Source organism: Nelumbo lutea, chromosome 1 (assembly GCF_056320005.1).
Source record: "Nelumbo lutea isolate HS-2025 chromosome 1, American lotus-T2T, whole genome shotgun sequence".
NCBI lineage: Eukaryota > Viridiplantae > Streptophyta > Magnoliopsida > Proteales > Nelumbonaceae > Nelumbo > Nelumbo lutea.
Window position 1 is genome coordinate 10621962 of NC_142684.1, and position 216306 is coordinate 10838267.

The 216306-nt window shown below is 38.2% G+C and overlaps 5 protein-coding genes, 1 long non-coding RNA gene, 5 other non-coding genes and 1 pseudogene across 20 annotated transcripts; 5 read left to right on the forward strand and 7 right to left on the reverse strand.

Moving 5' to 3' along the window:
* Positions 1 to 23301: 23301 nt before the first annotated feature.
* Positions 23302 to 85009, forward strand: LOC148873489 (beta-hexosaminidase 3-like). Of its 2 annotated transcripts, none has more exons than XM_088976925.1 (15): positions 23302 to 23941; positions 24510 to 24838; positions 25303 to 25377; positions 47304 to 47339; positions 47432 to 47543; positions 48280 to 48350; positions 53792 to 53922; positions 54015 to 54080; positions 59912 to 60012; positions 60092 to 60151; positions 61787 to 61820; positions 75019 to 75117; positions 75218 to 75277; positions 82111 to 82361; positions 84499 to 85009. In XM_088976925.1, exons 2-15 carry the CDS (start codon positions 24521 to 24523, stop codon positions 84663 to 84665), a joined length of 1581 nt encoding a protein of 526 aa, XP_088833051.1. In that variant the 5' UTR covers positions 23302 to 23941; positions 24510 to 24520; the 3' UTR covers positions 84666 to 85009. The 2 variants fall into 2 exon arrangements, with proteins under 2 accessions (XP_088833051.1, XP_088833059.1); XM_088976933.1 differs by having other exon boundaries at positions 23654 to 23941; positions 24495 to 24838.
* Positions 85010 to 89735: 4726 nt separating this feature from the next.
* Positions 89736 to 96034, forward strand: LOC148873490 (uncharacterized; annotated as a pseudogene).
* Positions 96035 to 97476: 1442 nt separating this feature from the next.
* On the reverse strand, positions 97477 to 101360 carry ATSPO22 (Tetratricopeptide repeat (TPR)-like superfamily protein). Its single transcript, XM_088942336.1, has 5 exons — positions 99936 to 101360; positions 99627 to 99816; positions 99503 to 99535; positions 98761 to 99381; positions 97477 to 98594 (listed from the first exon to the last, which is right to left on the reverse strand). Exons 1-5 carry the CDS (start codon positions 101249 to 101251, stop codon positions 97926 to 97928), a joined length of 2829 nt encoding a protein of 942 aa, XP_088798462.1. The 5' UTR covers positions 101252 to 101360; the 3' UTR covers positions 97477 to 97925.
* Positions 101361 to 107222: 5862 nt separating this feature from the next.
* Positions 107223 to 163823, forward strand: HOL3 (S-adenosyl-L-methionine-dependent methyltransferases superfamily protein). Of its 9 annotated transcripts, none has more exons than XM_088961974.1 (9): positions 107223 to 107482; positions 109143 to 109452; positions 118050 to 118180; positions 134621 to 134707; positions 148939 to 149039; positions 149128 to 149227; positions 149497 to 149543; positions 149683 to 149761; positions 163491 to 163823. In XM_088961974.1, exons 2-9 carry the CDS (start codon positions 109236 to 109238, stop codon positions 163542 to 163544), a joined length of 816 nt encoding a protein of 271 aa, XP_088818100.1. In that variant the 5' UTR covers positions 107223 to 107482; positions 109143 to 109235; the 3' UTR covers positions 163545 to 163823. The 9 variants fall into 9 exon arrangements, with proteins under 9 accessions (XP_088818100.1, XP_088818103.1, XP_088818105.1 ...); XM_088961976.1 differs by having other exon boundaries at positions 107283 to 107488; XM_088961973.1 differs by having other exon boundaries at positions 107283 to 107482; positions 148984 to 149039.
* Positions 163824 to 168058: 4235 nt separating this feature from the next.
* On the reverse strand, positions 168059 to 172852 carry LOC148873493 (endoglucanase 12-like). The gene is made up of 6 exons (XM_088981777.1): positions 172560 to 172852; positions 171886 to 172377; positions 170742 to 171049; positions 169678 to 170275; positions 169269 to 169441; positions 168059 to 168824 (listed from the first exon to the last, which is right to left on the reverse strand). Exons 2-6 carry the CDS (start codon positions 172250 to 172252, stop codon positions 168423 to 168425), a joined length of 1848 nt encoding a protein of 615 aa, XP_088837903.1. The 5' UTR covers positions 172253 to 172377; positions 172560 to 172852; the 3' UTR covers positions 168059 to 168422.
* Positions 172853 to 180126: 7274 nt separating this feature from the next.
* On the reverse strand, positions 180127 to 192456 carry OEP37 (chloroplast outer envelope protein 37). The gene is made up of 6 exons (XM_088963844.1): positions 192066 to 192456; positions 184825 to 184914; positions 184408 to 184578; positions 183659 to 183753; positions 181523 to 181646; positions 180127 to 180499 (listed from the first exon to the last, which is right to left on the reverse strand). Exons 1-6 carry the CDS (start codon positions 192420 to 192422, stop codon positions 180368 to 180370), a joined length of 969 nt encoding a protein of 322 aa, XP_088819970.1. The 5' UTR covers positions 192423 to 192456; the 3' UTR covers positions 180127 to 180367.
* A 3383-nt stretch (positions 192457 to 195839) lies between these two features.
* On the reverse strand, positions 195840 to 195913 carry TRNAI-AAU (transfer RNA isoleucine (anticodon AAU)). The gene has a single exon. It is a non-coding gene; the product is annotated as a tRNA-Ile (tRNA).
* Positions 195914 to 196026: 113 nt separating this feature from the next.
* Positions 196027 to 196100, reverse strand: TRNAI-AAU (transfer RNA isoleucine (anticodon AAU)). Its single transcript has one exon. It is a non-coding gene; the product is annotated as a tRNA-Ile (tRNA).
* Positions 196101 to 196213: 113 nt separating this feature from the next.
* TRNAI-AAU (transfer RNA isoleucine (anticodon AAU)) lies at positions 196214 to 196287 on the reverse strand. Its single transcript has one exon. It is a non-coding gene; the product is annotated as a tRNA-Ile (tRNA).
* A 113-nt stretch (positions 196288 to 196400) lies between these two features.
* TRNAI-AAU (transfer RNA isoleucine (anticodon AAU)) lies at positions 196401 to 196474 on the reverse strand. Its single transcript has one exon. It is a non-coding gene; the product is annotated as a tRNA-Ile (tRNA).
* A 1961-nt stretch (positions 196475 to 198435) lies between these two features.
* Positions 198436 to 199857, forward strand: LOC148873499 (uncharacterized). The gene is made up of 2 exons (XR_016098486.1): positions 198436 to 198752; positions 199513 to 199857. It is a non-coding gene; the product is annotated as an uncharacterized LOC148873499 (long non-coding RNA).
* A 1516-nt stretch (positions 199858 to 201373) lies between these two features.
* TRNAL-UAG (transfer RNA leucine (anticodon UAG)) lies at positions 201374 to 201453 on the forward strand. Its single transcript has one exon. It is a non-coding gene; the product is annotated as a tRNA-Leu (tRNA).
* Positions 201454 to 216306: the final 14853 nt, after the last annotated feature.

The following is a 216306-nucleotide window of genomic DNA, read 5'->3' on the forward strand; positions in this document are numbered from 1 at the left end:
TTCGGGTCGCAAGGGTTCTTCCAGGGACGCTCCAACCTGAAGTGATCTAGCGGGGTCTTCTGCCGAGACAGGGATGGGAATAGTTTCCTCTATTAGCACAACTCACTCCTCGTTCTGCTCCATTGGACGCTCCAGTTCGAGGTTGCCGGTTACCTTGGCCTTTCCCTTAAGGGCGGCAACGTAGCACTTATGGGACTCGAGATGGTCGCCCCGCACTACCCCAAGGTTGAAGTCCGTTGGGAACTTCATGGCCAAATAGTAAGTGGATACCACAGCTTTTAAAGTGTGGGTGATCGGCCGACCTACTATGGCATTGTAGGGGGAGGGGGTCGCGACCACCAAGAAATCGTGACTGAGTCTTACCGTGCTAGGCCACGTGCCGACTTCCACAGGTACTATGACCTTTCCTAGGGGTTTGACCTCTTCTCCGCTGAAGCCGACCAGCGGGGTGTTCGTGGGCTTCAAGTCACTCTCTCGGAATTGGATCTTGTCGAAGGCTGCCTTAAAAATGATGTATGCCGAACTGCCGGAGTCAATGAGTACCTGCCGAACTTCGAAGTCGTTGATCTTCATCTTTATGACAAGTGCGTCGTCGTGGGGGTAGTGGACCCCGTGCGCATCATCTTCGGTGAAAAATATGGGCTCTTCCGTCCTAGGCCGCTTTAGAGGATTTTGTTTTTCTCTGGCGGCTTCTCGGGTTGATGCCCGGGCTGCTGTCGAGGTGCAACCTGATATGATTGATCCTCCAACGATCATGTGGATTGTTCCCCAAATTGGTCTTTCCTCCAGGGGCTGCATCTGCGGTTCTGCTGGCCGGTTGCTGGACTCGGGAGCGTCTCTATTGTGCTCTCCCTGCCGACCTGTCTTATTATTATTATTATTATTATTATTATTATTATTATTATTATTATTATTATTATTATTATTATTATTATTATTATTATACTATTATGTTGTTGTTGTTGTTGTTGTTGTACAAAGTTTCGTAGGTACTCGCGATGGATAAGTTCCTCTATCTCGTCGCGGAGATTATTATAATGCTCGGTGCTATGACCATGGTCCCTATGGAAGCTACAATACAAGTTTTTATTCCTCTCATTTGGGTTTCCCTTCAAACGAGGTGGCCACTTCACATACGGGGCGTCTTTGATCATCATTAAGATCTTGGCCTGCTTCGTGTTTAAGGGTGTGTAGTCCGCCCGACCTGCTAAGGGAGCTTGGAACGGCTAGCTTGGCTTCGACCCCCGAGCTAGGTCTCTCTTTCTCCTGTCATCTGAGTTGGAGGGCTTGCCTTCCCTCTTCCTTTTTTCAATCCCGCCTTCAGTCCTTTGGTTGATCTCCTCCTATGTTCTTATGAATTTGTCCGCAAGCTTAAGGAATTCAGTTACGGCCGCGGGCTAGTTGACTACCATGTGCCACCTGAACTCCTTGTGTGTCACACCCCTCTTGGATGCCGCGAGTTGTACCGTGGGGTCTAGGCACGGTATTTGCAAGCACGCGTCATTGAACCGTTTGATATAGCTCCGGATGGACTCTCCTTCCCTCTAGACTATTCTGAGGAGGCTTTCCTCGGTTCGGGGGGCACCGCTGCTAGTAACGAAGTGCGCGGTGAAGACTTGTATGAATTGGGTCTAGCTTCTTATTGACCCGGGACCATGTTCCTATACCATGTGCGGGCCACTCCCTTGAAAGTGGTAGTGAAGGACACACACATGTAGGACTTGCTAGCCCTGCCAGGTGCATTTGGGACTGGAAAGCATCAACGTGGTCACTGGGGTCAAAGGACCCATCATATTTGTCTAGGGGAGGGAGTTTGAAATCTTTGGGGATGGGAACCGCAAGGAGTTCTGATGACAGGGGGAAGGAACCGAAAGAATAGGGGCAACTTTTACCTCATCCGAGCTCGTTTCTCCTTTACCTCCCAGCTCGGGCAGGATGTGGGTGGTAGCTCGGCGACTTTGCCGGCATCTTCGCTGCTACTTAGAAGTTGCCTTGGTGTTGCCGAGCTCGATCGGCCCAGACTGTTGGTAGTCTGCGGCCAGGACGCCAAATTGGTTCTTTGCGAGCGGGAGCTCGAACTTAGAGTGTCGAGGTGCTGAAGAGGGACAGTGGCCGGTTCGGTGAAGGTTGTCTCGATAGGGAGGGGAAGGGGAACATTCACAAGTGCCACCATGCTTGGTGCATTGAGGCTAGGGATTCCGTACGTCGAGAGGGAGACGGTGAACTATCTGATTGGCGGGCTGAGGGTGTTCCCCTACAGCATTCAAGTTGGCATTGTGCCTATTGCTACTGGAGGAAGCCATGGAAGCTAAGGTTTCTTTTAGAGAGAGAGTTAAAGGTTAGGGAAGGCTTTTTGAAGTAGTTTCCCACAAATGGCGCCAAATGATGATGCGCAATCCGGTCGGTCCTAGCTGCCAGTTACCTTGCCTCTAACGAAGTTGGAGGTGCCTAAAACAAGGAAGAAAATGGAGACTTCCGGGGAGGAACCCAGTTGGAACACTCCGAAGCTCAAGTCAGTGCTCTAGAGAAGGCAAGGGGAAATGAGAGACTTAAGACCGGAAAGCACAAGAATCACATACCTCCTTCTTTGGGAGATGGGAGCCTTTTATAATCACCCTGTACACTCACTCCCATACCTCTGCCAGATCGGGCATCATCACCTCTGCCAAATCAGGTGTCATCATTTCTATCGGATGCCAGTTCGGGTGTCATAACCGCCATTGTCCTTGTCAAGGCCGTCTCTGCTATGTCTGAGGTGGTGGTGGCAGGTGGCCGTTGGGGGGTGGTTGTCATGTGTCAGACCTCTAATCAGTCAGGCGCGCCGCCTCCGTGTATGGGCTTCCTGGGCGTTAGGTATGGTTGTTCAGCCAGGCGACTTGGAGCCGAAGTGGTGTGCGAGGTGAAGTCTTGAGTTCAGATAGAAGTGTGGCCCAAACTGCCCTAGGGTGGGTCAGCTCGGGTTTTTGCCCTTTGCACTCCTTGTAAGGCTCAAGACCTCCAAGGGAGAGCTCGGGTTCTTCCTTGGGGAGCTCGGGTCGCTGATTCCTTTCTTGGGGGAGCTCGGGACTCCCTTTTTCGGAGCTTGGGTTGTGGGCCCACTGTCATGTTGAGCTGACGCTTCTGCTAGGTCACTCTTGATTGCTTCCACGTGTCACACGAGGGATAGGGCCAAATCTTCCTCTATCAATCTTCAAAGAGAAAATGATTAAATCATACAGGAGATCTCTCAATCTTAAAGTTTTTAAGCTCCCCAGTGCTAATGGCATCCGTGTAAACATTCTAGAAAGTAATTCAAGATAAATAATAAATAAATATGGTGGCAATGAGTAGCCTTGTCCAAGGTGAAGGCTCTACTAGGAACCCATTAATTAGGATCCTCATGTAGATTGAAACCAGACAAGCCTGAACAAGGGAGCAAAATTTATCTTAAAACCCTAGGAGTTCATACTATGAAGAAGAAAGGCCATTCAACACAATCAGAAGCTTTAGACGGGTCAATCTGTAAGTAAAAGAAGACCATACCTGTGGAATACGAGAGTGGATTAGCTGGAGACAACATAATACACACCGGACTGAGTTACCTATCATGAATAAACACGCCAGCGCTTATTGTGGGTCCATCTGTACTAAAAACTGTCATCTTCAACCGTGATAGGTGATTCAGCCCTGTGTATACAATTTTGTCTCCAGTTCATCCGGACTGGAATTTGGTCTAAATTTTGCAAGTAATATTTGATAAGCCAATTGGCCGAAAGTCACCAGGTACTTGCATCTTATCCTTCTTTGAGATGAAAACAATAAGAGTATCATTAATTGAAGAAATATGAGTAGGATCCATGAACAAGTTGTGAACGAACCGATAATCTTTTCAAGCATTAGTGGAGGGAGCTAGAGTACGAGCGACCGACCTTGGTCAGAGGTTTGCCGTAATCCAAATCATCACCTACATTCCAGCCATTTTGGTAAAACAAAGCATGCAATCCGTCTGGCCCAAGTGCCTTTAGTGGATCCATACTGAAGAGTAGTATGTTTTTTATTTCATTGACTTCAGGGAATGCACATATAAGTCTATTTTCAGCATTAGTAATTCATAATGTCAACAACTGCTCACTCATAGAGGTGTGAGATAGAATATGACCTTCAATTACCTTGGGGTCTTGTGTTCAGTTGCCATGTCGATCTGCAAGCTAGTGGATACCTTTTTCTCTTCGACAATTGGTGGTGTCAATGTGAAAGAAGCATGTATTTCTGTCACCGTGTTCTAACCAATCACACTTTTAGTGTTGCTTCCAAAATAGAGTTCCTTTGTCATACCATCTCTTCAATTCAAACTTCAAAGAGCTTTCCTTGGCTATTGAAAATTAAATGCCGTCATATCCTCACACTGGATTTCTGCATGTCACCGCTTTCAAGTTTCAACTCTTTGATTTTGATGGAGAATTGGAGTTGAGAATGGTAGCATTTTCAAAGAAAGAATTCTCTTGTGCAGCCCAGTTGCCATGTCGGGAGGTGCTTTACCATTGCCTTGGGGAACCAACTAAACGAGGTGGGATCTGTTCCTCACACATGGCGCCTCACAATGATCTTACAGGCATATCTCACAATGTATTAGCAACATCTCCCGTAAATAATAATACATAAATACGGGAACCGAAGATGTTCTCAATGCACAGTGGAATGTGCCTGTGAGGTAGGTGTGAGGCACTATGTGTGAGGAGCAGATCTGGTCTCCCAACTAAACTAAGCTGGATATGTTGAACAAATAATCGGTCTAGCTATTGCCGAATCAGTAAATGCGCAAATCTCCTATTAGTCCATGTGTAAGCTGGTCCATCAAGCCGAAACCCACAACTTCAGAAAGAGTTGAGCTCTTTGATGGGGTCCCTGCAGGGAATTCATCCCCGTCAGGATCGGGGATGGAAGACATATTTTATCCACCAAGATTAGTTCAATCGAATCTACTCTAATCATTAGTCTCTAAGATTAGTCCAATCGAGATCCATCATGTTAAGCTCATGTGTTATGCATCTCAAGCAAATAAAAACCCTAAGAGGGAGGTGTCAATTTTTGTGGTTCTTTTGAATTGTATGTTACAATAAATTACATACTAATTAGAGAAAAAAAATGATTATAGAAACATTGGACATAAAATGGAAATCTATTATAGAATTTATGATTTTAAATGCAATTAAAAGCAAAAATGTTTTCCTAAGTGGTATTTCAAGCATCTATAGAACCAAGTGAGTAAAAATTGCATTCTTAAAGGAATGTTTGTCCTTTTTCTTTTTATTTTTTATGGGTGAAGAAAGATTACTATAAACAAAAGAAAGTAAAAAGAAATATATTGATATAATCGAGAATGGTGCAATACTATTGATTTTTCAAGGGGTTGATGGCTTATTGGTTGTTTGATAACAATTGAAGATGTTGAACTGAAAAGCTTATAGTTTTGTCTTTTAGTGAATAAGATTTATTTAAGGATGTTGTGGGGTCTTTAATGGCCAAAACTGAAGTTTGGCATATCAGTATATTTTAAAATTTTTATTATTTAATTATTTTAATAGCTAAAGACAAAGTAATAATTCTTTCAGTTCAGCAACTTGAGTTGTTATCAAATAGCCCCTAGTTTTGATGTCATTAATTTATTAATACATCTATAGTATCAATTGAGTATATATCACTCTACATCAATGAACCTATCTCATATTAACTTCACAATTCCCATATTAAGGCATATATTTAATACATTGATAGCTCTTCTACTAATTCTCTAACAATGTATACCACCAATAACTATCTACATGAATGAGCCTATATATCATGTATTCTCTTACTCTTGTATTTAATCACCTATTAACAAATCAACTCCCATTTTAATGAATTAGCTCTCTAATTACTCTTTTGTTTTGCTCTATTATAATTGATGATGTGCATTTCGGAAGCTCCCGGCTGGTAGGTGATTCGGATGTTTGGCTAAATAATTCCTATCTGGAATGTGGCTTGGATGCCTAGCTGAAAGGTTCCTACCTAGAAGGTGGTCTGGACACCTAGCTGAATGGTGATGAGCTGGAGAGGTGGCTCTGATGCAACCTACAAGGAAACAGTGTCCGAGTGCCCAGTTGCTTTATCTGAGGTGGGCACTCCGATCCTTAAGCTAGCGAATCAGAGATTTTAAGATAGCTAAATGTGAGAGAGCTGGAGAGCTGTGAGAACTAAATTGTGCATCTCCCTAGGTCTCAGGGGTTGATGCCCTTATATAGTTGGACTACCATGGATCTCACGAAACGCTCCCAGAATCCCCGCCCCATGATATTGGGGGTTCTGCTTTGAAAGGAGGATCACGTGCCAACTAATAAGGCTTGTCATTTCCCTCCAATTCGGGCGGGGTGAGGATAAGGCCTACTGTTACGCGTCGTGATCCTGAAAGGTTCAGAGACAACTGACAAGCTTCTAAAGAGGTAGGTCGCCAGGTCGGCGACAGAAGTAGGTCTCTAAGTAGGCGGGAAAGGTAGGTCGACAAGTCGGCAGCAAAAGTAGGTCGGTGGTAGAGGCAGGTCGCCAAGTCGGCAACAAAAGTAGGTCGCCAAGTCGGCAACAGAGGCAGGTCACCAAGTCAGCGGCAGAGGTAGGTCACCAGCTGGAACCCCATTTTGGCTAAGGCAAGTTGTCGCCTAGGTGATGTTGGGATGTAGTCAAGCTGTTCTGATATTCCATGTGTCATGATGTCAATGGAGAGCCAAATCTGCCCTTCATCAATAGTCATCAATTTATCGCCTATAAGGGCACCTAGTCTACATGATGTTTTCTTAGGGTTGACTTAAAATGATGCAAGGAAGCATATGGCAATTTTAAATGATGATAATGATAATAAAAGTAATATGTGTCCAAATTTTGCTTAATATAATAAATATATAATTTAAATATGTGTCCAAAATTTTCTATAATTTTTATTATTTTTATATATTTTTTGTAATAATTTCTATTTAAAAATACATTATTTAACTATGAAATTAAGGCTGACCCATTCAACTTGAATGGTTAAATTCCTAACTAGCCATCTAGATTGAAGAATAATTTTGCTCTTGGGTTAATTTAAAAAAAAACATGGGTTAAGTTTATATGGTTAAAATGTATTAACTATAGATTTAATTAGTAGAATTTATTGGAGAGGAAAAATAACTTAAATATAGGATTTAATGTGATAAAATGAGAGTTAATACCTTAAATCATAGACCTAATGAAATGAAATTGAATGAGGTGAAAAGTAATAGTTCAAATTACATTTTCTAACCACACAATTTGAAATGAGCCAAATTCAAAGATAGGAGTATTTTAGTTAAAAAAAATATGTTGTACAAGCTCATCATATCATAGTATAGATAGGTATAGATTTTTTTTTCTCTCCATGGGGCTACCCAACGGGTGGGGGGTAGCCCATCCCCCAAACTCATAACCCCTGCATCAAGCTGGATTTGATCCAAAAATCTCTGTTAAGACCAATTGGAGAACTTACCAACAAACCAAATATAAATATAGATTAAGGTTTGTTTATATTTATATTATATGATACACTACACCCTATCACCTGTTCATCTATATATGTGCACTTAAAAAACTTTTATCTTGTTCAAGGTTTTATCAAGTTGAAAGTGTAGAATTGTGATTGCTTAACAATTGAGGGCTTTTAGGGAATTGAAGTGGAGAGAAACCAAAGAAGGCAAGGTCCAAGAATTTGTATTCCCCCCTTCTCCTCCTCCTCCTCTCTCTACTTGACATTCTTTAGATGATCTCATTAGATAGGAACATGCAACTCTACTTGTCTATTCAATCTTTTCTATCATTCTCTACAAATACGAACTGGGACTCTAGCCCTTTCATCTCTCTTTCTACCCCTTATATATTAATTTTATAATATTTTCTCTATTTTGCAACAATTACATTGTTACTATTTTTCCTTTTGTAGGTAATTGGTCCTAGAGTTCAATGACTAGAGAAGACTAATTACCAAAAAAAGGCCTAGAGAAGACTTGCTAAGAAATTCATCATTAGGTAAACTTATCCTCTTAAAGTGCATATCTTCTACCTATTTTTGATATTTTAGACTAAGAAGTTTGATATAGTTTGCCTTGACATAAAATTTATAGTTGGCCATTGTTGAAAATCATAATCATCAGCATCATCATCATTGTTGTTGTTGTTGTTGTTGCTATTTGTAATTTTTATGCTTTTATTTTTATTTTTTTTATTTGGATAATAAATAGGAGTGCAAATGGATCAGATCAAGACCCAATCCAATCCAAAGCATTATCCTATTTTGCCAAATTCTAATGTCCCATTTTGGATTTTTGGATCGGATTCAGATTACCCCTTATCTAATCCGAAAGGATCTAATTCCAATAATATATATATATATGTTATTTATATTGCATTTTTGTAAATCCTTTATATTATTTATTTTTTAATAAAAAACATGTATATATATGATGAAAATAGTTGTATTTTTGTTTTTCTTTATTAAAACTATTATATTTTTTTCTTTTAATAATTTAATAATTTTTAAAATTAAATTGGATCTAATCAAACTTAGATATCTAACATCCTTATTGGATTTGAATTCAAACCAATATTTGTAAGATCCAATTAGGTCGAATCTATAATTTATCGGATCAGATTTAAACATACCTTGATTCAAATCCAGTCCAATCCATTTGCATCCCTATAAATAACCTAGAAATTTTGATATTTTTTTGTTAAAATCCCTTGCCAAGGCAATGCCTAGTCACAAACCACTCCTCTATTGCCAAGTAGCACCTTTTGTGCCTTTACAAGTATGTTGCTTGTTAATGCTTTCAATCTTGTATTTAATAAATTAACTTTCTTCTTTTAACTCTTTTATTTCCATATTTGATGCATGCATTAACTCTGTCCTATTAGTTCTTTAAGTCCTATATTTAGTGGTAATAGTTTAACTCTCTTATTACAAAAATTAGGGAATTATATATATCTAAAACCTCAAAATGACCTCTTCCTTTTCCTTGGTTCAATAGTTATAACTAAGGAGAGACTAAGGAAGATGCTGCCTATAGAACTAGAGCATGATGTACATAATGGCAAGAGTGCATCTAGAGTCTTTGTGATAGACAAATATCACTTTTCTAAAAAGAAAATTCTATACAAGAAACGTTAGGTTAGCTATATTTTATGGAGGAAGAGTGTTGGGTAGTTAATAAACAACATGTCAAAAAAATAAAGAGTCTAACAAAAAATGTCAATGCTTAGATGATGAGTGGTAAAACTAGAAATGAGAGAATTAAAATTGAATTCATGTGAAGAAACCTAGGAGTATCTTTAATAGGTGACAAAATGTGAGAAAATAGATTGGGATGATTTTAGAGGGTGTTTGATTCCGTTTACGTTTATTTAATAAACATCTATTGATGGTGCCACATAGGTGCCACTTCAGCATTTTCTCTCTCTTGCTCTTTTGCATGCATCAGAAATGAAAAAATTCCACTTTGGTTTTTGTGCATGCCAACCGTTTGTGGAAGTTATTTTTTAAAGCTTGCACAAACAACTAGGCATTTTTCACTGTTACGCTTATGTGGAGCCTGATGGTGCCTAGTGGTGCCTAGTTGTCATAAACGGTTGTAAATATTGCATTTCTCAGTTTTACCAACAAATAAAGTACAAACGTTTATTCATTAAACATAAACGGAACCAAATACATACTTAGTCATGTGCATAGAAGATCATCTATAATACTACACTTAATTCTTAGGAAGTTTGATCTATTACAAGTTGAAGGGTTAGAAGAAATAGGGTGAAAGTAATAAGAAATGATTTAAGTGAACATTAATATATATATATATATATATATATATATATATATATATACACTAGTAATTAAGCACATGTGTTGCATGAATGAATTTTTTTTCATATTAATTACTTGAATTTTAGATATATCATAGTTAGGATAGGAATTGAAAATTAATAAAAGTAACAATATGGTTAAAAATAAACTTAAATACTTGTACTATATGTGCACCTTCGAAAATTTTAAATTACAATAACAATTATTATTACTACTACTACTACTACTACTAAATTTTGTATTCCAATTCTATCTTAAATAAAAACAATTTTTATTTAAAAATAATTTTATTTAATATGATGATTATATAAAATTAGAAATGTTCCAAAATGTGTTTGACAAACTCTATACTTTTTTATCTTCTGTTTCCGAACTTTTTTTTCTAAATATTTAATATTCAATTATGACATCATGAGTTTCTTTAAAAAGTTGGACCATTGACCCACCATTTAAATAAGAAAATAACTTTGCTTTTGAATCAATTTTAAATTATATATTTCATCTACATTATATACAGAATTTTTACTAATCACACTTAATTTTTGTTTGACATAATTAATATATAATTTTTTATATATTCTTTTGATTACTTGTACTTTTTTATTATTTTTTAAATATTTATTATTTAACTATTATATCATCGATTGATCAATTTGACCAAACAACTAACCCAAGACCCAAAAAGAAAAATAGTTTGATTTCTAGGTTGACATTAAATTTTGTATTATGTTTCCATTATTGATAAAATTATATCATATGTATAATATTTATTTTTGTTTAATATAATGAATGTATAATACTGTATATGTATCCAATATTTTATTTTTTTATAGATATATAACATTATATCTTATGTATAATATGTATTTTTTGTGATTCTTTGTGTTTTCTATTTTTAAAAAATTTATTATTTGATTACGATATAATTTCATTTTAGGTTGATTTTAATTTTGGTATTCCATTTTTATTTTACAAAAATAATTCTTACATTTCATACTTATTTTTGTTCAATATAATGAATATACAATATTAATGACATGCTCAGTTCTTTTTATTTTTTTTTGTATTATATATTTTATTTATTTTAATTTTTTACTATTTATTAAAAGATTTGACCCCAAATGGTTGATTGCTTACCCACCAGCAAGAGAGAAGAAAATGGTTTCGTTTTTAAATTACTTTTCAAAATACTTATTTTTATATTATTAAAACTAATGTTGTAGATTTAATTAGTACAATTTAATGATGAGAAAAATATATCTTAAATATAAGATTTAATAATAGAATATACCTTAGATATGAGATTTAATGAGAGATTATAGGAAAATAATTTTACTTTCAATTGGTTTTAAATTTTATATTTCATTTCAATCGTTAATAAAAACATTTCTTATTTATCATCAATGTTTTCAACTTGTTGTTGACCTAGTCGATTGAATCGTTCGGACTGTCACTCAGCCGTGATTCTAGGTTTGGCTTTGTTGAAACTCTCCTTTTTTGTTAAAAACCATCTAACTTGGGTGGTTAAGCCATTGACCTTTTCAACCTAGTAACAAAATCGCAGGTTGTGCACTTAATTATGTGCAAACTTTTGGAAGCCATAACTTTTCACTTCAATGTCCGATTGGGGTTATCATTTTTTTTCTATTTTTAGTAAATTTTCAAGATCTATACATGCCAAGGGAATTATGTGCCTTGTCTTGCTATTTTCATGAAAAAAGGCCCTAAATTGTAATTTTTAATATTTTTATAAATAAAAAATTAAAAATAGAACTAAAAAACATAAATAAATGTAACATAATATGTATATTATATGTAATATATGTAAAAGCAGGTCAGCCTTGACGGTCGAATTGGTGACTTGTAACCCAAAGGCAAAAGCAGGTCAGCCTTCGGGTCAATTTTTAAAACATTGTTTATCATACTTATTATGGTTTAATATGTCAAATATATGATGTTAAAAATGTTTCCATTTTTCTTAATTTTTATATTTTTTGCATTTTATATATTTTTTTATTTTATTATTTAATTGTGGCAATATGCATTGACCCCTTTAACCCAAATGGTTAAATTTCTTACCACCACCTAGATGAAAACACAATTTTTTCAGGTATATTTTAAAAGTATAAGTTTTTTTGTTATTGAAATTATTAATTTATTATGTATGTATTTGATTATAGAAATTAATGATGAATAGAAACAAATAAGCCTTAAATATATGATTCTATGAAGGTGAATGCAAATTAATACCTTAAATGTTGGATTTAATGAGAGATAATTGAATGCATTGAATATCTTAAAATTAACTATTTTTAATTCATTAAATATTAATAACTAATTACCTTATTTGCCCTTATTTTTTATCAATAAATTTAAATATATAGGGGTAAATTTTATCTTCACAAAATTCCAAAAATATTCTTAGGTTATTTGTACTTTTTAAAGTAGTATAGATTTATTATTCAATTATGACATCATGGGTTTCTTAGAAAAATTGGATCATTAATTTAAATATAAGATTCATTGAACATGAATGCAAGTTAATAAATTAAATATTGGGTTTATTGGGAGGGAATTGAATGCATTGAATATCAGAAAATTACTTCTTTTCAACCCATTTAATATCAATAACCGATTACCTTATTTGCCCTCACTTTTTATCAATAAATTTAAATCTAGAAGGGTAAATTTAGTCCTCAAAAAAATCCAAAAATATTCTTGTATCCATTTGTGCTTTTTAAAATAGTATAAATTTATTTATAACATTATGGAATCCATTTGACCCAAATGATTGAACTACTTATCCACCACCTAGATGAAAAACATGATTTCATTTCTACGCTTATTTTAAAAATATAAAATTCTATTATATTAATAATTATTGTGTATGGATTTATTAGTGGAATTTAATGATGATAAACAAAAGTATACATGTTGGATTCAATGATAGAGAATGTGGTTTATTTAATGACTTAAATGTGAGACTTAATGAGAGGTAATTGAATGTATTTAATGGTAGTCTTTTAATTACATTTTCTACCCTTGCAATGGAGATGAACTAAATTCAAGAGAAGGGTATTTCAGTAAAGAAAATTTTCAGAAGCCAATACCTCCTCATTCACACTTTTATAAATAATATATATATATACATATACACACACACACTAGTAATTAAGTACGTGCATTTGCATGTGGAAATTTTAAATTGCAAAAGCAATTATTATTATTATTATTATTATTATTATTGTTGTTGTTGTTGTTGTTGTTGTTGTTGTTAAACTTTGTATTCCATTTTTGGAATAAATAAAAATAATTTTTATTTTAATAATTATTTTTATTTAATATGATGAACATACAATATTAGAAACGTTCCCAAATGTTATCGATAAAATTTTGTACTTTTTCATTTTTTGTGTTCTATCTCTTTTTAACATATTTATTATTCAATTATGAAAAAATGAGTTTCTTTAAAAAGTTGGATAATTGACCCACTTTCTAAATAATAAAATAGCTTTGCTTTCTAATCAACTTTAAATTATATATTTCATCTATATTGTATAAAATAATTACTTACCACACTTGGTTTTTGATGTTGCGCAATCCGGGCACTCCTAGTTGGCAATCGACTGGCGACGGATGGTACTTGAGAAGAAGACGGTGAAGAATTCCCGGGGGATTTGTCCAGTGAGAATACTCCGATTCTTAAGTTAGAACGCTGGAAAAAGCAGTAAAGAGTGCAAAGAAGATTAAGAGTGCAGGTCGCGCTAGATCACTGAGTACTCGAGATTAGCTCGAGATAAAGTTCAGATATGTTCAAGATGCTCAAGAGATACCTTTTCCCCTTTGACCATGGGGCTCTTAAATGTGAGCGTTCTTGTCAAATCGGGCGTAATCGCCACTAGACCTCTGTCGTAGCCGTTATCTGCCAGGGCTGCGCAGGTAACCGTTGCAAAGTACTACCCAATCGGATGAGTGACACGTCCCGGAAGGGCAGACATGCCACCATCTGCCGAGAGACGTGGGTGCAGTCTTGTCGGGCTGGCAAGGACGGCACCATCGATCAGGAGACATAGTGCAATCTGACGGGTAAGGTCTTGTCAAATAGGAGCTTCCTAAAAATGCTGCATCGCTTAGTAGCAAGTTGCCTTGCAGCGAGCTATCTCGTAGCGAGCTAACTTGTAGCGAGCTACCCTATTGCGAGCTCCGAGGGGGTACTTCGAGATTATTCCTCTTGAGGTTGCCTTTGGGGCAGTTTTTCTGCCTAAGTATTGGAGCGAGCTGGTTATCCTAGCTCACAAGCTGGGGTAAGCTTGTCTTGGAGTATTCCCTTTCAGTACATCGGGGGTTCTTGAGCTCGCGTTGTAGCGAGCTCACCCTACGGTGAGCTGTGATGTAGTGAGCTGTCCCGCGGGCTCGTTACTTAGTCGTATTGAGACTACTGTGTTGAGCCATTACTTGTGCTGAGTCATGTCCACATGTCACCATCTCAAGGGGTCGGGTCAAATCACCCTCCATCAATTACCCCCCACTCCTCGGGCTAAGGGTGCTACCTTAGCATGAGGAGTTCATGAAGTGTGACAAGTGGATTTGACCCGAAGTTCAAACTTGATTGACTGATCGCATTAAATGTGCATGCAGAAGTCAGGGTGTCTCTGGACTTTTCGAATGCCGAAAAGCGTGCCAAAGCGGCTCTTAACTCCGAAAGTCGTGTATCCGTCATTACCTCAATCATGGAAGACATGCAGCCAATCGCATTTCGGTTTCAGAAGACGTGTGGTCAGCTTGACTACGAACCACCAGATCTATCTTAATCTGAGCCGTCGATTCGAGGGCATAGTGGCTATAAATAGGAGGGCCCCAGGCCTCACTTCTTTTACGCTAACTTGCATTACTTTCGGATTCTGAGGTCGCGTCTTCATCTAGCTGCCCGAGCTCTTCTTTTATTCACACCGTCTTTTCGGTTCATCTCTTTCCTAGTGAGTCTTAATAAACCGATCCGTGAGCTTGAGGAACTCGATCATGGTCTTAGGCTAGTTGACAACCACGTGTCACTTGAATTCTTTATGATTAATACCTCACTTGGCTGCGGTGAGGCAAATTGTGGGGTCCAAATCAGGTATCTATAGACAAGCGTCATTAAACCACTTGATGTAACTCCGAATGGACTCCCCTTCCTTTTGAACTATGCCAATGAGGCTTTCTTGAGTTCTTGGGCACCTCTTGCTGGTGACAAAATGGGAGATGAAAACTTGCACAAACTACGCCCAACTTCTTATCGAACTGGGCACAAAGTTTCGGTACCATGTGCAGGCTACCCCTTTGAAGGTGGTGGAGAAAGCCACACACATACAGGATTCACTGGCTCTTGCCAAGTGCATCTGGGACTGAAAAGCATCCACATTATCATTCGGATTGAAGGATCCATCATACTTATCCAGGGGAGGGAGCTTGAAGTCCCTTGGCATGGGGACAACAAGAAGTTTTAGCGACAGCGGGGAAGGAACTGAAAGGAGAGGAGTAACTTTTACTTCGTCTGAGCCTACCTCTTCCTTACCTTTGAGCTCGGGAAAAATGCGAATGGCAGTTCGGCGAGCTCGTTGGTGCCTCCACTACTGCTTGGTCGGCTTAGCATTGGTGCTGCTTGCTTCGGTATTACCCAGTTTGATGGGCTCGGACTCATGGTGGTAGCTCTGAACCAAGGGGCCCTGCCTGTAGTCTACGACTAGGACCTCAAACGGGTTTTCTACGAGCGGGAGCTCAAACTAAGAGTGCTGAGGTGATGTAGGCCTGACCGGATGGGAGGCCCTCGACCTACCCGCAGGCTGCGAGGCGGGGGTGGCTGGCCTCTCCTTTCTGCCATGGGATGATGCCTGGCTTCTAGAAGGATTCTGGGCATGAGAGACTTCTCCCCGGCGAGGTCGTTCACTCCGACAGGAGGGATTGACTTGCTTCGAGGTTGGATGCCGAGGGGGAAATGACTATTGGGCCTGAGGCAAGGAAGGGAACTGCTGCTGGTACTAAGAGACCTGATGCAACACTTGTTGCTGTTAGAGTTGGAACTGCTGCATTTGAGCTTGAATGCACTGCACTAGGTCTTCCAACTAATTCTGGTTGGACACTAGGGGCACAACCAAAGGTTCAACAAAGGTCACTCCAACCGTGGAAGGGAATGGAGTGTTCACGGGTGCCACTATGAAAGGCACATTCAGGCTGGGGATCCTGTCCACAGAGAGGAGAATGGTGAATTGTCCGATATGGACAGTGGGAAGCTGGGGTTGCTCCCTAGAAGCGTTCTGGTCGGCACCGCGTCTGGCATTACTTGAAGAAGCCATGAATGCTAGGTTCTCAGAGAGAGAGTTGCAGAGATTAGAGGAAGGCTTTTTTGAAGCGTTTCCCATAGACGATGCCAAATGATGCTGCACAATCCGGGCACTCCTAGCTAGCAGTCGACTGGCTCCTGACTAGCGACAGACGGTACCTGAGAAGAAGATGATGAAGAATTCCCAGGGGATTTGCCTGGTGAGAATACTCCGATGCTTAAGTTAGAACGTTGGAGAAAGCAGTAAAGAGTGCAAAGAAGGTAAGAGTGCAAGTCACACTAGATCATTGAGTTTCGAGATTAGCTCGAGATAAAGTTCATATATGTTCAAGATGTTCAAGAGATACCTTTTCCCCTTTGACCATGGGGCTCTTAAATATGAGCATTCTTGTCAAATCGGGCATAACCACCACTGGACCTCTGTCACAACCGTTATTTTCCAGGGCTGCGCAGGTAACTGTTGCAGAGTACTACCCAATCGGATGAGTGACACGTCCTGGAAGGGCAGACACGCCACCATCTGTCGAGAGACGTGGGTGCAATCTTGTCGAGCTGGCAGGGACTGCACCGTCGATCAGGAGACGTAGTGCAATTTGACGGGTAAGGTCTTGTCAGATAGGAGCTTCCTGAAAACACCGCATCACTTAGTAGCGAGTTGCCTTATAGCGAGCTAACTTGTAGCGAGCTACCTTGTTGCGAGCTCCGGGGGGGGGGGGGGTACTTCGAGGTGATTCCTCTTGAGGTTGCCTTTGGGGTAGTTTACCTAAGTTTTGGAGCGAGCTGGTCATCCTAGCTTGTGAGCTGGGTAGACTTGTCTTGGAGTATTCCCTTTCAGTACATCGGGGGTCCTTGAGCTCGCGCTATAGCGAGTTGTAACATAGCGAGCTGTCTTGTGGGCTCATTACTTAGTCACGGTGAGACTGCTGTGCTGAGCTATTACTTTTGCTGAGTCATGTCCACATGTCACCGTCTCAAGGGGTCGGGTCAAATCACCCTCCATCAGTTTTTATTTGACATAATTAATATATATTTTTTATATATTATTTTGATTATTTATATTTTTTTATTTCTTCTAGATTTATTATTTCACTATCATATTATCGATTAATCTATTTGACTCAAACCACTAACCCACCACCCAAAAAGAAAAAATAGTTTGATTTCTAGGTTGACATTATTTTTTGTATTACATCTTCATCATTAATAAAATTATTTCCTATGTATAATGCTTATTTTAGTTCAATATAATGATTGCATAATATTAGAGATGTATCCAATATTTTATTTTTCATAAATATATAACATTAAATATTTGCCCAAAATTTTCTCTATCTTTTATTTTAGTAATTCTTTGTATTTTTTGCTTTTAAAAATTTTATTATTTGTTTATGACATCATTTTATTTCTATGTTGATTTTAAATTTGGCATTCCATTTTCATCATTAATAAAAATACTTCTTACATTTCATACTTATTTGTTTAGTATAATGAATATACAATATTAGATATATGCCCAATTCTTTTTTTTTGTATTATATATTTATATATTTTATTATTTAATTATGATATTATTTATTAACCCATTTGACCCCAAATGACTGAATACTTGAATTTCTTACCCACCACTAGAAGGGAAGAAAATGGTTTTGTTTTTAAGTTACCTTTCAAAATATTTATTTTTATACTATTAAAATTAATATTGTAGATTTGATTTGTTTAATTTAATGATAAGAAAAATATATCTTAAATATATGATTTAATAAGAGAATATACCTTAGATATGAGATTTAATGAGGGAGAATAGGAAAATAGTTTTATTTCTTATTGGCTTTAAATTTTACATTCCATTTCCATCATTAATAAAAACATTTATTATATATCATACTTATTATTGTTTAATATGTTGAATATACGATGTTAAAAATGTTTCCAATTTTTTTTAATTTCAATATTTTTTTGTATTTTATATATTATTAATTTTTATTATTTAATTGTGACAACATGGATTGGCCCATTTGACCCAAAGTAGTTTAATTTCTTACCACCACTTAGATGAAAATACTATTTTTTTGAGGTAGATTTTAAAAGTATAAGTTTTTATATTATTGGAATTATTAGTTTATTATGTATTACTTTAATTAATAGAATTTAATGATGAGAAGAAACAAAAATGCTTTAAATATATGATTAAATGAAGGTGAATGCAAGTTAATACTTTAAATGTTGGATTTAATGAGAGGGGATTGAATGCACTAAATATCTTAAAATTACATCTTTTCAACTCATTAATATCAATTACAAATTACCCTATTTGCCCTTATTTTTTATCAGTAAATTTAAATATAGAGGGGTAAATATTGTTGATGGAGGGAGATTTGGCCTGACCCCTTGGCCACGCGACACGTGGAAGCAACCGAGAGTGACTTGGCAGAAGCACCAACTCGGCAAGGCAGCAGGCCCACAACCCGAGCTCCAAGCTAAGGAGTCCCAAGCTCCCCCAAAGAAGGAACCTACGACCCGAGCTCCCCAAGGAAGAACCCAGCTCTCCCTTGGAGGTTCTGAGCCTTAAAAGGAGTGCAAAGGGCAAAAACCCGAGCTGACCCACCCCAAGGCAGTTCGGGCCACACTTCTATCCGAACTCAAGACCATCTCGCACACCACTTTGGCTCCAAATTGCCTGACTGAACAACCATACCTGATGCCCAGGAAACCAGTACACGGAGGCTGTGCACCTAACTGATTAGGGGTCTGACACATGACAGTCGTCCTCCAATGGCCACCTGCCACCGCCATCTCAGACGTGGCAGAGATGGCCCTGGCAATGACAGTGACGATTATGACACCCGAACTGGCAACTGGCAGAGGCTATGACACCCAAACTGGCAACTGGCATAGGACATGACACCCGAACTGGCAACTGACAGGTTATGACACCCGAACTGGCGTCTGGCAAAAATGATGACACCCGATCTGGCGGAGGTGATGATGCCCAATCTGGTAGAGGTATGGGAGTGAGTGTACAGGGTGATTATAGAAGACCCCCATCTCCCAAGGAAGGAGGTATGTGATTTTCTGTGCTTTCTGGTCTTAAAATTCCTCATTTCCCTTGCCTTCTCAAGAGCACTAACTTGAGCTTCGAAGTGTTCCAACCGGGTTCCTCCTTGGAAATCTCCAACTTTTTCCTTGTTTCAGGCATCTTCGGCTCTGTCAAAGGCAAGGTGACCGGCAGCTAGGACCGACTGGAATGCGCACTATCAATTGTCCTTAGAAAATTTCAAAAATATTATTGAGGCTATTCGAGCTTTTTAAAGTAGGGTATGTGTATATATATATATATATTATCTTCATTTAAGGTTTTATTACAACTAGTATAATATTAACCATATGGTATTTAGATTTAACTTTTATTACTGTATAGAACCCACCACAAGTATCCACTTTGTCTTCCCTTTTCAAGCAATTTTCCTTGCATAAATAGACACTCCTAATCTCTTTAAAATGTTATTCTTACCATTTTTTATGTTAGGTGATAGTGCTAAATCTCGATCTTCTTTATTTTAAATAATAAAAAAGCTTTTATTCCTACGTGCCCTTATCTTCTCTTTCTCAAATTTGCACTATATTGGACGGTTAAATGGGAATAAATACCAAAACAGTTTTTAGGTTGCCCAATTATTTTTAGAAATGTTGACGTAGTCAACTTAAATAAAATACAAGTATAGATAATTCATATCATGTATGTGTTTGATATTTATTGTTTCAAGTTTATTTCGATATAAAATAGCTTTAAACGATGAGCTAAATTTGTTGTTTTTAATTTTTCTTTTCATCTATTTTTTTGAAGTCAAATGGTTAAACCAAAGGATCAAACTATTTGACATGTGACATAGTGACCAGAACAGTTTTGTATTTTGATCCCAGTTTAACAATATTTTTTTTTTTTTGTTGTTAAATTACAAGAAAACCTTTTTGTTTTGAAAATAAGAATATTTATAACCTCCATTTTCTCATTATTGCCAATGTCTATACCTTTCCTAGCCATTTAGATACTTCCAGCTCCAAGGAGAGCCTAGATATCTTGCAAGCAAAAACTCTAAGAGCACATTCAAGCGCATATTAGGAACATATCCTATACATCTGCATGGGGAGATATTTCCAATGTAAGGCTAGATGGCAATGTTCTCAAAATGTTCATATATATATATATATATATATATATAAAGTTAATGCTTAAATATGAGACTTAAAAATGAAATGCACTAAAAAGTAATATCCAAATTATAATTTATACCCTCACAATAGAGAGTGACCAAATTCAAAAATATGGATATTTTATTAAAAACCATAAACCATATGAAACTATTCACACTTTTTATAGTTGTAAGATTGGAAAAGTTTTTAGATAATTGGGAAAATTATAGTTAGAGTTGGCTATACATTTAAATTTATGCTATAGGTTGGTTCAAAAACCAATAAAACTCTGACATCTGGTTGTATATTTCAAATTATAAAAACCCCCGCCATGTCATCCGAGGCTTATGTGGTTGCTGCCAACATGGGACTCTTAATCCATGTTGGACACAACATGGATTATTTGAAAAAAAAAAGACTTTCCACTTTCTCTATCATTCCCTTTGTCTCCCCCACTCCCTCTGCCTCTCGATCTCCCTCTTACTCTCTCACTCCCACAATCATCCCTCAATCTCTCACTCTCTCAGCTTTGGTCTACAGCCAAATCAAACTCTCTCTCTCTCTCTCTCTCTCTCTCTCTCTCTTTCTTGGTTGTTCTCTCATTTTCCATCAATCTCTTATACCGTTCTCCCTTAGTCTTTCTCTTGCTTCCTCCCTCTTTTTTTTTTTCTTAGAAACTTATATGGTATTAATTGGACCATATGCATTATAGGTTAGTCAAGGGACCAACAACTTGTACGACCAAGTTATAAGTTTCTATCAAGTTGGTATAGATTTCATAGCCAAGAGTTCCTTGTGAATTTTTATCAAAATTGGAATTAGAGAGTTGGAACCATACCAAGTTGGTCTTATATTCTTTATTATGGTCTGGTTAATAGAGTATAAGTGTGTAAGAAAAATTAAAAAAAAAAAAGAATGAGAGAGGGAGTGGGAAAGAAACTGAAAGAAAATGATAGAGATTGAGTGAGAAGGAGAGATCAAGAGAGAGAGAGAGAGAGAGAATGAAGGAGAAGGGAAGAATGAGAGATCAACCAAGAGAAAATGAGGGAAGAGAGATTAAATGAGAGAGATTGAGGGAAAATGTTAGATTGATACAAAGGGAGAGAATGAGAGAGCTAAGAAAATGTAAAACCTTTTCTCAAATCACACAGTAATTAAGCAGAGAGAGATGACTATGAGAGTGAGATAGTGGGAGAGACATGGAAAGATAGAGGGAGTGAGAGGCAAAGTGAAAACACTTTTTTTTTTTCAAATAATCCATGTTGTGCCCAACTAGGGGTGCTCACGATTTAGTTAACATAACTGTGGGGCATTTTTTTGAACCGAACCGGTACCGGTTTTTGGGAAACCAGTAATCGGAACTGAATTGAAGCCAATCAGTTAACCGGTTGACCAGTTCGGTTAACCATCGGTTTGGTTTGTCAGTTTTTCAGTTTTTACAATATATATATATTATAAATATATATAAATATATATATATATATAAATATATAATAACAAATATAAATATATATAAAATATTATATTTTAAATAATAAATAATAAATAATATATTATATATAAATATATAATATAGAAATATATGTATATCGATCGGTTTTGTTAACCGTCGGTTTTCTATATTGGTTAACTGAAACCGAACCGATACTTTTGGTTTTTTAAAAACATCGAACTGAAACCCAACCGATTGGTTTGGTTAATTGATTTTTTGGTTAGGTTTAGGCCAATTTTTTTAGTTGATTCAGTTTTTCAGTTTTTTTTTCTCACCTTTATACCCAACATCTATTAAAAATCCCATATTGGCAACAACCACATAAGCCTCCGATAATATAATAGAGGCTTATGTAATTTGAAATCTATAACCAGCTCTTAGAATTTTGTAGATTTCTGAACCAACCTGTAGAGTCATTTAAATGTTAAACCGGCTAAGAATATAACTTTTTTTCTAAATAATTTAATTTTTTCAGTTTTAAAATTTTCATTTTTAAAACTGATAGGCTTTTATTCGTTGGAAGGCCATAAGGATTCTTTATTTCTTTATAACCCAATGACCATGATAGGCTAACGGGTGAGATCTCCACCTAAACTTTCGCTTTTAGAGCTTTCCCACTATCGCTTTTAGAGCTTTCCGTTGTTGTAGCAATGATAATGATCTTAGTGCAATATGAGATCGGCTTCAGTCACTGCAAGGCCTTTTCAGCCTCGTTCGAACGGCCTTTTCAGCTTTGCATCGGGAACATCACTGTATTTTTATGTTTTATTTTATAGGTAGATATTTTAAATGCAAAGCTATAATGATTGATCGATTGCAGTGACTGAATCCCATCACGTGCAATATTACCTCACTTTATTTGTTTGGATGTCCAATTCGTTTAGTGATTGGATGTCTGTATATGCTTTTCACGTGGATCTCACTCTCAAACCTTCTCCAATTAGACTAAACAGAGATTCTTTATTTCTTCATTACCCAACGACCATGATAGGTTAATGGGAGTTCCACCGACGAGTTCAGATCTGCGCCCTACAACTACAAACTACAAGGGACGCCTCACAGCATATCTCGACTGTGTATTGAGAATATCATGATATTATTTTTTTCGATATATTATGGGAGATATTCTCAATACATGGCGGAGATGTGCTGTGAAGCGCAGATGCGATCTTTCCACCGATACTTTCGCTTTCTTGTTATTGCAATGATGTGGATTAATCCACATCAGAATTAGGGATTTTTTTTCGAATGTATTTTCGCCTAAGTTCTAACTTCCCTAGAAATACCATCTCCGTAAATTTAGCATCTTTTCCTTTGATACTCACCTAAATTGTACGACAAAGTTATGAATTCTAAGGTGGACAGATCCGTAAAAATCCCTTATATCCATTTCGTTCACTGATTGGATGTCTACGCTTTTCACGTGGATTTCACTCTCAAACCTTCTCCAAGTAGGCCAAACATTATGGACACGCAGCTCAAAGACTTCACAACCATGAAAAAAATGGATCTTCATCGTATACTGTCGGTCCCCTATCAAACAAATTCCAAATATATGGTTTTACAATAGTTCAATGGTGGAAATCGTTGTATTGGATCATTTGTCACTGTGTCTTGCTTTAATGGGACGTGAAAATGGTGGGAGAAGCAAGCTCGTCACGGGAGAGTGAAGAGAGAGACACAGAGACAGAGAGTGGCAGAGAAGAGACAAACATAAGAATCGCACCTTCATGCACAACTACCAGCCATAAAAGAAAATAAAATGGAAACCTGCCGCAGGGAGAATCACTACTTTCGGAGCTACAGCATAACTGTTGCTTCATTTTATTCTCCGATTCTAAATCTGTCCCCTTTGGGAAATGACTTAAAATCCCACTTCACCACTGAATCCACCAGATTCCAAAACCTACCCCGCTGCAGAAACCCTAGAATTGGAGGGTTTATTTTCTTTTTCCTCTTATACTCATTACATTTCTTTTCTCTTTTCTCCAGTGATTTGTTTTGAGAATCTGTCTCACTTCACAGAAGTTTCAATTTTATGAACACAGTTACAAGCTTTGTGAGGGTGAGTTCCTTTGCAATATTTCTGAACTGGATCTGTTTTGAGCTTATTTGATTATCAAAGATTTTCCAAGTACCACATTGCATCATTATCATCATCTAGGCCTTGTCCCATCTATATGGGGTCGGCTGCATGAATCCTGCACCGCCATTCCTTTCTGTTCAGCGCCATATTTCACGTCCACCCAAGTCCCTTTTGGTCTGCCCCTAGCTCTTATAGTCACTTCAACTTGTAGCAGATCACTTCTACCAAACTATCTCACTCTACTTTCTCTGTCATCTTAACCACATTGCATATGGAATTTAATATCCTAGGCTGTTCAGTGTTGAGTTTCAGAAGCATGAGCAAAATTCTTTGGATAATCAATTTCTTCCTTTTTCAAGCATTTTTTTACATGATTCATCTTCCATCATGACTTGAGTAAAATGCAATTTGTTTGAGTTCTCATATTTTTAGAGGATTCATTCTCTCCCTTGAATTACTGAATGTAATTTGTTTGACTTCCAGCATTTGAGAACTTTTTCTAACATACTAGCATTGCCTTTATTTATTCTAGTCTTTTGTTTGGCAGAGATTTTGTAAATGGGGATGAAGGCTACATTATTTGGTATAGGTTTCTTATTGGTATGCCTCGCCTCAGCTGCTGCTGGTGATGTGAGGTTAAACCTATGGCCAATGCCGAAATCAGTTAGCCATGGGATTCAGACTCTTCGCCTGAGTAATGATTTTGTACTTAGAACAGAAGGAAGCAAGTATGCTGATGCTTCTGGCATTCTGAAAGAGGGATTCTCAAGATTACTTGATATTGAAGTTGGTCATGCTATTGAGAATTCAACCAATTTGAACCATTTGCCACTGCTCAAGGGATTGCATGTGGTTATTTCTTCTCCTAGTGATGAGGTATCAATAGTCAAATTGGATTCTATGTAATGGTTTAAATGAATTCTATTCAAGGATTTTGAGTTTCCTGGGCCATTTATTTGTTTCTTTGGGTAATGTAGAAGAGCTAAAGATAATTCCACTTTTCTACAACAAAGGAAGAAAAATGTAATCATATTTGATCATATTCAGAGTGTTGAATATGAATATGGTCATAAAAATTTGGCAAGTTAATACTGCTTATATTGTAAGAAATGAAAGGTCTATTTATTTATATAGAACTAGTAATTTTTTTTTTCAATTGATCCATCAGAAAAAGTTTTTTTAATTGAAATAGTCTTAATCTTGATAATTGGAAGAGGGGGAAAACAATTGTAAAGAAAAAAAGAAAGAATGGCGGCACAAACACATAGAGGAATCCATTTATTGCTAAGCTTTCTTCATCTTGATTTTGTATTGAATGATTTTTGCTCTTTTTGGTGCAGTTACAATATGGTGTTGATGAGTCCTACAAATTATCTGTTCCCACAAATGGAAATCCAATTTATGCACATCTCGAGGTGCCTATAAAATTAATATTTTATACCTTTTAGTTGCAATTCAAGGTATCACTGAGGTGATCACTTTACCGTTTATGATCATGCAGTTAAGTTTCATACTACTGATCTTGGCTACCATCGCTATTATCTCATGTTTTACATGTCTTGTTTGGTGTTAGAAATCATATAAAGAAATGGAATGGATACTTCTTTTCTTTCTTTCTTTTACAAGATGTTGCATTGATGAAAAAGACATATTTTCACATAAGAGGATGTACATCGATAGGGGTACCTAGTGCATGAGGCTCCTGCCAATGCGGGTTCTGGGGAGGGATACATGTACGCAGCCTTACCCCTGCACATAGAGTGGATGTACATCGATGTTAATATTAAATAGATGTGATGTTGTTGTTCTACAAAAATCCTTTCCACCAGCAATATAATTCTTCATTGATCCATCTAATCTGATCTGGTATGTAGGGACAAGATTTCTATGACCTGATTGAGATAATGATCAAGTCTCTCTATAGTCCATGGCCAATTTTTAAACTCCATGTAAGAGCTTTTGCCAAAGATCCTCAAATAGCAAGAAGGTGGATGGCTTGCATCTCTCAGACAATTCTTATTAGTGTTAATCTTCTAAAATGTATACATGAAAGAGAAAAAAAGGAGAAAATGTAATTTTTGGAGTTAGAAAAGTTGAGTGGGTGGCTGCTCCTCTTTCTTATTTATATAAGGGCAGCCATAAACAACATTTCCCCTCTAGTCGGATCATAAATATCAATCATTCTTAACTTGCTACAAGCTCAATATCCTTTTGTGAGAACATCAACCAATAGATTTGAGGAAGTAATATAAGGAGTACATATGTCACCCATCTCTAGCTTCTCCCTGATGAAGTTCTTGTCCACCTCAATATGTATTATTCTATCATGTAGAACTGGATTATGAGCAATATTAATGGTCGCTTTGTTATCATAGTATAGAAACATAGGGCTAGTTATAGGAAGGCCTAACTCAAGAAGCATGTTTTCAACCCATAACATGTTAGTAACCCAGTGTGTTATAACATGATATTCAGCTTTAGCACTAGACTGAGCCATCATTGCGTGTTTCTTACTTCTCCATGTTACCAAATTACCTCCCACAAACATACAATATCCAGAGGTTGACCTCTATCATCTACAGAACCAGCATAGTCTGCATTTCTATAGGCTTTAACCTTCAGGTTCCCAGTGTTAGCAAGCAAAATGCCTCTTCTAGGGTGCTTCTTTAGGTAGCATCCCTTTTTTGCATCTGAAACAATAGATGCTTTAGGTGCATGCATATGCTGACTACATATACCAATGACATATGTAATATCTAGTCAGGTCATAGACAGGTACAATAACTGTCCAACAAGTCTCTGGAACTTCTGATATCAGCAAAAATATTCCCCACACAATGTCCTAGCCTATGATTAGGCTCAATGGGAGTGTCAGCTGGTCTGCATCAAAGCTTATCTGCGTCCTACAAGAGATCTAAGATGTATTTCTTTTGGTAAATGAGGATGCCCTTTTTGACTTGGCTACCTCAATCCTTATAAAATACGTAAGAGGACCTTGATCCTTCTCCTTAAACTGAGAAGTGTAGAGATATTGGGCCATGGGCTTTAGTCTTGTTTCTTTTATTTGCTTTCCTATTAGTTATTCTTCTGTTAGTGGTTTATGAGCCTGTTATTATTTTTCTTTATGTTATTGAGTCAACAGTTGCCCTATTAAGGGTGTCTCTGTAATTGTTCATTTAATTGAGATTAGATCTAATAAAACTAAGTTAAGGGACTGGAGAGAGGACGATCAACTCCGACACCCTCTTCTTCCATCTTCTTCTCTCCACAGTTTTGAATCCCTATTTCCCTTCTTCCAATCTCTTTTTCTTATTCACACGCACTTTTGTTGTTGAGTGGAATCTTCTACTAGAAGCAAGGAACTCCTTAAACCTCTATATCTCCATCTCTCAATCACTTGTAATGAGTAGAAGTTCAGGACTGTTATCAGTCTTGAACCCTAATGGATTTCAGGATCGAAGATAAGAAGAAAGGTAAGAGGAAAGAAGAGGAAGAGGGAGGAGAAGCCGTAGAACACAAGGGTTAAAAGGAGGAGCAGAAGCTTAATGTTCTACCGCCGCCACTTTAATTAATATTTATAGGTTATGCTCATTACATGGAAAGGACAGATCTGCCCTTAGTCTTTACATAACAAATAGAGCAAAAAATAAGACTGAAATAAATAACAACTGAAACAACTAAATGACCAATAGCTAACCCTAGGCATACTAGAACATCTTCTACCCTATGAACATAGTGGGACCATAGCTATGGGACCCACATCAGTGTTCTCTACACTCCCCCTCAAGCTGGGAATAAATGTTTATCATTCCCAACTTGGATAGATCTACCTCTAGCTTCTTCCGTGGTACAGCTTTGGTGAGGATATCTGCCAGCTGCATATTGGAGGTGATGTATGGGAGACACACTTCTTGTAATGAGACCCTCTCTCGTACAAAGTGTCGATCAACTTCAATATGTTTAGTCTTGTCATGCTGCACTGGGTTGTGTGCTATATTAATAGCCGCTTGATTATCACAATATAACATCAGGGGCTTCTCATACTCAATACCCAACTCCTCAAGTAGTGATCTCAGCCATTCCATTAGCCATTGACCTGTACTCAGCTTTAGCACTGGATCGGGAGACAACACTCTGTTTCTTACTCCTCCAAGAAACCAGGTTACCTCCCACAAGAGCACAATATCCAGAGGTAGACCTTCTGTATCAACACTCCCAGCCCAATCAGCATCCGTATAGACTTCCACCTTCATGTGATCATTGTTCTTGAACAGTATACCTCTACCCGGGCATCTCTTCAAGTATGCTAGTATTCTTTCTGCTACTAGAAGGTGCGTGGTTCTAGGAGAATGCATGTACTGATTGACAACACTAATGACATAACTGATATCTGGCCGGGTGAGGCATAGATATAGGAGCTTTCCCACTAACCGCTGGAACATAACTTTGTCTTCAAGCAGCTCCCCACTCTCTGCACTAATCCCGTGGTTCTGTTCAATGGGTCTATCTGCAGGTTTGGCACCCAGCTTTCCAGTTTCAACCAAGAGATCTAAAACGTATTTCCTCTGAGAGACAAAGATCCCCTGTTTAGATCTAGCAACCTCAATACCCAAAAAATACCATAGTGTACCCAGATCTTTCACCTCAAACTCTTGATGAAGGAGCTGTTTGAGGGACTCAATCTCATGGTTGTCATTTCCTGTCACCACAATATCATCAACATATACTGCAAGTAGTGTCAGTGACGACTCCACCCTCTTGATGAACAGTGTATGATCTGACTGGGCCTGTACATAACCGAACTTCCCAAGGGCTAGTTTGAATCTGTCGAACCAAGCTCTAGGTGATTGCTTCAAACCATACGATGCCTTATTGAGCTGGCAGACCTTCTTACCTGCCTCTGTATCATAGAATCCAGGAGGCAACTGCATGTAAACCTCTTCCTGCAAGTCCTCATTTAGGAAGGCATTCTTAACATCCATTTGGTACAAAGGCCAAGTGTAGCTTGCTGCAAGAGATAATAGAACCCGAATGGTGGTCATCTTGGCTACCGGGGCAAATGTCTCCAAGTAATTTATACCATAAGTCTGAGTAAACCCTTTTGCAACTAGCTGAGCTTTGTGCCTCTCAATGGAACCATCCGCGTTGTGCTTCACAGTAAATACCCACCTGCATCCAACTGGTTTCTTTCCTTTGGACAAGTCAACTAGCTCCCAGGTATTATTTTTCAACAGGGCATCCATTTCAACTTGCATTGCACCTCTCCAATCCGGGACTGATAGGGCTTCTTGCACTGTTCTCGGAATAGGGACATTAGCAACGGAGGTGAGATAGGACCTGTAGAAGGGAGATAGGCGATCATAGGACAAGAACTAGGAGATGCAGTGGGCTGTAGATGTGGTGCAATGCCGTTTTCCTTTACGGAGGGCAATGGGAAGGTCAAGGTCATCTACAGAGGGTGAGGTAGCAACAATGGAAGGAGTCTCTATGGGCCCTAGGACTGTAACATCTGGACTTGGAGCCGTAGAAGAGGTTGGAGCTGGCCGGGACTGCTGATGACCAGGATCAACCTGCCTGCATTGCCTATGATAGACTCTCAACTCCCGATCCCTCTGACCACCCTCGCTACTGCAGCCCTCATCACCAACTGGAATAGGTAAGGGAACAGCCCCAAAAGTATTAACCCTGCCCTCACTGCACTCCCCCAGAAGAAAAGGACCCAAATCTCCATGCTCACTAATCTCCCCCTGAGGAGAGACCCGAGAATAGTAGGGTGTCTCCTCAAAGAAAGTGACATCCATGGATACAAACTTCTTCTCTGAGACAGGATCATAACAACAATAACCCTTTTGAGTTTGTGCATAACCAAGAAAGATGCATTTGGAGGCCTTGGGTTCAAACTTGGAAAGAACCTGGGAAGGAATCCAATTAATAAGATATACCGCCATAAGGATAGCATCACCCCAGAAGCAAATAGAGACATTGGAGGTAAACATAATACTTCTAGCCACCTCCAAGATGTGCTTATTCTTCCTCTCTGCAACCCCATTCTGCTGAGGTGTATGAGGGCAAGTGCTCTGGTGGATAACCCCATGATTAAGGAGGTACGATGCCAATGGCTTAGCAAAGTATTCCTTTGCATTATCAGATCTAAGCACTTTGATCTTGGCATCAAACTGGGTTAGGATCATTTGGTGGAAGTTTTGGGTTAGGGCAGGCACCTCATCTCGTGATCGCATAAGATAAACCCAAGAAAACCGAGTGTGGTCATCAACAAATAACAAAAAATACCTGTACCCACCCATAGAAGGAATGTGATATGGCCCCCAAACACTAGTATGCACAATATCAAAAGAACTAGTACTCCTTTTATTACTCAATGAATAAGAGTTTCTACAATGTTTAGCAAACTCACAACTTTCACACTTCAACTGAGATGACTCAATGGACTCAAATAAAGTAGGAAACAAACTCTTCAAGGACCGAAAAGATAAATGACCCAATCAGTTATGCCAAAGCGTAACCGGACTCACAACCTGAGAAACAAGTAACTTCTTATCCACCGATTCTTCCTGACGAGAACTCTCCCTGAGCAGATAGATCCCATTCGTCTCACGGCCAGTCCCAATCACCTTCTTCGTCTCCAGGTCCTGAAAAACACATCGGTCAGGAAAGAAAGTTACTGAGCAGTTCAAATGTTTGGTAATGCTACTAATGGAAAGGAGGTTAGTATCCAGTTTAGGAACATGCAAGACAGAGGACAAGGATATAGTATCCAACAGTTTGATGTCACCCTTGCTAGAAATAGGGACAAGAGAGCCATCAACTATAGATACTTTTTCCCTACCAGAAGATAAGTAATAAATAGTAAACAAAGAGGGCAAGCTAGTCATATGGTCGGATGCACCTGAATCTATTACCCAACAAGGTTCAGTAGTACTTGGAGCGGAGGCATGGTAGGCTGAGGCTCGAGTACCTGAGTGTGCAAAGGCCGATGTGGCCGGGGCTAACGATGACCGCGGTAACTGAGCTGAACTTCCAACTTCCTTCTCCAATTGTATTAGAGCAGCCCGAACTGCAGCTAAGGTCTCTAATGTTGTGCCTCTTGTGCCAGATGAGGATGTTGAGTCAGTAGTCATAGCCACATGAGCGTTGCCCTTTTTATTTCTCAACTTTGCCGGGGACCAAATGTGGATGCAGCTTCCAACATGTTTCTTTTGTGTGTTTAGGTTTCTTGCAATGCTCACACACCACATCCCTTTTATCTTCCTTCTTTCTGTCCCTCTTTGAATCACCCTCTGTTTTGGGTTTGACAGCTACCAAGGCAGGTGTAAACGGCTAAGGTTGCATCATGACTTTCCGCCTGGTCTCTTCGCTGTCCATTAAGGAGTATGCCTGAGAGAGGGTCACACTATCTCTGGTCAAAATCTGCTGCCTCACAATATCATATTCTGAATTCAGTCTTGCCAGGAACTCAAACACTCTGTTTGTTTCGATGTGCTTTCTATGTGTCTGAGCATCTTTGGGACTCTCCCACTCAAGAGTCTCTAAGTGATCAATCTCATGCCATGGGGACTTCAAGGTAGAGAAGTAGACCGACACCGGTTTCTCTCATTGTTTAAGGGAATTCACCTCACATTTCAACTCATATGCTCTGACAACATTAAGGGGTTGGGAGTAAGTCTCTTTCATCACATTCCATATCTCCTTGGCTGTCTTTGCCCATAAGTAATTTCGGCTGATATGGGGCTGCATAGAATTACAAAGCCATGTCATAACCAAGTAGTTTTCTTGGACCCACTTGGTATACATAGGGTATCCCTTGGAAGGTTCTGCCACATCTCCCAAGAGATACCCTACTTTGCCCCTTCCCCCAATAGCCATCATGGCTGATTGGGCCCATTCCAAATAGTTTGATCCATCAAACTTTACGGTTGTAATCTGAAAACCTGTCTCAGAACCACCACCATAACTGTTGTTCCCAAAACTGCCTTCTACCTGATTCTTAAACTCCATTTCGGTCAAGAACCAGAAGTCTCAAAATTAGGGTTACTACAGTAAAAAACCAGCACTAGGACTACCAACCAGAATCACAAAATCAATATAGAGCCAATCTGTACTCACAGTAGATGTGCATGAAACATGTATAAAACTGATCTGAAATCAACAACCACACACAACAGCAACAGTCCGAACTGTTTTCACTCCTTTAAAAGTGTTCGAAATCCCAAAAGAAAACTGAAAAAATAGTTTGAAGAACAACCTGATATGTTGAAGCCAATTTGAGGTTTTAATAAGTCCTAAAAGCCGTACATTCCAGACAGTACCGTACGGATAAGGTTTGTATTAGGGTTAATATGAAACCCTAAAACTGATCAATCTGATATGCTGAAACCCTAAAATTGAACTATTAGGGTTTGCCGCAGGGATAAGATCAAAAGGTTCAGTCCAATACTAGGGTTTGTCGCAGGGATAAGACAAAACCCTAGAGTGGTTCGGCCACCCTTGCTGGATAGGTCCAACCTATCTTCTCTGATGTTACTTCTCTCAGAAAATAAAAGACTTACAATAGGATGCAGTTCGCTGCCTACCAAGGTTACCCGAACCCTAGCCTTCTCTGATTCTTCCTGATCACCAACTCGCTGCAACTGTGGCACTTCTTCAAACAGCTGCTAATCCTCTGGAGATCTCCAAGAACCAGTCAACGAACTCTGCTTTCTCAGCTTCCAGCCTTAAATGGTTCTCATGTGGTCGGCTGGACTAGACTCACATGAGAAACCCTAGCTCTGATACCAAGTAGAAGTTCAGGACTGTTATCAGTCTTGAATCCTAATGGATTTCTGGATCGAAGATAAGAAGAAAGGTAAGAGGAAAGAAGAGGAAGAGGGAGGAGAAGCAGTAGAACATAAGGGTTGAAAGGAGGAGCAGAAGCTTAGTGTTCTGCCGCCGCCACTTTAATTAATATTTATAGGTTATGCTCATTACATGGAAAGGACAGATCTGCCCTTAGTCTTTACATAACAAATAGAGCAAAAAATAAGACCGAAATAAATAGCAACTGAAACAACTAAATGACCAATAGCTAACCCTAGGCAGACTAGAACATCTTCTACCCTACGAACATAGTGGGACCGTAGCTGTGGGGCCCACATCAGTGTTCTCTACATAATGACAACAATATTCACATAAGCAATATGGACAACAAGTTTCTTCTCCTCCCTCTTCATAAACATGGTATGGTTTGACTAGCACTACTTAAACCCCACTTATTGAGTGACTTTGTTAAATTGGTCAAGCTAAGCCCATGGTGACTGCCTCAGCCCATACAATGATTTCTTGAGGTAAATTATCAAAAAATGATTTCTTTTGGTAAATTATGAAAAAATGATTTCTTGAGGTAACTAACCTTCCCTTCACTATCTTTTGCATGCAATCTTGGAGGCCATATCATATACACTTATTCCAAATCTCCATTGAAGAAAGCATTCTACAAATCAAGTTGATGCAAATGCCATTCCAAATTAGTTGCCAAAGACAATAAGATCCATATGGAGTTCATTTTGCAACCAGGGCAAAGGTCTTTATGTAATCTACACTATACATCTACATGAAGCTTTTTGCTACAGGTCTTACCTTGTATCTGTCAATGATGCGTCAATTCTGTGCTTTATAGAAAAGACCCACTTATATCCAACATGTTCTTTACCTTTAGGAAGATCAACTAGTTCCCATGTGTTATTCTTATGTAGGGCATTGATCTCTTCTAGCATAGTTTTTGTCCATTTAGGAGATCCCATGGCTTATGCAAGGGATTTAGGAATAGGAACACTAGACACTTAAAAAATGAAGGCACAATATGAGGGAGACAAAATCAAGAGAAGTGTAATGAGCAATAATGTGCATAGTGGTGCATGATTTGACACCCTTATGGTGGGCAATAGGAATATCATGGTCATCAATAACAGGAGGTGAAGGTAAAGAAACAATACCTAGTTGAGAAGAAGGTAAACTAGGTTGTGGATTTGTCTCTTGAGAGTTCGATAATGCTGATTGTATAGTGCTTGTTTCTCTACATATTGAGATGAATGCTAGACCTGCTGGCAATAATGGGAGCTATAGAAGACTCGAAGAGGAGAGAAAACTTGTTACTGTTGAGGATGAGTAGAACTAGACTGAGTAGTAGTGGACACAAGAATTTGAATGTGTCTTTCATCACCACATGCCACCCCCTTAGGAGAGGTAGAGAAGTATGATTGGGACACAAAGGTGGCATCTAGTAAGGCATAAGACTTAGATGACATAGGACCATAAAACACTTATATCCAAAGGCATAAAGAGGGAAAGAAAAGAGAGGGGACTAGGGATAGAGGAGTTGATAGGGTCCTTGTACTAGAGAATTCTACTAGGCATACAATTGATTAATTATGCTGCTAAAAGGATTGCATAACCCCACAAATTCTTGGCATGTGCATCTACAAGAGTAAACCTTGGGTTACTTCCATCAAGTGCTTGCTCTTTTTCTTTGCTATGCCATTTTATTAAGGTGTCCCAAGGAAAGAGATATGATGTAACACTGCATTAGTGGTAAAAAAATCTAGTTAAATCCATGGGAAAATATGTTTTGCATTGTCTAACTGGAAGATTTGAATATCTATATGAAATTGTGTATACACCATATAAAAGTCTTTTACAACTTGTTTGGAATCAATGATCTAAAATTCATTAGGGACACTAGTAGTATGGAAAGCACTAGTCTGGTTGAGGGACCACTAGGGTTGACTTTTAAGTGACGAACAGCCCTACCAAACTGCTCTAACTGGTTATGGATGGAACTGAGAAAATTATCTTGAGGTATGGAACTCTGAGTGGGCATAGTGGGAGTCCTCGGGAGTTGCTCATCATGAAATAGTGTAGTGGTTGCCACATTAGTTGAACTAGTCTTCTTCCCTAGCCTCTTTTACAGTTTCTTGGGTTTTCTCACCAAATCCTAGTAATTCTCCTTAGTGTGTCTCTATTTCCCATAGTGAGTGCACCACAACTTATCCTTGTCATCCTCTTCTATCCTCTTAAGCTGTCCTTTCTTCATAACCCCCTTTGCTGCCAGTGCTGTGGAGTACCCCTTAGAAAGATTCATAGTTTTTCTTCTTGCTCTCCTTTGACTAGACAAGAGCATATACTTCTTGTAAACTAGGTAGGTGATGCAGCACTTGTGAAGAAGAAGAAAACAAAGAAGAGGAAGTAGAGAAGACAAGTGGAAGAAGTGTTGATACATTTCAAATTCCCAACATAACATACAATCCTAACATAATGTTAGATTTATAACAAACCAAAAAAACTGAAAATTATAATCAAGCCCTTATTAAATATGAATTATGAAAATAACAAATAACCCCCTACTAAAAAGAAATTTTACAAATGAACCCAAACCCTACATTAATCAAAATAAACCCTACATTAATGTCGTTTGCACCTAAGGTAAGTGTGAAACAGGCACGATGCATTAGTCTCAATGTGGACTCCATCAATTCTCCCTAGCGGAAGAGAACTCTCCTCAGGAAAGGTAATGGAATGATACATCTTCAGCATATGTGGATCTAGGTGTCAATTACTCTTCTAAAATTCAAGAAGCATCAATGTTGGGACAAACTTCACATTTTACAAGGGAGCGTTGATCTGATCGACATCTTGGAGAATATGTTTGATCTGATCGGCATGTGAAGATTGAACTCGAGGCAAAACTGGTACTAGTACTGAAGGTAAAGTAGTTTTGGTTGTGGGCACACTTGTAGGCAGATTAGGAGGCTCAAAGGTTCCTCAATAAGGAAACAAATCCTCCAGATTGAAAGTTGAACTAACTCCCATGTCCATAGTTAAGTCAAGTTCATATGCATTGGGTCCTACCCTTTGGGTGATGTGAAATGGGCCATTGGCTCGGGCATATAACTTTTTGGAGGAGTTCTTTGGGTAATGCTCAAGACGCGCACGAACCATGACATAATCTCTTTCATTGAATTTTTGATTTCTACAATGTGCATTTATAGCAAGACTATAGTTATCATTACTTAAGCAATTTTTTGTCTTATACTGGCATGCAAATCACAGATATGTTGGGCAAAAGAATCAGCAGAAGTAGAAGTACAAACATCAAGAGGTAAGGGAACAAGGCAATAGGTGTATGAGGAATAAAGCCATAGACAATGTCAAAAGGTGTTGGGGATACCTTCTTTTTGGATCTATCGTTCTTAGATGGTTTAGTAGGCTTCACAAAGATAAGTTTCCTATAGTGCTTGATGATGTATGTATTTGGTTGTCTGTAGTGGTAACATTCATATCATATAACCAGGGATGTCCCAATAAGACATGGGTGACATCCATTGGAAGAAGATTGCACCAAATCTTTTTCGAATAATAACCAATCTGGATGGGAACTAAACACCTACTATGGGTAGAGAAGTCTTATCTGCCCAAGCTACTTTATATGGTTGTGGGTGTGGTTCAGATTTGAGTTTCATTCTTGTTATGGTAGATTTGGACACCACAGTCATGGAACTGCCTCTATTAATGACAACTTTGCATACAATATCTCCACATTTAAAATATACTTGGAAAATGCTAGTGTGCCTCCAGTCATCTATATCAATGAGAGAATAAGAGTGGACTGAATGCACCTCATAACATTAAGGTGGTGGTCATCAACAGAACCTTGGTCATCTTCAAATTCAGACTCAGAAAGTTCCTCTAAAGACTCAAAATTTGATTGACATCTTCACCCTCAAAAGACTCTTCTACATCTATGCCTATGGTTACAGTTCAATTTGGGCAACAAGATACAACATGTCCTTTACCATGACAACTAAAACACTGAATGCCAGACCCGTTCTGTCGTAAATTAGAAATAATGTTAGTTTTGGTTCTTGGAATAGGATTGGTCCTTTGAAAAGACACTGACTTGGACAAAGATTTGGGTGCTTGGGTCTCTCCTTGAGAAGACATATGCCTAAAGGTAGAAAACCTTTGGAACTTTTCAAACTCTAGGGCCTTATGGTAAGCCTCTTCTATGGTGACAAGCGAATGTAGATTTAGTTCCCTTTTCAGTTCAGTTCAAGTCTTAATCCATTAATGTATTTAGTGAAAGTCATTCATTGTTCTTCCCTTTTATCATATTTCATAGACAAGTCCTCAAAGCGATTGAATTAATTAGTTTTAGTTATACTTAATGACCCTTGTTTCAAGTTCACCCATTGTAGAGAGAGAGAGAGAGGTGCAAAGAAGAAGAAAGAGAGGAAGAGAAAACAATGCTTTGATGCCATGATAAAGCTTTGGTTTCAATTGGTTCAGTCCTAGGGTAAAAGAGAAAAGGAAAAAGGAGAAAGAAGAAGAAGAAAGAGATGAAGGGAAGAAGGAAATAGAAAGAAATGGCTAGGGAGAATTCTGTATCTTCTCCTAACTGACCACCTCTTATTTATATGCTTATAGTCAGCTGCAGAAACTAGGGTTTCAAGAGAGAGAAAGAAAGAAGAGAAGAGAAGAAGAGGAAGAAGGAGAGGAAGAAGAGAGTGATGTGTCAAGAGGTGTGTGTTGTTCACTGTTCACACCCTCAAAAGTTTACTTCATAATTTGAAAAATAATAATTACAAGAAGGCCCCTATTTGGGAGCCCAAATACTGAGAGAATATAATAAAGGAGAAAAAGACCAAAAAACCCCTATCTTACCATTCTCAACACTCCCCCTCAAGCTGAGCATATATGTCAATCATGCCCAATTTGGCAAGGTTCTTAGCAAACTTTGGATGGTGAACACCTTTAGTGAGGCAATCAACTAGTTGGTCTTCTGACCTTACAAAAGGAAGGCAAATCTCTCCGCTAGCAATTCTTTCTCTAATAAAGTGTCTATCCACCTCAATATGCTTTATACGATCATGTTGGATAGGATTATGAGCAATATTTTGGCTGCTTGATTGTCACAATATAGTTTCATTGGAACATCTGCTTGCATGCGCATCTTAGTCAATAAGGTCTTCAACCAGAGTAGTTCAGACACTCCATGAGCCATTGCCTTGTGCGCTACTTCAGCACTAGAGCAAGCAACCACAGATTGCTTCTTAATTCTCCAAGAAATCACATTTCCTCCAACTTAGGCACAATAACCAGATGTAGATATTCTATCATCGATGGACCCTGCCCATTCAGCATCTGTGTAAGCTTCAATCTTTAGATGGTTGTGGTTGGAATATAACATCCCTTTTCCGGGACATCCTTTTAGGTAGGCAAAAATTCTGTTAATTGCCTGCATATGAGATGTCTTGAGTTCATGCATATATTGGCTAACCACTCCAACAACATAGGAAATGTTAGGTCTAGTCAAACAAAGATATAGAAGGCGTCCCGCCAATCTCTGATATACCCCTCTGTTTGGAAGAACTTCTCCTTCAGTAGAGTTTAACTTGTGGTTGGGATCAATTGGAGTTTTTATAGGCTTACACCCTAATTTCCCAACCTCATGAAGCAAATCAAGTACATACTTCCTTTGTGACAAAAAAATCCCCTTTTTGGATCTTGCAACTTTAATGCCAAGAAAGTATCGGAGATCATCAAGATTCTTAATTTCAAATTCAGAACGAATGACTTTAATGAGAGATTCCTGTGATATCTAGGGGTGTCCATGAAAAACCGAAAAATTGAACCAAACCGAGAAAATCGGACTGGAAAATGCGGTTAACCAAACTGATTGGTTCGGTTTTGGTTTGGTATTTTTGAAAAACTGAAGGGCCGGTTCGGTTTTCAGTTAACCTACAAAAAAATCGGCGATTAATTGAGCCGACTGATATATATATATATATATTTATATGTATATTTATAAATATTTTTAATATATGTCACACATTTTCTATAAACATATATTCATTATATATATAAATATATACATATATTATATATTTTTATAATATTTATAATATATTATATATCATTTATTATTTATAGTATAATATTATACATATATTTATATAATATATATTATAAATATAAAAAACCAAAAAACCGAAGAAGCAAATTGGTCAAAAATCAAAACCGGTGGACCGTTTAACCGGTGGTACCGGGTCGGTTTACAAAAACTGCCCATGGTTCGATTAACCGAACAATGGACACCCCTAGTGATCTCATCACCTGTCATAACAATGTCATCAACATATACTATCAACATTATTATTTTACCATCAACTCTTCTAGTTCTAATAAATAAGGTGTGATCAACCTGGGATTGAGAAAAACCAATCTTTAAGATGGCATTCCTGAACCTGTCAAACCATGCTCTTGGGGATTGTTTTAGCCCATACAAAACTTCTTCAAGCGGCACACTTTTCTGTCACTATTAGAAAAACTTACCCTAGGTGGCAAGTCCATATACCCAAACATCAGTATGGGTCAAGTGGAAAGCAACATTACTTCTTTTACTACTTGCTAAATATGTGTTTCTAGATTCTTTGGATAAATGACAAACTTTACATTCAAAATTTAATTTGGACATAGAAGCAAACAAGTTTGGAAACAAAAACTTGACAGAATTGATAGACATATGACCAAGGCAATAATGCCATAATTTCAAAACACTCATTTTCTCATTGGAACAAGACTTAGTCTGGCTCGACAATCCATGTTTTGAGGGTCCATCCAGGAGATAGATTCCATCCACTTCATGCTCACTTTCAATTGTCTTCCTCGTGCTCAGGTCCTAAAAAACACAATGGGTTGGAAAAAAAAGTCACCAAGCAATTATGGGATTTTGTTGGAGAACTAATAGGCAATATATATATATATATATATATATATATATATATATATATATATATATATATATTTATATTGTATATTATTTTTGTAGCTGTGGCAGATTAGAGCATAATCAAGAGAAAGGTTATTAGTGATTCTGACTTCACCCTGACCTGAGATTGGGGTCTGAGATCCATCAGTAACAGTAATCTTGCCCTTCCTTGGGGTTAACTTATATGAGGTAAAATGTGAAGGCATACCAGTCATATGAGCACTGGCCCCATAGTCTACAATCCATGGGTTAAAGGAGGTGGAACAAGCAAGTTCAGCCTGTCTTGGCATATGAACTAGATAGGTTACTAAGTCCAGAACCAAATGAGGAGGATGTACCACTCTTCTTTAGCTGCAATAATATATTTCCTAAGTTTGTCCATCACATCAGAGGAGTCAAGCACATCTGAGGACTGAGTATCATTACCAATTGTAGCCAAGTGAGCATTGCCCTTCTTCCCGGTTTTGTACTTCTCCGGTTTTAGATGAGGATTGAGCTTCAAACACCTTTCTTTAGTGTGTCTTGACTTCTTGCAGTACTCACAGAGGATTGCACCATGGCAGTTCTTCGGCTTTCTTCTCCTTGTACAAGAGATTAAGTAGTAGCAAGAGAGACAACACCTACACTAAGAATGTGTTGTCTGGTGAAATCAAACTCTGGCTTTAAGCCAACCAAAAAACCAAAGACTCTATTCACATCTATGTACATCCGACATTGCTCACCATCTTCATGGTCTTTCCAAACTAGAGCTTTCAAGTTTCCTTTTCTTCCTAGATAGACTGCAAAGAAGAGAAATACATAGCAACAGATCTCTCCCCCTAACGCACTTCCCTCCAAAGCTGATACACTCTAGTAGTATTGTTAATTTGGGAATAAGTAGCAATTACCCTATCCTAGATATCCTTGGCAGATGGAAGGAACATGTAATTTCGGGCAATATGAGGTTGCATTGAGCAAATCAGCCATGACATAACGAGGGAGTTGTCCTGTTCCCACCTTGCAAATTTTGGGTCTTGATAAAACTCAGATTAGATGTTCGTATATGTTCAAATCAGAAGAAAGAGAAGGAAAAGAGAGAGAGAGAGAGAAGGAGAAGAAGAAAGAGAAGAAAAAGGAGAAAAGGTCACAACCGAACTAGAGAGAAAAATCAAATCCCTCTAGTCGGCCCTTCTTTTATTTATACTCTTCTAAGATATACAAGGATTACCATTGTGCCCTCACTTAAGTGAGAGCCACATCAGCTGAGCAGTGCATATATAACTAAACATAAAAGGACTGTACTACCCTTGTATAGCTGACTCTAACAAGTCTTTAGGACTCAGCTTCACTTCCTTTCCTGTGATGAATCCCAGTTTACCTCTCCCAGTAATGGTAAGTTTATTAAACTGAGACCACTCTAAAAAATTAGTTCCATCTAGTTCAACAGTAATTATCATACCATTGGAAATATCTGTAGTTCTCGGGAGCACGCCGGGAACCATCTGAAAATCCTTAGATGATTCCATATTCTAACAAGACACCTTTTCACCAACCAAAAAGGACCCTCAACACTTTAATCGAGGTTCCAGACCAAAAAAACTAGGTTACCACACGGTTAAGAACCAAAGTAAGACCCAAAAACTAGGTTGGCAGCAAAATAGAGGGAGAAAAAAATCTCTCAAAAATCACACAGTGCTCAGAAAATTATGGGACCACTTCCCGTCAATCCAAAATTGAAAAACGACTTGAATGGTCTAGGTTTTACAACAGAAAAAATCAATAAACATGCTATACATGGCTTGACATCAGATCTGGGATTTCTGCGATTTTTTCCTTGAAAAATCCACCAAAAATTATAGAAGCTTCAGATAATGACAAGAGTCATACCAAAATTTTTCTAAAATCAGGGCGAATCAAATTGTGCTGGTTTCATAGACTTCTGCTGACACTTGTACGGACTGCTGATGCCATTCGACGGTGGTCTGACGTCAGCAGTTTGCCTCTAGGTAGGAGATTAGCAGAGAACCAACTCCCAAAAGCTTCTACCCGCTCTATACCAAGTTGCAGAAACTTGGGTTTCAAGAGAGAAAGAACGAAGAGAAGAGAAGAGAAGAGAAGAAGAGGAAAAAGGAGAGGAAGAAGAGTGTAATGTGTCGAGAGGTGTGTGTCGTTCATTGTTCACACCCTCAAAAGTTTACTTTATAATTTGAAAAATAATAATTACAAGAAGGCCTCTATTTGGGAGCCCAAATATTGAGAGAATATAAGAAAGGAGAAAAAGACCAAAAACACCCGTCTAACCATTCTCAACATAGTCAAAGTACAAAGACACTTATGCCCCTAATTAAGTATGGGACATTATTTAAGTTAGACAAATTGGAACACTCTAATAAAACCAAATGTAAAGACTAAACTATCCCTAACAGACGACTCTAACAATGTCAAACATCTTTGCTAGACTAAAAGGGAGTCTCTATTTGGGCTTGGACTGCATAAGAAGGTGATGAAATCCAGGAAAGTTTATGAGAAGTAGAAACACCTTGTTTTGGTCCTTTCTCTTCTGTTGCTGAATTAGCAGGTCTTGTTGGGGTTGTTATTGTTTTCTTTTTATCTAAATCTGTTTGGTTGGCTTTGTCTGTTTGGTTTTTTCTTTGGTTGGAGAGTTTGGTTGCTGGTGTTTTTCTCTTGTATGTTTGGTTGTTGGATTGGGAGTTTGATGGGGTTTGGGGTTTTTTATTTTCTTTCTCTCGGGTGATTTCTGGTTACCTTACTTGTAATTCTTTTTCTTTTAACAAATTTTATCTTATTACCAAAAGAAAAAAAAACTCTTTGCCCACTCTATATGATTTAGACTATCTAGAGGGGTAATGGATACAGGAACACCATATTATCACCTTGGTTACTGCCATTAAATGTCTTTCTGGTAACAGTAGAAGCAGTAGATTCTTCACTTGCCATGTTTAAGAGTAAAAAACTGAACAATATTAATCACCAAGACAGGCTAACAGCACACAACACACCAGTAAACCACCACTCAAGCAAACAACCACCTCCCAAGTTCCCAACAGACTTGTACTGTTAACAGAAAGTAAACAACTCACAAACCAACACTACTAAGTCCAAAAATGGAAAGTTATAGACCAGTTAAACCCTTCTCCCTCACGAACTTTGATCAGACACTTTGCTTCCTATACCAACAACATTATACTTCTCTAGTACAAGGGACAAACACACCTGTACTGCAACAGGAGAGCAAAACCACACCTGCTACAAGTCTTATAACCACTGCTGATCAGCTTAGAAGAACATAGGTTGTACAGATCTGTACACATAGATCCAATAGAAACAATCTACTCAAGTGGGAAAAGTCACATCCAATAAGCTTTATGTCTCACAGGGTTACAACTTGGGTTGGCTCCAGTAGCATTTTGCACTGCTTTGGGCCTGTGCCCATTGAAATTTTGACAAAAAGCCCAATCTAAGCTCACCCAAGTTACATCCCTAAGGTCTCATCTGGATACCCACAACCTATAGATCTCCAACAGAGTGCACATCACATGTAAAGCAAGAGCAGTGGCAAAACTTTCTGAAAAAGGACTTGTTCATATCGTCCAACCATAATTAGAAAGGTGAGTAAGTGAAACATAATTAGAAATAGGATGAAGGGTGCAGGTGCATTTACCTTTCCGCAAAGCAATGGGAAGGTCAAGCTCGGATGCTGAGTGCGGGTCTGGTGCTGGATCCGTCGACGGAGATGTAGCCGGAGGAGTAGTAGCTGGTACGCGTGGGCGATGTCTATACACATGACGGATAGGTGGGCGTTCAACAGGTGGTGGCACCGGAGGCAAGGGTTTGGTCACGACTGGAGCCAAGGGAAGAGGGTCAACAACGAGAAGTGGAAGAGGAGGAGGTGATGAGGAGGAAGAAGCATCATCGGACCCCAAAAAGAACGAAGTAGACTCAAAGAAGGTGACATCAGCACACACAAAGGATCGTCGAGAACTAGGATGGTAACACCGATACCCTTTCTGGGTCCGAGAATAGCCAAGGAAGATGCACTTAAGAGAATGGGCATCGAACTTGTCATTCCCGGGACCCAGATTATGGACGAAACAAACACACCCAAATACCCTCGGCGTAAGAGGAAACGGAGACAAAGCTGGAAACAAGACTTGAAACGGAGAATGACCATCAAGGATGAACGTGGGCATTCGATTAATCAGAAAGCACGAGGTAAGCACTCCAAAAGGGTTTGGGAACATGCATGTGATGCATGAGGGATCTTGCTATTTCCAGGAGATGGCGATTCTTTCTCTCAGCCACCCCGTTTTGTTGTGGGGTGTAGGTACATGAGGTCTGATGTATAATGCCGTGTTGGTCCAGGTATTCCTGAAATGATGAGGATAAATATTCGCGGCCATTATCAGAACGAAAAACTTTGATGTGGGTACCAAATTGGTTATGAATCTTAGCATAAAATTTCTGAAAAATGGTAAACAATTCACTTCTTTCTTTCATTAGATAGAGCCACACCATCCTTGAAAAATCATCTACAAAAATGACAAAATATTTGTATCTATTATATGGCATCACTTTATAAGGACCCCAAACATCTGAATGAATCAAAGAAAAAAGGCTCGACACACGGTTATCAACCCTAGAACTAAAGGGAACACGATGATGTTTCCCAAACTGACATGACTCACAATCCAAAACAGAAAGCTGACTCGAGGACGAAACCAAAGACTTCAAGATTTTTAGCGACGGATGACCAAATCGGCAGTGCTACTAGAGAGGAGAAAGAGATGACTGGAGAGCTGTTGAAGTTCTACCACCACCACCGTCAAGATAATACAGTCCACCAGCTTCATGCCCTCCACCAATCTTCATCCCCGTCTTGAGATCCTGAAAAAAACACATAGAAGTATAAAAGGTAATGGAGCAGTTAAGTGATTTGGTCAGCTTACTGATAGACATAAGATTAAAAGGCAATTTAGGGACATACAAAACTGAGGAGAGGGATACAGGATCTAGGTCAACATTACCAACACCACAGATTGAGGATGTGGAATCATTAGCAAGGGTGACAAATTGTGATGTTGAGCAATGGGATAAGGATGAAAACACACCTGGAGTTCCAGTCATGTGATCAGAGGCTCCAAAGTCAATGATCTAGGGATTGGGTGTGGATGCCAGACAAACCATACCTGAGTGAGCAAAAGTCGTCGTGTTCTGTTGTGATTGGATAAACCTCTCATATTCATCACAGGGAACACTCACCATCTCCTTCACGGGATATCTGTGGGTGTAGGAGGTATCTGATCAGATGAATGATTCTCTTGTCTAAAGCTGGAGCTTGAGTCACTGGTCGCGGCATGATTGGCCCAGGTTGAGGGTGGACCATGTAGATCATAACAATAGTTAATGGTATGTCCATCCATACCACAATGAATGCACTTCCTCGGGCCTGAGCCACGTCCTCTACCACGGGCTCCCCTTGAATCTCTGCCCCCAGTACGACCACCACCATGATTATAAGTAGGCCCACCATTACCACTTCGGCCATACAAAGAACCACTGCCACCACCACGGCCAGACTGAGCTCCCCTAGCTCCACCTCGAGTACCACTGCCTCTCGATACAGCAAAGGCAAATCTATCTGAGATATTAGAGTTCTCAGTAGATCCAATAGAAATCCTCCGGAGTCGAGCAAATACCTCTTCCAAGAAGGGAAGAGCTGATTCTCCTAATATCTGAGCCCATACTAGTTCATATTCAGACTTCAGTCCCACAAAAAATCTAGTCACATCAAGCTGTTCTCTTTGTTGCTGCTGAATCTTGACATCAGAGGTGAGAGGGTGATAGACATTCAACTCATTATGTATGTTTCTCATGTTGTCATAGTACTCCTCGAGACTTTGATTGCCCTGTTGCAGGTTAAAGTACTCTTGATACAGCTGATACACTCTAGTTGTATGGTCCTGACCTGAATACGATTTCTTCGTATGGTCCCACACATCTTTGGCAGTGCCAAGAAACATGAAGTTTACACTAATCCTGGGTTCCATACTATTCCACAACCATGTGATGATCTGAGCATCCTCTTGCTCTCAGTCTTCATACTCGTGAGAGTCAGTGGAGGGTTTCTCCTCTCTTATGTGTTTTACCTTCTTCTTTGCCTTCAGAAAGACTTCGACGGATTTATCCCAAGGCACATAATTCTCTCCATTTAGTTTAATGGAGGTCATCTGAACATTCAGGTAGTCTGTAGGCACCATCACACTAGGTTTACAATCATTGTTATCTCCCATTATGTTATCACTGATTTTGCACACTTGCTGAATTCTATTACCTCTGAATTCTACACACTGCACACAACTAGATCACACCTGTCACACTGGTTTCAGCACTTGTTGTTGCTGAAAAGTGTGTTCATTACACCACAAACCCTACTCCTACGACTACCTGAAATCTCACCACTATATGATTATAACTCTTCCTTCGAAATATCTAAAACCCTAGCATATGGTCTGAAACACACTTCCTATTTGATCCATAACGGATATCATGCACTGGGATCTCTTACCTTATAACTGAAGTAACAACCACACAAGCAGGAAATTAGTCCACACACGACAGCCACTGCACCACACAGATGGACCCTCTATTCTTCATCGATTAGGGGGAGGGCGATCTTAGAAACCACAGCAACCGACCACACACGACCTGACTAGAGGCATAGAAACCTCCAAGGGAAGAGGGCGATCACTCCTTTTCAGCCCTTTCCCTTATCTCCAGTCTAATGCAGAAAAAAAAAAAGGAGAAACCCTAGATAGGTTGCGCAGAGAATAGAAATCTAGGCAGATTCAATCAGCTATGATACCATGTTATGATTTGGCCTGCCTTAGAATTCTATTTGTCTGAGATCGGTTAGATAGAAAGGTGGAAGAAAGAGAGAAAGAGAGAAGGGTAAATTCTGGTTCGAATTGGAAGTGTCAACATAACATTCTCCCAGTTGGCCAGACAAAACTTATATTATTAAAACTGATTGAAAAGATATATGTGCCCTTATTTAAGTTAGGAGCACTGGTTCCAACACAACATTACAGATCAGCAACATTAATCTAGGTAAAAAGACAGAAATACCCCTACACTAACAGTAAGCTTTATGAATTGAGTGCTAAGAATGGTTAACGAAAAATCTGTGAACTGGATCACTTGGGTATGATCCATATGACTTATTGGGACATATTGGAAGCGTTAATAGGCAAGAGTGCTGATCCTTTTTTTTTCTTTTTTGAAATGGTGAAGTATTGTATTAATATAAACTATCAGCATATACATCCACTGGTGTACATTGAAATGCTGTATATAGGGTATACAAAAACTAAGAAAAGTGGAATCCAATGTCAAAAAAATGCTGCCATTGGATGCCCTGAAATTCCTTCCGCATACTGAGCCTTGAGTAAAATAGACCTTTGATGGTTTGCAACATTTTCCCCTATTCTCTAAACAATTCATCCTGTTTTGAATCAATTGCAGGCACAGACAGTTTATGGCGCTTTGCATGGATTGCAGGTTACTTCCTCCTCCTCTCTTGTGCCTATCACTCATTTAAAATTTAGCAATTTTTATCTTACTTTATTTTCCTTTTGGATGAAAATTTTCAGACATTTAGCCAATTGTGCCATTTCAACTTCAAAAGCATGGTAATTGAAGTCTTTCCAGCCCCATGTACCATTGATGATCAGCCAAGGTTCTCTTATCGAGGGCTTCTAATTGGTGAGATGCTCTATGCATGCATGTTGAATTGGTATTTTAGTTGATTCCTTGTGTTTTCTCCCTGTGAATCCCAATACTGCTTCTATGCCTGAGTTCCTTTCTGATATATGTGCATAGCAAAGCCCAGAAGCTTAAGTGACCAGATTATTTATTGTAGGTTGGTTTAGTTGCAAAAGCAGATAACATCATATTAACAGTTTCTTTTTGCTGTTTCATTAATATTATAAATCACAAAATTAATTCTCATGTAGCTCTGAATTCTTCCCAGTGTACGACTCTTAGTTAATGATGGAAGGTTTGACATTATGATTGAGTTTCCACTAGCATTATATGCTTGAGTTTAGCATTTCTTAATTTAACATTGACTGGGAAAATAATCCATGGAGAAATTATTATCGGTAAATGAATTTTGAGTATATTGGATCTTCATGCCTTGTCACTTCTTTTTTTCCAAGAAAACTTCCTTTGACACTGAATATCAGCCAGCCATGAGGCTATAAGTTCAAGCATGAGCCTATAGCTTAATTGGTTGACTTTGCATGCACAAACAGACAACCATGAGGTAAGAGTCCAATTGCATTCATCTTAGGATGCAAATTAAAAGACATTAATTTGAGAGAGATGCCATATTTGATATCGAATTGGAACATTTTATAGCAGTTAGATTCACTGAAAATCATTTTTATGATGTCATTTGCCATTTCCTTTTCTTTTTCTATTACTTGGTGAGATGCAGATACCTCTCGACATTATCAGCCTCTGCCAATGATAAAGAAGGTTATTGATGCTATGGCCTACACAAAGTTGGTATGTAATGCAAAATTTGAAAGAATGGTTTTTTGGGTTCATAGCTATGACTAATTATGTTTACATATTTGGTATATTATATGTTAGAATACTACTTATTACATCCATTTTTTCTGTTGTTAATTAGTCAATGGCATAGTCCACTTTGTGGTGTTGAATAAATTCTGTTACATGAACAGAAAATCTGAGATGGTGCAGTTATGGAGTTCAGAATTGACTTATTTTCAAAAAACAATTTTAACATGTATTTATCAGTTTTTTCAATCTTTCTTTAATCTACAACAAGGAGAAAAGACATTAGAAGGTGTTTACCTGACTCCAACAAGCTAGATTGTTGGAGGCATATACTACACCCTTGATGGATGGATCAGCCCTTGCAGTTTCACGTGGTACAGGTCATGTGAACTTGGAGTCTTCACTTTTCAGATGTGGATGTGATATAGGAGGAAATGTGGATACCATGGGATTTGGTGGTCGTGAGTAGAGCACAAACACTAGATTTTGCACTCATTATGACCCAGGGGATCATGCAATTAGATATTCTAGATGTCTACATGGATTCAGGATTTGATCACATTGTGGTCATGAAAAAGGCACGGTTGATTATTTTAGGCTTCTTAAAAAGCTGGATAGTTATGCCAATTACGCTTCACATCATGACGACTAATCATTTTCTGCTTAGTCATTTACAACATCTGTACAGTTAAAAGAGTGAGACTGTTGCCATTTCTAAGGAAGAATATTTAGGCTTATATTTGCTTCATAGGCATCTATTTCTGCTACTATTCTAGAACAGTCTTCAGGTACTGGCTCCACTTGTCTAATGATTTATGATAAGACAAACCAATGGCTGCATCCAGATTTGTAAGCTGATAGCAGTTTCTGAATTTGTAGTTTATATTTTTTTGTTGAGGTTTTAGTAGCTTTTATTTTATTTTTAAACTAGTGTTATTGGGCCCAAGGCCCAACAGTTTTATGTTATTGACACCAGCTGCCCTATAAGGGCATATTAGTCATTGTACTTGTTTTTATTTAATGAGTATATAAGCTATTGATGGGGTGGCTAGATTGATTATTGGCTTCTCCCATCTCTTCTTCTCATTCTTCTCTTCTCTTCTCTCCAAGAAGCCTTTCTCTCTCTTCTCTTTTATTTCAGTTATAAATCAGATTAATTTTTCTGAGTTTTCTACTTGGTATCAGAGCACTTTCTAAGGATTCTTGGGTTTCTACCATGCAGCCCTAGATCAGCCAACTGTATGATGAGTTAGAGAGCTGATCGAAGACTTCAAAAGGGCCCAGTTCTTGGATTTTTTGGTGGATCTAGAACCCTTTAGTGTCTAATCTTGGATTGATCATCGAAATCAGAGGAAGAACCGGAGAAGAAGGATGAATCTTGATTGTGTAGACTCTTTATTTTTGACCTAGGAAGAGGCACTCAGGCTTTTTTTGCTTTCCTTGATGTTTTTTGAAGGGGTGGTTCAATTTCTGTTGATTTTTTAGGTCTCTAGAGGGAGAGACAGCCTCTTCTCTTGGTTCTACCTGCTCCCAGGAAGATATGAATCTCTTTGGGTGAAGGTTTTTTGTTGTCGGAAGTTTTGTTGAGGTTTCCAAAGGGGATCAATCTGTTTCTATAGCTACTTTCTTGTTTACAGTCGAAGTTTCAAGTGTTATTCTGGGAATTATGGAGGGGAGTAGAGTAGAACACATATATACTAGTGACGGGATTAGGTGAAGGAATGCTAGTTATCCCTTTGGGGCAAGTACTATCACTACAGTTAAGTTGGATGGTACGAATTATTTGGAGTGGTCACAATCAACCAAGATAGCAGTTGGTGCTTATGGAAAATTGGGGTATGTAATTGGTGAAGAAAAGAAACTTGAAACCAACTCTTCCTGATGGATGTAGAAGAACTACATGGTGATGATCGTGCTTTGTGATTCTATATTATAAGCAAGAATTTTCTATGGGCTAACACAACTAAGGAAATTTGGGATGGAATTGTAGAGACCTACTCACAGAGTGAAAATGTTGCTAGGGCTTACTAGTTGAGAAATCATGTGATTGGCACAAGGTAGGGAGAGACCTGTTGCAGTCTACTTTTCAGCTCTTAAAACCTTGTGCAGGAGATCGACCATTTAGAGACTGTGGTTTGGGAGAGTACTAAGGATGCTGCTACTTACCAGAAGCTAATAGAAAAGAATAGGGTGTTTGGTTTTCTAATAGGATTTAATCCTGAATACGGCATTTCAAGTAGGACTTGTGGGGGTCTTCAGATGCATTCCCCTAAAGTACCACACTTGGAAGTTGCAGAAAGTGTCCTCAAGTATTTGATAAAGTTTTTAGGGGATGGTTTGTTGTTTAGAAAGCATTATCACCTAAAGTGGAAGATTATATAGATGCAGAGTGGGCAAGTGCTGTGGATGATAGAAAATCTACCAGTGGGTATTGCACCTTTATAGATGGAAACCTAGTGACTTGGAGGAGCAAGAAGCAAAGTGTAGTTGCAAGGTCAAGTTCTGAAGTAGCTATGGCACATGGGGTTGCAGAAGTCCTTTGGATTAAGAACTATTAGGGGAGCTGGGGTTTGATGTTGACAGCTTAATATCTCTTTACTATGAGCCTGTGACAACAAGGCAACTATAAACATTACATCAAATCCTGTACTCCATGATAGGAAAAAACATATAGAGGTGGACAAGCATTTTATAAGGGAAAAGCTTGAGAAGGGTGAGGTGTGCAATCTATGTCAATTCAAAGGCAGATGTGCTTACTAAGGGGCTTTCATGTCTATGGCATAATGAGCTATGTGACAAGTTGGGCATGATTGATATATATGGCCCAACTTGAGGGGGAGTTTCGTTAGTACATTATTTTCTGTTTTTTATTATTAGGTAGTGCCGCAGGGGTGTTCTTGTATTTTCTTCTCTTTATTGTTATGTTGTCAGATAACTGTATAAGATTGGGGCGCTGCCAGCCCAAATTTTTTTGCTCTCCAAACATTCTCCTCTTTTTTTCCCTCTCTCTCTCTCTCTCTCTCTCTCCTCTCTTTCATCTCTCATTCTTTTCAGGTTCTAAGTGAAAACAGTTCAGAACAATACTCAATATTCTTGTCTCCCTGTTGTATACCAAGGAACTTCTGAAACACCTTATATATTACCTGACCCCGAATACATCTTCTTCAGATGACCTGATGATCCTAAACTTTCTCCATGGTGTCAAGGAGGATAAGACTACTACTTATTTTGGGTACCATATTATTCCATTACCAAGTTCTGTTCTGTGCATCTTCTTGTATTCACTCTGAATAGTTGGATGTATCAGATTTAGGTATGTCTTCAATCAAATACCTGGATTTTTCCTTTTGCCATTGCGCAAACAGTACCCGGTAGCAGATTTGATCAAAGGAAAGAGAAAAGTGTGCACAGTTGAAGGAGAAAGAAGAAAGCCTGACTGCCAATTAGGTCAAAAGGATTATCCCCAGGTCAGCAGTAGGTGTTTTATATTAAATCAAGCCAATTACAATAATAACCCTAATTAATGAAAATACATAGAATGACTAAACTATCCTTGTGTTAACTTATAACAATAAAGACATATATATAGAGATTGCAGCTTCTATTACCACGACAAGACCCCCCTTTCAGTTAGTGTTATGAATCTTCATTCTTCTTCATATAAAAGATCTTTATTAAAAAAAATGAGAGAGAAAGATAAGGTCCTTCTTCCTCTTCTTCCTCCTCATTCCCCTCCTCTTAAGGAGGCTTACGCCTCCAAGTAGTGGGATGCCTCGTGTCACACCTCCACATTTTAAAACATTGCCATTATCATATGTCACCATCTGACTAGCATACCTAGCAGTCCTCTTATTCAACAATTTGCACATCTCTACAATATGCCCCTTACGCCTACAATGAGAATAGAAACAAACTCCATACAAATCACAGAAATATCCAATGGTATGTCCCTCTAGTCCACAATCTGGACAAAATTTACCGGTCGTGATTCTACCATGACCACGACCACTGTCATTTCCACATGAGTAATAATCAAGAGTAGGAGAAAAGAAGAGAGAGAAGACCAAAAGAGGGGGATCAGCACTCTGATACCATGTAAAAACAGTACTGGTAGCAGATTTGATCAAAGGAAAGCAAAAAGATAAGGAAAAAAGAGTGTGCAGTCCAAGGAGAAAGAAGAAAATACATATTAAATCAAGCCAGGTCAGAAGTAGGTATTTTATATTAAACCAAGCCAATTACAATAATAATCCTGATTAATTAAAATACATAGAGTGGCTAAACTACCCTTATTTTAAGTTATAATAATAAAAACACTAATACTCGTGTTTAAGCAATCAAATACACTTAAACACTCAAAGACAATCTATGTTCTGGGCTCATTTGTAAGTAGTGGGTTTTTTTCTTTTGGGTTTCTTTTTCTGCCCACAACTTCTTGTTGTATATGGTTTTTGAATCTAATCAATAAATAAATTGTGTTGCTGATAAAAAAACACTTAAACACTCAAACGCTTGGCATAAAAAATACTTAAACTGACTTTTCTCATTGGGCATAGTTTCCTCAATTCTTCTTAACGGATGCCATCTGAACAGGGAAGAAATTTGATGATAGTGTAATAGATGATACCTTGATATCCATCCTAAAACACCCATGTTACAAACCAATTTCACAAACAATTAATGCAGACAGCAGTGCAATATCTGGACAGTCACAAACGGTATATCTGAAGAATATAAGTTCTATCTCACTCATTGTGTAGGGAGGGAGGGAGGGAGGGAGGGAGATCAACCTTTCTCTGATATCATGTGTTGAGATAATCTGACCTGAAAACAGAAGTAAAAAGTAAGAGAATGAAGAAAAAAACAATTTATAAAGAGAAGAGGGAAATTCTAAGAAAGAAGAAAGGGGGGATTGTGTGAGAGCAGAAAAAAATGTCTCCCCAGTGCGTCTTACTACTTATATATTGAGAAGTTTACTTAAGTACATGAACTACACTAAGAAGTGAAAGACTCCCTTATTTAGTAAAAACTTTATTAGAAAACTGAACTGTCTTCTAGTAGTTATCTAAAACATACTTTATCACCCATTCTTGGGTTACATGAACTGTAGTAATGGATTAAGTGTATTGTTAGACACACTTAGGATTCTGATACTCCTCTAATTCTTAAGGGACACTTATGCTTCTGCATATTGCAGATTCAGAACCTTAGTTATTCTTTTAGGTTGTTAGAGTTGTTCCATTTTTCCTTTACCTATGGATTATCGGACTATTTTTGCAGTCGATTGGATTTATTCTTGTACTGATTGCATGCTATCATTATTGTTCACATAGACTTATTTCTAGAGAAATGCTGAACTGGTTTTACCTTCAGAGAATATTTTGGTACATTGAACTACCTTTGCCTTTTGATTTGTTTTTATACAGAATGTACTACATTGGCATATTGTAGATTCACAATCTTTCCCCTTGGAAATTCCATCATATCCAAAATTGTGGAATGGTGCATATTCTACTTCTGAGCGATACACTATGGATGATGCAGCTGAAATTGTACGGTGAGGGTCTGCCTTCTTGTATATATTGTTTGGCACCTTGTAGTGTTCCTTATTCATATTCCCTTCTGATATCTTGATCACTAGTTCTGCAGTTATGCTCAAAGAAGAGGAGTCAATGTTTTGGCTGAAATTGATGTACCAGGGCATGCTCTCTCATGGTAGTTCTAATCTTAGCTTTTTTTTTATTTTAAATTATGAATGGTCATTTAACACATATATTTGATATTATATTTTCTGTCCATTTTAAATTATGGATGTTGGTTTCAAGTTTACCACATGTATCTTTATTTTTTTTCAGAAGGTAAAAGAAAGGGATGTTCTACTTATCATATAATCCCAGAAGTGTTGTAGGATGGTCAATGTAGAACTAATATAGATTTTGAGTTCTAGTTACCAGTTTATTATTAACAAAGTAAATGAAGGAAAATGGGAAAAATACATGGAAGTGTAAAAAAGAAACAAAATTTTTATAAGGTTGTTTTGATACTGATATGGTTTTGGATACTTGTAGTTTTTATGTAAATTGTATACCAGAGCCTTTGTCCAGCTATGTCCTTGCTATATCGAATGTTTTAAAATGCGGAGGCGTGACGTGAGGTGTTCCACTACCTAGAGGTGTAAGCCTCCCGAACACAAGAAGGTGTAAGCCTCCTTAAGAGGAGGGGGGATGAGGAGGAAGAAGAAAATTCTCAAATTTGTTTATTTTTAAGAAAAGTCTTTTATAATAAGAAAAATGAAGATGCATAACATGAAAGAATGATAGGATCCATCTAATGGACGCCAAGAAGGGTGCGGAATGGGTGGGCGAATTTCAAAAAAAAAAATTCTTACCTTCTTCCAACTGGGAATCAAATTCCCTAAATTTAGAATACATTATTCAAGGATCCTACTTGAACCATAAACAAACCAGATCTGAACCAAAAGGAAACAGGAAGGATTATACCTGATCCGAAGAAACAATATCTCCCAAAGTTGGTGTTCACGCCCAAAGAAGAAACCAAGATCCGCTCCTGCTAAAGATGACACAGCTGTGGATGGAACGGAACCAGCAGGGTGCGTCCTACACACTGGATTCTTCGCAAGAATCCTTTGGAAACCTTGAACACCGAATCCTTTAGTCTTTCTTGCAAGACTGTTGTTAAGAACTGATTTCTTGACTTCCTGTTGCTGTAAAGATCCAATCTTCCAACAGGGAATGACGGCGGCTGGAGGAGGAGAAGTCCAGGGACGAAGAGGGCAAAACTGTCTCTTCTCTCTGGAGTCTGTGAGAGATCTAATCTCAATTCGCAGGATGTGTTCCTTGCTTACTCAAACCCCTTAGTTCGAAATCTGATATTTCTGCTAGGGTTTTCTCCTCTTTCTTCTTGATTAAGAAACCTCCCAATATTTTGGGAGTTATCCCAATCCAAATCAGTATTTGGATAGGGGTTAATCTTAATCCTATCTGCAGATTAAGTTAGTTAACTCCTGATCTTATCAGGAGGTTACCAGATTCAAATCTAATTTGAATTTGATCTCTTAGAGTGGATAAGGTTAAAGACCCAATCCTTTTACTAACATTAATCTCAGATTCGCCCCATGAACAGGTGATCATATCAGCCCAGTTCGAAATGGGCTTTTGGCCCATTAAGTGTTCAGTGTTTAACCAGTTTCCAATCTGCTGCCCAGATGGGCTTCTTTGTATGGCGTGGGACCCAAGCATTGATCTACACATCAGCCATATGGGTTCGGCCCAGCCTTTATTACAAGGCCCATCCGAATTCACTGAAAGACTCAGTGACCCCCTTAAGCCCATCACATGGACCCTATGGGCCCAACACTTACATTAAGTGGTCCCTGGGCCAAGCCATCTTATAAAAACCCAGGGACTGTGGGCAGGTGCAAGATTAGCCCATCAAGTATTATCCTAAATGGTCTTACACTTAACCTCTCAGCCCTTAATGATCAAGCACTGCCCGACAAGAGAAGACATCTCCCTCGGCTGCAAGGAACAGTGCCGCACTCTCCACTCACATGGATCCCGGGAATTAAAACCTTTTGCAAATCTTTTGAAACCGTACATATACATATATATATATATATATATATATATATATTTAATTTTGCAAAACAAAATTCCAACAATTGAAATCAACTGCCGGCAGTTTGGTTTCCATTAGAGAGAGTGCATTCCCAATCATTACCATTGTCCTACAAAGGGGCTGATCCAGTCACTATGACCACTCACTCAGATGAATTCTCAGACTGCCCCAACATGTCCAGGTTTTGACCCCCACTAAGGATCTCACTGATTGACACATCAAAGACAGTTCGATCCGACACCTAGTGATGTGTCATAATCGAGTCTAGGGGTCAGGTGTAACTTTCTAGTTTTGCCCATCTGTCTCCAAGGTCTAGGGTAATACTAGAAATCTGGTCCGATTCAAGGGTTCAAGCAATCTCATACTGCATGTGCCTTGGGTCTTACCCTGATGGCCAAAACAAGCCATCCCAACACTTGGTGGCACATCAGTATCAGCCTTGGCAGGATAAATCTCCCCAGACTTATCCAATGGCTGTGAACATTTAAAACTAACACAAGTTTCTATAAGTGTCCAGTTTTAGGATCTTACACAGAATTATACCAAACAACATGAATCAAACATGCACTTTAATTTATTTCCACTAAATAACAAAAGTACATCAAATCCGATTGAAGCTAAGGGCATACAAGACTGTCTAACATAACACTAGTTAAAAATAAATAAAAATCTTTATTTTTAATATAAAATCTTTTATATTAAGAAAAATCCCACTTTCTTTCTTCTTATCTTCCCTTCCCTTTCCTCTTCTTTTTTTCCTTCTCTTTCTTTTTCTTACCTTTCCCTTTCTTTTCCTTTCCTTTTTTTTTTCTTTTTTCATTATTTTTTCTTTTTTTATCCTGTCCTTTTACATGAGGTGTGCATGAAGCGCATGCACACCTCATGGAAAAAGCATATGAGGTGTACACCTCTTGCACCTTAGGCATACGCCTCACAGGTGTCAGCGCCTCTGGCATACACCTCAAGGCGTTTTGGGGGCATGTCGCCTAGAGGCATGCCTCCAAGCATACACCTCCCACACCTTTTAAAATACTGACTATATTTGGTGGGTAGCAGATAAGATTTGCTTGTGCCGTTGTTGTTGGTTTATTCTCTATTTTTTGGATCAATGAATGAAGCAAGAAATTTTATTTTTTATGTAGCCTGCAAAAGGTAATTTTAAAAGTTTTAGAGGTCTTAGGCAAGAAGATCCCATTTCCCCCCTCCTATTCCTCATTTTTATGGAAAGGCTGAGTAAGATGATTGATAGAGCTGTGGAAGGTGGCTGCCTAGAAGGATTTCAAATAGCTAACAATGGGGTAGAAATTCCCCTTCTTCAATTTGCGAATGATACACTATTTTTCTGCAGTGCTAAAGCAGAACAAGTAATCTTTTTGAGGTACATTCTATTCTGGTTCGAAGTGGTATCAGGGCTAAAGATCAATTTGGCGAAGAGTGAGATGATGGCTGTTGGCGGTGGTTTCAAACTTGCAATCCTTGGCAGACTTGTTGGGTGTAAGGTAGGTGCTCTTTCTTGTTCCTATTTGGGGCTGCCTTTGGGGGCTAACTGCACTTCTAAAAGTATCTGCTCTTCGGTGGTGAGATAATGACTTGTAAGGCAAGGTACTTGTCTAAAGGGGGTAAGCTAACTCTTCTAAGGAGTGTGTTGGCCAGTTTCCCTGTTTATTATATGTCTTTGTTTCCAATTCCCTTTGAGATAGCTTTGGAGTTGGAGAGAATTATGAGAGACTTCATTTGGGTGGGTTGGAAAGACTCTAAGGCCTTGTTTATTTGTAACAGTGCAGCTTACCTGGGTAAGTACAATTACCTAGGTAAATGTTTCCTGGGTAACATTTACCTGTGTAAGTTACTTACCCATGTTCTTTTGATTTTCTGGATTCCCAGGTAAATAATAAAATGACATTTCTACCCACAAAAGTAAGCATTAAAATGGGCAAAATGGTCCCATCATGTTTTGTAAAAGTTTCTCCCAGGTGGGAAAGTTACTTACCCACCTGGGAGATGGGTAAGTTTTACCTAGGAAAGTAGGAGTAACTTTACTGTGGGGCCCATTGCTTAATGGGTAAAAGAACATGGGAAAGTTAGTTAATGGGAAAAAGTTACCCATTGACCAACTTTCCCATGCATATTTACCTGCAAACGAACGGGGCCTAAAAAGATCCACTTGGCCAATTGGGACCAGATTTGCAAGCCCTTCAAAGATGGTGGTCTGGGAATCAGAAAATTGAAACACTTCAATCTAGCTCTTCTTGGTAAATGATTCTGGAGGTTCCTAAAAGAGCCCAATGAGCTTTGGAGGCAAGTTATAGCGCAGAAGTATGGTATTCACGCTAATGGATGGGATGCAGCTGAGTCTACCCTCTCTTACGGTTGTGGGGTGTGGAAGGGGATCTATAAGGCCTATCCTCATTTTATGAAAGGAATTAAGTGTAAGGTTGGGAATGGTGCAAGGCCAAATTTTTGGCATGACAGCTGGTGCTCAGGTTGCCCTTTGAAAGATTTGTTTCCAGAATTATTTCTCTTAGCTGCTGATAAGGATGTCAAGGTAGCTGAGTGCTGTAGTGCTTCAGGTGATTCTCTTGTTTAGACTCCCTCTTTCTGGAGAGACTTTAATGATTGGGAGGTTCCTCAGGTGGCAGAGATGTTTGCAAAGCTGCAAGACATAAGGTTAAACCCCCATGCCCCAGATCAGCGCTGTTGGCGTTGGTCCAAATCTGAATTGTTCTCAGTGAAGTCCTTTTTCTCTAGCATAGAGCCTACCAATCCAGACGCTTTTCCTAGTTATCTAGTTTGGGGTGGTCTGGTCCCCTCTAAAGTGAAGTTTTTTACATGGATAGTGGTTGGAGATAAGTGCTTGACAAAGACTCTGCTGATTCAAAAAGGGATGGTGCTTCCAGATGCCTCTTGTGTCTTGTGTGGTGAGAGAGAAGAGACTTCCAGTCACCTGTTTCTCCAATGTGAATTCTCTTCAAGAATCTGGAGTCACTTTGTTAAGGCCATTCACTATTCTTTTTGCATGCCTAACTCTATCAAGTCTCTTCTTGAGAGCTGGAAAAATGAAGGTTTGAGCAAAAAGGGTAGGATCTTGTGGAACACAATTTCTTTGTCACTCCTGTTGTCCATTTGGAGGGAGAGATTCTTTTTCTGGTAATGTAACCAGCAACCATTCTTCTCTAGGAATCCATTGAACCACCTTTAAATTTATGAAAATGTTAACTTCTTGTTCCTTATTCTTAAAGATTCTAGCATTTCTCACTCCATACGCTCCATATGGTTGCTGCTCTCATACACCAGGACATGATTTGTCATATTTTTTATTGTAGGGGGATCGTATTAGATCTAAAAATTCTCATTCTTTAAGCATAGAATGCACATAAGCAAGGTTTCAGCTGACATGAGAGCAGAATTCAGTAGAATTGTGGGTTCTGTTGTCATTATGGACAATAATTTAAAGCAAAACCAAATTGTGGATTCAGAGCTGTGAGTCGAGATTCTAGTGAGAGTACCATTATTTATACAACTTTTTTTTAGTTTGATTGGGTGATTATGTGATCACATGCTACAGTCAATTGGCTTCTTAGAACCTGATGCTTTAACGTTTGCAAATTTTTTATGGTTCTTTACCTCAATATACCTGAAGGCGCTCTTTTAATTGCATTTGGATATTTACCATGATATATTTGTCTTGGTTTGTACCATATAATCTGCTTGGATTGCACATGCCATAACATCACAAAATGTTTAGGTGACCCCTTCATCTTCAGAATCCATACATGCAAAGCACACTAGGGTGTTTGGAAACTTCTTATTCATGTTATTGGGTCTTCAACTATTTTAGAATACAAGAAATTCCCTTTGATACCTCTGTACTAAAACATCCTCAGAAGCTAACAATTTTCATTTTACAGGGGAAAAGGCTACCCTTCTCTGTGGCCATCACCTGATTGTCAGGAGCCTCTTGATGTCAGTAATGAGTTCACTTTCAGAGTTATAGATGGGATTCTTTCAGGTGATATTGCAATTCTTTTGTGGGAGTCTGTTCCATAAGACTTTGCAGCAAAATAATCAATGTACATTCTGTGTTTCAGATTTCAAAAAAACTTTCAACTTTAGATTTGTTCACTTGGGAGGTGATGAAGTCGACACAGGCAAGTTTGTCATTTTATTTATATATGTTATAGTTTAAGCTCACAGTTGTTATTGCCATTATTGTTATACTATTAATTATCCATGAAAATGCTTCTCATTTCCTTGCATCTTGTGCAAACAAGAAGCACTTTGTGCATGTTATCCCATTTAAGAATATCTAGGAATCAATGGTTCCTTTTAATCTTCAATGAACTTGTGGTGTTTTTATTGTTCTCTTCAATCAATATACCTTGTCAAGGACAAAATATCTTAATAATAATTATCAAAAAAAGAAAGGGTAAAAGACTTAAACATACCTTGAGTTTTTAAAATGGACTTAAAACATACCTTGTGTTAGTTAGATTTGAGGGAATCAATTGAAATACTCTTTTACCCTTCATTATCCTTCAAATTTTCAAAAAGAACCATAGAGAAAAATACTTGGACGGTTTGGGCTCTCATGTTAGTTGATTGTGAGAGCCTATGATTCTTTCTTGCAATGCCAAGCACCAGAGAGAAATTACTCGGAGAGAGAACGTCATTTTGATTCTACTCAGACAATGTTAGTTTGAGCCTTTAACCATTTAATGTCTTATTGGGAGTTTGGCTGTAACTCCTAATGTCTTTCTGGAAATGGCTGACTCCTCAGACTCCTCACCCTTTGTTATTCTGGCTCTTATTCTAATCTGACTCCTCAGACTAACATCTCTTTCTTCCTTGCTTGTGTAGTTGGATTTGGTAATCCCATTTTGCATTTGTTATTCTATTGGCGAAAAGAAATTAAAATGTGAAAAAAAACAGATCCTTTTCTAAAAAAGATAGCAGCTTGAATTGTTTATTTTCTTCTAAGTTTTCAATAGTTATATTAGGTTTAATGTTTGAATTGTGGGATACACCATTTGATTTGGTAGTGACATACTAAGGCAAGTACAACGACCCACACCCTTTTTAAGCTGAGACATCACTCAGGTCAAAGACACAGGTTGCAGAAAACAGAGCAAAATGTGGGAGCACTATATCACTTTGAAGTATTTCAAAGGGAAAAATATGGCTTTTAAAAATTTAAATTGGTCACATGAGGTCACATGTTAACAGTTTTTAACATTTTACCAATGGAGGGTATGCTTCAAGTCCAGTGGGGTCATCCCACAGTGTATATTTAAGTCCATTTGAAGAACTGAGGGTATGTTTAAGTCAATTTTTGAAACTTCAGGGTATCTTTAAGTCTTTTGCCCAAAATATAAAGGAAAACTTGGAACCATGGATTTTACTTGTGTTATGTCATTATGTTGAAATATCATGCTAAACATGTAGAAACCATATTTCGGAACTTGGATCTTAGGTAGCCTGCTTGGTGAATGGTCCAGTTTAATCCTCCCAAATCGACAAGATGACCTTTGTTATCTCAATGGCATCACACAAATTCAAGAAATTTCACACTTAACTGTATCACATTTTAAACTCCACCTTCCATCTTTTTTATTTGAGCTCCAGGTTAAAATGGAAGGGGTGATCCATGAGCAAAATCTGGTCTGCCCATTCCTTAGAATGATTGTTGGTTAAAAAGTTTATTAATTTTCTTTGGTCTTTCTTTATTCATTAGTTATAAGGTTATGAGGATTCACCAATAAATCATATTGTTTTATTGATTTCAGGCTGCTGGGTGATAACTCCTCATGTAAAGAAATGGTAACAATCTTGAAACCCTCTCTTCCCTTTTGCATTTTTATAGTTGCACAGATAGAATTCAAGCTTTCAAATGCTGGTTCAGTGTGTATCCTGCTTCACAGGGAAACAGTAATATGCTATAGAAGCTAAAGAGAATAATATCTCTTTTCGAGAATAGTGAGAAATAAGAGAAGATAGAAGAGAAAAGAATAGGGACAAACCAAGAGAACCCTTTAAATAGCAAACTATCTTGATCATAGCCTCCCAATATAGATCTTAGTGCCTTAGTAGAAAAGAAAACAATAATCTGATTTGATAACAGTGAGAAAGAAGAGAGAGAGAGAGTTCTTAGTGAGAAGAGAAGAGAGAGAAGAGATGGAAGAAGCCAATAATGATCTAGCTGCCCCAATGATTATCTTATATACTCATAAAAAAGATTGATTACAAAGACTAATACACCCTTAATAGGACGGCTACTGTTCATAACATAAAAACAGCTCAAAAAAAAAAAAAAACAACATAATCTAATGGGCCTTGGGCCCAATAACACTAACTAATGACCCAATAACATTAACTAATGATTATAAACAAGAAAATCACAAGAAACTGTTGAATCTAACTCCCTCTTGAATTGGGAGTAGATGTCACACATTTCCAACTTGCATAGATCATATTCAAGTTTATTTCTTGTAACTCCTTTTGTGAGAACATTAGCTAGTTGTAAATTAGATGCAACATATGGTAGGCACACTTCTCCAGATGTCACCCTTCCTCTTATGAAATGTCTGTCCACCTCTATATGTTTTGTTCTATCCTGCTGAACTAGATCATAAGCAATGTAAGTTGCTACTTGATTATCACTCTACAACATCTTAGGTTCTTTTGCATCAATTCCAATCTCTCCTAATAAGGACCAAACCTAGAAAAGCTTTGAAACACCATGTACCATGGCTCTATATTCAGCTTCTACACTTGACCTGGCTACAAATGGTTGCTTCTTACTCTTCCACGAAATCATATTACCTCCAACAAAAGTGCACACTCCTGATGTAGATTTCCAGTCGTCTAAGCACCCTACCCAATTAGCATTTGTGTAAGCTTCTAGCTTCAAATGTCCATGGTCAGCAAACAATATCCCTCTGCTTGGATGTCCCTTTCAGATAGGCAAGAATCCTGTCAATGGCTTCGTAGTGTTGAACTCGCGGGGCATGCGTGTACTGGTCCACCACACTAACTGCATATGAGATATCTAGTCTTGTCATGCACAAGTATAACAACTGGCCCACTAATCTCTAATACCTCCCAACATCCTTTACTAGCTCACCGTCTATAGCATTAATTTTGTGATTTTGTTCAATGGGTGTATCAATTGGTTTAACCCCAAGTTTTCATGTCCCCTATAGTAGGTCCAACACATACTTCCTCTAGGAAATGAAGCTCCCATGTTTAGACCTTGCCATCTTGATGCCTAGAAAATAATTCAGCTCCTCGAGATCCTTAATCTCAAACTCTCAATGTAAGTTTTTCTTCAATGCATCAATCTCACTTAGGTCATTTCTTGTGACTACAATGTCGTCCACATATACTATCAACATTGACACCAATGATCCCCTTCTCTTCACAAACAAAATATGATTTAATTGGGTTTGAGTATAACCAAACATAATTAGTGCACTCACCAAGATCTGGTGACTACTTCAAACCATATAATGACTTCTTCAATCTGCATACCTTTCCTTTGAATATATCACTATAAAAAGCAGTCAAAAAGTCCATGCACACCTCCTCCTCCTACAAATCTCCATTAAAAAAGAGCATTCTTCACATCAAATTGGAAGAGGGGCCAAGAGTAGGCAACTGCTGCCTGCTAGAGATAAGAGGATCTGAATTGAACTCATCTTGGCTACCGGTGCAAAAGTCTCCAAGTACTCTACCCCATAAGTTTGAGCGTACTCTTATGCAACCAGCCTTATCTTGTACCTTTCTATTACCTTTCTATGCTTCTATGAGTCCTGTACTTTACAATAAACCCATCTGCAACCGTCTCCTTCTCATCAAGTAGATTTACAATTTCCCATGTACGATTTTTAATCAAGGCCGTTAATCAAGAAGACCGCTATGAGAACTGCATCACCCCAAAACCAAACTGGAACTGTGGATCTCACCATCATACTTCTTGTCAATTCCACAATGTTTGTTATTCCTTTTTTGCTACACCATACTGTTGTGGAGTATATGTATAGTTGCTCTGATGAACTACTCCATGCTCTAATAAATATGATGCCAAGTTTTTCCCAAAGTGTTCTCTAGCATTATTTGATTTGAACACCTTCACTCGTACTCCAAACTGTATCAACACCATTCGACGGAACTATTGTACCAAAGATGATACTTCATCACGAGATCTCATCAAGTATACCCAAGAATAGAATAATTGTAGCCACCCATAGAAGGAACATGATAAGATCCCCAAACATCAGTATGAATAATGTCAAAAAACCAAAGAACATCGTACTCCAATGAATATCTACAACCTTCAAACTCCAAACTAGACAACTTAGTAGACTCAAACAGTTTTGGAAACAAAATAATGCAAAGACCCAAAAGACAAATGCCCTTATCGATTATGCCAAAGCATAATCTAACCCACCAACTCTAACTCATTACTCATGCTGTTGACATAATGGCTCTGATGGCTGGGAAGAACATCGAGAAGGTATACTCCATTCACCTCACGACCACTCCCAATCATAATTTTTGACTTCAGATCCTGCAAAACACAATGACCAGGAGAAAAAATTACTGAACAATTCAAAATTTGTGTCAAACTGCTCACAGACAAAAAGGTTAGTACTCTAATCTAGGATTGTGGAGTACAAAAGGCAGGGTAATGGTATCAGTTATTTTAGCAAGCACCTAATTCTTCAACTGCTAGGCTCTAGCAATATTCTCAATCTATGAGTAAGTCTTTGCAATTCCATCCCAGATCTTCTTAGTTGTGTTAGCCCATAAAAAATTTTTGCTTATATGGGGTAACATAGAATTGCACAGCCAAGTCATTACCATGTAATTCTCTTGTACACATCGAGAAGAGTTAGTCTTAGGTTTTTTCTCATCACCGATTAAAGGGATAGGATATCCATCACATGGATGCCCAAAGATTGTGGAATAAGGAGGCGAATTTCAAAAATCTCTCTCCCTTCAACTGGGAATTGTATTCCCTATTTAGAAAATCATATTTTCAAGGATCATTCTTGAACCATAAACTGAACCAGATCTGAACCAAAAGAGTAGGGAGGGATTATACCTGATACGGAGAAACAGTATCTCCCAATGGAGGTGTTCACGCCCAAGGAAGGATCCAAAATTTGCTCCCACTGAAGATGGCGCAGTGCAGGATGGAGCAGAATCAACAATGTTCTTCCAAAAGAACTTGACCCTTCGCAAGAATCAACAGGATGGCTTGTGAATACAGCTCCACTCAATCTTTTCTCCAAAAGATTGGTATCAAGATTGAATCTTGATTACTTCTGTAGAGAGGAGGAGATCGAACTGCTGGAGGCGGCGGCTGCAGGAAGGAGGCGGCAGGAGAGTATTCGCAGGGTGCAGAATTCTCTCTTCTTGTGATCTCAGCTCTGAAGACAAGAGTGTGTGTTGGTTGCATGTCTAAAGGTTGTCACCTCCTCCTCATTTTATAATCTCATAGGGATCAGCTCTTAATCCCATTAGGAGTTGGAGATCCAAATCATATTTGGATTAGAAGTCCCTTTAAGTGATAAGGGATAACCCTTATCTTATCTGCAGATCAGATCAACCATCTCCTAATCTAATTAGGAGGCTTCCAGATCTAAATCTTATCTAGATCTTGGACTCTCTAAGTGGTTAGGGTCTGGCCCAATCCTATCAGTTGATCCATCTCAGAATTCGCCCCTTTAAGTGACTAATCAAATCAGCCCAGTTCGAAATGGGCTTAAGGCCCATTTAAGTTTATGTATTCACTTAGCCTTCCAAACTGCTGCCCAGTTGGGCTTCCTTGTATGGCGTGGGACCCAAACATTGATCTACACATCAGCCACATGGGTTCAGCCCAGCCTTTGTTACAAGGCCTGGCCGAATACACTGTTATGGACAGTGCACCCCCTGAAAACCCATCTCATGGGCTCTTTGGGCCCAACACTTACCCTAAGTGGTCCCTGGGCTAAGCCACCTTGTAACACCCAGGGACTGTGGGCAAATGCAAGATTAGCCCATCAGGTATTATCCTCAATGGTCTTACACTTAACCTCTCAGCCCATAATGATCATACATTGCCCGACAAGAGAGGACCTCTCCCTCGGCTGCAAGGAACAGTGTTGCACTCTCTGCTTATATGGATCTCGGGAATTAAAACATTTTGCAAACCTTTTAGAAACCATTAAATATATACTTTTATATCTCATATAAAATATATTTTGCAAAACAAATCTCAACGATTGAAATCGGTTGCCGGCAATCTTGGTTTCCATTAGTGAGAGTGCATCCCCGATCATTACCTCTGTCCCAACATACCCAGGTTTTGACCCCCACTAAGGATTTCACTGATTGGTATATCAAAGACAACCCAATCCAACACCTAGTGCAGTATCATAATCGAGTCTAGGGGTCGGGTGTAACTTTCTAGTTTTGCCCATCAATCTCCAAAGTCCAGGGCAATACTAGAAATCTGGTCCAGTTCAAAGATTCAATTAATCCTACACTGCATGTGCCTAGGGTCTCACCCTGGTAGCTGAGACAGGCCACCCCAACCGACTTGGTGACACCACAGTGTTAGCCTTGTCAGGATAGGTCTCCCCAGACCGAATCACTGGCTGTGAACATTCTAAACTAACACGAGTCTCATTAAGTGCCCGGTTTAAGGGTATTACACAGAAACATACCAAGGGAACATGAATCAAATGTGCACTTTTATTCATTTACAATAAACTCATAAAGTACATCATCTTAATTAAAGCTAAGGGCATACAAAACTGTCTAACACCGGCAACATACCTTGATTTTCAAAGAGCACCAATAGCCATTTTTGCTGTTTGGGACCACTCCAAGTAGCATGTACCATCCAACTTAATTGTAGTTATGGTTCCTACCCCAAAAGGTTCACTAGCACCTACTCCACCTAGCCCCATTTGACCTGTGAACTTGCATTCAACTCCACTACCCTCCATAATTCCCAAAATAGCTGCCTAGAGAATCAATTGTAGATGAAGAAAAATAAATTTACCCCCTTTAGAGGCCTCAACCCCCTTTCCTTTTCTCCAAGGGAGTAGAATCAAGAGAAAAGGCTGCCTCTCTCTCCAGATACCTAAAAAAACTAAGAATTTGAACTGCCCTCTTCAGAAATTGCCAAGAAATCCAAAAAATGCAGAGTGCCCCTTCCTAGGTCAAAATTGAAGAGTCCTACTGCAATCAAGACTCTTCCTCCAATTCTTCCTGGTTTTGTTGATCAGCCCAAGATCTGACACAAAGGTTCTATATCCACCAAAAGATCCAAGAATTGGGCACTTTTTAAGTCTTCAATCAGCTCTCTAACTCACCATGTAGTTGGCTGATCTAGGGCTGCATTATGGAAGACTCAAAAAATCCCAAAAAACTGCTCTGATACGAAGTAGAAAAGAAAAAACAATAATCTGATTTGATAACAGAGAGAAAGAAGAGAGAAGAGAGAATTCTTAGTGAGATGAAAAGAGAGAGAAGAAGAGATTGGGAGAAGCCAATAATGATGTGGCTACCCCATTCATTATCTTATATGCTAATAGAAAAGATTGATCACAAAGACTAATATGCCCTTAACAGGGCGGCTACTGTTCATAACATAAAAACAGCTCAAAAAAAAAACAAAACAACATAAATGAATGGGCCCTAGATCATAATACCATGGATATTATGCTCTCGACTTATCTTCTTCCTTGTGTTTACGTCATGGAAAACATAATACCAAGGGAAGAATGTTAAAAAAAAAAAACAATTGAGAGGCTTACTTAATTTGCTTATAGACATTAAATGGAAAGGAAACTTAGGGACATATATCACTGAGGATAGGGACAATGAAGGTTGAAGAGAAACATAACCTAAACCACAAACTAAAGTTTTAGTACCTTCAACTACTGTAACTAACTATGAGGAAGAGGACTGTGACAGGGAAGTAGGCACACCTAGTAACCCTCTCATATGATCAAAAGCTCTAGAATGTAAGTCAAGGAATGGGACAACTAGGATTAAAATGTCAATGTCGGTGGAAATATTGGTCATCCAAATACAGGAAGCATGCTGGAATGTTGGAAACATTGTATGGATTGTAAGAATTGCAGACATGGTAGAAATGCTGTGAAAAATGCAAAATTATATATTTATTTTTATATAATGAAATGATAAAAAGATGCATACCTTTAAAATTATAGTGTTCCAAATCATCATAACCACATGATAGAGTGAGTGCAAGAAAAATTTAAACTCATAGAAAGTGCAAATAATTCTAACAGGGCAAATTTAAATTCAGTAGTCTTCTATGCTCTTACCACCCTGCTGAAGATGAAAGTACTCCTGCATCTGATAAACTGTTCTCCTTGCTTGAATACAGCCTTTGAGCATGTTCCTAGGTTTCTTTGAGCATTTTGTTACATTCACTCATCATACCCTATGCTGCCAGTTAATGGTTTCTCATCCTTCAAGGACTTAAGCTTCTCTTTATCCATAAAGAAGACTTCCACAGACTTGACCCAATGTATGTAATTCTCCCCATTTAATTTTATGGAAGTTAGTTGCAGAAACTAGGGTTTCAAGTGAGAGAAAGAAAGAAGGGAAGAAAAGAAGAACAAGAGGAAGAAGAAAGGAAAATGTCGAGGGGTGTGAAATTCATTGTTCGCACCCTCAAAAGTTCACTTTATAGTTGAAAATTAATAATTACAAGAAAGCCCCTATATGGGTGCCCAAATACAAAGAGAGTATAAGAAAGGAGAAAATGACCAAAAACACCCCTATCTAACCATTCTCAACACTCCCCCTCAAGTTGAGCATATATGTCAATCATGCCCATCTTGGTAAGGTTCTTAGCAAACTTTGGATGGTGAGCACCTTTAGTAAGGCAATCAGCTAGTTGGTCTTCTGACCTTACAAAAGGAAGGCAAATCTCTCTGCTAGCAATTCTTTCTCTAATAAATGTCTATTCACCTCAATATGCTATGTACGATCATGTTGGACAAGATTGTGAGCAATATTTATGGCTGCTTGATTGTCACAATATAGTCTCATTGGAACATCTGCTTGGATGCCCATCTTAGTCAATAAGGTCTTCAACCATAGTAGTTCAGATACTCCATGAGCCATTGCCCTGTACTTTGCCTCAACACTAGACCGAGCAACCACAGATTGTTTCTTACTTCTCCAGGAAACCACATTGCCTCCAACTAAGGCACAATAACCGGATGTAGATCTTCTATCATCGGTGGACCCTGCCCAATTAGCATCCATGTAAGCTTCAATCTTTAGATGGTCGTGGTTGGAATATAACATCCCTTTGCCATGCCATCCTTTCAGGTAGGCTAAAATTATGTTAGTTGCCTGCATATGTGATGTCTTGGGTTCATGCATATATTGGCTAACCACTCCAAAAGCATAGGAAATGCCAGGGCTAGTCAAACAAAGATACAGAAGGCGTCCTACCAATCTCTGATATACCCCCTATCTGGAAGAACTCCTCCTTCAGTAGAGTTCAAATAGTGGTTGGGATCAATTAGAGTTTCTATAGGCTTACACCCTAATTCTCCAACCTCATGAAGCAAATCAAGTACATATTTCCTTTGTGACAGAAAAATCCCCTTCTTGGGTCTTGCAACTTCAATGCCAAGAAAGTATCGAAGATCACCAAGGTCCTTAATCTCAAATTTAGAAGCAATGAATGACTTTAACTGAGAGATACATGTGATATCATCACTTGTCGCAACAATGTCATCAACATATACTATCAACATTGTTACTCTACCATCAACTCTTCTAATAGATAAGGTGTGGTCAGCCTGAGATTAAGAAAAACCAATCTTTAAGATGGCATTCCTTAACCTGTCAAACCATGCTCTTGGAGATTGTTTTAGCCCATATGAAGACTTCTTCAAACGGCACACTTTTCCATCACTGTTAGGGAAACTTACCCCGGTGGTAAGTTCATATACAGTTCCTCTTGTAAGTCCCCATTAAGGGAAGTGGTCTTTACATCCATTTGATATAAAAGCCATGAGTAATGGGCGGCAAGAGACATAATCATACGAATGGAGTTCATTATAGCAAATGGAGCAAAGGTTTCTAGATGATCACTGCCATAAGTCTGAGTGTATCCTTTGGCTACAAGTTGAGCTTTGTATCTTTTAATTGAGCCATCTGCCTTGTGCTTAACAGTATAAACCCATTTACACCCAACAGGAATCTTATCCTTAGGGCAAGGAACAACCTCCCAAGTTTGGTTCTTTATTAGGGCCTCCATTCCTTGGTTCATAGCTCCCTTACAATTGGGGCATTGCATTGCCTTTGTAACACTATGAGGGATGGAAATAGAAGAGATAGCAAAACTATAGGCACAATAGGAAGGGGAAAGAGCACCATAAGACACATAGTGATAGGATACTTACTACATGTCTTCTTCCCTTTTCGAATGGCAATAGGAAGATTAAGGTCAGAATTAATAATAGGATTGTCGGAGGTTCAAGATTACTTGAGTTTGGGGAATTGGATTGTGATGGGAATTCTGCTTCAGGAGCCACCCTCTTACTTTGCCTGATGAAAAACTGCTGCTAGGACCGAGGTCGATACATAGGAGGAGGAGGAGAAGGAATAGAGGTAGGAAGAAAGGGAGGAACAAGAAGGTAGAAGGGAGTCTAATCTTCACTTGCATTCCCCCCTTGAAGAGAATGATGGGATGATTGGAAAAAGGAAGAGGATTCCAAAAAGGTAACATCCTTAGAGACATATCTCTTTCTAGAGAGAGCATCAAAGCATCTATAGTCTTTCTGGAAAGGAGAGTAACCAATGAATTTATGATCAAACTTGTGCCAGGAAGGACTCATATCATGAACAAAACAAACACAACCAAAGACCTTAAGGGTTAGATTAAAAGGAAGTTCATCAGGGAAGAGTAGTTGATGAGAAGAATGAAGGTTAAGGACCCTTGATGGGAGTTTGTTAATGAGATATACAGTTGTCTCAATAGCATCACCCTAGAAACGAGTTGGAACATGAGCTTGGAACAATAAGCCTCGAACAACTTCAACCACATGCCTGTTTTTTTCTTTCAGCCACCCCATTTTGTTGTGGAGTATGACTACATGAACTTTGGTGAATAATGCCTCTGTTTTTTTCTCAAGTTGTGTTTCGACCATATTCATGAAGTTTTGAACAATCATAGGAACTTCATCTCTACTTTTATCAAGTAAAGTCATGTATACCGACTGTAATCATCAACAAAGAGAATGAAATATCTATACCCCCCCCCCCCATACAGGGGACAACATATGGGCCCCAAATATCAGTATGGATCAAATGGAAAGCAACATTACTTCTTTTATTGTTTGCAAAACATGTGTTTCCACATTGTTTGGATAAATGACAAATTTCACATTCAAAATTCGATTTTGACACAAAATCAGACAAGTTTGGAAACAAAAACTTGACAGAATTGATAGACATATGACCAAGGTGACAATGCCATAATTTCAAAAGGTTCATTTTCTCATTGGAACAAGATTCAATCTGGCTTGACAATCCATGCTCTAAAGGTCCATTCAGAAGATAGACTCCATCCACTTCATGCCCACTTCCAATTGTCTTTCCCATGCTCCGGTTCTGAAAAACACAACCGGTGGGAAAAAAGGTCACTGAGCAATTGTGGGATTTTGTTAGAGAACTAGAATTGACAGACATATGACCAAGGCGACAATGCCATAATTTCAAAAGGCTCATTTTCTCATTGGAACAAGATTCAATCTGGCTTGACAATCCATGTTCTAAAGGTCCATCCAGGAGATAGACTCCATCCACTTCATGCCCACTTCCAATTGTCTTTCCCGTGCTCCGGTTTTGAAAAACACAACCGGTGGGAAAAAAGGTCACTAAGCAATTGTGGGATTTTGTTAGAGAACTAGCAGACAATAATTTTTTTTTTGTAGCTGGGGCACATGTAGAACAGAGTCAATAGAAAGGTTATTAGTGATTCTGACTTCACCCTGACCCGAGATTGGAGTCTGTGATCCATCTGCAACAGTAATCTTCTTGCCCTTCTCCGGGGTTAACTTATATGAGGTAAAATGTGAAGGCATACTAGTCATATGGGCACTGACCCCAGAGCCATACAATCCATGGGCTAAGGAGGTGGAACAAGCAAGTGCAGTACCTGTCTTGGCAATATGAACTAGATAAATTACTAAGTCGAGAACCAGTGATGAGGATGTATCACCCTTCTCTAGCTGCAACAATATATTCCTGAGTTTGTCCATCATATCAGCGGAGTCGAGCACATCTGAGGGCTGAGCATCATTACCAACTATGGCCAAGTGAGCATTGCCCTTCTTCCCGGTTTTGTACTTTCTGGTTTTAGATGAGGATTGAGCTTCCAACACCTTTCTTTAGTGTGTCTTGTCTTCTTGTAGTACTCACAAATAACACCCTTGACTTTCTCTTCAATGGGATGTTTGCTAGTATTTTGCTACAAGGCAGAATGATCACTTACAAAGGATTGTGTCATGGCATTTCTTCAGCTTTTTTCCCCTTGTACAAGAGAGTAAGCAGTAGCAAGAGAAACAACGCTTGCACTAAGAATGTGTTGTCTAGTGAAATCAAACTCTGGGTTCAAGCCAACCAAAAAATCAAAGATTCTATTTTCCTATATGTACTTCCGATACTACTTACCATCTTTAGGGTCCTTGCAAACTAGAGCTTTCAAGTGATCTATTTCTTCCTAGATAGACTGTAGAAAAGAGAAATACATAGCAACAAATAAATCTCTCCCCTTGACGCATACTGCAAGCTTCCCTCCGAAGCTGATAAGTTCTATCAGTATTGTTAACTTGGGAATAAGTAGCAACTACCCTATCCCAGATATCCTTGGCAGATGGAAGAAACATGTAATTTCGGGCAATATGAAGTTGCATTGAGCAAAACAGCCATGACATAACAAGGGAGTTGTCTTGTTCCCACCTTGCAAATTTCAGGTCTTCAAGACTCGGCTTCACTTCCCTTTCTGTGATGAATCCCAATTTACCCCTCCCAGTAATGGCAAGTTTATTAAATTGAGATCACTCTAAAAAATTAGTTCCATCCAGTTTAACAGTAGTTATCATACTATTGGAAATATTTGCAATTCCTAGGAACACGTCGGGAACCATCTGAAAATCCTTAGATGATTTCATATTCTAACAAGACACCTTTTCTCCAACCAAAAAGGACCCTCAACACTTTAACCGAGATTCCAGACCAAAAAAACTAGGTTACCACACGGTTAAGAACCAAAGCAAGACCCAAAAACTAGGTTTGCGGCAAAATAGAGGGAGAAAAAAATCTCCCAAATTGAAAAATGACTTGAATGGTCTAGGTTTTATAACAGAAAAAATCATTAAACATGCTATACATGGATCGACATTAGATCTGGGATTTCTGCGATTTTTTCCTTGAAAAATCCACCAAAAATCATAGAAGCTACAGATAATGACAAGAGTCATACCAAAATCTTTCTAAAATCAAGGCGTATCGAACTGTGTTGGTTTCATAGACCGCCGCCGACACCTGTACAGACTGCTGGCATCATCTGGCAGCAATCTGACATCAGCAGTTTGCCTTTAGGTTGGAGATCAGCAGAAAGCTAACTCCCAGATGCTTCTACCCGCTCTGATACCAAGTTGCAGAAACTAGGGTTTCAAGAGAGAAAGAAAGAAGAGAAGAAAGGAAAGTGTCGAGAGGTGTGTGAAGTTCACTGTTCACACCCTCAAAAGTTCACTTTGTAATTGAAAATTAATAATTACAAGAAGGCCCCTATCTGGGTGCCCAAATACAAAGAGAGTATAAGAAAGGAGAAAATGACCAAAAACACCCCTGTCTAACCATTCTCAACATTGTTTACACTGCAAAGAACTCAGATGGAACCAAAACACTAGATTTCACCACTTCTGGATGCTGTCATGGCTTCTTTTAATCACCCAAAATGTAAAGAACACCTAGCAAATTTCCAGCCACAAAAATGAGAATACCGACTTCATAGCACTAACAAACCAATTCCAGCACCTTACCATTCACCACTGCATGCTAGCAGCTACTTACATAAGTCACCAAAACTGATTACCACTATGCCCTCTTTAGTAAAATCAATTGAAGAGTCTAAACAACCACATGCATCATTCCACAGTCACACATGGTGACTGTAACTGAGTAGAAAATAGAAAATAGATTTGACCCACTCAAGGATGGCATTGAGTGGAGACACTGATCTCCAGAAAGAAACTCAAATAGAATAGGTTCTGCACTCTTAATGCCACTTCTAGTATGGATCACAGACCTTAAACCCTACCTAAAAGTGATTGCAGGTCACACTGAACACCCAGAAGAGATCATGGGTTGCTGTGATAGTCCACAAAACCTTCTAGCATCAACTGCAGGTCACTAGTGAATTTCTAAGAGTGGCCAGAGGTCACTTGCATGCTTCTATAAGAGATGAACGTGGCTCTGGTACCATGTAAATTCTGTATATAAAAGAAAGGAGAAGAGAGAGAAATATAGAGAGAACAAGTGGGAGAAAATAAAATAATCTCCCACCAGTTGACAGCTTCCTCGTTTATATGTTTTATAGTACATATAAAAGGTCTATTCTGCCCTTAATGAAGTGGGGCAGAGCTTAAACTGTTCTCATATCACAATGATAAGTAAAGACACCAAACTACCCCTGGTCTCACACCTCTTAACAGAGCTCAACTCAACTCAGACAAACTATTGACTAACTCAGCCTTAACCCCAACTCGGGAAGTTGATCTAAGTTGGTACAGTAGTGATACACTATTTAAACAGTTGTGTATATGTTGTGTTTAGGATGTTTCATCACTTTATGCTGGGCTTTTGGAAGGGTCTAGTTCTCTTCTTCTATTTCAGGTTACTTGGATGTTTATTGATCAATAATTTTCATCAAACAAGCTTTAAACAAGTATTTTATGTGCAGGTTAATCAAGCATAGGATGAATGAATCTGATGCATATAAATACTTTGTCTTGAGAGCACAGCATATAGCACTATCCCACGGATTTGAAATAGTTAACTGGTAAAGGACTTCAGCTCAAGGTTTTCTAAAATCTAAATCAATACTATCTATCTACCTATCTATATGTACCATCTCATTTGTGCATTTGTAAAATGAATAGGGAAGAAACCTTCAACAACTTTGGCAAGCAATTGAACCCAAAGACAGTAGTGCACAACTGGTATGCCTTTTTTCCTATCATTTTTAAGGAGCCTATAGTTCAAAAGGCCCATATCTATGCATGCATTTCTTTATTTAACTATAACTTGTTGATTCGGCTGTCCTAATTTGTTTGTTTTATCTTTGTTGTGTCTTAAGACATTAGTTATTGGGCCTAATCTTATTTAGTGTTTTATTTGACTAGGTGTCCCATCACTAATCAGGGGCATTCTAGTCTATTTATGTAACATTATGTAATGCTCTTATACATAATAGTTTAGGGCTGGCTGAGAGTGATTTTTCTGCCCTTCTCATATCTTCTCCTTCTTCTCTTCTCATTCGGCAGCCTTATTCAAGCAAACATGGTATCAGAGCTCTAATCTTTCGCCTGGTTACAGCAGCCACTTCTTCTTCTACTCGCATCTACCTCTCTCTCTTCTTCTTTTCTATCTTGGTTGCTGCAAAGAAACCCTACGGTTGGTCATAGAACAAAGCAGGACCTACATCTAGGGTTTCCCTTGGTTGTAGGGCCCAAGGGGAGTTAGACCCGGAATCTGATGCCCTAATAGACACAGTACAGCAAACTGTAGCCATTCGGCTAAGAGGGATCTGTGTAGAACAGATCTAAGAGGGAGGACTGAACTCAGCAGTCCTAGAACTGTTCGTGGGTGAGGTTATTGCCTGTGATAGCAGTGATTAGCACACAGTAGAAGCCAACACAGCAAGTTGCAGGCTGCGGCAACAGTGTTGCACAACAGATTATAGTCTGCGACAGCAGTAATTAGGGCACAGTGCAGCAGTGTAGTACTTGGTGTTTCAGCTCCGTGACGGGTTCTTAGGACTGAGTTTTAGTGCAGCAAGTTCCGTAAGTTTGAAACAGTTCCCTATATAGTGTTTACAGTCTTGACATTTACAAATAGGAGAAGATGTCTTCCATATCCAGGGAAGTGTCTTCTAGAGATGTTAGGGCTTGTAGGAGGCCTCCTAATATGGAGAATCCAAATCTGCACAGCCTACAGATCACAAATGTGTTGTTGGATGAGTACAACTTCAGAGAATGGTCTGTTTCTGCCATGCTCTTCATCACATCCCAGGAACTCACTGGTTACTTGGACGGGCAGAAGAAGGAACCCGAAGTGGGGAGTGCTGAATATGCAACTTGGTGCAAGGAAAATGCTACAGTTATGTCCTGGCTACTTGCTTCAATGACTCCAAGGGTAGCTAGGACTGTTCAACATTTCTCCACTGCTGCCAAGATATGGGAAAAAGTGTCTAAAACCTATGGGCAGAAAAAAAAATAATGCCAGAATTTATAGACTGAATCAAGACATTGTTGCCTTGAGACAAGGAGATATGAGTGTGGCAACATATTTTTCTACACTAGAAGGACTATGGGAAGAGCTAGATCATCACTTTATTATTGATTGGGAGAATGCCAGAGACATGGAAAAGCATGACAAACAGGATGAAGAGGGTAGATCATTTAAATTCTTGGCTGGCCTAGATCCAGTATATGAGAGCATAAGGTCCCAAATTCTGGGAAGGGATGGAATGCTGGACTTACATCATGTCTACTACCTTGTGAGGAATGAAGAGGTGAGAAGAAAGGAGATGCAGGTTGATACTCAAACTAAACTAGCTGAACAGTCTGTGGAACGTTCGGCCCTAATCTCTACAAATCAAAAAGGGAACAGGTACTCGAACAAGAGACATCTGAAGTGCACCCACTGTGGAGGAGAAAGGCATGTGAAAGAGAAATGTTGGGTTCTCTATCCGCATCTGAAGCCAGCTGCATTGCGGAAAGATAAGAAGCATCAAAAAAGTCAACTTGCAAGTGGGAATCTGGCTACGAGTCACAGTGATGAGGGTTCAAAACACTCATCCATAGTTACTTCCTCTTCCATGGAACTGACTACTAATTCCCCTGGAACTGGGTCCTTGGGTTTTACTGCCGGTGAGTTTGAGGTACTTAGCCGGGCCATAGCCCGTCTAAGGACCAATTCTCTTGCTTCCACCTCCCTTGCTAGGTCAGGTATTGTCTCTACCTTTAGTGCAACTAGTACTATTGATGCTACCTCTTGGATTATTGATTCTGGTGCAATTGACCACATGACACACGTCTTCTCTATTTTCTTCCTATCATTTAATGTCTGGCCAAGATAAGATGAGGGTTGCTAATGGTTCTTTCTCTATCGTTTCTGGGAAAGGAGTGGTTGACCTAAGCAAGGACCTCTCACTCAAACCTGTCTCAGAAACTCAAGGTAATCCTATCAACTCCTCTGACTTGGATCTTCCTATTGTTGGACAGTTTTGTATGCCCTTAGCTTCAATCAAAATTGATGTACTTTATGAGTTTATTGTAAATGAATAAAAGTACATATTTGATTCATGTTCCCTGGGTATGTTTCTGTGTAATACCCTTAAACTGGACACTTATTGAGACTCGTGTTAGTTTAGAATGTTCACAGCCAGTGGGTCGGTCTGGGGAGACCTATCCTGACAAGGCTGACACTGTGGTGCCACCAAGTCGGTTGGGGTGGCTTGTCTCAGCTACCGGGGTGAGACCCTAGGCACATACAGTGTGGGATTAATTGAATCTTTGAACTGGACCAGATTTCCAGTATTGCCCTGGACCTTGGAGATTGATGGGCAAAACTGGAAAGTTACACCCGACCCCTAGACTCGATTATGATACTGCACTAGGTGTTGGATCGGGCTGTCTTTGATGTACCAATCAGTGAGATCCTTAGCGGGGGTCAAAACCTGGGTATGTTGGGACAATCCGAGAATTCATCTGAGTGGGTGATCATAGTGACAGGATCGGCCCCTTTGTCGGACAAAGGTAATGATCGGGGATGCACTCTCACTGTTGGAAACCAAGACTGCCGGCAGCCGATTTCAACCGTTGAAATTTGTTTTGCAAAGTATATTTTATATGAGATAAAAGTATATACATTATGGTTTCTAAAATGTTTGCAAAAAGGTTTTAATTACCGGGATCCATATAAGTGGAGAATGCAACACTGTTCCTTGCAGCCGAGGGAGAGGTCCTCTCTTGTCGGGCAATGTATGATCATTAAGGCTGAGAAGTTAAGTGTAAGACCATTGAGGATAATACCTGATGGGCTAATCTTGCATCTGCCCACAGTCCCTGGGTGTTACAAGGTGGCTTGGCCCAAGGACCGCTTAGGGTAAGTGTTGGGCCCATAGAGCCCATTCGATGGGTTTCAGGGGGTTCACTGTCTTTAACAGTGTATTCGACCAGGCCTTGTAACAAAGGCTGGGCCGAACCCATGTGGCTGATGTGTAGATCAATGCTTGGGTCCCACACCATACAAGGAAGCCCAACTGGGCAGCAGTTAGGAAGGTTAAGTGAGCACATAAGCTTGATGGGCCTGAAGCCCATTTCGAACTGGGCTATTTATTTAGTTAATCAAAGGGGCGAATTCTGAGATGGATTAGCAAATAGGATAGGGTCTTAATCCTATCCACTCAGAGAGTCCAGATCTGAATGTGATTCAGATCTAGAAATCTCCAAATGGGATTAGGATAAAGCTAATCTAATCTGCAGATAAGATAAGGGTTTAACCTTATCACTAGAAGAGAAGGCTGATCCAAATATGATTTGGATAAGCACCTCCTAATGGGATTAGGAGCTGATCTTTTAAGTTAACAAAAACAAGGAGGGGGCGGCAGCCTTGAGAGGGAGAAAAAAAAAAAGAAAAACACATCAGATCCTCTTTAGTGCTGAAATCAAGAAGAGAGAATTCTGCACCCTGCGAATACTCTCTTGCCGCCTCCCTGCTCTTGTCGCCCTGTTTGCCAGTTCGATCTCCAGCTGTGGGAGAAGTCAAGATTAGATCTTGACATCAGTTCTTTGAGAAAGGATTGAAAACGAAGCTGTGCTCATGTACCATTCTACTGATTCTTGCGAAGGATAGAGTTCTTGGGGAAGAACACTGCTGATTCTGCTCCATCCTGCACTGCGCCATCTTCAGTGGGAGCAGTCTTTGGATCCTTCCTTGGGCGTGAACACCTTCGTTGGGAGATATTACTTCTCCGTATCAGGTATTGTTCTCTCCCATTCCTTTTGGTTCAGATCTGGTTCAGTTTAAGGTTCAAGATTTATCCTTGAAAATATGATTTTCTAAATAGGGAATGTGATTCCCAGTTGAAGGGAGAGGAAAAATTTTTGAAATTCGCCCCTTATTCCGCAATCTTTGGGCGTCCATGTGATGGATCTCTCATCCTTTCACCTATTGCCCTTCGTAAGTCAACCCGTTCTTGTACTATCAAACACCCCATTGCTGATTTTGTGTTTTACTCACAATTATCTCCTCGTTATTATTCTTTTGTGTCTGCTCTCTCTTTTATGCATGTCTCTACTAGGTATTCAGAGGCAATATCTGACCCAAAATGGAAAGAGGCTATGGGCGAAGAAATGGAGGCCTTAATGAAAGCAGGGAATTGGAAATTAGTGGATCTCCAGAAGGGAAAGGCACTGTTGGATGCAAGTGGGTGTTCACTGTGAAGCATAGGGAGGATGGGTCCATTGAAAGGTACGAGGCTAGATTGGTAGCAAATGGCGACCTACATGAAGAGGTATTCATGGATCCTCCTCCAGGTTATGGGTTTGGCAAGAAGGTTGGTAGACTGAGAAAAGCTCTATACGGTCTTAAGTAGTCCCCTCGTGCTTGGTTTGAGAAGCTATGTGGGGCCATGAAGAAAGGGGGCTACACTCAAAGTGGGGCATATCATACCCTGCTCATAAGGAAGAGAGATGGCAAACTTACAGCACTTATTGTCTATGTGGATAATATGGTAATTACAGGGGATGATCAGGAAGAGATTAAAAGACTAAAGGAGGTCTTGGCTGCTGAATTTGAGATCAAAGACCTGGGCCAACTGAGATACTTTCTTGGGATTGAAGTTGCTAGATCCAAAGAGGGCATCTATATATGTCAGCGGAAATACATCCTTGATCTTCTACAAGAGACAGGCCTGATGGGGTGTAGGCCAGCAGATACTCCAATAGAACAGAACCATGGTCTACAGGAGTCTGTAGGAGAGGACTACCTTGATAAGGAAAGATGCCAAAAGCTGGTGGGGAAGTTGATTTACCTATCCCTCACTCACCCTGACATTGCTTATACTGTACATGTTGTCAGTCAGTTCATGCACACGCCTAAAATCCCTCACATGAAAGTTGTGGAAAGGATCCTCAAATATTTGAAGTCCTGCTCGGGGAACGGAATTATGTTCAAAAAAAACAATAAAATTGAAGTTGAAGAATATACTGATGCAGATTGGGCTGGCTCTATTGGGATAGGAAGTCTACTTTCGGGTATTGCACCTTTGTTGGAGGAAATTTAGTTACATGGAGGAGTAAAAAACAGAATGTGGTGGCTAGATCTAGTGCAGAGGCCAAATATCGAGCTATGGCTCATGGTGTTGCTGAACTTCTATGGCTTAAGATCCTTCTTGGTGAACTTGGAATAAAGATCGAGTGCCCTCTCAGGTTGTACTGTGACAACAAGGCTGCCATCAACATTGCAAATAACCCAGTGCAACATGATAGAACGAAACATATTGAGATAGACCGCCACTTTGTCAGAGAAAGAATCGTCTCAGGAGAACTCTGCATTCCTTATACTCCCTCCGAGATGCAGATTGCAGATGTTCTAACTAAAGGGCTAGCTACAGTGAAATTCTTGGACTTACTTGGCAAGGTAAACATGATTAGCATCCATGCTTAGCTTGAGGGGGAGTGTTGGTTCGGCTGTCTTAATTTGTTTGTTTTATCTTTGTTGTGTCTTAAGACATTAGTTATTGGGCCTAATCTTATTTAGTGTTTTATTTGACTAGGTGTCCCATCACTAATCAGGGGCATTCTAGCTATTTATGTAACATTATGTAATGCTCTTATATATAATAGTTTAGGGCTGGCTGAGAGTGATTTTTCCGCCCTTCTCATATCTTCTCCTTCTTCTTATTCTCTTCTCATTTGGCAGCCTTATTCAAGCAAACATAACTTATGCATATATATTCTGTAGGGAAGATTTTGAACCGAACTAAGGATACTATTAGTCTTTGAATATCTGAAAATCACCATATGGATAGATAGAAATTGGTATAATCCTTTTTAATTTTGCTAAGAGTTATTAGGGATGCCATAACAAAGAATTACCAAACAAATAAATATTACATATAAAAAAAAAAGAGTTACCAAATAAATAATATTTCACTATTAAAGTATATACATTTAAATACTCAAGAGTTGCCTCAGTAGTATTCATCCATGATTTTGTTCTTTTGCCTTTTGCTGGTGAGATTATAACTGATATTATCTTCATTGCAATGAGTAATGTGCAGAAATAATTTGATTACTGAAAACCAAAAGGAAAAAGAAAGAACAGAAATTAAGAAAATTGGGTCTAGGAGGCATGAGCCAGTAATATGTCAATAGGGTATGCAATTAGTGTTTGAAAGAAATCAGGTACAGGAGAAATCTAGCAGCAGTATTTGCATGATTTTTTGTTTCTTTTCATCTAGAATCATGAAACCTTTCCTATTCCTTTATTTGTCAACTTTTATTTTACATGTGATTATCACTGGATGGGGTTTAAATCCTAGTTGTTTTTGCGGGATGTGAACCATGTTACAGTGTAGCTTCTCCATTTGGTTTGATTGCAACTGTGGCTTTCCCAATTTAATATGAATAATGCATTGAATCCTAAAAGTAAAATCAAATTTTACAAGAAAGAGAAAATTACTATATTCTAAGATCATGGAATTACTAATACCCAGAGTTTTGATACCATAGCTTTAAAGCCCCTTTTCTCAATGTCTTGGCAGGCTTGGGGGTGGTGTTGCTCAGAAAGTGGTTGCAGCTGGACTTAGATGCATTGTCAGCAACCAGGATAAATGGTATTTGGATCATTTGGATGCCACTTGGCAGGGGTTTTACATGAATGAACCACTCACAAACATCACAAACCCCAATGAGCAAAAATTGGTTATTGGAGGTGAAGTATGTATGTGGGGAGAAAGAGTTGATGCGTCAGATCTTGAGCAGACCATCTGGCCACGTGCTGCAGCAGCTGCAGGTAAAAGAAAAAAGTCTATCAGTTTATTGCTTACACAAATGGAATATCAGGATATATCACACTAGGCAATTATGCAGGGAATAGGACTTAAACCTGGCTGGATGATTATATTGATTTGTTTAATTGGTGTTTTTGTCCTGTCATAGGCTACTTGCAAACAGTCCAGAAGAAATTCCATGGATTGGATCTTTACAATAATCCAACCATGTCAATTTTATGCACAACTGGTTGGATGATTGTAATAATATTTTCAATTGGATTTTTTTTGGTCTGTCAAATGCTACTCATAACAATCCAGAAGAAATTTCAATTTTTGGTACATGAGATTTCAAGATCCATCAATGGCGTTCAAATACTTGAATGTTTCCCATGTGTACCTGCTATATGAATGGCTGTTTTTAGGATCTACTCAAAGGATATTTTGAACTGTCTTGTCTTCATGTAGCCCCTTATTTCCAAAATCTGGATTGATTTTTTTTCCTCCTCTATACCTCTTTTATACTACTCATTCTCAATAATAGAATATAATTTTGTTGCTAATAAAATAAAAAGGGAAAAGAAACAGATAACTACAAAACACTTCCTATTTTATCTCGAGGAAGTAGAACCATTTGCCTGGAGAGCATGTCAGGGACACCTGAATAAATTTATTGCCAATCAGCTATGATTTTGTTAGTGTCATCCTAACAGTAAAAGCAGTCACTGAAACTGCTAGTTGCTATGCCTGGAATGGCTGGTATCTTTCATAGTACTCTTTAACTGGGACATCCAAAACATTATGCTGTTATGTGTTAGTTCTTGTGGAACTGGTGAACTTGAAGGTGAGCCCAAAAAGAACCTAAGTTTAGGTAACTATGACTCATTATTTTATAGAGTGGGATTTATAGGCAGGATCCACACAGATGATCCTCTTTGTCTGCAGCTGTCATATGTGAAAATTGTGACATGTCCCACCCCCCAAGGAAAAGCTATTATGTTATGTCACATTTTTTCTTAGGAAGAACCGAGGGGGGGGGGGGGTAGGGGGTAAAAAGCATGGAGAAATTACAGCGTGAATAGAGGATTGTGGTCTTTGTTGACTGATTCATTTATGTATATTAAGTCCTGCATGTATGCTGGTTTTCCCTATTCTCCACCCCTCCTTGTTTTCATTCTCTATAGGCTTAAATCGAGAGGTGTTAAACAAGGCAATTGATGTTTATGGCTGATAAAAAAAAAGGCAATTGATGTTTATGCTATATTTCTTCCATTTACATATGAATTAAATATTCTTGTTGTCATCTATCATTGCTTAGGCTGCTACAACAATATAGAAGACTCCACAAAGTTCACAATTGAAACTAAACTTGGTGGAGCTTTCACAGTTTGCATTGTGGTCCAGAATACACAAAATCAAACATAAATCTTTAATTGAAAAGACCCAATCTAGGAGGTAATCATGGTCCGGGCTAGGCCAGGCATAGCACCTTGGATAAGCTGCTCAACCTAAGCCTGGGCCTATCCCAGCCTGCATCATGGGCCTGAAATATAGACTCAGGCCCAGGCTAGGTTTATGGGTTGGACAAGGCCAAGCCTGCAAATTTCTGGGCCTGGTGTAGGCTTCAGCTTGGACACAAAAACTAGCCAGACCTGGAAATTTGTGGGTAAGGAATGGTCACCCTTACCCCAGATCATTGCAATCAGATCAATGTGAGAGACAAGGTCAACCGATGGCATAAGCAATATATTTTAAACATTTTTTTTTAATTTGCATTTCTATAAAACATAATACAAAATACAAATGAGATACATACAAATTTATTTTCAGTAAACAAAGAATGAATTCATTGATAGTTTTATGTTGCTTTTCTTATTCCCAAAATATATCAAATGGTTTGTACCTTGTAATTCTAGTTTATTTATTTAAAGTATGTTTTCTTCCTTTGGGTACATTTATAAATCTTACCTACAATTGAATGTTTATGTATAGACTCAGAGTTCTTTTCATATTCTGTCTTTAGTCAATCCACCTGTTATTTATTATTTTTTTAGGACTGGTAACAAGAGTATAGGAACTCCATCTGCATTAGACTATTGTTTATTTGTTTATTTACTAATATATTTATTTATATTTCTGAAATGTGATCTTTGGATGAAGAGCGACTTTGGACTCCCTATGATAAGCTGGCTAAGAATCCAAAGCAAGTCATTGGAAGGTTGTCCCACTTCAGATGTTTATTGACTCAAAGAGGAGTTGCTGCAGCTCCATTGGCTGGACTTGGACAAGCTGTCCCTGAAGAACCAGGTTCTTGCTATAAGCAGTGATAATCTGAAGTTCTAAACTATAGGTTTAATATTGTTACGGAGACAACCCTTGTCGGCAGCTTGAATGGGGCAATTCTGGCAAGATTGTGTTGCTATTGTCTGAGATGTAGGTAAATAAATGTTGTATGAGCTCTGAATTTTAGCCTTTAGGCATATTCTCATCTTAGAGCATGCCTTTGGAAATTAAAAAATAAATTGAGTACTAAAATTTATATTTATGAATGGTAACAAAAAATTATACTAGTTTCCGATAGTCTGCACTTTACATAAACTACCAAAGTATGTATTTTTTATATGTAACCTTATTTATAGTAATCTGAGACCCAGATTTAGTGTTACTGATATATTTTTTGGGATTTATTCAAGTTTCCCTAACATATTCACACATATCTTAATTGCCTTTTGTAATACTCATTGTGTCTCAGATACTCTGAAACTTGGTTCATTACTAAAGATGTTTAGTTTTGTTTAATTCATATTTGTTTGATGTTATTTATACTTTAGAAATGGATTTAGCATCTGGGTTGTTTAGTGAGTTTCCTTAAGGCTCCGTTTGTTTGCAGTGCAATTTCATTTACACTCTTCATATCCATGGGAATGTAACTGAGAAAAGTGCAAATTCTGGTTTACTTTTATTTCAGGTTTTACTTCACTTTGCTTTGGGATTTATTTTGCTTCATTTGCACAGTAAACAAGCAAAACAAAGTAAAACTTGAAACAAAAATATACTCAATGTTCTAAGTATCAAAAACGCAAAGGATATCGTAAAAGCATTTTTAAGAGACACATTCAGATACACTTTTTGATATGGATAGATATGTTAGGAAAATTCAAAAAAAATCTTAGAAATACATCAGTAAAACTAAATGTAAGTCTTAAATGACTATAAATATAGTGTCTATAAATGATATACACATAAAGCATATGCTTTAGTAGTTTATGTGAACTACTGACAGATGTTAAGGAAACATTGGGAAATAGTACAAGAAAAATATGACTTGAGCAAAAATTACTTATTTAAGCGATTAATTAATTATTTTTCTTTTTCTTTTTTTATTTATACAACATTAATAAGAAAAAAATTGATAAAATGGATTAGAAACATTAAACTTAAAGCATGTTATTTTGACAAAATGTAACATTATAGCTTAGTGGAAAAAGTTTCTCTCTTAAATTTGGGTGACATGTGTTTAAGTCTTAGCAACTATACATGTATTTCTGCGTGTAATTTTTAGCAGCATTAATTAATAGAGTAATTCAATTTTGAAATAAGTATGTTTATATTGGTTTGCAACAATTGATATTAGTTTATAATGGTTGAGTATAGGGTTTGTAACAGTTTTGTGTCAGTTTGTGAGTATGCTTTATAATGTCAAGTACGTGATTGTGACATAGGGTTATGAAGGTTTACTATAGATTTGTACCAGTTATGGTTGTAATGGTTGAGCCTGGGTTTGTAGCAGTTTGACTAGTTGAGCATTGGCTTAATGGTAGTATGGGTCTATAACAGTTCGTACAAATTGCATTTTAGTTTGGAATGGTTGAACCTGGATTTGGAACAGTATAGTTTACGATGGTAACTGCTTTTTACTTTTTACCAATGATGTATCGTTTTCTGTGTATGGGTTTGTAACAGCCAAGTATGGGCTGTAATGGTTGAGTATCGAATTGCAACGATTTATCATGGGTTTGTATTTGTCCATAATAGTTAGGTCTGCTTTGTTTACTTAGTAATTGTGCATAATAGTTGAATATCATTTTGTGACAGTTACCATCCATCAACACTGACTAATGTAGATTGATAAGGACCTGATACATGATAAATACAGTAGTGTTTTTTTTCTTATTTTGATTTCTTTTGAAGGGCTACACGACGAGTTCGCATTCTACTCGCTATGTTCAGATCTAAGAGAAGCTTTCGTTCTCCACTGTCAGAAATTTCATTTATCTCGACCTTAGATGTTAGATCGATGGCTTTCTCGAAGCAATTTGCAGCGAGGTCATATTTCTTCATATCGTGCCAGATCAAACCCGCTTTATAGAAGAGGCGGATTTGAATGCTGGAGATGGAATTCCTTTCACATGACCTAAAACAGCAGATCAGCTGAGATCTGACGGAGCTTCGCCAGGTCTTCGCTGACCTTCACTTGGGTCGCCAAAGATCGAATTCCAATGGCATTTGATGCTTTTATGAAGTTTCAAGCAAACCTTCTCTGGCAATGGATGTTCAGGGGAGAGGCCTTCGGCTTCTTTGATCAAAACTTCAATTTCTTCGAGTATCTGAGATTGAGATTCATGACTACTTAGACAAATCTCCGGCGAAAGTTCAGAGATCTTCATTGTTGGCGGGAAATAGTTGCGGAGACGTTTGGAGGGAAAGAACGTTGGTTACTTAGGCTAGACGGATTTGAAATTTTAAATTGACGAAGGGAGAGAGCGACTTCTGCACTTCATGGGCCGGACAGGCTTTGGGCCCATGTCATTACATATATAGGCCAGACTGGACCTGAAGTATTGAGCCCTAGCTCAACCCAAAAATCTGCAGATCTAATATGGGCCCAAAACAGGAGAGACCTAAAAACAAAAGCCCAGCAGGCCCAAGCCCGAAAATTTTGAGGGGGTGGGCCAGGGCGGAGCAGGCTTGCAGACCAGGCTAGAAATGATTGCCCCTACCCTGCCTGCACTATAAACATGGCATAGGAGTCGAATTAGGATGAACCGAGCAAGTCAATCTGGCCTGGCCCAGCCCATAGAAACTATCATTTGAATTCGGGTCAACCTGGCCTTGACTGAACTTAGCCCAAACCCTAAAGTCCCCAACTCTGATGGAGGGAATTGATCCTAGCTAGGTCTCTGGCTCTCAACTAAAACATTATATAGGGATGGGTTTGGTTGGGTTAAGGTCAACCCTAATCCAATCTGGATTGTTGACCCCTAACTGGATGTCTACGGTTAGTAGGGGTGAGCAAATGGATAAGTTCTAACCCAAATCGAATAGACCGACCTTTAACTGGCCTTGAATCGATCCTATTCAATTTGTTACATGGTAGGGTCTGGATTTGGAACCAACTCCTATCTAGGTTGGTCCCAAGGTTTAGGGGTTTATCTTACCTTAACTAGCTCAACGAATCGGCCTTAATGGATCCGGCCTTGGAACCGAACTTGCCTTGAAATAAACTCCAAAATATTTTTAAGAATGTGAAGATTTAAACCCACACATTCATTGTTACAAAAGCCAGTCTCACTTGACCATTGAGTTATTTAAGTAATTTGATCATTTGTTCTCATTTTAATATTCGAATGTGTATAATAAATATTGTAAAAGGTAATATTTACAAAATTTAAATTATAATATGATAAATTTTGAACCATATGTTAATATATTATAATAATCTACATATTAAGTTACTTAATGGAGAGTAAACAAAGAACCATGGGTAGACCCTGGAACCGACCTCAAAACTGACAAGGCTAGAACCAACCTTCACAGGGTAACCAAATCAACCTATGCTCACCCCTAATGGTTAGGTTGGGATTGGGTTGGTCTTGGTTTGGGTTTGGGTTAGCCCAATTTCTTCATTTCTTTTTGCTTTAAAAAGAAAAGGCAAAAAGGCGTTCTACTCATGCCAAGACATTAGAAATTGATTAAAACATCTTCTCAACATCACTACAATTCAAAATTGAATTGGAAGGTGTAGCAAGAATTGGTTTTTCAATGGTTTTATTGGCTTTTCCAAATAAACTCAATGAAAGGACAAAAACGGCAAATGAGGTTTTTAAAACTTTAAATGGATCACATGAGATGTGGCATGTTAATGGTTCTTAATGCCTCCGAATGTTTTATTCCAATTAGGTTGGCCCATAGCGCAATGGGCATATTTAATTCCATTTTAAAACCTTAGTATATGTTCAAATCTTTTAACCTAAGAATTATCATTCACAATGGTGGAAAGAAGCCTTAAATATATTAGAAGAGATAAAACAATTGTTTTAAGAAAACAAATATTGAAGGGAAGTAAAGGCTGTAGAAGAACCAATGTTTTAAAAATTGGGCCGAAGACAACCAGTTTTTGCCTATAAGTCATGGATTGTTGGTTCAACCATTCGGATCGAATGGGTCAAACTGTTCCACATCATAACCCTATATATAGCTAAATACAAACATACATACATACAATCATATGTGTGTAAGCATATATTTTATCCATAAATAATAATATTCTACATGTAATATAAGTGTTGTTTTATATTTAATTTATGCTTTTAGTACAAATTTAATTTTTATATATAGAAATGCAAAGAAATTGTGATTTGAGGCCAAAACAGTTTTTTTTTTTTGAAAAAATAGAGAGACAAGGCGCTTACAGCTCCTTGGAATGCATAGATCTCAAAAAGTTACCTTAAAAAAAAAAAAAACCACCCCAATTGGACATCAGAACATAAAGTTATGGCCTTCAAAAATTTGCATACATATTTAGTGTGCAATTAGTGACTCAGTCACTTGGTTGAATGGGTCAATGGTTCAATTACTTGAATCAGACAATTTTTTACCAAGTCAATAGTTTTGACCAGTTGTTGGAAATAGTACTGACCCATAAAATATACCCAATTTGCTGATTATTTATATGTAGCTTTGCAACAGAAAAAATACATTAATAAGAACGAATAGGGAAAATGCAAGCGAGAGATGCAACCTCACCCAATTGGGTGAGTATGCATTAAAGACGATTATATGCTAACTTTACAGCACATCTAAGCATTCCCAATGCAAGGTTGGGATGTGGTGTGGGGCGTGCTCCATGGCGAGCCAATTCCAAATCCTCTAATTAACCGAAGTTTTACTATTACCGTGTTTAGGGGATAGAACTCAAAATAAGTGGTTTTGACATGCCATTAAACCATAAATTTGGCTATTTCAAAATCCAACCAACTAATTGATAAATACACCATTTTTGCTATTACATTTGAATCTAGATTAATTGAATATCAGGTTGTGAAATTAATGAAAACGGGCACCTAGTGATAAAATATATGGAACTCACAGTGAGGAGTTGAGTGTTTGTGGATCCGATGTACTTTATGATTGGTGTAGAGCATTATAGGTGCCACAACATGCTGAATAGCTATTGCCCATTCTGGCGTTCTGTCAAGGTGATTGTGGATGTTCAACAATTAAGATAAAACAATGACTGGTTTTAGTATTTATTAGAAATCTCAGAAGGAATTTAAAAAATTTCCCCTTTATGTATTCTTTGGTATCATAGAATTTGGTAAAAATTAAAAACTGATATTTAAAATGAGAAAAACATTGGATGTTGCATCAAAAATATTTCTACCTGAACATTTTGGTTGATCAATACAAATTGATGGAAAATGTGTTGTTATATCACATAAGAGAGCCAAATTGATTATTGATCTTTATAGTTGAAATTTGAAACGTCAAATTTGATGTTTCAGGTAAAAACAGCAATATGTATCATCCCAAAACATTTTAAGTACAATTTTGTATTAATCCACCCAAAAACATTTCAAGTAAAAAAAGCAATGATACCAAACACAATCAATATAGGAATGAATTCAAATTCAATAATACTCCAAGCACAACCTACTATCCACATTTCATTTATCATTCAAAAGTGATTTTTCTTTTAAAAAAAGAAGAGCCCATAGGCTAATTCATTTAAACTAATCATCAACAAGCAAAGCTAAAGAGTAATGACCAAGTGATCGTCCGAGAGACAGTACAACCATGTTTTTTAGGAGGCCTTTTACAAGTACACGGGTGGCCTTGTTACCTGTACGTGGTATGAGGGGGATAATTAATGGTGGGGAGAAGCCCCAGCAGAATCTCCCCGCAGTTGGCGATGATAGAGTTAATAATGCGCCAAAGGAGTTGGGTTCGATTTCATAGTTTTCTCCCTTTTCTTCACCAGATTTTTAAGCCTGTTCTTGGCTTACAGTTAAATGTTAGAAAATTTTCAAAATTTAATCTTTCATAAGTAATTATTTTTCAATGCCACTATATTTCTAAGCGAACAAAACAAGGCCTAAAAGGAAAAAGCAATGCAACATAACTTTTGGGATGATCCCTGAGGCTGCATTTGTTTTTGGTGCAAATGTAAATCGACATGTAAAATGGATTGACATAAAACTTCATTCGTGGTTTGCATTTTCATGTGTTTGTTTTTAGTGTAAGGTTTACATCTAAAGTCGATGTAAATCTTCCATTACTTGAGTTTTTCATCGATAATCGAAGAGGACAGAATCTGCAACTAAGTTGGAGAGTGCGACCTTTGACTCTCCAATTCTGCAAACTGCAACAAAGAAACCTCCACCCTCTCAGCTCGCACCTGAAAACCTTCTGTGAAACCCCCTGTCGTGGCCCTTTTCATCATTCTTCTTAGAGCTTCGGTCACACATATGAAAAGGAAGGGGGAAAGGGATCCCCTTGCCTTAACCCCTAGAACTCCTAAAGCGACCACAGAAAACCCCATTTACCAGGACTGAGAACAAGGGAGTAGTCACACATATTTTCATCCAATTCCACCATTTAGAACCAAAATTCATTCTTCTTAGGATGCAAGGAATTGCCAGTTGACATGATCATAAACCTTCTCAAAATCAATTTTACAGAGCAGCCCAGCCCTCCCACTTCCCAGTCTTGTATCTATCATCTCATTTGCTACTAACACTCCATCTACCATGAGTCTACCCACCACAAAAGCACCTTGAGTTTTCTGAGATTAGGGTCCCCATCACTAGTTTGAGCCTCTTAGACAGAACCCAGAACATATCATCTTATATCTTGGATTTGGTTTTATTTCTGAAAGAGTTTCAAGACATCCAAATGATTCATATAAGAAGGCAGTACACTGACATTGTGAGGCACTGAACCAAAGCATACATATACTTTATTTATTCATTTATTTTTTAATTTTTCTGTACTCTTGTTTGTGTTTGGGGTTGGACTGATGGTAAGTTTTGTATCAAGTGTAGATCCTAGGAAGTGGGAGATCCATATTAGGGGATGGATCTTTTATACATTCTTTCTTGCTCTCTTTTTAGAAAGATAACTGCTTCTTTTGTATCTATCATATGTAATTACTCATTACCATAAAGTTATGCATATTAAAAACAGTAATTACATAGCTTCTTTGACTTGATTTTTACACTTGCGGCCCATTCGCTTTTCAGTAAGTTACTTATTTGGGTAAGTTTTTCCTGGGAAACATTTACTCAGATAAGTGTATTTACTCATGTTCTTATATTTCTCAGGTAAATAAGGCAACAACCACTTTATCTATAAAAATCCATTATTAAAAGTGGCATTTTTGTCTCATTCAAGTATTGACAATTTTTCCCCTATGTGAGAAAATTATTTATCCACCTAGGAGATGGGTATTACTTTCATGGATAAGTGGTATCCAAGAAAATAAATTTTCCCTCATCCCCACATAAAGCTGAAAAAATGACATGGGATTCTTGGTCAATAGGAACCAAAATCCTATTGACCAACTTTCAACCCTCTCCAAATCAAAAAAAAAGAACGTCCCCTTGGTCCTTTCTTGAGGGAGTTTTATTGGCTATTCAACAAGAGCCAAGAACAATGGGCTTCTTTGGAACACGGAATATGGGTTTCATGCACCAAGAGCTTATTGAGATTCTTAGCTATGCTATGGTTATAACTGTATGATGCTCTATCTTTACTTGGTCTATATTTCGTTACAAGAAAATTTAAGTTATATTTGCACAAATCACAAGGATGCTCATAAGAGTACCAATACATGTTGAACATATACAGGTGGGATCAACTTGTAGGAAAATTCATAGAATGACTACTAATCAAGTATATTGTAACATTTTTTACAGAACTTCCGATGGTCAACTTCTCAGGGATAAGGTGGTTATCATTACCCAAACCCAAACTTGTATGCATCAGAACTGTTAAGGATATGAATGTTTGTTCTTCTGTCTTAAAAATCCATAGTACATCACTACAGATTAAAATAAAATAAAAAAAATCCACAATACATCACATACCCAGAATATGGTGTGTGGGACCCACCTGTATAAACAGAATTCCCTTAGTATTACACAGGAAATGCATCCCTTTTTCTATAATCTTGTGGGGAGAAGTGATAGGATCATGCAGACAACCTATTGATGCACTTTTGAATCACAGCCCCTGAATAAAACTGACTTAGCTTGGACAACCTATCGATTCATTTTGGCAATACAAGATTCCCTAGGGAAAACCATCAAAGAGCAGGCAGATCAACTTATTTGTAGACCTAGAAATTGACATCTTATTTTCCTTTCAATTTTATAACATCTGAATTTATGTTACAGAAAAATCATATTTTTACATCAGGAGCCTCAGGGACTAATGCTGCTGTTTTTAGAGGTGCCTTAAGAGCTGAGAAACCAGAACTACTTACTGTTATCTTACCTCGGTCTGAAAATGCAACCCCCTGAGAGTCAGGAATTACTTTCTAAGGTAATTATGCTTCCTCCTTGTAATTGACACCAACATATGTGCAGTTAAACTACTTTTCTCGTGCCTCCAATTTTCACTGAATCAGGAAAATATCTTTTCTGAAAAAACCAAGAGTTAGAACATAGGAAATAATACATGACCTAGGATTTTTTCCTATTGTATTCTAAACTGATATTGCACTAAATACATATCCATAAATGTTTTAGAACCTAGAAGCTAGCTACCATTTTCATGCCCTTATCTCAACTGTCTGATTCAATCGTTTGACATGATGCCAAAAATGAACATGCAATAAGGAAAATATGGGAAAATATATCAAGTAACAACAGAATCTAAATATACAAAACCTCTGATCTGGTTATTTGAATGGTTCGCTGACCAGATTTCAAGTTTTCAATGCTTGGACAGGTTGAGATAGAGCTAATTCAACAAACCAATGTTTTAAAAGCGCAAGGGCATTTTGCACTCGAGGCACAAAGTGCATGCCATTTTGAAGCAAGATGCAAAAAGGCAATAAATAAATAACAGTTAAAAAATTCAAAAAAAAAAACAAAAAATACTAAACATAATAGTAATTCAAATATAAACTTAAACTTTAAAATAAATGTGTTAAAAGAAAACTATTAACTCAAATTAAGATACATAAACATAACATATAAAACATATTTAAAATGAAAATTTAAAAATAAAATCAAACATAACATATAAAACATATTCAAGCATGAAAACTCCCAATCTCTTTATTCTCTTCCCAATTTCACTACTTCAAATAACTGATGTGATGTTAAACGTTATGTATCCCTAATTCTACGAAATGCCTTTGTACCAAACCCCTCAAGGCAAGCTCAAACAAGTCCATATCAGGGTCTTAAATTCTTAATCCCCATTAAAAATTGATTTTATAACTCTAATTGTCTTTAAAAATCTTTTATTAACATGAATGAATAAGCAACATTAGCAGCACCGGACTAGCAGGCTAGGATGCTTTATAGTGTTGTCTCTTGGATCGTAATTGCACATTTCCATATAAAAACCCTTTCCGTTGTTTTCGTGGGAGTATATCGGTTTTTGGGAGAGAAGAAAACCTTGCATTTCTATTTTATAAGTGATACTTTGAAGAAAGCCTTGCATTTCTATTTTACAAGTGACACTTTGATCATCATAGTATTGTCTTATTTGCCTTTTTTGAAGAGTTTATTTGTTACCCAAAACAACCCCTTGATTGTTCAGCCTTATTCACTGAATGAATCAAATAGTAGACACTCTCTTTGTATAAAACTTTTTACAAGTGAATTATCTTTACATTGTCCATTTTGAAACAACTGTCACAGTTATGTCTGTTTTTTCTGGTTTTATGGAGTAACATAATGCATACAGATTGATTTCAATTGAATGCAGTATAGAAATTTTATCTTTATGTTTATGTGGGTTACCAAACAAAGCCAGGAAGTGGATGTTTTAGTGCAGGGAGTAGCTAAAATTTAATTACCTACATAAAGCCAGGGTGAAAAGATTTGTTAGGTTCTATCTTAAATTTTATCTGACGTGTCAGAACACTGTTGGAGTTTGAGAGTGACCACTTTGGGGGGGGGGGGGGATGAGGGCCCCTGTATTTTCCTTAGTTGCAAAGGCTGTGGCAGGATGCTATATTTAGTCTCTGACCCTTTTTTTTTCTTTTGGGTTTTCAGGTAAAGAATGTCATACAGAACCCAAACCACACAATGATCATCTTCCATTGATAGAAGCAAGCATGTGTGTTGAAGCTCCATTGTACTAGTCAGTGTTCCTTCTTCCTTGTAGCTAATCTGTCCGAATTTCTAATACGAATTTCCTTGTTGCTACCTTAAGAGTTGTTTGTAACTTTTTTATATTCATTAATAAAATATTTCAGTTACCTATCAAACAAAACATGTGAAAGAGTGGGTCAGATTATTAATAGACCCTACATAAGAGATTTGTAAGAATTAAATCAGATGATTGTAAAATTCATTTAGAATTTGGGACATGGTATGCTTTTGGGTTAAAACTCATTTAGAATCTCATGTTGAACTTTTCCTAGCCTGTGCATCATTTGCAAATGGTGAACAATACATTATGCTCCTCCGTTGGGTTTTTTAGGCACATAGGTTTCTCCTTTCTTTTTTTTTGTTTCTTTTCTTTTGTTTCTTTTTTTTTTTATATATATATGATAATTTCATGGGTATTATCTACCATCCACATTAGATGTTTCTAGTTGCCATTTTATTTACATTAATTAAAAAAGTCGTTACCTCTTGCATGCTTTATTCTTTGTTTCATTTCCTTCAGCCCCCAGAAAACATATTATTAGGAAATAAAACCACTTTGAAGCTGCAATGCTTCTAGAACAATCCTGCAATGCTGTAATGATGTTATAGTTGCTGCAACCAGTGCTTCTAAGATCAACTTGTCTATTGAATTCTGAACTTCGGGTTTCTTAGAATTGGTTGCAGCTGCTGCGATGGCTTGAGACCAGTTTTTTTCAGAATTTTCTTTTCCTCTTTCCTTTGTAGCCCCCCATTTTGCTTCATCTCTCTTCCTAATTGTGGTAATTACTGTGCTATGTGATGAACCAATGACAGGCTGTGTAACATGGACATCATCTCACAAGTGCAACATGTCATTTGTTTTGCCTTCCATGACAGTAAATTGCTGATGGAAACATGTCAAGAAGCAAAAATCCCGAGGAAAATCGTGACTCTTTTCCACTTGGACCGAGAGAGACCAACTGTTGGTTTTCTTCTGATTTTTTGTTTTTTATGTAAGCATTGGATTGTAGAATCTATACAATAGGAGAGGCAAGGGAATAAATTGTTCGCCTCTGTTTCCACATTTATTTATAGAGGTAGAACAGGGGTCCATTTGTTCATATTTTTCAGCTTCATTGGTAGATTGAAGAGGGATAAAGTGATCATTTGTTATTGATTTTTTTTTTACAAAATGATAGAAAATATGAAAATAGAAGCTGTTACAGTGTTATTACAGTGATAAACAAAAGCATATGGTCCAAATCAGTCTTCCCCACCAATTTTTTTTATTCAATTGCTACTATATTATTACTTGAGGATATTATGAAAATAGAAGCTGTTACAGTGTTATTGCAGTGATAAACAAAATCATATGGTCCAAATAAGTCTCCCCCACCAATTTTTTTATTCAATTGCTACTATATTATTATTTGAGGATAAGATGAAGATACTCTAGGTGGAACTCTATATACATAAAATGAGATGATCATCCCAATATTCTCTTAAAGCTCCCAACTCCCAAGCGCAACTATATATTACTGTCTTTTTTAGTGCAACTATATGGCTGTGTTTGTTTCTCCATAAAATGGGAATACAATTTTTTGGGCTAAAATAATTTCAGCTATTACTATTCCCCCTCCTAGCAAATCAAAACATTGTTTTTCACTCCTAGTTTGTTTTGATGTAATTATGTAAATGGCAAAACAAAGTTCTCATTGTAGAATGGGGAGGTGGAAATATAGCTCAAATATTTTAACCTGAAATTTTTTGCCCATTTTACAATGAAAAGGTCTACAAATATAGAGCCTGTTTCTTTTAGAATGTTTAAACCAAAGATTGTCCCTTACACAGTCCGCCCCTCCCATGAACCAAATCCTCCCCTCAGTTTATCCAAACGAATAGTCCAGTACGAGATGTTTTGTCCTAAGTTGCAGTGTGTTACTTATTACCAAAAAAAATGGGTTACTTGTTGAAGACTTTGTTCCATTTCATTTTGGACAGGCCAAGAAGTTGGCCCATTGGAGAATGGAGCTTGGTTTAATCTGTCCATTCAGAATCTGTTTCCAGGAAGGTGCTGCCTATTCATGGTCTTGTCAATTATCCTTGACCTCACCACTACATGTTTTCTCTTAAAACATTCGTGAAGACCTTTTGGACCTGCTCGAGTATTCAATCAGGAAAGCAAGGTTGATGTCAAGGTTGTCCACGCTTCAAGCCCAATGGGCTTTCATGTGAAGTGCTTGAATACTGTTAAGCTTTAATTCTCTAATATGCCCCCTCATTGAGCTTAAAAGAACCGTTCAAGTTAAAAACTTAAGCTGTTAGGTGAGGTCACTGAATAGGTTTTTACTCTTTAACAGCTGTCTCGTAAAATGAAATCTGATCTGGACTTTACAAGTAATGGAAAAGTCTTTTTAAGTCATTCTCAAAAGAACTTCATTTGCTCCAAAATGAAAGAAATACGAAACCATCATAAGATTTAGCAATGTCAACCGAAAGATTTGGGATGTATTTTTCTACTATTTTATCACCTCAACAACCCTACCAATTCTTGGGCGAAAAAAGGTTCTGAATTCCAATGCCATTTGTAGGCTGAAAATTAACAACTGAGCTCACCTCATTAGTACACAAAATCTGTACAAGAAATTACAAGAGCTAAATGGCTCACCTTGGAAAATGATGGTATAACATGTGGAATCAGGGAACATATCCACAAGGAGAATCCCAGAGTATTCTTTACTTTTAAAACCATTCTAGCCAACTAGTCTGATCAGACTTTACCATTTAATGGCATGACCATACCCACATCAAACCCCAAGGCTAAGCTAGTACTTCCAGTTCCAGCCCATTTCCAGGTTTAGCAGGCCAGGGCTGGCCAGTATAGCTAGCAAGCAAGTATAGACCCCAGTTTTGCAGCCAGAGCCATAGTTTTATGTATGTATTTTACAAATTGCAATGAACACGTAACCTGTATAAACAAAGCAAACTAAGAAAAAGTTAAGACCTTTCACCAGCATCAGCATCTCCAGCAGCAGCATCATGGCTGTAGAATTTCTTATCAAATCCAGCAACAAATTCCTCCATGCAGCTCCTATAACCCACCATCCCTGGAATGTATTGGGCAAGCTCCAATCCAATCTTCATCCATCTCCTTGCAACGCCAACTTGTCCAAGTCGCACCGGCAATGCAGCGCGATTCCATGCAGTAATTACAAGCCACTTCCCTTCCTCAATGGGATATTCCCCCTCCTTTAAACCCACCATGATCCGGCATGCTTGCTTATACATGCTATATGCTTCATCATCTGCCTCAGACTTGTGGAAGCTTGAGAGCCCAATGAGCTTCCGGATGATAAGGGCAATATTTTGGTAATCAGGGGAGGGTGAAGCGAGGAGGGCCGTCAGGCAGGAGTTGAGAGCAAAATTGGCTACATCAGGATTGGACCGTGGGCCCTGTGTAGCAATGAGGCCAAGCTGGAGGAGGTATTGGGGAGAGCAAGCCTTTGAGGAGGCAAAGCTCTTTATCAAGTGAAGCTGTTTGGGACCCGGATCACCTAGCCTGCCATATAGATCGTAAGCGTTGAGTGTGTGGATGAAGAAGAATCTGGGCTCAATGTTAAACTGAAGGTCACTGGGTAGGTGCCTGGATGAGCTTGACGTTAGGATCTGCAGCCATTACCAAAGAATCAATGTAATCATCAAGCATGAATTACGAGTACGACGTTAAAGAGGTATTGTTTTGCTAATTCTGTGTCAATTCACTAGATTCAAGTATCAGTAAATCACTTCAACGAAAACAAATTAAAAAGGTGTCATAATCTTTAGACCAGACCTTCCCAGCTCTATCGAGCAGTTCGATTGCGCGCTTTACATCTGAATCCAGAAATGAACCACTTTTTTCCTTCTCTGAGGCAATCTTGGCAGATACACACAATATCAAAGACTTACAAACCATGTCAACGTTCTCATCTACTTCCCCTTCCAATGTAGCACCGTAGAATTCTGAAGCCAACTGTAAGAACTCTGCACATAATTCATAATTCTTCTCTCTCCCATTTCTCGTCCCAATATTCCACGAATTCATCGCGAACCAATTCCTTTCGCGCTTGCCAACCTCCCCTTTACCGAAGAAGCATTCATGGCCAAGATCGGACATCCGACTCTGGGTTCGTTTCATGAATTTTAGGATCTCAGACTCATTGTTTGGTTCTCGGGCAAGGATTGTGATTAGGGTGCGGAATACTACAACTTCTGGTGTCGGCATTGGTTTTCCGGGGGAGTAGAAGTTGAGGAGATTAGCTAATGAGGCAACAGCAACTGGAAGGACTCCACACGCTATGGCTTCATGGCCTGAGAGGGTGAGAAAGTCTGGAGTGAAGTCAATGCAGGTCGGCATTGCATGCATCTGATTGATGGCACCAGTTTCGTCATTCTTTTGCAGATAGATCTTGAACTGCATCCACGAAATGAAACTTGGGTTTGTTTACAATTTTACATTGCTTAAAAGTAGTTGTATCCAAAATTTTACAGGAGAGAGAGAGAGAGAGAGAGAGAGAGAGAGAGAGAGAGAGGACCTTGAGGAAAAAGCAGGAAATGTTGGGATCAAGCTACAAAATTGTCAAAGAACACATTAAATTAGGAGAATGGTCCATATTGGTGATTGACAACAGAGTTTAGAAATGGATCTGATGTGAATACCTTGTTAGCCTGGTCGATGAATTCTTCAGCCTGATCAAGCTGGGAGAGACCGAGGTGGCAGAGACACAGGACTCTGAAACATTTTGCACGGAGAACTCTATGTTCCATGTCCCGTGGTACGTAGAGCAATGACATCTCGAACATCTCTGCGCTCATCTCGTAATCTTTCGATCGAAAATGATCTGCTCCGCTGTGATTTATAGAAACAAAAAGTGGCAGAAAATTTAGAAGAAAAGAAACTAGATGTGGGGTCAGTTGGTGGTTTTATAAGCCCTCTGTTCTGCGCACATTAGAAGGTTTGAAACTTACCAGTTCCACAAGACCGCGTGCATTGCCGTTCTCTCCTTCGCCACTGTCTCTCCGGCAAAAAGAGCCACCACCCTCTCGTCGGAAACCAACTCTGCCACCACGTTCGCCCTCAGACGTGAACCATCACCGCCGCTGCCGATTATCCTGTGGACTACCCTCACTGCAGCTGCAGCGCTGACGTGGCACCTCCCCAACAATTCCAGAAACACTCCTTTAGCAGTCTCTGCTCCTGCTACACCGGCCGCCTGAAAATAAGCTTCAATCGCCGAAACCCAAATGCCCTCCGGGATCCCCTTATTTACCGCTAAGCTCTTCAGTTCCTTTTCGGCTTCTTTGCATTTCTCCAATCCCAGCCAAGCCTTCATCGCCAACACTGGCAAGCTCGGATGTTGGTCCTCGCTACCATCACCCTTTCTCAAAACCCTAATGCATTTTAAGACGCTCTCGAACTCTTCTCCCTGCAAGTGTGCGGCAGCCATAAAACGAAGACACTTGGATCTGAGTGTCTTCAAAGCTAGGGCTTCATCCGTCCTACTAACGGCCCTCAAACCCTTCTCACAGAGGTCTAGAGCTTCGTTCATCAACTTCAAAGCGTCGTTAAGAGCGGATGCCTGATTCTGCGACAGAACGAGCTTGCCAAATACCATATACTGGTTCGCTAAGGTTTTGTAGCTCTCCGAATATCCAAATAACATATTTTTGGACCGATTGAGTAACATAAGAGAGAGGTTTCGATCGGAGACTTCCCATGCAGTGCGTGATCTCGCTATGTTCAGATCTAAGAGAAGCTTTCGTTCTCCACTGTCAGAAATTTCATTTATCTCGACCTTAGATGTTAGATCGGTGGCTTTCTCGAAGCAATTTGCAGCAAGATCGTATTTCTTCATATCGTGCCAGATCAAACCTGCTTTATAGAAGAAAGAGGCGGATTTGAATGCAGGAGATGGAATTCCTTTCACATCTTGGCCTAAAAGCAGCAGATCAGCTGAGATCTGACGGAGCTTCGCCAGGTCTTCGCTGACCTTCACTTGGGTCGCCGAAGATCGTATTCCAATGGCATTTGATAGGTCGACACAGGCGTTCCACAGACGGTAGCTTAGCTTCCATATCTGAAGCTTACTGGAATTCGACAACGGAGCGACGGTGCTTAATCGAGAGATACTTTTCTGAAGCTTCAAGCAAACCTTCTCTGGCAATGAATGTTCAAGGGAGAGACCTTCGGCTTCTTTGATCAAAACTTCGATTTCTTCTAGTATCTGAGATTGAGATTCATGACTACTTAGCCGAATCTCCGGCGAAAGTTCGGAGATCTTCATTTTTGGCGGGAAATAGTTGCGGAGACGTTTGGAGGGAAAGAACGTTGGTTATAACTTCTTAGCCAAGACAGTTTGAAATTTGAAATGGTCGAAGGGTGAGAGTGATTTCTGCCCTTCATGGGCCGGACAGGCTTTGGGTGCATGTCAATTTAGAGGTATCAATTGGATTGGATTTGTTCCAATCCGATCCATTCGAATGTGAGTCCACTTACAAATGGATTGGACCCAATTCAGTCCAAATCCAATACAAACCAAATTCAATCCAAATCAAATGAAATATCAAAAATTATATAAAATTATTTTTGGCATTGAAAAAATACTTTTGTAAAAGTATTTTCATAAAGGTGCTTTTACAATAGCACTTTATTGAAAGTATTTCGTACAGAAGCACATTTAGAAAAGTACTTCCATAGACCTTTATAAAAGTACTTTTGTAAAAGTGCTTTTATAAAAGTACTTCCATAAAAATGCTTTCATAAAAGTTATTTTGTAAAAATACTTTCATAAATGTATTTTTATAAAAGTATTTTTGCAAATGTGTTTTTATAAAAATACTTCCATAAAAATGCTTTCATAAAAGTGCTTTTGAAAGTTCTTGCATAAAAGTGCTTTTATAAAAGTACTTTCATAAAAGTATTTTTATAAAAAAGCTTCCATAAAAGTGCTTTCACAAAAGTACTTTTATAAAAGTACTTTCATAAAAGTTTTTTGTAAAAGTGATTTCATAAAAATATTTTTGTAAAAGTACTTCTAAGTGCTTTCATAAAAGTACTTTTGTAAAAATGCTTTCGTAAAATTACTTTTCATAAAATTATTTTTATAAAAGTGCTTTTGTAAAAGTGTTTTCATAAAAGTGCTTTCATAAAAGTACTTTCATAAAAGTAATTTTATTTTGGCTTCAGTTTTGATTGATTTCAAATTGGACAAGGGTTTGGCCTCATGATCGGGTTATTAGAAATTTGCTTTAGGTCCAATTCAAACCAATAAGAATATAGACAATTTTATTTTAAATTGGCACAATCCAATAATTATAATGAACTGTCCAAATCCAATTTAATAAGGTTTGGATCGGATTGGATCCAAACCAAAACCAATCGATTAACACCCCTACATGTCATTCATATAGGCTAGACTGGACCTAAGGTATTGGGCCCTAGATCAACTCACAAATCTGTAAATCTAATATGGGCCCAAAATAGGATAGACCTAAAAACAAAAACCCATCAGGCCCAAGCCTGAAAATTTTGTGGGGTGGGGCAGGGCGGAGCAAGCTTGGTGACGAGGCTAGAAATGATTGCCACTACCCTACCTGCACTATAAACATGGCATAGCAGTCGAATTAGGATGAACTGAGTGAAGTTAATCTGGCCTGGCCCAGCCCATAGAAACTATCATTTGAACTCGGGTCAACCTGGCATTGACTGAACTTAGCCCAAACCCTAAAGTCCCAACTCTAGTGAAGGAGGGAATTGATCCTAGCTAGGTCCATGGCTCTCAAATAAAAAATTATATAGGGATGGGTTTGGTCGGGTTGAGGTCAATCCTAACCCAATCTATATTGTTTAACCCCTAACTGAATGTCTATGGTTAGTAGGGGTGAGCAAATGGGTAGGTTTTATCCAAAATCGAATAGAATCAACCTCAAACCGGCCTTGAACCAACCCTACTAATTTGTTACATGGTAGGGTATGGTTTTGGAACTAACTCCTATTCAGGTTAGTTCCAAGGTCTAGGGGTTTACCCTACCCAAAACGACTCGATGAATCGGTTGTAGTTGGCCTTAGTGGAACCGGCCTTGGAGCCGAACTTGTCTTGAAATAAACTCCAAAATATTTTAAAGAATGTGAAGATTTAAACCCAATCACTCATTGTTACAAAAGTCATAGTTTCACTTGACCATTGAGCTACTTAAATAATTTGATCATTGTTTTCATTCTAATATTCGAATGTGTATAGTAAATAATGTAAAAGGTAATATTTACAAAATTTAAATTATAATATGATAAATTTTGAACTATATGTTAATATATTATAATAATCTACATATTAGGTTACTCTATTTAACCAATAAACATAATGTGAGTTTTAAATTATATATTATCATCATTGAAAATCTACTTTTTAAAGAACATGTTTCATTTTTTTTAAGAGGGAGAGTAAACAAAGAACAGGTTCCACAGGTAGACCCTGGAACCAACCTCAAAAGTGCCAGAACTGACCTTCACCGGGTAACCAAACCGACCCATGCCCACCCTTAATTGTTAGGTTGGGATTGGGTTAGCCCAATTTCTTCATTTCTTTTTGCTATATAAAGAAAAAGCAAAAAGACATTCTACTCATGTCAGAACATTAGAAGTTGATTAAAACAACTTCTCAACATCACTACGGTTCAAAATTGAGTTGGAAGATGTAGCAAGAATTGGTTTTTCAATTGTTTTATTGGCTTTTCTCAATAAACTCAATGAAAGAACAAAAAGGGCAAATGGGGTTTTTAAAACTTTAAATGGATCACATGAGATGTTGCATGTTAATGGTTGTTAATGCCTTACTAAGGAATGTTTTATTCCAACTAGGTTGGCCCATAAGGCATATTTAGGCCATGTTTGGTTCAATTCTCATTCTTCTCGTTTTTACCCAAGATGAAATTTTAAAATGGAAAAGAATGGATAAAAATAGGCAGAATAAGAAAATATTGCTATGAACCAAACACTTTTTTTCTAAAAATAAAATATTTTCAAACTGACAAGTGTCCTATGTTGCTCATTTTCATTCTTTAAAAGGAAAAAAATTGTATTGGTATTCACAAACCGCCAGCCTAGGTCTCCAATAATCAATGTTTACCAATTGGCATAGATGTTTTGTAAAGATACTTTCATAAAGTGCTTTTATAAAAGCATTTCAGTAAAAATGCTTTTATAAAAGTAATTTTAAAAAAGTGCTTTCCTAAAAGTGATTTTGTATTTTTGTAAAAGTGTTTTCGTAAAAGTACTTTTGTAAAAGTGCTTTCATAAAAGTACTTTCGTAAAAGTGCTTTTATAAATGTACTTTTTCAAAAATGCTTTCATAAAAGTACTTTCGTAAAAATGCTTTTATAAAAGTACTTCTGTAATAGTGCTTTCGTAAAAATACTTCCATAAAAGTGCTTTCACAAAAGTTCTTTTGTAAAAATGTTTTCGTAAAAGTACGTTTGTAAAAGTGCTTTCACAAAAGTACTTTAAAAGTACTTTTTGCAAAAGTAAACATTTATGGCAACAATTTTATAGGTAGAGTTTCCTCAAAGAATGAAATGAGCAAGATGGGGCATGATTATTTTTCATACTGCAGGCTAGTCAATTTTTGTACTATGGTGCTGTTTTTTCATTCTAAAAAGAATGTGGTCCTTGGCAAGAATTTTATAACCAAACACTCAATAATATTCATTTTTTCCCATTCTTGCCTAGAATGAGCAAGAATTAAGAAAATGAGGCCCTGAGCTATGAACCAAACATGGCCTTAAGTCCATTTTAAAACCTTAGGGTATGTTTAAGTCTTTTACCCTAAGAATTATCATTCACAGTGGTGGAAAGAAGCCTTAAATATATTAGAAGAGATAAACAATTCTTTTAAGAAAACAAAGATTTAAGGGAAGTAAAGGCTCTAAAAGAACCAATGTTTTAAAAACTAAACCAAAGACTGAACCCGTTTTTGCCTCTAAGTCATGGATCATTGGTTCACCCATTCAGATCGAATGGGTCAAATCGTGCCACATCATAATCCTATATATAGCTAAATACAAACTTACATACATACATACATACATACATTCATATGTGTGTGTAAACATATATTTTATCAATAAATAATAATATTCTACATGTAATATAAGTATTGTTTTATATTTAATTTATGTTTTAAATTCAAATTTAAAATTTATATGTAAAAATGCAAAGAAATTGTGATTTGAGGCCAAAATAGGGTTTTTTTTTTGCAAAAACAGAGAGGCAAGGCACCTACAGCCCCTTGGGACACATAGAATCATAGATTTCAAAAAGTTACTCAAAAAAAAAAAAAAATAGATCACCCCAATTGGACATCAGAATGTAAAGTTATGACTTTCAAAAGTTTGCATACATATTTAATGTGCAACTAGTGACCATGTCACTGGTTTGAATGGGTCAATGGTTCAATTACTCGAGTCAGGGTCACTAGTTTGAATGGGTCAATGGTTCAATTACTCGAGTCAGATAATTTTTTACCAAGTTAATAGTTTTGACTAATTTCCGGGTTTTAGGAAAACCAAACCCAAAAGCATGGATTGGTGATGGTTTAGACAATTCAACTATCTAGGTCAATGATGGGTTGAAAACACTAAAAAGAACCATAGTTTTCCACTATTCTTGGAAGCAAATCCCACAAAGCAAGATGCAAGTAATGTCTTGGAAGATGATATTAGGATGTATGAGTTGTTAAATTCTAAAGGCACACAAAATGTACACAAATTTGCATAAGGTTTCAAATGAAATACCATCAAGAGCATTAAATATATAATTCTAAGCAGAAGTGAAGGAAGGGAAGAATAATTGTGAAAAAGAAATAAGAGTGGAGAATGTTAAACATTTTATTCCAAGGTTGCAAACAATTCACCGTGAAAAGAAGTTAGCCATGTGGAAGAAAAATTACCTTTCAAAAGGGGGAAGACTCACCATAATAAAAAGCTTCTCTTACCAACTTCCCTACCTATTTTCCTTTTGTGTTTTTTAGATCTTTGACAAAGTAAGGATACAAATTGAAAAGTTGCAAACAGACTTCTTATGAGATGGGGGAGAAGAAAGAAATGACCACCTAATTAGTTGGAAGTAGGTGTGTAAATCAAAAGAGTGTAGAGGTTTGGGTGTCAGGCGTATCAAGGAAAAAGAATATTGATCTTCTTGGCAAGTGGTTGTGGAGATTCAATTTAGAGCATAATGGCATATAGACATCATGGATGAGCAAACAGTTTATTCAATTAAAAACCGAACCGAATAAATTGAAATAACTGAAACCAAATTTATTTTGTTTGATTTTCGGTTATTTCGATTAAAAATGAATTTTAGTACTATATATTAAAAAATATATATTATACAGTTTATATAATAAATTAGATGTTTTAATATATAATATAATACAATATAATATTTCTAAACCTGAAAATTAAAACCGAAACTGAAATTTTACAAAACAAAAATAACCAAAAATCAAACAAAAAAAAAAACTGAAACCAAAATTTTCAGTTCGGTTTTAAACAAATAATGCTCACCTCTATACTTTCTTCTATACATGGAAAGGTATTGCATCTACCTATATTCTTTCTTCTATACTTTCATCATATATAAAGTTTGAAACGGTTTTAAGATCAGATTTTGGACTGATCTTTGTTAAGGGTGAATTGACCTTGGTTAAGTCATTTCCTAAACTTTTTAGCCTTTCAAGAAATAAAGTAGTTAATGTTGATACCTACTTGCCATCGTAGACCTCTAAGGGATGTGGAATTAGAAGAGGTTGCTAACTTCTAGACACTCAAGGAGGTTTACGTTTCCTCTTTCATTTTTCAACCCTCTTTTTCCTTATAATATGATTCAGTGCCCTTACATTCCTACCTAAGTCTTTTTTTCTTTCTTTCTTTTTTCGTTTATGTGTGGGCAGCCAGTCCAAGGAAAATAAATACATGTGATCTGATGCAAAAGAAGAACCAAGGTAGGTTATACATCTCTCCTTATTATTGCACACTTTGTCTTAGGGATGGGGAATTAGTAGAGCAAAATAAAAAAAAAAAAAATGGCACCCCTGTTATAGTTGGACAATGTCTAAAAAACTGTAGATCTTATTTTGCAATGGAGGGTAGACGACTTGGTAAGAGGGGAGAGTTCTTTTGGGCCACACAACTGTTCATGCTATTTTGTGGGATGTCTAGGAGGAACAAAACAATCACATGTTTGAGAATAGAGCTAAATCTATGGATGACCTGATTGCCCATATTTTTTATTTATGCGTCCAATGGGTGGTAAAAGTTTTAGACGGTATCTATTTGAATGACTTGCAGAGAAATGTGATGGACTTCTTATTTTCTTCTCCCATCAGTCCTATTCCTCGAGCATTAGGCTTAAGTGAGGTTGGAGGCAACTAAATTAAGCTTTCATGGAATTGATCTGAGAAAGGGATGGCAGCATTTGTTGGGTTTTTAGTGGACCGGTCGGCATTGCAACCTTTTAAAAGGTTAAGGTTTGGATTGCTCTAACATGGTTTCATTCTTTTTTTTTTCTTTTTTTTTTTTTTTAAGATTTTGAGAGGGGGAAAGTTGGTCAATGGGATTTAGAATCTCATGTTCTTTTTTCAGATTTATGTGGACACCAAGGAAAGTTTATTTTCCTAGCTAGGTATCACTTACTTGTGTGTAAATAGCTTTATTTTCCCACTTGGGGGAAGTTGCCAACACTTGAATGGGACAAAAATGTCTCTTTTAATAATGGATTTTTATTTTATGGATAAAATGGTCATTGCCTTATTTACATGAGAAATAAAAGAACATGGGTAAATGCACTTACCCAGATAAATATTTCCTAGGAAAAATTTACCTAAGTAAGCAACTTATCAAAAAGCAAACGAGACCTAAATGGCTAAGGGAATAAGATCGTGGCCCTTGGAGGTTGGCTCATTACTTGAATGAGGTTAAAGATTTATTAGACTTAATGAATGTTTCTCTAATTTGGACCTCTAAAGAGCTGAATTTTTTAGCTGATAGTCTAACTAAATCAAGGACCCTAAGGCTATGTTTGGTTTGAAGGAAAAAGTAGGGAATTGTATAAGTTTTCCTACCTTTTCCGTCATTTCCCTACTTTTACCTTCAAACCAAACACAGCCTAAAGGATTGTCTATTTAGCTGAAGAACTCTACCTATGTAACTTCAATTACTATTTGTTTCTTGTTTTTTTTTTTTTTCTATTTTCTTTTCCTTGTTGTACACCTTATGTTTTTAATAAATTCTGGTTATTTTATCTAAAAAGAACGTGAAGATTATACTATGAAATCAGCATATAGAGCCTTTCTTAACAAATAACTATGATCATCAAGTGTGCATTTCAAATGGATGTAGATCGAGATCACATTACTTGTGACCATGGTTATAGAACACCCCCAATGAACTGCGAAAACATCAGTATTTGTAATAAATTCAACGGAGAAGTATGGACAGGCCCAATGCAAATTTTGATTTCCACTAAAGAACTATAAACATTCAAAATGACAACAACTCACATTTTATGCACCCACACTGGCCCGTAAATTAACATCAATTCTAAGTTGGCACCTACCCCCACAAGTACTTTGTGCTTATAAATTCTGACCCTAGCCTGAACTGTTTTTCTCCCTAAACTCAATACATCACGTCAGTTGTATTTTCATTTCAAACAATGACGTGCTCACATTTCATTGGGGTGTCCTTGAATTGTTCTACAACGAGAGTCGTAGATGTAGATCTAGTTTCTCAGTGTCATGGGAATTTTGTAATGTCCTCAAACCCACTTCTCACAATAGTTATAGCTATTTTGGCAGTTATGTTATGTTGACTTGTAAAAGGGGCAATTTGGTCAAAATTTTGATTTTTTTTATCCCCTTCATTATTTTTGTCACTATTTTCAAAACATAACTGATTTTATCAAATAATCAAATTTGATTATTTATTTTATAAAGTTTCATGGTTCAAAACAAGCAACACCATCCGACTAAAACCGTGTTTCGTAAAGGTACGTTTCTTTCAACTTCAGATAGTCTCAAATAATAATTGCATGCTAATTTAATCAATCCAAAACATTATCAAACACAACTTAAAAAAAGAAGATCCTCTAATGGGTTATTAACTGATTTTTTTTTTGGTTAGATTTCTTCCATTCCTTTAAGCCTTAGCGTTCGTGAAATCTTCATCCACGTCATTGTCTTCTTGTACGCCTCTACCGTGCAACACTTGAACGTTATGTGGTGCCATCGCTTACGTCTGCTTACCAAAGGCAAAACTCTGTTCGCACCCTCGAACTCATTGCCAACGTACAAAGTTTTCTCCCTCAGCAACGGCAGGATTTCTACGACACAACTAGCTATGGGAAGGGAAGGTCAGGAGCGTGTCGACAATACCATGAAGATGAATCCGAAGGTAGATAAGATACAAGAGCTGATAAGAAGCAACCCAAAAGGTAATAACACTCTCCTGCCTAAAAAACTGAGAAGCATGGTCCGTCTTTAGATTTCAGGGTTTCTTTCGTTATTTCCTGAAATGGGTTTTGTTTTGTTTTGGTTTTTCTCGTTTTCCAGAACTTTTTGTTTTGCTGATTTTAAAGAATTTTAAGGTGGTTTGCGCATTGAGGATTATTTCTTTCAAATACAATGTAGCATGAATTTGAAAGGAATTCTGGGTCCATGATGTTCTTTAACTCGGGTTCTCATTTGTGGTCTTGGGGGAATTTTTCGGCCTTATCTGGAGTTGGGTAGAAATTTTTTAGAATGCTGTTTAGGAGATTTTAAGTCGGTGTATTGATGTTGGGTTCCTTGAGAAAACCCAACATCATGTTCTTGGAGTTTGACATGCTGCCAAATAGATTCAACTCTTATGAGCCATTTTTGTCTCAGAACTCATCGAGTCTCAAGTTGGTGCGTGTAGATTCCACCTCTTAGCCATTGTTCATTTAAAACTCATTGGCTTTGAGTAGATTTAAGGATGATATCACTGGTTCATCCAGTTCACTGAGAGAACCAGTGTTGATTCCTTATAGTTTGTTCAATACAGTCTCCTATTTCCTAAAATCTCGTAAGGCCTGTTGGTGAGTTAGGATGGTAACCTGCTCTCAAATTTTAGATTGTCAACCGTCTTAATTTGCAGTTTGTGTAAGGATTATTGGGTTGGATGCTGAAGTTCAGGTTAATCCACATTGTGAATTTTACAGTGCACTGGGAGTTCTTTTTTCCTGTATATTTTATTTAGGTTTGGCTCAATATTTAGAATTGAACCAGAAATCAATATAGGCAACATAAATAACTGCCTTTTCAAGTGGACACTTTCTATTACATCATAGTCAAAGGAGGCAGCCTTTTCTTAGGATAGAACTTTTAATAGGAAAAAGGGAAAGGAGTCAATCCAGGGGGAAAAAGGGGGATGACCTGGCCTTGTAGGGAAAATCTGCTCAAACAAGAGCAAGAACAGAAACAAGGAAGGTAAATATTGGTAAGCTCAGACCCTTAACACAATTCACCTCTGAATACTGTATTTTAGCAAGAGAATCTGCAAGGTCATTTGTTGAACACAGAAAGTGAGGTCATCCAAGAAAAATCACCTTTCTTAGAAATTCTATGTACTACATTCATGGAGTCACCTTCTAATGTAATGTAAAGTTAACTAAGGGATAAAGATACTTCTAAGCCTTTGTGGAGACAGAATTCTTTACTTCTCTTAGAATTACTCCCAGTTGGACCTAAGAAAGCATTGAGGGTGGTCTTTTTATCCCACCACACACCATTGATGCTTGATGACTAGATTGACTATCAAATTCTCTTTTACCAAACCTGGTTGGGAGGAGCCCAACTCTCAGTAAAGTGATCAACTTCTGTTAGGGAATGAGAACAGAGCTCCATTTCATGGTACTTATGGACACTACCTTGTGGTTGTAGATTTGATCCTAGTTTACATTCAAAGAAGAGAACAGAATGAGAGAAATCTTCCTGCTGTTGGACCACTGGGGGAAACAAATAAAGTTAACTATGGACCATCTAAACACCTGGATTTACCTTTTTGACAACTAATGCATCTGTAACAAAATAGACAGCTGTCTAGAGTATCTGTTGTCCATGCTTTGTCTTATATTGAGATGTGATTCAGACCAATTAAATTAGCAGAAATATTTGGATTAGAGCAGAAAGAAGGAAGAAGAGGAAGACAACAAGAAGAAGAAGGAAAAATGGAGAAGAAAGGAGGAGTTCGATAATCTCCTCTTTCCCCTACTCTAATCTTTTTATTAAACTTACTTAAGTTACATAATTTACAAGGGGGCCCTTAAGTAGGCGACATCAGCAATACACTTAAAAACAAAATAGAAGCTAAAGGTCTATAAAGAAAGAAGGCCCAATAAGAAAACATAATAAGAAGGAACTAATAAGAATGACACTAAAAGACTAGGGCCCATTCGCCCTAGTCTCTCTACACTCCCCCTCAAGCTGAGCATAGATATCAATCATGCCCAGCTTGCTTATATAGTGAACCAGTTTTCCTTTAGGAACACCTTTTGTCAAAGCATCAACTAACAGTTCTCAGAAGTAACAAATGGTAGGCAGACTTCTCCTGAGGAAACTCTCTCTCGTATAAAATGCCTGTCAACTTTAATGTGCTTAGTTCTGTCATGTTGAATAGGATTATGTGCAATGTTGATAGCAGCTTGGTTGTCACAATATAACATCATTGGCTTCTCAAAGTCTATACCCAGTTCTTCTAAAAGTGATCTCAACCATAAAAGTTCAGAAACTCCATGTGCCATTGCCCTGTACTCCACTTCAGTTGAGGATCTTGCCACTACAGACTACTTCTTACTCCTCCATGGTACAATGTTCCTTGCTACCATAGCACAATAACCTGAAGTGGACCTTTTATCATCAATACATCCGGCCTAGTCAAGATTAGTGTATGCTTCTAGCTTCATATGTCCATGCTTAGCAAACAAGATACCTTTCCTTGGAGTCCCTTTTAGGTAGCATAAACTGGATAATTATACTAATTGCATAGGAAATATCTGGCCGAATCATACAAAGGTATAATAACTTCCAACCAGTCTCTGGAACACTCCCTTATCAGGCAACAATTCACCCTCAATAGCTGACAACTTATGATTTAGGTCTATAGGAGTAGAAGAAGGTCGGGCACCTGGTTTACTAGTATCTGCAAGAAGATCAAGAACATACTTCCGTTGAGAAATGAAGAGACTATCCTTAGATCTAGCTTCAATTCCCAAGAAATATCTAAGTTCCCCAAAATCTTTAATTTCAAACTCAGTGCTAAGAAAACTTTTGAGATGAACAACTTCCTAGGTGTCATTACCAATAACCACAATATCATCAACATAGACAATCAGAAGGGTCACTAAGGAATCTCTCCTCTTAACAAACAAGGTATGATCCGATTGAGTCTGTGTGTACCCAAAAGCAATAAGAGCAGCCCGAAATCTATCAAACTAGGCTTGAGGAGATTGCTTAAGGCCATAAAGGGACTTCTTCAGTTTACAAACCTTTCCTTGCATCTCCTTCCCATACACCCCTAGAGGTAAAGACATATAGACCTCTTCATGTAGGTCTCCATTCAAGAAAGCATTCTTTACATCAAACTAATTGAGAGGCCAATCAAAAGTAGTAGATAAAGAGAGCAAAACTCGAATTGAAGTCATCTTGGCTACTAGGGCAAAAGTTTCCAGGTAGTCATTACCATACATCTGAGTATACCCTTTAGTAACCAAACGGGCCTTATATCTCTCGACAGTACCATCAGAATGATACTTAATAGTGAACACCCACTTACAGCCAACCGGTTTCTTTCCCTCAACAAATCCACAATTTCCCAGGTATTGTTCTTATGCAAAGCATCTAGTTCGTTCATCATAGCATCCCTCCATTTTGGTTTGGACAAGGCTTTTGGGACAGATCTGGGAGTCACGTGTGGAAATGGAGGCAAGGAAGGAATAGTAGGAAGGGAAAAGAAGGCTGTAGGATAGGTGTTTGGAAATGCAATGAGTTGTACATTTCTCTTTGCCTACGCGAAGGGAAATATGGAGATCAAGGTCAGGGAAGGTATCCGAGGTGGTAGAAGAGGGCTGACCACCTTTGGATGGGAGGAGCATCTAGTTCGTCCTTTATTACCTCAGTAGTTCGTTCATCATAGCATTCCTCCATTTTGGTTTGGACAAGGCTTCTGGGATAGATTTGGGAGTCGCATGTGTGGAAATAGAGGCAAGGAAGGAATAGTAGGAAGGGAAAAGAAGGTTGTAGGATAGGTGTTTGGAAATGCAATGAGCTGTACATTTCTGTTTGCCTTCGCGAAGGGCAATAGGGAGATCAAGGTTAGGGAAGGTATCCGAAGTGGTAGAAGAGGGCTGACCACCTTTGGATGGGAGGAGCATCTAGTTCGTCCTCTATTACCTCAGTAGTGATGGGAGGAGCAAGAGGCACATCTGAAGGCATGGAAACAACTTGCATGTCTCTGAGTCTTTGTCTCTGGTACCACCTTTGGATAATAGGATGGGAAGGAAGTGTGGAAGGATGAGTAGGAGAATGAGGGGGAGCAAGAACATGATAAGAAGAGTTAATAGAGGACTCAGTTGGAGTAGATTCCATAGAAGATTCAATGGGAATTGGAAGAGGAACAGATGGTGACAAAGCAAACAACTCCTCTGAATGCTCCTCCTTAGGAGAAGTACCAAAGAAAGGAATAGGCTCTGCAAATGTGACATCTCTGGAAACAAAGCGAGTGCCACGAATCAGATCAAAACAACAGTATCCCTTCTGTGTGGAGGCATATCCCAAAGAGTCACACTTGTGTGCTTTAGGCTCAAACTTATGTCTTTGATGACTATGAACATGAACATGGTAAGTACACCCAAACACTCTGAGAGGAAGAGAGAAGAAATCCTCATTTGGGAAAAGCAAGATAAAGGGAGTTTTAAACCCCAGAACCTGGGAAGGCTGTAAGGACAGCATCCCCCCAAAACTTAACAGGAACATGGGAAGCAAAAAGGAGACTCCTTGCAACCTTAACCACATGTCTGTTCTTCCTTTCTGCCACTCCATTTTGTTGAGGAGTGTAGGAACAGGAACTTTGATGAATAACTCCAAAGGTATCAAAGTAGGAGGAAAGACTCTTCTCAAAATATTCCTTTGCATTATTAGATCAGGATATTTGGATCCGAGTGTTAAATTGAGTAAGTATAAGTTCATGAAATTTTTGTACAATATTTGGTACTTCATCCCGGAATTTCATGAGGTAAATCCATGTGTAACAAGAGAAATCATCAATGAAAAGAATGAAATATTTGTAACCCCCCATAGCAGGTAAATGATATGCCCCCACACATCAGAGTGCACAATATGGAAAGGAGAAACAAATCTTTTATTACTCACTGAAAAAGATTGTCTGCAATGTTTTGTAAGTTCACATGACTCACAATGAAGACTCAATAGGGATATTCCCTTAAACATTTTTGGAAATAAATGACTCAAAGCAGAAAAAGACAAATGACCAAATCTGAAATGACATCAATTGACTCTGATAAAACAGATTCCAAAGCTACTGCACTTGGTAATCCAGAACTTTGGTCAAAGACATCTAGCAAGTATATCCCATTCGCCTCATGGCCACTCCCAATCGTCTGCTGAGACTTCAGGTCTTGAAAAACATAATAAGTAGGAAAGAAGGTTATGCTGCAGTTCATTGATTTTGTTAAAATACTAATAGATAAAAGGTTAGTGCTGAGTTTGGGAACATTAAGGACAGAAGATAATACAAGTGAGTTAAAGTCTCTAACATCCCCCTTGTTAGAGATGGGAGCAAGAGACCCATCGGCAAGAGAAACCTTCTCTCTACCCGAGAGGAATTGGTATTAACAAAAAAGGTTGGGTAAGCTAGTCATATGGTCTAATGCACCAGAATCTATAATCCAAGGAATTCTACAATTACCTGAGGTTGTAGCATGATTTGCAGAAGCACAAATACCTAAATGGTAAAGGCGAATGTAGAGGGGGTGCTTGAGGAGGAAGATGCAACAATAGACTCCAGGTGATGTATCAACTTCCCATATCTCTCAAATTCTGCTTTCACTACTGCCAGCTGTTCCATAGCAGATTTTTCTTCACTTTCAGATACTGTAGTAACATTTGCATTCTTGGGCTTTCCAAATTGATCACCCTTCTTAAAATTGTTGTTATTCCGAAACCTTTCTAGAAGAAGATCTGGTTGAAGTTTGCAACAAGAATCCTTCGTATGTTTCGGCTTCTTGCAATATTCACATGTCACCTCCTTTTTTTCATTTACCCCCTTTGGTTTTAATCCAACATGTGCAAAATGTTCTGGGGGAGGTGGGGTCTATAGCTGTACCTGTCTCCTGCTCTCTCTTCACTGCTCACCATAGAGTATGCCTGAGCAAGTGACACTTCATCCTTGGCCGGAATATTTTGCCTTGTAATATCAAATTCAGGATTGAGTCTTGTAAGGAGTTCAAACACTCTATTTCTTTCCACAAATTTTCTGAAAATTTCTGCATCTTTGGTGCTTTCCCATATGAATGCTTCCATAACATCTATCTCCTGCCATAGTGACTTCAACATCGAATAGTAGACAGCCACACTCTTCTCTCCTTGTTTTCAAATTTTCACATCATTCTTCATTTTGTAGGCCCTTGCAACATTTTATTTCTGAGAGTATGTTTCCGTAACACTATCCCAAATCTCCTTGGCTAAAGTCATCCACAAATAGTGTTGACTTATGTGGGGTTTCATAGAATTTACCAACCACCCAATAATTGTGTAGTTATCCTACATCCATTTCTCATATGTAGGACTAGTCTCTTTCGACGGCTACCCGTGAGAAACCCTAGTTTACCTCTACTACAGACATGGATCTTGATAGATTCTGCCCAAGCAAGGTAATTTGTTCTGTCAAGTTTAATTGTAGGCACTCCTATCAAAATGGAATCTACGAGACCAACCCCTGACACCGGGATTTGCTTCATCTCACTTCCATATTGCTTCATCAGTCAAATGAAAATCAAAAAACAATGTTTTCAACCTTTATAGACCTAACTAAGGTAAGTCAAACACTGAAAAGTCCCAAAACTAGGGTTTCACCGTACCTGGCCTCCGGGGAGAAAGAGAGAAGAGGTAGCTGCTCAAACCAGAGCAATCCAAACCACTTCCAATTGCAGCCGCCCACTTTTGGAGATAAAAAGGAACCCTCCAAGCCTTGAGTGCCACACCCAAACAGCCTTTTCAACCCGTAACTGGAAACTCTCTAGTCGGCTAGGGTTTTGGGGAAAAATTCTGTAGTCCCACTTTCTTGGCAATCTTCGGCCAGCTTCTGACTCTCCAAACCCTCTACCAATTAGGCAAACATGATCTCTGATTGATCAGCAATTTATCTCTCCATACACCTTTCGATTAGAAAAAAAAGTGTATGAGAAAAAAGGAAAAAAAGGAGAAAAATGAGGACCTGCTTTGATACCAAGATGTGATTCAGACCAATAAAATTAGCTGAAATATTTAGATTAGAGCAGAAAGAAGGAAGGAAGAAGAGGAAGACAGCAAGAAGAAGGAAAAATGGAGAAGAAAGGAGAAAGAAAGGAGGAGTTCGATAATCTCCTCTTTCCCCTACTCTAATATTTTTAGTAAACTTACTTAAGATACATAATTTACAAGGCGGCCCTTAAGTAGGCGTCCACATCAGCAATACACTTAAAAACAAAACAGAAGCTAAAGGCCCAATAAAGAAAGAAGGCCCAATAAGAAAACATAACAAGAAGGAACTAATAAGAATGACACTAAAGGACTAGGGCCCATTCGGCCCAGTCTCTCTACATATTGAACACGTAAAAGATGCAAAACTATCTGATGCATTTAAATTCCCTATATATTTCATCTTGCATGCAAAGATCCACGTATCTGCATATCAAAATCTGTTTTCAATCAGGAACATTCTACAATTACTTGTTATATAGCACCTTAAAATTTAAAACTAGCCAATTAACATTTTTTCTGCCATAATTGTTGCATCTTTCAAACTTAAATACAGTAAGCACCACAGCTTTTTGGTGAAGGTAGTTTTTATCAAGACATGGGTGTTTTTTTATGCTTGGCATATTTTGTTCGTTCGGCTGCACTTTGTAAGAGCGTGAATGCAGAACCGAAGCAAATATATACTCCAGTTAGGTTTTGCAGTTGTTTGGTAGGAATATGTCTTTGTACTGAAAATGAAAGTAAATTTGTTTTTTCCTGATATTTTGCATACATTTTGCGCTTAAAGTTGGTCCATGTAAAAAGGGTATATTCCAGTATTGAAATCATGTTTGTATCCATCAAAACCAAAGTTGATACAAAATTTATCAATGCAAAACTGAACCAAGATTGCATTCTCACTTTTTGACCAAACTTGCATTTACATCAACACATGCCTTTTGCACTCTTACCAAACGCAGCCTTAAGACTACTTTCATGTCTCACTGAACAATTTATTCTTCATTTTACTTCTTTTTTACATCACCAAAATTATTGATGTAAGAAGAAAATAGAACAGAACAAATTGCAACTAATCAAATGAAAATTCAGTCCATAATATGAGGCTGATCTGCTCTTATGATTCATTTGGACTTTAATCAGCTATTTCTTTCACATTCCTATTGGTGTAGTAATCTAATCTCTCTAGATATCCTACTAACAAGTCCATGTCTCTACTAGTGCTTGTGTCTCCTTGCCTTGCTACTTAGGTTTCCTCTTCCTTGGTAGCCTAAGGCACAATCACCATAAGATGCCATAAAACAAAAGTAGAAAAGCACCTTGAACCATGGTTCCACTATCATGGGTCTCTCTCTAGAATCTAGATATGTACTTTAGTGCTTGATAATAGAGGATATAGAGAGGGTTACTTTATCCAAATTGTTGTTTCCTTTAATTGTCCTGTTGTGTTTTCCAACCTGTATGGATCTCAATGACATTTGTATTTTTGCATATGCTTGCCATGTATGTGCAATTTATGTCTTCTTTCTCCAAATTATAGGTGGTTGGGAAAAATGTTGGGAGGAAGGACTAACACCATGGGATCTGGGGCAGCCAACACCTGTTATTCTACATCTTCTTCAGACGGATGCACTTCCCAAAGGCAGGGCTCTAGTTCCTGGATGTGGTAGTGTGAGTATTTTAGTTTTGTTACTTCTGTTGGTATTCTTTATTATTTTGAGTTAGATATTTTTCTTCATATATTCTACTTGTCATGACTCATTTGGCTTCCATGGGATTCTTTTTCAATTTTTATATATTTTTTGTCAGCAAAAATAACTAAAGAATTTATTAAGGCAATGGAGAAGAAAAGAAATCCAACATTCCAAAGAGTATGAAGTGAAGGGGTCACATACAAAACAACTAAAAGCTAACATATCAAAATTATCCATTTTTATTTTTATTTTGTCAGTTAAGTATATTAATATGAATAAATGACTGGAAAGCTAACTGTTAAGAGATATTGTATTTGGGTTCTTGGAGGTTACATGGGTATATGTGTAATATTGATAAATCATGGGAACTTGCATGTATTTATGGGAGAAAAGGCTTGTGTGTGTGTATGTGTGTGTGTGTGTGTGTGTGTGTGTGTGTGAGAGAGAGAGAGAGAGAGAGAGAGAGAGAGAGAGAGAGAGAGAGAGAGAGTGGATATTTTTCCTCTCCTCCCATGGATGTAGGCTACCAAGCCGAATCATGTTAAATCTTGGTGCTCTCTCTATTTCTTCTTCTTATTTTCTCCTTGATTTGCTATTCTTTTTTATGTTAGTTGACACTAATATATCATGTCAGATATGGATAAAGGGTTTTAGACATGGTGACCAAAATTCCTGCCTTTTGAGTCATCTCTAGAACATAGTTGTCAACGCGATGCCTAGGCGGGCGCCTAGGCTACAAGGCGCCCTTTGAGGCTAGGCTCACCTAATCGCCAAGCAGTTTTTTACTTCCTACTATAAAATACTTTTTTGTTCATTCTTTTTTGAGATTATAATTATAAAATAGAAATTATTAAACTAAAATAATCATTTTGTGTGTTTATATACTAATTTCTTTTAACATGGGTCTGAGGAGGGCTGTGAGGGATTCAAACCTTGATAGTATTTCGAGCCTCTTTGAACTTCTTGATAATGTTTTCTTGAACCCTTCTAAGGTGGACTCTAGAATTTGGACCCCTACCCCCATAGGCTCTTTTTCTTGCGCTTCCTTCTTCAAAGTCCTTTGCCAATCCACCAGTCCTGCAACCTCCCCTTTCCCGGTTAGTGAGGTTTGGTGCAGACCAATTCCTCCTAGGGTTGGTACTTTTTGTTGGGAAGCCTATTTGGAAAGATTCAACACTAGGGATTTTCTCCAAAAGAAGAGACCCAATACTTGTTTGTCACCTCATTGGTGTGTTCTTTGCAAAGCGGATGGGGAGACTAGTTTTCACTTACTGGTGTCTTGCCAATTTGCAAAGTCAATTTGGGAGTGCGCTTTTCTCTCTTTGAGTGTAGGTGGAACCCTTCATCAAACTTGCAAAGCCTATTTTCCCCTTCCTTTTTCAGGTGGCACATAAAAAGGAGAACGACTATGTGGAGAGGTCTAAGGGCTGCAGTATGTTGGACATTATGGGAAGAAAGAAATACTAGGATCTTCTTAGAAAATGAGAGAGGGGCTGAAGAATTGAGGGTTGTGATCCACATAAGGGCAGTACAGTGGCTGAAATTACTAGAACTATTTACAAACTACACAGTGGAAGACATGTTGAGAAAGTGGGGTGAGACTGGTAACTGCACTCAGGTCAAACCAATAATAAGGGTGTCTTGGACTCCCCCACCTGCTGGCTTCTTAAAGTTAAATTTTGATGGGAGTTGTAGGGGGAACCCAGGACAATCAGGGATTGGAGGTGTTTTTAGGGATGAGAACAGGGCATAAATGACCCTCTTCTTGGCAGTTATGGAAGGAGTTCATAAAGCCAAGGAGATGAATGTCAGGAAACTCATAATTGAAGGGGACTCGGAGGTGGTGATAGGGTGGCTGATTAAAGACGACTGTGGTTTATGGAACTACAGGAATGAGAAGAGGAAATTCTGGTGGCTGGTGCGGGAGATGGAAATGAGGATGAGTTGGGTTAAGAGATCAGCTAACTCTGTAGTTGATGGATTAGCTAAACAAGGGATAGAAAGGGAAGCAATGTTTTGGGCTAAGATGTAACTTAATTGTTGCTTTTTCTCTTTTTCTCTCTTTGGAGGGTTTAAGTTGTATTCGGAAGATAAGAGTTTTTGTCTTCCTTGCTGTGATATTTCAATGAATTGAATGAATCTGTTATTGATAAAAAAAATATATACTAATTTTTTTTTATTGTTTTCTTATTTATTAGGGTTTAATCAACACAAACATTGCTAAATGCTGTATTGAACCCTCAAAGACTTCAAAACCTGAACCAATAAGGAAGAACTTTCTTTTCTTCTTTTCCTATAACAAAAATAAGGGTTCATCCCCTATATTTTTTGAATTTTATTTTCCTTCTTCTTTTTCTTCTCATGAATATGTTGATTTTCTATACTTCAATATGAACTTTATAATTTTCTTATGAAAATTATGAATGATTATTAAGGAAATATGGTTATGGTACCTAGGGAACTACCCTAGGATCTATGTTTTCAACATAAAAATCCATCGCCTAGGCAACTAGGCGACAAGGCGACAAGGCGCCCCCCCTGTTGCCTAGTCTCGCATTGGTGCCTTGAAACTATGCTCTAGAAATATAGTTAAGAGAAAGATAAGCATGGGTTTCATGGGAAGACAAGGTAAAGAAATTTGGATGGATCTGTTCTCTTTTGAAAACTATTGTAGTCCAAAAGGGTCTGTGTTTGTTCACCTCTCCCTATTCCCATCTACAAAGTTCCAGCTCCAAATCCTGATATGGCAAAAAGTAAACCCTTTTATTTCAAAAAAAGGAAAGTTTAAAATGGATACCTTTCATAGTGTGAAGTTTGAACGTATAATAAAGCAAGGAGCTGATGCAAACATAGCAGTGTAAACATGGTCATGCAGGGCCTCTTGTCAGAAGGATGGTCATGATTGGCCATGTCAATCCTTTTTTTGAAGAATAAAGAATAAAATTTTAATAAACAAAAACACGATACAAGTTGATCAGATGTCTAGATGACACCCCTTGCAAAGAAAACAAAAACATGATACAAGCTGATCAACCCTTAGTGCATAGCTTTCCAGAAACTCTAGATGCTCATGTAGAAAATCTTTCCGTATAAGGTATGCAGTTTCATTTTGTTTTCAAAATTAACAGAAACTATAATTTATAATTGCTATTTCCAAATATACAATGCAGTGATGATGTATGTATTTCCTAATTTCATACCCTTTTTAACCAAAAATATTTTCTACTTTTTTAGTCTTTGTGGAATGGTATAATACATGACTATTTATCAAATATTGTTTCCTCCCATATACTATGCTAAACGTGGTAGTTATTGATATATAGGAAATTGTTTAATAATTGTGCTTGAAAAACACAGTTTTCTTTGCCTTTCCCTTCCTTTCCTACCTTTTATTTCAAGCCAAAAACAGCCTTAGGGTTTGAGACAAGGTTCAAAATATCGATACAGGCCGATAGGCCGGTAGGGCATATTTTTCTATATCGTGGCTCGCTTCCCCTTTTTTTTAGTTTTTTTTTTTTTTTTTTATCAATCTGGTTCAGAGGGGTCAGTTTAAGGCCCCTCTACCCCCTGACCCAGGGTCTGACCCGAAACTCCCCCCGTAGGGGTGTATCGGGAAGCCCCCGATACGGGCCAATACATTGCAATTTTTTGATCCTTGGTTTGAGAGAAAGAAAGAAGAGGAAGAAGAGAAAAGAAAGAAGAAAAGAGAGGTAAAAAGTGGTGTTTAATTGATTCCACCCAACCCCCTTAATATGCCTTTATTCTTGCTAAGAATGATATGTAAAGGTACAATACTGCCCTTATAACAAGAGATATATCTCCCTCTCAGCCCAACACATATTCAATTACCAAAATACCCTTTTACACAAGGGAAATAAGACTCACTAATACTTCTAATACTCCCCCTCAAGTTGGTGGAAATATATCTATCATGCCCAGCTTGCTTACAATCTCCAATATGCACACTTTGGTAGCTCCTTCAGTGAGAATATCAGTTAGTTGAGATTGTGTGGTGGTATAAGGAGTACAAATCTGGCCATCTAGAAGTTTTTCATATATAAAGTGATGCTCAACCTCTATGTGCTTGGAATATGTTGAGCAGGATTACGAGTGATACTGATAGCAACTTTGTTTGCATCCATAATGCTTCATACACACTGTGTGCCATGGATTGAAATTCATCTTCTTCACTTGAACTTGGCACCACATTTTGCTTATTGCTATGCCTGTTCATTTGTGTTGAAGTTTGACATTTGAAACTGTAATAATTGCTTTTAGAGGTACACTGAAATTGGTGAACTTTTCTTGTTGCTGATATCTAAATGTAAAGAGTGTTCTAAAATCTGAATGTTGAGTTTTGAAATGACAATTAGCCATTTAATAAATTGATTAATAAGTAACAAAATGATTTCAAGAATTGCTAGATAGACAGAGAAATTTATGAGGGATTTCTTGTGGGAACCAGGGAACAAAAAGAGGATCATCTGGTTAAATGGGAACAGGTCTGCAAGCCTAAGGAACTAAAGGGTTTAGGATTGGGAAACATCACTCTCAAAATTGCTGCTCTCCTGGGTAAATGGTTATGAAGGCTCCCATTTGGAAGAGATAGGTTATGGCACATAGTTGTTGTAGAGAACACTGATATGGGCCCCACAGCAGTGGTCCCCACTGTGTTCGTAGGACAGTATGTGTAATTATTTGTTTCAGTCATGGTAGTGTCAGTTGGGGTCAGTTGTTATTTCAGTTTTTATTTACTTTATTTGTCATATAAGTACTAAGGGCAGATCTGTCCTTTTCTCTATGTACTGAACATAACCTATAAATACAAAGAGAGTGGCGGCGGCAGATGTGTTAGAATCTGTCCCTTCTTTCAAACCTTTGTGTTCTCCTGTTCCTCTTCTCTCTTTTCTCCTTCCTCTCACCTTTCTTCTACTTTTCTTAACCTAAAAGCTATTAGGGTTCAAGCTGATTGCAGTCTTGATCTTCTACTTAGTATTAGAGCCTATCTAGGGCTTCTCATGTGTGACTAGTCAAGCTGACCACATGAGAACAAGCTAGGGCTGGAAGCTTATGAAGCAGTATTTGTCAGCTGATTCTTGGAGATTACCAGGAGAGTTTCGCAGCTGTTGAGGACTTGCCACGGCTTGCAGAGTGTTGGTAATCAGGAAGAAGCAGTGAAGGCTAGGTTCAGGCAACCCTGGAAGGCAAGGAACAACATTCTTTGAGTAAGTTTTTATTTAGTTTCTAGAGACTGCTATCAGTCAAGATAAGTTGGACCTATCTAGAAGGATAGGCCAAACTGCTTTAGGGTTTTTCTCTCTAATATAGGGTTTGACGGTTGGGCCGAACCCTCTTTATCTTCTTGGAAAGTGATTGTTTTAGGGTTTTCTCTCAGAGGTGATCAATTTTAGGGTTTCATATTGACCCTACGACAGGTCCTAACTGTACGGACTGCTTGGAAAGTGTGGCTGAACACTTATTTCAGACCTACGATTAAAACCCTAATTCTGCTCCAGCATCTCAGATTGCTCTCTAAGCTGGTTTTAGACCTATTTTTGGCTTCGAGCTCTTCTAGGGGAAAAAACTTGTACGGACTGCTTGGTACTGTGATTGCCGATTGGTTTCAGATCAGACCTGCACTAGTTCATGCATATACCGTGATTACAGATTGGCTTCAGATTAGACCTGCATTGATTCTATACTGTTTTCTGATTGTGATCGACTGTCCAAGTGTTGTTTTCTGGTGTAGTGACTCTAACAGTTTGTAGCTACTGATTCTTGACCAAAGATAGAGTTTAAAAATCAGGGAGAAAGTAGTTTTGGGAACAACAGTTATGGTAGTTTATCTGAAACTGGATTTCAGATTACAACTATGAGATTTGATGGGTCAAATTACTTGGAATGGGCCCAATCAGCCATGATGGCTATTGGGGGAAGGGGAAAACTGGGTTACCTCTTGGGAGATGTGAAAGAACCTTCCAAGGAGGACCCAATGTACACCAAGTGGATTCAAGAGAACTATTTGGTTATGGTATGGCTATGTAATTCTATGCAGCCACATATCAACCGAAATTACTTGTGGGCAAAGACAGCCAAGGAGATATGGGATGTTGTGAAAGAAACATATTCCCAACCTCTTAATGTTGCCAGAGCCTATGAATTGAAGTGTGAGGTGAACAGTCTTAAATAAGGAGAGAAGCCAGTTTCTATCTACTTCTCTACCTTGAAATCCTTGTGGCATGAGATTGACCATCTAGAGACCCTTGAGTGGGAGAGTCCCAAAGATGCACAGACTCACAGAAAGAAAGTCGAGACAAATAGGGTGTTTGAGTTTCTAGCTGGCCTGAATTCAGAATATGACATTGTGCGGCAACAGATACTGACCAGAGATAGTGTGACCCTCTCTCAAGCATACTCCCTAGTGCATAGTGAAGAGACCAGGAGGAAAGTCATGATGCAACCTCAACCCCCTTCCCCAGCCTTGACAGCTGTTAATGTTAGACAGTTTTTGTATGCCCTTAGCTTCAATCTGATTTGATGTACTTTTGTTATTTAGTGGAAATAAATAAAGTGCATGTTTGATTCATGTTGTTTGGTTTAATTCTGTGTAAAACCCTAAAACTGGACATTTATAGACTCATGTTAGTTTTAAATGTTCACAGCCGTTGGATAAGTCTGGGGAGATTTATCCTGCCAAGGCTGATACTGGTGTGCCACCAAGTGTTGGGATGGCCTGTCTCAGCCATCAGGGTAAGACCCGAGGCACATGCAGTATGGGATTACTTGAATCCTTGAACCGGACCAGATTTCCAGTATTGCCCTGAACCTTGGAGATAGATGGGCAAAACTGGAAAGTTACACCTGACCCCTAGACTCGATTATGACATTTCACTAGGTGTTGGATCAGGCTGCCTTTGATATGCCAATCAGTGAGATCCTTAGCGGGGATCAAAACCTGGGTATGTTGGGGCAGTTTGAGAATTCATCTGAGTGGATGATCATAGTGACAGAATCAGCCACTTTGTCGGACAAAGGGTAATGATCGGGAATGCACTCTCTCTGATGGAAACCAAACTGCCGGCAGTTGATTTCAATCGTTGGAATTTTGTTTTGCAAAATTAATATATTTATATATATATGTACGGTTTCGAATTGTTTGCAAATGGTTTTAATTCCCGGGATCCATGTGAGAGGAGAGTGCGGCACTGTACCTTGTAGCCGAGGGAGAGGTCCTCTCTTGTCGGGCAGTGCTTGATCATTAAGGGCTGAGAGGTTAAGTGTAAGACCATTGAGGATAATATCTGATGGGCTAATCTTGCACCTGCCCACAGTCCCTGGGTTTTTATAAGATGGCTTGGCCCAGGGACCACTTAATGTAAGTGTTGGGCCCATAGGGTCCATATGATGGACTCAAGGGGTTCATTGAGTTTTTCAGTGAATTCGGCTGGGCCTTGTATTAAAGGCTGGGCCGAACCCATGTGGCTGGTGTGTAGATCAATGCTTGGGTCCCACGCCATACAAAGAAGCCCAACTGGGCAGCAGATTGGAAAGTAATTAGACACTGAACACTTAATGGGCCAGAAGCCCATTTTGAGGTGGGCTGATAGGATCACCCATCCTTGGGGCGAATTTGAGATTAAAGTTAGTAAAAGGATTGGGCCTTTAGCCTTATCCACTCTTAGAGACCAAATTCAAATTAGATTTGAATCTGGTAACCTCCTGATAAGATTATCCCCTATCCAAATACTGATTTGGATTGGGATAACTCCTAATAAGGAGGTTTCTTAATCAAGAAGAAAGGAGGAGATTTCGAACCACCTTGAAGAGGTATAGGATACCTCCTGCGAATTTAGATCTGATCTGATTCATACTCTCCAGAAAAAGAGAAAAAGCAGTTCAGCCTTTTTCGTTTTTGGAGATCTCCTCCTGCCGCCGCCATCTGCCATTGCAAGATTAGATCTTTGCAGAAAAGAAAGTCAAGAAATCTGTTCTTGACATCAGTCTTGCAAGAAAGACTGAGAAGGATTCAGTGTTTAGTACTTCCAGAGGATTCTTGTGAAGGATCCAGTGTGTAGGACGCACCCTGCTGGTTCTGTTCCATTCACAGCTGTGTCATCTTCAGCAGGAACGGATCTTGGAGCATTCTTTGGGCGTGAACACCAACTTTGGGAGATACTGCTTCTCCGGATCAAGTATATTCCTCCCATTTATCTTTTGGTACAGATTTGGTTTGATTATGGTTCAAGTAGGATCCTTGAATATTGTATTCTTAACTTTGGGAATATGATTCCCAGTTGGGAGAAGGTAGGAAATTTTTGAAATTTGCCCACCCATTCCGCAACCTTTATGGCGTCCATTAGATGGATCCTACCCTTCTTTCAGTTAAACCTAAATCAGGGGGTGATCCAGAAAGGGACAGGAAGAAGGAAGATAAACGGGACCTGGTATGTGAACATTGCAAGAAACCCAAGCACACAAAAGATGCTTGTTGGAAGCTCCATCCTCATTTGGTCCCAACAAAACTTAGAAATAAGAAGGGTAATGCTCATGTGGCTATGAACACTGATTTAGCATCCTCATCAGGCACAAAAGGCACATCCCTAGAGACCTTAGCCGCGGTTCGGGCTGCCCTCATGCAGTTGGAAAAGGAAGTTGGGAGTTTAGCTCTGCCATCTCAGTCACCATCAGCTCCTGCCACATCAACATTTGCACATTCAGGTACTCGAGCCTCAGCTTACCATGCTTCAGCTCCAGGTAATACTGGAAATTGTTGGGTAATAGATTTAGGTGCATCCGACCATATGACTAGCTTGCCATCATTGTTCACTACTTATCACTTGTCATCGGCAGAGATAGAGTATCCATTGCTGATGGCTCTCTTGTTCCCATTTCGGACAAGGGTGACATCAAGTTATCGGATACTATATCTTTATCTTCTATCTTGCATGTTCCTAAGCTTGATACTAACCTGCTTTCAGTCAGTAGTATTACCAAACATATGAACTGTTCAGTAACATTTTTCCCTGACCGATGTGTTTTTCAAGACTTGGAGACGAGGAAGATGATTGGGACTGGCCGTGAGACGAATGGGATCTATCTGCTTGGAGAGAGTTCTCGTCGGGAAGAGTCAGTGGATAAGAATTCCTTTGTTTATCAGTTTGTGAGTCCGGTTATGCTTTGGCATAATCGATTAGGTCATTTGCCTTTCTGGTCCTTGAAGAGTTTGTTTCCTGCTTTATTTGAATCTGTTGAGTTGTTAAAGTTGAGGTGTGAGAGTTGTGAGTTTGCCAAACATTGTAGAATTTCTTATTCTTTGAGTAATAAAAGGAGTAATTATTCTTTTGATATTGTGCATACTGATATTTGGGGGCCATATCACATCTCTTCTATGGGTGGGTACAGATATTTTCTGTTGTTTGTTGATGACCATACCCGGTTTTCTTGGGTCTATCTTATGCGTTCTCAGGATGAGGTTCCTGCTTTGACTCAAAACTTCCATCATATGATTCTCACTCAGTTTGGGGCCAAAATCAAAGTCCTTAGATCTAATAATGCAAAGGAATACTTTGTTAAGCCATTGACCTTCTACCTCCTTAGCCATGGAGTTATTTACCAGAGCACTTGTCCTCATACACCGCAGTAGAACGGGGTTGCCGAAAGGAAGAATAGGCACATCTTGGAGGTGGCTAGAAGCATTATGTTTATCTCCAATGTACCTATTCGCTTCTGGGGTGATGCTATCCTCATGACAGTATATCTCATTAATCGGGTTCCTTCCCGGGTTCTTGATATGAAACCCCATTTTTCCCTTCTATACTCAGACGAGGAGTTGTTCACCGTTCCCCTTAAAACCTTTGGTTGTACCTGTTTCGTTCAGCTTCTCAAAAGGGTTATTGCTGCTATGATCCTGTTTCAGGGAAAAGGTTTGTCTCCATGGATATCACCTTCTTTGAGGAGACACCCTATTATCCTAGGGTTTTTCCTCAGGGGGAGAGCAGTGAGAGTGGGATTTTGAGTCTTTTTCCTCAAGGGGAGTGCAGTGAGAGTGGGATTTTGAGTCTCTTTCCTCAGGGGAGCGCAGTGGGAGTGGGGTTGTTCCTTAAACTATTCCACTGGGTGATGGAGGCTGTAGTGGTGAGGGTGGTCAAAGGGATCAGGAGTTGAGAGTCTATCACAGGCGATGCAGGTAGGTTGATCCTAGTCATCGGTAGTCCAGGCCAGCTCCAGTTCCTTCTACGGCTCCAGATCTAGGTATTACAGTCTCAAAGCCCACTGAGACACCTTCCATTGTTGCCACTTCCCCTCCTGTGGATGACCTTGATCTCCCTATTGCCGTCCGCAAAGGGAAACGACATTGCACCACATCTACAACTCACTGCATTTCACAGTTTTTATTCTATGATTGCCTATCCCCCTCTTACCGGTCCTACCTCACTTCCATTGCCAATTTCCCTATTCCAAGAACAGTGCAAGAAGCCTTATCAGTTCCAGAGTGGAAAGATGCAATGCAAGTCGAAATGGATGCCCTGTTGAAAAATAATACTTGGGCATTGGTTGACCTACCCAAAGGAAAGAAACCGGTTGGATGTAGATGGGTATTCACTGTGAAGCATAATGTTGATGGCTCCATTGAAAGGTACAAAGCCCAGCTGGTTGCAAAGGGGTTCACCCAGACTTATGGTATAGACTACTTGGAGACCTTTGCCCCAGCAGCCAATATGATGACCACCATCCGAGTTCTGTTATCCCTTGTAGCAAATCATTCTTGGCCCTTGTTCCAGATGGATGTTAAAAATGCTTTTCTGAATGGAGACTTACAGGAAGTGGTCTACATGCAATTGCCTCCTGGATTCTATGATATAGAGACAGGTAAGAAGGTTTGCCGACTGAACAAGGCATTATATGGTTTGAAGCAGTCACCTAGAGCCTGGTTTGATAGATTCAGATTAGCCCTTGGAAAGTTCGGTTATGTACAGGCCCAGTCAGATCATGCACTGTTCATTAAGAGGGTGGACTCCTCTCTGACCCTGCTTGCTGTATATGTGGATGATATTGTAATGATAGGAAATGATAGTGGTGAGATTGAGTCCCTCAAACAGGGGATCTTTATCTCTCAGAGATAAATATGTTCTAGATCTGTTGGCGGAAACTGGAAAGTTAGGTGTTAAGCCTGCTGATACACCCATTGAACAAAATCACAAGATTAGTGCAAAGGGCGGGGAGCCTCTTGAAGACAAAGTTATGTTCCAACGATTGGTTGGAAAGCTCCTATTATCTTTGCCTCACTCGACCAGATATTAGTTATGCAGTTAGTGTTGTCAGCCAGTACATGTATTCCCCTAGAACTTCTCATCTCCTTGCAGCAGAGAGAATATTAGCATACTTGAAGAGATGCCCGGGTAGAGGTATACTGCTTAAGAACAATAATCACATGAAGGTGGAGGTCTATACAAATGCCAATTGGGCTGGTAGTGTTGATGACAGGAGGTACCTCTGGATATTGTGCCCTTGTGGGAGGTAACCTTGTCTCTTGGAGGAGTAAGAAGCAGAGTGTTGTTTCCCGCTCTAGTGCTGAAGCGGAATACAGGTCAATGGCTAACGGAGTGGCTGAAATCCTATGGCTGAGATCACTACTTGAAGAGTTGGGTATTGACTATGAGAAGCCCTTGATGCTGTATTGTGATAATCAGACAGCTGTTAATATAGCCCGCAACCCAGTGCAGCATGATAGAACTAAACATATTGAAGTTGATCAACATTTTGTACAAGAGAGGGTCTCATCACAAGAAGTGTCTCCTGTATATCACATCTAATATGCAGCTCGTGGATATCCTCACAAAGGCTGTACCAAGGAAGAAGTTAGAGGCAGACCTATCCAAGTTGGGAATGATAAATATCTACTCCCAACTTGAGGGGGAGTGTAGAGAACACTGATGTGGGCCCTACAGCAGTGGTCCCCACTGTGTTCGTAGGACAGCATGTGTAATTATTTGTTTCAGTCATAGTAGTGTCAGTTGGGGTCAGTTTGTTATTTCAGTTTTTATTTACTTTATTTGTCATGTAAGTACTAAGGGCAGATCTGTCCTTTTATCTATGTACTGAACATAACCTATAAATACTAAGAGAGTGGCAGCGGCAGATGTGTTAGAATCTGTCCTTTCAAACCCTTGTGTTCTCCCGTTTCTCTTCTCTTCCTTCTCCTTCCTCTCACTTTTTTTTCTGCTTTTCTTAAACTAAAATCTATTAGGGTTCAAGACTGATTGCAGTCTTGATCTTCTACTGTTATATCAAGCATTCCGTGATCAGGGAGGTAATGGTTGGGATGCTAAACTCAACCCTCATTCTACTTTAGCTTCCCCTTGGAAAGAAATTCATGAGGTTTACCCTTTGTTCCTAAGCTCTACTTGGTTTTGATTTGGGGAGGAGTGATCAAATTCGGTTCTGGGAAGACCTTTGGGTAGGGGAAGCTCCTTTAAAAGATCAGTTCCCTAACCTTTTTTCCCTTTCTAACCTTAAAGATGTTCTTGTGTCCTTTATGTGCATTTCCTCTCCCTTGGGCCTTAACTAGGACTTGGGTTTTAGAAGAGGTTTAAGGGAGAGCAAGTGTGCATCTTTGGTTAACCTTCTTAATATCCTAGAGACTACTTTTTTGGACCCGCTTTCAGAAGATTCTAGAATTTGGGTTCCCTCACCAGATGTCCTCTTTACTTGTTCCTTGTTTTTCAAGTCCGAACTTTGCCTGCTTCACAAGGGGTGGACTTTCTCTGTGAAAGAAGTGTGGTCTAAGCCTATCCCACCTAAGGTTCAAGCTTTCTGTTGGGAATCTTTCCTTGGAAAGGTTAACGCTTGTGATGTGCTACAGATAAGAAGGCCTTTTTGTTGCCTCTCTCCTCATATGTGCTTGTTGTGTAAGACAAGTGGAGAAAGCCTACCCCACTTATTAATTTCCTCCTTTGTCCCTCTTATCTGGGAGTTTTCTGTGTTTTTTTCGACTTTAGGTGGATATCCCCCCAAGAAATGGCGGATATTTTCATACCTAACTTCCTAAGGCAATCAAAGAAAGGAGGAAGATTGATGTGGAGAGTTACTAAGACTGCAATGGTTTGAGTGGTCTAGGAGGAAAGGAACAACAGAATTTTCAATGGCAAAAGTGAAGGTTGCATTCTGGATTAAAAACATGGAGTGCTTTCAAAGTTTCATAGCAACTGATACTCTAAGGACTTGGAAGGAGATAGCACAGTCCTTTAGAAAAAAAGACAGCATAAAAATGGATTGGAAACCCCCACAAGGTAGTAAAGTTAAGCTGAATTTTGATGGAAGCTCTTTGGGCAATCCTGGTATGGCATGTATTGGTGGGGCAATTAGAACTTTGGAGGGCAGATTGCTGGCTCTTTACTCTAGGCCAATTGGTGCGGCTAACTCCATTAAAACTGAATTATTGGCTTTACTACAAGGTCCTAGGATAGCTAAGCAATTGGGCCTCAGAAAAGTGGAGGTGGAAGGGATTCCAAAGTAATCATCTCTTGGGCAAGAAATAACAGACATTCCATGGATGCTCAAGAATGCTTTCAAGGAAATAGAAAGGGCTGCAAGAGAGCTGAATGCTAGAAGAAGTGCAAATAGGTTAGTTGACTCCCTTTCTAAACAAGGGGTAAATAGGCAGCAATTGTTTTGGGCATCTTTGTAACATATTGTTGGTTGTTGGGCTGATGTTATGGTGATTGAATTAAGCCTGTAATGCTCATAGTTGTCAAGGCGATGCCTAGGTGACAAGGTGCCCTTGGAGGCTTGCCTCGCCTAATTGCCAAGCAGTTTTGTACTTTCTATTATAAAATACATTTTTATTCTTTATTTTTTGAGTTATAATTATAAAATAGGCATTATTACTAAAATGTTCATTTTGTGTGTTTATATACTAATTTCTTTTTATTATTTTCTTATTTGTTGGGGTTTAATTAACACAAGCATTGCTAAATATTGTGTTGAATCCTCAAGGACTCCAAAACCTGAACCAATAAGTAAGGTAGAACTTAAAATTTTGTCTAATCAAGAACTTTTCTCCTTCCATATCTTCTTTTTTCATCCCTTTCTTTTCTTTTCTTCTACCTTTTCTTCCATATATTCCATATGTTCTATTTTTTATTTTCTCCTTCCAATGGATTTTTCAATTTTCTTTTCTTTCTTCTTTTTCTTCTCGTGAATATTTTGAGTTTCTTTACTTTAGCATGAAATTTATACTTTTCTTATGAAAATTATGAATAATTATTAAGGAAATATGATTATGGTACCTAGGGAACTACCCTAGGATTTATGTTTATTACTTAAAAAATCCATTGCCTAGGTGACTAGGTGACAAGGCGCCCCCTTGTTGCCTAGCCTCACCTTGGCGCCTTGAAAACTATGGTAATGCATTTTCACATATTTGGGAAGCTAATGGGTTGGCAGAAGCCAAGCCGGGAGCTAATAGACCATCCTTATTTTGTGTAGTATTGTAAACTACTTTGCTATGGAAAGTATTGTATCTTAATTTCATATTTAAATCAATAAATGATTTTCATTGCTGATAAAAAATGCTTTTTCACATATTTAATATAATCTAAGTTTCATCGATAAAAAAAATAGTGAAAAGTGATTAACAATTTATAAATAATTCAAAAGAATAATAAAATGTATAAGAATTAAAATTGATCAAAATTATAATTTATGAAATGAATAAACTATTAAGAAAATGATTAAAAAATAAAAAGAGAATAGAAATTAATTTGTTATTATTATTACATTATTAATCATTTATATTTTAATAATAATTTATTTTATATTAATCATATGATCATATCAAAAAATTATTGTTATTATAGATTGTAGCAAAAAAGAAGGGAAAAAAAAGTGTGTTTGGTTGAAGGGGGTTTGGATTCCAGGGTTTGGGGTCTTAATTCTGATGGCCTGTTCTCTTGTAAGTCTTTCTTGAATTCTTTTGTAGCCACTTCATCCTCTCCTTTCTCATTTAAAGAGCCAAAAGTGTGTGGGTGAAGGGGGTTTGGATTCCAGGGTTTGGGGTCTTAATTCTGATGGTCTGTTCTCTTGTAAGTCTTTCTTGAATTCTTTGATAGCCACTTCATCCTCTCCTTTCTCATTTAAGGAAGTATGTTCCCTCGAAAATCAATGCTTTCTATTGGGAAGTGTTTCATGGCTGTATTAATACCTGCGACTTGCTTCAAAGAAAAAGACCAACTTGGTGTTTTCCCCCAGCTAGTGCGTTCTGTGCAAGTTAAGTGGTGAAACTGCCTTTCATCTCCTAATCTCTTGCCCTCTTGTTAGCTTTATTTGGAATTGGTTTCTTCCCTCTTTGGATGCATTTGGTCTCCTCCTGACCGGTTGGAAGGATTGTTTAGCCTTTCTGTTTTTAGCTGTACTAAAAGGAGGGTTAGGATCTTTGGAGATGTACAAGAGCAGTGGTACTAAGGACAATTTGGGAGGAAAGAAATTCAAGAATATGTGAAGAGAAAGGAGCAAGGAAGCATTGGTAGAGTGGCACAATGGGCAAACAGTATAAAACTGTGTTCAAATTCTAAGGTTGAAGACTTTTTTAGGGCGTGGGCTGTTTTGCAGCTTCATCTTCTAGAAGACAGAAACCTGCTGAAATGTGGTCATCCCCATTATGCGACTGGAAGAAACTGAATTTTGATGAGAGTTGTTTGGGTAACCCAGGCCCCTCAGGCATGGGGGGGGGGCATTAGGGATGAGGAAGGAAAAGTTATGGCCTTATACTCCGGGACTGCTGAATAGGGCAATGTGGCAAGAGCAGAACTATTAGCTGCAGTATACGGGGTCGAGAAGGAAAAGGAGCATTGATAGTCTAGTCATTGAGGGTGATTCGAGAGAACTGTAGTGAAATGGTTGAAGAAAGGGGAGGGGGTGACAATGGCACCTGAGGAATGATTTCAGGCGATCTAAATGGTTATCAAAGGACATGACAAGAGTTAAGTGGGTGAGAAGAACTGCCAACTGCTTGGCAGATGGTCTAGCTAAGCAAGGGGTTCAAAAAACTCAATTGTAATATATGGGTTGACTCAGATTTTCTACAGCTGTGTTTTTTCTTTTTTCACAACCTCTTCTTGTATTCTAGGGTGACATCAACATTACATAAAAAATTAAAAATACTACTCTGCCCTTGCGGCACTACACTCCCCCTCAAGATGGGCATTAGATGTCAATCATTCTCAACTTGTTGCATATTCATCATGTTGCAGAGTACTCAACCCCCTTGTGAAAACATTAGCTAATTGATCTTTAGAGTTGACATAGGGAGTCCAGACTTCTCCTTAATTGTGGGGAAGACTAAGAAAAGAAAGGAAGGGAAAAGTTTCAGTCTACTAATTGTGTGGAAGACTAAATTTATTTTGTTTGTATATCACAGGGCCATGATGTGTTTGCGATTGCTAGTCCCGAAAGATATGTTGTAGGATTGGAGATATCAGAAATTGCCGTTAAGAAAGCAAATGAGGTAAGAAAGTTTACTGAGTTTATTCCACTCTAATCAACTCTCCAAAAGAACATTAAATGAATCATCAAATTGTTTGCGATTTTCTTGGTTCTTGTATAACCAATATCATTATATTTTTTGAAAATGAGCGGATAAAATACCCATCATTTTTTTAATCTTTTGAATTTGCTTATATGGTTTGTTGTAGGTCGTTTTGATCAATGAATAGTTTCCTTTTCTTTTTATTTTGATAGGTAAATTAAGCTTAAAAGGGTCACTCTAGGTCTCTCAATAGCTATAAAGCACGCAAAGTAATAAACTAAATAAACAAAATTGCAAGATTTTATGTGTGTTCATGCTTTGGTATCCATAGATGTACCTACAAGTTTAGAGCCCAACATCAATGTCTCCTCAAGCAAATGAATTACATGCTTCCTTTGTGATAAACATAGTTCTATCTTAGAGTATCTCAATTCATTACCTAGGAAATGCCATAGTTTTCTCAGATCCTTTGTATGAAAATTAGAAAATGCAACCATAGAAACCCCTATAACTCACTAAAACCCCTTCTCATCATTGCCTATAATCACAATATCATCATCATACACCATTAAAACAATATGTCCAACCTTGGAAGTCCAGAAAAAAACAATAGTAATCTGACTGGCATCATTTCTTACCAAATTCAATCACTGACTTACTGAGCTTATCAAACCAAGCACATAGGGACTGTTTTAACTTCAAGAATGCTTTCTTGAGCCTCAGACTTCCCTTGAGAAAGAAACCTAAGGAGTTCATTCTTGATGTCTAACTGGAATAGTGGCCAATGCAAGGTAGCAACAATAGCAATGATAACATGGAAAGAGGAAATTTTAGCAACATGGGAAAAAATATCAGTGAATTGCACACCATAAATCTGATTAAATCTTTTTTGCTACTAAGCATTAAGCCATTCAGTTGTACCAACAAGGAGAAACTTCACAATGTAGACCTATCTACATTGCTGTGAGACGACCTCCTATATACAGATTTAGGATTCAAAACTGTATACAAAGGAGAAATTGAACTAAAACCTTAGGAGGCAATATCAAAGAAGCATAAGAAACTGTTAGCGTAGGGGTATTTCTGTCTTTATACTTAGATTAAGGTTGCTGATCTGTAATATTGTGTTAGAATCAGTGCTCCTTACTTAAATAAGGGCACATATGTCTTTTCCATTAATTTTAATAATAAAAGCACATGTCTAGCCAAATGGGAGTTATGTTCTTTGACTTCCAATTCGAACCAGATTTTCTTCTTTTCTCTCTCCATTTCTTCCACCTTTCTACCTCTCTCTACGTGACTAATCTCAAACAAACAGAACTCCAAGGCAGGCCGAATCATAACATGGTATCAGAGCCACTCCAATCTGCCTAGATTTCTATCTGCCTAGATTTCTATTCTCTGTGCACCCTATCTAGGGTTTCTCTTGATTTTCCTGCATTCAACTGGAGATAAGGGAAAGGGCTGAAAAGGAGTGATCGCCCTCTCCCCTTGGAGGTTTCTATGACTCCAGTCGTGTCTTGTGTGGTCGGTTGCTGTGGTTTCTAAGATCGCCCTCCCCTAATCGATGAAGAGAAGAGGGCCGATCTGTGTGGTGCAGTGGCTGTCTTGTGTGGACTGATTTTTTGCTCGTGTGGTTGTTCCTTCAGTGATAAGGTAAGAGATTTATGTGCATGATTTTTGTTGTGGATCAAATAGGAAGTATGTTTCAGATCATATGTTGGGGTTTCAGACGGTAGTGTGAGAGGGTTTATGCTGTTTTTGTGTATTTCGAATGAAGAGTTGTGATCATATAGTGGTGAGATTTCAGGTAGCCGTAGGAGTAGGGTTTATGGTGTAAAGAGTACACTTTTCAGCAACAACAAGTGCTGAAATCAGTGTGACGAGTGTGATCTAGTCATGTGCAGTGTGCAGAATTCAGTGGTAGTAGAATTCAATAAGTGTGCAGAACCGGTGATAACAGAATGGGAGATAATAGTGATTGTAAACCTAATGTGATGGTGCCTACAGACTACCTGAATGTTCAGATGACCTCCATTAAACTAAATGGAGAGAATTATGTGCCTTGGGCTAAATCCATCGAAGTCTTTTTGAAGGCAAAGAAGAAGGTAAAACATATAAGAGAGGAGAAACCCTCCACTGACTCTCACGAGTATGAAGACTGGGAGCAAGAGGATGCTCAGATCATCACATGGTTATGGAATAGTATGGAACCCAGGATTAGTGTAAACTTCATGTTTCTTGACACTGCCAAAGATGTATGGGACCATGCAAAGAAATTGTATTCGGGTCAGGACAATACAACCCGAGTGCATCAGCTGTATTAGGAGTACTTTAATCTGCAACTGGGTAATCAGAGTCTTGAGGAGTACTATGCTAGTATGAGAAACATACGTAATGAGTTGAATGTCTATCACCCTCTCACTTCTGATGTCAAGATTCAGCAACAACAGAGAGAACAACTTGATGTGACTAGATTTTTGGTGGGACTGAAATCTGAATATGAACTAGTACGGGCTCAGATGGAGGATCAGCTCTCCCCTCTTTTGAAGAGGTATTTGCTCGACTCCGAAGGACTTCTATCGGATCTACTAAGAACTCTAATATCTCAGATAGATCTGCTTTTGCTGTGTCGAGAGGCCGTGGTGCTAGAGGTGGAGCTCGGGGAGCTCAGTCTGGCCGTGGTGGTAGTAGTGGTCCGGTGTATGGCCGAAGTGGCAATGGTGGGCCTACTTATAATCGTGGTGGTGGTCGTACTAGGGGCAGAGATTCAGGAGGAGTCCGTGGTAGAGGATGTGGCTCAGGTCCAAGGAGGTGCACTCATTGTGGTATGGATGGACATACCATTAACTATTGTTATGATCTACATGATCCACCCTCAACCTGGGCCAATTATGTCGTGACTAGTGACACCAATTCCAGCTTTAGACAGGAGAATCGTTCATCTGATCAGATAACTCCTACATCCACAGATGGTCCCATGAAGGAAATGGTGTGTTCCCCGTGATGAATATGAGAGGTTTATCCAATCACAATAGAACACGGCGACTTTCGCTCACTCAGGTATGGCTTGTTTGGCATCCACATCCAATCCCTGGATCATTGACTCTGGAGCCTCCGATCACATGACTGGAACTCCAGGTGTGTTTTCTTCCCTATCTCATTGCTCAACATCACAATTCGTCACCCTTGCTAATGGTTCCACATCCTTAATTTGTGGTGTTGGTAATGTTGACCTAGACCCTGTATCCCTCTCCTCAGTTTTGTATGTTCCTAAATTGCACTTTCCTAGGAGGTAACCTGGTGACATGGAAAAGTAAGAAGCAGACAGTCATGGCAAATAGTAGTGCAGAAGCTGAATATAGGGCTATGGCGCATACTATTTGTGAATTAGTTTGGCTAAGGAACCTTCTATAGGAATTGGGGTACAACATCAATACTCCAATGAAGCTCTTGTTGAGCAAGAGAAAGAAGAGGAAGAGAAGGAAGAAGAAGGAAGAAGAGAGAAGAGGTTGGCGGACTTAATGCCTCAAAAGAACTTGCTTCTTGCGAGTGAAGCATTTGTATTTATACTATATTGGTCGTACAATACAAGTGCTATAGAAATTACAAAAATACCCCTACGGGCACTAAATTTGTGTACAGTACATACAATAACATCTGTCAACACTCCCCCTCAAGTTGGAGCATAGATATCAATCATGCCCAACTTGTCACAGAGATCTTGATGTCTGGAATGGTTTAGCCCTTTTGTAAAGATGTCTGCTAGTTGGTCTTTCGAGTTGATATATGGAGTGCATACTTCGCCTGTGATGACTTTCTCTCTGATAAAGTGCTTGTCAACTTCAATGTGCTTTGTTCTATCATGTAGTACCGGGTTAGTATTAATACTTATAGCTGCTTTGTTATCACAGAGTAGAGTCATGGGTTTGTCCACTGGAAAACCCAACTCACCCAACAGATTCTTTATCCATATACCTTCGGCTACTTCGTGTGCCATTGCACGGTACTCAGCTTCAGCACTGGATCTAGCCACCACCGTTTGCTTCTTACTCCAAGTAACAAGATTCCCTCCTACAAAGGTGCAGTAGCCACTAGTAGACCTTCTGTCACTTTGAGATCCAGCTCAATCCGCATTTGTATAAATTTCAACTCTCAAATGTCCATGCTTCTGGAATAATAAGCCAGTACCAGGGAACTTCTTAAGATACCGCAGTATCCTCTCTGTTGCTTCAAGATGAGTGGTCCTAGGTGCATGCATGAACTGGCTCAGGACACCAATAACGTATGCTATGTCTGGACGGGTCATAGAGAGGTACAACAATCGCCCTACAAGCCTCTGAAATTGCTTCACATCTTTAAGAGGTTCACCTTGGCTGTCACTTAACTTATGGTTGGGGTCAATGGGAGAGTCAGCTGGCTTAACCCCAATCTTTCCAATGTCCTTAAGCAAGTCAGGACATATTTCCTTTGGGAGATAAAGATACCCTTTCTTGATCGGGCAACCTCAATTCCAAGGAAGTATTTGGCAGGTCCTAGATCTTTCACTTCAAACTGAGTGGCAAGGAAACCCTTCAAACAGTGTGTGATCTGATTGACATTGCTTGTATCCCCTATGCTGAACTGCAGCATGAAATCTGCTGAACCAAGCTCTTGGTGATTGTTTTAGCCCATATAAAGACTTCTTTAACTTGAACACTTTCTATTCATTTCCTTGAACCAGAAAACCGGGGGGTTGAACCATATAAACTTCCTCTTCAAGGTCACCATTCAAGAAGGCATTCTTGATGTCAAGCTGATGTAGATCCCAATTCAAATTAGCAGCAAGAGAGAAAAGTACTCTAATAGAGTTCATTTTGGCAGTAGGGGCAAAGGTTTCTGCATAATCAACTCCATATACTTGAGTAAACCCCTTTGCCACTAAACGAGCTTTATACCTCTCCACGGTTCCATCAGCCCCATGCTTAACAGTGAACACCCATTTACATCCAACCAGATCCTTTCCCTTAGGGAGATCAACAAGTTCCCACGTGCCATTCTTATGAAGAGCATCAATTTCTTCCTTTATGGCATTTGTCCATTCTGGTACTGAGAGAGCTTCTGCCACATTCTTGGGAATATGGATACTGTCAATGGAGGTAAGGAAGGCATGAAATGAAGGCGAGATGTTCTCATAGGAAACAAAGTTGGAAATTGGGTGTTTAGTGGTGCACAACCTAACACCTTTCCTGTGGGCAATAGGAAGGTCAAGATCATTAGCAACAGGGAGGTCAGGACCATCATTGGGAGTCAAGTTACCTGAGTGAGTATGATCTTCCCCCGAGGAGTTTGATGGCACTTGAGGTACAGCTTCTGGATTCTCCACAGCTCTTGAACTTGGTTGGCCTTTATGACCACGAGAAAAAACACGGAAAGGTGGAGGATTAGGAAGAGAAGGGGGAGAAGGAGAAGGATTAGGAAGAGGAAGAGGGAGAAGGAGAAACTGAACCAGTTTCTCCTCATGCCTACACTCTCCCTGAGGAGAAACAGGAAAGAAGGGTTCATCTTCAAAGAAGGTAACATCCATGGAGACATAGAATCTCCGAGAAACAGGATCAAAGCAACGATACCCTTTCTAGGAGAATGAGTAGCCAAGAAATATGCACGGGATAGCACGAGAGTCTAATTTCCCTCGAGTGGGAGATAGGTTTTGGACAAAGCACCGACAACCAAAAACACGAGGAGGGATAGAAAGAAGATTGGCCTTAGGGAAGAGAAACTGATGTGGGGCTTTGTACTTTAATGAACGAGAGGGCATTCGGTTAATGAGGTATGTAGAACAAAGAACAGCCTCAAGCCAAAATCGTTTGGGAACATTCATATGAAGTGGTAAACCCCGTGCCACTTCAAGGAGGTGTCAGTTCTTCCGTTCAGCCACACCATTTTGTTGTGGCTTGCGGGCACAAGAGCTCCGATGAAGTGAGCCATGTGAAGCAAAGAACTCCGTGAGGTCACTATGAAAAAACTCTTCTGCATTGTCTGACTAAAATATTTGTATCTCGGTCTGAAATTGGGTGAAGATCATCCGCTGAAAATCTTGGATAATTTTTGGTACTTTCTCATGGGTTCGCATTGGGTATACCCAAGTGTATTTGGAATAATCGTCAATGAAAGTAATGAAATACTTGTAGCCACTCTCAGAAGATAAAGTAACAGGGCCCCACACATCAGAATGCACAATGTGAAAAGGAAACTCAGATTTACTATTTTTTTGAAGGAAATGAGTTCTACAATGCTTGCTTAACTGACACGTTTGACAAGAGAAATTAGAAACAGGCACTGACTTACACAGTTCTGGAAAAACAACTTTCAAGGACTCAAAAGACAAATGACCCAGGCGACAATGCCACAAATAAATTTTACTTTTTTTGAACCGACTCAGACTCTGTAACATGAAGGCCAACCGTATTCTCCAGCATGTAGAATCCATCAACCATACGTCCCCTACCAATCGTCCTCCCCGAGGCCAGATCCTGAATCATACAATAGGAAGGGAAAAATGTCACACAACAGTTTAAGGAATTTGTAACACTACTGACTGAGAACAAATTCATAGGAAATTTTGGAACATGAAAAAATCAAAAAGTGTAAGTCCGAGAGGAAGAGAGAGAGTTCCCTGACCAACTATGGAAGTGTATGATCCATCAGCTAGTCTCACTTTATCTCTTCCGGAAAGAGGGTGATAAGTTTGAAATTTAGAGGACATACCAGTCATGTGTTTTGACGCTCCAGAATCAATGATCCATGGAGAGTCAAGGTTGTGAGAAGCAACATGGAAAGTTGTCGCAGGATTACCTGACGTGGATGCAAATGAGGTTGTGGGAGGAGCATCCATCTGGCGAATTGTTCTACCATAAAGCTCTAGATGGTCACGAAAGGAGTTTACAATATCCTCCCTTGGGTCAGATCCAGAGTAGCTATGTTGGCCATGTGGTGTTTGAGTCACAGTAGAAGTGGAGGGGTGATTCTCCCGAGTAACTATGTTGGCCATTTGGTGTTTCTTGGTACCTTGTTGCTCGGGCCTTTTAATTACATCTGAGCCTTGCTTCTTAGGCAGATCTTGAGCCCATTTTGGTTTCCCATGAAGATCCCAACAAGTATCTTTGGTGTGCCAAGGCTTCTGACAGTTAGTGCACCACAATTTCTCCTTATCTTCTATTTTCTTCTGGAGATTCCCTCTCCTGGAAGAAGATCCACCACTAGTAGAGGCACCCCCTTTTGTCGCCAACACAATTGCATCCCCTCCGGTGCTGTTCATCAAGTTTCTCCTACTCTCTTCAAGCTGGACAAGAGCATATACCTTATGAATTGATGGAAGATCCTTAGAGCTGAGAATTTGTACTCTAATGGATTCATAGATAGGATTGAGATCATGCAAAAAGGCAAACACTCTTTGCTGTGAGACGAGTTTCTTATACAATTTGGCATCTTCATCACACTTCCAATCAATATTCTGGTAATAGTCCAACTCCTTCCAAACAGAGGTCAAGTCAAAGTAATAAACTGATAAACTTCTCTTTCCCTGTTGACAAGTAGATGATGTTTCTTGCAGTTGGTAGATCTTGGCATAGTGTCGTAGTTCATAATATGTAGATTTTGCCTGTTCCCAATCTCATTTGCAGCTTCAGCCCACATGAAGTTCTTCCTTATTTGTGGTTGCATGGAGATCAAGAGCCACGATATAACCATACTATTCTCTTGATCCCATCTATCATGTTCAGCATTTTCAGAAGGTGGTTCTTTGATTCTTCCATTTATATAGCCTTTTTTTCCCCTTGCAGTTATGTATAACTTGATCCCTCTTGACCACTCTAGGTAATTTAACCCATCAAGAGGAACAACAGCCATAGGGAAGGATAGGTCATTGCCCCCACTCATTCCATTCAGCATTGTGGAGATTCTGGATATGGCTGAATCTTCACTATTCATGATTCCAGGTTTAGGAGTACACAAAACTCAAGGCACACTGCCTTACAGAGCTTCTACAATCCACAACTAGGCACTTTCTGATTTTCGGTTTCACAGAGAACCAAGCACAAACACTGCAGCTGCAATACTAGTTTGTATGACCTACAGTTTGTAGGAGTCCACAAAACAACATACGAACACTGCACTTGCAGTGTAACCAGGTCTGAATGACCTACAGTTTTACAACTTTCATGCAACTTCTCAGTAGGAACAGAAATACAAAGTGGTAGTTCACCACACACCTAATCGGTTGATACCAATTTTAGGGCAGTCGAACAGTCACTGAGTGTTTAGGGCATCAACAGTTACTTAGAGTAGCTGAATAGCAGTAACACACAAGAGAAGAGAAAAAAAAAATGTAGCCGAACAGTCACCCTACTCAGATTTTAGGGCATTAACAGTCCATCAAAAAGAGCAAGAAGAGAACAATAAAAAAAACTTCAGTTGAGTACCAGGTCACCCGAACAGTGGATAGGTAGTGCACTCTTGGACACCATCTTCTCTGCAAGCCAGAACTCTTCTTCGTACATCAGGTGATAGTTTTCTACAGTCTTCTCAGCCGAGCAACTACAGATACCAGCACCTGGGCTGGAGGATGAAAAAAACTTCGTAGCTGAACCCTTTTCTGCGCTAGGAAGTTGAACAGTCAAGCTGATTCTACTCGGCATTGGAGACTAACCGCAGCACTAGAGAATGATCTCTTTCTTGCCTTCGAACATTAGGAATATAGTGACCTCAGCTGGTTGTTTTCCAGGCCTGGACGGTTCCGCTCTGATACCATGTTGAGCAAGAGAAAGAAGAGGAAGAGAAGAAGGAAGAAGAGAGAAGAGGCTGGCGGACTTAATGCCTCAAAAGAACTTGCTTCATGCGAGTGAAGCATTTGTATTTATACTATACTGGCCGTACAACACAAGTGCTATAGAAATTACAAAAATACCCCTACGGGCACTAAATCTGTGTACAATACATACAATAACATCTGTCAACAGCTCTATTGTGACAATCAGGCTCAGTTCATATTTCTTCTAATCCGGTGTTTCATGAAAGAACCAAGCACATTGAGGTTGATGTCACTTTGTGAGGGAGAAGGTGCTGAATAGAGAGCTAGACACTGCATATATTACTATAGGAAACCAGTGGGCAAACTTATTTACAAAAGGCTTGAGTCGGGAAAGAGTGGACTACATATGTAACAAGCTGGGAGTATATGATATATACTCACCAGCTTGAGGGGGAGTGTTAGCATAGGGGTATTTCTGTCTTTATACTTAGATTAAGGTTGCTGATCTGTAATATTGTGTTAGAACTAGTGCTCCTTACTTAAATAAGGGCACATATGTCTTTTCCATTAATTTTAATAATAAAAGCACATGTCTGGCCGAATGGGAGTTATGTTCTTTGACTTCCAGTTCAAACCAGATTTTCTTCTTTTCTCTCTCTCTCTTTCTTCCACCTTTCTACCTCTCTCTACGTGACTGATCTCAGGCAAACAAAACTCCAAGGCAGGCCGAATCATAACAGAAACAAAGTGGATAAGTGGGTGATTAGTACATGATCTCTTACTCTTCCAAAGTGTGATGTGGAGACCAATATCAAAGGAAGGAAGCATCTATGTATCAGGACCATCAAATGTAGGAATATATGATCGCTGTGTATATGTAATAGGTGGCTTAGGAGGTAACCCTGAATATGATAGCGCCTTGTCAAGTACTAGAATGGGTAAAGGTATGTTATACTCACTAGTAAGAGTGGAACTTGAAAAACATGGAGTAGGCTCAAACATAGGAATAGATGACCATTGAACTTGAGCAGATGATTGTTGTGTATAAATACATGTAATAGGTGACTTAGGAGGTAATCCTGAATACGATGGCACCTCATTAAATTCTAGAATAGGTGAAGGTATATTAGACTGACTAGTAAGAGTGGAACTTGAGAAATATGGAATAGGCTCAAAGAAGTTGGCATCGACAATAAGGAAATGGTGGCATATTAGAAGATTATAACATTTATAACCTTTTTTTTTTGTTTGGAATAAACAAGAAAATACGTTTTTTGGAGAAAGTAGAAAATTTCATTAAATAAGATAAGAAACATGTTAAAATGAGAAGATGTACAAGCACAAACAAGGACTCTCTGAAGAGATTACATTGGTGAGCAATCACTATACAAAGAATTCCTGTGAACCCCAAAGATCAAGAATGGAATAAAAAGACAAGCAGAATAGACACACTGAAAGATTCATTTTTCTTTCTTTTTCTTCCCCCTACCTTTCTTTTCTTTTCTTTTCCTTTCCTTTTTTTTTTTAATTTTTTCTTTCTTTTTCCTTTTTTCTGTCTTTTTACATGAGGTGTGCATGAGGCGTATGCCTTTAGCATGCTTCATGATAAAAGCATACGAGGCGTACACCTCAGAGGTGTCGGCATCTCTGGCATATGCCTTGGGGCGTTTTGGGGGCACCTCGCCTGGAGGCATGCCTCCAGGCATATGGAGAGAACAAGGGCTTGTCAAGGAAAAGAAATAAACAAGGTGTTTTCTCTTCTAAAACTAAGAAAAGCATATGATTTATAGGTAACATAAAATGAGGACAATATCTTTGTGAACACACGTCTGGAGGAGGAAATCCCTAATGACTTTTAAGAGGTGTCAATTCTTGCTCGAGTAATATAGACATGAAGTTTAATGTTATATATCATGCTTATAAAGAAGTTAGAAGGGGGATGATAAATATTCTTTTTATTATTGGACTAAAGAAGACACATAGTATAGTTAAGTTGAGTCTTTATTTCCACAAAAAAAATATATATATTTGAAAAATGAAAACAATTTGGGTCTATCTTTTATTAAATATAACTACTTTGTCTTACAATGATCATCTAAAAAGTGACAAAATAAAAAACCTGAATAAGATAAAATAGAGCATGGTCTCTGAATGAACTAAGTAAAAAGGACATGACACATGATTTACAACTCTGGATGGAAATGAAACTCTTCAATGTTTACTGAAGGAAGCATTATTTGCATGCTTTACAACAAAGGATGCCCATGGTGGAAATGCTGCAGCTAAGGGTGATATTTAAGAAGATGACCGTAGGATTGTACTCTCCAAATCACCATCAATATAATATAATATAATATACTAGTCTTTTCTCCATCAATCTACTTCTCTGCTTTAAGTTCTGAAACAAAAAATGAATGGAACAGTGTAAGACAATAATTAAGGGATTTAGTCAATTTGCTCATGGATATAAGATGAAAAGGAAAGTGAGGGATATAAAGGATAGGAGATAAAGAAAACTAAGATGGAATAAATACTGCCTGTTTGCTAGTGCTGAAGCACAGTGGCTTCTGGATTTCCAAGGTGGGACCCACACAGAGCCTATAATCTATGTTTTGTGAAAAATCTAGAGAGCCCAAATCCACTGTCTGTAAGTCATTTTAAGGGCTGTCCACTTCAGCCTCTTTCAATAGCTTATTTGGAGCACTTGAAAGCAGCTGAACCAGCTTGGCTGAATCTTCAGCTATCCCTCCCAAATGGGCCCATAGTGCCAATGATAGAAACAGAGGAGGAGGTTTAATTAGCAAGAATGGCATACTGAGAAGAATTAGATACTGGATGTAATTGAATAAGTAACTTGGAAGTCATGTGATTAGACACTCCATACGCTATATTTGACAACCCATGGAGCTCATAATGGAGAGACTCCTAATAAGCATAAGTAGTGGTCATTTTGTTTAGTACTTTACAACTCAATATGTCCCTCATGTCCAGGATAATAGCATACATAGGTCCTATGAAGAGCCTTACAATTCTCATTATTATGGTCCTTTGGGCTGCAAAGAGTGTAAAACCTGTAATTCGTGGTCCTTCCACGACCACAAAGAGCACCACAGTCAAGGTTCAAAATATCAATTGGCTTGTATCAAGGTTCATTTTTCCCTTTTTTTTAGTTTTTTTGTTCAATCTGGTTCAGAGGGGTTAGTTTAAGGCCCATCTACCCTCTGAACCATGGTCTGACCCGAAACACCCCCTGTAGGGGCATATCAGGAAGAACCCAATACGATATGTATTGGCCGATAAGTCCAATACATATCGAAATTTTGAACCTTGACCAAAGTTGCCTTGGCCATTACTCCCAGAAACTATTTAGGCAGATGATTAGGTATGGAAAAAGCATGTGACTCCAATAAACATCACCCTTCTCAGATGAAGAAAACATCCTTTATAGAAGATAACTCTTGACTACTAAAAATTTGTGATCTAACTAGCTTATACTTAGGCTTAATCCCAATAAAAATTTTGCAACATAAAAAAATCACTCATTTGTTGGTTCATCACAATAATATCATAGGTAATAGGCTGGTACATATTGAGTTCTCAACACCCCATTATCTTAGAATAATAGTATTCAAGTACTTTATCTCCTTGCTGAAGAGTAAAGAATGGTTGAAAAAACTGATAGATCCATTTAATACTGTTACTCTCTTAGTACATCTTCCTTACTTTGTCTAGAAGTGAGACAAACTATCACTAATCTATTGTTCTATGGATCCACAATCAAATTTTAATTTGCACACTTTTGTACTCGATTCAAATTACCAAATTCCAAGTTCTAGTCAGTCAAGCACTTATTTTTTCCTTTTGGCAGTCAAGAATACTTAAACAAAATTTGCACAAACTGTATAATTACTTGAGAGTAAAGAATGGTTGAAAAAACTGATAGATCCATTTAATATTGTTACTCTCTTAGTACATCTTCCTTACTTTGTCTAGAAGTGTCTAAAGAAAGACAAACTATCACAAATCTATTGTTCTATGGATCCACAGTCAAATTTTAATTTGCACACTTTTGTACTCGATTCAAATTACCAAATTCCAAGTTCTAGTTAGTCAAGTATTTATTTTTTCCTTTGGCAGTTAAGAATACTTAAACAAAATTTGGACAAACTGTATAATTACTTACACTTAAATTAATGGAGGTCATTTGGTTGAGTAGAAAATCCAGCGACGTCATAATAGCAGGCTTGGAGTCCATTTTCACTTGTCCTTTCAAGACAGTGATCACAATAATGTTTTAGAACTCGGTACTACTCACAATCACAAGGGGTACCAAATACCCTATTTCAACATAGAATTTGCACTCACGGACCTGCCAATGTGTAATTTATGCTTGAAGAATGATAATCATAGCACCAACTTACAAAAATTTCTTTGATAGAAATCATACTTCTTATCAAAGACTGAATTGGCAAGCAAGCACACGTGTCTCATGATCCGCATAAGATTTTCAACCTTGGTTCCAGGAACAGTTGAATACTATAGAGGGAACCACATCACATTTCCATCAGATAACTTGCAAAAACAGGAAAAACATTATGGAAAAAAGAGAAGAGATTACTGGGTATCAGTCCTTGGATATTTCCCAAGTAGAGGAGAGAATGGACTAGACAATAAGTAAGAGAGATTGAAAGAACTAACAACAATAGAAACCTGCTTTGATACAGTGTTTTAAAAAGGTACACCTCAGGCGCAATTAGGCACATAGATGAAATGCATTTTAAGGCATACATATCACTTGAACCCAAGTGCAGCTCCTTTCAAAAGGTGTGTGCCTGGTGTGCCTTGTGCTCAGGCACATGCCTATTTTAAATATGCATTTTTGTTAGTGTTTTTTTTTTGTAGAAATGTAGATTTTCAAGTGTTTTACACCTTTGTAATGGTTTATCAACTTCTATGTTACCTTTGATTATTGTACACTAGTAATGGTCTATGCACTTTTAAACTAAAAAGACAAAGACCTTTCAAGTACCTGAAGCCTTAGTTCTTACAAATAAATCTCAAATAGCAACTTTTAAATTAAAGAAGCAACAATAATACAATTAATATCTGATATCTAATCCTAAAATAGAATGTAACTGCAACTAAAAACAATAAGGATACCAGCCGGCCCATACTCGCAATACATAGAATTAAGTAGACAAACTAGTGAATTGGCATGTATTACCTACAGTTTCAGTCAGTAAAAGAGTAGTTGTGTTTTCCTGAATACCACAATCATTGAAGTATACATAGTAAATTCTCCACAACTATTCTAGAACTTAATCTGTGGTACTACCTACTACTTTTTTCTGTTGGTACTGTAGTGCTAACTACTTTTTGAGTGACCTTTCTCTAACAATTTGTACAAAAAATGCCAAACCAGTTGTATTCCTCATTACCAAATGCAAATTACTTCACCTTTTTGAAGGAGGACTTCTTCACTTGGCATCCAACTGAGTTATTTGATCTCATTATTGATTATACGTAAGTTTCTACCTTGAATTTGTGGTCGTTTACATGCTTAAGGCATTTTATATTTGTAATGTTAGCCTTTATACTAAGAAAAGTGCAGGTTCTTCTGTGCAATTGAGCCATCTATGAGATCAGCTTGGGCAAGTCAGGTTCGAGATATCTTAAAACCAGATGGAGAACTCATAACTATTATATTTCCGGTGAACATCATAGTCCTTTTCCCTTTTTCTTTTCATTCAATTTGTTAAGTTTCCTTTAAAACAAGTGAGACTGCCTTGATGTGATTTTACATACTGCCTTACTGAAAATGGAATGTCATGTCCTTCAAGTGATTTTAGGTTGAAGTTTCTATATATTAAACTCTCAATAGTGTATAAAATATTTTTGAGTTTCTCATTTCCATCTTAACAACTTACCCATGCCATTGGTTTCAAGTAGTCATGATGAAAATCCACTTCTTTGTTGGCAGATTAGTGATCATGTTGGTGGACCTCCATATAAAGTTTCAGTGGCTGAGTTACTCTCCAGTTTACCTTAAATTTTTTTCCCTAGTTCTTTAGAAATGTCATTGTCTATTAATCTCCAATTTACCTTAAAAAATGCATCTGTTTTTTTTTATGATTTGAACAGTGATTAATATTTGGCATCCTTGCAGCTACGAAGAGGTGTTACATCCACTGGGCTTCAAGGCTATTTACATGGCGGATAATGAGCTAGTAATTGGACCTCGCAAGGTATATGCAAAATTTGGACATCCGGTAGATTTTTTTGGCCTTGCATCCAATCTCTCACATGCATGCATGTACGGATGCATGCACATACTCTCATACATATGGTTTATTGTAGTAATAATTTTGTCACCAGCCTAGTTTGTACAAGAGTGTGTAATCGACCCCACACCCCAAAGAGTCCAAATATATATATGTACACATTTACATAAAAGCCCTTATAGGACTAAAGAAGAAGAAAACACAAAAAATGTACAACATACAACTAGGACTGGGACTGTGATGGCATTACGACTCTTCACAAATTTATGGTCAAGTTTTCATGTAACTATTGTTGTAAGGCTTACATAATTGTTATTTTATAGTTGCTGTTAGTAGGCTGTTGGACAGTTACAGTTGTTTTTTTCTTCTTTCTTTTTCATTATTATTCTGATTCTAGGATATGCTGCCAGGGGCATACTTGTAATTGCTGATTCTTTTATGAAATTAATATAAATAGAAAACTGCCGGCCGCCAGTACCTACTTTTTCCTCTCAACCATACCCGTCTCTTCCTCTCTCTCTCTCTCTCTCTCTCTCTCTCTCTCTCTCCTAATCCCCACGAATCACCACATGGTATCAGAGCAGGTTTTCTGGGTTGAAAAAGACCTATTATCCCTCCTGCCCTATTCTTAAAAAAGTGTTTGGACGTGGCTGTTTCTGCAGAAACCCTAGCAGGTTTCTGGCGGCAGTTTTTTTTTTGGGAAACCCTAGCAATTTCTGGCGGCAGCTTTTGTGATTTCTTTTTCTTGGCCGTAATAGCAAGAAAACCCTAGTTGGAGAAGGGTGATGCTGGTGCAGACTCCTCTGTTCGATGCTGTGAAGTCAAGTTCAGATTAGCACCTTCATACAAATGCTGAACAGGTGTGTTTTTTGTTTCAGTTTGTCTCAGCCTTCTTTGGCCGATGGTGCGTAGGGCTCATGCCTTGATTATATAGTTATTTGTTTAGACGTTGGATGGTTAGAGTGTGTGAACTACAGTCAGACCAATTGTAATATCTGTATTGGTGGTGCTGAACCGATTACCAGCAGTATTTAGTGTTGACTGAACCCCTTGTTCTCAGCAGTATTTAGTGTTCTTTTGCTCACATTCTAGGAGTAAACCCTGAGTTGCTCACATTCTGATTGTGGTGGCTGTGTTGTTGGGTGGTATTTAGACTGGTTTTCAGTAGTATTCGATGGCAAGTCATGAATTAATCGGGGGCTACACCAACCCGCAGCACAGCGGATATGGGAGGTGAAAACATGGTTTTTCCCATGCCAATTACCCCTTTAAACAGTCTGAACTACCTGGAGTGGGCTAAGAGTGTAAAACTCTATGTCACGGCAAGGGGTAAAGCTGGTTACATCAATGGAAGGGTGAAAGAACCCAAGGGTGAGACGGCTGAACATGATAGGTGGGACCAAGAAAACAGTATGGTGATGTCTTGGCTCCTCGCAGCCATGGAACCTGATGTGAAAATGAAATTTATGTGGGCAGACACCGCCAGTGAGATCTGGAAACAAGGCCAAAACTACCTATTCTGAGCAAAGGCATTACGCCAAGGTTTACCAGTTGCAAGCTGAATCCTCAACATATAAACAAGGAAATCGTAGCTTGTCTTCATACTATTCAGCCCTTATCTCCATATGGAAGGAATTGGACCATTATCAGGCTATTAGAGTGGAAGCACGATGGTGATGCTAAGGCCTACAGGAAGCTGGTCTCTCAGCAATGGGTGTTTGCTTTCTTGTTGGGACTGAACCCTGCATATAAACCGTTGAGGGTGCAGATCATAGAAAGAAAAGAGTTGCCTACGGTTCACGAGGTATACTCCCTTGTCCAATCTGAAGAAAGCAGGTGGAATGTGATGGTTACAGCTGAGGGGGAGCAACAAGTTGCCTTGGCTGCAATGAATAATAGCTCCATGGGAAAGAAAAATGACCCTAAGAAGGCGGATGATAAAGATAAGTTGTTCTGTACCCACTGTAGGTGTTCACGACATACACGTGACACTTGTTGGGACATCCACGGGAAACCCAAGTGGGCAACAAAGAATCAAGAACAAGGTAAAGGTCATTTGAAGAAAATGAGCATAGCACATGTGGCAACCCAAGATACTCAAGTTGCTGGTAGTACCCGGGACCACCCTAATAAGTCTGACCCCAAGGAGGATATAATGAATTCCTTCAAAGCGCACCTAGAATCTTATGGTAGGGTCTTGCAGAAAATGGACAACTCAGTCACTGGTACTCCCTCCACTTCATTTGCATTTACTTCAGGTAATATGGCTTCTGCGTTCCATGCCACTCCCACAGATTCCCCTTGGATCATTGACTCAAGGGCCTCCAACCACATGACCGGTAAGCCTAACTTATTCCAGTCTTATAGCCTTTTGTCAGGAAGGGATAGAGTGAGACTTGCAGATGGCTCTTTTTCTTCCTTTGTAGGCCAAGGATCAATATCCCTTCCCCATGGCCTTAACCTGAATTGTGTATCGCATGTTCCTCAGCTTCCCATAAACTTGCTTTCAATTAGTACCATTACAAGCTCCTTGAATTGTAGTGTGACATTTTTTGCTGACTCATGTGTTTTTCAGGATCTAACTTCTAGGAGGATGATTGGTAGAGGAAACCTAATGGATGGTCTCTACATTCTCGACAACAAAGTTGGTCTCTTGGTGCCATCCTCAGAGCCGCATAGTCAGTCAAATAAGAGTCAAATTTTCTTGTGGCATAGTCGTTTAGGTCATGTTTCTTTCGAAATAATAAAATCTTTGTTTCCAGTTTTATTTAAGTCATGTTCAGTGCCAGAGTTCATGTGTCAAACGTGTCAGTTGAGCAAACAATGTAGAACAACTTTTCACTCAAGTAATAAAAGATCAAATGTTCTTTTTCATGTTGTGTATTCTAATGTACGGGCCCTACCAATGTAATCTCTAAGGGCGGATATAAGTACTTTATTACATTGATCGATGATTACTCTCGCTATACATGGGTAATTCCTATGCATAGCAGAGACGAAGTTCCAAAGATACTGAAAGACTTCCAGAGGATGGTGTTTACGTAGTTCCATGCTGAAATACAGATCTTCCAATCTGATAATGCGAAGAAATACCTGTATGGGGAGCTCAATGAGTTCTTCACCTCCCACGGATCTATTCATAGGAGCTCATGCGCCAGAACACCACAACAAAATGATGTTGCAGAAAGGAAAAACAGACACCTTCTTGAGGTAGCCCGCGGGATGATGTTACACATGAATGTCCCAAAAAGGTTTTGGGTGGATGCTATACTTGCAGCTGCATATGTCATCAACCGCATGCCCTCCAGAGTACTGAACTACATGGCCCCTCATCAGTTATTGTACCCTCAGTCTCCTTTATTTTCCATCCCCATGAGAGACTTTGGTTGTCGGGCCTTTGTCCATGATTCGTCTCCATTCCGAGGTAAGTTAGACCCTCGGTCCATTCCTTGTGTCTTTCTGGGGTACCTCTCCTCTCAAAAAGGGTATCGGTGCTTTGACCCAGTTAGTCGTAAATTTTTTGTGTCCATGGATGTGTCATTCGTTGAGTCCGAGTCATTCTTCCCTCCTCCTCAGGGGGAGAGTTGTAGTGTGGAAGAGAAGCAGGTTCAGGTATCTCTTCCTTCTATTCCGGACCTTACTTCCTTCCGTGTCTTCTAACGTACACGTCGGAGAGATCAGCGGTGTCATAGAGATGTGGAGCAGCCAAACACTGAGCAACTAACATCATCAAACACCCAGAAGGTAAGTCCACCCCCTAACCCTACTCCTACTGTGGATGACCTTGACATTCCTATTGCCCAATGAAAGGGAGTCAGGTCCTACACTACCAAACACCCCATTACCCACTTTATCTCCTATGACCACATTTCCCCCTCGTACCGAGCCTTCCTATCGGAAGTTGATTGCATCCATGTTGCCAAAAATGTTGCAGAAGCCTTAAAATGCCCTAAATGGGTAGATGCCATGAAGGAGGAGATTAATGCCTTCCACAAAAATCAGACTTGGGAATTGGTGGATCCTCCAAAGGGGAAAGACTCCGTGGGGTACAAATGGGTGTTCACAGTTAAGCACAAGGTAGATGGAACGGTTGAAAGGTACAAAGCAAGACTAGTGGCCAAAGGGTACACACAAGTATATGGAGTTGACTATGATGAGACTTTTGCCCCGATGGCTAAGATGAACTCAATTAGGATTCTCCTGTCCTTAGCTGCTAATCTTGACTGGGAATTGCATCAATTGGACATAAAGAATGCTTTCCTGAATGCTGCCTTAGAAGAAGAGGTATACATGGTTCAACCTCTTGGATTCTGTGCCAAGTAGACCTGTTCATGGGCCGGACAGGGCCAGGCTCGGGTTGGGCTTTCACTTGTCAGTAATGAAAATATACTAGGCCCGAGCCCGGCTCGAATTTATTGCGGGTCGGGCTTTTTGGCCTGAATTTAAGCCCGCGGGCCTATAAGAATGTCCAAGCCCGTCCGGGGGCCGGGCCGGCCCGTCAGGCCACCTGGCCCATGAACAGGTCTAGTGCCAAGGGGAGTGAAAATAAGGTGTGCAAGCTACAAAAGTCTCTCTATGGCTTAAAACAGTCTCCCAGAGCCTAGTTCAGTAAGTTTCACATGGCAGTTCAAGAGATGGGATTCAAACAATGTCAGTCTGATCATACACTCTTTGTGAAGAAATGTCAGGAATAGGTTGTTGTTTTGATATTGTATGTAGACGATATCATCATTACAGGAAGTTGGAGCTCAGAGATACATAACTTGAAACAATTCCTTGCATCTAAATTTGAAGTGAAAGATCTAGGACTCCTGAAGCATTTCCTTGGGATTGAAGTTGCCCGCTCAGAAAAGGGTATCTTTGTCTCTCAAAGGAAATACACCCTTGATCTATTACGGGATACAGGTAAATTGGGTGCAAGGCCGACAGATACTCCTATGGATGTGGACCACAAGCTAGGTGACTGTGTTGGTGAACCTCTGAAAGATGTAAAGCAGTTCCAAAAGTTAGTGGGAAAACTGATTTATCTGTCCATGACCCGTCCAGACATTGCCTATTCCGTTGGAGTCCTAAGCCAGTTTATGCACTCTCCTAAGAAGCCACACATGGAGGCAGTAGAGAGAGTCCTTAGATACTTGAAGAAATATCCAGGAACAGGCCTACTATTCAGTAAACACAATCACCTAAAGGTGGAAGTCTTTACAAATGCTAATTGGGCAGGAGCTATGGATGATAGAAAGTCTACTAGTGGGTATTGCACATTTGTGGGAGGAAACCTAGTGACCTGGAAGAGCAAGAAGCAAATTGTGGTAGCAAGGTCAAGTGCTGAAGCTGAATATAGAGCTATGGCACATGGGGTGGTTGAAGTCCTTTGGCTGAAGAACCTTCTAGGGGAGCTTGGAGTTGTTGTTCATAGTCCTATGTCCCTTTACTGTGACAACAAGGCTGCAATAAACATCGCTAGCAACCCAGTCCTACATGAGAGGACCAAGCATATTGAGCTGGATAAACACTTCATAAGGGAGAAACTGGAAAAAGGGGAAATTTGCATCCCTTATGTCAACTCCAAGGAACAACTTGCTGATGTCCTTACAAAGGGGCTTTCATGCTCGCGGCACAATGAGTTATGTGACAAGCTAGGCATGATAGACATCTTCAGCCCAACTTGAGGGGGAGTGTTGTAAGGCTTACTTAATTGTTATTTTATAGCTGTTGTTAGTAGGCTGTTGGACAATTACAGTTACTTGTTTTTTACTTCTTTCTTTTTCCTTATTATTCTGATTCTAGGATATGCCGCCAGGGGCATACTTGTAATTGCTGATTCTTTTATGAAGTCAATATAAATAGAAAACTGGCGGCAGCCAGTACTGACATTTTCCTCTCAACTCTCTCTCTCTCTCTCTCTCTCTCTCTCTCTCCCAATCCCCACGAATCACCACAACTATGTTTATTAATAGAGAACCATCTGGAAGTAGGGTTGGCAAATGGATGTGTTGGGTTGGATGTGGGTTAAAGACTGACGATCAGTCCAGTCGTGCTCTTGATGATATAGTTTAAACTGAGGAAGGGATGTCTGTAATTTTGTATTGGAAACGGTAACTTCATTAATACAATATTAAGTACAACTGTCAACCCCTAAACAGGTATCGAGTCCCCAATAATATTTATTACAAAACTACCCAGTACATACCCTCCCTTACAGTTCCTTGTTTAGCCAATGTATCAGCTAATCCATTAGTTGATCTTGTTGTCCATTTGAAGCAAGCACCAATCTCCCTTGTTATCTTGAGGATTTCCCTTATGGGCTGTCTATAAATCCAGGCTCCCAACTTATCTAATTGCAACCAATCAATTAACAATTTAGAGTCTCCCTCTATCTCAACTTGGTGTAACCCCAATTGTTTGTCATATCTTACACCTTGAAGCAAGGCCATAACCTCTGCTCTCAATAAGTCCCCCACTCCTATTGGCCCTGAAAACATAGCCACAATTCTACCATTTTCATTCTTTCTTGTGTTGGTGGGGACCACAACTCTTGCATAATAGGTTTTATGGAGGTTGTAGTTGCCACAGTTCTCTTCATTTTCTTGTATCTTTCAGCCCATACACTCTAGGATCAGTAGTGTGTATGGAGTACTAAGTTGCTGATCATCTAAAATTGATTTTGCTTGGTTGGGAGAGGATTTGGGAGTTCTGCTTGCTGCCTAAAAAGGTTACTTGTGAGCTCTGCCCTAAATCTGAACAAACCCGATAGGAGGATTGCTTATACTACTGATTTAGAACTCACAAGACTGAGGGTTGGCAGTAGAACTTGCACAAGATCTAGAACTACCAACCCCTTTAGGGAGAATTGCTCACTATCAAAAGTATTATAATCTGTCACATACTCATTATAAAGCCCCTTGAACCTGCTCAATATTCTTTAAATGCATCTCAACTAGCCTTAGTTTGCAAGTCGGATCCAAGACAAAAGTCACTACCACTAACAAATCACATTCATCCCAATACTTAACAAACTTCCCCTTCATCTTTCCAATCATCCATAAAATGAAATCATTTTCATCCACAAACTTCAAGTTTAGAATTTCTTGCACCCCATATATTTCATTGAGGTACAAATTAGAAGTATGATAGTCATTACTAGTGTTTTGACAGTTGTGTTTAAGTAGTTCGAACCAGTAGAGAGTAAGGGAGAAAGAAGAAGAAGAAGGAAGAAGAAGAGCAGTCGAATATGATGGCATAAACCCTATCAGTCGACCCTAATATGAATTAGCCTCTAATTAGTTGTACAAAGACTAAACTGCCCCCCACTTAAGTATGGGACAGGAAGTCTCTATTAAAACTGTCACATAAGCACATAACTTAACAGAAATAAAATGACTAATCTACCCTTATTCGGCTAGCTCTAACACTCCCCCTCAAGCTGGAGAATATATGTCATATAATCCCCACTTATTACATATAAAATTCACTCTTCCTGAGCTTAAGCCTTTTGTAAATAAATCTGCCCATTGATCACCTGAGCCCACATGTTCTGTGCTTCTCTCTCCAGTAAGGACCTTCTCCCTCACAAAGTGGCAATCAATCTCTATGTGCTTTGTTCTCTCATGAAAAACTGGATTAGATGAGATGTGGGGTGTAGCTTGATTGTCATAGTACAATTTCATAGGTCTATCCATGGAGAACCCGATTTCTTGTAGGAGATTCCTCAACCATACTAGTTCACATGTAGTGTGTGCCATGGCTATATATTCGGCTTCAACACTGCTCCTTTCCACAACCGTCTGCTTCTTACTCTTCCATGTCATAAGATTTCCTCCAAGAAATGTTCAGTAACCTATAGTAGATATTCTATCAGACATAGAGCCTGCCCAATCTGCATTTGTATACCCAATTACCTCAAGCCTTCCTCCTGGTTTGTACAATAGCCCACGGCCTGGAGCTCCCTTCAGGTACCTTACAATTCTAAGATCTGCATCCCAATGAGGTATCCGAGGGTTTTGCATAAATTGGCTCACCACACTGACTGCAAAGGAGATGTTTGGTCTCGTGATAGTCAAATAGTTCAGCTTCTCCACTAACCGTCTATACCTTCCAAGATCATCAAATATTTCCCCTGTATCACTACTAACTTAGCATTTGGCTCCATGGGAGTTTCAACCGGTTTTGCACTTAACAGTCCTATTTCATCCAGCAGATCAAGAACATATTTTCTTTGGCACAGGTTTACACCTTGTTTTGATCTAGCAACTTTTATACCCAAGAAATACTTCAATGTCTCAAGGTCTTTTGTTTGAAAATGGTTTTGCAGAAAGACCTTTAGTTTATCGATCCCCAATTTGTCACTACCAGTTATGACAATATCATCCACATAGACCACTAATAAAATCTTTCCGGCTTCTGAATCATAGTTGAACACCGAGTGGTCAACCTAGCATTGTTTCATTCCAAAATTCTTCACCACTTCACTAAACTTCCCAAACCAAGCACGAGGCAATTGTTTCAACCCATAAATTGCCTTTTTCAATTTGCACGCCTTACCATCCTCCCCCTGAGCAACAAACCCAGGTGGTTGCTCCATATATACCTCCTCCATAAGGTCACCATGAAGGAAGGCATTTTTAATGTCAAGTTGAAACAAGGGTCAATCATACATAACTGCTAGGGAAATTAAGACACGAACAGAGCCAATCTTAGCCACTGGAGAGAAGGTCTCCATATAATCCACCCCATACAACTGTGAATAACCTTTAGCAACAAGTCTGGCCTTCAAACGCTCCACACTACTATCCGGAAAGTATTTAACAGTATACACCTATTTACAACCCACAACATGCTTACCGAGAGGAAGAGTAGTGATCTCCCACGTTTGAGTATGCTGAAGGGCAGAGAGTTCCTCATCCATTGCCTACCGCCACCCAAGTGAGCTAAGAGCCTCTTGGACATTCTTAGGTATAGAAATAGATGACAGTAGTGAAACAAACTGGCGATGTGAAGCGGAAAGGCGAGAGACTGAAACAAAATTGGAAATGGGATGGAGGGTACAATTACGTTTACCTTTTCGTAAAGCAATGGGAAGATCAAGTCCTGAAGGTTCTGGACAGGAGCAACAACAGGATCCGTAGACAAGGTAGAAGCTGGAGGAGGAGCCGGTGTCTGTCGATGAGTACACACGTGCCGGATCGGTGGTCGTTCAATAGGGATCTGCACTGGAGAAGGTGAAGGGTCAACCCCAACTGGAACAACCGGAACGGGATCACTGACTGGAAGAGGAAGAGGAAGCAAAAGTGGAGACACCGATGCTTCAGGTCCCAAGAAGGGGACAAACTCAAAAAAGGTAACATCAGGATAGACATAGCACCTTCGAGTAATGGGATTGTACTACGTGTACCCTTTTTGAGTCGAAGAGTAGCCAAGAAAGACACACTTAATAGAGCGTGCATCCAGCTTGTCTATCCTAGGACTCAGATTGTGAACAAAGCACACACAGCCAAAGATGCGGGGTGTTAATGAAAAGGGAGACAAGGTGGGGAACAAATTAGAAAAGGGAGACCGACCATGAAGAATGAAGGAGGTCACCCGATTAATAAGGAAACACGCAGTAAGTACAACATCACTCCAAAATCGTTTAGGAACACTCATATGATGAAGAATAGACCGAGCAGTTTGAAGGAGATGACGGTTCTTTCGTTTAGCCACCCCATTTTGTTGAGGAGTGGATGTACATGAAGTTTGATGAATGATGCCATGCTATTCTAAATATTGTTGAAAGGAAGTAAGAAAGTATTCACGACCGCTATTTGAACGAAGAACTTTGATTGGAACACCAAATTGTGTGTGTATTTCAGCCTGAAATTTTTGAAAAATGGAAAATAATTCACTCATTTTTTTCATTAAATAAATCCATGTCATCCTTGAACAATCATCAATAAAATTGACAAAATACTTGTAACCATTATAAGACTCTATTTTAATCAGACCCCAAACATCTGAATGAACCAAAGCAAAATGACTCAACATACGACTATCAACTCTAGGACTAAAGGGAACCCGACAATGTTTCCCATATTGACACGACTCACATTGTAAAGACAACAAATGACTCAAAGACGGAACCAGTATCTTGAGTTCCTGAGAGATGAATGTCCCAGTCGGCAATGCCACTGTAGAAGAGTGAGTGAAGTCTGAAGTAATACAATCCACTAGCCTCATGCCCCCCACCAATCTTCTTCCCTGTCTTGAGATCCTAAAAAACACAAAAGGAAGGGAAAAATGTAATAGAGCAATTAAGAGTCTTGGTTAATTTACTAACAGACATAAGATTGAATGGAAACTTAGGGACATATAGAACAGATGATAAAGAAAGAGAAGTCGTGTCAACATTACCAACACCACAGATGGGAGAAGAGGAACCGTTGGCAAGGGCAACAGTTTGAGATGTGGAATTTCAGAGAGGGAAGAGAACACACCTGGAGTCCCGGTCATGTGATCAGAGGCTCCAGAGCCAATAATCCAGGGAGAGGGTTTGGATGCTAGAAAAGTTATACTTGAGTGGGCAAGGGTGGTTGTAGTATGCTGTGAAGTAGGAGGAACCTCTCATACTCATCACGCGGTACATTCACCATCTCCTTCTCAGAAATAGATGTTGATGTGGAAGGTGTTAAATCTGCTTGTTGGTTATCATTGACATCAACCCCACCATCTACTGCATGATTAGCCCATCTAGAAGGAGGGCCATGGAGATCATAACAGAAATTCACCGAATGTTCATCCCTGCCACAATGGGTACACTTCCTTGTAGGGTTACTTTTTCCTTTACCACGGCCTCCCCCTAAGTCACGACCACCACCACAGCCAAATACGGAACCACCACGACCTCCTCAGGAGGCATGTCCTCCCCCTCTAGTACCACCCCCACCTCCTCTGGCTATCACAAATTCCGATTTGTCAGACTGTATGGGATTCTCTGTAGATCCCAAAGAAATCCTACGAAGTCGTGCAAAAACTTCCTCAAGTGTAGGAAGAGTAGAGTTTCCCAATATTTGGGCCTTAACTGGTTCATATTCTGATTTCAACCCCACTAAGAACCTAGTGGCATCTAGTTGTTCCCTCTGTTGTTGCTAAACCTTAACATTTGGAGTGAGGGGATGGTAGATAGACATTGAGTTCATTTCTGAGGTTATTCATACTGGCATAGTACACTTCTAGGATTTTATTCCCTTGCTGCAAATCGAAATACTCCTAATAGAGCTGATATACCCTTGTAGTATTATCCTGCCCAGAATAAAGCTTTTTGGCATGTTCCGATATGTCCTTAGCTGTATCCAAGAACATAAAGTTGGCACTTATTTGGGTTCCATACTATTCCATAACAATGTCATGATTTGGGCATCTTCCTGTTCCCAATCATCAAACCTTGGAGAATCAGCCGATGGTTTATCTTCTTTCACGTGTTTCACTTTCCTCTTTGCCTTGAGGAAAACTTCCACTGACGTGGCCCATTGCACATAATTCTCACCATTAAGTTTAATGGAGGTCATCTGCACACCCAAATAATCGGAGGGGATCATCACACTTGATTTTTTATCACTAGAACTATCTCCCATTGCTGCCATTATGTCCCCCACTGCTATCTTTAATGCTGAGCTCTCAGTCACCAACCAAATACTGTTGTCAAGGAAACACTACAGCACACTGATAACAATCTCACAACTAGTCACAATCAACAACTTGATGTAGACTAACATTCAGGTTAAAAACTGGATGTTTTGACCAGATTCGGCTACCATCCAGATTAGAACATTGATGAAAGCTACTAGGCTGAGGTATTCGGCCACTTCTTTCAGCACAATTTTTTTTCTGTTCACACCACTGCTGACATCCTAGAAGCATTAGGCACCATTACAACAATACAACACTCAAGCAACCACACAAAAAAAAAGAAAAAAAAATCTGTTCACACCACTACTAACAACCCAGAAATAGTAGTCACCATGACAGCAATGCAACAACTCGAACAACCACACACAAACCCTCTTGAAATTGTTCAGTGGAGAATAAACACCACAAGCACCACCACACGACTAGGGCTGTCACACATGGTGACAACAGTATTAGGCTGATATCCTAGGGTTGCCGCACCTTCCTAATACTTGTAATAGGGATTGCAACAGTCCTAAAATAAATAAATAACAGATGCCGTAGCTATCAGATTGTGTACCTCAGATTCACAGCCCAAAGAAGAAGAAAAAAGAAGAGAACTTGAAATCGCAGGAGGGAAATCTTGAAGTCAGCCTTCTCCTTCATTTATGGCTCTGATACTATGTTTTGACAGCTGTGTTTAAGTAGTTCGAACCAGTAGAGAGTAAAGGAGAAAGAAGAACAGTCGAATCTGATAGCATAAACCCTATCAGTCGACCCTAATATGAATTGGCCTCTAATTAGTTGTACAAAGACTAACTGCCCCCCACTTAAGTATGGGACAGGAAGTCTCTATTAAAACTGTACATAAGCACATAAACAGAAATAAAATGACTAACTAGAAATAATGTTAATAACTACACTCAAAACTTCAAGTACCACACACACTTTCTCCACCTTTTTCCTTTCTTCAGGAGATGGTAGGTAGTCATAGTTTGGCTTCCTTTCTTTAAATCTTGGAAACGCATCTTTGAATTTCATAACACAAGACATCTCAAAAGTTGAATTCTAACTAATAGGGCAATTGATAATAACTTCCTTGTACCAAGTTGTAACTACTATACAACTTTATTTAGCCCAATGGGTCAGTGGAGCCCATATCCAACCCACATCTTAAATGGATGGGTTGGATGGATCAAGTGAGTTGGGTCCCCTATCTGGAAGGCCCTTGCATCCCATTACTCTATTGGTGACTAAGTTCCCTTAGCATTTTAGAAATATGGACCTGAATGATCTTGAAATTCACTTTTTAAATATTGAAGCTCATTGTTCATGGGTCAGTCCTGGCCACCTTGAATATGCCTTCAAATGTGCCTGAAAACTTAAATAATTGGCTTTACGACGCCTAGTGTCTAAAATTCAGGGAAGGGTTAAAGATAGTTCCATTTAATATGTTCACACCATGCTTTTAACTTTTTATCTATTTATTTGCCAAAAAAAAAACTTTTATCAATTTATTTTCAGCATTACACTTTGTGCAAAAATAACAAAATAATGCCAAAGGTTAGACCTGTATCCAATCCAATCCTAGATATCTGTGTCCAACATTGGGTAATGGGCTTTTTTTATTAGCTAGTAGATACACTATTCCCATTTTATTATTTCTTTTGATAATGAAATGTTGTTGCTGGAATGGGAGAATATTCCTTGTACAGAAAAATTCTGGATAACTACTTAATTAGACAGCTGACCCATGTAACATGAGTTATTAAAATTTATTCTCAACAACAGAGGACTGGGTTCCATGGTTTAATAGGTTTAGAAAGTCCTAAATAACAGTTGTGTTTCATTGAGCAAGCCTAAGACGGTTAGCTATTCTTGGAACGGGAGCTAAATATCTGTTTGCATTACTCTTCCTAAATAACAATTATGTGTTCCGTAATCAGTCTTAGAACTTATAGAGACCATTATAGTGAGAAATAAAAATTGTGATCGAGTGTTGGGTTTTATGCTATAGAAATACTTAATTATTGTTTTTTTTTTAATTTCTCAGGGAAGAGAGAAGCTTGGAAGGTGGAAGAGGTATTTAGGACGATCTCTAGTATGATTAAAGGCACCATTATGCTGTTGTGGGAGTATTGTACACCTCTAAAGTAATGATTGTTGTTGGAAGTAAATACTCCATTCACTTGCACTGTGGAAGTGAATTAAGCCAACCTAACTCCATTTTGGTTTTGAGAAAGTTATACCGTACTCTCTCTTGAATTTAATAAGGCTCAGTTTGGGAAGAGTGCAAATACAAGTTTGTTCGGTGCAAAACCTTGTGTATGGTATTTCTAAACACTGTATTTGTGATATACATATTTGTATTTTTGACATTGCTTCACACCCCCTTTTTCTTAACTTATTTTTCAAAACCTATTCAGTGGGGTCAGTTTAGGCTTGTCTACCCTTTGAAACAAGTCAAATCACTAAAGCCAACAATACAGGCCAATATGTGACAAAATTTTGAACCTTGAATGCAAGGTTCAAAATATGCGTATGGGGCGATATCAATAGCCTTTTGAACCCTTTTTTTTTTTTAAATTCTCTTTCAAAACTCGTTCAGGGGGGCCTGTTTAAGGCTCCTCCACCCCCTGAACCAGTCAGAACCCCAATACACCATGTAGGGCGTATTGGGGAGCTCCCGAAACGATACGTACGTATCGATACTCTGAACCTTGTTTGAGTGTAGTAGATGGTGTGGACAATTTGTGGGAAGGTTTCAATGTATCGCACCTACGCTACATTGGTCCAATTACTCTTATTTTATTTAATTTTTTTATATTTTATCAATAAAATAATAATTTTTAATATTAATTCTAGCATAAGTCCAGCGGTTCTCCTAATTTAAATAAAATAATATTTAAAATATTATTTTTTATTTTTTAATATTTAAAATAATATTTTTTTAATTATTTAAAAAATTTATTTTTTATTTTTTAATATTTAAAATAATATTTTTTTAATTATTTAAAAAATGCAATTGTTATCTACATATTGATGCCTTTTTTTCAATTTATTTGTCATATAAAATGCAAAAATTAGACATTTATGACCGACTGTGTAGATCTTCCATAAAATGTATATGAGATACATAGAATCAAAAAGTGTGGTGTGAATTCATCCACATCACGCCTACAAAACGCCACCGTGGGTGCGGACTGGTCCGGTCCATACAATCTATCTATAGTTCAAAACAGCTACGGATTGTGGTGTGGTGTGGATTGATCCTTGCCTTAGGGCACCAATTTCTCATCTGCACTATAGACCACCCCCTAAACCTCCTTAGAATGTAGCAATCCATGATGCTACAACAAACAACTATTCTCTTGTCAAAAAAAAGAAAACAAAAACAAAAGACAAACAATTAAATCAAAACCTTTGATGTGTTGCCATGGCCCTACCTTGAATTCAATGAAGTGACTTGATGGATCCATTGCAATAAATGCAAGGCCATGATTTTCCTTTTTAGCCTTCCATCACGACAGTGTCATAGCAAAAGTGAACTTGTGTGCATTGCCATCTAGCGGAATTCTAACCAATCAACGTTATTCATTTCCTGCTCTATAGGTGGCTTGAGTTATGTAAGCATGTTCAATGAGTACTTAGAAATTTTTTTGATATCTGTCCCTTAAAATACCTTCAGCCTATCCTTGAATCCAATGTTTAAAGTATCGACATGTATTGGCCCATATCGGCTGATATGTATCATATCGGGAGTACCCCGATACACCCCTAGAGAGGGTGTATCAAGGTTCTGATTGGTTAACGGGGTGGAGGAGCCTTAAACCCGCCCCCCTGAACTAGTTTTGAAAAAAAAAAGAAAAAAAAGGACTGATACTAGCTGATACGCCCCTACTGGCTTGCTTGAATCTGCTTACTATGTTGTGCATACTAGATCCGGTCCCCTCGATAACTACTATTAAAGTAATTTCTTCCCCTTCCTAAATTCTTCCTTCCACATATTGTCTTCTTGCTTGACTGTTCGCAAGCCTTTCCTCTATTGTCTCCCAGTTGGTGGTGATATTGGCTTCCTCACCAACTTCTTTGTTCTATTAACACATTCCCACTGTGAAAAAAAAAAAAAAAGCTTTCAGATTCAAATTCTCACCAACAAAGTCCTTTTCTTTATGTACTACTCATCAAGAACAATTTACGGGATTTTCCAATGAAGTCCATTTCGTTTTAGGTTTTGCTGATGTACATTGTGCAAAGTCAGTCAATATCATTTCCCCTTTTTATGAAAAACCACTTCCTTCAAAACTTATTTCAGAAATTCTTCCCAATATCTAATGTTGTGAGGCACCAAATTCATTAACCATGTATATGCCCAGCCAATGAGCCTACGTTTGTGTCTCCATCGAGCAAAGTATCTTTGCACATTGCTTGCAAACTACGCTTGATCTTGAACCTGTTCATGGGCTTGGCCGGGTTGGGCTGGGTTTTACTAGAAAACGATCAGGCCCAAGCCCGGCCTGACCAGCGGGCCTAGATTTTGAGCCCCAACTTGGTCAAATTCAGGTTCAGCTAGAGAGTCCAGATTGGAATACCCTATACTTTATATATTAGGCCTGGAAGGCTTGGACCATGATCATCCCTACGACCTACCTGTATACACACGTAGGTGTGCAAGTTGGGCTATGATAGGTTGCTTTGAGGTTGGCCCTACCCTAAACTGAATCATTGAAGGCCCAACTCTAACCCTAACCCAACCCAATGCCATGGGTTGGATTCAGGTTGATTTGGATTGACCATATTTCTTCACTTCCTTTTTCTTTCCAAAAGAAAATGTTATAGTTCCTAGATAGGGATGGCCAATTTAAGGTTAACTGGTGTAGCATTAGTATATATATAGAGGGAAAAAGTTATGATGCTTTCAGAGTATTATACTCATGTTACACTAACAACAAATTGTTGTTGTTGTTGTTGGTTGGTTTATATCAATATTCTCAACTTGCGGTTAAACCACACAAATTGATTCACCTATCACCCAAATAAGTTTTTATGTCAATCCAAATTGCCTTGTTGGAAAAAAAAAATTGATTTGGTCAACAATCAAATCACTCAATTGATTGAACTACTGACTTTTTTCGCCTAAGTTAATGGGCCATGGTTAAGAGATTAATTTTACTTTTATCCATTTTCTTCATTGATAACAATAATTCTTATTTTCAAACATAATTTTTAAAATAATGAATATATAATATTAAATACTGTTCAATTTTTCATTTTTGTATGTTTTGTATTTTTCTTATTTAATTTATAACCTCACATGTTGATTTGTTTAACCTAGACGGAAATGCAGTTTAATTAGTTTTTAGAACAATGGTCTTTTATCAATGCTTTTTTTTTTTAATCTTGTGATAACATCAATCCGTCAAACTTACTAACTCATCATCCAACAAGGATTCTCAGCCCATTTTACCACAAAAATGCTTGCTTGCAAAATATCATTGACTTCTTCTATAACATGGTAATCTAGCTAGTTGAATCATTTAACTCGCTTAGTTAAGTATCATGCTTATTTCTTAACATTAATTTTCTTTTTTATAACTTTTTATATTAATTTCATTATCATTAATAAAACATATTCTTTATCACTTTTATTTTTTTTTACCAATTTTATATGTTTTTCCAATAACATTTTGTATTATTATATTTTTTTACATTTTTATTTTTTAATTAAGACATCATGGGTTTGACCCATATAATCTAGATGGTTGAACCCCTGACCCATAATTTAGATGAAAAACAGAAAAAACAGGTTTGTTTTCAAGTCAATTTTAAATTCTACAATCCATTTCCATCATTAATAAAATAGTTCTCTTTTTCAAATTTACTTTTGTTTAATATGATGAATACACAATATTAAAGATGTGTCCAAATTTGTCTATGAACTTTTGTATTTTTTGTATTTCTATCTACTTTCAAAATTTCAAGTTATGGCGTTATAGGTTGACCATTTAACTTGGATAAAAAGCAATTTCGTTTGTTGGGTGGTTTCAAAATTTTTATTCTTGTTATATGATGCATATATAATTATGACATCATGTGACCCATTTGACCCAAAAGGTTGAATCATTGACCTGCCACCTAGACAAGAAAAGATTTCTTTTCTTAGCCAGTTTTAAAATTTATATTTCATTTCCATTATTAACAAAAAGTAGTTTTGGTTTATCACACTTATTTTTATTTAATGTTATTAATATATAATATTAATGATATGCCCAAATTTTTACAGTTTTTTTATTTATGTAATTATTTGTTATTTCTTTCTATTTAAAAAATTATTATTCAACTATAATCGATTAAACCACTTACTTGCCACCCAAATGGAGAGACAATTTCATTTCCCAAATGTACTTGTAGGAAAAATAGAATCTTAAAAGAAAATAATGAATGCAATGCTCATAAGTTCAGGGGTTGCCATGAACATAATATAGAAGGCATTTCTCTCAACCAGTTATAACTTATATACAAATAACAAAACTGAATTCAACATTGTGGGCAAAGCTCCCAAGGCTATATAACCTGAACATCATCATACTTGACAGATGTTGGAATTTCAACTCAAAGAAAGAAAACCGAATCCTAAGATATATGACTCTATTTATTGGATATGCAAATAATGGTGCAGCTTATAGCTTCTTCAGTCTTTGAAATGGATACTATTTACAGCCCTAACAACTACACAACATAATGGTGATGTTGTGTTATTCATCACATAAATGGATCAAAATTGAACTGGCTTAATTAATTCTGCTACAAATGGTAGTCCTACCATATAATATATATATATATATATATTCATGGTGCTAATATCGTACAAATAAAAAATTCACACCGATTATTGAATGTTTATATATAAATAAGAACACAAAACTTTAGGCCAATTAAGTAAGTAACACCACCAGTCATATACTTTCCTCAGCAACGGCAGCTTTCATGGCTTCCATGGTGGCGGGGGTGGTGGAGTCAATGGGTAGAGGGGAGGGACTGCTGAAAAGATGGTGTTCTTGTCAATGCCGCCACCAGCACTGCCCGTTAAGGAGACAAGTGCTGCAACCAGTCCTGCATTTCCAGCCAATGTGGGCTCAGTGTAGTTGTAATTGGTTCGTACGTCCCGAAACTGGTCAAACCGGTCCGGACCACCAACCATAGCTCCCACAATGGTGTTGGGATTAGGGTTACGACTGTCTCTCCACTTCCATCCACCGGTACATGAGTACTTATTATGATCATGAGGTATGGATGCACCCCGATGGTGCACATGCTTTGGGTACTTGGAGCCATACCCTACCACGTAGCTCATCTTCAAAGGGTTCTTCCCTAGAATGTAGTCAATCTGCAAGACCCCAGACTCTGTAAGGAACAATGTATACTTGAATACAGACAACAAAATACTAAAAATGTACCTAATTGAAAACAATTTTTTTATTACGGTCGAATCGGTTCGCCTTTAAACCCAACTATGGTCGAACCAGTTTATCTACAAACCTGATACGTAATATCCCAGTCCTTGAAAGAGAATGGAGGCAGGATGAAGGCTATTTGTTTAGGACAAATAAGATAGGATGCAAAATTATGTAGTTCCGACACTATGAAAAGAATAAAGATAGGAGGGTGATGCAAATTTGCACTGCTAATGAGTGCAAATAAGACAAAGATACACGTTTGGCAGCGGATATATTAACTTAAATCATAGCCACAACAATCTGAACCACGAGCAAAATTTGTATCCGGTTCAGATTTGTATTGCAAACAAATGGAGCCAAGGATGAATACAAACCTGAGAGGTGGCAAACTGGCGAAGAACGTCTGATGCAATGTAATTTGGCCCACAGAACCATCCAGGAACGCCCGTGGCATTCATGTAGTCAACATAAAGGGAAGCCAAGAAAGCAGCATTAGCTACATACTGAAGGGGTTGCGGCCGTCCGTGATTCAGTTGAATCATTCCTCCTGCAACAAGCATTGATCGAATACATGTTCTGTCATTCATCTCAGTTGAATCCTTGATTTACGATTTTCCAAAACCCAAAAACCGGTTTGAATTAAAAAAAAAAAAAAAAAAAAAAGCAGATTTCAGTTAACCAAACCATGAATACCCCCAAGTCAATTTGGGCCAATAGTTGCCACCCTTTGTGATTTGTGAAAGAACTAAGAAGAGATGAGAGATCATCCTTGCTGTTCCTTACCATTAGTCCAATTGAAGACATTAAACCGATGGAGATAAGAACACATGTTTATGCCAGTGACATTGTGATAGCTTCTCAACATGTCCTCATAAGGAAAGCCAGGATTCAAGAAGATCCTCATCCTTGTCAACAGCAGCTGGGCTGCAGGCAGCTTGTTGTCCCAACTGAACACACTCAAGTCAGGAATGCCCAAAAATGCTTTGGAATTCTTCGGTAACCCCGGGTTCGTCGCCAGCGCCAGGTAGCTGGAATTGCCGGTGGCGTAGTACATCCATGCAGCACCCCACATGTATTCGTCGTAGTACCCCGTCGAATTGTAGAATGGCTCAATGTATGGGTTCCCCCGGCAGTACGGATTCCGCTTGCCGGAGTCCCGGGCGAACTTGAACAGAGCAGCGGCCCCTTTGACGAGCTTCTGCGAGTAGGTCGGGTCGTCTCGGAAGACGATCGAGGCCGATGCTAGGGCTGCTGCCATCTCTCCGGCAAGGTCAGGCCCTGCAGTAGCTACTTGTGTTCGTCGGTCGTAGTCCATGTCTTCCGGTCTCTCCCAACAGTAATGGTCATCCGGTGTGGTAGAAGCGTTCCGAGCCCCACCAACCTGCCAACCCGGCCCAACAGATTAGGTTTGCTCTGTTTTGGTCACCCTTGGAGAGAAACCCCTAACAGATCCTAATTAATATTGAATCTTTATAGGCACACTTTGTTTGCAATTTGCACTGCAATTTAGTTTATTTGCATAATGGGAGATGTAATTTCATTTGGAACTTTTTGGAACACTTAGTTTGTTTGCAACACTTGGTTTGTTTGCAATGTTTAATTTGCACTGCAAGTTAGGTATCAAAACACCCAATATGTCTGTATGTATGTACATATTGAAATTTTGAAACTTTTTGGAACACTTAGTTTGTTTGCAATGTAATTTCATTTGTATTGGTGCATAAGCATGGAGATGTAAATGTAAATGTTTAATTTATTTTTATTAAATTTAATTTTCTTTTGCTTACTTGCAATGAAAACGAAATTAATCAAAAGCACAATTGAAATTGAAATGATGCATATCTTACTTGGCTGTAGATTTTGTCGATGGTTGTGGCACTGGAATTGAAGGTCAAGAGCAGGTAATCAGTGCCCCATTTTATGACATCTCTTACGTGATTGTACTCTCCGATGGCCTTGTATTTGTGATTATATTCTATCACACTCCAGCTTAGCATGGTCATTGTGAAGGCCATCGGAAAGTGGAACTTGATATTGTCTCCGGCATCGTAATATCCTCCGACCAGACCGCCCTTTATTTCCGGCATGTCTGAACCGTCTTTTAGGCCGGAATCTCCTCGCCATGACACCCCGTTGTTCTTCGGCAACTTCCCAGCTGCAAACCGCATTAATCAAAGTTATATGACAAGGATCCACAGAAAATTAAATATAACTTACTTTTAACAATAACACTGTTAAAGGCTGCTGCTGATGATGATCCAATTTTGCTTGATTAATTGTATCTAAAATATTAAAATAAAAAAAAAACTATAAAATATCTCTTTTTACATTTTAAAATTCATAGGCTTAGTTTTTTGGGTACAAATTTCATTTGCATTTGCACTAATGCAAATGCATGAGAGTGTATGGTTTACTTTTTTTTTCAGATTTAACTCTGCCTTGTTTATTTATGAGAGAGAAAATTGGAAGAGCATGAAATTAAAAAAAAAAAAAAAAGTAAATAAAACATTAAAAATTGGTTGATCCAGTTACAAGTTTGACTCAGGCAACAGTGTAGGCCCAATTAAATAAAGTCAAATTTCATCCTTGCGTTGGAAAATGTGCAGCTCCTTAATGGGTGGATCTAAAAAGGCCTTGATATAATTTGATCCGAACCGTCTATCAATGTATCGGGGCCATCAGCCATCCCCAATCCAAGAGAGGCCCCACCAATCTAAGGTCAGAAAACTAGACGAGTACCCTTCATACAAGGATCCCTCGATGAAAAGAAAAGGGCCGCTTGACAAAGTCATATTTTCATGCAAAACAAGTGAAAATCCGTCAACCGTCCGATTGGAATCCACTTAGTAACCGTATGAGACCAGCGTTAGGCAAACTTGAGCAACAAGTTTGGTTACAGACTGACATAGCTTATCATTTAACTTACCGAGTCAGTGCTCCGACTGTAAAAGGAATAATAGGACAAAAATACCCTCAAGAAAGGGAGCTTACATTTTTGCGCGTTGAAGAAGAGCAGGGCCTTGTGGAGGGCATTTGTGTAATTGTCGGGCGGTGGAGGACGGCTCTTGTGCTTGGGCAGAGTCTTGACAATAATGGTGGGAAGCGCAATCACCAGAAAGGCGATCAAAATGGACCAGAGGGTCCACTTGAAGGCCTTGCGGCTGCAAACGATGCAGCCCAAGTCCACGTACTTCTTCTTCTTCTTCTCTTTGGGCCCTAACAGCCAGCTCTGCTGCGTCTCGTCCAGGTTCTGAGCCAGAGCCGCTCGGTCGTACTCCATGTTCCGGCTCCGCTCATCCTCCGTCGTGGAATCCGCATTGATCTCGAACGAACCTCCCCAGTGATTCGCCGAATGCATCCTTCTCTTTTGTAGTGGCACGGGATTTTCCTCAGAGTTCAGACGGAACCACCCATTTCCGTGGAAGCATCGTCTGATGCCCGTTCGACGGTTCGGGCACCGATTGAGTCTTCTAGCTCAGTTTCCTGGTTTTAGATTGAAATGACGAAAGTTTGTTTAGTGATCAGTGCCATTTGGGTAATCTGCGGATGCTTTAAAGTTTTAAACTCGGTGCACCAATTGAAACAGTTGGGAAGCAAAAACAGAATCAAAGAAGAAAGATGCGAAAAGATGGCATTACCCACCGAAAAAAGAAAGAAAAAATCACCTTAATTTTGATGAAGATCCCAACTTGCACAAGCACAAATTCTTGTTTGGGATTCCCACTTCTGGTGGGGAATTAATCAACAAGAAAAGAGAACCACGTCAGAGCAACTGAAGAAGGCAAGTTGTTCTGTCTTCCTTTCACTTCCCAGAGAGAAGAGTTGACTTGAGAGAGAGAGAGAGAGAGAGGGAGAGAGAGGGTAAGATCGCTGTTGGGTTTTTAATAGTTGGAAAGAACTACTGAAAGTTGTATAAATGGAGAAACGAGCTTCTCGGGAACGCCGGTGGATTTTGCACAAATATTTAAAAGACAAAGTTTCATTAAATCATTAAATGTTTGCAAAGTGAATAGTTGGTCCCGCTTGGCCCTTTCACTAGTTGATGCTAACATACGCCACTAGTATGTATTTTTCTAACTTGTAACACACTCACAGACACACAGTTTGCCAACTGTATATTTGGGCCCACTTTGAAGGGTCAATGTAAGAGATTGGTTGTTCTTCATGAATCTAGTGGGAGCCAATTTGATGTCCCTGGTTGAATCGGTACACGTTAGCATACTTTCTTCTTTATTTTTTTTTAGAAAGAAAAAAATGGATGTATATGAATAATGATCCTACGTTTCTCCAGAACCATACTAGACTAGTGATGGTACCATCTGGGGAGTAAATCAACTTGACCAAACCAATATGAGCCAGCGGGTTCTTGGTTAGGGCTAGAGTACCTGACCTGATTGATAAAATAGGTACAAATGGTTTATTTTGAAATTCCAAACCGTTTTTTCTGGTAAGGTTATTGTTTTAGTTAAGAACCCAAAATAGTTATGGGTAACCATTTCCCACCTTGATCAGAACTTTATTTCAATGTTTTGTGACTATAGACTAAACCGGATGATCGAACAGTAGACAAAAAATGGTCTTTGGTTGCCCGGTTCTTAGAAATGCGGATTGGTTCAATCAACTCATTCCCATCTCTAATCAGGCAATTGCCAAAGTGGGCTAATGAATTTAGGGATGTGAGTGGGTCATGTTAGGGTTGGGCCAGCCTCGATCGGATTGAGGTGGACTCATTCAAAACCTGTATAATGGGATGGGTTGGGTCCTAATCTTATGCTGGAAGCGTGTTGGCATACCCTCTTCATTTAGTTGGGTCTGTTTGGGGTCGAAATGGGGTTACTTCGGGTTAGGTTTAAATTGAACCAAACGCGGCCCATTGGCATTTATTCAAATTTAGGAATTGGCAAAAGGAATTAAAAAAGGAAAGAGTATCCCTTAACTACCCGTTTTGGGAGGATCTGATCAACCTACAGGTGGACAAAATGGACCAAAGTAGGATTCTGGGAATTATTGTTAGAATTAATAATGGAAGGAACAACCAAACGAGGTACAAAAGGAAATCAAAAGGGAGATTTTGAAGGCGCGTATTGAGTTGAGGAATGGAAGTCAGCATTTCCAGCACAACTCTTCAACCACGCTCATGGTGTGGATCCCATAAAGAGACAACAGAGTATGACAGTAGAATAGAATTCTTTATTACATGATGTGAAGTTTTGCAATGGAGACCCTCAGCCCCTCACTACCTGCCCTATTCACATGTCAAGCATTCTTTACTTCTACAATTCTCCATAGACATCTCTCCATCCCTCAGTTTGAGTCCTTTTACTAGGGTTAAGCTAAGAAAGTAATAAACACCAATAGAGGACAAAAATGCCCAATCTTTCTCAAACTGGGTCCTTGGGGAATTTAGGATATTCTGTCTTGTACTCTTGTATATACAATGGCACTTTTGTCCTTTATCAGGTGTTGAATTAAGAGCTTTTTTTTTTTTTTTTTGCAATGGAAACCCCCACTACCTGCCCCATTCACAAGTCAAGCATTCTTTATTTTAAAAAATTTCTCCGTAGACATCTCTCCACTCCATCCCTCAGTGTGGACTGTGGATGGAAATGGGGTCTGTAAGTTTAATTCTGTGGCTCTGCTTGAGTCCTTTTGCTAGGGTTAAGCTAAGACGGTTATAATCACCATTAGAAGACAAAATGCCCATCTTTCTCGAACTGGGTCCTTGGGGATTTAGGATTTTTTGTCTTGTACCCTTGTATATACAAGGGCATTTTTGTCCTTTACCAAGTGTTGAATCTGAAAGCTCAACTTCATTCCATTCCAATTTCTCAACCTATTCTCACCATCTGCTCATCCTTGAGCTGTTAGCCTGTTGGTGTTTTCTCTTCTTTTTTTTTTTTTTTTTCCATCATTTCACATGGGCTACCACCATTTCAAAGCCCGCTGGTATTTCTGAAACGTGTAAAAAGGTCAAAAGGCTTTAGATAGAAAATTGCATGTTTTTGAAATAATTTCTAGTGACAGCTCCCAGGTTTGAAAGTGAAGGGTAGTTTGGTCTTTCATGGGAAGGTTCTTCACGTCTCTGTGAGCTTTTTCTATAACTAATTCCAGCTGTACCTTAGTAGTATCATACGATTGCATTGAACCTTTCCCTAATGGTCCAAATTACCCATGTTTGTATTCATATTATTTTGGTTCAATCTCTCTCTCTCGGTTACATGACATGGCATCTTAGATCTGGGTTCAGTCCAGAAGCTCGCCAAATGCCCATCCGAAGTGAGTTGGAATCCATCCATCCATCCAAGAAATTGCCCAGGCCAAATCTCCAAAACTGAAGACTCAATTTGGCAACTTTAGGGTTATTTCATTATCTGTCCAAACTCCAAACCATCTTTCTAAACTTGACCATTGATTTAGAGTTAAGAGAGTGAGGATTGAGGAAGAAGACCAACACTTTGCCATGTGGAAGATTCTTCGGTGATTTGAAAATTTTCTCTAAATAACCCCACTAAAAAATCCATTTCATATTATAAAGCGCATGGTTTAATGATTACTGTACTAGAATGCGATAGTGAGACAACGTGTTCAGTTTAACTTGAGCACATAATGCGTTTATGGTTTATCAAATTAGAATTTGGATTTGATGATGAATCCCCAAACTATGATAGTTGGACAAGACATTGAGTCTGTGATATAAAAGGCATACCTCAAGCCCAACACAAGATTGAGTTAAAGATGGGCAGCGGCTGAGGATGAATTTTGTGTTGGATCAGGTTAGAGTTTGACAGGTTGCTTTTTAGCTATTTTGGCTTTATAGCCGGTATAACAATTCAGTGGGCTGACTGATTGTTGGATTAGTTGTTAGAGACTGAATATCTTTTTAGTGATCTCAATTAACAGCTTAAGCGTGAATGATTAATTGAGATGTTTTAGAATCAAGTCGTTTAGTGTTCGATCTTTTGGCCTAGTCTATTTGATTTATAATCGGAATCTTTCAAAATCAGAGTTGGAATGGTTTATTCCCTTTACCTATTTTGTTCAGACTAGAATCGGAATTGGCTGAAATTAATAGATTCCATTTTAAGGGAGGAACTGAAATTAATGGATCTCATTCTCAGGGGAGGAGGGAAAATCCTCTCATATGGGGGAATGCCATTCCATTAAGGTCTCGTTCGTCTTTTGGCAAATTAATTACTCGGGTAAATGTAATTATTTGGGTAAGCTTTTCTTAGAAAACACTTACTCGGGTAAGTGCATTTACTCATGTTCTTTTATTTATAAGGTAAATAAGGTAATGACCATTTTAATCATAAAAATCCATTATTAAAAGGGGCATTTTTGTCTCATTCAAGTGTTAGCAACTTTCCTCTTAGGTGGGAAAGTTATTTACCCACCTAGGAGATGGGTATTGGGCAAGTGATGCCTAAGAAAATAAATTTTCCCTGGTCCTTACATTAATCTGAAAAATGAACATAGGATTTTTGGTCAATGATAACCAAAATTCCATTGACCAACTTTCACTTCTCACAAAATCCAAAAAAAGAACACCCCCTAAGAATGAGATAAGGATTTTGATTCCCCCCCCCCACAACCAGATAATTGGACCATTCTGATTCCGATTCCAAACCCTTGTTCCTGTAAACCAAACAGACCCTAAAAACATGAGTTCAAGACAGATGGGCTTTTGGTGCGAGGGAGTATTAGAAAATAAAAACCGGATCTCACCTAACAACTTAATCTTTTATGTTGAACGGTTCCTTGAGATTAAGTTCTTAGATTTAAGCTCTAATGTAGTCCGATTTGCAAGTAGAGAGAAGTCTGGTTTTGACCTATCATCACCCACTCCTTCAAATTGCTTCTTGGGTTTAAGCTCCAATTAATCTGATTTCGAAGTCTAATGGAGTCTGACCCACTCCTGCTGTCCTACAATCTGCTTGCTTGTTTCTTTCCAAGTTTCTAGAGCTGAAGGAAGCAAAGGAACTAAACTGATCCAGTTCTTCTCGGGACCAACCGTTAGCCGATTCAGACCTAACCATCCATCACCGACCCCTGTATTCTATATAGAATTTCAGGGTCTGAAATCATTTTCGTAGATAATAGAAATCCAATAAGAAGAGTTTTCATCTACCGAATAAAGTATACACATGACACAATTATCTTCTCTCATCATTTGTAATAAAATGAATGAGAGAGAGTGGGTTTATTTAAATCAGAGTTTAGTTGATTACCGTTGACTATGAATTAAAAAATAAAATTAGTGAAAGGATCCAATCACCGAAGAGTGATTATACAGAAGAATGACAACGGGATCGATGAACTGGCAAAGACAACTTTGGTTTCACATGTCTATATAATGACCAAAGTTGAATGACCTTACTTGTTGATTTGGAGAATCTCTAATCAACTCACAAGTGTCTAGCTAGAAGTGCACCAAAACCGCTGAGGTCAAGTTATTTGAGCCATATACAAGCTTTTCTATATATTTTTTTATCAACTGATCTAAGTTTTTTTCTGGTCAAATTATTTGCATGCTTAATGTGATTTTGGATCCCTACCGACAGAAGGGAAGGATTAACAAGAATAAAAACAACTGCTACCTGCTCTAAATTTATATACAGAGAGAATCATATCAGCTGCATCTAGACTCCCATCAATAGTTTTCAATGAAAATTTCTTATAGACATTAGATTCATCTTGAGCTCACCTCCTTTGTTTTTCATGGCAAGGTCCATAGACAATTGAAACATGGTATTTTAAATCTAAAAAGTTATTGCCAGTTGGTCAGATAGAGAAGACCTTAATTCTTAATCAAATGACTTCAGCAATGCAAAATATTTTAGGTTTACTTCACCAGTCATTACATGTATTTCCAGTCACCCATAATAATCTCTAATTTGGTGGTAGTGACCACATCTGATTGGGCTGATTTTTTGTTCATGAGTTCTGATCTGGTAGTTAGATATTTCTTTTTTTTTTTTTTTTGTGGTAGGAAGAATAAAAATAAAAGACATCCAGTATAGTCAGGCATTTTTTGTGATTAAAGAGATCTCTGGCCATAGAGCTTTCAATGCCTAGCATTGCTCCTTTTAACATTGTCAAAAAAAATCGTACTCTAACTAAAAGAAAAAGTTAAAGCAATAATGATCAAAAAGCAAGTTTAAGAGATGTTTCAAGGTATGCTTGACGGAGAAAGAATTATGATATTTATGTAAGGAGGGATAGTTCTCAAGGAATTTCACAAATTTTGTTAGAACTTTTCCCTCAACTTTTTGCTTCTCTCTTATTTTCTAGATCAAACATAGCCTGAGAAAACTTTTATAAATATAATAAATGTATTACTAAGACCATTAATTCTCTTGAGCAATGCATCAAATGCAAGAAAATACACATTTTGCTTATATAGTAAGATTTACAATGTGTGTGATGAATAATTGAATACTGCATAATCCATAGACGTATAAAACCAAATTCTCGTGTTTGTAATGCAACATTTTAGATTTAAGTTTTACAGTTTTCATTTATTAAATGTATATGTTATAACTAATTTAAAATTTCACTTGTATAATTAATGTTATAACTACTTAGGCTGTGTTTGGTTGCAGGGCAATTTTATTTGCACTAGTACAAATGCATGAGAGTGCAAATAAAAAAATGCAAATTCTCATCTAATTTTGTTTTGGGTTTTACTTTATTCTGCTCCATGTCTTTATTTACTTCATTTGCATTGCAATCAATCAAAATAAACTTAAATTTAAAATAAAAAAAAGTTAAAATTTACACAAAAATGATTTACACTGTCATAATTTTGCATCAATATAAATTCATTTGCATTGCAACCAAATACAACATTAGTTTTTATGAGTTATTATTAGATGGTTTGGATATCATAACTTGTCAGTTGTCACCTGTTCCGTGTTCCAATAAGGCAACTGAGAGGAAACAAGGTTATGATCATTTGTAGTGATCCTTCTAACTTCTATGAGGGACTTCAGGTCCCGGGTCACCCCACTCAGTGTGGGTCAAATGTTTTTCATTATTAACAAAAACATTCTGCAGCGCTAAAAAATGGTCTTGGTGCTTTTAATTTTTCCCGCGGAACATTTTCTCAGTGGTGATAATTGATTTTGGATTTTTTTTTTTAGGGCTCTAGAATTTGATTGCAATTAGATCTGGCAAAAAAGTCGATCCAACCGGCAAATCCAATCCGACCCAACCCCCAAAAAAAATGGGTTAGGGTATGCCCATGAGACACCTATTTTCAAATGGTGTTGACCTAGAGGGTTGAACCATTAAAACCATTTAAAATGAACGGTTTACCCATTGTTTTGGTAAAAACCACTGACTTGGTCAAATCATTGACCCATCTGACCTGTGGAGTGTGGATCAACCATAACCTGAATATTTAGGGTTAGCTTTGTTGACCCAACCTGAAAGCTGACCTGACCCAAATGACTCAAAAAAAATGCCTTGACCTGACTCCAACCCGTCCCAATTGCCAGGTCCAACTGAGATATTAAACTGAGAGTTCATTCTTCTAAACCAATATTTGGTTTTGGCAGTGGTGTGTTCAGTATCGATTTTAAGCTCTAGATACATTGATGATGTTTATTTCAGTTCTTAGCACCGTTGGTTGGATGTAAAATCATGGTCACTGGGTCATGGATTGAATAGCCAATTGTCCGGTTCAACTACCCCACTTGTAAAAATAAAAATTATAAATAATTTCACATTATATTTAAGACCACTTTAAATCCTCTTTATGGATAAATAATTAGACTATTTTAAACCAAAATATTCTTAAAAACATATATACAGAGTCTGGCTCAACTGGATGTTCAGTGCTTTTTCTGGCCCTGTTTGCTTTTCAGTTACTTACTCCGGTAAGTATTTCCCAGAAAACACTTACCCGAATAAGTGCATTTACTCGTGTTATTTTATTTCACAGGTAATAAAACAATGGCCAATCTAGCTGTAAAAAGTCAAAAGAAGCAATTTTATCCCATTCAAATGTTAGCAACTTTTCTCTAGATGAGAAACAATTACTTACCCACCAAGATGGATACCAAGGGAAAATAAATTTTCTGTAGACCGCACATAAATCTGAAAAACAAACATGGGTATCTTGGTCAATGATAACCAAAATCCCATTGACCAACTTTTCTCCTCTCAAAATCCAAAAAAGAGTAGGCCCTTTAAGTTTCAGTTGCATTTCTAAACAGCAAACATTCACCATTTGATGCCATTCATGAACTGATTTATTTTATAAAATAAGAAACAACTACCAAAATGTACAACCAATACAAATGATGAAAGAACTACTTTCATAAATTAATGTATACCGAACAATACCGTTTCTTTCTGTAGCAGTGAACATCAGTACAACAAGTCAAGACGCCAAACAATATATTTATACCCCTCATTATAAACCTACACTTGAGAAACGAAAGAACGGCGGCTCACCGAAGACCAATTGTCAAAGATCCCATCTCTTCTTTACACGGAACATGAAAGCTGATGATTTAATGTCATCTTGAGGGACTTGGAGCATGAATTGCACTTTCATCTTCATTGGTTGTGTCTTTGCTCTGCCTTCTTCATCTCCAACCTGAATCAGGAAACTCAAGGGGTCAATCTAGTAGCACTAAAGATGGAACCATTTTAATTCCATCCAATTAAACTTCAAAAAGCCACAAGCGAGGATTAAGAGTATCGATATGATACACCCAATACAATACACCCTGTATCTTATTGGTATCGGTGTACCCAGATATGCTTGGATACACCAACACAGACTTTTGAATTATTTAAAAGGTCACAGACCTCTTCCCCAACTCACTGATTGTTATAAAATAAAAAATTAAAAAATGAAAAAAAAAGATGAATATCAGGCATATCAATATTTTAATCCTTGACCACAAACGTGTATCTGTTTATCCTACAGAACCAATAGAAGTAATGAAGTCTCTCAAAACCATTCATAAGAGAACTTGAAATATATGGGCAAATAACATGGTGTGGTTTGCAATCATCATCATCCAAGCCTTACTCCAACTATATGGGATTGGCTACATGAATCCTATTTTGCCATTCCATTCTGTTTAATGCCTTATCCATTGTTAAATGACTTAAACTATTGGCACTTAAATCATTTCTTACTACTTCTACCCATGCCTTTTTTGGTCTACCCTAGCCCTTCTTACCCCTTCAACTTCCAACAAATAACTTTCTTATGGGTGCTGTTGATGGCGCACATGACTAACCATATATTAGTTTAATTTCTCTCGTTTTATAGAAGCTATTCCTAGGTCTTCATTTCCGATATCATCCTTTCTAATTTTTCCACTCCAATCTGAAGACAAATAAATCTGTTGCCATATAACCCCTTTAAAAGGGTCAATACACATTGAGGTTTTTGCACCTTTTTGGAATTAAAAGATATTTTTTTCCTCAAGTTTTTGGAGGGGGCAGAAACTTGCTACAAATGGAATAAAGGTAACATGGCGAGAGATGGAATCTTATTGGCTTGTAGAATAAGCTTCCATGTGTAGGATTCCAGAAATGTCCATACAACCCCATTCTGTTACTAGTGTAAAATATTCAAGAACGCAGCGATAGGAGAACTTCATACCCAGAGAGATGCCCAGCCTAGTCGCACCTCCGAATCATAACCAGCCTTAAATTTGAGATCCTTCTTACCAACTGTGTGCTTGTAGACTGCACTCCAGTAATTGGAATCAAAATTATACCAATAACTGCACACAAAACCATTAAACAGATCAGAAATGCAACTGAAAATGCTTACCACCATGTACTGAAGAACTATAGGCCAAATTTGAACTTTGCAATGAAAAAGAAATTAAAAATCTAATAGTCCAACATGCAATTGTATTTTATCTAATTGTTTTTTTTTATATAAATTATTATCTAATTGTTTATTTTCATTTTATGGATCTGCATATTATTTCTCATTAGGCAGTTTATTTAGTTGTCATTGGGCTGCTTGTGGGCCTTGGGCCTTGTTATTTTTTTGGTTATTTTAATTCTGTCCCACTCGATGATAATAAGGGAAAAATTGTCATTGTGTTCAATTAGAGGAGTTGATGTAAAAGTTAGTGGGATCTCACATAGAGACTTACGATTGAAGTATTCTTCTCCTTATTCTTGCTTTTCTCTTCCTCTTCGCACTTTATTTTGCGGCATCTTCTTGATTTCAGCACTTATTTTTGTTTCTCTTTGAACTATGCACTGTTAAAACATCAAGTTCCACCAATACTAGTTCCTTTCTCTGTTCTCTTTTCTGTTAGTCTTTGTGGAGATGGGATAATTTCTTTATTGTAATAAGATATTTTTCTTTAAATATGAGCTTCATAGAAATATCTTATACTCACTGGATTACTTATTTGTGGAAAATCCACATATTTTACTTTCTCATATGTCTAAAACACATGGACCACATCCTGAGATATAAGAATCCACATCTGATGGGTCAAGACAGGTAAATGTCATCTATAAAACGAACCTGACTGAATATTTCAAACCACTGGTAAACTCTTTGTTTGGTCATTAGCATACTCACAAAAACCATGACCAATTCTAGTGGCTAGTCCAGAGAAATGTGTTGGCATGAGAGCCATGTGCAAACAGGTCAGTTGAACTTTGAAGAGATAAGCATCCCATAGTCCACTTATATATTTTATAATTAAAGTGTTTGCTGGAACAGATTAGAAAATCTATTCAGGGGTAATCATTGGCCAGGTCTGGCACCTAGTACAAGGGGGCTTCATGTAAACCCAGGAACGTATTTATATGTTTATAGCCTAGGCTTGGAAATTTGTTGAATGGATAGGCCGGGCTAGCAATGGTCATCCCTAGAGCTAAGTTAAAGGACAAAGCATATCCTTGTTTGACATTTAAAATATAGGAAATCTATGTGGCCAGAAAGACATGGTAACAGAAAGGATTTGACCAATCAAAACCACCTGTCAATTTTGATAAATACCACCTGATTGGTTACCATGTTTATGAAACCAGTTGATTGGTCACAAATTTTTCGAATATCCTTCTGGTATCATAGTTAGACCTGTTCATGGGCCGGGCCGGGCTTTCACTTGTCATTAAGGGAAATATGCTAGGCCCGAGCCCGAGCCCGAGCCCGGCCCGACCAATGGGCCTATAACTTGGGCCCGAGCCCGCCCCTGATAAAAAGCCTGAAGCCCGAGCCCAAGCCCGAAACCCGACCTAATAAAAAAAAACACAATTTTCCCTATTAGTTTTTTTTCCTATTTAAATGAACAATGGGCCTACAAGATGGTTTTCTCCCCCTTGTATATTTTGAAACACAATTTTACATTCTTAAATCAAAAAATTTATTCAAATGGACATAATCACATTACTCACTTTAAGTCTAATATTAGGTCGGGCCGGGCTATTTTGACAAAACCAGAGCCCGGCTCGAATTTATTGTGGGCCGGGCTTTTTGGCCCGAAGTTAAGCCCACGGGCCTATAACCACATTCAAGCCCGCCCGGGGGCCAGGCCGGGCCAGCCCGTCGGGCCACCCGGCCCATGAACAGGTCTAATCATAGTCGAACCCTTAAATATTACAAAAAAACATGTTCATGAAGAACTTGCAATGTTACAACCCTTTTAGCACAAATAAATTAGACATCCATGTTCCTACTTGCTAACAAATAACAACCTATGGATATAGTAAAATGATAACAGAAACAAATTAACCAATGCAGACACCCAGACAGAAGTATCACCTTAACTTATCTGAAGGACTAAACCGACGCTTGAATGCAAAAGACAGCACATTTGATGGCAGAGAAATGCTTGGAATAAATGACATTTGCTCATCCTGCCAATTATTAGAATTCTCAAGTCCCATATTACAAAAAAGAAGAATAAACAACTAAGCAATTTAAGAAGAAAGGATACTAGCAGATACCAATTCCAGGCATCCCACCTTTGTAAAAATTACATAAATCCAGTACATTATGGGATTTGGTTTCCTCAGCCAAAGTTGGAAAATTGGACTACCCTTAATAACCAAGCCTTCTGAGTCTTCACCCAGAAACATATGTCAAAAGTACAGAGCAAGAATCAATAGATCAGATAATTAATACATACGATCAGGTCACTTAAAGTTAAAGCAAATATATTTGTAGAAAATCCCATGAACATGCCATGGCTATGGCAGAGCCGCAGAGGGACTGAGGGAGGATGGCTTTTTCACCAAATCCCATTTTATTAAGTAGAATTCTCCTCAGTAAGAGAGAAAAACAAAGAAAACAAGAAAAGGAAATGATCTAATCTATTACCTGTAAAGGGAGAGTTCCCCATCATAGACAAACTTTTCCTTTCCACTTACAAGTTATCCCTCCCTCTCTCCCTCCCTCCCACCTCTCTCTCTCTCTCAGGTTCAATCCAACTCAGATTCCAAGTGGCATCAAGCAATAAGTATAAGAAAGAAGATTTTGACGGAAGAATGTTCAAGAAGAAAGGGAAGTACCTTGTAAGAGTAGCGTAGATTCAAGTCCTCATCCTTATACTGAGCAGTGCAAACCCCTTTCAAAATTTGACCTTTCAGGATTCCATTTATTGACAAAGCCTTCTTCACTTCTTCCTCTTCTTTTTCCTCTAATGATACTTCACCATAGGGAAATTTAAAGGTTGCTTTTGGCTGCATTACCAACAAAATATGAGATCCAATGTAACTAAAGGAAATAAATTTGCTTGATAGCATAAACAGAAGGCCAGTATTTTGCTAATGCAATGAAGCAGTACTGTTCAACCTATATCACCAATAATTGATTGAAAACATACAATTTGAAGCATGCTTTCTGCCACTCAAGGTACAAAAATAAGAAGGTGAGAAGGTTTTACAGATGCCAGAAACAACTTAAACCATGATACAAATTTTACTTACCAAACCAATAGATGGAACAGGAGATGACAGTTCCAATTTGTATGACGGATCAGCAAGGCTTGCAATCATTGCGACCTCTCCTTGTTGTGCCTAAGAGAAATGAACCAGTAACATTAAAAGAATATTAAAAAGATATATGCAAACATTGAGGCTGTGTTTGGATTAACTGGAGGCATGGAAAGGAAACAAAATTGAGTCCTGCTTAATCGAGCAGGCTATAGAACAATTAGCCAACCCCGCCCCCTCCCCCCCTAAATTCCAAAATAAATGAAAAGAAAATGAAGCAAAAGCTTTATTCCCTTCTGGATTCCACATGGCTTTACTTAAAACCAAACTGAAATCCAGCAAGTAGCAGATTTTTCTATTTACATTAAACTATTGCTATTATAAAGCAATGTTGAGAAAAAAATTCACAACAGAGACTTAGCCATACAAAGAGAAGCAACATGTGTAAGAAACTTAAAGGGCCAACCAAATAAAAGCAAGGTATGTCATTTTAGAAATAAGAAGCACTCCTCATTATCCAAATGGGAGTGTAATCATCTAATTTAAGTTCTTAACTATTTTCCTTGACAAAGTGTTGAGTATGTTAACTATTTCACTTTGATAGCTTTCCTTTTTCACCTTGTCCAGTGGTAGAAAACAGAAGAGAAATGGTAAAATGGAAAAAAACTTTGGTGCCAAGGGAAGGTTTGGAAGACAACCCACAATTTGAACAATTTACTAGCCACTTACACGGTTCTCAAAGGCAAGAAAAAGAGAAGTAATAGAAAGGAAACAGACCCAGTTGGTAGAAGAAGGCATTGCTTGATCAGCAATCCAGATCATCTAGTGGACAAGCTTTAGTTATATGATGACATCTGGCTGTCTGGCATCATCCAGGTACCAAGTCCCCCATTTGACTATCAATGTTTAGCTATATGATGACATCTGGCTGTCTGGCATCATCCAGGTACCAAGGGAAGGTTTGGAAGACAACCCACAATTTGAACAATTTACTAGCCACTTACGCGGTTCTCAAAGGCAAGAAAAAGAGAAGTAATAGAAAGGAAACAGACCCAGTTGGTAGAAGAAGGCATTGCTTGATCAGCAATCCAGATCATCTAGTGGACAAGCTTTAGTTATATGATGACATCTGGCTGTCTGGCATCATCCAGGTACCAAGTCCCCCATTTGACTATCAATGTTTAGCTATGCAGATTGCAGACCCAGCAACATTGGTTGTAAACTAGGACCCAGCCCAATAAATCCGTACACAAGCTGCTGCCTCAAACCAAGAACAAACTCAACTTCAACCCCCAAATAAAGCCCAGGCCTTGCTACATTCCACTAAAACCTTTACCTAAGTAGGCTCTCCTTTGACTCCATTGCCTCTAGAGGATTCAAAGTGCAACATGGGTTGACAAGTGTGAAACACAAATAGAAATAATTTCTCCTTACTAAGTAGTCAGGGATATCTACAAGCTAAAGCTCAAAGAAGAGTCACCCCACCATATGCCATCATAGAATCTAACCCTAATCTGCTCCCCACCAGCCCCCTTTTACATCATACAATCATACATTGTTGAGAAGTGAGAACCATGGCAAGATTTGAGACATTTGACTAATAGCTTTCCACAATTAACATAGGCAAATTGTAAACACCACTTGGAAGACCAATCATCGTCTTCAAAGGCACTTAGGCACATAAGGCAAGGTGAGGCACAGTCAAATGCCTTGCCTCAGCAGCCACCTTGTATATTACACCCAAGGCTTCATTCTTAAGCTTCAAATTTAGTGAGGCATGCACCTCACTGCCTTTCACCTCAAATTGTGAGGTGCACACCTCACATAATTAGTGTATTAAAATCAAAAGATAAGAAAGAAAATACATGACATTTTCTAAAATTGAAAGATACTTGATTATTTAGTTAATAACCAAGAAAATCATATCATATACACCCAAAATAGCATCTTCCCTAGAATTCATTTGTTCTCCTACATTTTATTTGCAACCAAATGAACTCATTGTGAAAATGAGGTTACATTGGCAGTCTCCAAAACTATTTAGCTAGAAGTTTCTCTCATCCCTTTTTCCCTAAATCCCAAACCCAACCATCTTTCCCACTTGGATTTCAATCCCACAAAATAAGACAGCATGTTTTGATTCTCCATGATCTAACCATTTCTTCTGAGTTGATTATATCCCTTAAATAATTCTCAGGTCAAGTTGACCAAAGTTATTCAATCTCCTGATGAGACAAAAATCTTCTTCCAAGATAGACATTCTTTAAGCATTTCCCAATCATCAATCCCCACTCAAGGTATGGATGCAACTGTGGCATGACCAAGATTGGGATGATCCCCCCATCATCTATATTGCATCAACTAGACATTTACCAAGGTTCATAATATTGATATAGCATAGCAGCAATAACTAAAAGAAGCTTCTCCATCAGATTATACCAACAACCAATTATAAGTTTACGATTTCATTGATTACTTGATTTTGATGATCCTCCACAAGCACTTAAAATTACAAGGGGAAGTTTCATATGTATAATTGGTTCCAGTAAATTTTTGAAAGGGAAAAAATGAACCAGCAAACAGAGAACATCTTTAGGATCTCCCATTGATGAAAAACAATTCTGAACTTCAACTCTTGAACTGATGCACAAAGGATGAAGAAAATAAACAACATCAAATGTTAAATTTATAGCTTTCACCTACAAAGTAAGGCTGTGTTTGGACTTTGGATAAGCTTTTGCTTTGTTTTGGCTTTGAGCAGGAAAAAAAAATGCACTTTGGAATTTGGTAATAACTGTTTTTTAAAGCATTTTTGTCCGAAGCAAAAACACATTGGAAGCCAAAAACACAAAGTTAAAATTTAAGTTTGTGATTTAAGCCAACACAGAAAGCTAGTTGTACTTTTCTGCAAAATGAAGTAGATCATGAACACACATGTATTTCTAGAATCACCACACGTGTGCCACATGGCATAGTCAAATGTGTCATGCCCAACTAGGGAAGCCAAGAAGCTAGAGAGGTTAATGAGAGGCCTTTTTTGGGAACCAAGGAAAAGCAGAAAGGACCAGTGTGAGGTTGTGTGTCGGAGTCAAGAGGAGGGGGTTTGGGCCTAGGGAATATAATTAAAAAGAATGTAGCTTTGTTGGGGAAGTTGATGCGGAGGTGGCCCATAGAGAGAGAGAGGTTGTGGCAAGATGTGGTAGGAAGAATTCATGGTCGATTAGAGAATGGGTGAGACGTTGATATGTCACAGCGAGCAACTTTGGCAACACCTTGGAAGGCAATTCATAGTATTCTTCCTCACTTTCTCAATTTTGTCAGGTATAATGTGTGTATTGGCAACTCTATCCTCCTTTGGGAGGATATTTGGGTTGGAGATACTCCTTCAAAGGACCTTTTTTCCTTCCTTGTTCTCTATTTCTTTGTACAAGAAAGAGTTTGTTTCAAAATTCTTGTCTACTTTGGAAACTCTTCTGGCACCAAACTGGGATTATGGGTTCTGTAGAGGCTTTTCCAATTTATTAGGCCTTTCCAATTTATTTTGGGTTCTGTAGATTTAGTGCTTTTCCAATTTATTAGGCCTTCTCAATGAAGTTTGTTTGGACATAAATTTGGACCCTCGACCTAAAGGATTATTCTCTTATGCAGTTGTGCTTCTTTTTTCAAGTTTCTTTGCCAATCTCCCTCTTAGCAGTTGTTCCCTATTAAGGAAGTTTGGTGAGGCCCATTTGGTTTTTCGCCCTAAGCTTTTATGGCTTTTTGTTAGGAGGTATACTATGGGAAAGTAAACACCTTGGGTAATCTACAAAAGAGAAGACTTTTTCCTTTGTATCTCACCTAATTGGTGTATTCTTTGCAGGCTTATGGTAAGGATTGTTACCATTTACTAATATCTTATTCTTTTACTGCAGAATTATGGGGTTGGCTTTTCTTGATGTTTGGGTGCAGGTGGAATGTGCAAGCGGAAGTAAGCTTTCTTTTTTATCCTTCTACCTTCACCAAGCCTAAAAGAAGAGAAAGAAGTATGTGGAGATGTGAAAGAACAGCTCTAATTTGGACAATATGGGAAGAAAGGAATCCCATAATCTTCCAAGAGGAGAGAAACCAATAAGAATTAACGGATTGTGTGTTGAATAGGGCAATACACCGGTTGAAATCCTTGGACTTATACGCCTCCTGAAGGTTTCTTGAAGCTGAATTTTGATGGGAACAGTCAAGGCAATGGCCCCTCCGGGATGGGAGGGGTTTCGATGGACAAGATTGAAAATGGTGTAGTGCACTTCTACTCAGGTCTTTTAGGTTTTGGGGGCTCTACTAGGGTTGAATGATTAACTGCCTTACAAGGTGTACAGTTTGCATCTCAGATAGGTGCATAACAACTAATAATCAAAGGGGATTTCAAGGTGGTAGTGGGTTGGTTGAAGAACCCAGAGTCTATTGTGTGGCGCTTGAAGAATGAAATTAAGAAATTCAAGTGGCTGATAAGGAATATGAATGTAAGAATACACGGGTGGGGAGACTGCAAATGCATGGCTGATTGTTCAGCCAAGCAAGGGGAAATTTGGAAATACTTGTATTGGGCACAGTTGTAGTTTGATTTTGTCTTTTCACTTTGTTGGGAAAGGACACAGCTCACACCTCTCCAAGGAATGCTTGTATTAGTTTGAATTTTTTAATTAATAAAATAATTTACTTATCATAAATGTAGCATAACCAATATTGTCAAAATCTTATGATTTACGATACGATTCAAATCCTTGAGGGTTTTAATTTGAACCTTATGTATGAATTGTTTTCTACAAAAATCTTATGAATTTTACGAATCATTACGATTCAAGTAAATTCAATTAGGAATTAGTTTTCTATTTCATCATTTTTTTGTTTATAATTATAATTGTCAAAAGAGACTTGTTTTAAACCCCTTACTAGAAAATGATTTATTTATGTTATTTAAAACCAAACATCGAGTTTATTTTACACCATATGTAGGTTCAAGAGTCATAGTATATGGATTATTTGACTTTAGAAATAATATTACAATTTATGATATGGCCCATTATCAATGTTTAAATGCAAAGGGCATTTTGCTCCTGATGTGCATGCCTTTTTGAAACAAGGCACAATATTTTACAAAAATATAAAAAAAAAAATCAAAAAATGTAAAAACTTCAAAACTAATTAAGAAAATATTAAAAACAGTAATAATTAAAAAACAAACTTTAAGTTTCTCAATGATTTAAAAATCCTATTAGCTCAAAACATAACATATAAAACATATTTAAAGTGAAAATGCAAAAATAAAATAAAAAACAGCATCTAAAACATATCTAAGCATGTCAAACTTTCAATTTCTTTATGTCTTTCCCAATTGCGTTATTTCAAACAACTAGTATGATGTTAAAAATCTTTCATTCATAATTCTACCAGCTGCCATTGTACCAAGCGCTTTGAGGCAAGCCCAAACAAGTCTATGTTAGTGTCTTAAATTCTTAATACCTACAAAAAAAAATGATTTTATAATTTTGATTCTTTTAAAAAATATCTTTTATTAGGATGAATGAATGAGCAACATTAGGAAATAGGGGTGCACCTTTGCAAAGGGGCTATGCTTGGGCCTAGAAAGGAACAAGCCCTAAAATGAGCCTCACTTGTGCCTAGGCATGCCTTTTAAATCACTACTCACATTTCTATTCAATTCAGCTTTCTCTACAATTTACAATACAAGTATGATTTTCAGAACATTGGGCATAATGCATAACCATTTATGTGCTATATGGCATAACCATAATCATATGTACCATGCAGCATAACCATTTATGTGCTATGTGGCATAATCATAATCATGGCATGAGCTATGCTCTACAATGGCATGCCACATGGCATAAGCATTTATGTGCCACATGGCAATAGTCATAATTATATGTAGCATGGCACATGGCATAAGCATTTGCGTGCCACATGGCAATAGTCATAATTATATGTCGCATGGGACACGGCCATTTATGTGCCACATGGCATAGTCATAATAATATGTTGCATACGGCATAATCACATGTGGCATACGACATGATCATATGTGCCAAAAAGCATTCACATGACATAATCGGATTGTTGTTAAAGCAACATTTACCGAACCATTTTCACAGCATAAAACACAAAGACGCTTAAATAATACTCCTTGCTTTTGGGCTTTGAAAAGTGCAAAAACAAAAACCTATCCAAACACAACCTTAGTTTAGTGGCATGTAACTCCAAATAGAAAAGGGAAAAATAGAGGTCAGGTAGCTCAACTATGTGAAAAAATAAATTGTGCATGTGATATGGTAATTAAATGAATAGTTGGTGTTATGGCTGAGTTGAATTTGGTATGGTAATTTAATGAAAAATAATAGCAATTCTATCATGCCATTCTTCAAATATATGTTTTATACAGCATGGAAAGATAAGATATGTGTAACTAGAAGAAATGCCATTACAATCAGAATTCAAGTATATGGCAAATGAATAACCCTGCCATACTAAAATTAAAGCTAATAAACTAAGGAGCCATTAGCTAATACTAATAAGGACGCATGGATATTGAACTCAACACGGAATAGTATCATAACGTACATAGAAAAAGCTACTGTATAATATAGGAAACACGCACCTTTCTATGAAGATACTTGAATAGGAAAAAACTACCCAAGTTAATGCCAGATCTAATAGACTTGTTATCATCACAAGTACATGACATACAGAAATACTTTGTTGAACACCCTAGATGAAAATATTTTGGCTCCACGATCTGGAATGTAGGTTGTCTCAGCAGATGCTTTGTGTGTTAATTTGTGCAGAAATACACAATCAACAAAACAAGCTTGAAAAAATAAAATAAAAAACACTACCCCAGAAAGGCAATACAAAGGCATCAATTTCTCTCCAAATCAGTTAATTAATTTGCAATATAAGCATGACTTTACTAATACCAACCAAGCAATTTAGACAGCACAAAGAATGATTTGTTCGACAGTTGTATAAAAAAATTCAAATTTGGAACTATTTCATCGGTTCACTAGAACAAAAATCTGATCATCTAATCACGATATGGTGCATTCTCCCTCCAAATTAACTATAAGCCAGGATGAGTAAAAAAGAATGAAGAAAAACATTAAGAAGATAAACAACAACAAATGAAATTGGAAGGAAATTAAACAAGGAAACAGAAATAGAGGGTAATGAATGATGAAGTAAACCTTAAGATCTTGAGCAGCTTTGAACTGCAGTCGATTGCCGACGTCGAAGGAACCCTTAACGAAAGCGCTCTGCTCCTCAACATCGTAATGGAGAGAGAGGTACTTGGTGATGAGCCCAACCTGAGGATCAAATATCTCCCCGTTCTTGTTGTTCTGGAAGGATAGTTTGAGCTTGGCGAGGCTATCGAAGAGCTTGCAAGAGATCTTGTGAAGGAAGATGGAACTGTCACTATCGAACTCCGAGGTGACTCTAAGTGCAGGACGAGGGAAAGAGAAGGCAGGGCTAGGGTTTTGGGGTGGTGGGGATGTTCCTGCTAGTTCCAGGGAATTAGGAGTTGGGGCTGAGGACTCTCCCATTGCTCTCTGGTTCTGTTGCTCCCAAGAGAAGAGCGATGGTTGAAAGGTATGAACTCAATTTAACTTTGGATTAGATTAAGGTTGGGGTATTGAACAACCCAAACACGATTTAACTTTATATTTGCATGTATAAATATTATATAAACATGTATTTATGGACGCAAGTTATTCATGCATGTATGTATATGCAATTATGCATCCATATATAATATATATTATGTGTATTTTTTTTCATTACAAGTATTTATGTATTATGTATTTATCTATTTATACATATACACGTGTGCATGTATGTTGTATGTCAGCAATTTTTTTTCTAAAATATGATAACCATGTTATTTTACACATAATTTAATATTGAATTAAATAAACAATTAGAGTCCAGGAAATAAGTAAAATTTGGCAAAAGGAAGTAGAGAAGTTGAGCCAATTCAAGAGTCGAGATTAATCCAAACTTAACCCAAGCCCGACTTAAGCTCAACCTGAAGTATTAAAGTTGGTTTAGGGATAAGGTTGGGGGTTCAACAATTCAAGTTGGATTAGAGTTGACCTCAACTTGACCTAACCTGACTTTCACCCACATTTGTCATTAGGGGTGATCATGGGCTCGCCCCACCCTAGGGTTCCAGGCCTGAAACATAAGTCTTAGCCATCTACACGGGCCTACATTACATATTTATAATATTTTATATTAAATGCATTAACATGCATATAAACTTATTTTATACATTATATAATATAAAATATTACATATAATATAAATTATACATGTCATGTTATAATATTTATATAGAATATATAATACAATGCAAAATAACAAATATACATTATACACAAAATGTGTAAGTTTAAATATATGCAGGCCAGCTTGGGCCCGGGCCAAGCTTGAAGTATTAAGCCCAAATCTGGCCCAAAAATTTGTGGGCCTGATGTGATCGCGGGCCTAGATCAGGTCTAAACACAAAACCAAAGTCCAAGTCCAAAATTTTCAGGCCGAACTGAAATGACCACTCCAATTTGTCATCCACCAAGTATGTATGTCCTATTTTTTTTCCTTTTTTTTTTTTAACAAAATATGTACACAATTTAAAACAATGAATATTCAAGTATTCAATGATAAAGAAGCAAAACCCCACTTATATGTGTTGAAACCCATAACAAATAGTTGTCCTAATTGCAACATAACATAGAACAGGGGCAAAACCAAGCCATATTGGCCTCGTAAAACCATGAGTAGGCTCATAATATTATCTTGAGAACTACCTTGTGAGGCCACATTGGCCAAACCTCCTGAGTCGCCTTGTAAGGTCATGACAACTTAACCTTGCAAGTCACCTCACTGGATTATCAATATGTCTCACCTTAGAAGCTACCATGCAACGCCATAATATTCTAACCTCACAAATCAAACTTGGAAGGTCATAACAATCCTACCTCACAAAAAGTGAAATATCTTGCCTCGTAAGGCCTTGTCTGTTTAGCTGGCTTCACCAAATGTTTAAAAACAATGACAAGTGTATATCTTGTGAGGCAAGTTAAATACTAATGAATTAGTGTTTGAGTGCGATGAAGGTCGTGTAGAGGATGTCAAATGCAAGATCGGTACCTCAGAAAAACCACAAATGACTCATATCGACATGTATCACTTTTTAAGGAGAGCCAAGATTATGCTTTAACAACCTTGTGATCTTGAGAGACATGTCTCTCAAAGGGAGAAATGGACAAGATTCATGTCTAGACATTTATTTAGATTAAAGAATATTTTGAAAATTTGCTTCATGCACATAACCTTGCTCCCCTACTTTTAACCACTCTATGAAGGGAGTGCTGATTCTTACTCCATTAAAAGCTAAACTTTGCATCCCTAATAATATATTTCTCGCTTCCAAAACCCGTCTAAATTTTTTAGAAAAAAAAATCTATAATACCAAAAAGACATGATATCCAAAGAGTTTTGAGCAATCAAACCACCCTAAAAAATTATCATGAATAAGATTGATTTATCTATTTTATCATACGTGTCCAATATCATGTTTGTATCATAGTGGAAATTTTTCAAGACAATAATATTGGCAATCTATATATATTTATAGTGAAGAAATTTTCTCCTTTATTCAATTTTTCAAAATTTTAGTGGGAAAATTCCAGTATTTTGGCTCAAGTGAAAATTTGGTCCCCGAACTTTAAAACGCGATAACTCAGTACTTGAACTTTCAAATTGTGACAATCCGATATCTAAACTTTCAAAATGTGACAATCTAGCACATGTCGTTAACCAGTCCGTTAATTAGCTACTAAGTGACATTTGAAAAGTAAAAGATGTCCCAAGAATGCCATCTAATTCTCTTTATCAACCATCCAAACATTGACAATAAAATGAACAGTCCCAAATTCTAGATTTTTCTAAACAGTCACCAACTTTCTAAACAATTCTTGATCATTGTACCGAGATCGATTAAACAGTTAATCAAGTCTCGGTGTGGCATTCCTAGTCAGCTTTGAGAAGTTCATTGTGCAATGTAGGTCCATCAAGTTCAACGCCATGTTTGATGGTACCAGAGGCCTTTTTGTCTAGTTGCGACAAATCATACAATGGTTTGGTTTTGGGTTTTATTTTGAACTTTTGAATCAAATAAAGGGCAAATTTTATCTTTCATTTTTTCCATTAGCATTTTAACGATGATGAGAATTGTTAGAAAGAGTAAGGATACTATAAAATACTAACAATGAGGATAGAGTTTTTCAATTAACTAAACAGTAGAGGTAGTTTAAAAAATTTGCCCTTTATTTTAAATTCTTATAGTAATTAGTTATTAATATTATTTTTTATTTTAAAATACAAATATTGAAAAATTATTAATATTTCAATAAATTAATCAATATTTTTTATTTTTGTATTTAAATTATAACTTTTAACAATTTTAATTTTTAGAAATTAATATTTTTCAATTATTGAAAAATTTAGTGTAATTTCTAATAATTATTGAATTATGAAAAATGTTTATATAACTAATGAATAATTAATGATATTTTACTGAATTACTGTATTTTTCAATACAAATACAATAATGATTTATTAGATTTTCCCGAACGCCGAACGGGTCCTCGCTAAGGCTATGTTTGGTTTGAAGGAAAAGATAGGGAAACCTATACAAGGTTTGTAAAGGTTTCCCTACCTTTCCCTTCAAACCAAACATAACTTAATACACTAGAAAATAAGGAAATAGAAAACAAAGAAGTAAGATATGCATTAGAAAATGAGGAAATAGAAAACAAAAACGTAAGATTAATAACTAGCAACGTGTCACAAAAAATCTTGACCCATGCAGGTTCCTACGTTTCCCTTCATTTTTCTTCAAACGAAAATAGAAAACAAAGACGTAAGATCAATAACTAGCAACGTGTCACAAAAAACCTTGGCCCATGCAGGTCTCGAACCTGCGACCTTCGCGTTATTAGCACGACGCTCTAACCAACTGAGCTAATAGGCCACTTCAAAATTAAAATTAAAAGGGTATTATTCCTAAATAAAAAACAAGGAAGCAGTAAAACAAAAAAGTGCAAAAATAAATAAATAACATTGGCAATATATAATAAAAATTTATGGCCCATGCAGGTCTCGAACCTGCGACCTTCGCGTTATTAGCACGACGCTCTAACCAACTGAGCTAATAGGCCACTTCAAAATTAAAATCAAAAGGGTATTATTCCTAAATAAAAAACAAGGAAGCAGTAAAACAAAAAAGTGCAAAAATAAATAAATAACATTGGCAATATATAATAAAAATTTATGGCCCATGCAGGTCTCGAACCTGCGACCTTCGCGTTATTAGCACGACGCTCTAACCAACTGAGCTAATAGGCCACTTCAAAATTAAAATCAAAAGGGTATTATTCCTAAATAAAAAACAAGGAAGCAGTAAAACAAAAAAGTGCAAAAATAAATAAATAACATTGGCAATATATAATAAAAATTTATGGCCCATGCAGGTCTCGAACCTGCGACCTTCGCGTTATTAGCACGACGCTCTAACCAACTGAGCTAATAGGCCAACTGAAAATTTCATAAAATATAATTTATATAAAGAAATAACCTATTGGATCATAAGTTATTAATTTGTAATAACTTAAAAATCAACGGCAATATTAATTTGTAATTTTCAATATAAACGTTTTAAAAATAAAACTACTTTTCCATCCGTTAGGGTTCAAATGAATCAACCTATGGCATCATATAAAGAAACATTGAAATATAAAAAAGAGGTAATATAGAAAACTGAAAAACAAATATATAAAAATAATTGGCTAATTGGAATATCTCTAATATTATATTATTCATCATATAAATTCGTGACTACAAAAAATGTATAACAAATACAAATTATTATTATTATTATTGGGAATAACTAAAAGTACAATAACCATAGGGAAAATTTTTAATGCTGAAAATAAATGATACCAAAAAAGCTTTGACCAATCACAACCCCCCTAAATTTTGATGAAAACTCATGTGATTGGTTATCACTTTTATAATGTCAGTTCACATTTGATTGATTGTAAGTTTTTTCTGAATGATTAATCAGCCCAGATCAGAATTTTATAGCCCCATAGTACAAGAGGAATGCATTTTGACCGTGAATTGATGCCAAATTCATGAACAGGATGTAGTTTATAGGGGGAGAAGACTATCAGAATTCTGGATAGGGTGGTATATTATTATAAAGTGGATACTTGTGTTATAACAATTGAATTTAATCATAAATGTGAAAAATATCAACTTATATCTATACCCTTTGTACACATGCATCACATGCCCTTGCACTTATTAAAAAGAGGAACCGAAAAACTGAATTGTTTTTGCATCTAGGTTGAATGGATAGAATCGTAACGTCATAAATAAGATAATAAAAATATAGAAAAATGCTTAAAATATAAAATTCCAAAAATTTTGCTACTACAGATAAATTATAACAAATAAAAAACTACTACTGATAAATATTTAATTTTAACAATGGAAATGGATAAAAATGCAAAAAAAAAAAATAAAAAACTACTACTGATAAATATTTAATTTTAACAATGGAAATGGATAAAAATGCAAAAAAAAAAGCATGGTTGAAAAAAAATGCAAGAAAAAAACCTTAAAAAGTGTAGATGATTGTATTATGATTTTTTTTTGTTATTTTGTTATTAATTTTGGGTAAATTATAAAGACCCCCGAGAGTGACCTCGACAAGGTGGAGGCTCCCGGGGCCGAATCCAGACAAAGGCGCAGCTCCCGAGCCGAATCAAGGCGAAGGAACAGCTCCCGAGCTCGACGCGCTTTTCTGCCGTAGTGGATAATTTGACGGCCCTCCTAAATTCCATCTTGATGGAAGAAGGCGTAAATTGCTCAGATGAGCAGGTGAAAGCCCGGATATTCCAAATAATGGAATGGGAGCCCCACCCCCACCCGCACCCGCAGGATCCTAACCACCCTAGTGTGGTCTTATGGGGCTTGTGGCAAAGTCGTCTGTACTTTGTTTTGGGATAAAGACCTCCTTGTACTATGACTATGAGACAAAAGACCCTTTTTCGTTAACTTTTCATTAAAATCCACCGTTATAATATTTTTTAATTCCTATACTATCTTTATAATAAGAAAAATACTATTAATCTTCTCTAATCTCACGATACACGAACAGGATGGAAAAGAAAGCGATGAGGATGGAGTGCTGGTTTGGTATGCGAAAAACTTCTCCAATCCAAACCAACCAACATTTGGTTGACAGAATTGGCCTCAGAGTTGCTATTAGTTACCGTTGTTTCTTCTAAGAATACCTTTGTGAACTCGACAATTACACTCCGTAGGCTACAGCAAGAAATTAGGAGTCTAATGAAGGGCTTTTTCTATAAATCAGCTTTATAGCTCAATGGTAAATTGCAAATCCAAGTTATTGCGTGTTTGACATCCACGAGTCAAGATCGAGATTGCTTTGATCTTTTCTAGTTCTTTTATAGATTAATGTTCCTTGTTTCTGTTCTCCTCTACTCCCCCCTCTCTCTGTCTCTGTTTTTATCTTTTGTTGGTTTTGGTACGAAATTCGGATTACCGTGATTGAGTTCTTTCTTGATCTGGAAGTTATGGTTTTACCGGAGTCATAAGAACCAGGGTAACTGGATTTAGGGTCATTGTTGGCGAGGGAAGAACCATTGCTTTTGGATAAAATTAAGGTAGTTTATTTAATGAGAGGAGACATGAGGGGTGTCAATAACACCATGGACACTATAAGTGTTGTTGCGTCTGCGATCGTCACCGCTGATGCTCAAGTCTTGCCAGCTACAGTTCAGGTAAAATTTCTTGACTGATTCGTTAGCTTTGAAGTTTCTTTCTTAATTATAATACTATGTGCTTGTTTCGGTTTCTAGTTAACATTATTTTTGGTTGAGTTCTTTGAATTTGAATTCTTGGATTTTTTTATTTGCTTCCGAGGCTCGAGATCTGTTAAATTACTTAGGCTTGTTTTCGCTTTTTGATTATCCTTTGGCCTTTTCCTCTACGTTTTTGTTTGAGAATTTGGATTCTAATTTGGAGGTGAAAGGGAGAATTCTCTTGAATTGAATTCGGTAATTAATTTGAAATCTTCCTTTACTAGTTTCTGTGTTTTCATTGCATTTTCACTCTCGATTTCTTTAGTTCTTTGACTTAAAACTTGCCTTGGTTTCAGAAATTACAAAACTAGTTTTACTAGATTTCTTTAGTTCTTTGTAACTTAAAACTTGCCTTTAGAAAAACAAAGCCCATGCCTCTTTTTATCAAAATCCCACCGTAGTTGAGGTTTCTGGGGTTCTCTTCATCGTCATTGATCTGATGAAATGCTTCAAATTCAACCTCTGCTTCCTCGTCGTTCTCAATCTGGTCGCTCAATTTCTTTATGAAAGGTCTCCGATCACAAGCAAAATCTCGATGGTTGGTACCAAAACCACTTCCAGTGTTTTTTCTGGGTGGAAATGGATCAGTTCGGACAGTGATAAAAGTTCTGGATTCCTTGCCATCGTCTGTAGATGTCACATGCCTCATCATTTTGAAAAAAAGTTGTTGCCTTTTCAGGGACATTCCATCAATGAAATCCAAGAAGTGAATTAACAGCAACCCTGAGGGCAATTCCATCAACCAAATGTTGGTTGGTTTGGATTGGAGGAGTTTTCCACATACCAAACTAGCACTCCATCCTCGCCGTTGCCTTTTCCATCCTATTCGTGTATAATAAGGTAAAGGAAAATGAACAATGACGGAAAAGATGAACAATGTTTTTCTTATTATGAGGGTAGTATGAGAATCAGAGGGTTTTTGTCTTATAGTCATAGTATAAGGGGGTATTTGTCGCAAAACAAAGTATAGAAGGGTCTTTATCACAGACTCCATAGTACAAGAGGTGTCTTTATAATTTATCCTTAATTTTTAGTTAATCCACAATCTATTATTCGGGTTGAACGATTCAATATTTCAAACAGTCGTGTCAATGGATTCAATAATCATCAATTTTTTTTTTCCTAAAATGGCTGGCCACAGGATAAATGGAATTAAAAATATGCCCAGTTTTTGGGTTGAACGAACAGTTCACTACTGATATATTGAACAGTTTGTTATAAAATGGTGGAACACAAAGTAAATGAAATTGAAAATGTGCCTCTACAGTTCAACCATTTAAATCAACAATGATCAAAAGCATTGATACAAATAAGGGTGTTAATGGACCGGTTTTGGATTGGATTTTGTTCGGTCCAAAATCAATTTAAATGGATTGAACGAACCAAAAAGACAGTGGATTAGATCAATCCCGTCTAAAATATTTATTAGATTGGATTGGATCTGATCCGTCCATAATAAAGTTATATTAGATTTGGTTGGATTAAGCCAATATCTGATCCATTGGTATAAGATAAGAATATAGGTGTCAATGAACCGAATTTGGATTAAAAGCAATCAAAATTAAAATGAATTTGAACAAATTGAACGGTCTGAACATTAAATTGGACCGGTCCAAAATAGTCCAAATTATTTATTGGATTGGATTGGACCTGGTCTATTTGTAATAGACTCACATTGGACTAGATAGGATTAGACCAAATCCAATCCAATGATACCCCTAGTTACAAACCATGCTCAAATTATTATAATCCCATATTCAACCATTATAAACCGATACTAGACTAGCAGAAATGCAGAGTTGAAACCCACTAGCACTGACTTTGGAGGAAAGTTAGTAATGTGTTATGTTATTCCATAAAAGAAAAATTGTTACAGATCAAATAATCCACATAATCCAAGCATTTCATATCTAAACTACTCTCTGTTAATTAATGCTGCTAACTGATAACAAACCAAGTGGGCTGATATTCATAAAAGATAAAACTGATAATCAATCAACCGGGCTGATATAATTCATCAAAAAGAAATTGTTAGTAAAGGATTCAAGTTCAGCCACTTGAGATTGAGAAGATAACGCAGTAGATAGTATGCCACGTCACAATGCTGCGGGGGGTGAACAAAAAGAGAGCAAAGAAGATGTTTATTGCTGAATGCTGATTGTTGTTGTATAAACCAAAAATGTAACCAGTCTTCCAATCTCCCATATGGGGTGCCTATTAACACGAATAGACAAATTGTATGCAAACCATACTCGATCTACTCGACCAGTGACAGAGCATTAATTTAAGACCTTTTAATTCTCCGACCATTTTCTAATGTTGCGTTAACAAGTTCACACTTCAAATAAACTATCAAAACACGTCTCTATTGTATGTGAGTGTACGTGCCTTAACCATTGAAACTCAAATTCTATTTTATCAACAAATTTTTTATGTTCATTTGAATTTTCCTAATACATCCATGCGCATGAATATCTTAATTAATTTTCCACGGTATCTATGTATACCTAAAATATCTTTTAAAGTTGATTTTAACAGTTGACAGTTTGGCCGAGTGGTCTAAGGCGTCAGATTTAGGCTCTGGTCCGAAAGGGCGTGGGTTCAAATCCCACAGCTGTCACTTGGCTTTTTCCCATTAAAAAACGGGATTTTAAGGGTGGACTGTGCCAGGTAAATGGTTGAACCACCCAAATTAGTGACATTTCACTAAATCAACATTTTTTATACTTAAAACATGAGTTTAACTGTCGAATTCAAATGGTTTGAATGGCTCAACCATTCACATGCACACAAATTGAAAAACGATGCTCTTAGAATAGGTGACCCAATTCAACCCAAATCCTTTTCATATAGGGCCAGGCCAAACGTTCAGTTTGAACGAACAATCCGTTATGATTTAAAAATAAAAATAAAAAAAAGTCAAAATTTGTTATCTGGGTCAACTGATCTAACATTTTTTATACCTAAAACATGAGTTTAAATGTCGAACTCAAATGGTTTGAATGACTCAGCCATCCAGATCCACACAAATTGAAAAACGATGCTATTACAATGGGTGATCCAATTCAACCCAAATCCTTTTCATATAGGGCCAGGCCAAACGTTCAATTCGAACGAACAATCCGTTATGATTTAAAAATAAAATAAGTCAAAATTTGTTATCTGGGTCAACTGGTCTAACATTTTTTATACCTAAAACATGAGTTTAACTGTCGAACTCAACTGGTCAGCCATCCAGATCCACACAAATTGAAAAACGGTGCTTTTAGAATAGGTGACCCAATTCAACCCAAATCCTTTTCATATAGGGCCAGGCCAACCGTTCAGTTGAACGAACGACCCGTTCTGATTTAAAAATAAATAAAATTAAATAAAATTAAAAAGCCAAAATTTGTTATCTGGGTCAATTGGTCTAACCGTCCCGTTTTCAAAACCATGCTTTAGATACTTCTTGGAATTCGAATATTTTAAGCATTGATTCTCTTTATAAAGAGAATAAAAGCAGAGAAACAACTGCAGATGGAGCACTTACCTACAATAGAGGAAAAAAAATTAAGGAACTAATGTACCGGGATTTTCTCTTTTCTTCTTCTTACATCAATAAGCCATATAAAGCAGAAAATTGAGTTCCTACCAAATGCCATTTGCTTTTTTCTTTGATTAGATATAGAATTGAATTGAAATTAAAGAATAACAGGAGAAAAGGTACAAGGTGGAAACTTCCACTAGGGGTGGCTAACTCGAATCGAGCTCGAACTTGATACTATTCCTGTGAGCTGAGCTCAATTAGCCAAACCAAACATAGTGCTAGTGTTCCAAACTAGAAAACATTAAAAATGATCCAACATCACAAAATCAAACACAAGTACGACTAAAATATGATTTACATTGCTTTCTAAAACTAGGAGATGAATCTCTATTCTATTAATGCAAGATGGGAATATGAAAATGCAAGTATACATGTATATTAAATCAAAGAATAAGAATAAACAAACACATGAAGGGATATGATGTAGCCCTTGTTATTTTGAATGTGAGAAAAATAGAGGAGAGAATATGCAATTGTGTTAATTGCAGAGAAAAAAAAAAAGAAAAAGAATAAAAGGGTCAAGCCTTTATTCTGGTCACAAATAGAAAGAAAGGGAGACGTCATTATAGACGATTTGAAAAACAAACCAAGAGGCAAAGCCTAATAATGGTTTATTTTCTATGCGGAAAACCAGCTTTTCATTGGTAACAATCATGGATTTTATTTATTAATGGTTAAAAAATTTGAGTACAATGAAATATTGTGCCCAAGAACCTCTTATTCTAAAAACGGGTTTTTTTATGATGCCCTTTTGCACTTTTTACCTTATTAGTAATTAAGCACATGCATTGCACGTGAGAACTTTTGTATATTAATTACTTTAATTTTAGATATATCATAATTAAGATAAAAATTAAAAATTAACAAAAGTAACAATATGATTAAAAATATACTCAAATGCTTGTAATAAATGCGTACGTGCATTACATGTGAAAAATTTAAATTACAATAACAATTATTATTATTATTATTATTGTTAAATTTCATATTCCATTAATTTTTGTCATAAATAAAAATAAATTTTATTTTAACAATTATCTTTATTTATTATGACGAATATATAATATTATAAATGTTCCCAGAATTTTGTACTTTTTCATTGTTTGTGTTCTATATTTGTTAAATATTTATTATTCAATTATGACATCATGAGTTTCTTTGAAAAGTTGGATCATTGACCCACCGTCTAGAAAAGAAAATAGCTTCACTTTTGGATTTGTTTTAAATTATATATCATCTACATTATATAATTTTTTTTTACTTATTATACTTAATTTTTTGTTTGACATAATTAATATATAATTTTTTACATATTCTTTTAATTACCTGTACTTTTATTTTTTTAAAGATTCATTATTAACTATAATATCATCGGTTAATCCATTTGATCCAAACCATTAACCCACAACCCAAAAAGGAAATTAATTTGATTTCTAGGTTAACACTAAATTTTATATTACATTTCCATCATTGATAATGCATTTATAATATTAAAGATGTATCCAATATTTATTTTTATTATGAATATGTAACATTAGATATGTGCCCAATATTTTTTTTTATTTTATTATTATTAATTATATTTTCTATTTTTGAAAACATTTTATTATTTGACTATGACATCATTTCATTTATAGGTTGATTTTAACTTTGGCATTCCATTTTCATCATTAATAAAATTATTTTACATTTCATATGTATTTTTATTTTGTACAATAAATATGCAATATTAGAGATATGCCCAATTATTTTTATTTTTTGTATTATATATGTTATATATTTTATTTTTTTATTATTAAATATGACTATTTATTAACCCATTTTACTCAAAATGGTTGAATTGCTTACCTGCCATTGAGAGGAAAGAAAATAGTTTTGTTTTCAAATTATTTTTCAAAATATTTATTTTTATAATATTAAAGTTAATTTTGTGGATTTAATGAGAGAATATGCCTTAATATAAGATTTAATGAGAGAATTGGAAAATAGTTTTATTTCTAATTGGTTTTAAATTTTACATTCCATTTCCATCATTAATAAAATCATTTCTTATTTATCATACTTATTATTGGTTTATATGTCGAATATATGATGTTAAAAATGTTCCCAAATTTTTTAATTTCTATGTTTTTGCATTTTATCTATTTTTGAATTTTATTATTTAATTGTGACAGCATGGACTAGCTTATTTGACCTGAAATGGTTTAATTTCTTATCACTGTTTAGATGAAAACACTATTTTTTTCAAGTAGATTTTAAAAGTATGTTTTTATGTTATTGCAATTATTAATTTATTATGTATTGGTTTAATTAATAGAATTTAATGATGAGAAGAAATAAAGACGCCTTAAATATATGATTCAATGAAGGTGAATGCAAATTAATACCTTAAGTGTTGGATTTAATGAAAGGAAATTGAATGTATTGAATATCTTATAATTCTCTTTTCAACTCATTTAATATTAATAATTTATTACCCTTTTGCCTTCATTTTTTATCAATAAATTTAAATATGGAAGGGCAAATTTTGTCCTCAAAAAATTCCAAAAACATTAGTAAGACTATTCATGCTTTTTAAAGTAGTATAGATTTATACAATATGAAATGGTTTAGCAACACTAAACCTAAATCTATTACATGTCGCACATGGGAACAATAGGGTGAGGCACAAGCAATTCTAAAAAAACGTTTTTTTTTACTAGTCGCAAAGAAAGAAACATCTTATTATGTGTGTATTGAGGCATCCTACAGAGGATGTATCGGGGTTCTGACCGGTTCAGGGGGTGGAGGAGCCTTAAACTGACTCCCCTGAATCGGTTTTGAAAAAAAATAAAATAAAAGTAAAATAAAAGGTCTAATACTACCCGATATGCCCTAACGACGTATTGGGTGTATTGATATTTAGAACATTGCATTTTGGTGGTAAGTGGGACTCATTATGGGGCATCTAAATAACCTAGTTCCTTATAGACCTAAAACATTCCAACTAAGGATGAGTCTAGGTGACTCACTTATATGGCTGGCACATAGATGGTTTCCATAAGAAGTTGTGGTGATACCCCACGGCGGAGCCAAGTATATTGATGAGGGTCCTTGGCTCCCCAAACTTCTTTCACCTAAACCAACTTGCTTTGAAATTTAAAAGCAAGTAAACTTATCTATAACAAGATGAACAAGGACTCAATTTGTTCCTACCCAAATTTTGTTCAAATTCACCCTTCAAGTTTGCTCATTCCTGCCCCTTCTCCTCAAATAAACCTATCTATAACCAATTTGCTTTAAAACTAAAAGCTTGGCATCTAATGAAATACACCAATTATTAATATTAAATAATAGTTTAGATAAGTTTGGTACAAGATTCACAGAGGAAAATATAGGCAGTGTTTGGTATAGCTTCCATTTATTCGATAAATGGTGCCATGTCATTGCCAAATCAACATTTATTCCATCATGTTGATTCATACGTATCGATATTGATAAAAGGTTTCTTGACTTATGTACGCGATGCTTCACCTAATGGTTAAGTGTTTATTCATCGTTCTACTGATGTAGCGCCTAATGGCACCTAGTTGTCAATAAACGGTTTATTAAGTACTTTTTCTCAGTTTTGAAGACAAATCTAGTACAAACGTTTATTTAATAAATGAAAGCTCACATACATAGTTGGCCCGTTGCTACATGCATTCAACCATGTGGCTTATTTTTTTGAAGGATAAATAGGAATTTCGTTAAATTGAAAAAAGGAAGTACATCTCAAATCCAATGGTTGTCAAGTTGACAAACCTAATACTCACTAGAAATCAAACTGAGAAAGAATAATGTGACGGTTGCATGTGATGATGAGAAAAGTGTGGCTCCCTTCACATTTTTCTCTTATAATAATAGAAGTAATTAAATCAAATTGACCACCAAATATATTTCAAAAGAGTGACAAAGTGTAAGGATGAAAAATTTGAAAAAACAAGGGTATCTTTGGGATTAAAAAGTTTGATCACAAATGAAGGGGGAGTTTCTTAGGCATATGAAACTCTCTTTTTATATGGTAGATATACTACTCTAAACTTAATAATAACGTGATGAAAGAATTGAAAGAGGAAAATTCATAATGCCAAAAGAAATGTCCAAGAGTTCTTACCAAATCCTTTTGGATCCTTACTAATGAATCTTATAAGTTGTTCAGTTGTAGCCAGGTTTACATCACTAAAATAATACTCCACATGTGAAAAGATGTTGAAGGAAAAAGTAAGAAAAGGAATAAAGACAATTATCAAGAAGAGACATCAGTTGAAAGTTTAAAAATTAAATTGGGAGAATCCAGGTGCAAATAAAAAAATGATTAGATTTTCCATATTTTTAAATCATTTTTTTATAAGGATGCCCTATTTAACTAGGGAGGGGGAAGTTGGTCAATTAGGTAACTGACCAATTTCCTTGCATTTCAAGCATTGATACAATAGGTCCCATGGAAATATTATTTTTTGGAGAGCATTGATTCTCGAGTAATCGATGATCTCCTAGGGGCAGATACCTGCCAAAAACATAAAAAAAAACCTCTCATTTTCATCATTCCCGATTAAGTGGAAACACAACTAAACACTATCACAACAATATCCCAAGTAACTTTTGCTTGGGAATCATTTGCCCAAGTAAATGCATTACTGATTCCAACTTGCTTCCTTTCCCTCCTACCCACTTTCTACAAGATATATCCTACAAGTCGTGCATATCAGGCCAATATATGTATGGTCCATATCACATTGTAACGGTCAATATGCACCAATAAAGATCTATATATAGTGAAAAAATGAGAAATGAGGTAATTTGAACCAAAGTCAACTAATGTAATATTGCTTAGCCATTAAGTTCTTAAACCACTAAGCTATTTAGCTTCTTGTTATAACAAGTGAAATAAAATAATTTTATTAACTTTATTGTCTAAGTGCAACCAATAATAAACAATACACATTTATGTTTAACAACTCCAACTAAAAATTAAAATTAATAATGCTCAATTAGCATTTTATAAAATAATGGAATGAATAATCTATCAAAACCACATTTATACCAAAAGATTATTTGATTCTCAAAAAATTTATAGAAATAAAATATTAATAATGGAATAGTTATTTTAGTACTTAATATTTATAAATTTTCACATATATATTTATAAATATTTTAATTTACATTAAATAATAATAACATATTTATTATTTACAAAAATAAAAACTGTTTACAAAATATACAAGAATATAATAATAAATTGAACTTATCAATTCTATTAATCTACATTTATATAAAAAATGATTTTTAATTTTAGAAAAAATTATAGAAATAAAAATACCAAGAATGGAATAATCAATTCGTAAATTATTAATTGATATTCTAATTTACATTTGATAATTTAATATTTGGTTGACTTTTTAGTTAATTTCAAAATTATAAATAGTAAAACATTAAACAATTAATTAAAATATAATAGGTGCACATGTTTTGTGTTTTGGACTCTTGATTGATGCATTGCAAATAAATTGTATGATATCTATGTATCTTGTTATATTAATTGTAATATATATTTTCATATATACTATTAAAATATATATTTTTATGTATTTATACATTATATGTGGCTATTTGATCTTAAATTTAGTATTACTTGTGTACCTATGGAATTTTGTATGTGTTTTCCTCTTGTATCCAATTATTTTCATATATTTTTTTGTCATTTGTATCCATACCATGTCCAAGTTGTCTGATACGATATCTAGTACCAATACTTTAATCCTTTGATCTAAGAATGATAGCTTGACTAGAAGACACATCTGAGCAATGCTAAAGGGATCCTCCACTTAAGACAAATGTTGGTTCTCTCTCTCTCTCTCTCGATATAATAATCATTTCATTTCCAACCTTTAATAGATACCTTCTATGAATGAATGGAAGCACATCCATGGCATCTCTTTTAAACAAACAATATTGTTTTGAAAGCCCTAAAATGATTACTAATCTCTCCTAAATTCAATACTCTCAATACTTGTACTTGTTCTAATGTTTAAAGATTAGGGCAAATGTCAATTATAAAGTTCAAGCTCACGGCACTAGTTCCAATCTTCCAAGTGTTTGCAATGGTGACCATCCTTGAAATGATGCTTCAAACTTTAATTTCATTTTGTTGCATTTAGGTTTGTGTTCATACTTCAAAAGGGAGTTAGTGACATGCAAAACGTAGAATACCAGAAAAATAGATTTCCAATTACAATTACCCTAGCATATACATGTTAAAATGAGGAGAACAATGGCACTTGTAGATGTAACAAAAGAGAGAGCACTCTCAACACCTTCAGAAGATAGATTCTATCAGTTAGCCATATTAGATATTATTTTTCATTAGAGTGATCAATTTAAAAAGACAAAAATGATATTTGTTGGTTAATGCCTTAACAGCATAAGGTATTTTGATAATTTTCATATTTTAATTATTGAAAAGATAACGAATTGCACTTTTTTTTTCAAAAGTATGGGAGTTGTTAGGATCAAAACACAAGGGTGACTGCATTTACTTCTGAAAAAAGGGAAAATTTCATATTAGTACCCTGTAGTTTAGGGGTAGTGTCAAGTTAGTAGCCAAACTCAAAATCGTGTCACTACAATACCTAAACTTCCAAAAACTGTTAATTTAGTCTCTATTGTTAGCTGTGTGTCAGTTATCTTAGCATGTGATGATATGTGCAATTTCAAATTTTTGAAAATGTCAAAACTATCCTTCAAAAAAAGACACTATTCATCATCATCTACCTTGAAAGAAGACACTACTCATTGTTTTCTATCTTGGGACGGAACTGATTGTTGTCTTAGAGAGAGATTTAAGGGGAGAAAGAAATACAAAAGGTCTGCACATAAATGGAAGAGGGAGAGGAGGACAAAAACCAAATCGAGAGATTTAAGGGGAAATAGAAATACAAAAGAAGGTCTGCACAGAAGCACAAAAGGAAAAAAAGAAGAAGGAATGGGAGAGGGAGAGGGGGAGAAAAACCAAATTGAAGAGCCATACCTGAGAATTTTTTACCATCCTCTCTTGCCTTTCTTCTTCTCGATTCAGAAAAATGGAGAATTTTTACCGCACTTGAAATCCTTCAACTCCAATAAGAGCACCAAAGACATCTCATCCCTAGAACTCAACAAAAGACAATGAAAACACTCCCCATCTGCGCCTTCTTCCTCTTTCGCCTCTATCCTTAATGGGTCTTGTTGTTCTTCCCCATATTAGCAACAACAAACTCAAGGATTCCCCTCGAGTTATTTTAGGTTTTAGTTTTGTATGTTTTGTAAGGTATAAACACTTACCAATGGACAAATTCACACTTTTTTTTTCCATTTCCATTGTTGATGTGAATACCTGAATCCATAATGATGTAGGGTGATTTGGCCCGACCTCGTAGCACGGGGACACATGGGCATGACCTGGCATAAGTGACAATTCAGCGTGATAGCCTGGCCACTACTCGGCACAGCGAGCTCACCGAGGCCCGGCCAAACGACTCAGTGCGTGTGACAGATCATCGAGAGGAAAGGCACAGCTCGCCCCGAACCTGAGGGTGGAACACCCCGAGCTCCCCCATGCAAAGGGACCCGAGCTCCTGAGACCCGAGCTCCCCCTAAAGGACTCCGAGCTCTCCCTTCCTAAGAAGGAAGCACCCCAACTTTTGGTTAAGTGTCTCGAGGGAGAAAACACCTCGGGATAGCACCATCGTGACTCCTGTTAGTACTTGCTTAAGGCTCGCCTCCAATGTAGGCACCTTGGTGTACATTGCGGCCTGCAGTTAGGTCAGGGGCCTCCGAGCCAGTTAGGTCGGTGTCACCTCAATGCTCGCAGTTCGAACCTCCGCTTACCGAAAACCGATTCGAAGTGCTGGCCGACGACCTGGAACAAGGTCCTTCTATTTGCAGCTTCCGATAGCCATCCGAGCTTTTCCCCGGGTCCATCGAGCTCAGTAATACCGAGGCTAGTAGCACCAATGTCGAGCCGGGCTAGGAAGCAGCGAAGGCGTTGCTGAGCTCGCCGAACTGCCACACGCAACCTGCCCGAGCTCAGAGGCAAGGTAGAGGTAAAAGCTACATCGCTTCTTTCAGTTCCCTCCCCCCTGTCACTAAAGCTCCTTGCTGTCCCTATGCCAAGGGACTTCAAGCTCCCCCCGCTAGACAAGCACGATGGATCCTTCGATCCCAACGACCACGTGGACGCCTTTTAGTCCCAGATGCATCTAGCCAAAGTGAGCGAGTCTTGCATGTGCATGGCCTTCTCCACTACTTTTAAAGGAATAGCCCACACTTGGTACCGAAACCTCGCGCCAGGTTTAATAGGGAGCTGGGCGCAGTTTGTGCAGGTCTTCACCTCCCACTTCGTCACTAGTAAAAGGTGCCCGAGGACCCAAGAAAGCCTCCTCAGCATAGTCCAGAGGGAAAGAGAGTCCATCCGGAACAACATCAAGCGGTTAAATGATGTTTGCTTGCAGATACCCGACCTAGACCTGTAGTTCGGCTCATTGCGGCCAAGCGGGGCATTACCCACAAGGAGTTCAGATGGCACGTGGTGGTTAACCAACCCAAGACTGTGACCGAGTTCATCGAATTGGCAGATCGGTTCATAGGGACAGAGGAGGAGATCAACCAGAATGGCAAGCAGGCCCTTGAAAAAAGAAAAAGGGAACTAGAGCCCCCAGCTCCAAGTGACAACAAGAAGAAGAAGGACCAAGCTCAGGGGCAAAGCCAATTCAGCCTTTCTGAGCTCTGGCAACAGAAAGGGATTATACGCCTCTCAACACAAAGTGGGCTAAGATCCTCATTGCGATCAAGGACGCCCCATATGTGAAGTGGCCACCTCGGCTTAAGGCTGATCCCAATGTTAGGAATAAAAACTTGTATTGTAGTTTCCATAGATATCACGGTCATATTACCGAAAACTGTGAGAACCTCCGCGATGAGATAGAAGAACTTATCCGTCGCGGATATATGAGAAATTTTGTATAGCATAATAATAATAGTAAAGCAGGTCAGCACGGGGAGCAGAGTAAAGAAGCTCCCAAGTCCAACAAACAAGCAAAACAGCCACAGAGGCAGCCTCCTGATGAGAGACCAGTCCGGGGGACCATCCGTGTAATTGTCAGAGGATCAATTGTCACGGGTTGCACCTCGGCGGCAGCTCGGTCATCAGCCCGCGAGGCCGCCAGGGAAGAGCTTAACCCCCCAAAGCAACCAAGGGTGGAAGAACCGATCTTCTTCAATAAAGACGATGCGTGAGCGGTCCATTACCCCCATGATGACGCGCTCGTCATAAAGATTAAGATCAACGACTTTGAGGTCAGACGCATCCTAGTCAACTCGGTCAGTTCGACAGATATTCTCTTCAAGGCAGTGTTCGATCAACTTCAGCTCCAGGAAGGTGACCTGAAGCCCGCGAACACTCCACTCGTGGGATTCAACGATGAAGAGGTCAGACCTTTAGGGAGAGTCACTGTACCCGTGGAGGTTGGCACCTGGCCTAGTGTGGTAAGGTTCAGCCATGAGTTCCTGGTGGTCGCAACCCCCTCCCCATACAACGCAATAGTAGGTCGGCCCATCACTCACGCCTTACGAGCAGTAGTCTCCACCTACCATTTGGCGATGAAGTTCCCTACAGATTTCAAAGTTGGAGTGACGCGAGGTGATCAACTCAAGTCCCGCAAGTGCTACGTAGCCGCCCTCAAAGGAAAGGTCAAGGTAGCAGATGACCTTGAGCTAGAGCGACCCACGAAGCAGTTCGCGGAGTGAGCCGTGCCTACCGAAGAGACCATCCCCATCCCGGCTTCGACAGAGGACCCAACTCGAGTACTTCAGATTGGTGCTTTTGTTGAAGAACCCTTGCAATCTCAACTAGTAAGTTTTTTACTCAAAAATTTAGATGTTTTTGCATGGTCAGCGGCAGAAGTGCTCGGCATAGACCCCAACATTATAACTCATAGGCTCAATACTGATCTTGTAGTTAGGCCCGTTAGACAGAAGAAACGCAACCTAGCACCAGAGTGATGGAGGGCAGTCGATGATGAGGTCGGGAAGCTCCTTGCAGCCGATTTTATCAAGGAGGTTCATTACTCGAGCTGGGTGGTCAACCCCGTTTCGGTGAAAAAGGCCATTGGTAAATTGCGCATGTGCGTCGACTACACCGACCTAAACCGAACTTGCCCAAAGGACTGCTTCCCACTTCCCAGGATTGACCGTCTAGTGGACGCGACTTTGCGGCACGAGTTGCTGAGCTTCCTGGATGCCTATTCGGGTTACAATCAGATCAGGATGGACCCAACTGATGAAGAGAAAACTGCTTTCATAGTCCAGTTTGGCCTGTACTATTACAAGGTCATGCCCTTCGGGTTGAAAAACGTTGGGGCCACTTTTCAAAGACTTGTAAACAAACTATTTGAGCCACTAATTGGCAAAAAAGTAGAGTGTTATGTAGACGATATGGTCATCAAAACCCAATTTTCACATGATTTAATACAAGATTTACATTCAATTTTCAAAATTTTGCATAAATTTAATATGAAACTAAATCCAAACAAGTGTGTCTTCGGTGTCACCTCGGGTAAATTCCTCGGGTACATCATTAACCGGTGAGACATTGAGGCCAACCTAGACAAAATCAAAGCCATCCTGGAAATGAGACCACCCTGAAAATTAAAGGAGGTTCAAAAGTTGAATGGCTGGTTAGCCGCCCTAAGTCGTTTTCTGTCCAAGTCAGCAGATTGTTGCCTAACTTTCTTGAAGGCTATAAAAAGAAAAGGCTTTGAATGGACTGGAGAGTGCCAACTCGCGTTCGACGAGCTCAAAAGGCACCTCGTCGGCATCCCAGTCTTAACCCGACCCGAGGTGGGTGATGTTTTAGAACTATACCTCTCGGCAAGTGACAATGTGGTCAGCTCGGTACTAATAAGAGAAGTAGATCAGGTCTAGCGACACATCTATTATGTTTGTAAAGTGTTGTAGGGAGCATAAACAAGGTACCTAGAGATAGAAAAGTTAGCCTATGCCCTAATCATAGTAGCCCGAAAGCTTCGCCCATACTTCCAAGCTCACACCATCGTTGTCCTTACCAATAAACCTCTGAGGCAAGTATTGCTCAAGCCCGAGGTCTCGGGAAGGCTGACAAAGTGGGCCATCGAGCTCAGCGAATACAAACTCCAGTATAAGCCACGAACTGCTATCAAGGCCCAAGCATTAGCAGATTTCGTCACAGAATGCACCTTTAGCTCCGAAGTCCCCAGGATGGTGGAACACGAGGCCCCCAGTTTGGGTGAGCTCGGGGTCCTCGGGCTGGTTCAGCTCGAGCGCCGTGAAGTAGCAACCAGCGTGGCCTCTCTCCTAGTTAGTCCAAACGCGAACTAGGATGAGGAACCCTGGATCTTTCACGTAGATAGCTCATCAAACCGGAAGGGAAGCGGAGATGAGGTCGATCTTTACAGGCCAAGTGGGCTGAAACTGGAGTATGCACTACGATTTGAGTTTGTGGCATCCAACGACGAAGCAAAGTATGAGGCGCTACTAGCCGGGCTGGATCTGGCAAAGGAAGTGAAAGCCAAACACATTGTCGTCTGTAACGATTCCTAGCTCATGGTCAATCAGGTTATGGGTGAGTACGAAGCTCACGAGCCAACCATGGTAGCATACTTAGCCAAAGTAAGAGGAGCTCTGCTCAACTTCCGGTCACACTTCATCCAGTAAATCCCAAGGTCAGAGAACGCTGAGGCCGATGCCCTATCCCGATTAGCAGCATTGGTGATAACACCATGAGGACTGTGTATATAGAGAACTTGCCTCGACCTAGCATCCTCAGGGGGTAGAGGAGGTCACTCCCGTTGTTCAAGCAGAGCCGATCTGGATTGATCAGCTCATGAGCTTCCTGCTACATGGGACCCTCCCCGCAGATCGTAAGGAGGGTAGATTATTAGGCAGCCAAATACGTCATGATAGACGGACGACTGTACCGAAGATCCTATATGCTCCCCTACCTGCGCTATCTGCGACCCTCTGAAGCCGACCTCGTCCTCCGCGATACTCATGAGGGCCTGTGCGGTGGACACTTGGGGGGTAGAGCCCTCGCTCGGAAAGCACTACGACAGGGGTATTACTGGCCAACGATGAAGGCAGATGCGATCGGGCTCGTCAAAAAATGCGACAAGTGTTAGAAGCACGCCACCATCCACCACTGACATGCCACCGACCTAAAGTACCTTACTAGCCCGTGGCCATTCGCACAATGGGGGATTGACTTACTCGGGCCATTCCCACCAGCTACAGGACAAAGGAGGTTCTTGGTGGTGGTGATCGACTATTTCACGAAGTGGGTCGAAGCTGAATCTCTTGCATCAATCACAGCCCGGAATGTGCAGAACTTCTTTTGGAAGAACATAGTTTGTCACTTTGGATTACCTCAGGTATTGATCTCTAACAATGGTAAGCAGTTTGAAGACATCAAATTCCAAAACTGGTGCCGAGACATGAGAATTCGGCAGAACTTCACCTCAGTGGCACACCCTTAGGCAAATGGTAAGACGGAAGTCATAAACAAAGCTATTCTCCACGGACTAAAGGCGCGACTAGATCAAGCTAAGGGACTATGGGCAGACGAGCTGCCCAGCGTATTGTGGGCCTATCGCACCATTGAAAAGACTGTCATAGGAGAAACCCCCTTTAATCTCACCTACGGCACCGAAGCAGTCATTCCAACTAAGATCGAAGTCCCTTCGCTAAGGGTAGAAGCGCATGATGACAGGGCGAATGAAGACGAGCTACGCACCAATCTCGACTTGCTTGAAGAAGTATGGGACCTTGCATACATCAGGACCATGACCTACCAACAAAGGGTAGCTCGGTACTATAACACGAGGGTCAAAAAGTGGACTCTCCGCATTGGCGACCTGGTTCTCTGTAAGGTTATGGTGCCTGAGCCCGGTGTTGGCAAGTTCGGTCCAAACTGGGAAGGACCCTACCAAGTAAAGCGAGTACTCGGGGAAGGAACGTACGATCTCGATACTCTGGAAGGGGATCAAGTACCTTAGGCATGAAATATTGACAATCTAAGGCAGCATTGCCTATAAATAACAGAGTGAACCACGAGTCACTCCCAGGGCTTAAGGGTCAAAACGCCAAGCTGTCAGAGACCTCGGTGCAATAAAAAACAGTCGCTCCTATGCCATGGGCGAACACCGAGAGCAGGCCATGGGCCTCTCAGGGCTCAAGGGCCAAAATGTCGAACTAACAGACTCCGACATAATAACCTATCCACCCCTATGACGCGAACAAATTCTAAGGAACTAAGACACCGAGCTGACCAAGGAGCTCGACACCATAGTACATGATGCATCGAGGGTGCAAGCAGACCAGTAGATTTCGTAACGCTTAGCTCACCTCGGCATACGACCAGAAGACTGTTCGAGCACATGCCTTACTATGCTTTACTGTCAGTCACTTTGGTGTACGCCAGAGGACAGTTCGAGCGCATGCCTTACTATGCCTCACTATCAATCACCTCAGTGCATGCCGCAAGACAGTTCAAGCATGTGCCTTACTATGCCCTACTATGTCAATCACCTCGCATACTCAACCATGATAGCTTAGATAAAACAACACTTGGGAAAGAAAGATCAATTTCATTAACAAGTAAGTTTTGTACAGTGAGCTTGCAAAAAAAAAAAAACAAACAAAAAATTACTACAAAGACTGAGCTCGCAGGCTTGGAATACAAGGACAATCACTTCGGGGGCTCTTCGTCTCCGCATGAGAACTCCTCAGGAGCTTTCATCTGGTCAGGGGTGTTCGCTTCTTTGTCACCATCCTCCTCCTCTGAATCCTGATCCT

What these genes read in the sequence shown, in the direction of transcription:
- LOC148873489 (XM_088976925.1), top strand. Translation starts at nt 24,521, where the DNA reads ATGGGGATGAAGGCTACATTATTTGGTATAGGTTTCTTATTGGTATGC. An exon ending in TTATCGAGGGCTTCTAATTG is followed by an intron (nt 47,544 to 48,279) that starts GTGAGATGCTCT and finishes GGTGAGATGCAG; the next exon opens with ATACCTCTCGACATTATCAG. An exon ending in CCAGGGCATGCTCTCTCATG is followed by an intron (nt 54,081 to 59,911) that starts GTAGTTCTAATC and finishes TTCATTTTACAG; the next exon opens with GGGAAAAGGCTACCCTTCTC.
- ATSPO22 (XM_088942336.1), bottom strand. Translation starts at nt 101,251, where the DNA reads ATGAAGATCTCCGAACTTTCGCCGGAGATTCGGCTAAGTAGTCATGAA. An exon ending in CACGCGGTCTTGTGGAACTG is followed by an intron (nt 99,817 to 99,935) that starts GTAAGTTTCAAA and finishes TATAAATCACAG; the next exon opens with CGGAGCAGATCATTTTCGAT. An exon ending in TCATCGACCAGGCTAACAAG is followed by an intron (nt 99,536 to 99,626) that starts GTATTCACATCA and finishes ACAATTTTGTAG; the next exon opens with CTTGATCCCAACATTTCCTG.
- HOL3 (XM_088961974.1), top strand. Translation starts at nt 109,236, where the DNA reads ATGTGGTGCCATCGCTTACGTCTGCTTACCAAAGGCAAAACTCTGTTC. An exon ending in TCATAACTATTATATTTCCG is followed by an intron (nt 149,228 to 149,496) that starts GTGAACATCATA and finishes CTTTGTTGGCAG; the next exon opens with ATTAGTGATCATGTTGGTGG. An exon ending in TAGTAATTGGACCTCGCAAG is followed by an intron (nt 149,762 to 163,490) that starts GTATATGCAAAA and finishes TTAATTTCTCAG; the next exon opens with GGAAGAGAGAAGCTTGGAAG.
- LOC148873493 (XM_088981777.1), bottom strand. Translation starts at nt 172,252, where the DNA reads ATGCATTCGGCGAATCACTGGGGAGGTTCGTTCGAGATCAATGCGGAT. An exon ending in TGTCTTCAATTGGACTAATG is followed by an intron (nt 169,442 to 169,677) that starts GTAAGGAACAGC and finishes TGCTTGTTGCAG; the next exon opens with GAGGAATGATTCAACTGAAT. An exon ending in GCCAGTTTGCCACCTCTCAG is followed by an intron (nt 168,825 to 169,268) that starts GTTTGTATTCAT and finishes GGGGTCTTGCAG; the next exon opens with ATTGACTACATTCTAGGGAA.
- OEP37 (XM_088963844.1), bottom strand. Translation starts at nt 192,422, where the DNA reads ATGGGAGAGTCCTCAGCCCCAACTCCTAATTCCCTGGAACTAGCAGGA. An exon ending in CTGTTCCATCTATTGGTTTG is followed by an intron (nt 184,579 to 184,824) that starts GTAAGTAAAATT and finishes TTGGTAATGCAG; the next exon opens with CCAAAAGCAACCTTTAAATT. An exon ending in AGTCCTTCAGATAAGTTAAG is followed by an intron (nt 181,647 to 183,658) that starts GTGATACTTCTG and finishes TTTTGTGTGCAG; the next exon opens with TTATTGGTATAATTTTGATT.